The 243,793-nt window shown below is 39.6% G+C and overlaps 7 protein-coding genes and 2 long non-coding RNA genes across 17 annotated transcripts; 5 read left to right on the forward strand and 4 right to left on the reverse strand.

Annotated features, from left to right (window-relative positions):
* Positions 1–61,805: 61,805 nt before the first annotated feature.
* Positions 61,806–82,829, forward strand: HABP2 (hyaluronan binding protein 2). Of its 4 annotated transcripts, none has more exons than XM_090145516.1 (15): positions 61,806–61,917; positions 68,862–68,895; positions 72,161–72,292; positions 73,156–73,266; positions 73,975–74,091; positions 74,363–74,482; positions 75,042–75,213; positions 75,661–75,755; positions 75,886–76,105; positions 76,758–76,900; positions 77,209–77,343; positions 78,883–79,028; positions 79,918–80,118; positions 81,593–81,978; positions 82,259–82,829. In XM_090145516.1, exons 1-13 carry the CDS (start codon positions 61,843–61,845, stop codon positions 80,092–80,094), a joined length of 1,677 nt encoding a protein of 558 aa, XP_090001642.1. In that variant the 5' UTR covers positions 61,806–61,842; the 3' UTR covers positions 80,095–80,118; positions 81,593–81,978; positions 82,259–82,829. The 4 variants fall into 4 exon arrangements, with proteins under 4 accessions (XP_090001642.1, XP_031453317.2, XP_090001641.1 ...); XM_031597457.2 differs by lacking the exon at positions 61,806–61,917 and adding an exon at positions 67,878–68,339 and having other exon boundaries at positions 73,159–73,266; XM_090145515.1 differs by lacking the exon at positions 61,806–61,917 and adding an exon at positions 67,889–68,339 and having other exon boundaries at positions 82,259–82,273.
* On the reverse strand, positions 81,004–129,730 carry NRAP (nebulin related anchoring protein). 2 transcript variants are annotated; one of them, XM_090145514.1, is made up of 42 exons: positions 129,584–129,730; positions 127,404–127,498; positions 126,620–126,707; positions 123,824–123,928; positions 123,219–123,323; positions 122,252–122,359; positions 121,319–121,423; positions 120,940–121,047; positions 119,371–119,475; positions 116,829–116,933; positions 114,701–114,817; positions 112,995–113,099; positions 112,372–112,479; positions 111,575–111,679; positions 109,650–109,748; positions 109,035–109,139; positions 107,903–108,010; positions 106,939–107,040; positions 106,335–106,532; positions 106,006–106,110; positions 104,285–104,383; positions 102,251–102,355; positions 101,692–101,799; positions 100,750–101,061; positions 99,677–99,781; positions 97,464–97,562; positions 95,579–95,683; positions 95,092–95,199; positions 94,548–94,661; positions 93,502–93,699; positions 92,672–92,776; positions 91,591–91,689; positions 90,699–90,803; positions 90,234–90,341; positions 88,279–88,590; positions 86,829–86,933; positions 86,067–86,165; positions 85,853–85,957; positions 84,200–84,307; positions 83,232–83,543; positions 82,816–82,968; positions 81,004–81,652 (listed from the first exon to the last, which is right to left on the reverse strand). In XM_090145514.1, exons 2-42 carry the CDS (start codon positions 127,457–127,459, stop codon positions 81,554–81,556), a joined length of 5,100 nt encoding a protein of 1,699 aa, XP_090001640.1. In that variant the 5' UTR covers positions 127,460–127,498; positions 129,584–129,730; the 3' UTR covers positions 81,004–81,553. The 2 variants fall into 2 exon arrangements, with proteins under 2 accessions (XP_090001640.1, XP_031453633.2); XM_031597773.2 differs by lacking the exon at positions 129,584–129,730 and adding an exon at positions 127,765–128,033.
* Positions 129,731–133,120: 3,390 nt separating this feature from the next.
* On the forward strand, positions 133,121–154,645 carry CASP7 (caspase 7). The gene is made up of 7 exons (XM_031597454.2): positions 133,121–133,368; positions 134,116–134,228; positions 149,691–149,839; positions 150,811–150,939; positions 151,409–151,584; positions 152,155–152,293; positions 153,021–154,645. The coding sequence occupies exons 2-7, from the start codon at positions 134,116–134,118 to the stop codon at positions 153,242–153,244; spliced, it is 930 nt and encodes a 309-aa protein (XP_031453314.2). The 5' UTR covers positions 133,121–133,368; the 3' UTR covers positions 153,245–154,645.
* LOC149917098 (uncharacterized) lies at positions 148,735–161,369 on the reverse strand. 4 transcript variants are annotated; one of them, XM_090145519.1, is made up of 5 exons: positions 161,152–161,369; positions 161,007–161,070; positions 155,480–155,570; positions 150,064–150,151; positions 148,735–149,504 (listed from the first exon to the last, which is right to left on the reverse strand). In XM_090145519.1, exons 1-4 carry the CDS (start codon positions 161,306–161,308, stop codon positions 150,065–150,067), a joined length of 399 nt encoding a protein of 132 aa, XP_090001645.1. In that variant the 5' UTR covers positions 161,309–161,369; the 3' UTR covers positions 148,735–149,504; position 150,064. The 4 variants fall into 4 exon arrangements, 2 of the variants coding, with proteins under 2 accessions (XP_090001645.1, XP_090001644.1); XR_016468853.1 differs by lacking the exons at positions 161,007–161,070; positions 161,152–161,369 and adding an exon at positions 157,821–157,988; XR_016468852.1 differs by lacking the exons at positions 148,735–149,504; positions 150,064–150,151; positions 161,007–161,070; positions 161,152–161,369 and adding exons at positions 152,304–152,968; positions 157,821–157,973.
* On the forward strand, positions 157,902–174,825 carry PLEKHS1 (pleckstrin homology domain containing S1). 2 transcript variants are annotated; one of them, XM_031597772.2, is made up of 15 exons: positions 157,902–158,019; positions 158,258–158,386; positions 159,555–159,646; positions 159,752–159,858; positions 160,358–160,492; positions 161,451–161,523; positions 162,003–162,110; positions 162,803–162,898; positions 166,254–166,355; positions 167,323–167,438; positions 168,932–169,117; positions 169,958–170,059; positions 170,538–170,673; positions 171,420–171,508; positions 173,210–174,825. In XM_031597772.2, the coding sequence occupies exons 2-14, from the start codon at positions 158,356–158,358 to the stop codon at positions 171,486–171,488; spliced, it is 1,353 nt and encodes a 450-aa protein (XP_031453632.2). In that variant the 5' UTR covers positions 157,902–158,019; positions 158,258–158,355; the 3' UTR covers positions 171,489–171,508; positions 173,210–174,825. The 2 variants fall into 2 exon arrangements, with proteins under 2 accessions (XP_031453632.2, XP_090001643.1); XM_090145517.1 differs by having other exon boundaries at positions 159,558–159,646.
* LOC149917099 (uncharacterized) lies at positions 167,878–179,234 on the reverse strand. Its single transcript, XR_016468854.1, has 5 exons — positions 179,144–179,234; positions 178,284–178,479; positions 175,273–176,346; positions 171,431–171,484; positions 167,878–168,006 (listed from the first exon to the last, which is right to left on the reverse strand). It is a non-coding gene; the product is annotated as an uncharacterized LOC149917099 (long non-coding RNA).
* A 3,345-nt stretch (positions 179,235–182,579) lies between these two features.
* DCLRE1A (DNA cross-link repair 1A) lies at positions 182,580–196,685 on the reverse strand. The gene is made up of 9 exons (XM_031597452.2): positions 195,719–196,685; positions 193,095–194,591; positions 191,283–191,416; positions 190,138–190,256; positions 188,301–188,444; positions 187,305–187,450; positions 186,023–186,177; positions 184,339–184,480; positions 182,580–183,332 (listed from the first exon to the last, which is right to left on the reverse strand). The coding sequence occupies exons 1-9, from the start codon at positions 196,134–196,136 to the stop codon at positions 183,166–183,168; spliced, it is 2,922 nt and encodes a 973-aa protein (XP_031453312.2). The 5' UTR covers positions 196,137–196,685; the 3' UTR covers positions 182,580–183,165.
* A 114-nt stretch (positions 196,686–196,799) lies between these two features.
* On the forward strand, positions 196,800–234,983 carry NHLRC2 (NHL repeat containing 2). The gene is made up of 11 exons (XM_031597453.2): positions 196,800–197,267; positions 199,125–199,277; positions 206,753–207,208; positions 208,875–208,996; positions 210,072–210,201; positions 220,438–220,537; positions 221,009–221,240; positions 221,692–221,814; positions 222,821–223,030; positions 224,655–224,880; positions 227,524–234,983. Exons 1-11 carry the CDS (start codon positions 197,105–197,107, stop codon positions 227,790–227,792), a joined length of 2,184 nt encoding a protein of 727 aa, XP_031453313.2. The 5' UTR covers positions 196,800–197,104; the 3' UTR covers positions 227,793–234,983.
* A 1,817-nt stretch (positions 234,984–236,800) lies between these two features.
* On the forward strand, positions 236,801–242,189 carry LOC149917100 (uncharacterized). Its single transcript, XR_016468583.1, has 4 exons — positions 236,801–236,920; positions 241,246–241,354; positions 241,460–241,610; positions 242,075–242,189. It is a non-coding gene; the product is annotated as an uncharacterized LOC149917100 (long non-coding RNA).
* Positions 242,190–243,793: the final 1,604 nt, after the last annotated feature.

Below are 243,793 nucleotides of genomic sequence, written 5' to 3' on the forward strand. Positions count from 1 at the left end.
ACACTATAGTAAAGCAAATCCACTGCTCCATAGAAACGAAAGCTGACCCCATGCTCGCTTTTGTGCATGGGCTGGATAACAAACCCATTGTGAGATTAAAATGAAAAAGGAGGAAAGCCAAAGCTTGTTTTGTTCATATAAACATGGGACTTTCGAATTACTTTTCACAGAGCTTTGACTGGGCAACAGAAGAAATGTGAGCTATCTCACAATGTTCCCTTGGCATAACATGGTGCTTTCAGTCTCATTATTATTGCATTATATGTAGCACATCTGTTACTGGTCAGGAGCCAAACTATTTAATTCTATTAGATACATCTATACAGCTAAGTGATAATCTACACCAGGTTTATGGAACAAGCACTTAATTCTTGGCAGGGAGCAGCTCAAGACTTGATACAAGAGCAACAGAATATGTGCAGTGTAGTTGTAGATCAGTGTCAGAAACTGGCCAGAAATCATTTCTGCATTCTTTGGCATGCAGGCATTCCAGTGTGGGAAACTATTCATTCAATTTATTGTTCTAACATCTGTAAGTTATTGGGTGGGGGAAGGGGGGAGAGAAAGGAGGAAAATGCTCAGAGGGAAAACGTTTACCTAACAAAATACTAACTCTTTCAGGGGGTTTCATGTCAGCACTCTGTAAATAATAGGAGCTTTTTAATGCACATGTGGTAGTATTTATTTTGTGGAGAGGTACACAGAATCCTGTCTTGTTCAGAAAGTTTTCTGCCCTGATGCTGCTCGAGTGTATAGTTTTAGCTGTACATGTTTTGTCTTTGTCCATCTTTTATCTTGCTGAACACAGCTGCCAAAGTCAAGGCCATTGCATCTGCTTGCAAGCCCGCTCAGTGCAGGCTGACCCTTGGGGTGCTGGGCTGGCAGAAGGAGCTGTGCACCCCCCAGAGGGGCAGGAAGCAGCTCTACCATTTGCAGCTGGCAGTTTGCATCTCAACACTATTTTCAATCACTCTCTTCCAAACCCTTTCAGACTCTGGGAGATGGAACTCCTGAGCTGTGTGTCCTTCCCAGAAAGGGCAAGTAAAAATGGTTTTACCGTTGTTTTTAGAGAGGAGGAGGAAGGGCACTGAGAGGTGATGACTTGCTTAGGGTTGCGCAGGATGTCTGCATCAGGGCTGGATCAGGGGCCAACTCTCTGAACTGTCAACAACACCTCTACTTTTATCCACCAGGCCATCCTTCCTTCCTCTACGCTGAAGAATTGAAACAATTCTGGAAAAAAAAAAAAAAAAAGAAAAAAAAAAGTCTCCACCTGCAGAATTTTCTGGCTTTCCATTGATTGAGCTTTTCTTTTCTTTTCTTTTCCTTTTTTTTTTTTTTTTTTTCTTTTTCCCACCCTGTTTTTTGTCTCCCTGTGGAAGTAATTGGATATATTTCTGAAAGAAGTGATGTCAGGAGACTTGGGTGTTCCAAGAGTAGTTATTTCCATATGATTCGAACAGGTTCTTACATACTATGACACATACATTGTTGTAATTTAAACATATCTTGTTTTTTGGACCGAAGGCCATTGGTAAAATTCTCCAGCTGGAGAGGAATTCATTTACTTCCAGCCTTCAGGAGCAGCAGTTAACTCTCTGTTAACACCGGAGCTCCTTCCATCCCCAACACCAGGTGTCTGAAATTTCTCTGAGCCATATCTCTCTGGATCCAGCAGATCATCTACTGATTTCAGAGGTCCTTCTGTGTTGTGCCCAAATGGAGCTGTCATTCAGGGCACTGCAGGGAGCAGAGTGATAAAGCTGGTCACTATAACCATCCATGGTCATTGTCAGTGGCTCTGGAACTCTTAGGAAAAAAAAAAAAAAACAGTCCTTGCACCTGAATTTACAATCTGAAATCAGGAAAACAAAAAAAGGGTTATAAATGAAGGAAGATGCTACGCTGTAATGCTATACTATATTTAGGCTTGGACCTCTGGGGGACAAGTGCTGCCTTTCTTCATCCTGTGTGATTGTACAGTATCTAATGCTGCGAGGTCCTGGTTCATGACAAAAGATGAGTACAGTGCAAAAATAATATCATTATATACCAGTAATAACATAATGAGGGAGTATGTAGTAATAAAACCTTGGAGGGTGGCCAAGTTAAAGGCTCTCCAAAGGCTCTCCACTGTTACTCATGACCTGAATTGTAAGTGGTCATCAAATGTAACTGAAGTGGGGAGGTGTTAAAGAAAGGAGAATCCTTCTTCATGTGAATGCGCAGCACTTCTGACAGTCCAAAGCAATGCCAGGCCTCATCACTGGTGCTTTCAGAGGCTATTTGAAAAGAGGAAGGCCTTGTGATTCAGCATGACACTTGCATTTCCCAAGTGCTTCCTGAGCCAGGGGTGCCCAAAGCAAAGCCAGCGATGAGCTCAGGTGTATTAGGTCTCAGGCACAGCCCTGATCTCATCTCCTTCCAGCCGAAAGCCTTGGGCAGAGCCAGTCAGGAGGAGCTGGTCACTGCTGACAAGAGCAATTTGGACAGGTTTTGTCAACACGTAGGAGAAGTTAATATCCCAGTGGTTGTGTTTCTTTTCATTAAATAACTCACACCCCATGTGGCCTAGGGTCACCCCTGGGGGACTCACAGAAGGAAGGAGAGCTGGTGACTGCACCTCCAACCTCCAGCAGTGTTTTTCAAACAGAACAAGTGCATTGTTTGCTGCAGTGAGCCCCCTCCTACCACTGTGGGGAAGAATTTATGAAGATCTCCAGGTATTTCCATAATAATAGGGAAGGAAAAAAAAAACCTAAAATGGTAAAAAAAAAAAAAATGTAATTTTTTTTTTACTGTTTTTTTTTCCCCCTTAGCTTAGAGATTAGAATAGTGCATTCTCTGGTAGCAAAATTCACGTTCTAAATGTTAAAGGTGTTTTCAGCTTCAATCGCTCTCTCTCTATGTATGTTTTCTTTTTGTGTGTGTGTGGTGTCATTTCTCTCCTTCCTCAGCTCATGCACCTTCAGCCATACCAATAAAGCAGCTTGGCACTGGGCTACAAACTGGGCTATTGAAGCTAACAACTTTAAAACCTTTCAAAATGTGTTTTGGGGATGTTTGGTTTGGGTCCACATCATCTCAGCAAGCCTGAGGAGAGCTTGGTAGCACAAACATTACGTGTTAAAGTGAGGTGATTTCTGCAAGTATGGCAGTAACAGGGGTTAAGCAGGGAAAATCATAAATTTATTATAAGCATCAACCTCCTTGAGTGACCCTTGCTCTTCACCAGTTTGAAACTGCTGATAAGGTAGTGCTAATTCCTGATGCTAAGCTTCAAACAAAAGACTTTCATCCATCCCCCGTGCAGTCTTCCTTTTGCATGTTATTTGCTTATACAATAGGCAAGCATTATCCTTAGAAAGCACCAGAATGCAAAATATTTTTCTTAGTATTTTCACAACACTATTGCAGAAAGATGACTGGCAAGCATTACATTTCCAGTGTTGTTTATTGGATATTTATTCTTGCACTCTTCCCACAAAAGAGAAATTGATGTAAATGAAATACCCAAAGAGAACAGCTTGTTTTTACTTATGATTAAGCTTTAAAACCAAATGGAGAACCTAAGCCACAAGTTCCCGTCCTGGTATTTTACCTAACAGAGAATACCACATTGCTGCAGCCTTGGCAGGCCTGAAGCCTTGACTTTGTCACTATCCTAAAGCCATCTTCAGGGTAGTCAAGGTGTTTCTGTCAGCCACTGTTGTCAGTTATAATCCACTTGGACCACTCCTGGGAGAACAGCCATCTATTGTAAGGATATATCCATGAAACTGTGAAGCCCATCCGTCTACAAATACAGGATCCGGTTCCCCTGAAAAAGATCATCACAAGACTCTGGAGGGAGCAATAGGACCAAAAAAAGCCAAGCAGAGTGGCCCCTGGGGTAGTGCAGATCTGTTGAAAGCTAGCACTGCTTACAAAGGAATCCCTGACCAGCAATAGTTCAGTAGTTATGATACTGGGCAAAGTTTCAAGTGCTGGGTAAGGTTTCAAGAGGCTTGGGTTTGTTTCCTGCTTTTCCATAACATTTTGGTGCCTCAACTTCCCACAAGTGGAGTTGGGTAGGGGGTTGCAGAGCCTTCTTGAACATGGTAAGAGTAACACAGGTCATATAAATCCCACAGTTACAGATTCAATGGCATTGCACTGACTTCTAGGGCTTACAAATTCTCTATGTGTGGTATAAAATAACCATTAAATCATCCAGAATGTGTCCAGTTTAACTGTAATTTCAAAAGGCATGGATTTAGTACAAGTAGCTAATAGAGCTGGTTAGAACATATAGGAATCTTTTCAAGAAAAAAATTTAAAATAACTTCTGCATTTATTCAATGAAGTTGATTGCTTGATTTTACTTAGTTAAGAAAACTTTTCTTTATTCCCTTCAGTAGCTTTTGGTTTTTCTTTCTTTATCCTTTCTCATTTTGCCATTAGAAAAACAGAAGGGAGGAAGGGTATGCAGAGAAGGAAGAGGTGCAAAATACTGAAAATCTTCAAAACTTTCTGGTTGTTCTTTTGGGTCATAATATTTTGTTGTTGTTTCGAAAATGAAAACGTGCACAAAACGCATTTCTATCTCATGAAATGGGATGTTCTTCTCTGGAAAGCGTGGTGCCTGCCCCTAGAGCAGGTAAACCATGTACTTCTGCAGGTGGCAGGTGGGGTGGGAGAGGGCTGGGCACACAGCATGGGACATGGCCAGGAGAACGGGGAGGGATGCTCATAGATCTACAAACGCTCGAATTAATTGGCTGCTGTTTACAGCCTGGGTTTATAGCTCAGCTTTTAATTAACTGTTTCCGGATTTAATCTCGCAAATGTTCTGTCTTCATCCTTGTTTAATCCAGCAGTCTAATGGCAAGCTTATATATGCAGATCAATACTGTTTACAAACATGAAAGCCCCCTGCCAGTTTTTGAACTTTAGACGTGATGGCATTGGTTATCAATAGCTGAAGCGGCCCCAGCAGGTGGCATGTCAATATGCAGCCAGTTGATATTCATGGAGAAGCCAAGATTAAAACTTTTTTTAGTGGCAGTGGGAGGGAGCTGCCTAAATTCCTCATCGTATTCATATATGAAGGATTTACTATCCGCTCCCACCCTTGCTTTGTTGCAGCCATCTGAATGGAGCACTAATGAGTAGAATCATGTTATTCAGGAATATGCATTGTGGAGGGAAAAACCATCCCCACAATCTGCTTTGAACCAACTCACCTGCAGTGGGTGTCACCCTCTACTAAAATATCTTATGATATAACAAGGTAGACCTAGCTTTTTCTCTGCACCTAGTCTACCACTGATTTAAATTGAAATTACTGAAGGCACTGGAATATTTTTCACTTGTTTTATTGGCTTCAGTATGAAAGAAGAGCAGTACATGGGAGAACCATTTGAAAAACACTTCCTTAAAAACAAGGCGTGAAGAACAGAGGTTTGGCACTTATTGGAGAGCAGATAGGTGCATAGGGACCAGCAAGGAAGGACTGTGTGGGCCCGATCCTACAGCCTTGTCTCTCCTTGGACCTGCTTTTCTGCTGGTCCTTGTGCAGCTGTTGATATGGTTGTGCAGGGATAGTGGGGGTATTTCCACCTGGATTGCTCAGGTATGGATAACACTGGATACTCCCACCATAACCTGTTTTCAGGGACCAAGCCCCTGCTATCCTAGGAATGGTACAATCACAGAGAGTTGAGTGTTTGCTATAAACACAGCTCTTACGCAGTTGTTACACCTTCTGTCAGTACATTTTTAACAATCAGCAGACAATAGTATGGGCAAGCCAGAAGCATAACACAAAGCATAAGAATAAATTGCATTTAATTACAAGGAAAATCTAATTAAGCCTGATTTTCTTAGATCAGTGTTAGACTGGGAGTAGCTTCATACACGTTAATAGAGTTGTAACACATGTGACCCATGGTATAATGACAATGACTACTCAGGGGTGGATTGTCAGATTGATGCACGGCATGACACTAACTCGGTTCCTTAATTTCAGAGGTGCAGAGTAGATCATTTCCATGCAGAGCGTGAGGGCTCCAATCCTCCATTTACCTTTGTGCCTTGGCTAGATATTTTTGGCCATTTGCAGCAATTGCTGACATTTGTTAATCCCTTTTTTCTGATATTCACTGTCGGCTATGTAGCCAGAAACAAGCCTCCTGAGACGACAACTGCAGTGTTCATGCTGGGGTCCCATGGCCCCTCGGATCGAATGCTCCCCCAGCAAGATGTTTTGTTCCTTGGCTTCAGAGATGATTTCCTGATGGTTTAATTTTGACTCTTTCCAAATGACTCACAGAGAGGAGAAGTAGGACATGGGGAAAGGGGACTCATGGGGACATCATGGGAACGCCAGAACAATGTCAGGCTTTGGAAAAACAAGTACCACTCGGGTTTTGAAGTAACACACACTTGTATGGGGCTACTACTCTGTTCTCTCGCAACTTGTGGCACACCATGGCCATCGTAACACTGGCTGAATGGCAGCGGATCACTTCTGCTCAATTTTCTTGGCCACAGATCCCAGCCTGCAAAGTGTCATTTTTAATGGTGACATCTTGCGCGCCTTTCAGAGTCTGCTTGAAAGCAAATATATAGGCCTTTTATTAGGTTGTATTAGCACATTAAGCTATGGAGAGAAGGAAGAGAGAGAGGGAAAAATCCCTGGCGCATACATCTCCGCAAAAGTTTCAGAGTCTGGAAGAATCTCATCCAGAAACAAAAGCCCTTTGAATCTCTCCCCTTCCCTGCTCCCCGTGCTGGGCTCCCCCTCCCTCCCCCCATACCTCCCCCCATCCCCTGCTGCGCAGTAACAGTGCCAACTTATCAGATACTTTTAGCTGCCAGCTTCCCAGATACTTCCCTTTGAATGTGACCTGGCAGCAGCTCGCTGCAACTTTTGAACTGCTATATATGTCATATGCTAAGAAGAAGAAGAAGAGGCAGCTGAAGTATAATGACTACTGGAATACGCGATTCAAGACAAAGTCAGAATGCTTTCAGTGGGGAGCGCGAGGCAATTTATTTTAACTCGTAAGGCAACTTTGCCATCCGACAGGAAGGGGGCGGGGAAGCAGGCAGGATAATCGCAGCGTTTCATCTTCACTTGAGGGCTGCAAGTCCACTGCCAGCACCCATGCATCGCCCCTCCTGACAGCCCTGGGCTGCAGGGTGAGCAGAGGGGGGTCCCACTGGATAGGAGGCAGCAGGCAGGGATTGTGATCCTTGGGATGGGAGCAGTCCTCAACTAAGGGGAGAAGGGGAAACTGAGGCATGGTGAGTCATGCTGGGAGGCTTGCCCATGGTAGTGCAACAAGTCCACAGCAGAAATAACACCGAGTATCAACCACCTGGGTTTCCAGATTCTGGATTCCTCTGTGATTTGAAGGAAAGAAATATTCCCATCAATCCACAGTATATGAGGAAACAGGCAAGAGGTGAAGCCTCACAATGCTGTCGTGGCTAGGGAAGTGGCTGCTGTAGGTAGTGATGACCATTCGAGGACAGTGGAGTTTTTTTTTTCCTTTTCTTGGGAAGTGAATGGCATGTTGCTTTTAAAAATGCACCAATATGTTCTGGAGGGAAGCATCTGCATTTGTTTTTTGATTTTTGGTTTTTAAAAAGTGAATTCCCAAAACCCAGCTCATTCAGAAGGAACACTTTTCATTTTTTGAAGCAGAATAGGTTTTCTTCTAGGAAGGGAGCAAAGGATGGAGAAGCCACAATGATAAGAAGTGGTGCAAAGCATTATGCCTATTGGAAAAGGTGTTACTAGCGATGAGGTGTTTTTCAACTTTTATATGGAAGGAAACATTTGAATTCCCAAGATTGTTCTGTTCCAGGACAGAGTGGATGTGTTTCTTACAGTTTGTGGAGCATTCTGCAGAGTGCAAAAGCTGGTTCCTGACAACTCCAGCTCTAATACATTTAATGCCAGAGATCTCCCTGCCTGCAGCCGCCGGTTGAGGCTGCTATTAAAGAAGGAGAGGGAAGGCTGAGAGCAAAGGGAGCTAGTTTAAGATGTTCCCTGCAGCTCCTGCTTTGTGCTGCTGCAGGAAGCCCCTAAGCACTCCCTGTGCCTCGGTGTACCCCTCCCCAAACAGGTAGGCTGGTAATTATTTGTTATAAAGTTTATTAGTGTCCTTGGCACATTGCAGCAGAGGCAGATTAAGACCACCTTAGCCCCAAGGAGTTTGCTGGTACACTGCCACCCTCGCTGGGGCTTGGCAGGAGACTTAATACATTAATTTCACAAAGCGCTTTGAGATCAGGGGATGAAAGCTGCTATAGAAGTGCAAAATATAATGATTAATTGCCTTTTCTTGGTGGGAAGTTGCTATCATCTCTTCACTTTCTATGACTGGCAAACCGGAGGGAGTATTTAACTTTTAAAAAAAAACAACATCTTTACAAAGTAACAAATTAAGATGCAAATCTGGAGGGGTTTTTTCCCTCTTCTTTTTTCCCTCACTCTCTTTCTCTCTTTTTTTTTTTTTTTTTTTGCTAATTGGCAGAAAATTAATGACTGTGTTTCTGACTGAGCAGATGCTCCCGTCAAAAAAGGCAGATTTGGAATTTCTCTAACCCTCCTTTTAAAAACACATCAAGAAGGAAGTAGCATGTGGCAGGTCAGAAATTAAGCGAAGGTAACTGTGCAGACGGTGAAGAACACAAAGGAGGTTTTGTGCATGTTTGTGAGTGGGGGGGTGCTTTCCCCCTCCCCATCTCTCTCTTTTGTTTTAACTTCCTTGCATTGGATTTTTATGGGATTTTTTCATTTATTTTATTTTTTTGTTGTGTTTTTAGTTTGTTGGTTTTTTTTTTTTTCTTTTTTTTTTTTTAAAAAAAAGGAAACCCATATTCCACTGCAGCTAATAATTAGCAGCCAGGCCTCTGGGACCTAATTAACCAATTCAATTAACAAAAAAAGCATACAAGTCACCCTGACATTTGTCAGCCATTAGGAGGGATGTCAGGCTGGCAGGTTCTACCGACACATTAATGATGATTAGCTCATTTGCAGCTCACTTTTACCCCAGGTGTCCACCTGGAGAGACTGGCACGAAACACTCTGCAGACAGAGAGAGGGGCTGAGGCTCTGCTGCAACTGCAGTGACCCTCAAAGGGAGTTTTGACCTTTCATTGAGCGTATAATCAATAAGTTTTTTGCCTCAGTTAAGAGAAGCTGCTGTCCCCTCATCTGGCTCCCACGCTCGCTAACCTTCAGAGAAGCAGGAGCCCAAAGAGCCAGGGGACGATGCTTGCCCCAGGGGCTGAAAACCCTCGTTTTCAACTCCTTCAGTGGGAGAAGCCTTTAGAAACATTTTCCTTGTCGATAGCACTGTTTGCTTGCTTACCGCAGCAGGGCTCCTTCACTTGGCTAGGGCTGCTTCGTAGTTCAAGCCAAGCTCTTTGTTCTCAGAATTGATTAACTACAGTACTCTATATAATATAGGCAGATATTTATATAGACGTTGCTTCCGTTCCTGCCTCTGATCTCCCTTAATTTAACTCCATTTCCCCAGCAGCTCTGATTTAATAATAAGTGGCTGATTGTTACAGAAAGGAAACCAAGAAAAATGCTGGCTGAGAAGTCTTCCAGGTTGGAGGGGCTTTTGACACTTCAGGTTTTTTCTCTTTTTTCATCACCTGAGAGCAACTTCCATTTCCCACCTGGGCAGCTGGCTTCAGGTCACCAGAGCCACCCTGGGGCTTTGGCCATCCTGGCAGAGCCAAGTTGGGTTCCTATGGATCACAGAGACTTGCTGCTGAGGGTATGTTTGGTGGGGCTGGCCACACCATGTGGGGAGCCCTAAAGGATGTGCTCAGCAGGTGCTGCTGCAGGAGCTGTGCTCTCATCCAGACCCACCAAATCATGCTTTTCCAGCATGCCAGAGCACACCTCCAGGGGAGGTTCAGGTTGGATATTAGGAAAAAATTCTTCTCAGAAAGAGTGGTGATGTATTAACACAGGCTGTCCAGGGAGATGGGGGCAGTTACTGTCCCTGGAGGTCTTAAGAACTGTGGAGATTTGGCACTGAGGGACATAGTGGGCATGGTGAGGATGGCTTGGGGTTGGACTAGGTGATCATAGGAGTCTTTTCTAGCTTTAATGATTCTATGGTTGGTTGCCTGCTCTTTTGGCCCATAGCTCTGTTGGATAACCACAGCCAATAGCAAGCACAGAAAGGCTGTCAGCAAGTGGATTTCTTCCTTGATTTGGGCATTTGGCAAGTTTTCTGCCCACAGGGTGAACTCCTCATGTCCAGAGGCTGCAATGTCAAAGTGCAAACCCCAGGTACTATCCCCAAACAGAGGGGAAAGCATGGTCAGCAGCTCAAATGAAGTCAGGTGCTTGCCTTAATTTCAATTAAATCTCAGCTGTGTATCCACTAATCACCAAGCTGATTCAGCTGCTGCTGCAAAACAGGACCTGCATCCATCGTCAGAGCCAAACACTCCTTCCTGGAAATCAGCAGTGCACAATAGTAAATACAGAGAGCTGGGACTATTCATGTATTAACAATGCAGCGGCAGCAGCCCTTTATTGTCACACACATTGTTAAACCCACAAAGAGCAACTGGTAGGTTAAATCTATTTTAGATGGGAAAGCTTGACAAAAATCCTTGCCACCAAGCATTTGATACTGATCACAGTGTCACATCAGGGAACAGCCAGCTCAAAAGAACGAGTCATTTTTATTTCTGAACTTTAGAGGCAACGGCCTCTCCTCTACACTGGCTCCCCAGGTCTTAGTCCTCTTAGTAGGAGGTGGGCTTCTTTTTTTCTCCTGTGCCACTCAATGAGAGCAGATCTGGGGGGGAGAGAGGCAGGGGGAGGGAAAAGAAGGAAACATACAATGCTGTATTGAGGCAATACAGGTGGATGGGGAATGTGGACATGAGCTTCTTTCTCAAGGGAAATCAAACCCGAAGCTCAGGGTGGCAGTGAAGGGAGTGGCTGGTGAGGCAGCAGAACAGCCTGGTGGCAGCAATTACAGCACAGATCAGCTGTCCTCTCACACCTACAACCTAGAGCATCAATCTGAAATAAATAAAGCATGGAACGAATATGAAAGCCTCCATTCAGATGGGTTTACTTGGGTTACAAACATTCCTGTTTGTTTTCTGTAGGAGTACTCTGTGAGGGAACCAGTTATTTCCCACTAATGCATCTCCCTCAGAAATCATGCTAATTTTCCCTCCCACTTGCAATCCACAAACATTTTGGGCATCGAATAGGACAAACCTGCTTTAAAAAAGATGGGGAAATTTTCTTATACGGCACCACTGGAGTGGTCACTTAACACTGGCAGGAAGGCACTGTGGGAAAAGAGGCATAACCTGTAGAGTCTGTCTGTGGCCAGTAGGATCCTATTCTTGTTATTTTGTTAATGGCAATATGTAACTCCATTAAAGGGCAATTCAAAGCTTCCAAAGTAGAGGACTATACTGACTTTATAACCCATGCATTTGTTTCATATAGATGGTAGAGACAACTTTGCAGAGGTATGTTCCTTTCATGTGAAAGTACCATTCTTAAATTTAAGAAATGGCCTTTCCCATTACTTGCCACCTTTCTTCCTACTTGTATCTTGTTACTGCTTATTGCATTGTGCCTGATAGGAGCAAATTGGGTCCTAGAGCAGTCCCAGTGCCAGCATGGGGGTCTGTGACAAGAGTGTGGCTCACCTCAGAGTCTCAGTGGTCCCTCGAAAAGGACAATCCTGTAGCACATTTCAAGACATGCATGGAAAAGAGAAGTTTAGTGCTTCTTTGCCACATCCTCTTCTCTTGTTTTGCCCTGCTACATTATACTCTGAGGACTTCCATGGGGATACCACATTCCAAATAAGCATCAGCCACCCCAGCTCCAGTGCTGGTGGCCATGGAACTACTCCAGGTCAAAGGGAAACAAACAGCAGCTGTGCCTTGGTCCTGCCGCAGGAGGCTGCAGCTCACTTGTGGTATCTATGCCCAGAATATCTTTTCAGTATTGCCACTCTGCTGTGAACCTTATGGCTCAATTTTATGGATGAATTTTAGGCCATTGAAAGTCAGCCATACAGCACAAAGAGGCTGTTTGCTCAGCTATATCTGAAAACACTGACATCTTGTGACAGTTTGGAGTGAGATGACAACGGAAAAGAGCTGGAGAGCCTGCAAGGTTTCCATGCCTCTTTAAGGACTGGAGATTTTAACTTTTATTGCCATTTTTCACACACCTTCTGCACCACAACCAGTGTGCAGACACTGCTGCTGCCAGTGTGAGCGGGCTGCATGGATGCTTAAGCACGTTTAAGCCCTGAGCCTCTGCCCACCTTGCTGTCCATGTTTACTGTTCCTCTTCACATGAAAGTATTAAAGTTTGAGGATTGAGACAGTAAAATCCCTCTGCAAATTCTGGAACTCTTGCCTCCACAAGATGTATGTGAGTAATGGCAAATCTCACCCAACTGGAGAGAAGATGAGGGGCAGATTTCTTAAAGACTTAGCTGTAGCAATGTGAATGCTCCTCTTCCATCCAGAAGCAAAGCCAGGCTGTCTTGCTTTCACCCTTTGGCAGTGAAATGGCCAGGCAGGTGTGCTCACCAGGCTGAGCAGAGAACCTGTTTTAAAACAATCTGATGAAAAAAACAAGTGAAAGTGTTTATTTACTGAGCTATTCACTTGAGTCTTTGCGGGGAAGTATCATGTTTATAGAATTCTATTGGTAACTATCGTGAGCAATCTTTTTTTTAACAATAGAAATATCAAAATTTTTGTATATTCTTATGACTCCCAGAAATGGCCAATTAAAGACTCAGTACAAAGCGAGGAAAGCTGGTATTGTCAGCACTCAAACTGAAATTTTTTTCCTAACTTATTTGCATGGTAGAAAAGCTGTAGAAATAATATGATTATAGGACATTAATTATTCTGCACTTAGCATCTATACAAATGTTGCTAAATTAATCGGAGTCTGTTCGTTTCAAGTGCCCCAGATTCTTCATTTGCAAGAAAATATTACAACAAACGTCAAATAAATAGGTGCAGAAAACTATGAGGGGAAGAAAAAAAAAAAAGGAAAGACTTGCTGTGAAAATTTCAAATGAAAAAATAAAATTGTTGTGCATTGTAAAGAAATAGCTGCATGCTGGTTGAGAAACCGTTCAGCATTTTCCAACTACTTTTATCATAGAGAAACTAGACTGTTTTCAAATTCCTTTCTTTGAAAGAACCCGAGGTGTTACGAGTATAGTGCAAAGCAGAGTCCAGGTAAGGCTGATGAACTGCTTTAACCAGCCTCTGTTTCCAAAATTAAAGTTCTGTGGGCAGAAGAGGTCGTGAGGGTGGCTTGCTTTTTCCTTATTGAAGTCGTGTTTGGGCTTCACAGATTTTAAAGCCAGAAGGGACTATTATGATTCCCTTGCCTGACCTCCTGCATAACACAGACTGTAGAACCTCACCCAATAATTTTCGCATCAAACCCATAACTTCTGTTTGATCTAGAGCATATCTTTTACATCAAGACTGGATATCTTCTTAAAGACTTCAAAAGTGATGGGGAATCTACCAAGTTCCTAGATAAGATAGTTTGAATTTGTCTAACTTCAGCTTTCAATCATTGGATCTCATTATGCCTTTTTCTGCTAGATTAAAGACCTCTCTTCCATCAGAAATCTCTTTCCCATGTAGGTACTTGAAGACCGTGAGAGGGTGATAAGAGAGGACGATATTTCTTGAATGGGTGAAGAGAATGTGTCAACTTAACAAAGATAAAAACTTATCCAATGGAAATTTTTTATTTCCCCCCCGGTTTAAAGCTGCTAAAAGGTGAAAGAGTGGACTTCTCTGGTGAGTGAAGACAGTTCCCAAGAATAAGGGCCCTGACTCACTCCTTATAAGGTATATTACAGTGGATTTGAAAATGTCTGTCAGTTAAATGCGTTTTATTTTGCCAGGTAGAAACATGATATAGTGGGATGCACCATATGCCCATATGATCAGAGAATTTTTTTAAACAGGAATTTACAGTTTTTAAACCACTCAGGAATCATTCGTTTCATAATTTTCTATCCCTTGCTTTCTAAACACAAATACAAGAACAGCTTCACCTCAGGCTACATCTGTTTTAGAAATGTTTACTACAGTCCCTGCAAAAATAGCCCAGTTTTTGTATAAGTCTACACGAAGGGCTAATTTTTGCTGTAGGCTAATTGTGAAATTACATAGATGTTTCTTAAAAAAAAATATCAATAAAAAATAAAAAATAATCACAAACAACAAAACCCAGCACTTCCATTCCAAACAGCTTCTTAGCCAGCTTTCTGAAACAGAAAGCAGAAGAAAGTAGCATTTGCCTGAAGGTCAGTGTTTCTCTTCATGGACGATCCCTTTTGCCCACTCTTTGGACTACGGGCAGGAAACCTCAATAATTATTTGGCCAAGGTGTTTACAGGAACTCTGCTCTACATGGCTTATTGTTGATCCTAGGTGGATACTGTAACAGAGTGTTTTTAGCTAGAGTGCCCCACATTTCGTCTGAAGGAACAGAGGAGATGAATGATGATTAGTGGTAAGCTGTGTGCTCATGGGATTCACATTGTAAACTCTGTCCTGCATCTCTTCTGACAGGACACACCACACGTTGGCTCACTTTAAATGTCCAGAAACAGTCTAACATTGATTTTGTTGACTTTTCGTGGTTTGCCCTTCCCATCCTCAGCCTGGTGAGACACTCTCCTTGCTTGTCTTCTTTTTTCTTCTCATTTTCATTTCAGTTGGAACAGTGTTTGCGCCCAGTATTGACGAGCACATATGGACTCTTTGCTACTCGTTTAGTCAAAGCAAGCACCTATAAATACAGATGAATGTGTGGTTACACTGCTGAAGGTGCAGCTGCTTTGGGTTATGATGGCTGTCACTGATACCAGGCTACAAAAACTTATATAAATGTATTTGCTATTGAAACAGCAGGATTTAAGTACTTAGAATCATAGAATTGGTCTAGTTGGAAGGGACTCTTAAAGGCCATGTGGTCCGATTCCCTTTCACTGAACAGAGACACCTACAGCTCTATCAGGTGCTCAGAGCCCAGTCCAGCCAGACTGTCTTGGCTGTCCCCACGGACAGGGCGTCCACTACTTCTCTGGGCAACCTCTTCCAGTGCCTCCCACATAGGGGGGATTGCCACAACCCGAGCTGAAGACCTTGAGGGAAGAATAGGAAGACATATAATCAGAAATCCATGATAATAACTTTTTAAATCTAGTTGTTAAAACAACAGTTTTACTCAAACTGAACTTTCTAAAGATGTGTCCCAGATCAATCTGGGTAGTTTTCCATTCTCACTCCTTTGGACAGCTGTAACGTGTGCATGTGGCTGCATGGGAAATGCTTTCCATGTTCTTCCTTTCCCTGGCAGAGCCCAAATCAGAGGGACCAAGTGTGGCTACTTCATTAGATAATTAAAATGTGACTGCCAGACGTGGTGATGAGCATGAGCAAGGAGCTCTGCAGGACCAAATCCTCAAAACAGGAAATGGGTATCTCAAACTGACAAGTCCTGCTCTGAGTAAATCTCCTTTTAAAAATCATTTATTAACACAGCATTTCACTCTGTTCTACTGTGTGCATATGAGGGATATGGGAGGAAGTAGCCTAATGGTATTTTTGGCCCAGCTCGGTAATGCTCTGCATGAAGTCCAGTTCAGGGTGTTTCAGCAGAACTGGCTCTATCAGAGCTACAAGGTGCTCCTCCTGTGGTTTAGTCTCAGGCTGAATGGGCAGGATGGGTCTGGCACTCAGCCAGTCTCATCCAAGGAAATGATCTGAAGAAGCTGGGAGGCCTACGTGAACACGGGCAGGTCTGTTTTATTAAAGCAGGCAGTGCACACTGTTTACCTTTTGGAGCAAGCATCTGTCAGTACAAACTAATCTTTCCAGTGCTCAGCTGGGAATTAGCCCATAGGACCCAGTTTCAAATGCACTTCTAGATGAGGAACTAAGTGAGCACCAGCTGAGCCCCAGATTGCAAGCACAGAGCAGAAGAGGCTGCTTGCTCCTTATTCCACCTGACCTACTGCACAACCCTGCCTGCTCCATGCTGGCTGGCCATGTTGTACTGGGCTCCAATCACAAGAATGCTTCAGAAGCCTCTTAGCCTGATTAAATACCACTCTCTTTGGTCATACACAGACTCTGTTAAACAAGGATTGAACTGTCATTTGGTAAATCCTTTTTTTTAAGGCCAGTTAGCATTCTAAGATGTAGCATCAGCTCCCCATGGGTGTTACAGCTTTCCTCCTTGTACAAAGGTGGTAGTTAATGTTACCTAAAAAGAAGAAATCTTATTTGTAAACAAGGTTCTTTGCTTCTAAATAGGTTTGTGCGGATGTAAGTATTCTTCTCTTTCTGTGAGGAAAAGTTTTGCCATACACTCTCTCTCCAAATGACTGAGCACACCTACAGGGTACACATATAGCAATTCCTCACACTGCCACATTCTGATCTCTTCTCCACTGAGGCAATTCCTTAACGGGAAGGAAAACATTGATTTCTATTGACAAATAAAAGCAGTCAATGCAGTTTGCTCCTCTCTGTGCTCTGCATTTTCCTACATCATTAATATTCATAGACCAAATCAAGGAGTCCTTCCTTCATACAGTGCTCACCCAAAAATCATCATGCACATGGTTAGTCCTCCCAGGTTTTCAGAAACATTTGGATGCTGGATGGCCGGTTATCACCTCAACTTGTTTCACCTCTACTTGTATGATGTTTCTGTAGCTACCAGAAATCTGTCTGATGACCTTCCATCATTAGAAATAACAGGCTGGAATCTGATTGACCAGTGGCAATAGGACAGACCAATATCAAAGAACAGCCAGTTTTTAGTTCTCCTCTAATTCCTGTTCTTATTCAAATTTAAAGCCATCCCACATTATTCACACGGTGCCTTTCAAATTAAATACTAAGTTTTTCCTTCACAGGAAATGTCTTTGAGCAACACGTAAAATGCATTCTCCAAGGTGAGAGATATGCAGACAAACAACTTAGGCAAGTTTTAGTTTTAAATCTGGAAAATTCTATGCACCAGAAAAAAGCTTTTTTTCCTCCCAGCAGGGTTTCTCTGTGGCAACGCAATGGGAAACTGAAACAAAAATTAACCAAAATTCAAAATAATTGGGAGCAATTGTCATTCCTTTTGGAACTCCATTTAAAGTTTCTAGTATTTGAAAAAAATCCACATCGTTCCCACTATCTTCTGGATCAGCTGATCTAGCAAAGGGTATATTCTTTACTCAGTCTTTTATTTCTGTTAAAATATGAAGATCTGAAATGTTAGAAGCACAATCTGTCCTCACTACAGGGGGTTAAAACAGGAGGTTAAAACTAGAAGGTCCCTTCAAACAGCAGCAGATGTACCCAGGCTGTATCTGCTGGCGTGGGGATGGAGGATGGGCTCTTGGGTGGGTCGCACCCTCAAACAGGTGCTGCTCATCTGGGGCAAGGCACAGCTCCAGAGGAGGCATGTAGGAGAACCTGGCAGGTAGCTGAGCTGTTGGAATCAGCCTTTAGGATACTCTGCTACTCAAGGTAAGAAGTTTGTGCCTAGTAGCGTGTGGGGTTGGGTCATGGTGGTGTGTCCTTGCTGGTATCATGCTAGGCTGTGAATTAAGCTGTTGATCTTGGGATAGCACCTTTGTTTTTACTGAAGTTAGACCCTCCAAACTGCTGTGTGCAATCAACTGTTGGGTGTTTTGCTCAAACAACAGGGGAAAGCATTCATTCCTATATTTGTGAGGCTGGTTCCTATGCAAATATGCAGGGCTGTTTCCAGTTAAAGGGGAAAGAGAGGTGATGAGGAGGATCATATCCTACAACTGCCTAAATGATATGTCTTGGTCTGCTGTGGTTTGGTCTTATTGTGACTGGCTGGTGAAGCACATAAAATCCAGCACATCGAGCTATGTTGTAAGTTATTTCATGAACAAGGTGCAAGTATTTGAAATTTCTGGCTGCAGACAGGAAGATGTTTTGTCAGTCTACAAGGCAGTGGAGACAGCATCTCAGCTTCTTCTGAAACAACTCAGTGTGTAGGAGGTGGGAGCCAGATGGAGATGTGTCTCACCTTGGAAGGTGCAGAGGGGGCTGGTTATTGAAACCTTGCTCCTAACTGAGTCACGTTTGGAGGAGCTATGCTCAGCTTCCAGAGATCTCCCCAAGCACTCAGAGCTGTTGCTCACCTTGGTTTACCTGTATGTGACAGACAAGATATGAGATCTCATGAATGAATTTGCATGGAGGACCCATGGTGGATATATATGCAAAATTAAAAAAAATGTAGCCTTGGAGTGCTGCCGAAGAAAGCTGAGCATGTGATTAAAATAATAGATTTTAATAGGTTTTAATAGATCCTGACCAAACTTCCCTATGTTTCAAACCTGTGAGCAAAATCCAGTCTGCCTCATGCCGTGTATGAGGAGACCTGGAGAGCCGACTAAAACTGCAAGCAACATCTTGGAATTTCAATGTTATTTATTTATTTTCAGCAGATTTCAGGATATGCAATCCGAGGCACATCTGAAAAGCACAGCACCTGTGCTTCACTGTGGTTTGGTGACCCAGTGCTGGTATCCTGGGTGGCAGCATAAAATATTCACAAAGACAAATGAGAGCTGAAGCCGCTACAGGCTTCCTCTGCCAGCTGTGTGGGCAACGAGGAAATAAATAAAATAAATCCGCCCAGCCCAAGTGAATAGAAGTGCTTCTGCCTGTGCACATCTGTGCTTCTGTCTGGGCAATTAGCAGGGTTTTGTGAACAGTGCTCTCCCGACAGGGCAGGTGAATTTTATTCCTTGCTTTTCAGCTGTTTCAGTGAGCTATATGAACCTCTCCAGAGACTCAAGAGCTCAGAGAGCTCTTACCAAAAATGCCATGTTTGCTCTCTGTTACTTTCCTCGCCCTGTCAAACCTCTGCTGCTCCAGCCCCCATCCGTTTCAAAGGGGCTTCCTTGTGTGTGTTAGTGACTGTACATAGCCCAAATTTTTCTTCCAGTCAGCCTTAAAACAGCCATGTAGTGAAACTGCGTCCCCTCAGCAAAGGGAGAGGTGCCACCAAGATTTAATAACTGACTGAAAGGAGACAATAGATGGAAAGAACAGGTCTGTGTAAAGCTGGTGGTCCATTTAGGATGCAGTATCCCTACAGTCAGCAACTGTTCCCTTGTGGTGCCCATCAGTGCCTCTGGCAGATAGACCATGATTTTCTGTGGTAGGTATGGATAACCATGGAAGAACAAATAGTAGCAAAAAAAAAAGTGAAGGTTTTTCTTGTTGCTTTTGTTTTGATTTTTTTTTTTTTTTTTTTTTTTTTTTGGCTTATTTCCCTATGACTCCATCAGATAGAAGATTTGAGGTGCAAAATAACCTGTGAAGGGGTAGAGGTCTCCTTGGAGGGCCTGCTTTTCCCAGGTGCTACTGGATGACCACCATGGGCATGGCAGTTGCTCAAGCTGGTCACAGATCTCAGCACTCACCCCTTCAGGGCAGGTTGTTTCCCTCTGGTTCTCCAGGCCTCACTCACTACCTGTGGTGTGAATCAATGCCATGCTTGGTGATGGAGACACCTGCTGGTCTGACCCTGGGGCTGAGTGACCCTGCAGCCATGGGTGCTTCTGACATAGGGAGAATTTGAATGACTGACCCAAAGGCAAAAGGCTTGGCATCCTGTTAGTAATCCCCTTGTCCAGCCCAATCCCCACCTCTTTCCCCCCTCTTTTTTTTTTAAAGTTTATTCTTAAAGAGCATTTACTGCACCAGCTGCCGGAATATCTCAATTGCATCATGTCAACAGGTCCATCTCAGACCAATATTTTATACTAGAGAAGGCTGAGCTTAACTCTCTCTTCCATTAAACAATTAAAGCCATGCGCACCAAACTCAAAACAGGCTCTGCTGTAGGAGAACAGTAAATATTGATGACTTCAGGCAAGTCTGGCTTTTATGACGTTTGATGACAACTGGTATCACTTACAAAAATTACATCATAAAGAAAAAGCAATGAAATAGTATGTCATCAGACAGCATTAAATGTCAGAAGAAGCACATTTATCCTTTGTTTTCAGATCCAAATTCAGTTCTGACACTAAAAGAAATCTGATATTTATCAGTCACTGTTGCAAAAAGTCAGGCAGTATTTTGTTTGCTAACTTTCTCATTGCTGAGGGCAGTGTGCTGTTTATGTTCTTTGAGGCCAAGGTGTACCTAGTAGAGCATCCTCTGAGCTGAAACATCTCGTTCCTCCTTACCCCACCCACCTTGTTTTGGTCTGCTCTCATCCTTGGGAGGCACCACGGGCTGCAGTTTCTTGAAAACCGTAGAGTAATCAATGGCAGTTGGGCCTGGAGACACACACTGAGTCAGGAATTAGCAATAAACCGTGGCTTTATTGAAGATGTTGGAAGGTGAAAACACTTTGTCTCCTTTTTTTTCTTACGCTAAACAAAATTAGGACTGTCTGGACCACTGGACCATGTTTGTGGTTTAAACAAAATAAACTTTCCCTGGATATGAACCTCAAGATTCTATATATATCTAAGGATGTTAAAACAAATGGTATTATTAGGCAATGATAGGACTGTCAGCTATTCTGAGTGCTTTAATATCTATTGCTATATGCATTTAAAAAAAAACCAAAAGCTAACAAACACAGAGAAGCCTTAAAATAAATGTCTTAGTCATTAGGTCTGTTTGCTTTCCAAATTCTAAAAATGTTTTTCTTAGCTCTGCACAAAGTAATCATGTGAAAAACCTGGCTGAGAGCTCATTGCATTTGCCCATTAGCTTTCACTTCTGATAATCAAAACAAATGCACAAGAAGTTGCCTTTTTGGTGGGAATAGGTGGGATAAAGCAGAAATGGAGCTCAGCAAGCATCTGGGAGGGTAGAAATGTCTCTTCAAGACAGCACCTCACAGCATTCACCACATCTTAATTGCATATCTGTGGTGCTTGAAAGTGAGGAAGCTCTTCAGTAGAAGAGCATTTATTTTGTGTTTCAGTGATTCCAGAATCAGCTGATGTGTAGGCAAAAAAGGAAAGTACTCAGCTCAGCCATGCTAGATGAATGTGTTTCTGATTGTCCTACAGCCAGTACACAAGAGATGCTAATGTGGGATGTCCACTGTGCATCTCCAAGGTAAGCTGCTCCCTGAACCACAGTGTCTCGTTAGACAGAAGCAAGATTTCAATGTTAGGAGGATTGGGTAAAACCCTGCTCTTCATTATAAGCTGAAGGTTTCAGTGTTTCTCTTTCAGAAGCCTGCCGGAAGGGGCTGGGGGGTTGTTTTAGACTCTAGGGAGCTAAAGCCAGACAAAAACTATGCAAAAAATAATAATAATACTGTATTTCTAGAACAGTTCTTGCAGCATAAGTTTCATCTGAGATTTTACTTGAGTTCTTTTCGTCTCATTCCAAATGAGACAAAAGCAGAGGGAAACGATGTATTTTTTTCCTGCTGAATGGCACACAGGCTCTCACTTGATGGGAGCTGCATATCGTTGGTTGTTAGGTCTCAGATTTTCTGGCTGTTTTATAGCAAGACAGGGGCAGCTGCAGTGTTTTACACTGAGGAATTTCAAAGAATCATCGTATGCTTTTTTTCTGGTGATTGAATTGCTTAAAATATTCCTGTTCCTAATGTAAGCTAAGTTTACACACATCTAGATATGTATATATAAACAAACAAACACTAAGGCTGCAAGTCAGCTGGGGAAAAAATTGTAGCAGTCGAAGCAGGAATACATCTAAGTTATTCTGGGAGACTATGAAAGCATCAAAAAGCAAATACAGCATACAAAAAGAAAAAATAAAAATCAGGCATTAATAAGAACTGGAAGATATTCCATTGGTGTTTGCTCATTTGCATGTCAAGACGACAGTGCCATGCCAGCACGGAGCTGCTTCGTAGCAGCGCTGGTGTCTGAGCCCAGAGGAACAATGGGAGAGGTCACATCTCACATTTGTAGGTTCACCGATTTCTTTTCTGCGTGCTCTGGAAAACAAAGCCAAAGGGGAGGACTGGCAGCGTATCCTACGTGGTGATTTGTTGCTGACCTCCCATATCTTCAGCGTGCACGCAGTGGCTGCTTTCCCAGCCCCACATGGCTTGTGCTGTGCAGTGTTGGGAAGGGAGAAACCTTTGGGTTCCACCATGTGTTCTGTTGCTGTCAGACATGGCTGTAGCTGCACAGTTAGCTCAGCACCTATCTCAGTCTGCTCTGACTGCAAGCTTTTCCTTCTCTGAATGTTGAGGTCAGGATGTCTTTGGCTGAAATCAGAGCAGTCAGCTTTAATTATCACTCTGTCAACTTCTACAAAACCTTTTATCTAAGGGTTCCAGGGCTTTTTATGGCTGTTAAGGGGCAATTTTGCCTCTGTTACACAAACACAGCTTCCTTTGAGTCAGCTGTATTTGTGGCTCTGATTTGAGCCAATTAATGAAGTTCTGTACTACATATCAGCAAATCCTCTTTGGAGGAGGAGACTCAAGCAGCTGCAACAAGGGAAGCACACTGACAGAGACAAGTAGAGTGAGAGCTATGGAAGATGCTGTGTGTGCAAATGGAAGGTAGGCGAGCCTGACAAGAAGCTCCCGTTTCAGTAGTCATGCAAGGTGAAGTACTCTTCCAAAATGCTCACTGCACCTTATCAGCTTTACACAGGGTTCCCACTCCTTTCCTTAGTGCTTCCCACTGGCCTATGATCACAGCCCTGAATGCTGTGGCTCATGCTTTCACATGGATAGCGTTCCCTACAGGCTTAACTCAGAGCTCCTGCCCTCATTAGATGGCTAATCGTGTAGAAGTTTGCAGCTGTAAGATTCAGTTGTTGTGGAGTGAGCTCCAAGCTGCCTTTCCACTCTTAAGATGACTGCTTCGACAAGACCAGCAGTTGCCATGGGATAAACATGAATAGCTGCTCTGAACTTGCACTCCCAGTACAGCTACAACTGATTCTATTTATTCATTTTTTAAATGCCTGGGAACCTATGCTAGGAGCCCAACAACGTTGTAGTACCAAAGTAACAGCAGGAGACTGGCCGAGAAATCCAAAATCTCTAAAAAATTCAGGGGCTGGGGATACCAGGAGGATAAGGAGGAGCTGCCAATACATGCAGCATTTTTTGGCATATCACTATATGCCAATTTTAGCTTGTCAACTGTTGCTGGCAGTAGGCAGAGAATGTGAGTGATTTCCATTAATTGCAGTTTCCCTGCCAACGCAGATAACCAGGACTTTCTTCCACCTCACTGATGTGCAGAGTGACTTTTCTTTATTTCTTTCCTTATTTACAAAACTTCAGATTATCTTTTTACCCAGGAACTTTTGTCAGGGATTAAGTCTATATATTTATTCTTTTCTACTGGATTGAAGTTGCATCCTCTTGTTATTAGCTATGGTTTACACTTGCATGTGCCTTCTTGAATACTGAATGCTGAAAAGTCTCTGTGTTATTTCAGCTGATCTTGGATGGCTGTAAAGCCTTCTCGTCTCTAGAATGGATCTTTGTTTCACATTTATAGATGCCTTCAGAGCCAGAGAGGGAATCCAAAACTCCAGACTTTCCTTCCTTTGTGTTGGCCATGGAGTACCTCTGCAGAAAGCTGGAATAAAAGGGGACAAAACAACCCAGCTGGGGGAAGATGGTGTTATTCACGAGGCACAATCTGTGGCAGGAGCTACAGCCTTTTGTAAGCCAGCTAAAGTGCAGATGTTGCTGTTTAATCTATCTTGTGCTTGGTATCTGCCCTTTCAAGTGATGGATTTTACCTTCTGTGCTGTAGCTGTGACTGCCATAACATGTAAGACCTGTAAGGAGAGGCAAAACCATTTGGCTTAATGTAAGGTAACTTCCTTTCTGACAGACACTCTATTGCTTGTGTTCCTAGACCGGCAGGACTAAAATGACACTAATTCTTTGTTATTAGCAATACTGCAGTTACTTCTTCATTAAATAAGAGGTGGCTGAAGGCCACAGGACTTTTGCTCAGATTTGCTCCGCAATCCAGTGGTTGATTTTTCTTCCTACTCAGAATACTTATTCACATTTGAGCAAATAATGGATGAGCAAGCCTGAGAAAAATGAGCTAATCTAAAACATCAGTTCAAGACTGTTAGTGTATTCAGGACATTTTGTTTAATGTTTTTGTTAACGTAAGCAATTGTATTTCCAGTATGAATGGCAAAAGTGCTGAAATCTTTCATAAAAGCCTGCTCAGTCACTCCACCACTTTCTATGAGGCTAAGTTAAGACTTTCCTTCTTTCAAAGGCTGATGTGCTCAGCTCACTACTGAAAGGCTCTTTCTGAATTAATCTCTGTAGTTCTGTTACTTAGACTTACAATACTCATATCACCATCTGTGTTGGTGCAGAATATGAACCTGTATGTAACACCTATTATCTGCTCCTTTATGTAATCTGTCACTGAAATCAGCAAAAAGCTTAGAACCAGACCGTGGTTTATTTTAATAGTGGGAAGATAGTGTTGAGAGAGTTTTTATGATGGCAAACAATGTTATTATCTAGCTCTCTATCAATTATTCTAAACATACCGAGTTTCTTCATGTCCCAGAGAGTGTCTGTAGTCTAGTCTGATTCCTTTTCTTCACTTAATCACCCAAGCATTGACATTTGAAGAATAACATTTTTGATAAATCAGACGGAGTGGAAATGCAGCTTTTCAAACTTTGGCATTCTTCTGTTGTGCCTGCTACAAATTGTTCAAGGCGGTCGTTGAGCTGCTCTTATCCTTTGATTTACCTGCTGCTTTGCCCTCTGGTACATTGTTAATTATTCCTACAAGAAGCATTTGTATCTAAGTCATCAAGCCATGGAACACTCATGTAAGTTCCTCGTGACCTTCCTAGCTGGTGAGGTGCCCTGTCCAACCACTTCATACTTGTTGCAGTGCAAAAGAGTGTTCTCAGTACTCGCATTAGGCGAGTTTTTTGAAGCAGGTCTGGGTGCTCCTTTGGGTCATTTTTCTAGGCAAATTGAATCTCTGCTCCCAGTCCATTCATCCTAGGGGAGTTAAACATTTTTCCTAATTCTGCCGTGGAACCCTGAAGGTTTTTGGTTTTCTTTGCCTTCAGGTTGCACCACCAAGACAACTAGCCAGGCTAGTTCTTGTAACTCAGTCAACATTTCAGAGAAAAAGTCTAAGAGGAACTCTGCTAATTGTGCTTACGCATTTGCTTCTACGTGATTATGTTCAGCTTGTTACTGATCTCTAGGAACTGTCAAGCCTCATTAACTAATCATACCTTCAGTGAGAAAATTGAGTCTGACAGCTTCATGGACATAAATGCCCTCTAGTGACTGGTGATCACTGTAAAGAGCTGTATTATGTGTAGACTGTGTGCATTCTTTGATATGCATCTTATATAGCTGTCTTAAAGAGTTACTTAGCAGGACCTTTGGCCCCTTATGATACTGGACTGTTATGGGGAACTTTATTAATGTTTGCTTTTTGAGAAAATATTCACTGTTTATTCTTTTCAGCTCTATACTAAATGAAAGCTACTTTATGATTGAAACCACGGATACTTTGTTAAGCTTTCCGTTTTTCCTTTTCTCATATGGAGCAGGTCCATTTGTACTGAGTTGCCTGGTCTGTTTTTCTTTTTACAGCTGGGGTAGCTTTGTTCTCTCTAATGATTGGGAGAAATGGGAAGGGGAGGACTGGGACTGCATGGTTGTATTCCCAGCTCTCACTGTGAAATGACTTTTACAAGTAGAGCATTTCTTAAACAAATAAATGCTTGACTCATTAATTCCATGTTTCTGCTTCTGTTAGCCATGACTGAGCAATCCTGACCCATGAACAGCAGCTATTACAATGGTCTTGGACTGGGCAGTAGGTTGTCCCATCAAAATATTGAAATCTTGGAAAAGGAGATCAAAATCTTCTAGATTTTTGAAAGTGAGAGCTGGAAAGGACTTTAAGAGAAGTATCCCTGACAAGTATGTCTTTTAACCTGTTTCTTCTCCAGTTGTTGAGTACTTTCTGTTTGCTGGATCTGATAGTTCAGACACTTGGCTTCTGTCTATTAGTGTGGTAGTTATGCACTGGCAAGCAACAATCAAGACGCCTCCAAATGTCATGGCATTTGCTGAGGCAGCAGTAGTGGGACTAATACAAATATCAGAGGAATACTGGTTCCTCCATTTGTATCCTTCCTGTCCCAGTGGTAAGCGCCCGTGACACTTTCAGATTCTTTTTCTAAAAGTCTGTTCTCTGAGGTTTATTAAAACTGGGAAATAGACTCTTTATAGAGCAAAGAAGCTCCCAGAGTTCATGCTGAAATCTGGGCACTTGTGACTACAAGATAGAGTGAATATTTGCGCACCCATTTTCCTACCGAAGCTTCTCAAGAGGCAGCAAAGTAACTGTCAACCTGTGTACCCATGTATTTCAGTGAGAAAGGCTGAAACAGGAGCTGCAGACATAATTGGTATAGCTTGGATTTTTGTGCATCAGATGGAAGGGTTGTGATTTTATCAGTTTGATGGGAAGCTAGTTATGGGAACTGTGGAGGGGAGCAAAGTGGATGCACAGTGGAGACGAGCTGAGGGACCAACCTGTAGTCTGTCATGGCACTGATCAGACTGTGTAAGGAACAGACTTCCTTTTTTTAAAGAATTAAATATTCGTAATTAAAAATATCAGTTTTTCTAGGGCTATAACCAGCAATCTTTAGAGGGAAATGATCTAGAGGCCTGTCACCATAGTTTTGTCTTGCTTCTTAAGGCATTTCCTGTCCTGCATCTATGTGGGAGCTTGGCACAGAAATCTTTGCATACTGCCCACCTGTGTTATCATTCCCATCGTAACCAGTTGCTTGGGAGCATTTGCTGTAGGTTGGGTGACTGGAGCATGTTTAGGTATGTTACTGCAGAGTGTATTAGGAGTAACAAGACTCTGGAGATTGGGAATTGAGGTCATAGCCATTGGTAATGCTTTGCAGAAAACCGTCCTTTCCATCATCTATTAATATCACATCTCATCTCAGAGTGATATGTTACAAAGAAAGATAATTAAGGGTTTCTGAAATGTTTACTTTGTCTACGGAGCTTGTAGTGAGTGATAAAGCCATGGTATAGGCTGTCATCTAGACTTGCTGACTGTGACACTCCATCCCTTGGCTAGCGGGCTGCTATTGGAAGAGATGCGAGACAAGGGTGGACCTTCATGTTCCACCGACCCTCTGCCTTGTCCTGAGGTGGGACAGCTTGGCTCCTAGAAGTCCTCCTTCCCCGCTTGCTCATCCTTATCTTTGTGCCTAACAGGCTTTCTGGGGCTGCTGGTTCTTTGTTGCTGGCAGCCCCTGCTGAGTCCCACGTGCAGCCGCTGCTGATTTGCATGCGTGTGCATCGCTGCCAACAAGCTGCTGCTCGGCCGCCTGTGCTGACCTCTCTGCTTTGGGGTTGGGTTTTGTTTCTTTTAATGCTGCTAATCCCCAAATCTTGTACAGGACAAGTACAGGACAGCTCAAGAATTATTTTATTTGCTGAGGAAGCCTTGCAAATGTCTGTAGTTGGCACATGAATGCTATTTGGAGAGAGGGAAGGAAGCAGCTGATATGGCTCTGTCTCATGGTGACTGAAGGTTTTGCATTAGGCTGGGCTGATTTGTTTGGGGGTTTTTACACACGGGTATTTGCAATATTTGCTATACAAACATCTTTGGTGTGCTTTCATGCACATACATGTATGTCTCTTCTCCGTGTTGCTCTTAGAAGAATTTCTCATTGCAATTCATATGCCTGTCGCTTTTGGGTGTCACTGCCTTCTTCCATGCTAATTAAACCAAAAAAGGGGGAGGGGGCAAATGGCCACATAAATAAAAAATACAGACTTGTCATGTTTGACAAAGGCATCGATGTTAAAGCAGAAGTTTTCAGCAACCATGACGGCTTCTTCGTTACCCTTAGCTAAAGGAAAATATAACTAATGCTGTGGTTTTTAGTGATTAAGTGGTTAATGATTTAATGAACTAAAAAAATCTCATTTGTTGCATCCCTTGGACTCAGAAAAACCTCAAAGAGCTGATTTTCTGTGTACCTCAGTCCAATATTGCTACCTGCTGGGATATGAACACAATCTCTAAATAAATTGCAAGTGGCCTTGGGCAAATGGAAGAGTTTCGCTTTGATCTTGCTAGAGAGAATGAAGTCAAATGTTCAATCAATCAATCAAATTCATAACTTCTAGCTACAATCGGCCTGACAACAGCCTATTATTTATTTTTAAAATCATATATTTCATTATTGCAAAACACACAGTCTCTCGTGGGGGGAAAAGACTAAATTATTGATAAGCCTTATATGTGACTGAGTTTGTTGTTTCTGACATGCTTGTCACTAACTATTGTCAGGAAGAATTTACTAAGATGTTTAGTCTGAAAAGTTGGCTGGGAATGTGTGTTGTGCCACATTTAAACTGGGTAGAGGAAACTTTAATAGCTTCTTTCTTCTTGAATTCCTAGTTGGTAAAGACAGCTGAAGGCAGACAGGACTTTCTAGGTTGAAAACAATGCACCCGAACAAGCGTCCTTTGTTTTAATTGCTGCAATACAGATGATTCGGGTTTCTGAAATTATCCATGAGGTGGGGATATGGAACTTTTAATTGATTTACATATTTCTGGAAATAGCAACTCTCAGTCTGCAAATTACTTACTTATTTAAACAGAGAAGGAGAACAATTAACCCCACGCCTCAAGAGTCTCTTTTCACTAGCATTTGTCAAAAGCATCCGAAGAGTGGGTAAGAGAAGAGCATGTCAGAAATCTGTAGGGAGGCTTACTTCACGTGGCCATAGTTTTAGACAAAAGCACTTAGAAGGGTGTTGTAATAGATGGTTGTTCCAACACAGCTGGAGCATGTGAGGAAGCTGTGCAGATGTGTAAATACATCTCCCATGTGGCTGTGGGGACCCCACAATTGACCTATCGCCATGTGTCTGGTAATGGATTGAGTTTTTCTTGGAGAGCCATGACCTCTTCACTCCCCTATTGCTAGTTCTGTGACCCCCGTGGGTCTTACACATCTGTAAATAAAATACAAGTGCTCAAGATACCTCAGTCCCTGGATATGGCTGAGAGTTTGCAGCAACACCTGAGCACCGCAGGAAAGAAAGAGGTGAAATTCTGTCCCTTTTGTAGTCAATTGATGTTTTTTATGACGGACATTTTTAAGGTCAGGATTTTGTCTGTCTGCGCCTTTGGTCATTACTGGGCAGAGCAAGGAACTAAGGTGAGTGCTATGACCCCAGTCCGGCAAGAGATCCACCAGCTTGTGCCTTAGTGCAAGATACAGAAAAATAGCAACCTGTGCAGTGCAACTAAGACACGGTAAATCCAATGACTCCTAAACACATCCACGTCTTTATTTGCACATAATACATATTTGCACACTCCTTGTTTGCATCCAAAAATGAATCATGAGTAAGGAATTGAGCATTTGAGTGATTAGCCTGTAAAGCCTCGAGCCTTACGACGATGCTTTATAATGCAGCTCTGTCAATACTTACGAGATACAGCTTTCACTGGGTCCTCTATGAACAAGTAAAGAAACTGCAGTTGATTTATTTCTGAAAGAGAAATTATCAATTTTTGCCTTGCAGATTGCCTGAACATTTAGAAAATTTGCTCCTTGCTGCTGGTATGACTTTTTAATAGACTGGGGATGCAGATTAGCAATAGCACCCTTTGGGTACAGGGAAAGGCAGGCACGGCCCCTCCAACCCTACAGCACAAGTTCACACCCAGTGCCTTTAGGTCTGCTGTTCTGCTCTTTGCTGCAATATCTTTCCATCAGATCTTCCTTTCTGAGCTGCAGCATGGATCTCAGCCATCTTTTGGATCTGCTGCTTATTCTCCTCCTACGCCTGAAATAGAAAAGTCCACCAGAAAAATGGTATAAAATATGCAGCACCCGCATGGCAAATAAGTCCCATTTAGTGTATAATTCCTTCATTCCTAAGACATTGATTGGGAAGGACTTGCTATTTAAACCTGTTCTTAGTATGTTTTAGCTCTTATAATGGACTCTGTATTCGTAACATAGTTTTTTTTGTCTGGTTTAAAAACAGAGCAAAAACAGCAACAGCTAAACTTCTGGGGTTAAGGTGGACTAAGGCCAATACTTGCAGAGTCTTCAGTTCCAGTGGGATCTTCAGGGTTAAATTCTGTGGATTTTTACTTTTGTTATATCGTGGATCAGAAGTGTCTGAAACGTTGGTGTCACAACCACAGGGCCTGGTGTGGAATCACGAGGGTGGTACTTACGAGAGAGTGATGCTATTACAAAATAAAAATGGTTAGAAAAGATTTGCTTTCCATCTGGATATTCTGTTCTTGTATCTGGAAAGTCTAAATAAGACTCTTTATTTCAGATTATTACAAGACTGATTTATTTTGTGGGGGTTTTTTGGCACATCTTGATCCAAAATGAAACATTTTGGGCCAGTGCAAGAAGAAAAAAGTAAAAGTTGCCAGACTCCCCAGAAAACTTTGTTTTAATTGCATTGAAATTAAACCACTTACTAATTCTGACTGCCTTTGTTCCCAAACAATTTGTTCCATGAGCTACCTGATAAGATTTCAACACATGACATTGATTTCAACAGTGCCGTATATCATGTGTCAGAAGCTCCAAGGGGAGGTGAAAGAGAAGTTGAGCAAAAATTATTGGTTTAACCAACTACTAGTCGTCTAAAAGTTGGATATTTCACCCAGCACCCTAGGATCCCTGTGCAGGCCCTGAGAAAGAGGCACTCGCAGGCGGTCCTCCCCCTACTGATGACATGGAGCATGGGCATCTGTCTTTGTGGGACTGGAGATGACATTTCCATTTCCAGTGACTGTGTGGAGAGGCAACACCAGTGCCACCATGGGTAACCCAGTGCATTCTTATGTCAGATCAGTGTTGGCCAAGCTCTTTTAAACTGGAAGAGGGACCTGCATTTTTTTTCAAAACACAAGTGGTTACATTGGGATCTTGTAAGAAAAAAACTCTTTAGAATTTGTACTTTTGAAACTTCTTCAGTTTTCTTGCATCTTTTTGCTTTAGCTGTTTTTGTTTCATAATTTCAGAAGCATCAGTGCATTCTCCCAGCCTTTCCAGGTCATTTCATTCACCTTTGTCAGAAAAAACCCACTGCAGGGTTATAGATGTGGCTGGCTTCTGGGAGCTTGCAGGGGCTTGCATTGCAACTCTGAGCATGCACTTGTGTGGTTTGTTTGCATTCTGTCACATACGACAGTCCTGTTTGCACCTAGCTTTGGATTCAGGCTGTGAATGCCTTTTAAGCCTTGGACTGATTCACACTTGTTGCAAAGCCTGGAAAATGAAGCCTTTCCTGACTATTACTCCTGTGGCATCATTATACCATGTCATTATAGACTGTAATATTATTTTATTATGAAGGTTTAGTGAGATGAGCAGTTTGGGACATTTACTGTCTAATGTGCAGTTCAACTTGCCTTTGAGTGTTGTTATGAGATTTATTATCAGAGGGAATACACATTCTGCCTGACACTGCCATGTGTCTGTCTGAGCTGAGTACACAGACTTTTTAAGACTAAAAAGATTTATTTGTTCTTTTTAATGTCTGGAACTAGATTTTTGCATGGCAGGAATGTGTTGCATAAATACACTCTAATCCTTCCAGGTATAAGAGAGGGATAAAAATAATTTGCTTCATTTCTGCCTTTCTCAACCGGCTGAGAAATATTTCAAAGATCTTTCCTGCCAGGTTTCCATTGGTCTATGAGTGACTATTGTCTGTTTTCAGAAGTTCACAGGTATGTCAAAACGTACAAGCAAATATCCATCCCCTCTCTTAGCACGCAGATCATCGTGGGAGGGCAGCGCAGTGTTGTGTCCTTTGCCAGATGCTTAGTGCTGTGATAATGAGGGCTATTAAGGAAGCAGGGATATTAGATGCTGCAATCCATGATAGTGGGGGATTGAGCTTGATGACTCAGAAAGGTCTCCTCAGCTGCTGTGTTCCTGTGTTTAAGGGAGGTGGTGTTTGTTACCTGCCAAGCAGCCTCTGATTTACAATCTCAAAGCACTGCAAAGTGTCAACACCAAATTAATTTCTTTGTGTGTTGGTTGTGATCTCAGAAGGTCCCTTCTGATACTTGGTGGTTGCAAAAAGGTGGTAAATTCAGCTTTGAGCTTGTTTTGTTTCTTTGGCTCAAGTGAACATCAGAGGAAATCCTTTTCACTCAACTGTGCTATTGAGAAGAGTGGGGAAGTGGTTCAGTTATGCGGCAAGAAACAGTTAGAAGTGGTAATGTGCTGCTGCTGCCTTATCCTGCGTTGATTTTGACTTCCTGTTCTTCTCATTTATTACACAATTTCATAATTTTGAAAGCTGGGGTTTGAGGGCACCCTCTTGCACAGGCAAGCAATTGTCTGCCTTGCACACTTGTCACATTCAGGCACTTCTGACTGCTTCTGGATTTGGAGCCAGAGCCTTTCCAGTGGTAGGCTGGCATTTTAACGTAGCAAAAAAGAGCTTCTCCAGCAAGCCGAAATCCTACAAACTACTTGATATGGTCTCCAGGTTGGAAATGGGTGTAAAGAAACCAGGCATGTAGAATGTCTCAGTTTGTTTAGCTTTTAGCATAATCTCCTTGATGGAGATTAAACCTAATTTCTTCACATTTTATGGACTGTTCTTATCTGTATTTTGTACTTTATCAGCATGCAATCATATACAACTATCTGTTCATATACAACTATCTGTTTATTCAAAAATTCAATTATTGCTACTTTTATATTCGCCCTGTAAAAGCTTGGTCTTAGTAAAGAGCTTTGCCCTTAAAGAGAGATTTGTTTGTGGGACACTCTGAACTTCTGAATGGACAAAAAAAGCAAGAAGAATGTCAAGTAGAAGACTTTGTATTTAGCTATGCAATATCATTGTTCAGACCTGTCCTCCTCCCACGGAGAGCAGTGTTTGAACCCACCTCTGCTCATTGAAGTCCTTCCTGATCCAAGCATTCAGTTTGATGTCTCTACGTCAGTATCAAATCTGCTGTCTTGGTGAGGGACGTGATCTTACTGGAGCAGTGGAAAAGATTTCAGCTTCATGCTTGACTTTCCTAGAATGATGCATTGACACCAACTGATGGCCAATTTCCATTGGTCTTACTTTAGTCTGACTTCTTAAATCATAAAGTGCTTCTAATTCCCTTTTATCCACATGGTAGCACAAACTACACCTCATCTTCTGGATTTAAGACGTGGTTATCTATAAATGCATGGGAGACAGTGCGTTATGTAGATATGCTTATTATTCTGCTGTGGTGCTGGTAGTTGTTGGTTTGTTTTATTTCAATTTGAGCTCATTCACACTTGAGACAACATGCTTTCTCCCTGTGGTTTCAAGACAAAATCATAGGGAAATAAAAGGTGTTTTCACCTCTATTTTGACTGAGTAGAGATTCACAAAAATAAGAGGCTGCAAATTGTTGACCAAACCCCTTCAGATACCCTCACATACAGCCCTTGTTTTCTCATTCCTAAGCTGAAAGTATCGACCAGGAGCAAATGTACAATGTTTTTGTAGAGGTTTCCATAGAAATTGGGCAGTTTTTCTGCTACACCTTAATTGCAAATGTTGCAGATCATGCCATAAGTGACTCCGACAGAAAGGCCAGGGAGCCTTAATATTTTTGTTTACAGTATGTTAAACAGATGTTTTTTTCAGGGTAGAGATAAGACTACGTTGAATATAATTTTATAAATGCAGGCTCTCACAGCTCATCTCCTCTTGGGACTGCTCTGATTTGCTTGTTGGATGATTATAATGGGTTTTTAATTACACCTGTGAGCCAAGGTGTATATCAGAACTAAATTACAAAGCACCTTATAGTTGAAATTTTTTCAGTGCACAATGAGCTGAAAAAGGCTTTTTGTCCAGAAGGACAAAGAAATTATTTTTCACGTTATTAAAATTACAGAAGCTTCCTGGGTAAAACACAGCGATAACACGAGATTAAGACAGACAGACTTTATTTGTTTATTTTTATTATTATTTATTTAATTTGGAAGGTGTTTAGCAGATTTTCCCTGGCAGGCTTAACTCCTTGAGAGCAGCAGACTGAGAGCCTCTGGTGTTCTCATACCTGCTGCCAAAGCTTACAGCAAGCTACTGGCTTTTGTTTTTGCAACCTATTTTTTTTTTTTTTTTTTTTTGGCCGTAAGAATAAAAAAGCCAAATCATGCATATTAAAAAAAAAAAAAAAAAAAAAAAAAAAAAAAAAAAAAGAATTGAGCCTTATTTACTTATTTTTAAATGGAAACGAAGGATGAGTGATTTTTTTCATTCTTAAAGGCAAAAAAAAATATTGAAATAGTTCAGTCTTGTCTGAACAATCTGCTGCTGTTGCGTCTTTATTTACCATGAGAAGTCAACCTGAATGAAAAAAAATTTTTTTTGATAATAAATGGATTGTCATCATCTAAGTAACAAGAGTCCAATAATTCTGTATAAATATGCAATTGGGCTAACATTTCAAACAGATTTGCTTAATGCAACTCTGTCCTAAATACATTATTTCAACCAGTTCTTGGATCAGTGGAAATAGGTACAGGTTCAAAGGTTGGTTTTGGTTACAGCTAGTTTTGGTATCTTCTGAGTTTACCTGAAACACTGGTTGAAATCCTTGAAACCACTCATGAATTAGGCTTCCATCTGCAAGACTTCATTGAGAAGTTTTGTAATATTTTATCCATGCTATGTCCCTCTTCTGCCCAGAGCTGTTAATCACTTCCATTAGGGGCTTTTGTTACTTATAGCACAGGTTGATAAGAGGCAGTGTAGGCTAACCTGCCACTTCCTTCCAGCAACAGCAGCTGCTGAATCCCAGGCCCTCTAGTCAACATCACCTAAGAGAGGCACAGAAAACGGTGTCCTGGTGATGCCCAGACGTGTTTGTACCATCTGTCTGAGCTCTGAGTGAAGGGGGAAGGTTCCTATTGCTTCCTTCTTGGTTTTAGTTGTTTTCCCAGCGTCGAAGATCTCTGTAGCCATCCTGGATTATTACTCTCAGGAAGTCATTTCCCTGCACCAGTGAGTCTTTTGTTCCGGCTTACAAAAAGTCTTCAATTTATTGACTGCTGTGGTGAACCAGCCACAATACGTGATTACATACGTCTGTGCTTCTCCAAATAGCTCAAGTGTGAGTGCTCCAATAGTGTGGCTCTGGAATGTACATTTCCATTCAAACAAGGTGCTTGACTTGGTAGAGTGTAAAAAGATGTTTTATTGCCAGCTTCCCTGTTGCAACCTGACTAATGCTGACCCCAATTATCTGCTCCTTCCAGAGCTCAGTGCTGTTTGACCAGCAAAGAAAACAAGAAATCTCTTTTCACCTTTTGTTTTGAGAAGATGAAGAGTATTTTCTAAAATTTTGGGCAATTAAGATCTGATCTAGAAGAAAGGAGAGGTGATAACAATCAGAGCAGCGCTCTCCTGTAGAGACTGTGTTGTAAAGCCATGCAATCCAAGGAATTTACTTTAATAAGATGCAAGAAGAAGAAAAAAAAAAGGCAAAAATCATAGCAGATTGCTGTGTTCTTCCTGCCTCAATGAGTTGTAACCACAGAGAACCCTTCCTGCTTGAGTTTCTTGCTCAGCGATACGCAATATGTGGGGAGCATTTGTATTCCCCCCATTCTCAGATGTCTTTCAGAGCATGAGCTTGCTGTGTTTATTACTTATGTCTTGGGGGTGAATGGACCACTAGAGATAAGCAATACTTGAAGCAGCCTATAGGCATGTTGTTCACGAAGTTTTATTTTTCCTTCAGTTGAACTGGAAGAGAGTAAGCTAGATGTTAAAAGGTACCAATGGGGGGGAAAAAAAAAAGAGGAGTAAAAACAGAACATAATAGTAAGAGGTGGGTGAGTGGAGAGATGGAAGAAATAGAGATAAGTATAGAAAATTGGATAGCCAGCCAGTTGGCACAAAGTGCAAAGACATTGGTACTAGGAAGTGATTCCAGGGATGACACCTTCATTTCAGCTCTTCTCCTCCAGATGTGCAGACTGTAGCTACTGGCTTGAATGTTGGTTTTGGAGATTAATTTCACCCAATGCAAGTGTTAGTGCTGGTTTGGTGGCAACAAAGGACTTCTTTCCAGTTTCATTGAGCAAAAATGATATGTGTTCTCAGTGGGCTCTAATCTGACAGCAAACACTGGTGTTTTCCATCATAGTCAGTGGCTCAGGCTGAAGGCAAATTCAAAGGACTGACTCCTTTGGGGTGCCATCATGTCATTGCTGATGCTCCTTTTAGTACCAAGACGGAGGCTGGCAAAAAAAAAAGAGCACTGAACTCCACTTCCTGGATATCCCCTTCTTGGAAGTATCCAAATACTGACTTGATTTTTGGTAAGCTAGGTCTGGCATCTTTGTAAACGTCAACTTGTTTGATGGGTTGAAATGGGGAGTGATATTTATTATATTTAGTACTCACATTAGACTGTGAACACAGAGAACAGAAGGCCAGATTTGTAACAGAAAAGAGTTTTCTGTACAGCATTTCTATTTCATTAAAACAAATAATTTTTTGTCACTTGGGTGTGTCCATTCTGTTTGTTGCCAAATGCTGACAGCTGGGACTCATCCCAAAAGTTCTCTCTGCTCTGCTGGCTTTGGCTGGTGTGGGATGACTTGGAGAGCCCCTCCTAAGAGAACAGAGCAGGACTGCCAGTTTCTGACAGTTTTTACAGGAGAAGCATCAGTGCAGTAACTGAGTAATTTCCCTGATGTTGCTGACTTGAAAAGCACCCAGGTAGCTTGTCTATCACAGCTTTCTTTTAGAAATCAAATTACCTTTGATCTCCAAATCCTCCATTTATTATAATTCAAGACCAGAAAGACTGATTCATGAAAATGTAGGCACAAGCATGTTGAAACGAAGCTGGCCACATCCCTTTCTGTGGTGTTTCAGCCTCTCGTTGCCACCTGCTTTAAAGGCCTCCAAGTGACAAGTGAGTGTGCTTGCGGTACCCAGAGACATACCGTAGGGCTCTATCAATTGCAGTACACAGCTTTACAACAGTAGCTCTCCAGTCGCTGTCAACCTTGACAAGCATCCTTCTGAAAGGCAGCTGCCTTGTTCTTGCACCGAATAGTTCAGGCAGAGTCCGTTCCTCTGGCTCAAATGAGGAAGAGGGGAAAGGACGTGCTTTTGATAATATGTATTCATCTTGGGTTGCCTGTGCCTCAGGGTGGGGCCACGTTGTGTAGGTGCTCTGTGCATCTTGCACGTGATTCTGTTATTAAATTTAATATTGGGCTCATCCTACCCTTAGTGCAGTCAGGAAGGTGCAGTGATATCAGAGGATTTGTCCCTCGTGTTTTTTGTCTTTGTCACAGTTAAGTGGGATGCGACCTCTGTCTTGCACAGGAGATGAGATTTTATAAGCCTTTATCTACAGGTGGAGAACGTTAATAAGTATTTCTGACATTCTAATATCCTGCCACTTAAGCATTATTAATAAAATCTCCCTTTTTCCTTTAATCACCAGAATTAGATGTTTCTGAGCTTTGCCATCATTTGAAAAGAAACAAACACGAAACAAATTGCACTTGACTAATTTTGTTAAATTCTATGGGAAAGCAAATGTGAAGTCAAGTCTCCAGAGGTTGAATCTTTGGCAAGAAGAATTTATAAGCAGAGTACGTATCTATTTGTTCTCTGATTATTTGCTCTGCTGACAGTAGGCGAAGAAAAGACGAAGCAGAAGATTTGTGCTAATTTAGAAAAATGTTTGAAAATGTTGAGCTTGCAAATCCAAATATATTAGCTAAATGTTATTGAATAATAATGAGAACAGTCACATATTGACCAAAGGACTTTGGAACTAGAAAAAATTAATTTGTATTTATTTAACCCTGCCTTTCAATGAATCTTTGTTATGTTTCTGTAGCTTGGATTTCCTTGTAAGAGCTGATCTCTCTTTTTATAGCACTTCTTTATTTTAGTAACCAGCCTAAGTGCCTTGCTTCCCTAACAAAGCTTGAACAAGAAATGAAGTAAATATACAAAGCAAAGGCTTGCTCCTCAGAGGTGCTATTGTTTGTACAATGGCAAAGTACCAGCATCTCTGCTGAGGCCTGGGCCACCTCTTGCTGGATGTGCAGTAACCCCAAATCTTTCCAGACAAATGGCTGGAAGAAAAGAATTCTGTAATCTGTGGCTTGCATGCAGTGAGCTGAAATGGGGAGTGAGCAGGAGACCTGTCTGCATCCCTGGCAGCAGTGCTCTGGGTTTCCCCAAGTCACAACCCTGTACCCCGAGCACGCTTCCCTTCTCTCCTCTTAATGGAGCTCTCCACCTGGTGTTTTTTTTTTTTTTATATTACAACAGAGAAATGTTCTATCAGATTAAAATGAAGAAAGAAGAGTTAGGGAAGGAGGTCTGAGGGGAGTTTACAAGCAAAGAGTATCTACTGAAAGTGAGCAATCAAGGTCTTACCCATCTTTAGATCTCCTTGTCCAGCTCAGCACGCAGATAGAGCAAGCAGAGCTTCTCTAAGCTCAAGTGCTTCTACTTGCCATATCTCTCCACCTGTTGAACCTGTGTGCTTCCTGTGAACCCCTCAGGAGGTTAGGATCCTCCTTCCTTTCCACTTTGGGAAATGCTACCATGGAGAGCCATACCACGCACTTGGAGGGACCACTGAAAATATTTCCCAGGCACTGTGCTGGTGGAAACTAGAAATTAGGTAAAAAAATCTTCTCAAAAAATGAGAAGATGGAGTGTATGTTCTTCTTTAAGAGAGTGCAGTGTTGAAGTCTTTTAAGCTTTTCTAAGGATGAGTTAATGAAGTCTTCAGCCCATTTGCTATGGCTGCTCTGTTGCCTGCACATGCATGCATTATCTGTAGAAAGTCAGTACTTTGTAGAAGGGCTTTGGAAAGTATGAGAATGATTCTTTTTAATCTCATTTATTTCCTCAGGACATCTGGATTTAGTAAACGCTCAAAGACATCTGACAAGACAAAGTTGAACCTTAGTGCTAATAGGTTCACATGCACTTTAAGAGCCTGCACTCAGCGTGCTGGCCCCAGCCTTGGCTCGCTATGGAGTCTTAATAGATTTTCTGCAGGTTATGAGTCTTAAAGTAGGCCCAGCTATGACTTCTTGCCTCGTGGGTTGTTGTGAATGCTTATTACTCATTGCTGAGAGTGGACAGTGTTAGAGGGGGGAAGAAGAAAAGAAAAAAAGCTGAAGGTCTTATTGAAGGCTCATTAAAATCTTGCAAATTTGGCTTGTGTAAAGTCATCTTCAGGAATTACCTGTTGAAGTCACTTTGCACCTTCCCCTGTGAGAACTGCAGAGCCGAGCCTTTAAAATGTGTTTCAGACAAATCTGATCCCAACGTGGTCAGGAGAATCTTACAACTGGCTCCAGAAGAAGCACGGGATGTGGTCCAGAGTGAAAGAATCAGCGCTCTGGGAGTTTGAATGAAATGTAGTAACTAATAAATGAAAAGTACTTTTGTTTATCCATGCTGGCAAGCAGCCTGTAGTGGGAACACTAGTGCCCAAGTATGTTCTTTATCCATTTGGATTTATATGATGTGAAGATGGGAGCCTGGCCAAAGTGCGAGGTGCCCCTGCCACAAAATGCAAGGACAAAATACAAGCTGAGCTCCAGGAACAGTTCCTGAAATCCATGCAAAACACAGCTAACTCCATGAAATCACTGCCTTCACAGTGTTGTATAACCTAAGCTCTGTGTGTATTTTTCATATTTGTCTGCCTAGTAGATACTTCCATGGAAGATGCTGCTATGTTGCTGATGGCTGTGCAACTCTAAGAGTACAATGGATGTGTTTGGACATCAATTGTTTGCAAGTGTTTCTTAGAGGCCTGGATGTTTTATGTTCTCTCATTCTTTAAAGTCCCTGCCCACGAGAGGCTCAGGTGATTTGGACAGTTTAGCTGTTTTACTGTCCTGGAGCAGAACCAAGCATGTGAGCAGCAGGAACACGTGTGCTCCTGTACCTACCTCTTCTCACCAGTGTTAGCAAGGGAATGAGCAAGCTGCTAGTCGTGGTTCTGGGGTTTAAAAGAAAAGGTGCTAATAGTGATTTATTCCAATGGGATGGTAGCAGAAAGAAGTTTAAATGTTGTTCTTACAATATTGCCAAGCCAGATGATGCTTAGCCCTATCTAGCCCTGCTGTGAGTCTTGCTTATTGAAGTAGTGGAGGTGGTTGGTGATCCCAATTCTTTGAAAAAGGGGGACATTCCTTTGGATTTTCTTGATTGACAGAGCTGAGGATGCAAATATGCTGCTTAGGCTTCATAATATGCTTTAACTTTAGGTAGCAGAATAAGAAAGAGCTATTAGATACAATGCCTTTTCCTAAGCTTTACACTCAATGTCAATTGGAAAAATTTGTTCTACTTAATGCACGGATGCAGAGCTGCTAGAAAGAATTTAGAGAAACTTTTCCACTGAGCTGCACCTCAAATATTGATTTAATTTTTGTGCATGAACATCTTCATTTCACTATGAAAACTTCCACAGGTAAAACCTGTGCAAGACTATTTATTTAAGTCAGGTGTATAAAAACAGATGTTACAGCATAATGCAAATGTGACATTTAAGATAATTTCTAGCCGTAACATTGCAGAGGGGCTTCTTGAATCGCAGACCAGATCTTCCCACCTACATCTGGGCCTCTTTGTTGGCCAGCTCATGTCTACTGGAGAGGGGGAGCATATGGGTTCATCCAGGTGGTAAATCTGACCTTCTGTCTGACACCACTTCAGCCTGATGTCGTACCATTTGAATTTTACTTGTATGCATAATGATTGGGATGGAAGGTGTGGAGGAAAGAGGCTTTTAGCTAGTTAGAGCTTTACTCTGTTCTTGGTATGACGCCTCCTGATGGGAAGCAGTCTAATAAAGCTTCCATTTTCAAGTTGAGATAAAAGCATTACCTATCCAATAGATCTGTGTGTAGACACTAATGCCTCTCTGCTTTGTTTTCACATATTATATGTACAACTGGCATTAATTGTTGCATTTTTCTTATGTTTTTCCAGCGTGTTTTTAATCTCTGCAGGCTGTATTGATTTTTTTCCCATGTTGCTTCTGCACTTGCCACCAGGACCTCCTTGTAGATAAGGTGTTTCAATTCAGTGTGTGATATTTCTTGGGAAAACACTCTAAACCACTTTTTTAATGTGTGGTTTTTTTTTTTTTTCCTCTTCCCCCCTTTTGCGATGTATTAAAAGGAAAATGCTGGAAAAGAATTCAGAGCACAAAGCAGGGACTCGCAATGCCCTTTCTCTTTCAGTGAACTCTTTTATTCTGCTGTGAGGAATGAAACGCTTCTGTTACAGCAAACACAGACTTGTGTTTTACAGCAGAAGCTGCTTAAAAGGTTATACACAGACTGTACGTAGGGTTGAGCTTGGTAGCAAGAGCGTTTCTGTGTTGCCAATACTAAGAAGAAGAGACCACTTATTCTGAAGACACAGTTGTTATGGAGGGGCCTTTCTTTTTAGTGCTTCTGTCATCACCTCTTTAATTCAGAGCAGAGGGGGATTCTGTCTGGAGAGCCAAGAGTGAAGTCTCGGTGTCAGGCTGTCACAGAATGAGGCTCAGGGGCAAAGAAGGTGTCCTTGGCCATTCCTCTGGTGTGATGGATGATGACAAGGAAAGGCAAAGTTTGATGTGGGGTGGACAAATCCGGTGACTGCAGATAGATAAATCACAATATTTTCTGTAGGAGGCTTATTGTGCATTCCTTAAAAAGTAAATAATTGTAATCCTTCATTTGCTCGGCTCATGCTGAGGGCAGGCACACTCCCCACCAAAGTTTGACGTTCAAATCCAGAGCAGCATCTCTCATAGGGCTTTATCGCCCAACCTCATTGCCCCACACATTATAGGCCTGGCATGCTCCAGCTCCTTTCTGAGTGGGAGGAGGTGGAGGAGGACCTGCCATGGAGTATCAGAACAGGAGAAACCACCACAGCCTGAGCCTCTCCCTGTGTGTGCACAGTGCAAGAAAATGCTGAGTCGGTCAGCAGTCCTGGAAAGAAGGACAAGAAGGAAAAAGCAGAACCCTTCCAACCCAGCTAACTTGGATCCTGGGCAGAGTGAGCTACTACACAGTGGAGCTCCCCATTCCCATCTGTGATGTTCCTCAATACAACAGCCATCAATTTTAAAAGGAATTTTATAATAAGAATTCAGCCACCTTAATCAGAAGCAAGCCCTGATTCAAGGCAGATGGACAAAAAATGTTTAGAGGGGCTACACCCCTACCCCAGAGAGCTGAGCACGGGGCCCTCACTGCTCTGCAATGAGCGTTGCCTCCTCCAAAGTTCTGCTCAAGGTGAAAATGATGCCGTCCGTTTTCCTTTGTGCTGACCTAACTGCTCCAACTCTCAAAGAAATAACCTGGGAGCCTGACATTTAGAATAAGGGGGGTGAGGGGAAGTCAAATCTTTCCAGAGCATTTTAAATGTCCCCATCCCTCTCCTAAAGGGGAAGGGCAGTGCTGGTGTGGCTGTTGGTGGGCAGGGTGTGGCTCCCCATGCAGAACCTCCTGGCAGTTCATGTATTTCTTATGTATTCTGAGATACACTGTGGATGCAAAGCAGCTGGCTGGAAGCACAAGCAATAACTGTCCACAGCTCAGGCTGAACGCACAGAGAGGTGTCCCCACTGCATCTTTCCCTTGGTGTAAGCCTTCTGGAACAGAGCATAAAGCAGAGCAAGAGTTATTTTATAGGGCAAGATGGATTCTTATAGAAGGTTTCCCATTTCCCCACTGTGTCAGCTCACATATACCCACATCAGAGTTCTGGACTGAGGTGTATGCAAAATCCTGAGGTTGAGTCGTTTGAGAAATGATGGCAAAGCTCCCTGCGATTCCCCTAAGTGCATATCTGTGGGTTATTCCATGGGGCTTCACTGCCAGAGCCCCAGGATGCTGTGGGTTGACACTGGGTGCCAGAGTGATGCTTTTGTAATTGGGAAGAACTCAGCTCTTCATCGTTCAGTCAATGCCTCATTCAGGCTGAGGGTGGTACTTGTGACTTCAGCTCAAGATGTTCAGGCATGGAAATAATTTATTAGGTTAAAGCATTTCCCATGTAGCACCAGATAGGGACAGTGGTCCTGCAATACCTTGTTATTATAAATTGTTCTCACTTCTGTGGTGCTTCTCACAGAAATAAGAATGAACTCATATGTGGTCCCCAGCCACTCCTGCCCTCTGCGCCCTGTTCTGTTCCTCCTCAGCACTGCGGGTAGGAATCAGGGCTGTTTGGGGAGGGTTGCAGCACGAAAGCTCTTATACCCAACAAACTGCAATAGTGCCACAGTAGTGAGATAAGAGATATGAATTTCATGTAGAGATTTGAAAAATATACATTTCATGGGATTTTGGTTAAAAAAAAAAAAAAAAGCACTTCTAGGAGAGGGCTAATTTGTAAAACTACAGAACTTATTTTTTTACTAAATAGTGTGTTGGCGTTATTGGACAAATGTGAAATAATACCTCTCTTCAATACAAATTTGATTTAACCTTTTTCCTTTATGCAAGAAATCTATGAATCTTGATTTTTTTTCCCCTTCTTTTTTAATAATAAGATGAGCTAAGAATATTATGCAAAAAAAAAAATAAAAAAAGAAAGAAAGGAAACTTCATTTATATAAAGTAAGAGATATGAGTTGTTTTGTGAAAGGCAGTAATGGGGACACTGTATTCCTCTTCTGCGATGAGGTTTTCTCTAGGAAATTTTAAAGATATCTTTTATTAAAACCATTTCACGTATTCCGGTTGCATTTTAAAATGCATTGTGTCGTAGAGGTGTTTTTCAGCTCAGAATAACCAAAGTCTTTCAGTGCTGAATGTTTTAATGTTGAGGTTTCTTACATCTGGTTTATAGCTTTAAGAAAAGAAAAAAGAGTGTGAACTGATTTGCACCAAATTCCCTCGTAACAACGCAAGTTTGTTGTAAAAAGGGTTTGTGGAAGTGAGGGGGAAGAACGGAAGAATTAAAAATAATGGCAGAATTATTCTTGTAATTACTCAGTGTCGGATAAGCATAAAATGCTGCTATAATGTGAACGATAATCTGAAGGGGGAAGTAACAGCTGAAAGACAGAAAGAATTTCAATTAAAATATACTGAGCTTAACTGATGGTGCAGATAAAACACACAGATACAGCAATGATGGACGCTGTATAATGCCAGTGCAGATTCCCAGAGCACAGCAAATGGTTTAATTAAAAATGAATTTCAATACAATTATTGTTTTAGCCTGACAACCGACTACAACAGAAAGTCATATTTCATCGCACGCTCCCGACACATGAAGCCTTGCATTGTGCGGTGTTTATGAACCCTGGTTTTGTTCCAGACCTCATAACGGACAGTTGAAACACATAGCCGTGACTCTCTCCTTGTATCCGTCCTTTGTTCTGGAATTTTATCTAAAGATATAATTAGGGGAAAGCGGTGGCATCAGCCAGAGCCTGCTTTCTGCAGGAGGCTGAGCGTCTCGGCGTTCGCTGAGGTTTCAGTGCCCTCTCGTGGCTCACACGACACGGGGACACAGGGGACAGCCCTATGTGAGGTGGCTGTGATGTTCCCAGTGGGAACCCCTTAGGGCCACCAGAGCCTTACATCAGCCCCGCTTTGGTGAGGCCAACTTGGGATGTCACCATGGGTCCCTATGCTGTGGGAGGATGGTCACTTTGTCTGCCTGGGAGGAAGCACAGTGTCACTGGTCTGTAGGGTATGGTTGTGGTTGATCTCATTTCTGCTCTGCACATGGCCATTGTCCACAGGGAGGCTCATGGTACTGTCCTCTCCTTGAGCACCCAAGGGTGCTGTAGCTGAAGGAACCCTCTGCCTGGGGCTGCTGTGACAGCCAGGGCTTGTGGTCTGTATAGCAGCCACATCAGTACCAAACTAGCAGATCACAATTTGGGCAGCTGCCAAGGGAACATCCTGATGCTGGCACTGCATACAACTTTCTCTTTGGAGGCTGGGTTCCCTTGCTCCCTTCTACCCTACCATCCACTGGCACTCACACTGCTTTGTACCCAGGTGTGGATGCACATGCTCTGATACCAAAACCCCCCAAATTCTAAGCCAGTTCCTTATCTAACCATGGTGAGGAGCCACGCTGTGACCATGGCATTCAGATCACTCATGACACAAGCTGGATTTAAATACAGATATCAGGAAGCATAAACCCATGTCTTCTAACTAGACTACAGTTTCAGATGATGGTAAAAGTCAAACCCACCACAGTAATTATTCATCTATTTCTCATCATGTTGTCTGCAGTGCCCATCACTGTAAAACCTAGGAGATGATGTTTGAAAGTTAAATGCATCATGTGGAACTCAGATCTTTGTTTCAGAGCTAGGCATCTTTTACAACGTCAGCAATGAGCACGAGCTGCAAGTCTTGTCTGTGCAAAGTGTCTTTTATAGCTTCCTAGCTTGTATGGTGCAGATTAGGATTTAAGGACAGAATGGAGTATGAAAACTGCAGAGCTGTGTATTGTGGAGGAGAACGGTCCCTGCTGTAGCTCTGCAGAAGGTAGGAAAGCTGTATACAGTGAGTTGTGTTCAGTGATTAGTATAACCACTTCGCCTTGTGCCGAGGCGGACAGCAGGTGGAAAACACTTGTTGGATTTTAGAGATGTGTTACTGAGCAGGAATGGTCCTTCCTTCCTCTGCTTTTCCAGTCTCAGTGAGACTATATAGACTTTGATTTTCCTTTTGAAGGACACAGCAAAATCAAAGCCAGGCCAGGTCTGCACCGCTGCTGCTGTCTTCCACAGGTGTGGGAGTTACACTGATGAGATGACATTGAGAAACAACTGGTTTTATCTTCTGCTGATGCTGAAGTGATTTCCCTGGTGTAGATAGGGCCTGAGGGAATGGCATGGTGCTGGTGTCAGGAAAAGGTCCTTTACCCAAGGGCTGTGGGCATGGCCCCAAGCTGCCAGAGCTCACGGAGTGTTTGTACAATGCTTTCAAACATAGGGTTTGATTTTTGGGTGGTTCTGTGTGCAGTCAGGAATTGGACTCGCTGATCATTGTGGATCCATTTCAATGGATATGGATCCTTAGGATATTCCATGATTCTATAATTCTAGATTTCTTCCAAAAGTGTTTTTGAAAAAAGGAGATGATTCAGAAGTCAGTGTGGTTGGAGAGAGGAGTCACTCCTTTGCTCCCTGCCTAAAATCCCAGTGAACCAAGTGCCAAGAGATGCCTAACATCTGTTTCAGTAGTCCTGCGAACTGTAGATGGTGCTGCTCAAATGTCACACGAGTGCCCCATGGTGGAAGTGGTGGGTGCACATCCTGCTGCAACCTGTTGCCACAGTTGGACATGGAGTGCAGAAGCACTGTTACTCTGCCACTCCCAGTGCAGCTCACTGTGCACAGATAGAGCAGGAGGGAGAGATTCTTTATTAGTTGAGATTGCAGAGAAGGCTGTTACCATGACCTTGCTTTTCTATGGCTCCTATTCTAGCGAGCCATGCCTTGCTGCTAACTGCCTTCTCCTTGAATGTAGCTGTTATTTACAAAATCAGAGGTGAATGCTCAGAGATGTTTTTGGAAGCCAGCAGCAGAGGCTAGGTTGTTGGTTACTCGTGTTCTAACATAGACTCTGACCCATGCGGCACTGCTATCATCTGCGTGGGATGCATGGCACACAGCCCGCCTGGAGCAGCACTGTCTCCTTGCCTGGGCTCATCTCTCATTAGCAGCAGCCTCTACAGTAAGAGACACTTCTTTCAAAACTTAAAAAGTGAGCGTGAATGCTGTTCAAAAGCCTGCTTGTTAGAAGACTAGAAACGGATGGCAGCCTGAGCTGGAGAGATATAGAAGGCTTAAAATACGTATATATGAATCATGTATCCAGCCTTGTATAGAGACTGACCTTTCTGCTTCATCACTGTAGAGTACACAAACTGCATAATTTGCTCCATCTCACAAATACTTGTCCTCTCTCTGCATCTCTCCTGGTCAGATACTGCCGCTGAGTGAAGCAGCTTCCTCTCTTCTCCCTTCATCCCTTCTCCTTCAGCCAGCACAGCAGGACAGCCATCCTTCACCGTTTCTTCACCAAAAATGTGGCCCTGTTTCTGTTCAATTCAGTGCAGAAGCACAGGTCTGTCTCATGGAGGACAGCCCAAGCAGTCCCATTATTGCTGTGTCTCTTCTTTAGATGCAGAGATTTAGCTGTCTGGATGCTCATCTGAAAGGGAGGGATTCTGCCACTGGTGGAGGAAAATGAGGATATTTCTGCATGGAGAGATGAATGTGAAGGTCTACCTCAAAAAATGCTTAGATCTGGGCATAACAGGTGTTCAGGCACTCAGCTTTGAGCTCAGATTCAGTGTCATTGTGTTATCAATCTCATCTGAGGATGTCTCTGCTTCTGCCAGAAGAAAGTTGTCAGGTTTGGTCACTTTTTTTCCATTTTCTAGCCAATAGTCACAAAAAAAGAAAGATTGTTCTCAAAGCCAAAGACCTAAATTTAGTTTGTTCTTGAGGTTGGTGATTTCCATGATAAAACATTTGTCCTTCATGAGTAGAAGCTAACTGCTCAGTGTGCATTGTTGAAGGCGGTGTGAGGCTGTGTGGTTCTTTGCTGATTTGGGGCAATTTGGGTTTTTGGGTGATTCAGTTGCAAGAGAACACAGGCTGTTGAACTTCTTTGTGCTCCTTGAGATAATTTTAAGTGACTCCTCCTCTCTCCCTTCCTGTGCTGCTCATTTGGATGAAGGTTAGGTGACCTGGCATCTTTTTATTTGTGGAAGAAACCTCATACTATGTGTACATTTGTTCCATGTTCATTGTTGAATTTAGTTTTGGCAAAACATGTCTGAGAAGCAGCCCCAAAGACAGATGCCTTCCATTTTCCTTTCTAGAAGCAGTCCTAAATCTACCCCGTGCCTGGCTCTAAATCTGGCTGGGAGAACCAAGTACATCTCTGGGGAACTGCAGGGAATGGCACATCAGTGGCTCACATCACCTCCCTTCCTCTGCCCAGCTGCAGCTCTTAGGCAGAAGACATGTTGGCTTCAGTGCCAAATGGAAGGGTTGTTTGAAAGTAGTTAGCCATCCTGCTAATAGCAGGAACTGTCTTTTGTTTAACTGTGAAACTTAACACCATCAGAAAGTTCTTATTTATCCCACTTGAGCTATTATGCAACTTCTCAGAAAGAAACCACAGTTGTCACTGAGGAATAATAAGTCTTATTTATAGAGTAGCCCATGCATGAAATCCTCTGGGCAACTAACATAATATAGTCAGACTTGAAAAAAAAAAGTCTGAAGAAACATCTCCATGTCATCCAGTAAATGCCAAGAGGGGTGAAATAATTGCATAATGTTTTTAGACCAACCGTGGTCAGCAGTGAAAAAGCGTCAAAGGGAGTTTTAATAGATGTTTTCTGGAGTTACATTGCTGTCCTCCTCCAAACAGTTGTTGTGTGGGTAATCAGAAAAAGGAGAGGATGTCATTGAAGAGATGACTGTGTCTTGACCTTCAGCTCACCAGATCACCGCTTACGTCTCTAAGCAGCTTTCATCTAAAACTACAAGAAAAACTACAAAGGTGGCTTTGCTGAACACCAAGTGATATGAATTTTGCACATAGATGTGGCAAATTAGGCAAAAAAGCCTTGTTAAAATCTCCCCAATGAACCCCCAGATTCCCATCCCAGGGGACAAAATTTTAGTTTGTCCCACATGAGAAGCTGAGGCCACGAGGAGACCTGGGGGCTGTGCCACCCTTGGAGATGTGCTGGGCCCTCATGCCAGGTGCATGTTCCAAACACAGCACCTTCCTCATCCCTCACGTGGCTTTGGCTCTTTAGAACTTCTGTCCCTTCAGCGCACTCATTTCCAGGACAGGTCACTGTATGGGACCACACCAAGGTTGGTTTCCATGCTGAGATTCTTGTCTGCCTGCTTTTTAAGGAGAGTAAGAGCAAAATCAGGATGCTGTTGAAAACCAGATGATAATTTATGCAGGTACAATATATCTCTTAATATCTTCCTTCCAACTACATTTCCTGTATGTTGCAGCTTTTATTTTAATTATTGCAATTCCAAATGACTTGCCTTTCAGTCAGCAAGACTGAAAGATCTTGAAAGACCCCAGAAGTAATTTATGAGCAATTATCTGATTTTCATTTTTAGCAAGTCTGTACTGTTCCGATTTCTGTCACCTTGGAATATTCTTCACCACAGTCTAGATAATTTAACTAATAGGAGGGACACCCGTTTTAAAAGGGGCCTTTCTAATGACAGGCCCTGCTGAGCCTGCTGACACTGGTGCGGGTCGTTAGAATTATTATGGTGATTCTCAGCATTTTCATTAATCTCTTCTGCATTCTCTGGGGTTTCTGAGCTGAAACTTGCCAGGCAAGGTCTTAGCAAAGTAAGAATTTTTCTTCTCTTTCCTTAGGGTCTTTTTTTCCCATTGTGAGTGTGTGTTAAATAAGGTAAAAGTAGTTCACGAAACTACAAATGAGGAAGGTAAAAACAGGCTTATGGCATTTATAAAGAACTCAATGACTGTCTACTGGGATGGCCAATTCCCTCTTCCCTACATCCCCACCTGAAAATCAGGGACTGGCAGGGAAACATGAGGTCATTTCTCAGTATCACTGAGGGTTGCTCTGTTGGCTCTATAGAGAGGTGATGGCCACCAGCCAGTCTCTGCAGAGAGATCCCATAGCCACATCCCAGCATGTGTACTCTGACTCCAGCTCTGCTACCTTTACTTGATGCTTCCCTCAGCACCAAGGGGAGACAGATCGATGTGACATGCAGCAATGCAGATTTACGTAGCCACGTGACAGCCCACTTCCTCCTCTCTCCAACAGCCAAGTGAAAGAAGTTGCCCAGTTGCATTATGATGACAGGCACAGGAAGAACTGGTGGAATTCAAGCTTTTGAATTCCTCAAGCTCATGGGCTTTGTAGAGTTCCCCCATGGATGCACAGCCCCACAGGGGAAGTGTGGCCCAAACGACTCTTTTGTCCAGGCCCACATAGGATGCCCACAGCTCATCCAAGCAGAATTAGTCTCAGGAGCAGATGCCCTGGCAAAACTGACGTTTCTTTATTCTGGTGACCAATGGAAATCCCTGTTTGCACCCCCTAAGGGTCTGACTCACCTACTGAGGCTGTTGGCACTCCAGAAGACAAGAAATCCCACAGCGACTCCACTCCACCATAAGAGAGCTCATTTTTTGTGTGGAGTATTGGGGTGCTACCACAATCTGAATCACAAATATCGGTAGTGCATTTGCCTCCTTTTTCCTTTGATCTTTTCCATGCTCTGGTTGCTGATAGATTCAGCTAGCTTAGAAAGAAATATTTATTGCAGCTACCCTTTTCCATAAATAGTAATTGTATACTTGTAATCAGATCAACTTTATTTTTTTTTAAAGCACATATCTGGAAGCTAAAGGAAGGAAAGGAAAATCATTTAGAAAGGCATAGGATGAGGACATATGCATATATCCCAGTCCTCTGTAGTACACTGTGCAGAGCTGAGCACAAAAATGACTGCTGTTTAGTCAAACATCAGAGTTTTTAGACATTTAAACATTCAGCATGCAGGGGAAGAAAAGGGATGGCAGTTACCAGTTAGCTGGGAGGTTTTATTTCTCTCTCTGTTCCTCTTGTATGCACTTAGAGGAGATGACTCAGAGGATTCAAACTTCCTTGCTTGCTTGTGGGGGAAAAAAAATCACAACAGCAATCATCCCTGCTTTGGGAACCCAACTTCTGTTCCCAAGCAGGAAGTCACAGGTAGAGCAGATCAGCAGGTAAGAGAAACGCTTGCCTTGCCCCCACCCCGGCACATCAGAAGTGAAACCCAGGTCAAGCCTTTTCATGTGATGCTCATAGCTTCTTTCAAATAGAGAGCACCAATGTGATGAACATTTTTCATGTATTATTAATGCATTTCTTTGTACCACGTTCCAAAAAAAAAGTTTTGATTTATTCCACACCTTAAACCCAATGTGACAAACTAGTGAGATGGCAGCAGGCTGTCTCTTTCTTTCTCCAAGATTTGAAAACTGAACTTAAAAGTCTGGAATTATACTCAGATGCATTCCACTCTTGTAATATTAACATTTTTTTTTATTACCTGAACTATTTTCCCTGTCTCCCTTGACTCCCACAGCAGGGACTCTCACATTATTTCCTGCAGTGTTCCACCCCCACTTTCAGAGACCTGGATTTGAGGAGCTGCCCTACCGTTTATCAAAGCTTTTCCCTTGGTCATCAGAGAGAGTCTTGTCTGGTTTGGGCTCTATGAAATTGTCTGCTTCTACTTTTTTCCTTGCTTTTTCTTCCTTGTCTTTGTATTGAGTTATCTGTTCACAGCTGAGTAATCTCAGTAGAACTGCGGGGATGGAGATCTTGCCTCGCGTCAAAGATACAGAACCTTTTTCAGCTGAGCCAGGGATTGGCATAACGGACAGGTATTATAAGTGCACACACAAAGTAGGCACGAGGTGTTCACTGTGGCAATTCCTGTGCAATATTGTATTGATCATCTATACCTCTGACCTCTTTTCCTGCCCTCTAACCGCGCAGTTCACCTCCACCAAACTAACTACTTCCAACCTTCTTTGCTGCTCAGTGCTTCTCAATCAGCAACCTTCTTTCTGGGAAAGCGAGATAAAACAAAACAAAAGAAAACAACAAAAACCACACCAATCAGATAAAGAAAGTCTTTGTTTCACTCCTTCAGGCTGCACGATTTTCTCCCAAACCAGAGCTGTAAAATTCATAATAACCTGTTTAAAGTTCAGTCTGTTATAAAACAGGTTAAACCACCACCACACTTATCCCATAGATATTTGGGAATTATTTATCTGAGAGGAGAGTAAACACTCAATTTTAAGTTCAACGTAGATTAAAAGAGAACAGATTTTATGTATGTGTTGCATGCAGAAAAATCACAGCTCATTTTGCAGTGAAACCAAACCAAATGAACAGATGGACTCTGTCACCAGTAGGTATTTTAAGTATGTAGTGTTAATATGGGTGATCCACCCACAGAATAGGATGACACTACTCTAAGGAAATGTTTCAATTGGACTTGTTTGGGGGTTAAATTCTTTGTTCAACTGTCACGTTCATGCCTTTTTTCTTGCAATGTAAAGCCTCTATCCTGCCTGCTTAAGCTCTTAAGCTTTTTAAAAGCACTTCTCTGTGCAGTCCTTTCTGTAGTGCAGAGTTCACCTATGTAGAAATTGTCAGAGGTTTCTATCTTGCCTATTTGTGTGATGGCCCTTTGAGCAGGGGCTCCTCACAATGGGAATGAGTCTCCCCATCCTGGGAATTTGGATATCACCTGGCCCACCTCAGCACCTATGCTAATGTTGCTAACACCAGTATTGCAGGTGGTTATTATTTATTTATGTTCTCCCTACTGGATAATGGAGTTCTCTCATCTGATATTAATAGAAATATCTTTTTACAGCAATATTACATACATGAGTACAGGTGTCAGGGACATTTTAAACTTCACAGATCAGTTCTATTAGTATTACATTTTGTTTTTTCAAACACTAAGAAGAGATCCTTCTGCACTGTTATGTTGCAGCTCTTCCTGAGTGTACACAGTTGTGAGGAACCTAATCACTGTCCAGCTTCTCCAGCTGAGAACTGCAGTCATAAAAACACAGATGCTTGCATGAGATCCAGACCTTTTTTCAGAAAGAAAATTTTCAATGCTGAAGTCAATGTTTGGAAACAAACTCAAGGGTAACCTGTGACCATCTGCTAATCAAATGGTGGAAAGGAAAGCCGTGTATTTACACCCCAAACCAAGAGTTACCATCCCAGCTTAAACTACCCCTACATGAGGGTAGTGAAAGACTGGTCTCATATAACTTACAGAACACACAAGCTGCAAGGTATTGATGCACATTTTGTAAACAGAAAAAGTAGGTAAATCTATATAATAGATTGAACATGATTTTCCCCCACTTCTTTTGCCTGCCAGCACCACTGTGCCCGTACTGAGCTGAAAAAAGGCTTTTCACAGTTCTGTGATCTAACTGTTGAATCTATATTTATGAGTTTACATGATGTTTCTGTAATAACAATATTATTATTGTCTCTTTTACTTAGTATGAAGCACTAAAGCAATCAGTGCATAAAACTCCCCCACCTGTAAAAGCAACAGATTCATTAGCAGGGGCTGCTGTAAAGAGTGCAGTGAACGTTGTGGAGTATGCATCTATTTTTAGCAGGCATTCAATATTCTCTGCAAATACAATATGGGAAAAGGGAACTGAACTTATAAACATCTCACAAACAATCAGTCCTTCCTAGAATTGTGTCATTCAGATACTTTACACATTTTCTGTCTAGTCCTGCACCCCAAGGTGCTGGTAAAGGCCAGGAGTAGCACCAGCCCTAAGGCAGACCCAGAGATGAGCAGGATTTTGCCTAGTTCCCATTTCCATACTTCATTCATGAGACCTTCACATTGGGACCCTTTGGAAGAGTCATATTCAACACACCTTGTGCATGTTGAATTCTACTCTGTCCTAATGTTTGCTTTCATTTGGGTGGGAGCAGGAGAGGTGGGAGCCTGAGTCTGGTGACACCCAGATCCTATGAGGAGGATTCGGTGGCCCTTTGAGATCTCACTGTGGATATGAGGTCCAAGAGGCTGACTTCAGCACTGACATCAAACCTCATCACCACAAGGAATGGTTGCACACAGATGGCATGATGCTGAATGCATAGTTTGAACTACAACTGTGTGTGAACATATTCAGGTTTTGAACTTTATTTAAACAGATTGGAAACCTCCTTGCTCAACCAGGCAGCCTGCAACAGCAGGTGAAAGTGACAGCCAGGTGAAATGCCATCATTAGGAGTATTTCCATAGTGTCTGTGGCTCTCTGTCAACAGGCAGGCATGCTGAAACAATCCATGCAGTATTTTCAGATTAATACAAAATGTGTATGAGTGGCCTTTGTAAGTTTGCTGTGTGTTCAGGAAAGCTCAAACAAGGATCTGACCTGAATTTGGAATTAAGTGGTCCTCCCAGCTAAGTAAAAGCTCATTTTTCGTGACAGGAATCCATTTATTAGGTGAACCAAAAACCCCATAAGCAGACAGTTTTAGGATTTCAAAGTGCCTTCATACAGGTTCTGGGAAACAACTTGCAGAACATGCAGGAATTTATACAGAGATGTTTAATAAATCAAAGCGACACTTACAACAATGAACATCACTCAGTTTAGGTGATTAGTTCTTTACAGTCATTAGGATTGGAGACCAGAGCGTGTGGACTAGTCTCTTTTTATAGATGATTGATGGGATGAGAGAGATCAGAAACAATATTGTAGACAACAGATGAACAGAGAATATTAAAAAAGCAGTGGGGGGAGGATTGAAGCCCTGCTGAAAGATTAAAGAATAGAAAGAAGTACAAATGAGCAAATCAATTATTGTGTGAAGATTTCTAGTATGTTGTTTAATTCATATTGGCCTTTCTATATTTAGTTTCCTCACAGTTTCTCTTTTTATTGATGTTTCTTTTAGTTCCCTCTCTGGAATCTGATTCTAAGATGCATCATTGAATGATCCTTTGAGGGGAAATGTTACAAAATGAGACCCAATCTAGCAAACATCTTCTGACATGAGCTGTCTTCCCTTAACTAAGCAAAATTCAATGACGCCGTTTCCTAGTATGGAAATTGCTCAAAGAAGCAGAAAGTTTGGAAGTTGGGCTCTGGAGGTGCATCTGCTTGGAGAGACAAGGGCAGGGCATGGGAAGTGCTGACTTCAGACATGCTTTTTCTCCCTACCGAAATGGATGTGCCCTGTGGGATATGTCATTGAGTGACATCGTTTAGTGGTATGGTGGTGATGGGTTGGACTGGATGATTTTAGTGGTCGTTCTGACCTTATTGATTCTGTCATATTAGCACTGAGGAAGTGGGGCAGGCTGAAGGATGGGCACAGAATCATGGAGAGCTAAGTGGGATGTGAGAAGGTTATGAGTACGAGGATTAGGCTGGGAATGTGCCTGGGGCTGGGTGTCAGTGTGGAGGATCCTTTGTGCTTAAGGGAGGGAAGCACCATGGGATGGGAAAAAGAATAGAAGAGGGAATAAATGCACCTTTAAAAATTGGCATGCTGTAAGCACAGACCATAGACACTAAAATAATGGGACTGTGTTTCTGCGCTTGCTTTAGGATGTTACAGAGCTGAGCTCAGACTGCACAAGAATCAGTTCCCCTCTGGAGCACATTTTAATAAACTTTCATGGTAAAGTGTCCCGTTTTGCAGTGCCTGGCTTAGCGATGACTATAGCATCACTGTTATTACCTTTGATGTAAACACTGATGAATGCTGCCACCTCTATCAGAACCTCAACATTCAGAATTTGCAGTGAAATGTTAGGGGCCTGTCTAAAAATACTGTATGTAAAGCGCTGCACAAAATATCAACTTCTTCCCAGAAAGTTCTTTTTTAACGACAACAGAATACATTCACCAGTACCCTGTTTGTGTGAACAAGGAGTGGTGATTTTTAGCTCTGCTCTGCAGGACACTACTGTGCATCAGCAGGTTCCTGTTACCACCAGTGTGACCCCAGGAGAGGAGGAACATAACTGCTGCTGCCATGAACCACTGTGATGGTTGGTTCATACTAAAGCTTTCCAATCTTAAAAATGTTTACTTTTATTTAGGACCCCTGAATCAGGAAAGCCACACTGTCTCTCCAGTGGCTTGAGCATCTCACTCCCATTGCTTTCCCTGACCCGGCTTTGAGCATCCACAACAGCTGGGACATAAAAGCCTAAGAGATGGCTGGTTTGATGACAGTGCAGAATGAAAAATGGAACAAATAAGTTTGGGAGCAGCTAAGCCAAACAAGTATTGCTTAAAGAGGACCTGAGAGAAACAGATAAATAGTGTTGAATACAGGATCTGGAGAAGGGACTTTCAAAGGAAGGAAAGGGGAGAATTCAGGGAGTGTGGGACAGGAAATTCCTTAGGGACCTGTACGTAGATTCAGTGACTAATTTACAATCTATTAGTTCTGCAGTTATTGACCCAGACCTCACGTTTAGCAGTGCTACTCAAGAGACAGTTTTATAAAAACCATAATCAATTTTATTTGTGGTTGCCATTACTACATGGAGAAAAGCGCAGAGGGCTGCGTTGCTTCAGTGAGAGACTGTATTTTTTTTTTTTTAATGAAAAAAAATGCTTGCTTGACTTCAGCTGTGTAAAAAATGATCTTGAATTGTATATCAGTGTCCACAGAAAAATTGCTTTTCATAAAGAAAATCCAGGGATAAAATACAGATCTTGGATGATGAGTCAGAAAGAGAAATTGCAGACTGGGGAAGCTGGGATTAAAAAAAACTCAACCTCCAACCAAACTGGCCCTGCTCATCATTCTGAGCCAGCCAAATTAAACACAAAGCCAAGATAAACATGACATTAGTACCAGGACTGCTAGATATTTCATCACCTCCATGAGGTATGAGGACCAAGGAGGTAGGACAGGGGCTGCAACTGTGTTGCTTCAGCGATGCATCCTTCAGCTCGCTGCCAACTCTTTGCCATATGTAGTATCAAATAGCTGTAGGGTTTTTTTTGTTTGTTTTTTTATTACAAAGAAGTATATTCTTATTTAGAACTCTGCGCACCTCAGAAGAGTAATGTAGGTACATGATTCTTACTCAAGTAAGATTTGTTGGCTCCATCAGAACTGCATGGCAGTATTCGTAGCAGCTGTGCACAGTTGCACCCGGAATGATTTATCTCTGTTATTTTATTTATCAATTAATTACATCACATACTATATATTCTGCCAAAGATTTCCCAGATACTTAGGATGTGTATTATTCCGTGATCTCATATTAGATACCCCTCCTGGAAACAGATGATACCCCACTGTCACAATGGACAATATCTGACTCCCATTTGAAGTAGCAGCACTGCAGTGAACAGGGAAGGAAAAAAAAATAGTCAAAGTTTCCAGTAAATTCTTTTAACATGTGTTTTGGAGGCACTTCTTTTTTTTTTTTTTTTTTAAATCCAAATGTTGTTTTGTTTATGCTTGCCTCTAAATGCATGCAACATAGCATGGAGTTCAACCTTCATTATGGATTTGCTTCCTCAGTAAAAAGCGTTTGCCATAATGTTCGTTATATTTGACCTGCTTGGGGATTGTAAAAATAAACAAATCAGTATGGCAGCTTGTGTCATCAGCACTGCAGCAAGGGGAGAAAAGGCATGCCTACTGGCTGAAGGGGCACCAAGACCCATGCCAAGTCTTGCAGCACAGCATGGCTGGATGGCTTGGCACCTGGGATAAACAGTGCCTTTCTCAGAGCTCAGATAGAAACTGGTGAATATCTGGAGGTTTGAGCACTATAGGCCTGGCGCTGTATGTCAGCAGAGCCTGTGAAGGCACTGCAAAGAAATTATATTAGCTCTACCTTTTCAAAGTAAAAATATCTGCTTTAGGATGGCTGAACAGAATTTGGCCCTTGGGATTCATAGCCTACGCAGGTTAAAGTGAGAGCTGTGCACATTAAATTAAGACTTTGAGGTAGGCCATCACAACTTTCCTAAAGTGATGTTACCCTGCAGTCACATTTTGTTTGTTTTTAATACTCTATATATATTTACTGCAGGAGCTTTGATGCATGTTTTTCAGCTTGAAAGCAAAACTACTTTTATCCACTGCTTTGCAGTTTTAATGCTTTTAGCAGGCAGCTTCAAGACACAAAAATGGGCTCATAAGGCAGTGCAGCTAACAATATCTGGAGCTCTGATAGGGAAGATTTAAAAGAAGACCCAAAAGGCAGAAAGGGACAGAACTCATGGCTGGGGCAACCACACACTTTGGGCTGGGGACAGGAGTAAAGCTCCTCAGTGGCAGGTTGCTCTTCAAGGTCTCATTGGTGCTTATGTGCCTTCACTTGAAAAGCCTGGCACCAAGTCAGTATCAGAGAGGTTGCTGGGCACAGTGTGTGCCACTGGAGCTGAATTGCTTTCCTTCCTAATTAGCCAAGTTCTGCCGTGCTCTATCTATTTGCATAAAGCCTTTGAAGAATTACTTCTGGGTTATAGCAGCGGGGACGAGGGAAGAGTTCTTGCACGTCCAACAGAACTTTCTGCTGCCTGCATTTATTCTGGTTTTTGTTTGTTTGCTTGTCTTTAAATTTTAACAATGCTTTTGATCTGAGCCCAAGAATTGAAACCATCACTGGGAATTTGCTGCTAGAGAGAATTATGAAACAAAATGCAACCGCAACACTTTAAATGTTGATTTAAGTGGTGTCTAGACCTCATGCTGGCTTTCTGCACCAAGCTGAATTTCACAAAGAGAATGCCCCTCCTCCCCCTCCCAGAGTTGATATTAAAAGTCAATTCCCACTACTCTCACTCAACTCTGGTCCTTCTGTATAGAGAGGAATAATAGGGCTTCTGCTTTCCTACTTTTATTTGCAGTTTGGAAAAGGCCTGTGTTTAATGGAAGTGGAGGGAGCATTAAAAAAGAAGCACAAACATGTATAAGGATTTCGAGTTATTAGCTTAATTAAAGAAAGCCACAAAATGGTAGCAGTGGGAAAGGCCAAAGTCAAAGCATTGAATTTTGCGTATTCCGCAGCACTGATGCTGGGTCTGAAGAAAGATTTCCTGGCCTCCTAAAGACCACATTATGCTCTTGTGGGCACTGTGCTGGTGCCTGATGCAGGCAACTATTTCTAATAATCACTGTTTTTATTAATGTTGACAATTAGATGTTGTTCCTTTACCTAGGGAATTTTCTCTAGCACAGCATGTTGATCATTCGTGCTCTTCTGCTTGATGGTGGAGGATGAAAAATGTCATCCAGGAAGGGCTGGAAATGCTTTCCATAATCAGAAATTGAGGATTGTGCGTGGTGGAAGAAAAATGTCTAGGGCAAATATTTTCTTAGTGGAAATTCTTATTTTAGTGGGAAAACAGAAATGAACAAAGTAATGCAATCAGGATTCCCATGCCTCTCATGTCCCTGAACATCTAATAAATAGGAAGGAAGGAAATCAACTTTCTACACAGGCAGATAGTTACAGGACAAGGGGGAATGGCTTTAAACTAAAAGAGGAGAGATTTAGGTTAGATGTTAGGAAGAAATTCTTTACTCAGAGGGCAGTGCTGACCAGAGAGCTGTGGGTGCCCCATCCCTGGAGGTTCTGAAGGCCCGGTTGAATGGGGCCCTGGGCCCTGATCTGGTGGGGGTCACCCAGCCCATGGCAGGGCTTGGAACTGGATGGGCTTTAAGATCCCTTCCAACCCAAGCCATTCTAGGATTCTAATGATTCCATGTTTCTGCTGTTTATTTTGGCAAGAAAATTATCCAACCACTGTCATGTGGATAATAATTCCAAATAAATCACTGACAGTATAGTCCTTTAGGTTGCTCTTTTCCTACTTTTATGCTAGACAGCACAGCCAAAAAAAAAGGCACCTCTTGTGCCTGGAGCTGCTCGTTAATGTAGGAAAAAAAAATGAGCCAGAAGAATTTGTTGTCTAAATAGGCAACACATAGTGAAAGAGATGTTACCACCCACATACTTCAAGTGGGAAGCAAAAGGAATACTGAGAGTAAAGGATCTGTTCAAGGCAATATATAGATGCTTGTGCTGAAACCCTCCAGTACAGCAACATTTCTTTCCATCACATTTAACAGTTGTTTTCATCTATTCACTCTCAATTTTAAAGGACTGATTAGTTCCTCTTTACATTTTTATCCATATTTTGTGTAATCCACCTAAACTGTCACAGAAAAGCCTTTTGTATCTGATGAGCAAGACAGCATCAATAAGATGAGCTTGGAGGTGTAGGGAAAGTTGCACTCCAAAAAAAAGAACAGCTGGACCCAAGCTCTTCATTGCTTTTGAAGCCTTTTACTATGCACAGCAGCATGCTTTATGCAGCTTCCATGCCTTGAAAGGGTTGGCTGTGTCCTCATGGACAAGGAAAGCAAGATGGAATACGTGGGCTAACACCTTTTAAGAATCAAAGTATGAGAAGGTCAATAAAGTATTAAACAGCACCCAGGATAACAAGTTAAGATTACTAGGTGCCATGTAACGTTTTTTTAACATATCATGAGCTGTGCACAAGGGCATATCTAAATAAAATGCATGGGAAATAGCATCACGCAAATATGATCTACATTTTTTCTTGATCAAAGAGGCTGAGGGAAAAAAATAATTAAAAAGTAAAAGCCTTATGCAATGAGATTTAAAAGAAAACTTTGGAGGCTGACAAGACGCATCTGGCACAACTTCAAAGTCCATCAAAGTACATATAATCAATGTTTGTCAATAGCAGTTTTGCATCCTTTAATTTATCTTTCATGGGTATAAAGCATGATGTTATTAGGATCCAGTCCATACCTTAATTCTGTTTGAGATTTGATGAATCAGGGCTCTATTAAAATTCAGTGCAAATCAGCTTACTCAAGGACACGTTACATAAAGTTGTGCATTATCTAACTCCTTTCATCTTGCTGTCTTTCCAACTAGTTAGAGGATCTGGTATATCTTGAACCTGCACGTGTGGCCACCAACATATTAAATCTCAAATGTGTTTTGCTTGTCAGCACTGGCTTAAAGTATGTATTTGAGGCACAAGTGTCACACTATTTATTTTTTGATGTATGAAAACTACTTTATGATGCTCAAGCTCCAAAATGAGTGTACAATTTATTGTAGACTATTCAAGTCTTCTCAATAGAAAACTATGTTCTTTTCCTCCTGGTGATGTAAAATGTGCTCAGCTTTATAAACATAGAGAAGAAGTACTACCAAGGACTTCTTTATTTCTATTATTCTTGTCCTTCATTCCTGGGCTCCAAAATATTTGGGAGAAAAAGTGTGTTTTTCACATGTTCTCATAACATATAGTACAAACAAGATCTGATCAGTATGATTTTGCTGGCATTTCTGTAATAGAGGGTTGTGTTCCTGTGTTGTTTCCCTCAGCTGCCACTATTGTTGTAAATGCTTCAGTATTCACATAGAGACTGGGAATTACTCAAGAATTTCAGGTTTTATTAGAAAACAGATCATGAGTTCTCATATCCATGGAAAAATGCTTGAGAACGTGAGTCTCGATGTTTGAAACCAGAAAATAATAAAAAAACACACTTTTACATTTCTAAAAAAATTATATTTTATAATGAGATTCACTATTTGTTCAAGTGGATGGGAGAAAAATCTGAGATAGAATCACAGAATGGCCTGGGTTGAAAAGGACCACAATGGTCATCTAGTTTCAACCTCCCTGCTATGTGCAGGATCACAAATCATCAGACCAGGCTGCCCAGAGCCACATCCAGCCTCGCCTTGAATGCCTCCAGGGATGGGACATACCTGTTTTGAATGAGAATAACAGGAAAAAAAAATCTAATACAAGAAAAACAGTTAGTTTTGTCATTAGCTTATACTATTTCCAGCTTTGTTACTTACTTGTTTGTGATATTTACCAGCAGCCAATGAGGTGGTTTTCTGCACAGGATGAACTTATTGAATCAGGGCAATCTGTTGAACATTAAACAATATTTGAAGTCAGTTATTTGCACTGAGTTAGCTCACCCTCAAATAATTGTGCCTTATCTGAAAAAATATAGACAAGAAGAAAAAGCAAATTTCAGTTCAAATAGAGCAGCATGAGGATAGTTAACGGTGCTTTGTCTCTTCAGGTTCTCCCACTGATCCTTTTCCTAGGGAACACATACGTGTCTGTGAGTATGTTTCAGTATTTCTTTTCTTGCTGCATGCCAGACCTGTCACTTGCTGAGCCCTTCCTGGACAGCTGGAAAGGGTGAAGAGTGGGCAGGGGGTATCTCCTGCCTACCTCATCCCTGGGGTGGTACAGGGATGGCACTAGGCTGAACTTTGGTCTCTCCAAGAACGGCCATCAAGTGGATTTTCTTTTGAAAGAAGGTTCCTTCGAACTCCTTCTTTCTTAATGCCAATTCCTATGTGTGGTGATTTCATATTTGCTGAAATTGATTTCCAAATGTTCAATGTTTGCATGTTTAAATCGATTCCTTTGGGAAACATGTACAGTGAGGAGCTTTGTGGTGGATCTTTTTGAAGAGCTGGGTGGGTTTGCAAGCAGGGACAGTCTGCACTTAGTGAGGCAGGTGTAGTTGCAGTCTTAGACAATATGAAGTCTGGTGCGTATTTTCCTAGCTGGTTCTAAGCATTAGGTTGGTTGACTTGCTCTGACAATCCTTACCTGACTTTGTTCTACACTGCACTGTGGAAAATGCAGTGCATGTCTCCCCCAGCCCTGAAAATTCATTAACGCTGCTAACATGCAAAAGCAATTCTGCTGTCACCGAATCGCAGCACGACAGAATATTCAGCAGGCTAGTTTTTAATAAAACATATTTTTTCTTCATAATTAATATAACAAGGCTTTCTGGCTTAGCACTTGGTGTGAATCCCAGAAAAAAAAAAAAAAAAAGAGGGGAGTGAGTTGTTGTGAAGTGACCATTGCATGGCAAATGTTACAAGGGCACCTTTTCCCTTAATGATTTGTTTTGCAATGAAGTTGTGCTGAAATAGCTTAAGCAAAAAAACAATAGACATTGCACACTGATGTAACAGTGGATTCCCCTCCCATACACAGCCAAATTCCTGTTTTCATCCTTCTTGCTTTTATTCAAGTCTAGTTTTAGGAGTTTGTGTAAGTAACATTCCTCTTTACAAATGCTATTGATGTTATATAGCAGAAGTCAAACACAGATTTAGACATTAGCTCATACTGAGTCAGTCAAAATAGGACAGAAAAGATCTGGGACATTTATGGATCCAGATGGTTTGGAGGACTATAAAGAAACAACTTCTATCCATTCTTTCATATCCTGAGGAAAAACTGATTTCACCTGCATGAATCCAAAGTATTTCTATACAGGGCATGAAAATGCATCACGGATGCAAGTGAGAGCAAAATTTGCTCCTGTTTTAATATGTGTGTGCAACTGTACAAAATATTGCCTTTGGATGTAACTGGTCTTCCCAGTTTTCAGTTTTGTTTTGAGTAGGGTTTTTTGTTTTGCTTTTAATTGCAATAGATCCTCATGGATCCACACATTGGCTCTGTATGGACAAGGACTTTTTAGAGAAATCAATACATTTCTTCTCAATAAGATGCTGTGGTAGAAATATTCCTGGCATAAAGTGCAGTATTTTCAAGTATTCCTCACTTTTTGCCAGAAAGAATTTCAGTGAGCTCTGCTGATGCAGGTTATTACCAACACTCAGACAGAGCCATTCCACTGAGCATCCTGCCTTACCCAGACTTGCACTGAATCTTTTCTGAAATAGACATGGATTTGAATGGTACACTTAAATGCCATGCCTAAAGAAACTGGCAAAAAGATGAGTCTGAGCTGGATCCCACACATTCCGGGGCAGGAGCTGCTCATGTGCTGGGCTTCCAGTTAATGAAGCTCTAGTTGTTTGTAAATCAACAGATGTTCAGATCAGGCTTTTCCCTCCTATCAGTGTTCCCTCCATACTCAGCACCACAGGCAGCAGAGAGAGAGAAGTGCAGGAGTCGAAGCAGCAGCTGTGGGTCTTCACTGAACATTTTGGATCTTCAAAAAATTGATGTCTTATGGAGAGGGTGATGAAGAGGGTTTTGAAGTTCCCACCCATGTCCAGTCCAGTAGTCAAGTGCATTTAGTATTGGAACAGAAAAGAACAAAGCATTGCATGAAGATCAAACAATTGCAAGGAAAACCTGTCAGTCCTGCCCTCAGCAGTGGGCTGGAACTGGATGATCTCTAAGATCCGTTCCAACCTAAGTCATTCTACGATTGTATGATTCTGTGGTTCTGTGATTCTATGAAAACTTCCCATTGATCCCTGTTTCCTAGCTGGCCCACAACACATGTGAAGCTGTTACCAGCAGCACAGGTCTTTTTCCATGCTTTGAGTGTTTGGAAAACCATACTTTAGGGTGAAAAGATCCAAAGTGCCTGTCTGACACCTTCTTATGTTAGTTTTTCTGCCCACTCGTGGATCCATTCCGGTCATAAACTCCCATTTCTGCTCTACTCACCCATCTTCCCGCGACTCTCAGTTCTGCTGCACCACTGCAGAGCGGAGCAAGGGCTGTCAAACCCCTCTCCCTTTGCACCCTACGAGGTGCAGTGCCCCCCTGCGGCACCGCCTCACTTTGCCTGATGCAGCAGGAAGGCGAGGAAGCCCCAGGAGTGCCTCCAGCTAATTGCACTCCGAGAGGGACATGCGTCTCTTTGGCCCCCCAAGGCAATCAGCTTATGCCCTGCAGCATGCAGGTTGATATCCCCTGTAACTAAAGGGACTTAATGACTTTGCATAAGCCTTAAGTGAACAGCATAACCTATGAGCCCAGCACTGGCTGCCAAAGCATTCAGTGCGACAGGGCGGGTTTGCATAACCTCCTTGGAATGGGTTTCATGCCTTCCCCTCACTCTGGCATCGCAGGCTGGCCCTGTTTTCCACCGGGGAACACACACACCTCATCCACCAGTGAGTAGCAGCTTTAAAAACAGCCAGCTGCTAGCAGACCATCTCCCACAGAGTAAAGATTAACTTGGAAACTTTGATCTCTTGGAAGGCAGGAGCAGGTCATGCCTGTGCAGGGAAGCAAGCTGCCTCCTGCAGCACCTGTGAGAGCTGTGCTGTGCTTCTTTTGGATCCTCGTGCATTTTGGATCAGGTGTGACCACAGGAAGGGTCTGCAACTGAATAACCAGTAAAATCATAGAACTATTAAAGCTGGAAAAGACCACTAAGACCATCTAGTCCATCCATCAACCCATCCCCACCATGCCCACTGACTGTGTCCCTGAGTGCTACATTTTCCCATTTCCTGAATGCCTCAAGGGTGGTGATGGCATCACCTCCCTGACTAGCATGTGCCAATTCCTCACCAGGTAAATGAAAGAAAGATGTTGTACCTAAACTTCTCTGGAAGTCCTGCCACCAGTTAATAAGGAACGTGCTGTATACTCTGGGGCAAACACTGCAGTTCAGCACACAGGCAGGAGATGGCTTGCTAGCAGAGAGGTGAACAACTTGGGGGTTTTGGTGGAATCCTTTAAGGGAATGGTTTCCCAGGCTAAAAATACAACGTGCATTGCATGTGTGCTCCAGATGATGATATGCCCTGCTTTCATTATACCACAGCCATCGCCTTGGCTGAGTAATGTAATGTCATTGCTGGAAAAGCCATTTTGCCTTGAAGTTCAAAGACTGTCACTATCCAAGATGGTTGCAGGCAAAAATCTGGCCGATTGTAAGAGCATCAGAACCATCAATTCCCTCCTCCTTTGGCGAAGAGCCCAGACAAAGGTTCCCACTGAGAGCTGTCAGCAGGATCAAGGGGTTCCCGAGGAAAAGCAGTAGTTGTGCCTGCCCTCGTGGCTCCTCCGTGCCGGATGTCAGCTGTGGGTAGAAGCTGATCAAATAGCCTTCCTCGCTCTCCAGCACAGCCCTGTGCCACCACCTCCCTGGCTGCAAGGCTGAGATTGCGCAGAGGAAAGGGCAGACGCTTGGTTTGCTGCCATAGAGGCCACTTTGTGGTGAGTTGCAGGAGAAATGCCTTGATTTAGTGCAATTAAGCAAGCAACTCATACGAGATGCAGCTGAATTTCTGAACTCCTGTAGGGCTTTATTGGGAATGATATATATGTGGAGGGGCAGTTTTCATCCCTTTGCCTCACCAGCTCAAATAACGACACTATTTTCTCTGGAATCACTTCTGGTTTGCACATATGTAAATTCACAGCTTGCCTTGTCGCCTTTGTGCTGCCTGTTCCTCCACCAGCTTTTGTATTGTAATTATTCATCTTGATTGTAATAAGGGGTAGCAAGACATAAGCAACAATTCAACTGCAGAATGCCCTTGGCAGCTGTAAATAACTTCCCTTGAATTTAGGGTCAAATCTTCCTCCTTTATTCCGAAAGAACTGCCAGAGATTAACTGGACATTTTTGTTAAGAGCTGTAGGATTCTGTCCTGAGATGTAAGAAGGCTCCCAGTTCTAGCACTGCTGTTTGAAATCTATTTTATTAGCCTTTCTTAAGGAGTTGAAATGGAAAAATGGAGAGCATCGTATCTCTGCAGTGTTTAACCTTTGTACAAAGCCTAATTAGCAAAGTTTCAATGGTTCTTTGGAGAAATGAAGCCTTAGTGAAGTGTTAATCCCTATGATGATGACAACAACAAAGGTCAGATTAAATCAGGTATTTTGAATTTCAACCATTAGCCCACCCTTTTTTTTAGGCACCCTATAAATGTAATCGACTCCAAACTATGTACCGGTACCCACGTAAAATGCCTCTCCTGCATTTTTCTTTTTTGCAGGGTTTCTTTTTTAAGAGCCTAAAGTCATAAAATTTAAAATTGCTCTCCGCAAATTCTTCCAGCTTCATTCCCCCATCTCTGTAAACACGCTGCCAGCAGGATCCGGCGATTTTATTCCCTCTTGAGAAAACGCACAAAGTATCGGTGCCGGGCTGCAGAAAGGAGGCTGTTTGGTGAAACAAGCCCCACAGCTTCGTTTCTTCTCCCCCCGCACCCCCCCCCCCCCCACCGCTTCTCCTCCTTTTGTTCGCGTCTTGCTCCCGGCTGGGCGCAGCATCGCACCTCGTTGGAAGGACAAGATCCTCCTCTGCTGGCCATGAGCAATACGGCACGGCGGCGAGGGGCCTTGCCACGCTGCTGTGCTGCCCCACCAGGCCTCCATGCCTTGTCCCCCCCCTGTAGTCCCCTTCCTACATCCCCACCTGCATCCCCTCCTGCAAACCACCTCTCACATCCCACATTCCATGTCCCCTCTTGCATGCTATATTCCACCTCCCTCATTCTTCATACCCCATCCCATGTCCTCCATCCCATCTCCCTCATACTGCATCCCACCTCCCACATTCCCCATCCCACTTCCTCCATCCCATCTCCCATGTTGCCCATCCCATGCCCTGCAGCCTCCTGCATGGCACATAGGAAAGGGCAAGTTCATGCCTGCAGGAGGAAAGGAGAGGGGCTTTTCGCTGGCCTCAGCTATGCAGCACCATAAAAAGGTTCATGTATGAGACCAAAAGGTGAAATTTGGCTTTGTGTCAGCTAGCAGAGGTGGAGGTTGTCTGAAGCAGTGCGATCTGGTGGATATCTCAAGGGAGGAGTAAAGTCTTCATGTTAGGAGGCCAGATCTACCTGGGGTTTTATCCTCTACAATTCTGCATCACGTATCTGAGGGGGAAAGAGAAGCAGCACAGCGGAGCTGTGATAAAGGTTGGGTTGATCTCCTGGGAGCATTTGTTCCAAGGAACATTTGCGTTGTGTCAGCAGGTAATGGCCTTAATCCAAAATTAAGAATGCAAATCTAAGGCTTAGCCACCCTGAAGTACAAAGGAGTGATGGATGCTGATGGAAACCTGTATATTTTCCAGGGCAGCAGGTTATTGCAAGAGGGAGGCCAGGGCATCTTGCTATCTTGCAAGCAGCTCTGTCCATGGGAGAAGGTTTGGAAGGGAGACAGCTATGGGGGAAAAGCAGTAATAATAGAAATAATAACGTGCTTAGGCTCCATTCTTTCTCTTCTTTACATCTAAGCAATGATGCACTGCATACCTGATATAGCCCAAGCTGGCACTCTACCCTTCCCATGCAGAGTAAATGGCTGCCCCAAGTGCAGGGGAGTTTTAGTAGTCTCCTTAAAGTCAAAAGATTCTGTCCACAAACCCACTGAGCAAATGGCACAAAGAAGAAGTATGGATAGCTGAGAGGGAAATAAGGTGCAGGTACACAGAGGCTGCATAGTAAAGCATGGAAGCCAAGCAGAAAAGCCACCACTCCCTGCCTCCAGGGGGATGTAAACAGGCTTCAGGCAACCTCAGGTGCATGTGCTGGGGTAGCAGCAGGTGTGAGCTGTTCTGAGTAACGAAGCAAGGTTCTTATTCACTGCTCACATTCATTTGCTCCCAGTTGCAGTCAGGTTTTAGCTAAGAATGCTGATGTAGTAGCTCCACATAATTTCTTATATGTCTGTTACTAGCACAGGTTCCTCGTTGCAGCTAGGTAGCCCTGTCTGCAACTGTGATTTACAACAAAAGGGGATGCATGCTGACACCTCTGCATGGGGAATGAATCTTGATGTGGTGTTGGTACGTTTCCTTTCTGCCTCACTTGTTCTTCAAAGGCTGAGTGCTGTTTTCTTCCTGCTCCTGTTCCCTTTTGTCATTTGGCCTTGATCAGGAGCCAAAAAGGAAAGGCTGGAGCCCCATGTCAGAGGGTGAATGTATGGCATTTCCTTATGGGAAGGATGTGCCTGGTAGCTGGCTGCATTGCTGTTAGATAATGCCATCACTTAATAAGCGAAGAAGTAATTAACTTGTTTGGGACCAGCGTTTTACAAGCACACTGCAACTTTGGCTGGATGCTCAGAGAATCTGGAGTTGAGAGAAGCTGGGTTGCTGGGAGCAATGTGGTTTTATCAGAAAAACCACGTAAATCTGAAAGGATTCTCTTAAAAGTACTGCTTGGGCATCTCTGGAGTGGGCAATGGATTTATCTGGATGTCCAGCACCAGAGTGAAGTCAACTAACCATAGGTTGTGCCATAAGCCAAGACTCAGCTTGGATTTGTTTCCAGAAACTGATTCTGCCCTTCTTTATCCTGTCCTGCAGCCTTCCTGGTCCTCCCTGACCAACCTTCTGAATGGTAAGTGGCTTTGATTTCTTCCATTAAATTCTGCATATGAGCCTGAGATGTTGGCAGCCTGGTCCATCGAGATCCATGGCTGAGGTCAGTGTTGAGTTTTAACTTCTTGCGCAGCTCTGTAGCCCTTAAAGCAACAGCTGAGATCAAATAGGATGTTATTCTGCTTTGGACAGGCAGCATGGTCTGCACTCCCAGGCCTTCCTGCTTCTCATATTGTGGTGCAAAAGGCAACTATGTCATTTTGTTGTCATTTTGGTCCAACCTGTGAGTCCTGTGGCCCTATATCCATACAGCTCTGGTTCTTTCCCCAGATTAATTCTGCTCTCCTTATAGAATGTTCCAGATCGGTATTTAGTTTCCACATCCTCAGCTGCTTTAGTTTCACTATATGTGAAACAGTATAGTTTCACTATAGTGAAACAGCCCCAAAACTGTTTGAAAGGAGTGAGGGTTTGGCTGTTCGCTGTTCTTATTCCTTTTGCAATTTCTTTCTGAAGTCACAAATGCTCACAGCCAAAGCTTTTGTGGAAGAGAGGAAATACCAAGAGGTCTGTGCAGAAGCAAGTGGGAGACCTACTGGTATTTGAAGTACCATCGCAATTTCAGCTTCATAAAAATAACTTTGTATTATTCACAGACCCTCAGACAGAAAGTATTTAGAGAGGTGGCAGGAAAACTCATCCTGCTTAAATTAGGCCAGATTTCCGTTCGTCCCCAGAGGTTCAGAGAGTTTGAATAAATGCTGGGTGCCTTCAGCGTTGGCAATAAGCTTTAAATTTGCACATCACTCATCTCGACAACTGCAGTCCAACAAAGTTACCTTGCCATTCGGGTCACTCGATGGCATCCTAATGCATCACTTTCTCACTTGGAACATTAGTCATGACTTGATCCAGGCAAGGTTTTGAAAACAGTGTGACTGCCAGCATTGAGATATCTGTTCTCCCTATAACAGACAGTCCGTGTAAGCTAACGAACAAGAGGATATTGATCAGAAATCCGTTACGTGATTGACGGGTCTTGGCAATGTGAAAAAGTGCAGATGAAAGCTTGAGCAGTTTAAAAGATCACCCAGACCTCAAAGCTGATTTGAAGCTTTAAAAGTCAATCTCTTGCCTATCAATTATGGGGGGATTTTTTTTTTCTGTACTACACAGAAGAAAGTTACTCTTTGAAAATTTGCATGCAGGATGTCTAATTTAATGTCGTGTAATAGTCACGTTTTGGTGACAAATGTCAGATCACTGCTTTTTAAAGCATGTCAAGGTTTTCCAGCGCTTACAGAGAATGAGCACTCTGATTTAGTAATGTGTTTAAATCAACCAGTGTATCAGATTTGGTGTGTTAATTATGTGCTCAGATTAAAAAAAAAATGTTGCTTTTGCTTTACTAAATCCATGGCTTGTTATGAATAATTAAAAAAAAAAAAAAAAAAAAGGAATGGGAACACTTCTTAAGAAAGAGATGTGGAAGCCAAATAGTTATTTAGTGATATAGCAGTGATAAACAGGAAGACATCTTTGTTTGATGTACCCAAGTCAGGGGAGTCTGTTCTTCTTTATTCTTATAGTGCTTAATAAATGATTGATTCATTGCTAGGAGATGGTACCAATGCAGCAAAATGAAGTGACGGTATCGTCATTTCTGAGCACTGTCCTTACAGTTGGTAGATGTTTCTGCAGTGGCTTCGCTGTCTGTGCTTGTTTGGAGCACTTGTTTTTCCTCTATCAATTCAGCAAAGCCCTTGCGCTCCCTGTACCGCATGCTGGGCATGTCTGCTGGGTGCTCTCAGCAGCCCCAACTCCTCCGCTCATCCTTCACAACTTTTACCAGCTGTGTCTTTTAGAGAAGAAAGATAGAAAAAAGGCTACCCTGTCTCTCCGAATAGCTCCTTAAAGCACCTGTGGAACAAAAGCTGACGTTCCCTGCTAAGATTTTGAAAATAAACAGGGGAAACAAAACCAGGCTCCTGCACAATATTCCCTCAAACTCGAGTCCGCCTGCAGAATCTCCCCTCAGACGAAGTGAGCTTGCAGGTTGCATTTCAGGCAAAACCTTCTTTTTGTTTTCCTTTCTTAACTACATCACATTAAATTTAATTTTGTTCACGGTAGACAATGTCCTTATCTTCCAACGAGATCCTTCTGTTCCTCAGCACAGCGCACACTTCTGCAACACTTGCACACTGTCGAGACTCGGCTCCTGTGGAAATAATGAGCTGAGTAAAAGGAGTCTTGACTTGACATAGCAATAAATGAGGTGAAACTTTTCTCTCTTTTTTTTTTTTTTGTGAGAAACGAGAGTTGGCATGTAGGAAGGGGGAAAAAAAAGAAGAAAAAAAAAGATGATTCTATTTTAATATGAAATATAAAACACCCATTGTACAAAAGTGGATTTTTTTTTTTTTTTCAGAAGCAAAGAAAGAATAAAGATAAAGGCTGCAAGGGAATGAATGAGGAGAGAAAACTAAGATAATGTAGTCGATAATCAGTTCAAGGCAGAGCATTATCCATGGGGCCATCGGTCCGGCCCTAGGGGAGAGCTTTTTAAAATCTCTGCACACAGTTTAGCTGTGCTCATTATCATAGCTTGTCTTTGACATGTCAGCGGGGCTTCCATGGGTAGCAATGTGCCCATGCAAATCAGCTGCCCCAAACATGGACTGCTGGAGCTCTAGGCTCTCCATCAAGCAAGCATGTGCTTTGTGGCACGTGTCCCCCAGCACAGTGATGTTGCTCCCTCAAAGAGGCTCTGAGCAAGACAAAGGAGGCCTCTGCTTGTAGTGTTGCCTCTTCCCAGGACACTTAGAATCATGAAATCATTAAGATTGGAAAGGACACCTAAGATCCTCACATCCAGCTGTCCACCTACCATCAATATTGCCCACAAAACCATGTCCCTAAATACCACAGCTCCACGTTTCTCGAACTCCTCCAGGGATGTTGCCACCTCTTTGAGCAGCCTGTGTCAGTGTCTCACCACTCTTTCAGAGATGTTTTTCCTAATATCCAGCCTGAATCTTCCTGGTGCAACTTGAGACCATTCCCTCTCAGCCAATTGGACTCATCTATGTCTGTATGGACCTTACCACCAACTGAACAAAGAACGTCAGTGTCCCCTCCAAGGACCTTACCACCAACTGAACAAAGAACGTCAGTGTCCCCTCCAAGCACCGCAGCAGATGCCCCCAGCTGGGGACAGTCATGCACAGAGGTGGTAATTATAGGTAGCAATTATAACCCTTCTGCATTTCCTTCCCCTACAGATGAGGCTGATGAGTATTACGAGTACTATGATGAATACACGCAGGTGGAGGAGGAATTCTCGGAAGTGATTACGCTCTTGGGGGAACCTGACTGGGTAGACCTATCCCCTCCCTACAGAAGAATCCAACAAGGTGCTCCTGGGGGTGGGCAGGGGGTGAGGAAGGGGTGAAATCCCAGCCCCAGTATGCAGTGCGTGGCAGGGCTCGGCTGCCAGCCTGCCTGCAGAACGCCTGCTTCAAAGGGATGAGTGGGGAGGGTTGTTTGCTGTGTTCTCTTTTGTGTTTCTCTTGTAAGGAGCCTGTGTTTTATCTCTAGGTTTCACAGGATGGATTCTGATCATGCAGAACATTTCTGATTGCTACTACAAAAAAACACAGGCTTATTTGTCTATAGACACTGTAAGATGTAATTGCTGTTTTCGTGGGATGTACGTTCTGTATTTGTGCTGGAAACCAAATGTAGAGCAGGTTTCCTTTTTTCTTTCTTTCTTTTTTTTTTTTTTCCTTTTTCTAGTTTACTGAACTTTAGGAGAGCAAGAAAGGATGCCCTGGGCTACTGTGGGATCACAAGGGGAGAGGTGGGACTGCAATAAACCTTCTCCTCTGGATGGCTTTTCCAAGGGAGTTTTAGTGCTAGGTTGAGACCAGGGCAAAACCAGGTCCAGGCAACTCCACACCAAAGGCATGGAGGAATGTGCCCAGGGCAAGCTCTCGTTCTTAATGGATCTGCTTCTAGTACAAAGTCAAATGTGCTCCATCACAGGCTTATAAAGGGAGATGGGAATCCCTCAGCTCTAATCCTTACAGCATACAGGAGGCTCCCCAGCGATCCATAGCAGCTCCTGCTATTGCTGGGCCAGCCATCAGTGGCAAGCATGTGTTATGGTGGATGCTTGCCCAACCTTCTGTACAGCCCTATGGTGTGGCACTTGTCACACAGAAAGCGCGCACAGAAAGCTGAAAGCAAAACTAAAAGCTCTCTGTCCTTACCCTAGAAGATCTGTGCTCCTCCAACCCTTGCAAGAACAACGGCCAGTGTGAGATGAGAGGAAGCAATTTCACCTGCCTCTGCTCCAGGCCCTATACTGGGGATACCTGTGAGAAAGGTAATCACTTCTTTGCTGACTGCTATTCTTGTTCTTACAGCTGAGGCAATGGAAGCAAGTATAGAGTTTTATAAATCCACCCTTTGCTGGAGGAAGAGATTTAGCAACCCTCTCCAGCCATGTCAATAGATCCAGGCCAGAGTCTGTCTAAAGCTGCATCAGCATCGCACACTTCAGTGTGCAGAAAACACACTTCTCTCTTCTGGCACCCCAGAGCAGCCTCCAGAGGAGGGCTACAAGCATGGTGAAGGGTCTGTGGGACAAGGTATGTGAGGTTTGCTCAGCCAAGAGCAGAGGAGGCTGAGGGGAGTCCTCATGGTGGCCCACAGCTCTTCAAGGGCAGTGGATCAGCAGCATGGAGCTCTGCTCTCTGGTGATAGTGACAGGGCCCGAGAGAGTGGCATGGAGCTGTGCCTGGGGAGGGGTAGGTGCAGAGTAAGTAAAGGCTCTGCACCAGAGGGTAATGAGCATGGAACAGGCTGCCCAGGGCAGCAGGCATGGCACCTATCTGCTGGAGTTCAAGGAGCATTTATTTGGACAACATTCTCAGACATACGATCTGATTTTTGGGTGGACTCAATCCTTGGTTTCTTCCAACTCGGGATTTTCTATGATTCTCTGGGTCAGGAGAAACATGCCTTCCCATCAGCCTGTGAGGGCACAGCACTCCTCCATGTGGATGAAGTTGGTTCTTTTGTTTTCCTGCAGTGGAGGACACGTGTGTGGACAACAGCTGTGTCAGAGGGGACTGCCTGGTTACATTAACCAAACCTTACTATCAGTGCAGCTGTAGCCATCCCTACAAGTTACCAGACTGCCAGCAAGGTGAGTGCAGTTCAGCAGGCACAGATCCCACACTGCAGGGTGTTGTGGTTCTGGGCCTGTGCTGGCTGCAGGTCCCATCTGCAGGGATGATGCTGAGTGATTCATGCTCTGTGTGGTGGGTGGGTCACTAATGAACTCCACGCTGGCACGAATTTTAAAGTTCATATAAGGTTAAATGAGGGCTTTCCCTGATTTCAGGTGGGGATGTGAATGGGACTATAGTGTGTCCAGCAGAGTTACAATGCTGTTCTCTGATTTTTCACCTTAACAGTTTCTTCACAATGCAGGCCAAACCCATGCAAAAATGGAGGAATCTGTATTCGGCACAGAATCAGATCAAAATTCACCTGCAGGTGCCCTGAACCTTACCGAGGGAGGTTTTGTGAGATCGGTAAGTGTTGTGGCTCCAGGGGAGAGACTAGGGGTTCAACCTCCACAGATCGCCTTCACCTCACAGTCAGCCTGACTGATGACTGGCTGATGTTCATAACGTAACACTGATTGCTCTGTGTTGCAGGTGACCTTTGCATCATCCTGCAGTTTACAGTACGGTTTAGGATTGTAACCCTGCAACCTTACTTTTGGCACACCCGTTGCCCTGTCGTGATAGTAGCTCTGCACCCAGCTCTGCCTCATCCCTCCAGTACCATTTCTTGCATAAGCCACTGGAGGAGAGATTCTGCTTTGTCATTGAAAAACCTCTTAGCAGCTAGGTCTTAGCCAGTAAAGAGGTTTTGGGCACTTGAAGTCAGTGGAACCTATGCTGAAGTGATGTCGGGACATAACTCATTTCTGGCCTATCCAGGATAAGGACTGTCTTCATGTAACCCTGTTGGTCCTTCTGATCCTTTGTGAAATTAATGGTAGGGAAGGGAGAGAGGGAAAAAGAACCACTTTAGGCAAGGAATGACAGAGAAGGCTCTTTCATATCAACATGGTCTTTCTTACAGGACCGGATGATTGTTATGAAGAGGACTCCTTTTATTACAGAGGAAGAGTGAACCAAGCAAAGAATGGCAGAACTTGCCTGCACTGGAATTCCCATTTGCTCTTGGACTTCTCTATTAATGCATTTATGGAGGATGCCAAGTCTTATGGCATTGGGGAACATAACTTCTGCAGGTAACATTTTTGAAGAGCCAGTTGTGTCAAATAGATCTTGAATACAAATTGCTCCCATGAATTTGCTAAAATCATGGTATTAAAATCTGTGGGTTTTTTTGTTTGTTTTTTTGTTTTTTGTTTGTTTGTTTGTTTTTGACAATGCCTTTCTCTAAAATACGGAGATGTTGGAGATGCCATTGTTACTGAAGTGAAGATTCCAGAAACGAGCCTAATTTCCTTTGTTTTTCTTAGGGTAAAATAGTTGTGAGGACAGTAAAATGGCAGCAGTTACAACACCATTATTTCGGGTATTTTCTTTATCAGATCTTATGAAGAGTATCTCTTGAAGCTTGGCTGTCCTGTAGAAGCACAAGTGTGCTCTCATAAGCATTCTTGGCTCCTTTGTGCAGCTTCAAGGAGATTTCTGCACTTTGGTTGGCTGATGTTCTCAACCTTTCCTTTCAGAAATCCTGATTATGATCAAAAGCCCTGGTGCTTCATCAGAAAAAATGGCAAAGTGAAATGGGACTTCTGTGATGTTTCACTGTGCTCTGGAACAGGTAGAGTAATGCTTTAGGAGAGAGCAGGTTGGCCATGCATAGGTGGTCCTGATGAGCAGGTCACTGCCTGTTACTTAACTCCTGTCTGATATTGTTTCTGCAGTACACGTTGCTATTTCTTCCAACACAGATAAGGAGATCCAAGAGCAAGAAAATGAAATGTTCAAAACCTGTGGGCAGCCAGAAAGTCAAAGCGGACTCAAGAGAATCTATGGTGGAACTAAAACTACAGTTGGCAAGCACCCCTGGATGGTATCTCTGCAGAGAAAGTCTTCTAGAAGAGTAACACACTTCTGTGGTGGAGTGCTAATTAAATCATGCTGGGTTCTTACTGCTGCACACTGCGTTGAGTATGTGCATGTCCTTTGCTTAGGGCAGATAAACATATGAAAAACAAGGTGGCCATTAAAGACAACGTGGAATTGAACTGATTTACAACCCAAATTATTTCTGGGTATCAAATTGAAAGGAAAACACACACGAAAATATGCACATACGTTTTAAAAAATGGTGCTAGCTGGAATTACAAATTAAACTTACACCCCAGTCACCTAAAATGATCGAAAACATAGTTTAGTGGAGAAATATTGGTGGTGGGTGGGCTGTTGCACTCGATCTTGGAAGTCTTTTCCAAACTTGGTCATTCTATGATTCAGTCATCCTCACAGCTGCAATAATAGGCTATTTGCACACTGCTGTTCTCCCTCAAAATTAATTTAAAAATTAAATGTTAAAAAAAGAAAGCAGCAACAAAAATGCAGCATTAATAATGTTTTATTTCATGATTGCAACTATTTAAGAGTGCCCATGCTGTCCAGCACTGCAGCTTTTGCTTCTGAGCTGTCTTATTACTTTTGGAAATCTTTTCTTTGTGCCTTACATCAGGAAACAGTATCTTGACTTCCAGATAGTTAAGCTGCAGGTTTTCACCACTGTTACACAACATCTGTAACTTCTGCACCACCACAATGGATAATGTAGTTTACTTTACTCTTTTTGCAGGAGCCATGCAGAAAATCTCCAAGTGGCCCTGGGAAAGCAAAACCTCAAGAGGAGAGAACATCAGGAGCAAGTATTTGATGTGGAGAAGGTCATCATGCATCACAGATACAGAATGGAGGACGATGTCCCACACAATGATATTGGTAAAGACTTTTTATTTAATTAGATGTCTGAAAGTACCTCCCTGGAACTGAGATCAGTATTAAAATAGCCCTCTGAGAATGTGTACTGGAAATAATTAGGCCAGATTGTGGCTTACACCCCTATGAATCATTGGAAGACAAATCATGTGTGAGGGGGAGTAAAAAAAATAAAGGGACAGGTTCAGCATGTAGTGCAGGCTGTATGTCAGTTGCTTGGAGCCTTGAACAAAGTTATGGTACTGACTGATAGTGATGCTAGGGATTAAAACCAGTTTCAAATACTTTGTGTTTGTTTTCCTTGTCTCCAGCATTACTTAAGTTGAAGCCGATTGATGGTCAATGTGCCGTTGAAACAAAGTATGTGAAAACAGCATGTCTGCCAGATTTTGAATTTCCTGTTGGGACTGACTGCTTCATTTCAGGATGGGGCAAGACAGAGAAAGGTATGTGAGCTCTCAAGGCTTGCTGTAGTTTGTTTGGTAGCTCGATTGCAGGGTGAGCTGGTGCTTTTAGTGGCAATTGCTAGACACAAATGCAGGGCTAGGCACAGAGTGAAATCAAGGCACAGAGTTAAAAATTAAGGACAGCAAAGCCCTCCTTTGGAAATGATTCATTGGCAGAAAGCTCCAACTGCTAGACACACAAAACTTTTCAGAGTTGTGGAAAAAATCCCCAACATGCTTTTGTTTTTGTTTGTCATCTGACACACACATCTTATGGTTTCATCTGGAGCCATCCATTGAAACAAGAAGTATTGAGAGAGAAGCTATAGTACTGCTTATGTATTTCAAGAAAGGACCAAGGCAGACTGGCATATCTGCATGCTTTTCCAGCCCATTGGGTCAGATAAAGTTTTCAGAAGCAGCATCTGGATCTTCAGATGCACTGAAAAAAAAAAAAAAATCCAAAGCTTTTCAAGTTCAACTAGCTCTGTCCAAAACCTTTCTTGCCCACAGTAAATCCTGAGGGCAGAAATTATTATGCTTTAGAAAAGATAATGGCAATTTTCTGAAAAAATGCATTTTCTCATATCCTGATTGATGTGTTGCTGTAAAGCAGCAGAAGGAAAATGTGTCACTGAGGCTGCAGTAGGTGTCCTAATGCTTTGTGACTGATACAGCCTGATACAGTACATAGGGCCAAATTCTTCCTTCTGATGTAAGTCTCATTGAAGTCCACAAGAGAACAAGCACGTATATTTGATCAGAAAGCACCAACAGAATTTAATAGACATTTTGAAAAAGTTCCAAATAAAAAGTATCTTAAAAAGGATACAGGAAATTTTTGTATTATTTTTTTTTCTTGCAAAGAATATCAAGTACCCTGTATGTGTTCCAACTAGATGGCTCCTTCTTTGCACAGAGCTATTATTAGCATTTCAGGAAATCACTGCAGAAATGGAAAATTTCCTTAAACTCAAGCAGAACCAAACTTATAAACCATCTTTAGTTATCTACAGATGGTAGTGCTTTGATACTCTGGCTATTGCCTTTAGATGTCAAGTTATGTCTTTAGATTCACTGTAATTAATCGTTGCCTTTAAATATTGCATGATTTTCAGTTTTCATCTGTTTCATTAGCCCACATATTAAAACATCTAATGGCACCAGCCTGAGAAGTGCTGAGCAGCTCTAAGTACCCTTGGACTTAATAGTGGGAGCTGCAGATGACCAGCACCTTTGAAAAGCAGGGTATCATTGCTACATGCAGAGCTGATCTGAGCCAGATTCTCAATGTGTGTGTGTGTGACTTTGGTTTTGTTCAGGCAACAGCTCAGTGTCCTGAATGAAGCTTTCAGGCTCAGACACTAACTCTTATCAATGCAGACAGATACTTCTTTTCTTTCCAGGCTAGACCACGAGCCCCTTCCTGCTCTTTAGCCCTTCCTATCCATAAGGCAAGTAAATCTGTATTTTGATAAAAGAAACGTGTAACAGGAATGTGAGGGAAGTGACTCAATATTTTTGGTGTACTTCCTGCAGATGACATGTCCTTTCAGCTGTTAGATGCCAGCGTCAAGCTGATTTCGCAGCAGCAATGCAATGCACCCAGAGCACATGATCAGAGGCTGGATGAAGGGATGTTTTGTGCAGGAAATCTTCGGAGAGGTAGAACTGATTCTTGTCAGGTCTGTTGCTTTTTCTGTATTTGAACGCTAATTTTTTGTGTAAATAGGCTGTTCAGAGCAAAAGCTTTGGCAGGGTACTGCATGTGTATCAGTTTCTTCCATCAGTGTATTATTTCAACAGCCATTGTCTTTCTTCCATACAGTTTGAGATGTATATCCCTGGAGCTAATGTCATCACTGTCAGCCATAGGCACATCTATGGGAGCTCAAGAATAGCCTGGGACAGGTGGCTTCTGAGGCAGATTGTCATAATAACTTGAAAACTTGCCTTTTTCTCTCAATTCTATTATAGCCTCTACCACGAGAAACAATTCTAATCTGATTTTTGCTATCAGAGCTTATACTTACTAGAGAAGTCAGGACTGATATTTCCTTGTAGCTAGTGAAAATGTGAAGCTGGTTCATATAAGCCTGGTGAGGAGTTTGAACGGTGCTTCCTGTGCTGAAAACTGCAAGCATACTTACTTACAATAGAAATCACCAGTAAAACTGAAAATGAGATCAGCCAACTTAGAGTGATAATTGTCATTATTTGAGGGGACCAGTGTGAGGAAGGTCAGGTGTTTTCTTTTATGCTAAGGATCACATTTTTATCTTTTTAGCTCAGGCTCTGAACGCCTAGTACTTTCATGCCTGGAAAACTTCATTTGAGTTTTTCAGATACATGTTGCAAACTTAAACAGAAACCTACGTCCAAAGAAGTCTAGTATTGTTTGACCTGGTTCCAGAACTGCAAGCCTACTTGGGAATTGATCAGCACCTTTTGGTACATAGGAGAAAAAAAAAACACCACTCCAGCCTCTAAGTCTTTTGATAAGACAAGGCAAATCTTATATTGGTGAATGATTTACTTCTTATTTTAAACTAATCTTGTGTTTTTTCTCATCAGGGAGACTCTGGAGGTCCTCTAACTTGCGTAGAAAATGGTTTCCATTATGTATATGGCATTGTGAGCTGGGGTGATCAGTGTGGTTTAAAAAACAAGCCAGGAGTTTATACCCAGGTGACATCATTTCTCCGTTGGATTAAATACAAAATTCAAACCGAGTCATTATTGGAACAGTAGCTGACAGCTTTCATATGGTGAAGGGTAAGTTTGAGATATTTATTTGTTCTTAACCTTACACAAAACTCCCCTTTAGCCAAAATTGTTATTGAAGGCTTCTCATGGTCCTAGCTGGGCCTTCTGGATCATCATCTTAAAAATAACCTTTTAGTGTCTTCTAGAAGCTCAGTGACAGTTTTTCTGCTGCAGGTTTTGAAATAAACCCTCCTTTTGTAGGCAAAACAGCTTGGAAACTAAAGCAATACCAATTCTTATCCACCTCGGAGCCATTGGTTTGTGCTCCTAAAGCCAGTGCCATTTTTTCACATACTTAAAATTAATAATTTGCCTGGAATCATTAGAATCATGTGAGGGAAGATCAGGCAGGAAAATTATTTTTAAAAGCAGTTCTGTAGGACAAATGACTAAAAGTTCCATCAGTGATGAGTTCCAGATTGAAAACTAAAAAATAAAATAAATCACTAGAAGAAATATCTAATTCTCTCCTGATGAGAGGAGGATTACATACTATTCTCCAGCTCCACCATGGCATATATTTGCTTAACTTCAATTCATACATAGAGGGTATTAAATCCTTTTGAAAAAAAATATCTAAATCTATTGGCTAATTTTTGGTTTTAACAAGTTTTGCAAGTAGAATTATATATTTTTCTGCCCAATGATTCTGTAATCCTATATAGAAAATCGGAAAACATAAGATTGACATTAAATCAGAAAACAAAAAATAGACATGTTTGCCAGCAGAGTCAATTATTTAAAATAATATCTCCTTCATCTGAATACCAGGGTTTATAACCTTCTCTAAGAAACTTCCTAATCTGTCAATAGCTGTCAGTAGTTTCTAAGGAACTAATTTTGATTATTTTTTTTTTCTTTTGGAAGATTTGAGAAAAGAAGAAAACAAACAAACAAAAACCTGAACGGGATATGAATATGTCCTGTTAAAAGAACAGAATTTATTCTTGATTGTCCACTAAAAGACATGTCTTTGGTTAGTCAGTAACTTTGCGTCTGTTGTCTTGTTCATCTGTTAGGCCACTCAAATCATGTTTTTGTATTCTCTTAAATCAGTGGTGCCAATGATACAGGAACATATAAATCTCTAAAGACTGGAAGTATGGAACCAGGTTCATCAGATTTATTCAATACAAATGATTTTATATTCTACTAATCAGGTTCATTCATCTGTAGTACAAAGCTGAGCCTGCCAGTCATCACATCTAGTATTGATTTCATTTACAGCTTTAAATAAATATCAACCTCTGTAATACATATAGTAATAAATCACAAAATATCCACGCAAGTTAGAAACATCAGTTTTAAGTTGCAATGTCTAGTTTGTTTTTTAAAACAAAAAATTCTTAGATGTCATCTATTGTGCTTTCCAGAAAAATGGAAAAGCAATAGGCTTTGCAGGATAAGATGAAAATCTATTTGCGTTTTGTCATGTTCCTGTTTACTACTTGTACAGCTGCATTTTCCTTCTCTTGACTTGCAGAATTTCCGAAGCATCAGGATTAACTGTGACCTGCTGAGATCCTTCTGGCCCCACTTGGTCCTGTAAGATCAAACACAACTACAGCATGAAGATAGCTGAAAGCAGAAAGCTAAGCTCTTTATTCTATAAATGTATTTACGAATTAAAAATTACCTCAACTGGAAACAACTAGACAAAGTCTGAATTACTGCTCTGTACTGAGACAATCTCTGCCATGGAGAAGTGTGGATAGCTGACCCATTCGTGTCAAATATCCAAGGACAGAATGTGCTCAGTGCCTAGTTTCTAATTAGAGCATGAAATAATGAACACATTAGCAAACACCTGAGTTGCAGATGTATTGCACACCTGTAGATTTCTCTGGTACCATCAGATCATCATCACAGGTAAGACCTAAGAATATACTGCCTCCAGTCCCCGCAGACTGCATTGCTCATCCATAGTTAAAATTTATTTCCTCAGTAGCTTTACAGATGGGAATGTAAATCATGGATATGTCCTGTTTCTCTTAGAGGGGCTTACTGTTTGATTTTTTGCCAAAGTTAACGCTTAAACAAAACAAGTATTAAAAGCACACACAGCTCCTCTTCTACTGTAATTTAACATTCCTTAACTGTAAGGGCTACAGTACAAGATCCCTGTATGGACTTTTGCTCTCTTACACAGGGCCATAGCAGACTTGAAGCCACCTTGTGGAGGTAAAGAACAAGGAAAACCTGGAAGAAAACAGCTTGTAGTTTCTTGTATTTTGAGATGAGTGGAGGATGCCACAGTACACATTATCGTGTCGAGTCTACGGTGAGGCTGTCAATACAGCTGTCAGTGGAGAGTACAGGGAACAAAATGCGTCTTGCTGAAATTAGGAAAAGAAAAAGGGAGTTGTGCCAGGCATCCCTTGCACCTGCACTTTTTCTCTCTGTGGGTATACCACTGGCAATATCCAAAGTCAAGGGAAGCACACCCTGTAGTTCAAGAAAATCCTATCCTGTGGCACTTCTAGTCCCTACAGGAATTCCTCAGCCATGACAGATCTGAATTCCCTTGTGAGGTTGCTTCAAATTGAAGCTTACAGAAAGCCACAAAGCCCGGGGAGGGAACCATATATATTCTGTTTAAAGTAAGGGGGAGAACTGTAATCTCCAGGGAGCATTAAACAGGTTGTGTGCCTACCTGCCTTCTCAAGAGCACGGCTGTAGCTATTTGTGAGAAGAATGGTTACTTACAGCTTCAGGTCCATACTGAGCAGAAGCAGCCCGCAACCCCATTTCCCGAAGGTAAGCCAGCTCAGCAGCTCTTCTTGCCCTTTCCACTTTATAAGAACCTGGGGGAGTCCAGCCAATGCCTCTGAGCCAGTTCAAGTCAGACTTGTATTTTACCTATGAGAATGAAACATACAATAGTGTGTATTACTATTAACCACGTGCTCTGTGTTTTTTGAGAGAGAGTATACAAAGAGGAACAGGGTTAATAGTAAACAAATTGGTTGGTTTTTGGGGGTTTTTGTGGTTTGTTTGTTTGTTTTGCAAACAGTCTTTAGTTCTTTTAAGAATGTTTATGTTGATAAATAAGGTCTGTGATGACACTGCCACCCAGATAGCTCTTACCACCGGGATGGACAGTGCCTCGCAGTTGCACTTACATCACTCTGCAGCTTATAGGCCTGCTTTGCATGTTTCACATTTAGCTGCTCAGGATCACAAGTGTATTGGTGCAAGGGCTGCTTGTAGTTAACGTTGCTGGCAAGCTGCTGGCTTCTCTTAGCGTGGAGGAACCCCGGCTGGTTAAGGTGACTCTGAAAGTGTGCTCTGTTTTGGGCATATCCACTCCTGTACAGGTTGTCACTCTGGAGTTTCCCCACTCTGAGGACGTGTCCGATGTGGGCATGATCATTTGCATTGAAGAATCCAATCATCTGGCCTCTGTCTCGCAGGAAGGCTTCTTTGTATTTGTACTGAGGGAGATGCAGAGAAAAGTGTCATTTTCACATTCAGATTACCTTCAAATTCCATTATGAAACAACACATCCTCACCTAGTTTTCAGTAATGTTTTTTTGTGTTGCACAGAGACCACAGGTTTGTTTGATATCGAAATACATCTCCTACTCTAATACGACACTACAGGAGAATGACCTTGATGTTAATTTTAAGGGAGTGGAACAAATAGAGGCCCAAAGCAATCCTCTCTCAAAAGTAACCAAAAGTCTTATTCTATACCAAGTAAACATTTCAAGCATGCAGCTCTTCCATATTCAGCTTTCTTGCTGACTGAGGTCTTCTGTGTTCAAAGGCGACCCACTTTTTATTCTAGCCCACGTCTGACTATTCATAGCCTGGTACCTAGTTTATGTAACTACAATACTATATCCCTCCTTCCCAAGAACAGCTCCTTAAAATGAAATGGAGCAGCTTGGTATTGGACATTACTAATGAGAGCCTATAGTTGGAAATCTTTGTATTTAAATGGCATTTACTTCATTGATTACCAATTTTCACACATACACACACACAAAAAAAAAAGGTTTCCTAATGTCTTATTCACCCATTTTTGCAGAGTGGGGGTGACATGGGAATAGGATTGGGAAGTGTTTGAAGAAAAGCAATTCTTACATCACTAGCAATCTCTCTTGAAGCCTTTGCTGTCTGGAATGGAATGGCGTCAATCCTAAAATCATAGCCAGATGCTCTTGTCTGTTCCCAAGATGTTTTATAAGCTTTCTGTGTTGAAAAGAAAAGAACAAAACAGTCATTTCCCCCTTGCAGTTTCTTAAGTGTAGTCCCATGACTGTAATAATAAATGTTTTATCCTACTGGGCTTGTTTGTTTCAAGAGTCGTCAGTACCATCTCCAAGGTTTTGATCCAGTTCTACAGCCCTTCAACTTGTTTTCTATTCCCCATAACGATAAAATGTCTCATCTGAAAAATGCCACTAGGGTTTCCTTTTGTACATGAACGTGGTTGTTTCTGATTGGGTTTAACTTCTATTAGAAACTGTGATGCATCAGTCACATCAATATTGCATTGATATTACTCTTATTCTCTCTTTTGATGCATCCACTTGCAGTGTCTTGGGTTTCATGGCATCATAATTTCAATACTAGTTAGTTCAAGCTTTTCTAATGATTCCTGTCTCTATTTCGTAGCCACATGTGGCTTCATTAACTCATCTGAAATAACAGCCAGTTCTAACATATTTAATGTGACTTTGTGGGTGTGAAATACATTTACATCTTGAAGAGAAATTTCTCTAGATTTGGTTCTTCTTTCTTTAGTAGCACTCTTGCAACAGCTTCCAGTCCCACTACCCAGCTGTTGCACCTTAGCAGATATTTTTGGCTGTCCCTTTCTGATTTTATTGATTGGTTTTCTGGAAGACTTTGATCCATCCTTTTGAAGGTTTGCAATTATATAAGAAAAACAGCACGATATCTATTTCATATTTCAAAAAATATTCTCATGTTTCTCTGATGGATTTAGTGCCAGCTGATGCTTAATTTGAAAGTAAATTAAGATGCTAGAAGTCCTGCCAGAGCCAGTAGCCTGGATAGAACCAATGCAAACGTTAAGATATATTTTGTTAATAGGTCTAGGGCTGATCTTTCGTTTGTGTACAATCACCCCTTTGCCACGTTATTTTTTTTCATCTGTCACATCAAAGAACTTAAATCCTATTTCTTTCTTGTACGTGTAGAAGACTTACCAACAAATGAGAAACTAAAAACTTTTTTCAAACTAAGATCACTCTGACCCTGCAACTAAAGATGACAAATTTGATCATAACTATTAGAGATAGTGCCACTGTATGAAGTGAAGTGGAAACAAAATCTCTTTAAACCAATTCCACTCGCTGATTCATTTGCACTCACGTTAAGAACTGAGCCTAAGGGATCGGTTCAACACAGCACTGCAACTTCATGAAGACAGATCGTGTCAAAGACAGAGAGGGATTCTCTCTCTGTCTCATCAAATGTAAGAAAAAAATATTTATATTTAGGTATAATTTCTTATACTTTGGGACTGAAATGTTTAATAATAGCTTCTTGTCCTAGGAAGCAGAACTAATTTTTAAAAGAAAAATAAACAACTTTTCCTGATCCCTCCCTCCCAGGCCAAGCAGCATATTGGCAGTCCACAAGCTTTGCCTTTTTCAGTTCATGTCAGGTTCCACACCTTCATGAAAGCTTTTCATTTCCAAGCAAATTTGTTTTCTTTAATGACTGTTATGAAGTCAACTCCTGAAAGTGAAAACTTCTGTTACTTACATCACTGATATGAAGAGCATTCTGGCGAGCTCGGATAAAATCTGGATGATCAGGAGGCAGGGTATACCTGTGCCTGGCTTCAGAGTCTCCAGCCTTGTACAGCCTCTGAGGAGTCAAAAGACATTGAATGCAACTGATTCTGGAAGTGAGGTCAATTCTTTAATGCCTTTAGCGCAACGAAAGTTAAGATCATTTGTAGACATATGAAACCTACGTCATTGCACTGGAGATAGCTGTTTTTAGCGTGAATCAAATCTGGAGAGTCAACCACAGCGGTGAACTTCAAACTTTCCGGCTTCTGACGGTACTTGGTCTGGAGGGGCCAAAAAAACCAAACAAATACACACACATAGGATGCTTCTGTTAGATGATATTGTGATTCCAGGTGTGCTACAATTGGAGTAAATCACCAAAATCACCTTCCTGAAGCCACAGTAACAAAAACATACTGTTCTGCTTAGGTCTTAGTTGCTCTGTCAGCTAGTGAACAAGGATATCACTGTCTCATTGCTGTAATTCCGAATCACCAACCCTTTTTTTGTGCAAGGACTTTGCACTGAAAATTCACACGTGAAATCTATGAACACTGCACTTCTGGCAGGTTATAATTTTCCTCCATTAATACGTGATACCATGCAGGCTAATGCACCCTCATTGTGACTGTCAATGCTGTATCTTTCTGTATCACTTCCATAAGGACCTGCTTAGAATTTCATAATAGAATTTACTGCATTTATTTATTGCTACATGTTTTGTTTATACTCTTGTGATTCATTCGGAATGGAAAATATTCAGCAGGTGTCACGCAGTGGACTTGCATCTCCTGTACTGCTTCTTGGTAACTTATACCTTGTATAAACAGGCTCCCACATCAAAAGGAAATGATAAGCTACATTCGTAAGTGTCATGTAACGAGGAGCCTTGATGGTAAACAATTCCTACAGACGTGCTAACCCATGAAAGATTTATCAGTTACCTCACTGATGAGCTCGCCAGCCTTCTTTACACTTTCTATCTGCGGAGATCTCAGAGCCATCCAACCAACTCCTTTCATGAAGTTCAGGTCTGATTTATAGCGATGCTGTTGAAAATGAAAATCGTTAGCTATCAGTTTTGCATCCACAGCTATTAAGGTATTTTAAAAAGACTCTCTGATTCATATTAACATTTTGAGGTTTTTCATTTGCCATGCACATATCAGATCGTAAAGCCAAACTGTTTGCATTTGTTCATTCCACTAGGAATTAAATAATGTATCATATGCAAGTTACAAGAGAAGGCCCCACAAGTGAATTAGTATGACTCAAAGCAGTCAGTAATAACCTGTTTGTACTGGGCGTAAAAGAAACCCTTTTGAAATAATTTTCTGAGGTGAGTTCAAGTCAGGAATACTAATTATTTTATCTGGTGCAGGCTTCCTCATTAACCCCATTTCTAAGAGGAGACTTAAGACTCTTTCTTTATTCACATTAAAGGCTTCCTCTACCTTCTTATCCAGTAAAATGAGACAGACCCAATACAAAGTAAAAGCCAGGAAAATAGTTTCAATCCCAACGACTCTTACCTCTCCTATATGCAAAAGGTATAGCAACCAGCTAGCTCAAACAGTGCTGTACTTTATTCTTTCTAGACAGCGAGGGGATCAGATAACATCACCTTAATCATTTCTTTGGTGTCCATAGGCAAAGAGACAAGTCCTGATGTCCTTATTCATCTCCTGTCTTCTCACTTGTTAGGCAAGCTCTGAAGTACATGCTGTTTAGGGTCTGAGAACCCTGAACCAGTAAAATATCTGCACCCATGCAGCTTTATATTTGCACTAAATATCTACATCTATTTGAAAGCCTTTATGGCCAATAGCTTGTCCCTGAACAAAGGTACGCATACTAAGGCAAAGTGAGTTTGGATGTTGCCCATCCTGAGATTTCATTACGTCTGTCAAAGTTTGCCTGGACTTACACTTGCATGAGCAATTTCTATGAACATGCCTGGGGAACTGACCGTTTGATATTACTCATTCTGCTTGCAAAATGACTTTCTAACATTCCTCAAAAAATCTCTGAGCATTTAACCTTCTGCACAAAGAATTCTATGTGTAAAGCAATGACTGTCAGACCACTGGCTGGCTGCGATCCAAAATGCTGAGAGATTATTGATTATTACTTTTATTTTTTTATATATATCTCTGAGCTCTAGGATAAGTGACATGGACCACACTGATTTTCTGTCATATTCATAACATAGGAACTTCTGATTCATGTATAGTCAGTATGTATAGAGTAATCAGGTATCTTGCTGCTAGACATTGTAAGTTTGCAAATATTGTTTCTAGAATCACTGCCCAGTGCCAACAAACACTTTGTGCCATTCCTTTAAAGCTCTATCAATGCTAAATTCAATTTTCTGTTTACGTAAGGAAAGTTTACCTCACTCTGCAGCATGTGGGCTCTTTTGGCCCATTTCATCTTCAGGTCTTCCGGGAGTGCTGTAAATTCATGGAGTCTCTTTCTATAATCTTGATCACTCGCTAAGGCCTGGGCTTTCCTTGCATGGACAAGATTCACCATGTCCATGGGCAGATAGTACTGAGACCACACTCCTTGGGATCCTTTCTTATACTCCTGTTCACTCTGTAATTTGGCAGCATGCAAGCAATGCATCAACCTGGTATCATCCAGAACACTTCGGGCCCCAATGTGCTTTCCTCTCTCCATCACAAAATTGTATTTATACTGGTACTAAAAAAAAAAAAAAAAAAAAAAGGGTAAAAGTGAAAAATGGCATGCTTACACTGACTGCTGTAGCTAAGTAGCTTAAGATCACTGGAACATCTGTGCTGACTGCAAAAAACAGCCAGGGGTCTGCAGTGCTAAGTATTTCCCTGAATCTCTCATTGCTTTTGAGTTTAAATACCACAGTAGTTACGATATGTAAGTTAAGCACAATTCAATACATGCTCTGAATTCCTTCAAAGCACTGGTAATATTTAAACCTCAGATGATGCACTTTTATTAACTCTCAGTTAGAATCCCATAATTAGGAATGAGAATATAAGAGGAATAAACAAAAGAAAGAAAAAAATATCCCTATGGTGAATTATCATGCACTCTGTAGCCTTCAGATTTGCAAATGCCACCCAGCTATTTTAAAGAGTAAATTCAGTCTTCCCAGATCAATAACTATGTTGAAAAGCCTAAGATGGTGGTCTGAACAGAAGAATAAGCACCAGCAACCCCTTGTTCTCATCTTAGCTGGGACTATAACTCTCCCTATGATCTTGCATTTATCCTCTCTGTGAAATAGTGATGATGATGATAATGATTATTTATACAGCATCAACAGGGTGCTTGGAACTTTAAAGAGAAGGCCTGGGCCCTGAAGAGTTCATAATGTAGTTGAAATGGGATAATAACACTTATCTACCACACAGGAGAGTTGCGGGGATTAAATTACTGTAGCTAATGTTTACAAAGTGCTTCAAAGATGAAGGGCCAAATTCAGATCTGTTGTAAGTGGATGTAATTCTATTATGGACTTGTACCCTTTAGAGCAGATCTGAAGCTGTAACCAAAAGCGCTCTGCAAAATGTAGTTAAGTATACATTATAAATTACAGCTAGATATGGTTGCTTCATAAAACAAATGCACATGAAACAGATTCATATTTTATCATGTTAGAGATAAAATATGCAACTAAATACTACACAAAAGAAGGAATTTTTAAAGTTAATTTTTAGATTTTTTTTTTTCTTCTTACATTTCTTGTGAGGAAGAGATGAATTGAGGCTTTCTGAGAAATGGGTACCACCTTGTCCAAGTGTTTTGCCAGCAGCAACCAAACGAAAGCGTGTTTTTAGGGATAAGAAGATTTGTTCCTTTCCTTTCAGAAATTAAGGGGACACATATGCACAGGAACATTCACTGATTTTCACTTCCTAAGCAGACAGACATCTCCCTGATTTTCAGAGATTCAAAAAAATGCTTTTCTGAATTCATCTCTATTCAGGAGTCCTAAGCACTTCCAAAAGTCAGTTCAAAGCAGGGTGGACAGAATTAGTGGACACTTTATAATATGAGCAGCTAAAAGCCTGGAGAGGAACAGAATCTCTCTGATTTATCTGTCTGCAAATACTTTAATTCACCAGCTATTTCCCTCTGGAAGATGTTTAACCGAGCTTGGCTCTCGATTAGCAATGATTCTTACTTTTTTTTTTTTTTTTAAATTCACACAAAGAATCTCATTCATAAGTAATATATTCTGTCTCACACTTGTCTCACATGGTTATGGAGTTGCTTTAATTCAGTAAAATCTGCTTTAGACATTGTTTTACATGAAGTTAACAGGAATTAGGCAAGATGGAAGGTTGAATCATTCAACTCACATCACTGGCAATTTCTCTGGAGGCCCTCGCAGTCTGGAAAGGGAGTGCTTCCATTGTCAGCTTGTAGCCTTGAGCACGTAGATTATGCCACGATTCCCTGTATTTCACCTAAAGTAGGAGAGGCACATGTAGATTGCTCTTTCGCTTTTAAATGCACAAAGGAATAAACAAAGGAACCCTCTTTCATTTGTTATTCTGAGTTACTCGTTCCTCATAATCAAAGGAATTTTTTTTTTTTTTTATAAATTATCTTGAGGAAATCCTACTATCTCAGGCAAAGCAAGTCCTATATTTCATGTAGATTTAATTTACAACTACATGTATGCTAATGGAAATAAATATCATTATAATCAAATCACGGAAAGCATAAATAGAACAGATCTAAGAAGCCCTTTACTTATCCTTCCTTGCCACTGCAGAATTTATCCTCCAACTCAAATAAGTATAAGAAACACAAAAATTTACATCGCTGAGGTTGGCTGCATTTATTCTTGCTTGCGTGAACTCAGGCAGACCCAGTGTTGGTGTATAGTGATGCTGAATGTCCTCTCCTGCTGCTTTATAAAGGCGCTAGAAAAGAGACCAAAAAAGACAGTTGCAATTAATTGTCCTTAATATCTCAGTAATGCAACAGTAGCGCTTAAGTTGTTTATGATTATGGCAACTATAATCAGCCAGCACAAAAAAAACACAAACAGCTAAGAATATAACAATGCTATTTAATGTTTTTGTTTTTCTGGAAAGTAAAACCAGGACAAGTTTAAAATAACTGTCATACATATACCAGGATGCCAGCCCACTGCATTGTTAGCTTTACATTTAGCACCTTCCCAGCAAGGCTAAAGAGTACCTAAAACCATTAATTGTACCTTGAACATATGTTATTAAAGGAGACTGGCATTTCTGGCCATCTTTTCTAGCTTAGACTTTTCCCTTATGTTATGACAGACAACTCTGAAATCTGTGGGTTTCCTCCTGTTTTTTGAAAATTAGGGAAGATATTATTCTGGAGGCCTCAAAAGTAGCCCATACTGTGCAAATGAGCTCCCTCAAGAACAACATCAGATCTTTTGAGGTTTTGTTTCATGTAAAAACACTTGATAAGAGGATCCTATCATATGGACGCTATTCAAGCGGTTTTGTTTTTTTATTTTTAAAGAGACTGAATTGAAAAATGATATTAAATATTTTTCTGGAAATAATAAAACATGATCTAACGAGGCATACGCAGAATTCAGTGATGCTTGCTTTCTTTTTGATGCATTTTGCTTTCGGAAGAGAATTGTCTCTCTCCCTCCATCCCTCGCTCACTGCATTTTGAAAAGCATATTTTCTGATTCACGTTAAGAGAGCCTACCTCATTAGCAATCATATTGCTGAATTTTGCATGAAGGAGGCCAGGAGAGTCTGTCACCGATGTGTACTTGAAGGAATGTGGCTGCTGACGATATTTACTCTGAGTTCACGCACAAAGAAAGATGAACAGAATAACTAAATTGTTTTGTCAAATATGGGACATTTTCCAGTACTTCTGCACCCCTGCTTAAAGCTCTACTTTACTTTGCAAAGGTTACGTAACTTGTAACCTTTAAATTAATTTACCATTTGCAAATCTGAATTTGATGAATTTTAGTCTCACAGGGGAAAAGAAAAGTAAGTAAGGAATAAGATGTAAAATAAAACAAGCAAAAAAACTATCATGCTAAATACAGCCATGAGGTTATTTCACACCTTGGTGTCAATTACATTGGCTAGTGGAATTACAGTGAGGCAATCCAGTCCGGAGAAAAGGTGCTGCACAAGTCAGCTGAATTTTTTTGTTGTAAAGACAAGATTTCACCTAACCCATACGTCAGAATTGAGAACAAAGTAACTACAACATCACTGCAAGTAGGGATCCATTCACTAAAACAATTATGAAGAGAGTTGTACAAAGAGCAAATATTTTTCTTATTTTCACATCAGTTGGAATATGGGTAATAGATCAATGATTGGAAGCTATCAGAGACTATAAGAAGATAACACAAAAGAGGAGACAAAAAAAAATCAAATAAAGAGGCAGTTAAAAAAATGGTACATGAAGGCAGCAAGTGAAAAACAGACTGTTGGGCACTGCAGTCTAATTTTGGAGAAATAGCACAAGGTACTTAATAGAAATAGTCATGGCCTTATTTTAAGTTGAAAATCCCATTTTTAATCTAAATGAAAATCACATAAAATAACCTACTGGGTCAGGAGAAAAGATTTGTGAAAACAGCAAACTCTGCAAATCCTGGAACTCGTTCATCCATCTGCAGTTAGGACATGAACTGACTGATCAAACACAAGGGGAGGGAGACTAGCTTTATCCAGTGTGCCACTTTGCCAGCCCAGTTTAATGGAAAGACATCTGGCAAACTCTTGTATGCAGTGGAGAAATCAAAAACCTCTTTTGTTACCTCACTGATGAGTTCAGAGGCTTTCTTCTTTCCTTCAATCTCTAGGGCCCCTGGAGTAATACATCCAACTCCTCTCATAAAGTTCATGTCAGACCGATATAAATTCTAAAGAAAACCGAGCAAAAGCAATTACAAGTTTGCATTTGAAATGCCCTATATTTGTTCATCCACAAATACACAATACATTTATTCAAATAAATCCACTAAAATTTGTCTGTGATAGGTACTGGTAAGGCCCTTTGCCCTACATTCTTTTGTTTATGTGCATACAGCACTGGCAGATCTACAGAGGTTTTGAAGTGTACTAAATCCCATGAACACTGAATGGACTCCGAACTTCCATTTGTAACCCTGAAAATCTCCTCCAGATAAATACATTTCATTTGTATCTTACATTAAGTACATCTACATAGTATTTATTTGCAGATCTTTTTCAAGGTCGATCTTTAACAATAACCATTTTCCTCTTGGAAGTACAAATTACTCCTACCCAGACACAAATCAACTCAAATAGTTGCTAAATAGTTTTCATGGTAATCAAGACCTTAAAAAGAATATTTTATCAACAGTGCAGTCATACTCACTTGCAAGCACTCCTTGCCCAGTCATCAAAGACTGCTTTACTTTATCTCTCACTATGGTATAATCACAGACATTGCACAACTGCTCAAACAGATAAGCAACTCATCCAGGTTGTAATCAAGGGGGAACAGCTATTGTTTATCTCCCAGCCACCATTCAAATACGTACCATTGGCTGCCACAATTTGGAACTGAATTATTTTCAATCACACCCAACTGGGAAATATTGCTGTCATGTTTTGCAGTTACCTCACTCTGTAGTTTATATGCATTCTTGGCACACTGCAATCTCAGATCATCAGTCAAAGAAGTGTACTGGTGTAGCAGCTGTCTGTATTCTTGTTCACTGACCAAAGACTGGGCTTTCCTGGCATGCACCAAGTTTATCATATCGAGTGGCAGATGGAAGTGAGTCTTTGTATCCTTAAAACCTTGCTTATATTTCACCTATCAAATTAAAAACAGATCACATATAGAATTACAGCACAGTAATGCAGTGTTATATACCACACATCTAATTGCAGCATAGTGATCAGAATTCACACATTGATCAGAAGGGACATTATCCATATCCAGCATAAATTATTATTTTAAAAGTGCATTCCTGAATTTAACCATACTGCGAATGCTTGATATTTGTATTTAGAATATGTGGCAGCCTATTCTTCATCAAAATAGCAGCCATCTACATTGCATTTAACTAAGTTGAGATATTATAAAGAATTTTCATTTTTGTTACTGTGAAATACATTGAATCTGTAAAATCACCAAGCTGATGACAGAATTCTTAATTTTCTGTATCTCTAGAAAGCACAACAAGGAGTTGAAGCTACTGGTTGGGGATAAAATATGGACAGTCAAGTACTGATTCAGCACCCAGCTTCACCTCATAGAATTAAATATTAGGGTTGTTGGGATTTCACCCTTCTTTTCATTTGTTGTCTCAGGAAGAGGATTTAATAGAAATCTTCAGATAATTTTTTTCACGTGAAATTTCCTAATCAGATTATGCAAAATTGAGATGCTCAGGTAGTTCATCCAGATAATGAAAATCCAGATCTACTGAAGTTCAAACTGACTTAAAATAATCTGACAGATGACTCAATTCCTTAGACACTTGTTTTACCTTTATCAGTCTAAGAACACCACCACACAAGAAAGAATCCTAGTACAAGCACAGAACTCACTGAAATGAAATAGCATGACAAGAAGCTAGTTCACAGCTCGTTATACTTTCCATAAGAACCCATTAGGAATCAATTCCAAAACTTCCACATCTTCCTTTTTATACTTACATCGCTCTGTAGAGATGATGCATGGACTGAATGAGCAATACGAATATCACCATCCAGTCCATATGAACCAATCATCTGCCCTTTCATTTTCTCAAATGCTTCCTTATACTTGTGCTGAGACAGAAACAAGAAAAGAAATATGAATAGGACTGAAGAGAAACAGAGAAACAAGAACTAAGAACTGTTACAAATCCAAATAAGAAGATTTACGTATTGCAGAAGGAGAGCTATGAATAATAAATTCTGGTTATACCTAGTTGATGGTGGCCTACATCTCCTGAGCAATCCCTAAGATTGCCCAGTCACTACATCAGCTAGACTGATCAGCTTTGCCTTAGCAAGCCTTCCTTTGGTAGTTACCAATAACAATAACTTGTGTCTGCACGTCCAAAAGTACAATAACTAACAAGAAGGAAGCTGAATGTCTCCCAGCTATAGGGTTCACTGAACATGCAGATCCCATCAAGAGTCACTGAGCACAGAAGAAACACTCAGAAGCGACTGACATCTCCTACTGGACAGTATCAGCAGTAAGTTCACCTACATCACTTATGATTTCACTCAAAGCCTTAGCTGCCTGGAAGGGAATGGCATCGAGTCTCAGCTGATATCCACCATCTTTCATCTTTTGCCAGGACTCCTTATAGCGAATCTAGCAAATAGAGAAGAGGAAATACAGATGTTGGTCAGAGGACTCATATCGCAGCATTATTGCTACCCTAGCGATGTTACCAGAATGTTTTCATTCTATTCTAACACAGAAGGCTACAATAAATGAAACTATCAAGATGCAACAAGAATAGTTAGATTACAGATGTTCACTATAATACTGTAGTTGGTTGATCTCGATCTTTCTAACTTAAGAGAAGTTTGGCAAGAAGTTTCATTTTTCATTTTACTTTGGAGACATTTAAACCACAGAGTAATCATACAGAGGGGAAAGTAAGAAAAAAAAGTTTGCCCGTGTAAGACAACTGGCAAAGCACTGTGAATTTTTCATTTTTTCTTAATTTTAAAGGACAGATTTATACCTCACTGATATTCTTGGTGTTTAATTTAGCCCGAAGGATTTCAGGAAGATCTGTTGTTAGTGTATACTGATGCTTTACACTTTCTCCATGCTCCTTGTACAACCTCTGCAAACAGAAACGAGTTTTAGTAATAAGTATTCAATATATCTTCACCAAATAATTTTGACCAAAATAAAGTACGTGAATAGATTTATAGAAAGCAAAGACTACAAGAAAGTGATAGCAGCATTAAATACAGGCAACTATATGAGTCAAAAAGTATTCAAAAGAACTTAAGGTGTTTCATGCATCTATCAGCTAGTGTGTGCTAGAGAGGAACTCCTTGAAGTTATGAGCATATAAATCGATACGACAATTCAAAGCTCTGGATATTAATTTGATAAGACTTCCAGCATATGTGAATAAGGGGAGGGAGAATAAACAGTGTTTATTAAGGATATGCAGCCATGAGTGGCCCACCAGCATTTCTGAAATTTCACAGAGATCACACATCTTTCTAAATTCATTCATATTTAGCAGATGAATACACTGATAATTATCAGTGCAATTACTCCAATTTTATTTCCAGAGCTAACTGCAAGGGATGCTCTATAGTCAATAGAAAGAAATAAAACTCAGAGGCAACTGATCCCAGCTGCGAGGACTACTTCTATCAATCTTTGGAGGAAGATTATAGGGTTGACTCAGTACTAGGTGACTTCAAGACATCTACAGAAAGATAAGAGACGTTCCATGGGGTTAACTGGAACTTCACCTGCAATGGCTATCCAGAGTTCACCTCTTTCAAATTACTTTTCTTTCCTTTATTTCTTCTTACACTGACACATAGTTCTCAGAGATAGCCACCTCTCCTTTTGGCCTCAGATACAACCCATATCTTGACCAGCCAGCTTGCCTTTCCCAGGCTGTTATTCCTACATAAGTGTTTGAGAACCTCAAGATAAGAACGAACCTGTGTGTTTTACCCTGCTGTCACTTTCTTTAGTAAGTAGACCCACTTGTAATGCAGCTCCATGAGAGGAAAATTAATGAGAACTCCATGTGTGAAGAAGTAGAACAGCAGACTGATTTTGACTGTGGCTCAGTGGAACAAAATGACTTATATTTATCCTGCCTGAGATGTAAGTCTTTTGGATCTTATTAATTAAACCAAAGGCACAGACACTATAAGCATTACAATAGCATGTGTTTTACACAAAGTCTTTCATCTTCTTCTTCACTTTAAAAATATCTATTTTCACAATAAAACATCCTCTCATGTTTGAAACTTGTCTTTTTTGAGTGACTTTTGCTTATTATTCACTTCAGCATTATCCCAGTTAAGTCTACAATAGTTTTAAATCGCTCTACTATTAAAAATAAACATGTTTAAACACCAAACAGCCTCAATTCTTTCCTTTAACGTTTCCCCTCCTGGATTTCTCTCTCAGCAGGTTGACAGCTTGAAACAATTTATGTTTTCTTCCTTGTCACGCTGTCTCACATTTTGTTTCCAAAGAACATGCAGAAATTGAAATTTGAAAAAATTGTTTGAAAGAAGAGGAACCCCAAATAGATTCTTCCTCAATGAATCTCAAAAGGTCAATACTCTCTAAAGGTCAAAGGTCAGCCTTACTCCTAAATTTTACTTGTGAGAAAAAAAAAAAAAGCCGGGCTGAATGTCTTTTTTACACAAAATTCGCATTCACTTTAGTGGGATTTCTATGACTTCCCGTTTCAAGTTAGAAACATGTTTTTGTGAGATGCACTACACCAGAACACAGAAGTTTTATGGTTCCCAAGGATTATCTCAGAGAAAGAAAGAGAGAGAAAACCAGTGCTTCAATCGGGGCGTTCAAAGAGGATACCACTCTTATAATCATAATGTATATACATTATAACTTACATCCACAGCCTGGTTATAACTAATTCTAGCCTGGATCATCTCAGGAGTGTCTTTAATACTGGTAAACTTCAAAGCATATGGATGCTGACGGTACTTCTTCTGTTGAGCAGAAAAAGATCAAAGCTGTGAATTTTGTGCTGCTCTTTCATGCTATTTGAAAGAGAAAAATCATAGGTTGCTGGAGATTAGAGTGAATTTGTGAACATAATTATTATTCCTCTTTCCTCATCTTTATGTCCTAGGTACTTTCAGATTAATATTTGTTTCAATTTAACAATAACCTTTTGCCGATTAATATTAAAGTATTTCTCCCAAAATATAAAGAAAACATTTCAAAATCAGATTATGTCTACTTAAATACTCCAGGACTCAGGATTTGAAAATCTTTTTCACGTAGGTTCAAATACAGTATGACTTATATTTTTTATTTATAGTTCCTTTAAGCAAGAAATCATATATGATTGCGATGCTTTAATAATGGCAATGGCTAAACTACTGTTTCATGGGTTAGGTTTTCTCCTTACTTACCTGTAGCAAATCTGTGCAACCATTAACACTGTGCCTAATTGTTGTGGTACATAATATGCATATTTTGCGTGTTTGAAAGAACCCATAAAAGCCTCTGAGACATCTTGTTATATATATGTAATTAAAATGAAAACTGTTTTATGAGAAAATGACACTTATTCTATATGGTCCAGTCAGTAAAATCTTCCCTTCCTGCATGAGTGGTCCTATACACATCATTACTCTTATAACCTTTCCAAATAGCATGTTCTAAGTATCCTGATATCTCTGATGAACTCTCAAGTCAGTAAGTATGTTCATGACTCTTTTGGAAACTGTTCATATCCGTGTACAAGTCTAAAGCCATGTCATCCTCCTTTAATTTAATACAATCTCCAGAAGTTAATCTGAGACAATATCCTGAATCTTTGAGGACTTAAAATGACAATGTAAAACATATTAAATCTTTTAAGCGTTACAAGCTAAGAAGAAATATTTTGATTTCAGATTGAAATCCCTTAACAACGAGCAATCTCATTGATTTTAACTGAGGACAGAAGCGGGTTACTCTTCGTCCTGTTCAGTTGTAAAAACGAACATTCATTGACAAGAACATCTCTACATAAAATTCAGAAAGCAATTGCTTTTTTTAGCAGTAACACAAGTAATTCATGGACTGTTTACAAAAGCCATCTAAAATTTTCACTCACATAATATGTTGACATGAACGACCTACCAGGTCAAATTTCTGCGTGGCAAATTTGTCACTACGATGCATCAAACTGGTATGCTTTATACAGATTCACAGTTACAGTCCCAGCTGGCACTAGCTTTTATGAAGCTATCTCACTTCATGCTAGCTGAGGATCTAATTTATTGTGTCTAAAATAAACATCCATCTTCAATGCAGATGATTATACAGCAAAAGAAAAATAATGTTAGCAATCAGGCAGATGTGAAGAACAACCATAAAGTTCTGAGACCAGTGGCTTTATCGTTATTCCCACTGAATGAATGTACAGATGATTCCTGTATCATCAGCGGTTATCTAATAAAATCACAAAATTCAGTGTACTACTACAGCAGATTTGGCCAATAGGACTCCCTCTGAAATAACAGAAACAGAATACTATGAGCCTTTGAATCATTTCCACCACTACCTCCTTTGAAGGCCTCTTGGGACTGGCACAAAGGATTCTAGAGCTTGCCTTACCTGTAAGTGGCATTGGTTATAGAGAGAAATAAGGATGAAAACTACTCAGAAATATATATATAGCTACATACAGAGATATCTATATGAATTTCAATAGCTAACGTGAATATATCTCAAAAAGGAGCAAGAAGGAACATGTATCTGTTACAAAAGAAGGTTCTCAGTCCAATGACTACATCTTTTCATCATCTCTCCTGTTTTGCTTCATTAAAAAGGTAGGCTAGTGGGTAGCAATTGAGCACTGTTTGATTGCCATTATTATTCATAATATCATTTGTCACCTACTTTGTTTTTGCAAAGGCTATATGGACTCCTACTGGTGTGTGTTTGGTATCTGGTTTCCCTCTAATTACCAGTTCTATCCCTGGTTTTGAGGGCTTTCATGTGGTATGCCTTTTTCTTTTCCCTTTGAGTGGAAATTATTTTAATTTTATACAGACATTTTGCAGACATTATGCAGCAAATTCTGTTGCATGCTGTCATGAAATCTCACCTCACTAATGAGTTCTCCTGCCTTCTTAGCCTGCTCCACATTTAATGACCCAGTGGCTATCCATCCAGCTCCTTTCATCCAGTTCAAATCTGCTCTGTATTGGTTCTGACAAAGAAAAAAAAATCATCCTATTGTTGGTGTTCATACACTTAAAATGCCATTTAAATATTCAGCCATCTCAGGAACTACAGCCAAGTCAAATTAGTTCCTGCTTGTGTTCTATTCACTATTGCACAGTTGCAAGAAAAGCAAAATAAATTACAGAATGAGATAGCAGTATTAAGACTCTAACACTAGTGCACATGTTTTGCAAGACAGATAGTAAAAGTAGTCTATACCTTACTGTTATTTGTAGTCTTTGCTCTAACTTAGCAAAAAACTTCAACTCCACTGTGCGTAGCATCTGGTGTGTGCTGTTCAGATGGTTACTAATGATTTGCAGTGATATGAATTGACAATTAACATTTCCAAACCACTATTCTTTTTCTATACTGGAGGGAAAGCATTTTGCTGCCTTTTTTCTTTCTCCATGTGACATTAAGGAGCAAGTGTACAGATGTACTCCCTCACAAAATGCCTCCTACCAACAGCCTACTAAATTGCAAAAGCTTATGCAAGCTCGAGAGGCAGGTTTCTCAAAGAAGTTGGAAGAATTTCAGCACCAGCACCTTAACAAAATCTGAAAACATATCTATCTTAGTATCCTTTAAAAGTTCTAGCTTAAGACCTCAGAATGGCAAATTGCCATATAGCAACCACATACAGTGTCAGACAGTGCATCTGACTGCTTCAGGTGAGTACATGGTCTCCATATGGAATCTTACCACCATTTTACTTATGTTATTTAACCTCCCTGTGCAGTAGATAAAACATATTAATTGATGTATATCTTAAGTGAATCATCAGGTGGTTAAATAGGTGGTTAATAACTACTGCTTTTGTATTAACTATTTAAGTTTTGAAAAATTAAGTGCACATCATGGCATCAGAAAGCATCAATACAAAGAAATTTAACAGTAAGAATCTGAATGAGTTGAATAAAGGCACTGAAACACAGTAAGCTCTGCACTTACATCACTCTGCAATCCATACGCCCATTTGGCCCATGCCACTTTCCTGTCAGTAGGCAAAACAGTGTAATGATGGAGGGTTGTTCTGTATCCTTTATCTGAAGCCAAATTCTGAGCCTTTTTGGCATGGACAAGGTTAGCCATATCCAGGGAGACCTGGAACTGATTCTTTGTGTCCTCAAATGCCTTCTTGTACTCCAGATCACTCTGCAGTTTTGACATTTGAAGGGAATGAGCCATCTTTGAATCTTCCTCCACAGCTTTTACTCCAATCAGCTTACCCTTCATCTTCTCATAACCTTCCTTATATTTAATCTGTGTAGAAAAAGATAGACCATGATTCAAATCATCTAAGTTACCAAACTGACAGCCTGTAGTAGTAGCTTGTAGTAATGCAATGCTCTATCAGCACTGTGACACACTGGGCCTCAATGCAAGGACCTAAGCAGTCCATTTGCAAGAAAGAACTGGAATGCCTTAAAATTAGCAAGTGTCTACCAAGAATAAAAGTTTTCTCATTAATTATTCCTTCTCAAAAGTCTCTAAGAAATATTTTACTGTTGGTTATCTTTAGGAAAAAGAGCATTCATTCAGCACTGAGGTCAGAAGGTTCTTTCAGACATTTTCTGGTCAGGCAGAAACGTACTTTCACTTTGTTCCATAGGAGAATTCCACTCCAAGTACTAAAATTCAACCTTTTGTCAAAATAAGAATAGTAAAAGATAGTCAGCATGTGGGAAATAACTCTGAATTGCTCAGAGAAAACCTTCTGAATAATTACACAGTAACAGTCAACCAGAGAACTCCTCCATTGCTCCTTAGCATGAATCAAGTGAGCGTGGCTCAGGGCACAGAAAGAGATGCGACACATCCTCAACATTCTGGTAGCAGCCTGGACTGTCAGCTGTCTTAAGACTAAAGAACTTTGATAGAGTCCATACTCACATCACTTGCCAGATCCCTCTTTGCCTTAGCTGTCAAGAATGACAAAGCATCCAGACGAAGAACAAATCCTTTTTCTTTCTGCTTCTCCCAGCTACTTCTGTACAGTTTCTAAAGAGATGAAAATAACAGTGTCCTTACTACTGCCAATGTATTCTAGTTGTTTTCTAGTCACAGTGAAATGTCTGAAGTAATATCAAACCACCATACACTCATGACCATACGTTTAAGAATCAGATCTTACTCTCATCACTTGCTATCTTCCCTTACACACTGTGCATACTGTAAGCCCACTATCTTGCTGGCTCCAGTGAAACTCTCAGTATGCCTTCATAAGAGTGAAGGTAAGCACATGGAAAATACACAGCTTCAAACTCTAAAAGTGACAAGTCTTCAGAGTAGTGGACATGATAATTAAAAAACAAATTGATCATAAAGTTTTCACATTTAAAACAGTTGGGCCTTCTCATAGAAGGATTCTGACTTCCACCCACTGAACCAACATTTCAACTGCAGCTATTCACAGGGCTTAGAGAATCCAATCCACGGTCTCACACAGTACCTCACTGATATTGGCAGCATTTGCTTTGGCCAATAAGAAGACAGGGTCATCTTTGGTGATGGTGTACTGATGAAGAAACTGCTCTTTTCCTGACCTGTAGGCAACCTGTCCCAGAAAGCAAAGTGTGGTCAACAAACCATAGTCCATGCTTAATTTTGATGAAACAATGGTCGAAACACCCTAAATATTCAGGGATTTCTTTCACTCAATTTATTTGGTGAGTTAGTCTTTAGCATCATTACTTCTTTTCCCCAAGTCTCAATTTAAAAGCTAACCCACAAAGCCAAGACAAACAAATTAGTCCTGGTTAAAACTCAAGGAAGTGGAGAAATAGCAAGCATATCAGGATACTTCAGTTCTCTTTCCAAAAGTTAGTTATTTAACTGATCATAAATCTGATGGTAATCCATAATCTGTATTAAACATCTGCAAGAATATATTTTCTCCAATATTAAATTGCAGCTATTATTTAGTAGTAGCTTAATAAACAACAGTAGCTTAATAAAAACAGTGAATTTTAGGCATGAAAAAGAACACTAAGCAATTCTATCTGCAAAGAAAACATGTGACCAAAATACAGTTGCAGACATAATATTCCAGCAAGGACTACCATTCCAACTTTAAATGAAAATATCAAGGGCGTTCTATGATCCAAGCAGCAAACATTTCCATTTTACATCTCAGGGCAACTCCAACTGAGAAATTTGCTGCCTTGTTTCAGAACCCCATGAAGCTGTTGGGAGAGCTACTGCAAAGCTATGAAAAGATGTCCCATTTCATCAAGTGTTAAATTTCTTAAATCTCACAGTGAAATAAAATATATATATATCCCTACTATAGAGCTCTAAATTCAGCATTACTATTCCATCTTCAACACTCATACAAGAAGGTAGCATTATAGAGTAAATAGAAGATAAGTAATGGGAATCAGGAGACCAACATTCTCATCTTATTCATATTAGTGTTATCTCTGAGACACATAACACTCATCCAAATAAGTGCCTGTTTTTCACTGATATGAGGAATAAAAATAAAAAAAGGAAACAAGGTATTTGCCTGAAGAAGACAAACAAAAAAAAGCCATGACAATCATGAAGCAATAACGCTTCCACCATGTAGCAATTTGAGGTGCTGACAGCATCTTCAGTTCAAGGCATGGCATATTAAAAGAAAGAAAAAAAAAAAAAAGGTTAACAGGTTACTTCTATTACAAAATCATTTGGCCAGTGATTTTTAACAACAGTTTCCCTTTCTTCCGGAATTATAAAAGTGAGTTGCATTCAGCCAGGTCCTGCCAGGAGTTCTGAAATACCATCTGCCAGGGTCATGAGGGCCCAGGGAAGGATAGAGTGCATCCTGAAAGTATCCAGTTTGGGAAAATGTACTCACTTAATTCTTTTACTAAATATTCCTTAGCAGCAACAGCTAAAGAATGTGGCACCAAACACAGACACTAATATAGTATTACACAGTCTGACAGGGCCAGCAGTGGAGAGAAATACAGAACCTGCGGTGAGTGTATCTTAGTCCTTGTGTTGACATCTGCTTTGCTTTGAAACTCCGAGGTTTCAGAACTCAGATTGAATACTGAGAATACTGTTTCCCCTTGCTTGCTTCCTTTTACTTTCTCACAGATAACCCAGAGTACATTAATGTCCCAGGAAAATTTAGACCCCTTATGAAAACTTTTCAGTCATCCTTGAATCTCACTTGCATCACCCACAAGGTTGTTGCAGAGGTTTTCTGAAAGAGGATTTCCCTTTCTTTCTCTGGCTATTGATACCATTTGTGGGAAGCCTGGCTTGCATACCTCCATTCCCATTGATTTGTTGTTGTTCTAGTTTAGAGAATTCAGTGGGAGAACTCATGAATCAACAAACAAAAACCCTTAGAAATAAACCTCAAGAACTTAAATTTTCATATATTGTAAAGTTTCACAATGATGTGTTCTGCCTCCCCTTTCTCAACCCTCAGTATACATATATCTCAGGAATTACCATTAAGAGAAAAACATTTGTAAAGAGAAGGACTCACATCACTTTGCAATTCCTGGCTTTTCTTGGCATGTTTGATGTGAGAACTGTCAGCCACACTGGTGAATTTCAGAGCATCAGCCTTCTGTCGGTATTTTTTCTGGATCAAATTAAAGCAAGTTATACAAAAGCTGCTGCAATATTTGCCTTCCCACAAGCACATGACTGATAGAGTACTTAAAATCTATTCACAAGAACAAATTTTCATACCAAATACTATTTCTAGTTTGATAAATAAGACTTGCACTACTTTTATTCCATCTTGTTTTACTTTACATCTGGAACACACTAAAGTGATTGGAAAACTTCCATTGACATCAGCAGCCTTTGGATGAGGTCTGTTTTGTATCTATGTCTCTGCCCAAGTCTTATGCATTGCTCACTTCAGAGCAAGCTAAGCACCTCTAGCTGAGACAGTAAAAGGAAATTCAGAACACCATTTCAAGGCAACAGAATGACAGGCAAACACTTCTTGCATACTTTAGTCAAATTCTTATTCTAACAGTTCCCCAATAAGGTGGGGCATTCCACCTAGGAGAGCTTTAAATGCATTTTTTCATGATATGGCATTTCAGGAGAGAAATCATTCCGTTTGAACTGATGGATGAACAGATCAGTTTATGCTGTGACTCTTCTAGAGAAACACAAAACAGAAGTTAAAAAAGCATGCAGCACTTCAAAGAGGTGCTCATCGCTTTGTTTTAGGAACCTGGAAGGGAGGGAGGCAGATTAAAACCAGCATGTTTTGTCACATATCATGGAGCACAACGTAGTGACATTTTGCAAAGACAAAATGCCAGTCACCGTAGGGCAACAGAGATCTCTAAAATAATATCCACCAATATAACCAGTTTAAGTGACTGTCAGCCATCTCTTGGCCTGACATAGCCCTGAAAAGAAAAGGCAGACCACTATGGATTAAGTAATTGTGGAAGCGATTACTAATACAGCACATCACAGTAGCAGATGTAAGTCTATCTCTAGCAAGACCCTGGATCTGAGAGTTGCTGCTCTCCTTTTGCTTCTAAGATGTACTTTTTTTCCCCTTGCAGTAGCAGTGAGAGGTTGTCAGAGACTCAAAGTATCAGAGCACGATCTCCAATAACTTACTGGCTTCTGGTCCTTCCTCCAGAACTGAGAGGTTTTATTCTTCTTGTGAAACTTCCCTTAATTTATTCACCCTTTTATCCTCTAGTTTTCCTAGCACTAGTGAAACAACTCAACCATAGCTAAGAAGCTGCAGAAATGTACTTCCATAAGGTTAACAGCAGCGTGAAACCATGAATTAACCAAATGAAACGTAGTACTGTTGAAACTGCCAGGAAAGTCACAGCCCTTGTTTGTTGAAGAACAAGGAAATTGCCAAACATGACTGTCAAAATATCTAATTTTTCAGCATTATTCCTTAAAAAGTCTACACACTATGTAGCAGATTCCATAGGAAATTCTGATTCCTTTCCGTCTTGCTCTTTTAATTCATGTACATATTGTGTGGAGATGAAAGTACAGTTACAGGGCCTTTTGCTGTGTCTTGAGGGAAATCAGTAATTGCATCATTAGAAAACATTTTTTAACATTGAATTCAGGATCCAGAACACTGTAGAATATCTAAACTGTCATCTTTCAGTATAGGAATTCCTCACCTCGTTTCACATGATAGCATAATAAGCATGTATAAGCCTTTGAATAAGCAACAGACAGAAAGCTGAGCACTTTGCTTACCTCACTGACCAAATCTCCTGCCTTTTTGGCTTGCTGTATATTAAGACTTCCTTCTGTGATACATCCAACTCCTTTCATCCACATCAGGTCTGCCCTATATTGAAGCTATTGAGGAGAAATAACAGTTATTGACACGAGGGGTAGAAGTACAGTGTTTGGGTGTGAACATGAGCACACCTGCCAGTTTCAAAGACATGGCAAAGCCATTTAAGAAGTCCTACTGTAACTCAGATTGTGTCCACATGAAATAAAAAATAGCATCAAATTCTGAAGAAGTTTATACGCATTCATATTGCATTAATAATTAAGCAGAGCTTATACCATCTTACATCACTCTGGAGCCCATAGGCCTTCTTGGCCCATTTTGTCTTCATATCTTCTGGAACCACTGTGTATTCATGGAGTCTCTTTCTATAATCCAGGTCACTAGCAAGTGCTTGGGCCTTCTTAGCATGCCTCAGGTTTACCATATCCATAGGCAGATGGAAATGGGTCTTACTCTCCTCAAAATCTTTTTTGTAGGCAATCTAGAAAAAGTAGGAACAAAAATGACGTGTTCGTACCACCGCACTGCAAATCCAAACCTATCTTAAATCTCTAGTTTTGTTTGTTTCCTTATGAAGATTAGGAAAAATAAATAAATAAATTAGAACAAAGTCCCGTGTGAGATCCATAACACAGCAGAATTAATATTGCAGATTATTATAGTACATCTTAGTTAATAATATACTTCTATCTGCACGAAAGTTCTCTGTTGGAAGTGCCGAGGTTTTAATAGGACAACAGCACCAACCCAAAATCACCTACAAGAACAAATGTACTGTGTAATCTTTGTATATTAACAGTCTGAGGCAAGAAACGAGTCACATACCATTGCTGAAAGACTCATAATTATGGATAACATCTTCTGAGTAAGAGAAATAAATAATTTACCTCACTACTCATCTTGGCCACCTGCAGAGAGTGCAGAAGTCTTGAATCTTTTGTTTCAGTTGCTTTTCCTTTTGTTTTTTCATATTCTTCTTTATACTTAATCTGTAAAAAATAAAATAGTTTAAGTCAAAGCACATTTTTCATTTGCATCAAAGATAAGCAATATGTTTTTCACTGACTATTTGGGTGGTCAAAATTCAGAAAGGCTTATTCCAATTTGCACTCTGTCACTTAGCATTTCTCAGACGTTCTCAGAAATTCCCAAATGTGAAGGACAAGTCTTATCTATATTACGTTTAACCTCATTCTTCAAAGCTCACTCCTCTGAGATGCATTTTCTTACAGACTTTGTCTTCTGAATAGCTAAATTATGTTTTGGTTTAAGAACCAGATAAGAAATCAATCATGGAAAAACCAAGCAAGACTTGATTTTCTTAATGAGGTGGGAAGACAGCTGAATGAGCACAAAACTCTTTTTTTCTCAATAGATTTTTGAATCATTTTCAGTACTGAGCGCTTTCTAGCTGCAGGCAAAATTTCTTCCTTTTCCTTTCCACAGGTGAAGAACTGTGGGAGAAGTCATTTAAAAATAGCTAGTTTGGATTTTTTTTTTTAATGTTAAAGAAGCAGACTAAAGAAATACGCAGTGGATGATAATAGCATTTTTGAAAATATAAACAATTCAAAACACTAAATTTTACTATAGGAGGATTGAGCCCACTGTCCTTTTGCAAACTTTGCTTCCTTCTGTACAATTATATTTGAAAAAAATAATTTCCAGAGAGTGAAATTTCACAGAACAGTCTAAGGAAGTTTCCAGCTGTTCATCTGCCTTTGAGAAAGATGAATGTATGACAGTAAAATTCAGGGCTTAAAAACCCAGATGAAAAGAGCTAAGTTTTATTTCCCTGTGCTACAGCAACTTATGTAAAGAATAATTCCTAGGTAATTAAATGTAACCTACATCACTTGCAAGATCCCTTGAAGCTTTAGCAGCAAGTAAAGGCAGAGAATCAAGCTTCATTTCAAATCCCTGGCCTTTGCTCTTCTCCCAGCCTTCTTTGTACTTAACCTGAGAAAGGAAAGACAGCAACATGTCACTATACAACACACAGTATCTTAACTGAACGTAAAAATGACTAAGAGCAAAACAGAATTATAAATACTCTGCCCACAACTTAGAACCCTCCTAAGTTACAGTTCATTATAATTTGAGTTAATTAATTGGCTAGGATTGAGTCAATAGCTTTATGCTTTGAGTTTACAGTCACCTTAAACTCCCAAAGATGCTCCAATAGCTCTAGGTTTTAAAGTCTCATGGAGGAGAGAAACGTTTTCCAAAAGCATCTGTGTTTTTTTTTTTTTTATTAAATATGCAAATACTGTGGATTAGAAGGAGTTGATTTCTAGGGAGGAAGTGTTTAGAATCAGACATCACACTGCACGTTCCAGGATCTTTCTTCCATCATAGCTCCCAACCTAAATCTAGCAACGCTCCCCTCACAGAATGCCTAACTGTAGCCACAGGTCTTTATGTGAGCTGTTAGAGGGCATCCTTAATTTGATATCTTTCAAAAGTTGGCGCTTATGTGGTCTGAGGCCTGGTAATCCTTTAATTTAACTCCTTAAACTAAGGCTATCCTATGAGTGCTTGATTTTAACACACAAGTCTCTAAGAAAGTCACTACATACTGTGAAGAACGACGAATGGCAGCAACAGTGGGTTTGACTCAAGTTCAACAAATACTCTGTGACTCATTGCACAGACTTAAGTGGCCTTTCAATTATTAGAACTGCATAAGTGTTGGTTCTTCATACAAACACCAGTACAGAAGTAGCTAATTTGTGAAGTGAACATTGATTTATTGAACAAATTCAAGGCATTTGAAAAGATATTGGGAAAAAAAATAAATGTCTGGCAGCATCACCATACTTGAAATGTCATCCCTATCTCTTCTTGTTCCTAAATCTCATGCTGTTTATTGAAGACAGCTCATAAATATAAATGTTTCCAGAAAAAGTGCCATCATCTTTACGTTCATTTCACTTTTTTGATGCCATTGCGAGTACAAATATTTCCACCTAACTTGACTTACCTCACTATATAATTCTGCATTGGCTTTGGCCTTGACCAACTGAGGTATGTCCTGAGGTAGAGTGTAATTTGTTTTTGTCTTCTCATACTGGGCTCGGTAGTTCAACTGCCATAAAGTGAAAAAAAATCAAAATCAATCTCAGTTATTTTTTATTAATTAAATAATAGGCCTATGGCATTGATTAACTACTGCCAAATCTCAGCCTACTGGTGTCATGTTTTACGTTTGATGTTGATGTCATAGGTGTTACAGTAATCATAACTTTTTCATAGGTACTAGGAATTGGAATAACTAGTCCATAAATAGAGTAACTATTGACTGTCTGTACGTAAAAAATACCTGATTTCTTACAAATCATGTATTAATAAATATACAGAAGATAAATTCCTAATAAAGGACACTAATAGAACTGTTAAAAACAGAAGAAAATATTGTATCTACTGACTGCTGTGACTGCTACATTTCTGTAAGTATTTTCATTCAACTTGTATTCTTTTGGTTGTAGATCTGCCAAATACCCACCAACAATAAAAACATTTAAATGCTTCAAATGCTATGAAATAAAATTATGAGATAATTCTAATAAACAAAGATGGCCAGTGTTGAAGAACTTACATCACTGAGCTGCTGAGCATTTATTTTGGCTTGAGCAATTTGTGGAGTGGTGGCAACAGAGCTATACTTCATCTTGTCTATGCTTTGCCTGTAGTTTACCTAATTTAAAAAAGAATATTTAGTAAGGGAGGTAATGTTCAGGCTGGAAAATGAGAGATTGAGGAGACAAAGTTTTGTTAGCTATTTTCCCAGCAAAATCATAACTTAAATCATAAGCTGAGATGGGGAAAAATATCAGGATCTCTTGGATGAGATCTGCAGTTAATGCTCTGAAGACTTTGAGGTCACAATTTTTATTTCACTTTGAAAATGAGCTTCATTTATAATCCCTTTCCCTCAAATCAACAAATTCATAAACACAATTAGTCCCCTAAAGCGTTTATATAAAACTGTTATTCCTTACCATCACTCAGATCAGATTATTTTAAAAGACAGTTATAATGTTACTTTTTATGAATAGGTCTGTCCAATGTAATGCTGTACAGAGCAAATGAACTCTCATGCATTATTTTTAATTATTAGATTAAAACTCAGTAAACAAAAAAGTTCCCTATGTACTAAGAGTTTCGTGTGAAGGATGAGAGAAGAAAACCATAAATTTACAAAACAAAACAAAAAATTAATAACAATCATAGTATTGAATGGTCCACAAAATTCCTAATAAATTAACACGGTGATAGCAATGCTAAAGCTATTAAAAAAAAAAACAAAACAACAAACCAACAAACATATTCAAACCCAACATTATACAAGATTACAAATCATGGAGCAGCTTTCTTTTAAACCTGTTGTTGCCAAAGGTTTTACACTGCAGAACACAATCATCATTCACTGTTGGCCAAGGTCAATATTCAGTGTAGCTAATCACCACTTTGCAAACATTGCAAATCACATAAACCTAGTTTCATAGAACACTCCTTTCCAGTTAAGTGGACTATGATTCCTTTCTATTTCAGGTATCCTTACATAAGCTTTTTTCCTTCTGAAACAATGGTAACATTTAGGAAAGAATTTCAAAACTGATCAAAGTACAAAAAATCAAACATTTGATTTGCTTCCCTTAGAGACAAGAAGAATTTTACTTCCACAGAAAGAGATCATTTCTTTTTTACTGAAAATGTATACTCCTGCTTATGATTTTTCTAAGGAGAAAGGTGACCGTCCACCAAACCTGAACTTACAGAAATTAGTTCTACCTGCTCCAAACATTTCAGTACTTCCCGTTCTTGTACAATTCGGCCAGAAGCTGCTTTTGGAACCCATAAATCAGTTGGCCACAGAGCCTGTTGTACTGTCATAGTCATCACCTAGTACTTTAAAATAGTCCCAGTGTTTATGTGCTTATTGATAGCTCATATGCTTACTTTGAAGTCTTTGAGGATACAGCTCTCACACAGTAAGAAATCAAAACTTTTTAGTCTTTTCAAAGAAAAACACTGAAATTATTGCTCAAGAGGCAACAATTCATCTTACAGTTGAAGCGTATCAAATAATTCCTCAAAAATACCCCAGACTGTCCAGAGAAGCTGTAGATGCCCCATCCCTGGGGCTGTTCAAGGCCAGGTTGGACAGAGTCCCAAGCCCTGACCTAGAGGGTGGTCACCATACCCACAGCAGGGGAGTTAGAAGCAGATCTTTAAGGTCCCTTCCAGCCCAAGCCATTCTATGATTCCAGGAAGAATGTAAGTGTGGGGAAGCACTAATTTTGTCTCACTGTGTTCAACTGAAGCGAATGACAGGAGGTGGCACCACTATTCCTCTCAGCCCTCTTAACTCCTTGCGTTTTTGCTTTAACCTTTTTTTTTAATCACCAGCTGTCCTCCCATGATTAAATCATCATTTGACGTACACAATCTATCACTATCTCTCCTACAGTGAGATGATGAGCCATGCAAGCCATGTAAAAAAGCCATAAAATTATTTACATCTTTCAAAGGGACCAACTTCCTTGTTGTCTGATATGAAGGAGTGAGAGTAGCTGGGTAATTGTAGTCAACACCGTCATGTTTGTAATCAGATTTATAGGCTATCTGAAACACAGAGAGAACAACAAAAAAAAATCATCCTTTTTTTTTAGGCTGTCATTTGTTTGAATAATTATCAGTCAAGAGGAAAGGAGAAACAATAATATTAATATTAAATGCAGGAAACAAAGTAATTTCAATGTCGTGAGTGACAAAGAAAATGAAATTATTTGCATAGTTTAGCCACTAATTGATTCTTTTTCAGCTCCTCAATTAATCCAATGCCAACAGTGGGAGCATTAACTTAACTTCCACCTATGACACATCTCTTTTATCTTTCTGCTTAGTTCTCAGGCTTCTTACAGATTTGTAAATAATGTACTTGAAGGAATGGTATGTAACGAAATAGCTTCTTGACTAACCCAGTAAATTAAATTGGAATCCAGAAATCTTTATTAAAGGCTGTTTTTTTCACCAAAGGTCTGACCCTGGAGGAGGGAAGCAAGCAACCTTCAGCATCCTACTGATGTCAAAGAAAACTGAAGGAGCTCAGTATGTTGCCAGATCACTGAATTTGCTTATTTCAGTCTCTCCCACACAGTGCAGTACAAAAGGGTTTCCAGAATTTCTTCTCTTCTCAACATATCTATCCTTCAAATCTTCACTACAATACAATCTAAATTCTACCATCAGTTTAATTCTGGAAAAATAAAATAAAGAAAGCCATGACTACAGAAGTATGATTTAAAAAGACTTACATTGCTTGCCAAGTTGCCCACTTTCATGGCATGTAACATTCGCTTGTCCATACCGATACCTGTGTAATGACCTTTCATTTGGTTCTGGTATGTTTCTTTGTACTTAATCTGTATTTAACAAACAAACAAACAAAAAACCTTTGTAAAACTTATTTAGTTTTTTCCATGTGTTTCTATGAGTTACAGCAGTGAAAAGAATTGCTACAGTGGTGGTCTGTCAGTGTTACGCCACTACAGAAACTCACAAGCTCACAACCAAGTGCAGCACTTCTAAAAACAAAGCCTAGAATACTCAGTGAACTTCCTATGGTAAAAGATCTTTGTACATTCTTCAGATCACCTGGATGCCACACTTAGAAAGTACCTCCACATTCTACTGTTGTAAGTTATTTCATCAGAAGTAAATACTAGAATAAATAATGCAAATAAGCATTATTTCTACAATATTTGTACAAATGAATCATCTACCAAAGTAAATTGTTTTGGTGCAGCTTTCACCAAGCCCAGTGTACACCCAGTGTTCCCACGAACCAGGGAACAAGAACAAGATAAATTATCTTCTCTACCATCAGCTGCTACCAGGGTAAGCTTTCAACAAACCATGCAAGGCATTGAAAACTTACATCACTGGTGTATTTTGAGATCTTGCTCACATTCTTGAATTGCGGAGTATCACAGTAGTTAATGCTGTACCCTCTGTTGTTTCCAAGATCCTTCTTATATTCCACCTTGGTGACAAGAATACAAAAGGAAAAAAAGTTATGGTAAAATGTTAAATTGCTCTATCGAGTTCCCTTGCACACTGCTGATCAGCCAGGACTACTGTTCAAACATTTTGATACATCACTCTTTAATAAGAAAACGTACTATGAAAATTATTATGAGAATGAATTTCTTATACTCATTTCTCATTTTATAGACAAAAGAAAAAATGTTACCAAATTAATCCACACAGACCTCAGGATTGAACAGGAAATGGTTTACTAGCATAATTTTTCAGAGTAATTTTAAAGATAATTGGTTTAATATCTTCATTAAGTTCTTTTGCTCTGAAGCAGGGATATTCAGAGGGACTGGGAGTAAATTCAGCAATGTGGAGGTTAATACATGTAGAGACTAGCCACAAAAACCTGAGCTTTAAGGATTCATTGCCTGGAAGGGCCAAGAAAGAGAAAACTGTTCATATGTATGCTGATCAGTCAAGGATGGCAGATGCCAAAATCATTCAGCCATGAAGAAGGTAAGTGGAATCCAAAGTAGGAGCAAAAAGAGTTTTTTTCAGCAGGCACTGGGTAGCATGCATGCTATGTACCAGGATCCAGCAAGATCTCATCAGGAACTCATGCAGTCTGACAGTCATTCCTGTTCAAGGAATACGCACTCAGCCTGTAACGGCTGCAGTGAAAGACCATGAAGAAGAATTTTGCTTGCTTAGTCAGGGAAAAGAAAGGCTGGGAAAAAATGACATGTGTGCAAGCACCTCAGAAAGGTAATCATGCAGGGAAAAGAACTTTATAAACCAAAGGGCAATGTTGGCACAAAACACACTAGTAATAAAATGGACAGGAATAAATACAGGCTAGGAATTAGAAGAAGAGGATTATAGAATGCTATGTAAAAACAGTAGAAGCCAGAAATCATTGGCCCAGGAGGCCCCTTCCACTCCTACTTCCAGGGGTTTTTCATTATTGAAGATTTTATTCTTTGACACCTCAAGAGCATAAGTTTTTAAAGTGCCACGGGAAACCTCTAGGAATTCACACTTATTAATAGCTTTATAGTTGGTATGACAATATAAATAAATTAACAATTCATAATCTACAGAGGATTCCCTAGCAATCTCCTTTGCTAAGCAGAAGAATGCATTATGAGCAAGTTAGTCTTTTACATCATCTAAGCAAACATGTAAGCACTGACAATATAGCACACGTTTTTGGTTCTGCTGGTGTTATTTTTCACTATAACCAGAACATTCTTTGAAATACTGTAATATATACTCCCAAATAATCCAAAACCTCAAAGTTTATATCCTCAAAGCACATTAAGAACACAGTACAGAGTTTTCTTAGATTTCTGTTCTCCACATAACCAGAATTAGAAGCTCTCTCCTGATATAGCTTTCCATGCTTCCATACATATCATTGGAAGGGCCAGATAACAGTACTTAAAGATCTTTTCTTGCACCTTCCTTTCCAGTTACTGTGCTGCACAAAGAATTTCTGTTACACAAGGAACAATAAAAACAAAAGATTTTAAAATCTGTAGTCCTTACCCATCAGATGCAAAAGTTTGTGTGAGCTGCTCTTACACCATTTTTCAGATCGCTTACCTCACTAACAAGCTTGTTAGCACTTTGGGCTTGCTTAAGGACCAGATTGTCTTCAGCTGTCAGAGAGTGGAAGTGAGCTGCACCTTTCATCTTGGAAAGATCTTTCTTGTATTTTATCTGAAAAGTAAGAAAAATTATAAAACAGATGCCTATCTTTTCAATGCTGCTTTTTGGACTGGTTATAAAAGTTGCAATATGGCTTTTCCCATTCTTGCTTTCATAAGAAAACAGAATTTAGAAAGTTAAAACATTGCAAGTTCTTATTTCCTGAAATAAAGCAGGCATAAAATCACAGCCAAAACAATTCCTGCAAAGCCACTACAGTAGACAGCAGTTTTTAACCTATTTTTTTTACATAGATCGAACAGTATTGGTTGTTGTTCATAGCTGAAACAGATAACTAGCAGACTCGTGACAAGAAACTGCTTGGAGCTTGTGTGCTTTTCTATTAGTGAAGTTAATTGTCAGTACTTTAATTTTAGAATTCCGCTCTGAGAATTACATACAGATAGTTATCAAGCTTTCTGTGATTTTTTTCCTTTTGTAGAAACCAGCATTATGAAAAAGCCTTATCTTTTTGCACTTTTAAGGTTTTTAAAACAATTATATTTCTCTACCAAGTCAGCACTGAGATCGCTGAGATAAGGTATCTCTTATTTTAATTGAGGCATCTGGATGAGGACTTAAATTGAGCTAGGATGGGTTATGATAGATAATATTTGTGTTGGCCTTTACCAGACTTCGCCCAGCAAAACCCTGTTTGGAACTGTCTTGAGCCTGCTTTGACAGGGGTGTTGGACTTGATGATCTCTGGAGGTCCCTTCCAACTCCCACAATTCTGTAATTCTGTGAATATATTCCGGTGTTTCTTGCACACAAGGAGATGCTTGTGTTCTTTATTTCACAGCGATGCTTTTAAAAGCAGATTCATAATGTACAAAATAACAACCTACTTGAAATGCGCTGAAGTGTAAAGTTATTATTTCTTTTTATTTTCCAAGCCTGCTCACCATTTCACAGGCTTTAGAGACATTAAAGTTGCATGGTAAGTACTCCAGCTAGGTACTGTTATAAATCATCCCTTCACTGCAGATATTAGAATTAGACTCATAGAATCACGTAAATTGGAAGACCTTCAAGATCATCAGCATTAATAAGAAAACTGCTGACAACTCACAGTTTGAAAAAAATATGGAACTGCCATCTTTAGCTGGAGTGGTTAATGATCCCCTGTTTAAACATGAAATATTTGAGTTTGTCATATGGGATTTGGTCATGGAAGGTCTCAGGTTTTTAATATGGTCTCTATCTGTAAGCTCAAGTAACTGAATGTCATCGATTCTTCCACTCTCATTTATTGCTAGTGTCTGGTCCAGGCTAGTACAAGCTGAAAGGCTCAAGCACCTGTTAACTTCACAGAAGACAGACTGAGCCCATCAGGTCAGATAGTCTCAGAGGGGGGCAGGTGTCCTCACAAACAGAGTCTGTCAGTCACAGGAACCCTTCACAGCAGCCACAGGGTAGTGACCTCATTTTTGTCACTGCTAGAAACAGTCTCCTCAAGCAGAACTGAAGCTCTTTAATCAGTGGGCTGCATGCAGGAATCACACTTCACCATTTTTTTTTTGCCAGTTCTTCAGCTTATCGCCCAAAACTAAAAATCAACAGCTTAGAAATAAGCTAAGCCTTATGTGGTGACAGTGTCACACTTCATATGACTGGCTTTGCGCTGGAGGCATGATACATCAAAATATCAAACCAGTTCAGCTCATTCATCCTCCATTTATTCACTACTGGGAATATACCACAGTAGTCCAAAAGATGATTAAGGCAGTTGAAGGTTTCATTAATAATACAGGTGCAGATTTGCCAGGAGGGTTAGCCTAACAGTAGGGATCCCCATTAGTCGCTGCTTCCACCTCCTCCCTCACAAAAGCTGGAGCTGCATCCCCTTTTATTAATAGATATTATTAATCCCTTGAGCTATCCAGTTCCCAGCAACACAGTGAAATGTCATCCTTGTTTACTTCTCAGGTGTAATTTTAGCATTTTCCTTCTAGAGCACTGCTCTAACAAACTGATGTTTTTAATTGTTTATGAATGGTATTGATCTGGGTTTCATACTTACATCACTTGCCAATTCATTTGCCTTCTTGGCATTTTGATAAGCTGGGGTGATCATAGCTGGAAAGCTTCCTTTCCCTCTGCGTTCTTCATACTCATTCATATAATCCTGAGGAAAAATCAGTGTTTATTCATCACATATATGTACGGTGGTGTCACAGATGATTTCACAAAACCCCATAGTCCTTGCTAGCAGTAAAGTTCATTACTTTGTTATTATTACTTTTTTAACAAAAGAGAAAGTAAGTTTATCAAGAAATATTAAGAATGAAATCACACACCAAATTAATTGTGCCAGCAAGAGAAATTTAGTTAACAATTAGCTGTGGTCAACATAACATTCAAGTGCACAATTACATACATCATTTTAATTTACCCTAAATCTTAGAGATGTAATATCTCCTATTGTGTCTTTGTTAATATACACTTGCCTGAAAAAAAACCTGGAAAAATATCTAATGGTTTGAGCAGCCAGGAGATCTTAAACTTTCCAAGTTTGGTGTGGGTGCCTGATAGAAATCCCTTAACCTCACCACAGCCATTCCTCACATCACAACTAACCAAAATATAATACTTCTCTAGAAACATAAATACCTAGATATTACAGTGGTAAACTATGTTAGGAACAAACTCACACAATTCAATTTCCTTGATTAAAAAAAAAAAAAGTTCTGGATTATCCTACTGAAACTATAAATAAATTTTACCATTTGAAAAGCCTTTTGATGACTTAATAGCAAAATTCTGGAACTTTCTTAGCATGGTATTACATAATGACCACCTCAAAGCTTTCCAGATCTGGGAAGAATGTGATAAGCATATACACAAGTAAGGTATAGTGCCATGTGTCTTCTCTATTTTGTTTTTCTTTATGGCAAAGACCCAATGTAAGCAAAAAAATCAATCAATCAATCAGTGGCATGTCAGGAGTATCATGGAGTATCATGGAGAATATAGCATAGATAGAAATTATTATAAATATTTGGGGGATCTCCCTGGTGACTTCTCAATGCAAATTGAGCAAATTCTGTGCAACATCAACATCACAGGATATGATAGGTCATATCATAAGTCTGTGAACAATATAGATACTGCATCCAAATTATTCTATAAGCAGGCACAGAAAGTAAAATATATATATATATATATTGCTGACTCATCAGCTGAGTTAGTCTTTTAAAATGACATTCATGAGCCTGAATTCTTCAGACTAAATTGTCATTTTCTCTATTTTGCAACTTCCTCAAATACATTTTATATTATTTCTAATATCATTCATATTCCAAAACATCATTATAAAGTTCCAAATAATTACTTTTAACTTTTCACTTGTTTTTCAAAAATTAATAAAACAGCATGCAGTAAATTCTTTAAATTGCCTGATACATGTATGTGTACACACATCTGCACACATGAAATATGTATAATGTAGCCTCATGATCTTGACTGTTAAAACTCCAATACCTTTACCCATGTTAAGTCATACTTGATTCAGAGAAATCTGTTAATTTCAGTGGCTCACTTTTATTTGAATAAAAGTATCAGAATCCAGCATATTAAGATTAGAACTCAAATTAAATTTGAAGTCTGTGACTGAAGTTTCAAAGATACTTTCAAAGAAAAAAAGACTTAAATTAATTCAAATGATAGAAGCATTCCAATCCTAGAAGATGCAATTAGCACTTTTTTAAACTCATTTTACTTGTTTATTCTTACTAAAGCTTGTAGGAACTCAAAAGATAGAAACTAATTGAAGACTCCCTTCTAAATTCATATTATTGAAGGATGGAATGCTTTTCACACATCACAAAGATGTAAGGTTGGACAGAAGCAGTGAACAAATGTAAAATTCCCAAATGCCTTAGAACAACTTCCTATTCCTTCCAAAGAATACAGGTCTGATAAGGAGTTAGGAAGAGAAACTAAACTAACCATATAATTTCTTTTATACAGAAACATTATTCAGTTCCTTTCAAATTCCATTTAGCTGTATTTAGTTCTATCTAATTCTACTATTTACATGGAAGAGGCATACCTTAATTAGAATAGAACTTCAGATGCTATTTGGCAGACCACAAAAATAATTGTTTTACAATTAAAAAGAAATGAAACCAAGAAGAAGACTGAAACAAAAATAAAGCCTATTTGGTTCCATAGACATAGAACTACAACTTTTGAGTCTTACAATACCAATTTTGTAGAAGAGCCAACAACTAAGAAAACTTGCACATATTCAGAGCTGCAAAGCTTCTACGATTTCTTAAAATAATGGCAGGAGAAATATCCTTTACTGCTTTAATTAACTTTCTATCATTTCATGACCCTTTCACATGTTCTCCCAGCTGAATTTACATTTTTATTTTCAACAGAATGAAAACTTTTCACATATGAACACATTTGAGTGATACATAAATATACCGTCATAGAAATGTCCAGTGCATTCATGTACACAGATAAGATTTGCCACAGCAGGACTTATCCTCCCATAACCCAAATGACCCTACGTGAGGATCTGCAATGATAGTGATCTCTCAAATGCTGCATACCTGAGCATATTGATCCACATTTTCTCTTGTAAAAGTAACATCTGCTTCAGCTGTATGGCTGGCTTTTCCCTTGATTTCTTTTTCATACATTTGATGATACTTTACCTAAAAGGATTTAAAAAATAAATAAATAAAAAGAAAATAATCATCTGGATGAGTTTAACCCAGTCCACAGATATTGTATAATAAAAAACAAACAATGGCACACACATGTTGATAATTCCTATTGTCACCAATCTTCAGAAGTCAGATATGCCACTTAAAGACATAACAACAATAGTGGTATACGTAATAACACACACAATAAATGCTGGACTTGCCATTTTTACCCATACCAGGAGTTCAGTGTATTCAATACCTCCTGCTTCTCAGAAGCTAATCCCTGAGATGTTCAAGTTAAAAAAAATATATATATAACTAATTGTAATGTAAATTCATGGTTATCACAGAGCACTTCTTCCTACTTAATTTGTAACATTGTCACCTGCATGCCATTAATAAAGTGGAATGTTTCTGAATGATCTATCTCCCAGTGATCAAGGGAATACCAGGCAATCAACCTTCAAATTTGGACCAAGATTTGCACTACTGCTGAAGTAAAAATAACACCTTTAACCTGATGCTGCCCTTTAATCAGCATTTCTCTTTGCTGACAAAGGGTCTTTCACAGATCAAAGGCAAACAAAGGCATTTAAATGTTTTAGAGTAAGTTGCTTTTGCCTTCAGAACTACAGATCTCTTCAGATTCTCCTTGATGACTCTTAATGTTTTAAATTCACTTCCAATGAGTTAGCACAATATATTATCTTATTCAACAAATAGAGCTTTACTTTCACTCTCCGATGACAAAACACAATTGATTGTGCATTCTGAAGCAATACTGATATCCTTTTACAATGCTTTTTAAGGGTTACAGGGATGTTGTGGTTTTGCTCTGTTTGGAAAGGAAAAGGAAGCCAATGAAGATCAGTATATCATGGAGTTTAACAAACACACACATACAAAAGATAATAAGTAATACAAAAGATAATAAGTAAAATTAGTAGAATACAAAGCAATTGTTTATATCAAACGTATGCACATACACGTGCATCTGTGTGTATATAAATATATAAAACTGGTGTTCAAGAAGCTTGCTTCTTTGGCTCATGTAAGCCTCATCCTGAAATGGTGCGCAAGAGACATTGAGCTGTGAGGGAGCTCACTGGGAGCATGGTAAGCCATAGCAAAGCAGAATCCTGCCAACACAGCTCTCCCCTGATGTAAAACCACCAACAAGTATTGCAGCTACTGTGTAAGTTAAACTGCTCTTCATCCCTTCTAATTGATATCTGATTGGACAGAATGAAATCAAAGACCTTCAGCTGATTCTTTATTGTCTTCCTTCTACCGACCATGCAACAGGAGGCTGGGTAAAGGGGAGAATTTTGCCCACAGATATCCACAGTGTTTATTCACAAATAAAAAGATTTTCCCTTTTTGCATAAAATTCAACCTTATACCTTAAAAAGAAAACGATTTTGTTAATGAATTTTCTTTCCAAAAAGAGACTCTGCTTTGGACACTTACATCACTGGCTAATTCATTTGCTCTCTTGGCAATTTGATAAGCTGGAGTGATCATAGCAGGAAAGCTGCCTTTCCCTCTCTGTTCTTCAAAGTCTTCAGTGTATTTCACCTGTAAAAGCAAACAAACAAAATAGAACAAAAACAGAACAAACAACAGCAATAAACAAACAAAACAAACAGGACTGATCAGAGAAATGTATTTTGGTTACACACATAATCAGGTCTTAAAGTTACAAAGTCCAGCATTCAATGGCTGTCATCTGCCAAACTGTCTTGTATTAAGCTTTTATTTTACGTTCATATTTGCAAATAATTTATAAATATCTTAAGAGTCGCTTTCAGAGTCAAAAGTGAATCAACCTATATTTTTTTCCACTTACATCACTTGCAAGCTGCCCTCCAGCCTTTGCATGAAGTATATCTGGAGTGTCTACAACAGAGGTGAACTTTGAAACTCTCTCTTCATGTCCCCGCCTATATTCCACCTGGGGGAAAGATATATATATAAAATACATATTACAAGCAAAAAGTAGCAAATATATTTATTCTCTCAGAAATTATCAGTAGAAAGTAAGTAGCAATTGTAAAGGGATTCCCCACTGCAGAGTCGGGTTTTAGGCATACTGAAGTCTGCATTTCTTTAAAGTGAATGCTGGAAGGAGACAGAAGTGGCCCTGGATAATCAAAGTTTTAAACGATACTAAATTTATGTGAGCCACACATTTGATTAAAATATTACAAGAACAGGCATTAACAGACATTATTAAGATCATACTGTGGTAACAATACAGGCAGAATAGAAAAAAATGTAATACCTTAAAATCATTTGTTCACGATTTATTTTTACTTGATCACTTTCAGTTGAATTCTTATTTTTATGGAAAGGCAATTTTGTGTGTATATATCATCTAATTTAGGTGTCAATGAATTAAGTTTAATATTAACAATATTTAATTTCATATAATAAAGAGGAAAAGATCAGAAGATGAGAAAAAAAAAGATTAATAAAGCCACCAAATGAAAATAAAAGTAATGAAGTAAAAGCTTTTGAGTGCTCATGATTTTATTCAGGTTGTAATATATTACAAAAAAAGTTGTTTTATCTTCCAGGAAATGTCTGTATTGTCATTTATCTTATATGATTATTTTTCCCAAAGCAAGTAGTTTGTTAATCATGTTTCTTGCAACATGTTAGACTTTTATTTTGTAGAATTATGTTCATCATAGAGTACACTGTCTAAAAAGAATGGCCAAAACCCAGGATTCTCCACCTTCCGGTAATCTAATACATGATTAAAGAAGTTAAAACTTACATTACTGCTTAGTTGAGTGGCTCTCTTAGCCACCTGATAACCTGGAGTGATCATAGCAGGAAAGCTGCCTTTGCCTTGACGCAGCTCATATTCTTCTGTATACTGGAGCTGCAAAATTAACATTTTGCTTTTGTTATTCCAAAGGAATATACTGTAGTTTAATATGATTACCTTTTTAACTTCTCCTTCCTGAAGGTCTGCAGCTTATACCATATAAGTCTGTTAGGGAGAAATATGTCCTACTTCCAAAATCAAACAAACAAACAAACAAAAGACAAAAAAAAAAACAACCAACCAACATTCCACCTTTGTATCTATAATCCACAGTTAGTTTTCTGTGTTATTTAGGGCTCTAACCCATTGTAAGGGGAGAGACAGTCATACTTTAGATTTTCCCCTATAAAGGAAAGACAGTTGATGGAAGTTCTACTCCATGAAAAATGACACATGCTTTCCATCATAAGTTCTGCTTTAGAGAGGAAAAAAGTACTAAGATAAAGATATAATCAAGGTCAGATCAGTAATAGCTGAAGTGCATCTCTGTTACATAAAGGTAGAAATGTGTGGTTTTCAGGATAGGCAATAGCATTGTTATGTGATTAATTACTCACATGGCTAAATACTGTTAATGATGGAAGCAGAATAACTTGAATTAGAAAGGTTGCACAAGAATCACCATTCCAACTCCTGGCTCCACACAGAGCAACCATAATTCACAGCCTATGTCTTAGAGTGCTGTCCAAACACTTCTTGAACTCTGGCAACTTGGGGCCATGACCATTGCCCTGGGGAGTCTATTTCAGTGTTCAACCACTCTTCTGTTAAAGAACGTTTTCCTAATATCCAATCCAAACATCCCCTGATGCAGCAGTAGATATGTCAGTATTTCTTTGGTAGCATCTTACTGAAGGTTTGATGCACTTTTCAGCCATGAAACTGAATCTATTTCATATGTCAGTGTACTTACATCATTCAAAGTCTTCTGTGCCTGAGTTATCCTGACCATCTGAGGATCTGGCATGTTTCCTGAGTACCATGATGTTCCCCCCTGATAGGCAGCATAGTAAGCGTTCTACAAAACAAAAATTAAATAACTACTAATCTGTATCCTTGTTTTAAAAAGTGAGCAGATGGTCTGAAAGGAAGAAATGGAAACACACAATGCTGTGGAAGCAAAATTTACCCTCCAATGACATATAGCACAAGGCCTCCACATTCCTTTAGGATGCCAGATATCAAGATGTCAGGACATAAGATCCTGGATTGATACCCAAATAATTCCCCTGGGAATCAGACCACTTGTTGCAAAGCTTCACTGTCAGTTGAAAAGAAACATGTTGGTATGTCAGTACAAGCAGCCTAATTGCTAGGTAAATATGCTCATCCTCTCCCAACTTTTGGTTCTTGCAACCTAAGCTACAGTCAAGCTACGTAGCCATAGATAGTTCAGCCAAATAAGAAACATTTGGCTTTTTTAGCATTGTGAATAAACCTGTAACATTCAGGACTGCCAAGGGAAAACTTTGTTCTCCTGTGGGCTTAAGGCTTGAAGACTTGAGGGTTATTTCTTACCTGGCTGGCCAGATGTTGGGCTTTATAAGCAGCTTCAATGTCTCTGGACCTCGCATCCCACTGAAAGGCAGATTTGAATTGCTCACTCTCTTCTTGATATTTTACCTATAAAAAAATGAACTTGGAATTAGTAGCATGTTGGTACAGACTAAACACATCACACCCAGGAGAAGGGAGACAAACAAGGTCAACGCAGTCTTAGTCCACAGTGGTATGGAATCTGCAGGAACTGCAGAAACCAAAGAGTAATACAAATCAAAGCGACAAAAACAGTGCTGTTCACACAACAAAACTGGATTTAGTTTTAAGGTCAAAGATCTGTTTTGTAACTCACACAATAAGATTCTACCTATTACTAGTTCTATTATGAATCTGCACATCTGTAAAGAAATGGTATATTAGACTTGAAATTTGACGTGAAGCTCTAAAAGAATAATTTGGTCTTTGGATAACACTTTTTGGGGAAAGAATCTACAAGGACTAAAATCCTGAAGAACTTTTAAGCAGAAACACACCAATGCAGTATTAGATGAAATAGCTACTTCCTGCTGAGCAATACACTGACTGTGTAAATGCAAGGGAATACTATATTTAGTCCTGGGTCATTGTTTTCCTCTTGTTACTTTTATCATGACAACATACCAGAAATCACACCTCTACTACGTAACATACTCTACATATGCAAAAAAATAAGAGTACAAAAAAATAAACTGACAGAATACTCAGGTTGGAAAAGACCTTAAAGATCAAGTTCAACTACAACCTAACCATACTACCCTAACTAACAACCCTCTGCAAAATCATGTCCCTGAGCACTACATCCAAATGGTTTTTAAACACATCCAGGGATGGTGACTCAACCACCACCCTTGGGAGCCTATTCCAGTGCTCAACAACCCTTTCTGTAAAGAAGTTTTTCCTGATATCCAACCTAAACTTACCCTGGCACAACTTAAGGCCATTTCCCCTCGTCCTGTCACCTGTCACCACTGAGAAGAGACCAACCCTGCTCTCACTGTAAGCAATGGTACTTTCAGGTACTGGAAGAGAGAGCCTCCTTAGCCTCCTTTTCCCCAAACTGAACAGCCCCAGTTCCTTCAGTCCCTCCTCGTAGGGCATATTCTCTAAGCCCTTCACAAGCCTTGTTGCCCTGACAGAAAAGAGACACTCAACATGCACAGTTTTCAATTTATAAATTAAGTACAAGAGGCACACAGAGATAAATGATTTGTCTACAACACAGAACTTCTGTGTAGAGAGAAGCTGCTGAATTTTTATCTCTATATTCACTTACATGAAAAGGGTATGATAGAAATGAAGAAATATTTTTTCCTGGTTAAGTTTAAAAATAAGAAAAGAATGCAGTAGGAATTGAAGCAACTTAGTACCACTTTATACATTTACCAATGAAATGGTGTTCCTACATGCAGAATTTCTACAGAAGTGCTCCCTTTAAGTAAGTACTGCAGAATCAGCTTCTTTACTACCCTGAGCAATTTTCTCTCTGGAGCAGAACCTCATTATGTGATTGAAAAGGACAGAAGGTGCTTGAGGTGTTAAAAAAATAAAGGCAGGGAGGTGGGAGGGGGGGAGAAATGATCTTTGAGCTATAATTTGTCTGGTGTATATATTCATATGCACTGGAAGTATCTGTGTCATATCATGCCTAAAACCAGAAATAGAACCTACAGTAATCCCAAACTCATTCCTCACCAGATCTGTCACACACGGCTTAAAGTGTGACAGTCACTGCTGAAAGAGTGACTGCCTCTGACGTTGCCAAACCTGATGCATGATAATAATACACACGAATGATAAAGATACAGAATCTCATAAAAGTCATTGAATGTGCTTCCGCTTTGTATGGCTAACACAGAAAAACAGAATAATGTAGTGCACTGTAAGTAATGAAACTTACTTCTTTTCTTAATGCCTAATCACATTTAAACACATTGGTTTTCTTACTAAATATGGCTTTGCAATCAGTAGTGCTATTTTAGAGTACTGGAAGACGTGGCATAGAACTGACGTTGCAAACAATCACGGGCTGGTTCGATGTTTCTCGTTTTATAAAAGTTGATAGGCATGTAAGTTTGAAACAAATACACCTGGAGGAAAATAATGCAAGGCACAGCCGTGGCTTTCGGCAAGAAAAAAGACTTGGAGCACCTCTAGAGGTTCAGAGGTGCACAGCAGCGTTCTGCAGTAGCTATGCTTACACAGGCGCAGAAAGCTGTGCCATCCATAACGTTCTAGCAAAACATTTCCAACAAAGCATGCAAAGCTCCCCACGCTTTGTGCTGCCTCGCAAAAATGAAATATCAGCTCAGGTTTTCCAGAAATATTGGACAAAGTATTTATGAAAGCTTTTGCCTAGCTCTGACTGAGATAGATCTGTTTGTTTGTTTCATGGCATTCGGTATCAGTTTCAGATGAGATCATAAAACAAGTAGGTCATTCTTGTTTCAGACAGCTGTGTAAACCCCCCAGCTTAGTTACTAAGTTTGCATACTCTGGGCAGTATCTCCTGCAGCTTATGCAAACAACGCTACCATATGGATTGCCAGACACAGTATATAAGAATCTGCCATCCATTTTTCCTTTTGAAAGTATTGGTTTCTTATGAATGAAACAGTTTTAAAAATTGTGATTCAAACCTGGGCTGAAGTGTTTACTGCTCTTAAAGAGTACAGAAGGCTAAATACAGAATACATATTTATATTTTCATAACAAGACCTAAACATGATATCAAAATTTTAATCAGAGCCAAACACATTTGGCCCTCAAACTCCTTACCTCACTTACCACTTCCGATAGTTTTTTGGCATTCAGATTTATTGGCGTCTCAAATATGCTTGTGAAGGCATTGTTTTTTGGGTTGTGCCTAAGAAAGGAAGCATAAAAGGATTTGAGGAATGTACCAGACAGCCCACGAGAAAGGTTCTCTTTGAGCACTTGAAAACAATATCAGTCTCCAACCCCCCCTGTGCATAACTTTTCCCCCACTCAAACATAGATCTCAGATTACGTTCAAGTTATTATTGTATGGAGTAGGTGCCTAGAGCAAAATTAATTTTAATGATCATCATATCAATGCTGTGTTTCTAATAACAAAAGAGAATAATAGAATAAAAAACAACTGTCATCTCTCCTTTTTCTGCTGACAAATTTGACAGGAACTGATCATTATAAAATAAAAACTTCCGAGAACAAACCAACTCCAAAATCTGCATTTTATACATTTTCCTGATGATTAACTCAACCTTGTTAACTCTTAACCACTGATTTAGAAAGCACTGAATTTTATGGTTGGGTTCATTTCCTTGCTGAAATACTGAAATGGAAACAAATTTGGCATCTTTTAACATGCTGGGCAGATGAGGAAGCTTTATCTTTTACAAGAGTTTCCCACCATTGTTGAACCACTTACATGCAAAGATAAGCACTTGGGCTCTAATAATACATGATTACGCGTTGCATAGGAACAGACTGAGTCTAAATGGAGATCTTCTGTTTCATTAGGATTACTTGGCAATATTTAAAAATAAAATAAAATAAAAACCAAAGGAAACAAACTTACACTTGACAGTAAGGCTTTTTCTCATGGCTAACAAAGTTGTTTACAGTTAACATCATCTTGCACACTTCACAGTGAAAACAGGCTTTATGCCATGTCTGGAAATAACACAAAAGAGAAACCAAACAGACATTATTTGTGTTTCATTATTATTCTGTTGAGATTCATATTGCAGCATCGACCCGTTCCACCTATTTCATGAACCTGAAGAATTCATCTTCAAATACACGCTTATTATTAACTGGTTTCACATCTGATCCCAGTTATGAGTTAAGAACTTCTGGAACCAAGAGATCTGCGCTGCGTTAAAAGCGCCAATCTATACATTTATTATAGTCCAAAATTATAAAGAAAAAGGACTGACCTGATCTATACAGTTAATCTTCTCAGCAGGGTAAACCCCATAGCCACATCTAGCACACGGCTGCACATTCATCTTGAAATCCACAGAGTGAAAAATATATAGGTTTATACAAAAGGTTCAAAGAGTATGAAAGTGACTTTTTGGCCTGCGCGAAGCACGCTCTAGACACTCCAGTCAGGGCCTTTTGCCGTGGTCAATGGCTCCCATTAAAGCTCTGAATTGAAGTCTGTTGCTCCGTTTCCTGACCTTCTGTTTCAAAGTCAGCTGCAGGCTGGCTTTTAAAGCTGCCAGTTAGTAAGAGCAGTTATTTTGGCAACTGTGTCAGTGCGTAAGGGAGGGTAGCAATATCTTTCTCTAAATAGAAGAATGAACTCACGGAATCAAATCATGTCCATGTGAACGTTAGAATCTGATCATTTCATATTTCAGTTTTGTTCTAAAGCCTGTTGTCGTAAGCCCAGGGCGAAGATAAAAGCCTACACAGCAGCAATTCATCAGCCACCGCTCACCCTGACGCACAGCAAATGACTTTATGTAGGGCTGCTCTGGAGCATTATATTAGGAGGCACCACCAAAGAAGCAGGCTGGAGATGGGCTTGGAGCATCCCAGCCCTTTGTCACACCTGGAAGAGGTACATTCATTCGCCATCATTGTCTTGTCAACCATCACTCCAGATACAGGACACACAGCAACATGGGCCTCTGATCTCAAAGAGCTCTAAATGTGGTGTGTGCAAACCCAAACATCTATCCCCCATGGATAAAAACATCAGAAAGGAACCATTTACTTATGGAATGAACAAGGCAGCTATTTAAGAGTATCCACAAAGTGCAGGCTGGCACAGGTCTGAGTAAAAAAGTTGCTGATGAGTCTCATTATGTTTGACATTAGGATTCAGCCAAATTATTATGGCTGTCAAGTCTACTCTGAACAAAAAAACGTTACTAAATTTTATCAGATACAAATGGTCAGGATTTGAGATTTCCATCTCTGCTGATCATAACACCTCCAATGGGTATGCTTAGAGAGTCTCCTGTGCAAGAGATGGGGATACACTGTTCTGCTTAACCTATGACTGAATGCTGACAATGTACTGGCACAAGGTGCTGTCAACAACTGGCGTGCTGAAAATAGACACTAATCTGATGAGCAATAGGTATGGCACAAAGGCCTGCAAACACTTAAGGCTGTTCAAAGGAGGTGATTAATATGAACATACAGACACTTCTATTTTCTTTTAAAAATATATGGTTACAGAATAAAGCTTGTACTACAATTACTGCTGTTTCCTCATGCTATTCCTTTGGGAACTGGGAGCAACTTTATGTTGACTATGCTATATCACCATAACATTTATAATGCTCACACCTGTGAACCTAAATAATGTGGTGGTCTTCCAGTTTCCTTTCTCACACACCTTTTCATGTTTTTTCAAACTGCCTCTATGTTTATACAAGTGACAGCTATTAGGGTCATAGTGGCCAGGCTGTCTCTTCTTTATTTAGCACTGGGCATGCAACCAGCTGCTGCCTCTTTGTGTCTATCTACTCCAAGAGCAAATTTATAATTTATTTTCTTGGTAACCCTTGTTTTGATCCCACACAAGGAACAAAGACATATGTCCTCTTTCTCTTTCAGCACATTCCTGAAAGAGTGCAGAGAGGTGCTGAAAACAGCCCATCCCCAAACCAGAAAGTCTTCAACCAGGAGCCAGTTTAACACTGAGGATCTGGACAGGACTCCAGGATGCACTGTGCACCACATGTTCCTTCCAAGCCAAGAGGCTTGTCATAGCTAGGTTTCACAAATAGAACTTACTTCATGTCAAGAGAGACAGAGCATGCTTGTTTCTTTTCGCCAGAACACAGATTACCAACTTGGCTTAAAGTCAGCCAGTGTCCTCAAGTTCTCCTTCTTCTCCTAGGTTACAGCATATCCTAAAAGAGAAGTAGGGTAAGTAACAACATCCTGTGCAGCAACATCATTCCCAGCAATGCCCGTTCCAAGCCACACTATCTTCCCTCACATCCATAATTTTCCAGTTCTGCTGGAATCTATTGAAGACCTTCCCATTCCTGAGCACCTCAAAACCATCCTGTTGTATGGTCTGTGCTTCACCACTCTGGATTAGAACTAGAGTTGCTATCAGAAAAGAAAATTTATCAAAAAAAAACCAAGCATTGCACAGTGTCATTACAAAGTACGTGCTCCATTTTGATCATGCAAGGAATTAAATCACAAAACCAGTGCAAGTTTGTTATCATGACAAATCTTAGCAAGACATTTTTTCTTCAGTTAAAAGCTCATTGTGGCTTTTTTCCTCCCTTAGTAGGGCCCCATAAAGGCTTTTTGATATCAATGAAAATCTTAAAAGGCTTTACTTAACAGTAGAACCTTAATCAATGTGGTTTAAAAGTACGGCAGTTACACACAAAGTACAAGGAGACAGTACCTTGAAAGTGCAAATTAGTAGGAAGAAACATTGTTACCTCTCCAAGTACCTTTTATTCATTGAATTAACTGCATAGAAAACTATACAGCGTGCCTGCATCGAGAATCTGAATCTAAAAGCACACAAAATAACCTCTTAACAGACATTCAAGTCAGGGCCGCCTTCTCTGTCATCCCTGAATAGCAGCTGTGCCCTTCCAGCCGCTTGAATAGCAGGAAGCCGGGCTCTACAAATCCCGGCAACCACATCTTCCCTCTTTTGCAAAAATAAAAATTAAAAAAAGGTGCAGTTCCACCACACAAACCGGGGGTGCTATCCACTGGTAAAAGCTGCCCATAGAAATTCAGACACGAGCCCAAATTCATCATAATCTTCTCTAATCACGTAGCTAATTAGATACCTGGGCTCACACCGTTCTATTTGTGCTATCCAAACTCAGCATAGTAACACTGCTTCCAAAAAAAAATCAGAAGTTGGAAAATATTTATCAAGACATGAAGAAAAACAGCTTTGGGACTACTTTCCAAATGTGTACAATAGGCTTCTGCATTTTTGTTGTTTCGGAAACCAGCAAACAACTGTTTACATTTCTCAACTTGTGCTTACATTTTCCTTTTGTTGCCAGTGTCTGGAAAACTGAACAGCAGAGAGATTTTGCAAATGTTGCCAAAGAGCAAGAGAAAGTGAGAGCGGGAATAGAGAGAGAAATGGGGAAAAAAAGAATCAAAAGGACAAAAAGGCAGAGCAGAGAGAGAAATGTTGAGGATGTAGCTCAACTTAAATTGAAAGTTTGAAAACTGTGCAAAGCACAACACAGCTCGTGCAGACAATGTCCACACATCCAAATATTCCCATTTAACGTCCATAAAAACCAGCTGTAACTTAGGAGGGAACATCCTGAGAGTCACTCAAGTTCTTCCACCTAGAAATATCCTCGCCTCTGCCTCCCAGGTCACAGCAAAGCCCCATCCTTGTTTTCACAGATGTTGTGCAGAATGTAGCACAGTTATTATTCCAGACAGGTACTATTTTGTTGCCTCAAGCCTTCTAGTTTGTACCTGCCATCTACCTTTCAATTTCCCAAAGGCATGCTGCATTGTCATCCTGCAGCTGCTTACACGGTGGTTAAACATTTCTTTTCTACAATGCAAATATCCAGCCAAAGGCTTCCTTATTAATGTTTTTAGAGAGTAGAGTGAGTCTCCAGAGATAAGAGGAGGAATGCTGATGCATCACATTGCTGGCTCTTCCTCCTGCCCAGTAATGCATATGGCCAGCTATGCAGTAGCATACATGAGAAAATGTTTCCTTCCTGACCCTTCTTGAGGTAGCAATCATTCTATGCCCTGAAGCAAGATATTTCCTTTTACTTAAGTATTTTCTAATTTCTCCCTTACTCATCACCGAAAACCAGCTGGATTTTCTGAAATATCTAGCACCTTATTTTCCACTGAAATATTAAATTATCATGTAGTTAAGAAAGGTTTTCCAGCACACTGAGGAATCAAGCTGATCGAGCTGTAGATGTCCCTGTTCAGTGAAGTTGGACCAGATGACCTTTAACGGTTCCTTCAAACTCAAACAATTCTGTGAAACACAATACTATTTTTTTTGATAGCATTACAATGACTTGTAGAATGGAGATATTTTTAGATACGCCAATTTGGCCATGAGGACCAGATGACAATATATAAACATTTTCATTGAGATATAGGAAACCACAGATGGCATAGCATAGCTGGATTTTCAAGGTCACACACACACATCACCAGGAAAGGGCATTTGGATGTTCAGGAGCCAGTCCCAGTCATTGCTGGTTATGCCATACTCCTGATCAAAGGGCTGGAGCATCACTCTTAGGAAGAAAGGTAGAGTTGGGCTTTCTTAGCTTGGAGAAGACACGGCTCGTGGGAGACCAGTACTAGAAGAGAGAATATAAGCAGGAGTGGAACCAAATTTTTACATGGTCTGGAAGAGATGGGACAAGGGGGAAGGACTTTAAACTAAAAGAGGGGGAAATTAGGTTAGATGTTAGGCAGAAATTCTTTACTCAGAAGGTGGTGGTGGTAAGGTGCTGGCACAGGCTGCTCAGAGAAGCTGTGCATGCCCCATCCCTAGAGGCATCAGGGTCAGGTTGGTTGCCCTGCCCTGGGCAGCTCGGCTGCTGGATGGTAACTCTGCCCATGGCAGGGGGTTTGAAACTCAATGTTCTTTAAGATCCCATTCTATGATTCTACAGTTCTCTTCCACCTCACCTCTCCACACATTTACTTGAAGATCCATACATTTCTAGTTCCTCCGTTGTCCTTAAAGATCTCTTACAGATTTGGAAATGGCGCCGGCTTCTCAAAATGAAGCAGCTAACAGATGGCATGAGAGGAGCCACGGGTCTCCGTTAGAGCTTAATTTTCAGCAGCAAGCTTTGGCTCTATCTCCAACCAGGAGCTACAGGCATAATCCCACAGAGCAGAGCTCGGCCCGGCAGCAGCACAGACGCTTGATGAGCGCCATGCGCAGCTCAGACGCTGCTCGCTCACATCGAAGCAGTGACCTGTCGAGAAGCAAAAGGCTGTTTGTTACAAAGCCTGTGTTTTGTGCCAATTATGAGGCAGTTACACTGAAAAATGTCGCTTTGATGTGAATCTCTTCAGGTAGTGAATGTTAAACACCGCACACCGCTGGGTAGGTGTATGATTTTGCAGGATCGGAGCCCGCATCCGGGAGTAATTAGCAAGACTGTGCCAATCCCCAGCCCGTGCACTGAACTGCTGAGCCCGATGCAACGGCTACACAGTGGGGTGTCATAATTAGCAGAGATGCAACACAGTGAATAATTGGAAAGATAAGGAAACGCCAAAGAAGTTTATATAAGGGAAAAAAATTTTCTTAGATCTAAACAATCTCTTGTCACCATGAAACTTCAGGCTCCTCTTTCGAGGGCGTGTGACGGAGCGCTGCTGTTAAAAAGCAGCAATTTTCTCTTCGTTACTACGAAGCCGAGGGGGAACCGAGTCCCTTCGCGGGGAGCGGAGCGGGAGGAGCCCCGCCGCCCTCACAGCCCCGGGACGCCGGGACAGACCCCGCCCCGCACGCCGCACCCTCTGCTTTCGCTTTTCCTTTCGCTTCCGTCTCTCCGGAGCCCAGCGCTAAGGCAAGCCCCGCTGCCGGTTCCCTGCCCCTCGGGTCCCTCGGGCTTCGCTCCCCTCCGCCCCGCTCCCTCCCGCCCGCCCCGCACCTCGCACTGCAGAGGCTGGAAGCGGTCCGGCCCTTCGCGTGGCTGCACAGCCATTTCCTTGCTGAGGGCACGGGGCGGCATTTGCAGTCGGCGGCGCTGATTTCCTCCACCAGCGTGGGTGGGACCGCTTCGCTTGGGGCACCTTCTCCATCTGCATGTGGCCTGCTTTCCTTCCTTCCTGTGTCGCAACTGCGTGCCGTTTCCAAGAAATGAAGGACCGTAGGCTGTTGATACAGACGAAACAGAAATTAAAAATTAAGATTCCATCCTTGGAAGATGATAGGGTTTCTTTTAAACCTGTTTGCATGTATCTGCTTTCTTCCCAACACACTTCCTTCCAGATCACGAAGAACTTTCTGGCAGTTAATTGTAAGATCTTAAATCAGAAAATGATTTCCACTTTTGTTCCTATCTGCCTTGTTCAGAGTGGTGTTAGACAAGTGACTTTTTGGCATTCACCATAAGGCACAAGAGCAATGGCCAGGCATGTATTGCATCACCTGAGTGCAGCACCAGAAGTCTATAGGTGCTCTTAGTTGGTTAAGGACCACACGGCATAACAAACTGGCAATCCTATGTGTCCATTTAGTAGTTTTATTTAGGAAGTACTGAAATAACAGGGCCCACTGAGGGATGCTTACATCCTCGTACTTTTACTTGTAGATGTCAGGAGATCAGCATGGTGGTCGTTCCTCTGAAGAGAAAAGTAATGGAGATCAAGATGATATAACTGATGCAAAACCAGACAGAAGTAGCAGACACTCACTTTTTGCCAAGTAAGTTACTACTTTCATTTCTGTTTTTCTTTTTGTCATCTATGATACTGCCCTTCTAATGGGATTGCAGTGTTCAGTTTGCCATGCCCAGAGTGTCAGAGTGTCTGATAGGCAGCCTGTGTTGTGTAAGGTCTGACATATTTAGTCTGTACCCTAAAGCTGAACAGCCTTCACATTGCTCTGATTTACAGAGACCTGTAATATCTCCCATCAGCTTACTTGGTAGTCAAGAGACCACTAAGTTCATTTAGCATCAGATGTAGCCCCTCATCTTAAACATTGCCCTTTCGTGGGGCTGGGAATTAAATATGCCATTAATTATCTATTTTACTGCATTCAGCTCTGCTAATCTCCTACATCGTTGGAATCCCCTGCTGACTATTTAAGTTAGTTTAAAGCCTGGACGTGCCATCTAGACTGGAGCACAAAGAAGCCTCACTGAGTCTAGAGATGTAACCTATTACAGAATAAATTAAAAGCCTTTCATTTTAGCCCAGTAGACTCACTGAAGCATAATTTTACTTTCATTAAATGTACAGGCAGCAAGAATTATCTACTGTTTTACAGACAAGGAGCACATAGATGTGACTGAAAATGCAAAAGCTAGAAAACAAATATGCAAAATGAACAATGCTGTTGAATATCAGGAAATACTAATTCATGTGGTAAACTTCTTGCATTTTATTACAGGTGTTTATCACAAATACTTTTATTTACAGAGGCTTAATTTATTGTTCTTGGACATATCCACATTCAAGTGAACAATATAATTCAGAGGAGGTACATGAAGAATGTCATTTTATTTTTGTAGCATATTATATGATCATGATTTGGGTAACAAATCTGAAAGAAATGTGAGAGAAGTGAAGCTGCTTTCTTCTTAGATGACTTTTGATGTGCTGTTAAGCAAATCACTGAGATTTTCTCTCCTTTTCTCATGTATTTTAAGGTGTGTACATGTATTGTTAATTTTCACAAATGCACATGATACAAACAGACAACATTTGTTTCTAGAACTTCAAGTATTTTCCCAAGTTTTCTTTGAAAACTTATAAAATGTGTGTTTTAAAATATGACGTCTTCTTTAGAAGAAGTGATATGCTAATATTGCTACTCACTTATGCAACTCAAAGTTAATCATTCCCAAAGGAAAAGCAAGAATCAGCACTTCTATCACTTTTTTTTTTTTTTTTAAGAAGAAAATTTTCAAGTAATTTGGCTATTCATCAGTTTGAGACATTCATCTTTTGGGGAATCCTTGAAGATAGAAATTTGAAACATCTTTCGCTAGAAGTAAAAAGGAACTCAGATAAAACAAATAAAAGAATAAATATGAAAAGTTTGGGATGATTCAGTATAGATTTTGTAGGAAAAAAATTGAGTCTGAAATAATCTATCAGTGCTGCTTGGCAAAAGCGATGTTGGCCTGAAGAGGGATGAGCTGTTCTATAGAGGGGGTCTTAAAAATCCAAGTACACTGATAAGGTCATTGTCTTATAGATACTCCCTGGCCAGCAGGAACACAGAAAAGGAATGAGAGAGGATAAAGGAAGATGGTTTAATGACAAAAAAGAGTGGCAGTCACAAAGGAGAAAGTGAATAGAGAATGATTGCTCATTGGGCCTCACAAAAAATATAAGGGACATCCTTATGAAAATGAATGTTTATAGACTAAAATTAAAACAATCTGTATTGTATATATTTTTCCCATGGTGCAGAGCAGAGTTGTAAAATTTAAGTCACAAGATATGCATACATTGATACTACAGATGAGTTCAGAAGAATCTAGATGAATATGTGGAAGAAAAATCTGGTGAGAATATTGATATTAAAATCTTGATGTCCCTAAATCAGATTTCTGTGAGAGTATATTCTGGATCAAATTTCTTTAGTTTGTTTTCTTAAAACTCATTACTGGTCAATACCAGATACTGGGCTCAGCTTGCTTTTAATTGGATCTGTGGCTTGATTGCCAAGACTCCATTTTGGCAACATAAACTTATTTGTTAAATAAGCCTAGCAAGCTTTAGATTGACAACAATTTGATTTGTTTGATTAACCCAATTTTATCATCTGTGCAGTACTTTCATAGAAAGTGGTTCTGGGCAGCCTGGTTTGGTGGTTGGTGACCCTGCAACATAGCAGGGGGATTGAAACTAGATGATCATTGTGGTCCTTTTCAACCCAGGCCATTCTATGATTCTATGAAAGTCAGCATACAGTTTCATTTATATAAAAAAAAATTAAGATGTATTTAAATATAAGATTAAAATAGATTAGCTCAGTGGGAAAACAAGTATTTTCTACTGTTAGATAAGCATTTGAATTGTAATAAGAGAACAGAACTGCAAGAAACTAAAATCAGAGCCACAAATACAGAGCAACTACTTCCAGTACCTTCACAGGTTCACTGATATCTGTCTCTCAACAGAGATGCAGATAGCCAGAGCAGTACACAGAGATAGGTGAGAGTCTTCACCGTTTCTCTAAGAAGTCCACGACCGTGGCTTACCAAGAAGGAAACAGAGCTCAGAACAAGCCACAGACAGGGCAGATTCTGCTGTGTGCAGCACAGTTTGGGGGAGTTCTCTGCTGTGTATTTCCTTTTCTTGGAAAAAGTGCTACAACTTAAATAACGGTGGAAAAGCGTTTGGGATCGTTAGGTGGTTGTTGGTATTTGTAGCCACTAGATGGCAGAAGGGTTTTACTTTTGTTTACTACAAAATTTGCTGAAGAATAACTTAGTAAGACTTGCAGTTGACCAAAAAAAAAAATTACCTTTCAGAAGGCAGAGACAGCAAGATGCACTATGGCAACCTTGAGCAAAACAGAATTTTAAAAGACAAGATAACATAAATATTGATTTGAGAAGTTGAGACATTTTTAATTTTTTTATGGTAATTAGAAACAAATAGAACTTCTCCCGTAGAAACTTTCCTGTGCTGTCTGTGCTCATGTTACCATCTTTGAGACCTTAAAAATAATCTCACTTCTCCAAAAGATTATTTAGTTTCTTTATTTGGAGTCTTCAGCTGGAGCACTCTGTTAGGAAGATTGAGAAACACAGCAGCCAAACCTGTATTAGCATGCAGGTAGCATAATTAAGCATGGAATAGAATTCAGGTCCCATTGTGTTAAATAGAGCTAGAATTTCTCTTACTCCTAACGTGTTTTGTTGTTTGTTTAAAGCTGCATCTGAAAATTCCCAAGATTTGGTAGACTAGCACTCACATTTTCAATAATCAGGATTGTGAACTTCAGTGAAGAAGTATAATGCAGAAGATAGTTGTTAGTAGTACCTAGATACTAGCTTTGTACTCATTAATTATATGGAACCCTTTGTCCTTTGGTTACTTTCATTCACTGCAGCTCTACTGTCTGTTTTACATTCAATATTCCCCTAATTTGGGAAGGGAAGATGTTGTTTAAACATGTATTTAAGAACTACAAATACCTATTTACCATTGAAACTGTGTGATTCTGTAGTATCTTTGGAGTAAAAAAAAAAATGAAATGTAACAAAATCACCATGAGTCTGGTCAGGTACACCCATTTATGCTCACTAAGAGTCCTTCAGCTGTTTAAGTTATTTATTTCTATGAAATCAGACCACCATAAAGCTTGGGACTGTATTCTAACTAATTTGGAAGCTTTCTAGAAACATCAGTGCATACCTTACTGCAATAGCTCAAGAGTAATGATGCCTACCAATTAAATATCCAAAGTTTGTAAACCAGTGTAACAATCAGAAAGAGCAACACAGCAGATAATGGTGATACAGGAGGTGTAACAACAAAAGGACTAGCACAACAGAAAGGCATCACAAAGGAAAAGAAGTGCTCACCCATCTCTGAAGATCTAGGCATGCAGGGAAAATGCTACAAGAGATGGATCTCCAACCAGAGGTCCCACCCTAGCAGTAGTCAGCCCTTAATGAGGTCTAAGAGAAGTGCAGCCAGGCTCCACCCCTCTGGTCACACAGCTGAATTGCTTTCACCTGTGCACCCAGGGCTTTCCACAGGTGTTAATCAGTGGTTCAGGCTGTGACTCAACAGTTACCATACAACTATTATTTGGATTCAAAAGATACATAGGAATGTTTGTTTGTTTTTCGTTCATATGGTGTTTGTTTAGGCTACAGGGCACAAAAATTAGGAAGCACAATGTTACTTAAACTGTTTTAACTTCATGACCCATATCTCAGTATAGTCACATTTCTCAACTTAAGTAATCTTGTCCTTCAAAGAATAAATACTCGTTTTTGAGATTCAGCCTCAGCTGAACCTCAGCTACAGAGCTCTAACAGGAGTGGAAAATTGTCTTTGTTTCAGTCTTGCGTTTTTGTTGTTCTTCCATCTTTTCAGGAGGCATTCTTCACCCAGTTTTGATTATCAACAGTTTCTTTGTGTTCGATTCATAGGAAGTTTTGCAGTTAGTACTTGACAAAGAACAGTTTCACATAGTATTTATACTTTTTCCATCTCAAAGCTGCATATCTTTTCCTGAGTTGTCCATTTTGTATTTTGGGGCCTTTTGGAAACAATGGATTTGATCTAATGGATTAACTCCTTTATCTGCTTAGAAAAATTACTGCTAACATCATATGTTTATGAAGTAACTGTATTTGCTTCTACACCAGCTATTCCTGCCTTGAAATTAATATGTTCACATTCAGATGATGCTTCTTGGACATGATCTAAAGTAATGCTCCATCCAGATGATGCTTTGAGTGATATTTCATCTTTTCAACATAACTTCATTCTAAAATACAGTTATGCTACAGATTTTCTAGCCACAGAATATTACAAACCTTTCAAAAGCAAATACTGCTGTATCTCTTTTATCCTTATATTGTGTGTAGTAAGTAAGTTCCTTAACAAGTAGCAGCCAAAGAATCATCTGAATTTAGGCTCCAATCTGAAACCGAACTGAACTCCTGATTTAGCCACAGGTTTCCTTTTTATTTCTAAGCAAATCACTGAATGCATTTTTTAATCCTGTAAATGAGTGATGATCTTTCCTTTTACTATCCTCACCCTGAAGTTCAGTGCAATTTCATTTTAATTTGTTTGCAGTTCTGCTTTTCCCAAGCTAAATACCATCATATGTCCTCCAAAGTAATGAACGTATAATTTCAGAAGTAATGGGTTCTGGCAACTCTTGTCTGCTAATGTTAATTCCTACAAATACAGTAAAAGAGATTTTAACAGACATGGTACAACAGAGGTGTTCCTTTTTGTTACTCATTCTTAAGCTGGAGGCTCATTTTCAGTTTTGTTATGATCATTTTTGTTAGATCTAGATCTCAATTTCTACACCAAAGGCATAGCAAACACTTAAAATGCTGCACAGTGTTTGTACTTTCCTTGGACGCTTACTGAATGTACCATGTAGGAAGTGCCCCATATCTTGAAATAGCACCTAAAGTATAAGAAGTCATTAATTCAGTTAGCATTCGTTCCAGTCTCCTTGGAGACTACCTCATGTGAAGCACAGCAAACACTGGATTGTTCCCGAACTGTATCTGGAGCAATCGCAACAGTGAGTCAAGTAGCCTAATTCCTTTTTATTGTAGTAATTTATTTCCTTCATTGCAATAAACCCTGTGCTGTCAGCACTCAAAATTTGGAGGAAAGCTATAATACGTTTTAATATTTAACCTTTTAAAGGAACCACAACAGATTACGCTGTATTTTTGAATAATCCAAAACTGTATAAGAGTAAATATGTGGGGAACAGTTCTGTGAATTAGAATATAAAAAGAGGTCTTGTAAACTATCTATGTTGATTTTCATCATTTTCTTAGAAGCATTCACCATGCAAATATTGTACTGATGGTTGGATCTGGTTCTGAAGGGTGTGGAGTTGTATTAAAAAGTAAAGCTTGCTGTGTCACCTCCATCTCAAGATCTGCTCTATTTTCCTACACTCTTATCTAGGAACAATGACAGAATCAGAGTGTGTTTTCCACTTGTCAGCAAAGGTAGATCAGGCCTGCATGACCTCTGTTTGCAGGACGATAGCTGTGAGGGTTTGAATAGCCCCATAGAAAAGTCCAGTGTGACCCACTGCTGACACATGCAAATCTTTGGGCCTGAGCACAGGGCATCCTGTTTCAGGCTCCAATGTAGCCCCGAGCATGGTGGGCTCCTAGCATTACAAAGAGGATTAGACTTGCTCTTGAGCACAAGTTGAAGCTGCTTTCAGATGCAGTGTGGAGTGCCATTTGATGATGAGCCAAGGTACTGTGGAAAGTTATTTACCTCCTTCCTTCCCTGCCACCTGTTTGGGAACCTCGTGAATGAGCACCCTAAAGAAGTTTAGTTGCTAATTATAATTCTTCTGGCATTTTGCAATTGGTAATCCTAGATAGAAGGTTCTCCTAGATATATTATTCGGGGGTTTTGCTTTATTTTGAGTCATCTTCCAAGCAGCCTTGAGTATGGAAATATAAATACCTGTGAACTGTTCGTAGTACCTATGATAGATAAAAGAGGCTTTTTTTTTCTTTTTTTTTTTTTAACTGCATACTTGCGAGTTGCCTGTGTACATTATTTAGGGTATGATCATGCAACATTTCAGTTTCCAGAACACCCTTGGAAGGTGTATAAGGTGTATGTGCTCAGGTTTTCCAGAGATGAGCAGAAAGTCTTTCAGCAAGCAACATTATTTTTGGTAAAATTCTACCTTTTGAATGGTATTTGAATATCATATGGCATACCGTACCGTGCAGGAAGTTGATCAGAAAGCTGAATTACAAATTAATCATTAAGAATCTGGAATTTACTCAGTTCTGGTCAACTGCTGGTGTCACACCACAGAATTGGTGGTGTTAATCATGCAGGCTGTTAATCATCCACACAGCATTAGGTGCCCAAAGATAAGGATGCCAGTACCTGATTCTTTTTTTTTTTTTCCTGTCTTTTTTCAACTGATGAGAAATGTGGGCACTATTAGACATAATAAACTGTGTTGAAACATTTTCATGAAGTGGAACTGGCTTAGCACCAGTGTGCTCCATCTTGTTCATGTATATGTAATGAATAAAATTGCAGCTGTGATTTTGATTTTGTTATGTTAAGGATCACTATCACAGCATTAGAAGGATGATGGGATATTTGGCACTAAGGGACATGATTTACTTCTGGGACTCAGTAGGTCAGGTTGATGGTTGGACTTGATGACCTTGAAGGACTTTTCCTATTTAATTGATTCTATGACTCTATGATAAGTTTAGATATATTTTAGAAATCCAAAAATATCTATAATCTACAAAGGATGCCAAAAGTTCTAGACTGGAGGTTCTTCTTTCAAAGAGCTCAACTCCTTTTCTTAACAGTTAGTTTCTAGTTGTCCTGAACTGGGTTTCTCTGTTTTCCAAGAAAGATTCCCCCTTCTCCTAATTGAAGAAGAGCCTGAAATTAAAATGGCACCAAAAAGCTACTGGGTTAGTTCAGATTTTGAAAAATATATAAGAGATTTAAAATGTATTTTATTTCATTTTTCTAAAGTTGAAAGATAATTTCCTTGGAACAAATGTATAAATATATGGAATATAACATTAGGAGCTGGGAGGCACTTTCTGTAAGCAAAGAATTCATAAGTACATCCAACAGAGTGAACGTTTACAGTAAGTAAATTCAGTCCCTCAAAGTGAGGCCAGTGGTTGAACCATTGCAACGTTGCAACATTTTATTTAGTCACATAAGATCTTTGGGGGAAAAAAAAAAAAAAAAAAGTTTTAAATCTAAGAGATGTTCTGCAGATTAACCAGAAGCTGCAGGTTTGTAGAAACTTCTGAACGAGGTTTTCTGGTTTGTTTTGCGAGTGATCAAACGAAAAGCGTGCTCGCACACAGGTGAGTCAGCTACTGCAGTGAGCACGCTGGTCACAGGTTGATTTTGCTCGCCTCTGCAACTGTTGCCCTTGTGAAGCTTTGTGGTAGGTGAGGCCCTGCTGTGGTTGATGCTAATAGATTGTGGTTTACGGGATGTGGAACGCATACACAGACTTTCCTGTCGTTCAGGGGAGTAACTGCAACCACATAAACCCTGTTAGATTCGCTGTTAAAGTCCCGGGAGTCTTTGAGGCTATACTTTGAGGATTGCCATGCTCTATGAACTGCAGCCACGTGTATTTTGCAGTTGACATGAAACTGTTAATGCCTACGTGTAATTATTTATTCAGGGAAGCTAATGATCAGTATTTGCTTCTGGACTGAAATCCTGTGTAGACCTCCACCGTGCACAGTAAGAATGCATTTGTTCCGAGCAGTGTTTTCCAGCAGGGACGTGCCAGTACACTGCCTCACCTGCTATGTGCAAATTTACAAGACTGTGCAAATATGTGGCTGCTAAATATAGAATCACAGAATCATAGAATGGTTTGGGTTGGAAGGGACCTTTAAGATCACGTATTTCCAACCCCCTGCTATAGGCAGGGACACCTCCCACTAGACCAGGCTGCTCACAGACCCAGCCAGCCTGGCCTTGAATGCCTCCAGGGAATGGGCATTCACAGCTTCCCTGGGCGACCTTTCCAGTGTCTCACCATCCTCTCAGGAAAGAGTCTCTTCCTAGTATCTACTCTAAACCTACCCTCTTCCAGTTTAAAACCATTTCCCCTTGTTCTGTCGCTATAGGTAGCATACATCTTAATAAATGTTGCTTATGGCTCCTGTTCTGCTGTTGGAAGGGATATAACATGCTACAAGAAATTTAGAAATTGCAGAAAATTTAAACATTTTGTGGACTTTTTGCAAAATCTGTAACAGCACTGCTACGTATTTTGTAGTAGGAACCAAAGTAAGACTTTTGATATGAGTGGAGGTATGAACCCAATCTCACCATGGGCAAACTTGTTAATGAAAGCTTAGTTTTTTTCCCAGCCTTATTAGTATCTCCGTAAGTCCGTAAGCAAATAATTCCATTGTTGACTTAACTCCTTTTTAACTCCTTTCTTTCAAGGAAAGAAATATTGCTACAATAATCTTAGGATTCATTCAAAATATATTGTGTGAATTTATAGTTGGAGGATGTGGGGCACGTTTGTTTTTGGTTTTTTTTTTTTGTAAGAAGCAAGAAATATTTTCTCTGTTAATTCTTCATATCAGATTCATTCAAAAAAATATCTTTTCCTCTGCTGATTTTAAATGATCTGTGTTCAGTCAGCTGGCAGTCTTGCTGAAAAGACATCCTCAAGAAGTTGTGAACTAATTACCAGCTTCAAATGAAGATGGAAGCTAAATATTTAGTATGGCTCTGATCTTGAGAAGGGTTACGAGCAGGCTTTTTTTTACTGTCTGACTAGTCCAATTGCTTTCAATTTGGGTAAGCATGCTGGCCATTTCCTGTCATTTTACCACTTCCTAAAAATGACTTTTCTGGCTTAGGAACTTTGGCAGAGTGTATATTAAGAAGAAAGCACTGATCAGACTTCATGTACCATTGATCCCGTCCCTGGAGGTGTTCAAGGCCAGATTGGATGGGGCCCTGGGCAGTCTGGTCTAGAATTAGGTGGGATGGTTGGTGGCCCTGCGTGTGGCAGGGGGGTTGGAGATTCATGATCCTTGAGGTCCCTTCCAACCCTGGCAATTCTGTGATTCTGTGATAAATATGAGCTTTAGACTCCAGTATTATCTATTTGATCAATTTCACCATACCTTAACATTTCTTTACTGCAGGAAACAAGGCTGTTAGAGGGAGTAGGAGCCTAGGACTTTCTTTTGTGTTTAAAAGTTACTTTTTTGTATTGTGTTGTTTAGGTTTGCTATTGTTTTTGAAATTGCTAGGTAGGTTTTCATTCATTTTGTGTAATCTCCTTGCAATAGTAAATAATATAGGTGAAATGATGGATAGATGCTTTCAGGTGAACTACTTTGTAGGTGCTACGTGTCTGAAAAATAGATGGAAATCACATATGCTACTGTAGTACATTCAGGAGAAAAAGTCTGAGAGCCTACAGTGTGTTGCAGACAGATTGGAAATAGAATGGAGTTCACTCAAAAGCCAATGTCACCAGCTGTGGCTCCTATTAGTATTTAAAGTGGATTTCACTTTGCATTCCAGCATGTAGCATTGTTAGCATATGACCCAGAATCCCATAATCAAGCACAGTGCAATACAGTTTTAGTACTTGGACTAGCATTTCTGGCTAATGCTTAGTTCTTTTCCCATATAATCTATGCTTTTTGGTAATTAACAGTAAAAGAATAATCATTTTATAAGAGATGCTTCAAATAGTGGCACAATCATCTTGTCCAGAAATGTTGCAGTTCTGCCAACTTGATGCAATAATAATGAGAAAAGTCAACAGGATTATCTATTATTTGCATGCAGCTCTAAACCTACTTGACATTTTACCAAAACAAATCTGACAAAGAACAAAGAGTCTGCCTTAAAGAACTTAAGATCTAAAAAGCTCTAGTCAGGTTTAACAAGTGTCTTGTGCTTGTTGTTACCAATAGATTTCAAGAGAAAAATAAATTCAAAGAGGGGAGTGTGTACAGTAATTAGAGGTGTACTAAGTATGGTGAAATTAGGCTGGATAAAAATTATTAAAAAAAAGTATTAAAGTTGCATAGAAGTAATAAAGCTGACAGTTTGGAGAGAAAGTTGTATAGGAGCAAGGCATACCCACGTACATTCATCAGAAAGCAACAGACATGAATAGACCACTGATTATTGAGACTAGAGTAAAAACAAAAGAATTAAATACAGAACTTCGATTTGTCTAATTCATGCATTCTGTTTCTTGATAACTTCCTCAGAAGGTAAAAATGATGAGGGGGGCATCTAAGTGATTAGCAGTAGAATAAAGAGCACTGAAGTTTTGTGATATCTTCCGTGCCACGACATGAAGTGCATGAAAGTTCTGTAGGTATTTGACCTGAGAAGATCAGTACTGTGGACTTCATCAGTTTGCCACTGCCATAACCTTCTTGCCTGGACTCAAAGGCTGACAACCCTATAATAACAAGAATCAAGCTCTTCCCAATGCCAAAAGGTCTGGGGATTCCAGAAGCAATCCTGAGACAATGTGTTCTGTAAAAGACAGCATGTTTTATAAGACAAATTTTCTTTTTATAGAAGCCTGTTAACAAGGTATTAAAAAATGATATACAATTGCCCATCATCCTAACGGAGCATGTAAAGGAACAAAAGTCACTACAGGCAAAACAAACAGGAACCTCCTCCTATCCTGTGAGAAGGAAGTGATTATCCTGAAATTTGTTTTATCATTCTAATCCTCTGTCTGTTTGCCTATATAAGTGACTGTTCTTTTCTGAAGAGCCTTGTTTCTGTCCTGGGTGTTTCTTGGTGTCACTGAATTGCTTGCTTTTAATGCAGAGACACTCACATTTCCAGGAAAAAAAGAAAAGCTGCTGTCTGTAAATTTCTATCAGTCTCTTTTTAAATTACTTTTAATTTTCAGGTTCAGTGAATGGATTGGTGAATAGTTTCTACCCTAGACATTGCCTTTTTTTCCTGTTTTCCTTTAATCCACTCTCTCTCTTGGGACTTCTACCTGTGTCATGCTGCTACTGTTCCAAGGGGAGTCCATATATTAAAGCAGACAGGCATTTTAATTTTTTTTTTTTTATGTTTACTAGCTTTTGCACCTTGCACAAAGACAGATTTCACAGTTGGCATTAATTATGCAATGGAATGGAAGCTGAAGACCTCCACAGAAATACTGTGCTTTGCTTGAAGTTAATTAGAAGTTAGGAGATGATGAGAGACTGGAAGCTCACCTGTTAAAGGATTCTTAGTACACTGCTATGTCATAATTCTCCATGGTAGCAAAGATAGTGCAGAGTGACACTAGAAGAAGGGAAGCCAAAGTAGAGGAAATTGGGACTGCTCAGAGACACTGTTTTCAATAGAACTGTAAAGATTTCATTTTCTTGAAAATAATCTTTAGGTATACTTAATAGTTAACAGGGGATATTTTATCCTTAAATTCTCATACCTTTACATATGGAAATCATGATTTACCCAAAGCATAACAGAAAAAAGTTTGCTGTGATAACTATCATTTCTTTAGGCAGTCAAGATCTGAGTTCCTACAAATGAAGGTATCTCCATTAACACTGACAGGATTTTAGTCAGTCATAATGACGAAAAATTTGGCCTTTGCTATTTACAAGTTCAGTAACACAATGATAAATGCTATGGGAAACTTTCATTTCGTATTTGAAATGTGAGAAATTGATAATGATGTTTTTCCTAGGGTTGATGCTGAGCGTAGACTTGATGAAGTCATGTTCCTAGGCATGCCACTGTCAGGCCTAAGCCCTAGATTTAGAAACACTGTAAGAATAAGTAGAAAAATGTTCAAGTTACCTGAGGGTGCCAGAGTGGACTTTTGATTTTTCTGGACTCTCAGCTGAAATAAGAGAACACGAAATATGTGAGAGCACTGATAGAAGAATGTTTCTGTCTAAGGGAAAAGATCAGAGTAGCAGAGTGAGGAATGAAGGCATGGCTGTAGTTAAAAACTAAAAGAAGAGGAAACAGTTGTAAAATTCAAGTTTCTGTTTAGTCTGGGCAATTTTGAATCCAAAAAGAGGGAAATTAAAGACGTTGGATATCAGAGAAGCAGAAAGAAATAAAACTAAGAGCAGATAGTTGACAACAGTTTATAAAAGCACATAATTAACCCGTGGAAATGCTCTCAGAAAATACTGTGATTAGAAAGCTTAGAGAACAACAATGGTAAACATTTATGTTAACGTGTCCAGTTCAAAGCTTAGAAAATCAAAATTTGTCTAGAAAGCTTTATGCTTTCAGTCATAAGACAGCCTGTCACTGACAAGGAATTTCCCTTTAGGACTGATTAGTACATATTTATAACGTTATTAGTCGTTATTACTAGGTATGATTTAACTTGTTTAAACTGAAGAGTGGAACCTTAAACAATCAGCTTAAGCCACTCAGGCAATTCCCAAATTGCCCTATTTTGGTGTAGCAATTAGAATCAAAAAAAAAAAAAAAAAAAAAAAAAGAATTCTCCTTGGATTGCAGTGTGGGATAAGTGTACAGCACAACCTTTGCTTTCTTATTCATTCAATTTGGACAGGTACCAAAAGATTTCTGGAACTGTTTTGTTGTCTGCCAGTAAAAGAACGACAGGCATAACCCCACAAGATATGCTGTGGTTGCTTATTATCTGATTATCCTGTTAAGCTTGGAAGCAATCATTTAGAACAAAACCATAGTATCCTTTGTGAAGGAATGGGGAAATTAAACGATGGATTCATGTGGACTGTCACACTGGCAAGGCTTGTCTGTGGCCTTTGACACTGAACAGCGTAGAGCTTCTGGCATGCTTTTGGGAGTATCAGCAGCAGCTATATCTCTTAAAGTCCTGAGAATTTCTGCATGAATGAGTGCAAACTATTGAACTCGGAAGTTAAGTGGTTTCAGAGAAGTTGTGTGGCTGCTTTACTGTGCCACTTAACCCCAGCTGCTATTTTCAGAGAAGTTCTTTGTTGGGTAATGTGACTGCGTGACTTCTTGTCTCAAATTAGATCATTTCTAGCATTTTGGAGTGGACAGTGTAAATATGATATTGCACCATGTAGGTAGATCTATTCCAAGTGTTCAAAACTGTTCATGGATTGAACATCAATAGAAATTTGTGTAGAATACTCTTGAAAATATCTTAGTGTGTGTAACAGCCACTGCTAGTCATACAGCATATTCAGGAAGTCAGTGAAGCTGGATAAATTTGTATAAACTTGAAGAGGGCATGGACTGAGGAAATTAGTCTCTTCATTGACCTGAGTGCTTACTTCTTGCTTTGAATTTTCTTTTTCTCTTTTCTTTTTCCAAAGGGCTGTCTTGTGATGTTGGACTAGGAGGAATTTTAGGCTAAAATAAGAACCCATGATCTCTTTGAAACCCAAATGTAATATTAACATCATGCAGCTGTGGATAATTCTTTAAAATGGTTAAAATCTTTTCTTGAGGCGAAGCATATTTAATTATTGCTCTCAGAGCCCTCAAGAAGCAGTATGTAGGGAGAATACCAATATTTGTGGTTTGACAGAATAAAACCCTGTACTTTCAGAGTATCAAAGACAGTCCTCAAGTAGGTACAATTCAAAATCTTGTTTCATAGTTTCTAAAAGAAGTCTAAGAGGGGAGATGACAGTCGGATGATGGGTAAAAAAAGAGTGTAGAGAAAGCCTGCCAGATGCAACTATTTAATTTGGTCACTTATAACAGAGCATGAGGACACTCAAAGATAAGAAGAAACTGTTTTAAAATTGAATTGCCATGGCATTTGAACATAATGAATCATCTGGAGATGCTTTATTATGGTTTCCAGTTAGTCTTGTCCTTTAGTAATAAAAAATAGGACACTTGGAGACTCCAACAATTGTTAGAGACAACAATTGTTAAATCAGGAAGATAAGAAAGTACATTTCCTAAACAACATTTAATCAATTCACAGCAATCTCATCTCTGAAGACTATTAGTGAAGCAAATAGCTTGGGTAATTTTCTAGAAATATGTCAAAGTGAGAATAGTGAAAGTACTTAATGGACATTATGGGACAAATCTAATCTTGTTTAAAAGAAACGGTATAGTACAGTTGGTTGTGCTGACAAAATAGGTTATGTTTTCCTCTCAGACTGCAGCAATAAACACTGCTGGACACAAGATGCTGATACCTTCTATCTGCCCTTTCCCAAGTATTGTTTCTAAGCAGGCCTGCTCTAAAGCTTGCTTATATTTCTAATGTTTCATCAGAGCTTTTGAAGGCTTTCCCTGCCTTCAGTTCTGCTTGTGGAGATCACATCAACATCAGAAATCACTTGGCTGGACAGAAAAGTCCACCTCAAAAAGCAAGCATTACTGAGTTCCTCATGCTTGTACTTCAGGTGTGCTTGCAGGTTGTCATGGATTCATTCTATAATATTTAATTTAGAATAAATTGGTGGGTAGAGTCCATACTGTCTCTCAGCAGCATCTTTTTCTAATTCAGTCTAAGACTCCATCTTATAGCAGGAACATCAGTGCACAGTATATTACTGGAGAATGTTTATAGGATAAATCGTACATCTTCTCATCATCCTTGGAATAGTTATTAAGGAAGATCTGTCTGGGCTTACATGAATCACTTATAGTAAAATTAAAATAGTACTTACATCCAGAACCGTAGTTTGCAGAAGACTGCTGCCAGCCTGATATTTGGTCAAGGTCTGCATGTATTGCAGTTGACTGCAATTCACTCAGGGGTGATTTTACCATCATAAGTATCCAAATACTGCATGGAAATCATGAGACTTAAGCAATGAGTTAATATCTCTACATCTCTGTATGAAATATGAAGGAAGAGAAGCATAAGAGAAATCAAAACATCAAGTAGTGCTGCCCCAGTGGCATGAGTTGAGATAAATAAGCACCTTACATGTGACTGGTCATTTACAGTTTTTTCATTTGATTCACTCAGGAAAAAGAAGAATGGAGAAGAAGAGCAGCCAAAGTCCTCTCTCAGTAACCAGTACCGAATTGTTACACCCACATTCCAGTATAATATGAACTACAAGAAAGTTGGCAAATGTATAATTATAAACAACAAAAATTTTGAAGACAAAACAGGTAACATTCTTTGTCTTGCTTGAGAAGGGAACCACATGACATTCAGAGGTCCTTTCCAACCCAAGCCATTCTTTGATTCTGTGATTCGATGACACTTATTACAGATTGTAGAAGTTTTATATTTTCATTAATCAATCAACCTGTTATTTTTCGGACATGGAATTTTAATGACTATATTCACTTTATTTGATAAGTATTGTTTGTTCCCGTTCTTTAAAACTTACATTAGAGTAGCTCTTTGCAGCTCCTTTGCAGTAGGTGGTTCAAAAAGCACATCAGCTTGTTCTGCCAACTTCCGACTAAACTTCTGTCCTAGAATTTAAGACTGTATTGTTAAAACCTGAACTTTGGTTATCTGCAGCCTGTGCTGTAACTTCTCTGTTTCTGAGCTGCACCTAATAGCTATAGCTGCATTACAAAAGCTAATACCCATAGCTGTGTTCTGTTCACAATCCAGTGTCAGCTGCACTTTCCAGATTGCATACAGTTTTGAAGCAGACAGATATTTGTGATATAGCCAACTTTGAAGGCTTTTTTTTTTTTTTCCTCTACCAGCTAGGCATACAAATTAAATGAAGTGCTTATTTCAGAGAATTTACATTAATTTCCTTTACTGGGGTATCATGGGGAATCTTTTTTAACAGTTATTCCTCGAAGAGCTTTGTGCATATGTTACTCTGCATAACCAAAAGAAGATAGAATTCTCCACAGAGGTCCCATGTTGCAAGATGCTGGAGATAAACCAGCATTTTTCAGCATAAAATACATGTTCACATTGGACCTTGCATTATTTTGCATTAAAACAAGACTCATCGTTTGTTCTGAATGCCAAGGATGTTGTTAGAGGATTGTTTTAAATTCATGTCATCATGACATTGTATATAAATTAAGAACATAAAGTTGCCTTTGGACATATAAATTATTTTAAGTTGTGTAATATGCAATCAACTGTACTATTTCTTTTCTGGTAGGAATGGGTACACGCAATGGCACTGATAAAGATGCTGGAGATCTCTCTAAGAGTTTCAGAAGCTTAGGTTTTGATGTTCACACATACAATGACCGAAGCTGTGAGGATATGAAAACACTACTGAAACAAGGTAAAAATTTAGAATTATAAAGTAATTTATTGTGTAAAGGACCTCTGGAGGTCACCTAAGTAATGCTCTGCACAGAGCAGGTCAGATTAGAACAGAGTGCTTAGGCCCCATGAAATGGGATTTTCTCTAGAGAAAGATTCAATTTCTGAACAGATTAGCCTTAATTCCCCAATTCCTCCTCCTCCAGTGTAAATTCAGAAATGCATAGTTTTGTTGTCATGGTAGATGACAAATCTACTGAAATAATTCCGTATAGTTAAGAGTTCAGCCTGTTGAATCAAGTGGGCTGAACTCTATGTTCATTTATTCAAGTTATTCATCACATTCTTAAAAATTGGGTTGTGTTATCTTTATCTATTCCTTTTTATGACTCCCACTCTTTGTTTAGTCTCAGAAAGATGTGTTTGATAAATATAATTTTCCATTTAAAATGTTGCTACCTTTTGGCTAAAAAGTATTTGATTTGTAGCTGCTGAAGAGAATCACAGTGATGCTGCTTGTTTTGCCTGTATTCTTCTAAGCCATGGGGAAGAAGGTCTCATTTATGGCACTGATGGACCCATGGCTATCAAACACCTGACTGCACTCTTCAGAGGAGACAAATGTAAAAGCCTGATAGGCAAACCCAAATTGTTTTTCATTCAGGTAAATATTATATCCTTCTGCTGCAGTGGGGAAAACATATTATGTCACTTGACTTGTCATGAAATGCTCTGAAAGTTATCTTGCTGAATTTGGTAGAGGTTTTGAGGAAAAAAAAAAACAGCGTGGAGAGAAGTTAAATACAGGTGACTTTTATCTTGTTTGCTTTTAAAAAGTGATTTACATGCAGGATTCTTAGATGTAAAGAACACATTGCAATATTCCTCATCCACTTTTTTGCACATGGTTTCCTTTTGTGCTGGGTAATACATGAACTTCAGCCAATAGAGATAACCTCCATCTTGTGCAGACAGTGCTGAGAACAGTATGTGATTATCAATAGAAATAATTCTGGCTAAGTATCTTTGGGTAAAGGCTGTGTCTGCAAATTACTGCATTCTGCTAAATTCTTCAGTCTCCCCTGGTAGCCTTATTTTCTACTTTCTTGCCTCTTATACATACAAAGTACTGCTGAAAATCCATTAAAAAATGTTTTAAAAAAAAAACATTATAATATAAACACCTCATTTCTCCTTACTGATCAAGTTCTCTTCATCTTCACTGCTGTTTCAGGCATGCCGAGGCTCTGAGTTTGATGAAGGTATACAAACTGACTCTGGACCTGCAAATGATACTCTGGAAACGGATGCCAATCCTAGATACAAAATCCCAGTAGAAGCAGATTTTCTGTTTGCATATTCCACAGTGCCAGGTACAAAAAAAAAAAAAAAAAAAAAAAAAAAAGGGGAGTAATAGAGGCAAGAAGCCTAAAAATTTATCAGTTGCCAATCAAGATTTTTCATCTATAGTAGTTACTCTGATAAAACATATTATTTTTACAGAACCAGCTTTTTTCTCTGCATCACAGCTATAGTAGTATAACCACTAGCATCCTATACTGACCCTCATTGATGGACAAAATGCTAAGACATGCTAAGACACCATGTCTTAGCATTTTGTCCATCAGTGAGGGTCAGTATAGGATGCTAGTTTGGCCAGTATGTTCCATTTTCTACTTTTACAATGAGCTGAAACAGGAGGAAGTCCAAATCTGGCAGATGACAAAGCACAGGCATTACAGATGGCAGAGGAAGGTGATACCAGCCATAGATAGGCTAGTTTAGTAACTATGTTGAATTTAAATGCAAGAAGAGGATGGGCTATAGCATGAATTTTTGCAAAAATGTGTTCTATGAAAAAATAGGGAATGGTACCTTAATATGCTGAAGGTTAGAAAGGTAATACACATTATTTTCCTTGTCAGTGAAACAAGATTTGTGACAGGTGTAATAAGAATTGAAGTTTTTGTCTGCAGTTACTGATTATCCAGAATCTTTCACACAAACTGGTACATTTCTCTCTGATGCTCCACTCTTCAGCACAAAGTCTTAAGGAGAAAGAGGGAAAAAAACACGTTTTTTTAATCTCTTTTCTGTAAGGTTATTATTCTTGGAGGAATCCTGGAAGAGGCTCTTGGTTTGTGCAGTCTCTGTGCTCTGTGCTAAATGAACATGGAAAACAACTTGAGATCATGCAGATCCTCACACGGGTCAACTATGTGGTTGCCACAAATTTTGAATCACAGTCTGATGATCCACGCTTCAGTGAGAAGAAGCAAATTCCTTGCGTAGTCTCTATGCTTACTAAGGAACTTTACTTCTGAAAGCATATTTTATTACAGCCAGTAATGTGAGATCGGGATAAATTTTGGGGTGAAGATTTGATAATAAATTGCAGTAACAATTTTTAATAACAAAAATGTAATTACACTAGATTTACATATTGTATAAGCTGGGTATCTGACAAATGGACAATATGCAATATTTTAAAGACCACCTAAATGCTGTGAATCAATCCTGTAGTTAATTTCTTATTTGTACTAGAATCATTGAATCATAGACTCCATGATTCTATTACAAATAATTTTGATTTCTCTTAGTGTAGCTGTCTTGATTTAGGGGTGCTGAAGATGTTCTGAGAGTCAGTTACCTGACCCATAAAGTTTACTCCAAAGAACAGATTGTAAAATCTGTAAAAAAAACATATCAGTGGAAATCCATCTTTTCTTTCACTGCAATCTCATGGAATTGTAACTTCCTTGGAAATTTCCAAAGACCATCATACAATAAATATGTCCAGAGATGAAACTGACTTTGTAGCTATTCAAAGGGGTGCTTCTTAGTCTAATAAATTTATTTCCATTTTAGAACACTCTTGATGAAGAGTAATGGATGCACTGTGCTTAATATGGATGTCAATTTAGTTATCATTCCTAGCATAAGGTTAATTTTATTTGCAGATGATTCAGCTGAATGGTATGGAAATGTATCAAATAGAAAGATTTTCATTTTGGTTTTTCTAAAAGTGGGCAAACTAATTAGATAATACCTTAATAAAATACCATTATGAAGATTTTTGCCTTGTAAATGACAGTTATCTGAGAGAACAGCCTGACACAATAGTCGTGCAGTTTCTCTGCTTGCAGAAATAAGAACGTCTGCATGTTGATTCATAAGTTTTGAACCCAGAAAAAATTAATGCCTTGACTTTGCTATAAAACATTAAAATTTAATGTTGAAACAACAGAATTATGTATTCCAGTAAGAAACGCACGTTTAGATTTAACTTCTATCTGTGAGGAATTTCACCAAGACCAGAAATACTTACTTGAATCAGAAACCAGAAGTGCCTTTTTAGTGAATATATTGTCTTGATTTTGTATTTTGGAGTTATGTCAATGATGCTTATATTTCTACTTTTTATATTCTTTTTAAATATGATACCTAGCTGAAAAAAGTAATTTTAATGTTTTGATTAGACTGATAAATGATAGGTTATTTGCCCCTTTCCTAGTTAATGTACTCTTTATTTTTTTTAAATCTAAGAAAACAGCTGTTTGCCAAGTTCTCTCTCTATTAAGTATATTTTCTTACAGGAAATGTAGCATAGCGAGGCATATCTTTTTCATAAGTCAAATTTACAATTGTTTGAATTAAATAAATTATTGTTTTGTGGAAGTCTTGAGCATAATATCAATAAAGACCTGTTTTTTTAATTTCCTATGAACACCTGCCTGTTCGTCATTTGATCTGGTGAAGTGAAAACCAACCAAAATACATCCCAAAACTTTTCTCAAGTCTTGAATGTTGGTCTTCTGCATCTTTATCAAGATGAGGTTTCCTGTGTCAGTTGGAGAGTAGTTTGGAAGTATAAGCTGGCATATGATTGTTTGGGTTAAGTAGGCCAGATCCTTTCATAGAGTAAACCAGAATTATTGAAAAGATTTCAATGGAAATCTCCTGATTTGCCAGCCCTTAAACTTGCCCAGTGCATAAAGTGTTTGTATACATTACACTGTATGGTGCTCTAGCAGTTCACATTAGTTCCTGCAAACAGCTCTATCTTAAACTGTTTTCTAGCACTGGAGAAATACCAGAAATGCTTTACCATGAGAAATGTATCAATTCAACATTTTAGTATTCAGCTCTTACACTTCACTGCAGTTCATTGGTAGATTTTTACTAAGCTAGTTCTGCTAACAAAGTTACCCTGACACCAAAACCACCCTTTCATTCAGGTACGTTGTGGTTCTGAAGCCACGAAGCCTTGGGAACAATAAGGGAGCAAGTAGGGGTTCTGAAACAGAGCATTTCAGGTTTATAAAATAATACCAAGAAATGTAACAGTATAACAGCTAAGGAGCAGGCTTCTTCTTGTGCAGTTCTTTATTCGTAAAGGTTGTTTGAGAACAATCTTTAATTATTTAAAAAGCTATTGTCAATCTATCTTTGCTTAGAAGCACTGCAAAAATGTAGACTTTACCCACTTCTGTCAAGTGAAGCAAAAGGCCATCAGTGTCATTCAAAATTGCTTGTAATTAAGATGGATCATTACATACCTCTCTCCCGTTGCCAGGGTTCGTGTGCATCTCACCACTCTTAGCTGCCTCACAAGTAGCCCCTGATTCAGCTTGTGGCTGGTGAGGTTCCCTGTGAATGGTGATGAGGAATAAAAGCAATTAGCATTCATTAGTTTACACTAGCAGTAGGAAAAGCTTCTTGCCCCATTTGACATGTTGTCTTAAAAAAAGGGTAGACAGAGTGGGTATCTACCAGATCTTGTACATTTACTCATATGGACAGAAAAAAAGGACAACATGGGAATTTCCAACTAACAGGTGAAGCAGAGTCTGTCTCTCTAAGAAAAAAGACAAAACACTAATGTTATCTGAAGCTCTAAAGCTCTCTAATGCGTCAAGCAAATAGGTATTATCAGGTTTTAAGAGATCTCTCCTGGTAGACCAAAGGTTTCCTGGAAAAAAAATATGATAACATAGAACAAAGGAGCACAGCAATTCTATATGCTGATTTACAGAGAAGGGAAGAAATATAAGCCTGAATATTAAGCAACCTCCAAGCTTGTCCAGTATATGAAGTATACAAAGATCAGGCATAAAATACATGAAGATGCTGCCAGAAAGGAAAGCAACTTGGAAAGATAACTTTGAGAGAAAAACATAATTCTCTTGTGTAGGGGCCCACGTCTCTGCTATGTAGAGCATTACTTTAGATCATGTCCAAGAAGCATTAATATTATTTAACCTGCAGGAACACGTTCAGAGTAAGGAAGCCTGACCTTGTGACTTGAGCAATGCCAGATGACTGAATTGTGACTTATAAGCTGCAGGGCATTTGAGTTTATTTCCCATTCAAATTTAAAAATCTCTTTTGTCTAAAAGCATTTCTGTTACTAGCAGGAATAGCTGAACAGTTGAAAATCATGATCATTAATGATATGCTGGATGTCTCTGAAGAGAATGCAGAAAGTCACCTATAACCAGGACAGACATTGACCCTGCAATAAAAGTACAGTTAGGACATAGGTAGGGTAGGAAAACCCATTCCACCTTGTGTTTTTTTTTTTATTTAGTAATCTAAACTTGGTAACATTTTATGGCACTGCATGATCATTTTATGGTTCTTAATGTTACTTTCTCTCCCAGTCACGAGTGAATGTGATCTCCCAGGCACAGCTCCAGGGAAAAGAAAGGGACTATTTAGAAACCAGTTTAAAAAAATAAAAAGTATCTCCAGACTTTTTTCCTCCTGGGAGACATTCATGGCTGCCACAAACAGGTATTTTTTTAATTGTTTGTAAGTGAATACTAATCTGGGTTTCCCCTTTCAGAACAGTCTTTAATTTGCTTCTCCAGGCAGAACCTGGAATTTCCTTGTGGGTCATATTTCAGGGTGTTTGTGTTCATACAACAGCTTTAAGTCAGCAGTCACAGTGCAGAGTGAGGACACATCGTCTTTTGCTGCAGAAAACAATACAGGAAATCTGGAAATGTTTGATGGTGCATTTCTCTAAGACCTTCTACGCTAGAAAGACATTCACCTGTAAGTATTAACACACTTTGTTTTCCTGATCTTGGCATTATATTTTTGAAGGTTTATAATAGTGCACTTCTTACTCATTTGCAGCACTTTATTTGCATTTTGACTGAAGTGCCTTGTTGCTTTTCCAAAAGGTTGAAATTATCAAATCTCTGAATGTCAGGTATACAAAAATCTGATGGGGTATAATCACAGAATTGGCACTGTTTGTTCTGAATTAAACATAACGTGCTTAATAGGTTGCTTCCATTGAAGTGAAAAACTGATTAAACACAACACATAAAACTTCTTTTCCAAAATGGAGTGAGGCAGCAGTGATAAAAGCTTGCTGTAATCTCATCTTTCCACCTGGAAATCTTGACTTTTACTGAGACCTAGATGAGACTTTTATCCTGTTACAAGCTGTTGGAAAGCTGCTTTGAGAGGTGTATCACTTACAGTCAGAGTGACTTTGTCAGTCACACTGGGAGGAATATTACTTTGGCTTTCACTGCAACCCCAGATGTGTCCCCCTATTACTGACATTAAGCATTTGATTTTTTGTGCAGCTAGTTTTCAGTTTTGGAAATAATTTTTGTCCTTTTTTTTGGTAAGCAATAGATGAAAAACCTAGGCATTAAATTTTGTAACAGTCTGTCTCAGCTATTGTGCAACCAACCAAAGAGTTGTACAAAGAGTTCTCCAAAAGAAGCAAGACTGTACTAATCTAATTTCCCTGAAAAAAAGCGTAAGCAGAAATGCTCTACAGAGTTCTCCAGCAACGGTTGTTCTCGTGTACAGCAGGGTATTGCCTGAAAGCCCACAGTCTGAATCACGTCAAAGTAACTAAAGCCACTTTTTTACCTTCTGAAAGATGCACACCACTGTGTTCTTGCACTTTCAGGGCACACAGAGCTTATCTCACTGCCAAGGCAGTATCAGAAACAGGTGCGATGCAATGTTCCTAGGGTACAGCTGGGGAGGCTACTGCAAAGGAAGGGGCAAAATGCAGTTCTGTTGGCAGGTCTCTTCACACCCTGAGCAAATCATCCCTCTGAATCATGTAAGTTAATAAATTTTGTAGTGCATCGTTTTATATTTATGATTTAAGAATAAAATACAACACTATCGCATATAACATATAATCTTATATTATTTTATTATAGATAGCGATATATTTAAGTGAATAACAACTATAGTTGTATCTGTAGTTTCTTAGGGATTTTTTCTATGTTTAATTTCATATAGTTTAACCATCACTATGAAAACAAACATTTCTGAGATATTTGTTATTTTCTCAGGCAACCACGCGTGCAGTGAAATGTTGCTCAGCAAGAAAGACTGAAAGGAATTAGCTTCAAGGTTTTTACTTCCCTGTCTCAGTAGAAAAATAATCAGGATGGCTTCAAAAACTAGAAAAAACTCGGAAGGTACAAAATTTCATTTACTAAGATTTGTTAGCAGTACGATTGAATCAGATTGCAAAACATTCTTTTCAATATTTGATACTATTCTCACTTGCCTCCAGCTGCCAAGTAGTTTGTTTTAAATAGCAAAAACAGTGTATTGTGATAATTCTACTCCTCCACTCCCTCCCTTAAAGAATCTGTCCTAAATGCAGCCTTTCCCGTTACAACAGAATCTTTCTTGCACCTGAAACAGATTGGACTGAAATTTCTAAAAACATTAAAACCCTTAAAAATTAACTGGGAACTGGAAGATATGTCAGTAGCTCTATGATACTAACAATAAAGTCTTACCTCCACTGAAGTCAGCAGTAAATGGGATCTCAGAACCAAGTGTTTCTCTCCACAAAGTTGGATGTTGATGTATTACCATATTTCCCAGAATTTGCACTAGGCTGTTGGAGGTTGACTGCCCTTTCTTCAGTCACTGGATTCTTTAAAAGTGTTAACATCTCGTATCGGGCTTATGGCTTAAAAAATGGAATGAGATTGGCACTCCTTTCACCGGGTGTTAGTAAACTGAGCTGTTGATCAGAACTCCACCAGTGGTTAGAAAACATGAACGTTACACTACAGCTGTGCACAGGGTACATAGGGTCACAAACAAATATATTCACATATTTTTAACCCTATGCTTTTAGCTTCTATTTTCCCTGTAAGACTTCTTCCAGTTGCTGCATCATGATCTGCAGTGTAAGATGATCTTTTGAGGTGTTTGCCTTTCCATATTGAATGCCATCTACAGATTTCATTAGGGTGCCATTCACTGCCTTTCAGTTCACTAACAAGGAAGCTAAGTAAGACCAGACCCCAGAAGTTAAATAAGAACTTTAAATAAGACAGAGCTTCATGATATCTTCTGAGCCACCTCCCTCAACACAGTATATTACCTCTATCATTCGCCGACAGCTTTGGCCATTTGTCAGCAGTAACAGTGGCATCAAGGAAGCAGGGCCTGGTCTTGTACTTTATAGCTTTGATTTGTGTTTCTCTTCTCTAATTGAATGTGCTTTATGGTCATTTAAGTTCAGAAACCAAGTGCTTAGCAACAATTTTCATTTCAAGAAGCTTCTTTTAAAAGATTAATTGGCAACAAATAGAGTAACGATGCCATTCATTTCTCTTTGATTAGCAGAAGCTCAAAACCCATTTTGCCCTGAAGGTGGAGTTTTCAAGCATGGATTCTTCATCAAGTCACCACCTCATCATCTTATCAACTCCAAGGTACATGAACACAGATCGGTCATATTCCAGCAATCTCCCACCAAATGTCAGATACTTCTGCTACCCTAGGTTTTAACAAGAGACAAATGATTTTCTCTTTGGCAGAATTCCTGGAAAAGGCGTTATTTCATCCTGTCCAAATCCAACAAGGGCAATTACGTCCTGAAGTACCTAAAAGGAATGTGCATGAAAGGCTCCATAGCTGTTGATCAGTATGTAACTGAAATACATCATTTTTTAATTTAAATATTCTATTACCCATCTTAACTGACCACTAATTGTGCAGGCACTTGTTCCTGATTGAGGTTCTTGACCAAATCCTACTGAAAACAATGAAAGAGTCCCTTAGGATCTTGTAGGCCTAAGGTACAACTTACAGTGTATGATTTACACTGTTAAGGAGTTAAAATCCTAAATAATTTTGATGAAATTTTATACATTCATTTGAGCAATTGTGGTGACGCACCTGCAAAGCAGACAGCTTGGTTCCATGATCCCAAAGGCTGTATTCCTACAGTTGATTATATTTTCTGTGAAGATAATCCTTTGCACACTTACACAAAAGTAAGGATGGACTATGCCATTGTAACTGTGTAGACACACAAACTTTCTCACCTTACAGATGGCAGGGTACCTCTCAACCTGCAAAGAATAGTATGTTTGCATGTATGTATAATTGAATAAGAATGTTTCATGTGGTTGTCTTAACAGGATCATAAGTGTAGAAATTGGCATAAGTAATTCTGAAATAATGGTGATGGTGAGGAAGATGTTCAGATGCTTTCCAGAAGAGGTGATATCCATCACTACTGAAAACCGATGTTACTACCTCATTGGGAAGAGCAGGTAGGCTGAGAGATGTGTGAATGCAATGTGATATTGCAGATAAGCTAATGTAGCTCCAAGCTGCTGCCACAAGGCATGATCCCACTCCTTTGCAGCTCCGGCCAGCAGCTCCCACCTCTTCCTGTGCCTGAGCAACCTGGGCCAAAGTGGCTCAGCTGAATGATCCGAAGGAAAGTTGCTCTCTTCTATTGCACTTTTCCCATGCCTGGGTTAATTTCCTGCTGTTACAGACAGCTGAACCAGCTGGAAGAGAAGGCCGATCTCAAAAGGAGTAGCTCAGGGCATACCTACAAGCTGCTCTGCTCACTGCAATCCAGCCTGCAGCAGGGCAGGAATCGCTGCGGCCTACGTGGTTGGCTCAGTGAGGCAGGACATTTGGCACAGCACTTCTCCACTGCAGCTTCCCACTTCTTTTCACTTTTTCCAGCTACAGGCATGGCAGGGTTTTTCTGCCCTAGGGCAGAAGAGCACCTGATGTGTGAATTGCTGATAAGCACAGAAGCAAAACACATACCTGTGTGCCACTTGAGCGTTCCTCTCCACGCCTTCGCTCAGGGCACTGCTCTCACAGCAAGGCTCTATAGGAAGTGATGTAGAATTAATCCAATGAAACCCACTTGAAGCACAGAACAGAACACATGCTTTTGTGAGTTTCTCACCCTGCTTGCATTCCCGAGCCCTATCTTCAAGAGTCAGCAGAGCAGCACTACACATAGAGAATGAAGCAGAAAGCACCATTGCACCTCCCCTACAAAAGCCTTGCCGTACCTTCTGGGCTGGGGCTACATGTCTCTGAGGCCAGGTTTTTCCATCCATCTCCTGAAGGAATGGTGCAGATTTTCCCTGTTGGTTTCAAGAGGCATTATTTTAGGCTCGTGAGAGGAAGTAGGTGAGCAAATGGGTTTTCCCAGTGTTTTACCTAGGAATAGGTATTAACTTCTATTGTTCTAACCCACAGGCTGGAAATAGAGGATTGGGTCACAGCCATATCTTCCATCACGGAGGCCAAAAGAGGTGGATGCTGCCCTCAGGTGACATGTTACTATACTTGATTTTAGAAGGAAAGAAATTTGTAATCTCGTTAGAAAGCCACGCAAAAGCAAGGAATTTGCTTGTCCTGATTTTGGCCTTGTCACCTGTCCCTTGCCTTGGTTAATCAGAAATTAATTTTCCATATAAATCCTGTACTCCAGGCATTAAGCATTAAGCAGGCATTCCATAGTCTGTTTGCATGGGGATTGTTCTTACACCAAAAGCATCTCTTTGAAGAGTAAGACACATGGAAATTAGAAAGTGATTGACACTGTGCTATAATGAATTGTACCTTTGATGTGTCAGGATGAAAATGTGTGTGTAATTCTTACTGTGTGCTTTTTGGATCTATTTACATGCTGTTTTACAAAATGATACACATCTAGTCTGTCAGTGCTGCAAACCAGCTGGAGACCCTGCCAGCTCAAGCTCCAGCCCTTCAGGTGTCTGTCTTACCTTTCTGTTATCTTTTCTCTAGAACCAAGATCTTGCAAATTCAGAAGTCAAAAGCCGGTCCTTCTCTATGCCACTGTTCTCAAATTCTATAGATATGATCGATTCCCTGGGAAGGCAAAGCTACCTGATGGTAAATGGATTACCCATCTTTAATAATGAGTTTGCTGTCGGGGGTGGCTGTGAAATTTGATTTACATAGTTGGTAGTTTCAATCAAAAGTTCTTCAGAGCTCATGCAGTGAGTGCCCAGGTGGTCTGTACTGCTCTGCACTGGGGTTCCCAAGCAGGAACAGGATGTTAACATCATCAGAGAGCCCCCACAAATATGTAACATGCCAAGCAGTACTGGCATGTTGGTTTGTAAGTCTGTCTGTAAGTAAAGACAGGTGATGACAGCAGCGAGCACTGGTATCCACTGTCCATCTTAAATAATTGGCAAAAGTTGGTCGGCATAAAGTAGCTGCAGATTAGCTCTGACATACCTTGGAGAAGACATGTGATGATTGTGTCAGGAGCTGCTAGCCACACCCTTGCTGTTCTGTGCTAATTGCTGTTGTTCTTTGTCTCTCTGAGCTTTAAACTCTAGTGGGGAATTTCAGCCCATTGCTGTCCAACTGCAGCCCACACTTCTTGCAGTCTGTGCCTTTCAGATATTCTCTCTCAATACTTAAGTAGAAAGTCTTAGTCCTTTGGTGTCAGAATGAGTATCTGGTTTCTGTAGTCACAAAGTCATGCTCAAATAGCCTTGATGGAGGAAGCTGAATGCAGGTAAAGCATCTCCAGTGTATCTTTAGGAGTCAACACTTTTTTCTTCTGTATACAGGATGATGGTGCCTCAGAAGATAAGAACAGGCCAAATTCAGATCCTGGTCCTCATCAGGCTCAGAGCAACTCACCACAAGGAGTTTTTCAAAGACTGGTGAGCACAACAAATAAAACTGCTCTTGACTTGCTTAGTCTGGAGAGGTGACTACTGGCTCTCGTGTCACCTGACTATCAGTAGCTACAGATTATTCACCTAGTTTTCCAGCACGCTGACCTGCTTTTTTTTATATGGGTTTCTTAAACATAGCTAGTCAGCTGTCTCATTTAGCACTGAAAATAACCTTGTAAGAACGTGCTTTAAATACCCCTTGTTTACTTTTTCTTGGGGGCAGTTCCACAGCGTTTCCAAGCAGAGATTGCACCTTGAGGCAGCTCTCTCAAGTTTCATAAAAGGCTACTCTGAAGCTGCACTGCTTGAGCATTTGTCCCTCCTGTCATATTTCTCAGCTGTGCCACACTCTTCTAGGCTTCCTTCTGCAGCCGCCGCAAGCAGCAGTTGAATCAGAGTTATTGAGCTACAAAACAAAATCAGACTGAAGTACACCTTAAAGCTGACATTGTATCATTATAAATATGGCTTCCAGTAATTTAGTTTCCATATCTGACTGGAATTATTTAAAAAGATAGAAGGACAAGTGCTACCATGGATTATTAACAAAGTATTCTAACCTATGTTCCCTGAACAAAAAGATCTGCAGCAGTTTCAGATGCTTGTCAGTCACCCTCTGTCCTGGATTACTGCCTTTACAGCAGCCAGCAGAACTGACAGCACAACCACACCAGTATGCAGTTAGGCAGTGGAGTATAAACCTATCTTTATTGGCAGCTTATGCATTGGACTATGATCTGGAGGAGCTGAGATACAGGGAAAGAATCTATTCTGCTATCACAGATAACAGGACAGCGAATCACATGCTGCAATCACCATCCATTTGTACAGGTTGGCAGCAAGTATGATATAATACACTTTGATTTAGTGGACTGAAGTGAAAATAGCTGAAATTACATTGCAATGCCGTGGGTCGTTATAATAGTTCAGCTGAGGCACTGTAATTTGTGAAAGTGCAATCACTCAGTTTTGAGTCTGAGCTCTGAAATGCATTGTATTAGCTCTTAGTTTGACTTGAGCTATCACAGTTCTTGGATGCATACCAAGGCTCTCTTTCTGCTTCTTTCCTATATGTGTCATTTCTGTCTTATTCATTAATCCTTTATACTCACAGTGACTCTGAGAGCACGTATTGTATGTGGCTAGCCAGAGTAGTACAGGCTGACAAGGAGCATTCAAAGATAAGGAATTTGGATTTTCCTGTTTTCTTTAGCCTGAAGCAGAGGGAGTATCAGGAAGCTTATATTATTTCAGCATGTGTCATAATAAATAACCTCGCCATTCAGCTAACGAGGAGCAAAAATGTTTCTGCATTTGATAAAAATATTACACTTGACTCATAAGTTTAACATCCGCTAACATCCCCAGATCTATTCTCTGCTCAGTGATGTCCAGACAGCTGACTTTCAGATTAAGCCTTTGTATTTACTTCCTGTTAGAAGTATGACTCTTTATTTCTAGCATCTGATTAGATTTGCTTTTTATTGGCAGTTCCGTCACCCAGGCCCTGATCTTGAAAACTGGTCAGAAGCCATTGTTCATGCAGACAGGCTTCTCGATGTCAGCTAAGTTTGGTGACACGGGCAGGAACACAGCTACCCAGGAACGCTTTGAGAATCTGGTTCCCTTTCAACCCATGTTTTCAAGCTACCAAACCACACCTGACTCAGCAACTGAGCATTAGCTATTTGCACATGTGGCTTTTAATATCCAAAATGCATCAAAATAAGGAATTCTAATTTGCATTACACTGTATAACAGGTACCCAGACAAACTGGTCAAGAGTCCAGCATCAATACATGATGGAGATGACTTTTTGAAGGAGAAATTCAGGGCAGCATTAACTTCTAGTCCTTTCCCCAAGGAATCCAAAACTGACAATCACCCAGATGATTTCCTATCATTCACATTTTTTGCTACAGCCAATTTCCCTCATAACCCACTTTCTCTCTAACACCAATACACACTGTGGTTCAACACAGACTTAAAGAACTCATTTAGCTGTACAGCTGTGAATAATTTTAGACTGAAGTTAGCGAAACTTCTCTGGTTGTAAAACATTCAGAGGAACGTAGATGCCATCAAACTTCTTTAAGAAAATGCAGTGATCTGTTTAACCTTTTCCATTGTTCTCATAGTCTGTGATGATGACATGGAGAGACAGTATACACATTTGCCAAAAGTGGCCACTGTCAGCAATCAAAAGCTCAGTTTGGGAAGCTGATGAGTGCTGTCTACTCTGAGATTTCATAGGAGTTGGAGGATCTCAAGTCTTAATATTACTTCCTCCTTCACCTTTTCCCCAAGCATTAACATGTTTGATTGACCCAAAGCCCCCGAAACATCACTAGGAAACTTCTTCATGATTTTAGATCATGACCACAGAGCCAGTCTTCATTCCCAAAGGAGTATGGTTATGCACTTCTTGAAGGACCATTCGTTGGTTTGTTCTGACTGCTGCAGCGTGGGCTGCTTTTTATGTCATTTACACCAACAAAGAACAAAAATACATTCATCATCTTTAATTTCTATTCAGTGTCAGTTTCTTCTCTTTACATCTAAGAGAGTAATTAGTTTAATTTACTTTACCTTGAAAACAGTAATGTATTCTGTGGCATATTTAGCAATTATTAAAATGATTACCATGGAAACCAAGGATGTAAGTAGAAAGATTAAAAATGGTTGTATCACAAACATGGCATGGAGAATTGCATTGGGAGGCAGCAAAATGCTAATTACTGTACTCTTCATTACAGGGAAACATAAAAATGAGCGATTTGTATTTAGAAAGGTTTGTGGAAAGATTAATTTCTTCTTGACTTACCAAATAGCCGCAGACTTAATTATTGAGGTATTAATGAACCTGGGAGAATATCGTTCAGGATATAAAGGATTCAGTATCAGATCTTCAGCCCCCTGGACTATGTTCTAGAAATGAGAGTTAATAAACTTTCCATTAGTCAGTGAAGTCCCACATGCATTCTTCACTTGATAATATTTAAAAACTGCTTAAAAGTGACAAATATCTCCCAATCCTCTTCCAGATTTCCCATAGATTTTTTTCTAGTGTAAGAACTTTAAGACGAATAAGAGTTTTGCCCACAAGTACATAAAAGCATGCAGAACCATATATGTAGTATTCAGCCCACTTGATTTTTAAACAAAATAACAGTTTTGAACATGAAGTCAATTGCAACTGCCTAGTTACCACAAATCCATCTAGCAGAAATACTAATACTAGTGCCTAATTTTGTGCGTGTGTTTCCTGTGGAAATGGCAAAATACACGTTAAATAACCCATATAAGTGAACCTGTTCAAATAAAAACATTTTTTTCACAGGATAAAACTCTGGGTAAGACTGAGGAAAATCTGTCATCAGATTCAAACGAAGAAAAGGAAGAAGAACCTTATTACCAAACACCCAGCAGCCTTTTAGCAAAGGTAGTTTATTAGTTGTGAGTTCTGTTTTGTTAACAGCTCCAAGGAGACAGACACACACAAAGACCCAAAGAGGAACTGGTATGAGGAACCAATTAATACCTTGCCACAGAAGTACGTAGATAAAGCAATAGGTAATAAAGCTTTAATGTATACAAGAAAAAAATGCTGAATTCAAAGGTCTTCCTGCTAAAAAGTGGCATTCTGACAAAACATACTGCTGATTTTGTTGAAATTCCTCAGACTGACTGTTGTAAATGACTTTTGTCAATTGTATCGACATTTGTCTTACCAAAACATGAAAACCATACTAACTGTACAACATTTTCAGTGCTACTTTAAATCAGTAGCATCAGTAAGTGGCATAAAGCCAAGCAGTAATATTCAAATGCCAGGAAACATTTCAATGTGTGCATTTCAGTGTGAAAGAAGGGAGCAGGAAGAATCATACTGGTAATCTTAAATAAATACTGGCACTGAATTTGGGAGGCTCATTTCTCAGGATTTCCCATACAGTCAGTGGGCATGAGAAGCTCATTAAGCCAGGCAGGGTGCTGCAGAAGTCACTGCCTCTCTCCAAAGCCTGTACAGATAACTGAAGGGCATTAACAACTTAATTTTATCATATGATCTAAGTGCTTTAAATGAAATAAATCTCATATATATATATATATATATATATATAATCTTATTTGAAGACTTTCCTAAATTAAAATCACCAAATTTTAAGAGGTCACATTCCAACCTAAAAGATAGTACCTATTATACCAGACAGCATGAATTTCTAAGTTTCAACCACATTTCTAGCTTGCAGTTTCTGGGAAGTGAGTTACTTGAGGTAAACCAAGCTGTACTAACTAATGGTCTTAAACAGCACAAGCACTGAACAAAACAAGATAATTGAGATTCTTTTTTTCTGTTGACAGAGCAAGAATATTTATTTCTTAACGTTGTTATGTGTTTCTAACAGTGCAATAGTGAAATATCGGAGATTGACCCCACAGCTGAGCCTGATATCCCTGTACAAGAGAAGCTGTGTCAAAGGCAGCCAGTAAAGGAGAATGCTTATGAGTCAATGAAGTCACTGTAAGTAACATAGAATCATAGAATCACCAAGGTTGTAAAGAACTCCAAGATCATCAAGTCCAGCTGTCCTTCTACCACCAGTATTTACCTACTAAAGCATGATCCTCCCTGCAATACCTAAACCTTTCCTGAACACCTCCAGGGATGGTGACTCAACCACCTCCCCAAGCAGCCTATTCCAGTGCCTGACCATTCTTTTGCAAAATCAAATGTTTCGACACTGTATTAAACATCTCCATTAAAGCTTTGCAAATTACAAGTGGTATAGCTAGAGCTGTTGTTCATAGTATTTATATCACAGCACCTAAAGGCTGCATCTTGTTTGAATGAGTTTTTCCTTCTGTCTTGATTCAGAAAGTTCAAAGCTTGTGGAAATACAGGAGTGAAGTTCAAACTCACCACAGTGAAATTTTAATGCCACATTTCAACTCAAGCGTTTAGACAGGCTCTGACAAGAGGCACAGCACATTTTGTTGACTGATACTTAATCTAGGCCTTAAGGACGTAACAGCACACCACAGTGCTCAGATACCTCAGCCAAGTTCCAGCAACAATTCAGACAGGCACCCTGCAAAGAAAACTGTATTAGCTAGTTAAAAAAGGCCTAAGACTTGTGGCATTAGCTCCTAGTTTTTCCAGTAAGATACAGCATTAGCACTGGTCAACTCCTTCCTACCATTTCCCCAAAGTATATGTCTGATGCTGTGTTGCTGTGTACTTTGAGGGTGTAGTATTTGGTATGTCAGAAACAAAGACCTGAACATTGCATTGCAGTTGGTGGTGTCACCAGGAAACTTTACAACCAGTACAATACAGCCTGGCATGCTATAAAAATGAGTGCCTATATCATAACTGCATGAAAGTAATGAGCCAAAGGGCTAATCCATAGCTGCTGGCTATGTCCTGCCACCTACAGACAGCCAGGTATTATTTCACGTAGTGGGAGGCAGTCAGAAACGCAGGCCCAGAAGACAGATTATTATTACAATAAATTTGTTCACCTGCATTTTTAAGAGTCTTTTTGGAGTAGTTCACTCTACAAACATCACAAGTCTATGACACTGGACTCAATATGCTACTAACCCATACCTTGTTCAAGGTGAAGAGAGTTGACTACAGGCATTATAAGCCTTATCAAATAACCCAAGTATTCAAGCCCATCTGAGTCATTGTATCCCTCAGAGGACAGCGTTACATCCCCACAAAAGGTGGTAAAGCCAAGGACAACAATCTGTACTCATTTCTTTCTAAAAGTATGTTGTTAGCTGGAATGTTTTTGGGCTAAATAAATAGTCTTTAAATACTGAAAAGGTTTATTTTAGGATTTACAGCCCATTTTTAGAAGGACAGTTTATTTTACCTAGCCGTAATTTTGCCCACTGGATATTCTACAAGAACTTGTTATTCTTTTCTTCACTGACAGCTATTTGACTCCAGCAGGAGTGTCTGGAATGGCTAAACCAGTTCATTTTTTATCACCATTCCTTTTTCAGTAGTCTAACGTGTAGACACGACAGGCCCCATTCTCCTCCCAGAAGCCTGGAAAACAGTGCAAGTCCAAGCAACTTGGAAGCAGACACAGATGTAAAACTCCCAGAAAGCACCACACAGCAGTCTTTCCTCACAAGAAGGCAAAACTCATCACCACTTTCAGTGGTTCAGCTGTCTATACTGCTCAGGTAAGTGCCTCCCCCATTTCTTGTTGCTAAGAAGACACATATGTCTTTGGGATCCACTTAATCACAGAATCACAGAATCACAGAATGACCTGGGTTGGAGGGGACCTCAAGGATCATGTAGTTCCAACCCCCCTGCCTAGCAGGGCCACCAAACATACACCTTTACTAGATCAGGTTGCCCAGAGCCTCGTCCAACCTGGTCTTGAACACCTCCAAGGACGGGGCATCCACAACATCCCTGGGCAGCCTGTTCCAGCACCTAACCACCCTCCTAGTAAAAAACTTCCCCCTAACATCCAACCTAAATCTTCCCTCTTTTAACTTAAAACCATTTCCCCGTGTCCTGCTATTATCAGCCCTTATGAAGAGTTTACTCCCCTCCTGGGAGTAAGTTCCCTTCAGATATTGAAAGGCTGCAATGAGGTCGCCCCGCAACCTTCTCTTCTCCAGGCTGAACAAACCCAACTCCCTCAGCCTGTCCTCATAGGGGAGGTGCTCCAGCCCCCTGATCATCTTCGTGGCCCTCCTCTGGACCCTTTCCAAAATCTCCATGTCTTTTTTGTACTGAGGGCTCCACACCTGAACACAGTACTCCAGATGGGGCCTCACAAGAGCAGAGTAGAGAGGGACAATCACCTCCCTATCCCTGCTGACCACCCCTCTCCTGATGGAGCCCAGGATCCCATTTGCTTTCCAGGCTGCCAGAGCGCACTGCTGGCTCATGTTAAGTTTCTCATCTATCAGGACCCCTAGGTCTTTCTCTGCCGAGCTGCTCTCAAGGACAACTCCCCACTTAAGGGTGGTAAAAGGGTGCCTGATCTTGAATGTTTTCTCTCACAGTCAAGTTACAGATAAGACACAACTGCAAGAATTGGATATTTTGGTCCCCCTGGCAGATATTAACAGTTACCTAAAACTTACTGAAGCAGCAGGACAAATATGGTAAGTCCTGCATCTTGCGCGATGGTGACTGTCAAGTGTGAACGAGTGACACAGTCAGTGTAGGGGTAGAAGCATACACATCCATATGCAGAGTTTTGCAGCATGAAGGTCCAGTCAGGAGAGCAACAGATCTTTGATCCTTGCAATTGTACCATAACTATAACTTACGCTAATAAGTTTTAATTTCAGCCTGTTGAAATGCCTTGGGAAATTTTTTTTGGTCAAATGTGCAGCACATAAATGGACCTGCACCAAGTCTAGCCCCATTTTCAGAATGGAATCCCCAGCATCTCTGGTGATGCTGCTAGCATCAGTCTCACTTGCTACCAAGATCAAGAAGATGTAAAGTCACACAGTCCATGTGTCATTTCCAGAGGGCAGTGCCATAAATGCAATCCTGTTTTCCGTTCTGTCGACAGTAACTGGTAATTGTATATCCCTTATGACTCACTTGTTGTCTGTCCTCCATACATGTTAGTGTCTCCCAGTGGACTGGTCCTTGCCGACTGGGATGCTTATTTAACCATGGAGACCGTATAGTGGCTGTGAATGATCTGCACCCACAGAACATGGAGGAAGCTTCCTTGTTCATCAGCAGGTCCACACAAAAGGAGGTATGCTTGGCTAACTTCAAAGTGACAGTTAAATGAATTGCACCAAATGAGAAAACAAGATGCTTCTTGCCTCTCAAATGGCTTTATTCAAACCAGTTCATCCTGTTTTGACGGTGGTATGAATAACCTCCGTACCAAACAGTCCCTCAGCATCACTCAGGGTAGCACTTCTTAGTCCTGTGCTACCTGGGGATGGCAAGATCTGCATTATTGTGTTTGAGGTCTTGATCTGAAGGAGTCTGCATAACCCAAAATTTAAATTAAAGTTGCTTGGTATTTTTTGCTAAGGCTTGTGAATTGAAAACTTTGGCAAATGAATCACCTAGATTCCCACTTTTAGTTCCTTATCTAGCACTACACAAACTCACTGCCTGGTACTAAACCATTTTTTTGTTTGTTTGTAAGAATGTAGGAGATTTCTAAGTGATACTTTAACACTGCAGTAATCTGTTACATGTAGATATCTATGTTTCTCTGAGATTTCAGATTTTCAGTATTTCAATGCTGAAGTCCTTTGAACCATACAGGAATATCTTTATATTTAGTTTTACTGAGAAACTTGATGTCTACAGATGTTGTTGCCACCAAAAGAAAAGCAAGCCAGTTTCAACAAGAAAAAATAATATTAATCTCTCTAACCAGAATATTTTTTACTTAGCTCCTTACAACACAAGTCAGATGGCAGCACAAATATTTATCATTAGTAACAATCTATATAGCAGCATCTCCTACCTTTTCTTTTTAAGGTGAAACTTACTGTATGTAGGATTCCACATTCAGATACCTTCCATGCTAAAGGCTGTTCATGTTCCTGAAAAAAGACGTCAATGACAAAGTAAGTGCCAAAGTTCAAGGGAAAGGATCAGGGAGAAGAATGGAATATGTAGCATACAGAGAAATTCTGTACCTTCCAGAGCTGCCAGACAGATTTTGTCATTGAGGACAAAGAACAGAAAAATTTCATTTTATGTCTTAATAGCTTGTTTTGGTGCAACGAATGGTTGTGTTTTTCCTATGTATCTGTTTCTGTTACACGAGCAAGGCTGAAGGTCAAATCATTTATATAACCTTTGAAATCTATACACCTTGTAATTCTGGAGGAAGTAGAGTTTCATGCCTCTGTTCACCTCTTTACTGAATTATATTGACTTACTGCTATCTCTTGAATCAGCTAGGAGTGTGGGAACAATGTTTGGAACACCTTACTCTCAGCTTCAGAAAAGCAAAGGCGAACAGAGAATTATGGTCTTAGAAGGCTGGTGGAGAGCTGTGTAGTGATTCAGGGGAGCCTCCTCTGGTGTTATATCCCTCTTGTTACAACCACAAAAATGCAGTGAGAAACAGAGTATATTCTATGTGGATATGTGCACATTGGCATATATACGTGTATGTGTGTATTTACATATATAAATACATACTGTTAATATATGACAGTATGGCAACGAACCAAATAACCATTTTTTGAGTACAGATCATTCTGTTTTGCCAGATAACCAAAATAACAATTGGGTTTAGAAGGCCTAGTTTTGCTGTTATACCGATGTAAGCTTTCATCAGGGTGAATTTGGCCAAAAGAAGACACTTGTCTGGCTTCCAGCTACGTTGGTCCAAATCAAGAAACTACACTTATCAAAATCAGAGTTGCTGCCACTTAACTCCAGTAGCAAATTTGACAAAGGTGATTTCTGTACTGCCATTAAAATCCAATCTGAAGTTTTTGTAAAAAAAAAAAAAACAAACAACTTCATAAAATTATATTTAGCTTGAGATGAAAACAGCATCAGTAACTCAAAAGAAACAAAAATATTTGTATAACCAATTCAGACTCTGTTCCTATTCAAAATATTAGTTTTCACACTGAGTGTTTCCACAGCCCATCTTTGCTTTTGAGATAAATGTGATATGTCTATTCTTTACGATGGGAAAGGATCATGTTTTACTATTTGTTTCAGTTTTGTTCAAAGGCCTTATTGTGCTGTAATCTGCATAAAGACAGAAGGAAATCCCAGTTCTGGAATAACAGAGACTGAGAATGGAAGAAAAATAATTCCTTAGGAGCCCTCCCCCAAAGTTGCTATGTGAATCCTTTGCTCCAGGCTGTTTTCCTGGGTCTAACAACTCCACTTCTCCCCTAAGGAGTCTCTGCAGGGTGGGGTGGCCAGGGCATCACCACACAGGGCTGCTTCCAGTCCTGTAACCATCTGTCTGCTAAGGCAGACCTTTAGGCCAGAATCCTGAAATCACAACTCACGCAGGTCACAAGCATCTGCTGATGACTCTAATTTAACCTTTCCTGCCCAAGGTTTGCAGAAACTCTTTTGAATGATAGAAAACCTGAAGCCCTCCTGTCTTGTTCCAAGACTTGTATCTCTGTATGATTAGGACTTTCTTGCTGTTTTCAGTGGGAAAGGGGAATGCTTTATTTTCTACCGTGCATTTTCTTTCAACCTGTTGTGTTTTTTTTTTTTTTTTTTGAAACATTTCCCCAAAACATTCACATGATGCTGATCAGCAATACAAATACTTCCTTTTCCAGTCATGAGAGAACAAAGAGGTGAGACAGCCTTAAAGCAACTTCCTGAAACTTTGTGGGAATCATTTCTAAGAAGAGATGAACAAAGAGGAGCTCCAAACCATGTGTGGTGGTGAGAAGAAAGAAGCCACCATGCTGGAACTTGCATATAACATTGCTGCTGAAGCAGACTTTGAGTGACACACAGCACCTCTCAGCCATGGGAGAATATTACTTTTGAACAAGAACGGGCTATGAGTAGAGAGATCAAGCACAAAAGGATTCCAGAATATTTCAGAAAACCTGAAAAATATTTCTGTACTTATTTAAGCAGTTACTGAAGTGTTACATCAATTGATTATCAACTGATGATCATCAAATGATGATCAATTGATTATGTCAATTTGCACAACACTAAATGCAAATGGTGAGTGTTTACACAGGGTCTGATTCACAACACTTGCTAGACATATAATATGAAAGTTACATCAGTACAGTAAATTCTGGTAGGATGTCTGAAGTTATCTGTGCATGTGTAATTAATAAATACATTACCACTTTACAACACATACTGCATTCCCTAACTACCTCACTTTTTCCAAAACGGTCCCTCCTCATCCACCAAAGACAATCTGTAACTTCTCAGTAACTTCTAGATAGGTCACCAAACAAGTCATGTTAAAAACAAAACAAACAAACAAACTACCCTTCAAAAACAAGAACAACCTTCTGTAACATTTTTCCCCAGTCTGAAAATTTTACCCTTCTCCAAATGATAAAATTCTGCTAAATCACCTCTAGAACCAATAGCAAAGAAAAATACCTATATCACCCAGCACTCATATTTAATTCCAGAAGACCTGAACAGACTGTCTTTAAGCCCATGCCAGCTGATGTGGAACTGCTAATCTTTTACAATCACCTGTTGCATATTATAGGTGCTGTGTTAGCAGACACTTAAAGAAGCAGGTATTGTCATGACTTCTTGTTGCAGTAAGATCTGTGCTGTTAAGTACAGCTTCTGGCCTGTGGAGGTTTCCTGACACAGATGATTAAATGGCCACGAGCTGAAATTCAGTAAACACACAGACTAGCACCTCTTTGTAAAGCACAGCCAGAAGGCTGCAAATCCTGAACACATCTTGTATCACTGGCAACATAAAGTTACAGGCATGGAAGAGCTGCAATACCTGCAAGCTTGAATTGCTCTGTGCTTTCAAATGAAGTGTGTAAGAGACAAAAACCAACAGCCTGCAGCACAGACTCCATGATCTGTGTTTAATGATTAACGTGTTCCTCACCAGCTGTATTTTATTCCTGTGTCTTTAGGCTGTTTCCCTGACTGTTAGTTCATGGCAAGTTCCCATGCTGCACTCATTTATTACTGGCTGCTAATTTCCTCCTGAATCCCCAAACATGAATCATGCTCTTTCTACATCTCTAGTACCTTCTCCAGTAGAAAAGTGGCAACCATCCAGGAGGAAAGCGAGTCCAGGAAAGAAATTAACAGGAAGAGAAGTCTCAAAACTGATGTGATGAAGTTTCGTTTTGTTTTTTTAAAAAAGCCCATTATATGGAAAGCACAAAACAGACCACAAACCACTCAGCCCCAGCACTTCCTTTGGAGGGCAACATGACTGAGAACCAGGGTTGGGGTCATATACTGATCAGAGAGCACAAGCACAGCAGCAGAATGAGTCCAGCCAGGAAGAAGTTCTGTGCTACCTTCCTGCATTCATCCCAACCTGAAATACAGACAAGTTCTCTCGGTACAGTACCCAGCCATAGCATATAGAAATGGTGTGATTTTCAGTCCCCTTGACCTGGAGTACCCAGCCAGGCATGTTTGGTGGGTCTGTGCTTTCAGCAAGTAGAAGCAATAAAGGAGAAATTGCAATAGGGAATAGCAGCGTTACTTTGTACAGAGCAGAAAAGTAGATTAGTGATGATATGAGCACACCAGGCACCAGTCAGTGTTTTGTCTCCAGTTTTCTGGGTGACCTGTGGCAGTAGAATCGTAGAGCAGCTTAGGACCTTACAGATCATCCAGTTCCATCCTGCCTGCTGTGGGCAGGTTTACCACTCACCATATCAGGCTGCCCAGCACTCCAGCCAAACTGGCACTGAGCACCTCCAGAGACTGGACATCCACCTCCAGGGTCAGAGCACGTAGCCTCTTACAATGACAGTGTTCTCCAGTATCACATCCAATGCTGTCAACTGCTCTCACTTCCAGAATATCTCCTGGAGACACCTCCACGAGACCAGCATGATGCAGAAAGGTAGAGAAAAAGGTCAGAGCCTCACACCATGGGGAGGTGCTGGGGTGCCCATTTGATTCTAATGGAGAAGCCAACCCTAGTGCCCAACAGGAACATGAGACAGCACAGTCATGGGTGAACAAAAGCTGATGCTCCCACAGGGAGCTCAATCTTCTTGCGTGCAGCTCATGCAGAGTTGCAGCAAGCAAACAGAAATCCTGTAGGTTGGACAACTTTGGCCAGTACTTCATGCCCTTAATGGGTATGATAATATTTACAAGAATATTTCCTCCCTGATGTTCCTTTGGTCATTTGAAGAAGAGCACGAACTGAATCCTCAGCAGAAAGCCTTAACCATAGGCCCATCTACCTTCAGGTTTGGGAAGCTGACAACATAATCTGAATTGTGCTGAGGGCTGTTTTGGTTTGCTTCTCAGGGATAGTCAGCCCTCCCCAGTATGTGCCTTTCCACAGGCAACCCCTTCCCTCCTGCAGGCTGGCCAGTAGGCTGCAAAGACCTTGGAGCATCTCAGGCCATACCTAGAAATGCCACTGGAATTTCAAATGTTCCCTTTGGTGCCTTATCATTTTCTAATTTATTGCATCGTTAAAAGAAAGTGAGAGGGCAGCCAAGGTTGATGTGAATCTTTCACTCAGCAAAAGCACCTAAAGAGAAATTGTATCTCTGTCTGACAGCAGTGAGGATGCTAAGCAGAAGTTTTTTTTACAGTGTCTCACCCTTCCCACATTGAAATGACAGCTGGAGCTCTTCTTCAGGCACAAAGCCACTGTTGTACAGCAGGACTGTACTTACAGTGGCAAGAGCCTGGTCATGTTGGGTTTTTCATCCTGGGGTGTCCAAGTTCAAGTCTACACCTGAGAGCTGGTTTCCTTTATAACCTGGCAAGGGAGAGTAAAGAAGTTCAGATGCGAGCAGGAGCACTAAGACATGGCTAGCAGTAGTGCTGACCTCATGGCTTAAAATGTCATGTCTGTTACTGTATTGTAAACATTGCTTCAGAGCCACAGGTTCCCAGAGCAGGGTTTTCTACCCCAAAGAGCTCAGCATCTCTTCCACCAAGGCAAAACATCTGCATTGGTGCAGAGCTTATATCTGCAGGGTTCCCCAGACTCTCCTTGGTTTGATTCATTTCCAGACAAAATGGGGTTGAAAATATCTGCCTTTGTGTGTGCTCCAGTTAACCAGATCTACCTGAAAATCCAAAGCATCCACATGAGCATAAAGGATGCTGCTGTCTCTTCCCACTTGAAAAAAAAAAAAAAAAAAAAATTGACCTTTCTCCACATAGCAGAAGTTGCTCTGAAAAGCAAAATCCCCAAACACTTGCTCCAGAAGAGAAAAACAGATCAAAGTCTCCATGCCTTATAATCCCTGAAGAAAACTAAGAAAGGAAAAAAAAAATAAAGCTTGGAAGATTTAGAACATAGGCCTTGTGTGCTGGATTATGAGCAGCATGCCATGAAACAAACCCATTTGAAAAAGCCCCTCACACGTTTGCATTTCTCAGACATGCTTCTTTCAACCTGGAAACATTGGTCTGGCAAACTGCAAGGATCTTGTACATTTGCCCAGGATTTCTGGGCTCTCCCAAGTTCCCAAATCCTTGCAGCACTCTGTGATGCACTCATCCCAGCATGCCTGTGCTGCTGCGGTGGTCTCTACAGATTTATGTCCTTCCAAGCAATGTTCTGATATCACCAGCAGCAGCCATAAAGGTGGTACAACTTTTTCACCAAACAGGACCTCCTGTTTTCAAGTTATTTCTCCTAAGTAGCCTCAGTTGATCAGTGGCACATTGCACAATAGGACACGTTTTGCCAAAATAACCCCATTTACATGCTAAATGCCCTTGAACTTCCTCCTACCCTCTGATTTGCCTCTTTTCAGTTTTGTTTCATGTCTAAAGCCAGTGTCATTCTTCACAGATGTCAGCTTGCTTCCAAGCAAATGTTCTTGTGCTCCTTTTTCTAGGAACAAAGGTGAATGCTGCTAGAGTAACAATTTCTGAGAAATCCCCTGCAATGGAAGGGTAGATGGGGAGAAAGCACAGATAGAGGAAGGAAAACAATCATGAAGAGTTGCTATAAACAGTGAGATGGTAGGAAAAAATAGAATCAAAGACGGTAAAAGTGGAGTTCTCTGCTGTAAATACATTTGCTATATTTGGTGATTTGAAAATAATCAGCTCATGGTTATTCCCAAGCTTCAGATGGCAGTACCTGTTCTTCAAGCCCAGCTAAAGCACTGGAATAACTCAGAGTAAAACTGCATCCAGTCTCTCTTGTATCATGATGAAACATTGCTAAATTCAGCAGCTCCATGTTCCTGGCGCCCAGAGCATTTCCATCCATTTGTACTTGTCTTGCTCAAGTCCTGCTGATCAGAAGAGCAAGAGGCTACAGGAAGTACAAGGAGATTTTGGCAATGGAGCAAGAAGGAGGATTATAGAACACAACATACCCCTGCAGAACAGAGTCAGTAAGCAACTATCTTGTCCAGGGGCTACTGAGCAACAAGCTGTTTAGCGCTGCTACAAACTCCTTAGTGCTACTTACACAGCCCCAGCATACACAGAGTTGCTCCTGCCCAGCCCAGCCCCCTGCAGGGTGTAGATCTCAGCCAGCCCTGGACCACCTCAGTGCATCTTTGCTTTGTACCATGGCCAGCAATCAGTGCCTTCCCATGGTGTGTTTCTGCACCTCTGGTTGGTTGTAGTCTTCGGTCTTCTCCTGGCATGAAACAGCTTGGTCCCAGGCCTGTGGCAATGTATTGTAACCTCTAAGAAGGGTAAAGGAAATAGCAGATTGAGGGATACCTGGGGGCATGACCTGAGCTGTCTTCTCAGTGAGTAGCCATCCTGCCTGGCTGGCTCCTGTGTGCTTTCTCCTCCTGATGCTCCTTCCTAAAGAACAGCCTGGGCTGCAGCCAAATCTGAGCAGACAGCAGTGTTTTCTGTCCCTAGTGGGCATCAGAATCAGGCTGCTTGTTAGAATAAACATCCTGGGAGCAAACTAGAAAGCACAAAAGCGGGAAACAAGAGCTGTAACATCTGTCGGCTTCCACTGAGAAGACATTCATCATTCAGTTCCGTTGCTATAAAATCCCTGAAATTTTCCTAACTGATTTAGCATCACCTTTCATTGGCTTTCATTGCAGTGTGCAACTCTCTCAAATATTCATCCACTTTGGCAAGCCCCACCACTATTTATTTATTGCAGATGCACCCAAAGCCCTTCGCTGCTTTTCCTGGACTCTCAGCCACTGAGCCTCTGGATTGGACTCTAGCAACACGCTAGCATCTCCAGCTGACACCAATACTCCTCAAGAGATTAAAATGGAGAGAGAGCATCTGTGTGTAAGGCCATGGGCTCTCACAGGGCCCCCACCCTAAGAGTGCTGCCAAGGCCCTGCAGCATCAATTCCACCATAGTATGGCAGCTCACAGCAGGTTACTGCACTTACTGTCACAGGGCAGAAACCCAGGAACCCTGACGCACTGCTGGAGACCTCTGTCCAGCCCCAGAGGCAGCAATAGCCCTCAGTGCACCTCCCCACAGCCCAAGCCCTTGTTTCCCCCCCCCCCCCCCCCCAAGACATCCACCCCAGCCATGCTGCGGGATGCCCTGAGGATCAGCCCTGCAGCCTGCTGGTGCTCTCCCTGCTGGGAGGAATTACCTGTCCCAGGAAGGATCATGAAGGAATTGCAGGAAAACAGTGAGGGAAAGTAATAGTCTCCCAGGAGTGGGGAGCAGGAGCTCATCACCAGCCCTTCCCATCAAACTCAGCCCCAGCGTCGCCTTTGTTTATGCGTGTGTCCTCATGTCACCTCTTCCTCTTGTGCAAGATTTGTATTTTTTTCCCTAAAACAGTGCATTTTCCTCTTCGATCCATGACAATCCATACAGCACACAGAAGCAAAGGTGAGTAAAGTTACTTTCCAACAGCAATTAGGAAAATTTAAACTGTTTTAAAAGTCCTTATGTGAACACTTGCTGGGAACTGGCACAAACAAGACACTATCTGCTCTGAGATAGCACAGCACATGTAAATGTGACCAAGTGGAAAAGCCTCTTCCCTGCCAAACTATTTGTTGGAGATTCGATAATGAGGTGCCACCATACGACAGCGGGTGAAGGTTCAGATGAACAAGAGGCATGTGGAGGACGCAGGGTTCTGCATGCAGTCCTCCAGGCTTCCACCAGCTCCACAGACCAGTTCCACCCTAACAGCACCTAAGGGCTCTGTGTGAAGGAAAGGACAGGCTTGCTGTGGCTGTTTTCATTTGTCACAACCAGTCTGAACCTCAGTACCTGACTCAGCATGTTCAGCAAGTCGCTTTCCTTCTCTTTCCTCTCCCCTCCTGTTGCCCTGTTCAAACAGCGTTGCTTTTAGCTCATTTATCTGCCTATTGGGGAGATATGTAATCAGAGCATGGATGGGAAATACAAAGCGATTGTTTAGAGTGGTTGGCTTTGAAAACCATTCTGGGCACTGATTGGGCACGTGTTACTGCTGCCCTTTTTGCTTTCTGCCCCAAGTCTGTCAGCAACAGACAAGCTGGAAGTACACCCAGGATGCTCACAAACCCATTTTGCTTTAGTGAAATCTGTAATTTATGTTGACATTTGCCACTCACTGGATGTGGTGGTGAACACAGAGCCTGATTCGCCCATCTACCACACAGGGTACCCAGGTACAGTCTTACTGTAACAAAACACAGACCAAAAATCCTCATCTACTGACCTTAAACAACAGCATCTTCAGTTGGAGCCAACAATTTTAACCAAAGGAAAGGATTTTTTTCCTCATGTATTTACAATTCCAATGCTGCTAATAGACTGAAAGTATTCACTCTGCCATTAAGAAAAGCAGAGTCACTTCTTAAGTCCTAATTAATTACACCAACTCTGAAATGAGGTTTATCTTATCAGTGCCCCTCAGAGGACTTAACTGGCTGCGATCAGAGAGCCTTCCCTAAGGAACAATCTCAGAAAGGAAAGATATCCTGCTATAAATCTTTCCACAAAATTCTTAATTAAATGGTTTTCCACATCTGCTTATATGCCCCTTGTGGCAATCTAAGAAATCTAATCCCATTATTAACCTTCTTCCTTTACAATACAGAGAAGAACAAAAAAAAAAAAAAAAAAAACTCACAAAAAAAAAAAAAACAACCAAAATCTTTCTTCCCAAGTTGAGATTCTGATCTTTTTTTATTCCATATGAAGGAGGCTAAATATACAATGGCATGGACAACTCCTAATAAGAAGATTGATGACAAATCTACCCAACACAAAAATAGGTGAAGGTAGGTAGAGGTGCGAATGCGATTGAGAAAGAGGGGACAAGAACAAGCAGGAGGCTGACACATGAATACCTACAGCAAAGCAGGCAACTGAAACCAGATGCCAGCACACAGACAAAAAAGGAATTCAGTACAAATGCCATTCTTCTTCTGCTTTTACTCTGTGAGTCTATCAGCATCTGTTCCAAATCAGGACAACACTAACTGTATCAGCCCAGCGATGCCAATACCAGCATCTTCCAATACATGTCATTTTTGTGGTTAGATGCAGAAATTAAAGTTTGCTTTTGAAAGTAAACTTTGCTCTGGGTAGTAGCATAGAAACTGAGACCAGAAAGCAGAGCCCCGTGGGGGGAACATCTGTCTCACACCTACCAGCTGCAGTGAAAGCCACTTTACTTCGTGTATGGGAACTGCTGAGTCACGGCCTGAATCTCTCATTGATCACCTGAGATGAGCAATGAGTCAGCCATGGGAGCACAGGTGAAGGCAATTCACCTGTGCTGCAGGAAGGGGTGGAGCCTGGCTGCACCTCTCCTAGATCCATTTAAGAGCTGACTACCAGTGGGGAAAGATCTCTTCTGGAGATCCACTCCACTGGAGTTTCTTGAGCGAGCCTAGGATACTGTTAAGCATCCTATTTATTCTCTTTGTCGTGCTTTGCCTAACTCTCTTGTTTATTTCATTATTATAACACCTTAATATGCTTTGATTATACGCTATCTTAATATTCTTCATTACACACTTAGGTTCTGTTACTATCTGCATAAAGGCTAACTAATTGCGTTGCAAGCCCATAAAAGCGTCAGCATGTTCACAACCCACACACTTACTCATTCTCTGCAGGGATATTCGTTCTTGAAACTGCAGCTATAAAAGCAAGAGGACGTCAGAGACATGACTACAGTTTTAACATCAGCATGCCCCTCATACTTTGTGCAAAATTAGGTAGGAAAAAGACACGGAAGCTGAAAATCATGAATAATTCCATAACAATTCAACTGTTAGAAGCACGTGCCTGCCAAACAGAATCCCCAGATTTGCCCTAACTTGTACAAGGCAGTAATTCAGGCTCAGCAGAAGCAAGCACTCCAACAGATAATTTTTAACACACCTACTCCAACAAGGAGTGGAATCCTAGGAATGGGTATGCCAAATCCAGGGCAGTGAATGGTTCTTGTGATAAGGGGAGCTAGCATAATATATGATGTAAAATAAAAACTTCAGATACTTTTAATTGCCTAGGTTAAACAGAACCATTTAACGATGTCATATTTCAGTGAATGTACTGAAAGAACTGTGAATCATTGCAAGTTTTTACACTAACACTGACCATTAAATAAACATTTTCCTGACAAAAAAGGCACTGAAGATTTCAGATTTGCTATACTAGGGAGTTGTAGGATGGCTTTTTGTGCATGATCAAACACTTTGGAATGATTTCTATTAAAACACTTAAAATTACACCAATGTCTGCAACCACATACTTCAGTACCATAAACACCAAGCAGATAAAGAAACAGCACCACTTAGGGAGAAAACGCAAAGTGAAACTTACCTTGGTGTTCCTGATTTACTTTTACTTTTTTCCAGAATTCAAAGGACAAAGCTGTATAAACAACTCTGCAAACACAAATGCGCTGCATCACATGGAGAAGAAGCTCTTGTGTTCTTTGGCTCTGTGTTGAGAATTTGCACTACAAGGGCACAGGCCTAACTTCACAAAAGCAAAATACATGGAGCGTTCACTGGAAGTATAGAGATGTTTCTCAATGAGCAACTATCATACTGAAAATAAATGCATTTACATTTTAGAAAAAACTCACATGCTTCATGTACGTTCTTTATTTTAAAAAAATCTTGACCATAATATAATTAACAATGTCTTCTATAAAATTCATTCTTGCAAGCACGTATATTGCAGAAGCTACACCAATACTCTCACATCAAGTAAACTTTGGAAATAAAGTTTTAATTAAACTAATTCCAGCTTATGAAAAAATGAGCTCCTCTGAAGCTTGAGCTGGTAGAACATTACATGAGCATAATGCTGTTTCATTTATTACAATAACTTATTTTCCAAAAAGATTAACCTGGAGGTGGCTTCTCCCCCAGCACTATACATCTGGGCATCTCCATAATCTGAGGAAGATTAAGAAAAGGATAAAAAGAATAAGATAAGAATAAACTGAAATAGGCATTTGCAAACAAGTGATAGGAAAATATATTAGTAGGTAAATCAGAAAACAAGGTACCCTCCCACCAGTCCAATTTTCTCAGGAGGATGGCAGTGGAATCCTTCCCAAAGACTTCCATGTAAAAAAGAGTCACAATTTCACAGAAACTCTGAATTTCCCATTCAGCTTCTCTTCTTTGAAACACACATTTTTCCTTATTTCTGTCCGCTGCCCTCAATCATCCAGTCTCTAAAATGTTTTTCCATCAAGCTTCTGGCTCTCCAGTCACCAACATTTACAGTGGGGATAATTTTCTGTGGCTTCAACCACTGAACAAAACGTTTCATTTCCAGGTAACTGCTGTGTTCACTGTAAGGAATCCCTGAAATGAAACAAATCGGAGAGATCTGTTACTCTATCTAGCTTCTTGCCAAAATACCTTTGTAAGCTTTCCAGTTCAGAAATTATTATTATTATTTTTTAATTCAAACTGCAGATCTAAAGTTTACAGCTAAGTGAAAACAAAAATCCAAATTTTATTTCTGGAAAGTTATTTTGCATTGTTACCAAATTAATTGTCAGTGCAAAGTGAACAGTCTAACATTTGATTAAATTAGTGTTAAAACTTCAAAAGATTCAATTTCATCTATTGATAAGAACTGACAGGGAGAAGATGACCCAGTCTTCTCTCTCCAGCATGAGAGTGAGGTACGGAATAACTGCACTGCCACCAGCATCAGTGGGGCCAAGAATTCATCCCTGGAGATTACTGCAAATATCATAGAATGGCCTAGTTGAAAAGGACCACGGTGACCATCTAGTTTCAACCCCCTGCTATGTGCAGAATTGCCAACCACCAGACCAGGCTGCCCAGAGCCACATCCAGCCTGGCCTTGAATGCCTCCAGGGATGGGGCATCCACCTCCTTGGGTAACCTGTTGCAGTGCGTCACCACCCTCTGAGTGAAAATCTTCCTCCTAATATCTAACCTAAACCTCCCCGTCTCAGTTTAAAATCATTCCCCCTTGTCCTATCACTATCCACCCTTGTGAACAGTCATTCCCCCTCCTGTTTATATGCTCCCTTCAAATATTAGAAGGCCACGAGTTCTCCCCAGAACATTCTCTTCTCCAACCTAAACAAGCCCAAGTATATCACAAAAACTTTTATTTGCAAGAAGAGAACAGGAGCAAAAAGTACGAAAAGAAGTCTTCATTTACAGTGTTTTCATGTTCTCAACTACTTTCTCCTGGAGAGATCCATCTGTTCAGTTTCTCAGTGAGTTATCTGAGAAAGCACTGGTTACAATAAACAGCAGGAGTTCCCAGAACAAAAATACAAAGACCATTCACACAACTAAATGCAATGAAGCTTTACCACACTTATACCATAAATGGTGATCTTCCCTCTCGTCTGCGGTTTGATATCCATCACAGAAAGGCATGAATCAGAATAGGTCCATCCAGTAGGTTTGAAAGCCAGAACTTGATCAAAATTCTCAGAAAACTTATTCAAATGATCTTGCAGCCCCTATTAAAAAAAAATAGGGCATATGTTGAATACCATTAAATTGCTCATTAGTTGAAACACTGGAGATTTCATGATAGAGACAAAATTAAATTTTGTTTTCATGCTTTTATAAGAGCTTTTTCTTTTAAATACCACCTGCCTTCAAATCAATAATGATGAATATTTACATTTGTAGAGCAACTTGTACATTAGGATCTTAACTGTTTCATCTAAATAAGCACCTATTAATAGCCATGCATTACAAATCAGGACACATAAGGCATCATCACTTTTTTTTTTTTATTTTATTTTTTTTATTTTGCCCCTAAATAATTTGTTTCCTTCTCTCAGCTGCTGGTCAGCACTCTTGTAGCTGAGTGGTGATTAAAAAAAGCCTGCCTCAGTGCAAAATCATCTGGTTAGCCTGAAGTGCCACTGACATTTTGGTATCTGCTTGTAGCCAGAAAAGAGATGTGAGGGAGGAGAGATGGAGATTGAGAGGCTGTGACCAAACACCAATTGCTAACTTAACTTGTCAGACACTGGCAAGTTATTAAGTAGAGAAGTGGCACAGTAAGCCTGAAGTAAAAGCAGGAAAATTAATCCACATTTGTCAGTACTAAGTGAGCTCAGTTTTTCTCTTTTTTTCAGATTGCCTTTAAACTAGAGGCTGCTGCTTTTCCTTTCTGTATTTTAAAACGCCTCTTCACCCCAGAAATTAGTCACCTTTCTTAGCTAAGAAATTCCTACAGAAGTCTCAACACCGAAATTCTACTGTCTCAAATCTCAACTGAATGTGCTTTTATATTCATCTGCTGTGAAACTTCTTAAACACAAACTGGTTTACTTCCTTCGGCTAAAAAAAAAAAAAAATACTAATAATCACATGGAAAAACTAAAGCATGTGTATGCAAAAAGCATCCTTCAATTCATTTGATGTGTGTATTTGTTTATGCAGAAATTTTCAGAGTTTTAAATTATCCATATCCTCAAATATCCATATCCTTATTCTTCAGGAGGAGAAATAACATTTTTTCAGGTAAAAATATGATTGCAAATCCTTGGAAATTGAACTGAGAGGAACAGAAGAAAATCTATCCCCTTTTTACGTCAAATACCAAATTGGAATTTAGCAATGTTTATGGGCTGAAGCTCATCTTCATGCAGAGCTGCATGCAGAAAATCCTTCTAGTCTTTTCCTACATCACATAAAGACAGGCTGAAAGCAGGAACTCAATGCCAGAACATTAATTGCTAATAAGGTAGACCCTGCAGTCATTACAGAAATCCACTTCAAAAAGCCTGTACAGAGCAAGTCTTGAAACAAATCTCAGCTTATCCTGCACAAGTATAATTTCACTTCAGTATGGTGCTTTCTGTATATCATGTTTGGAGACATTATTAATGTTTAATTGCATTTCATTTTCAATGTAACGCGGTATGTCAAAACTTCACTAGGTAATTATGATCTGACAAGAGGGTAATAAGCACCAAACACTGATGAGAAGAGCCAACAGTCAAGATTAGCCAGAAGGTTAAGCAGAGTATACTTCTAGAACTTACCTTAAAATTAATTTGCATCATGGGGAGAATGTGAAGCAAAGTACCATTCCAGTTCATACTGATGAGGGAATTAACAGCTGCTGACTCCAAACACTGCAGTGTTTTATATTTGTCACGGGACATGCTTGCCTTGGAACCCAGAACTTCAGCAATTGCTTAAGAATTAATTGGGAAAAACAAATAAAACCAAACACAAATAAAATAAATAGGAGCTATTTTGTTACTTCTTTGGAACCGTTTCTAACTATTACCCTGGGTCAATTTTACTACTGGGACAAAAATATCTATATTAACAAGATAATTTTAGAATGTGAAACTGTTTGAGAAGAGAAACCTGCAGTGGCTGTTTAAAAAAAAAAACACACACACAAAAACCCACTACTCCAGCTGCTATGTTTTAGTGCCAGAATTACGTATCACAACTGGAAAGAAAAGGAGAAGCACACTGACGAGTTTAAAGTCTTATTTCTTTGGTAAAATCTTACTAGTAATCACTTCAAACAAGCTGGAAACATGCAGGGATTTGGGACATACAAAGAAAACAAGGTAGAGCAAATAAATGTCAGTGCAAAAGTTTTGTATTGATGACTTCAAATATACCTAAAAGCACAAGGAGAACAAACAGGGCACAGCTGCATGCTCTGCAGCATACTCTAAAGCAATCACTTTGATTTCTAATGCTGTACCTGAGCGAAGCATAGCATACAAGATTTTCATTAGGACAGAAAAGTTGTGTTTTGGTTTGGGGAATGATGTGTAAAACTTGATTTCTTTAAAACTGATAAATATGTGTATTTAGGAAAATACATTATATGAAGCTTGAAGGAAAAACTATTAGCAAAATAGAAGTTGAAGAATAATTACATCCCTCTGCTACTTTGATAAAGTGAGATTACTAAAACAAAAATACATCATTTACTTTTTAAAATGATCACTGGCACATTTGTCCCCACAATCAATTAAACAGGTTTATTCATTTAGTATCCAAGTATTCCTTCTGCATACTTGGAAGTGTGTGTATGTAAACATGGCAGAAAAATAGTTTTTCCCAAAAGTTTAAACTTACTGATTAGAAAAATAAAGAAGTAGCAGTAGCATCATTACATTCATCCAATTAACGCAATTTCTGACCTGAAGAAATAAGCAACCCCTCTGTATCCTTCAGAAAAATGTAATTCAACATGCACTTAGACATTTATTTAGTCCTGTATTTAGTGTTTTAGTCCTGACCTATTAGTGTTTTTTATTTGTGTTTGATGTTTGTTTTTTTTTTTTTACTTACCTAAAAAAACTTTTTCTTTTCCAACGGCATAGGTGCCACAGACAACCAGAGTGCGGGGGTTTAAAGTCACCATCTCAAAGGCTGTATTGACAGCAAACTGGATAACCTCTTGCTGAGGAGGAAAGGTATATTCAGGACTACAGTACCTGGGGCACGGAAACAAGATAGATCAGATGGAAGACATCTGAGTTTACTAAGGACCTTCAAACTGCATATATGCAATAAGAAAAAGATGCTCTCCTAAAATACAATTTCAGTTTGTTTGAGATTTATTTATCAGAAACCACTGAGGTGTCAAGATAATACTAAAATTTACCCTACGCATGCCTTCTCCCAATGTCAGTTCAGTTGCCTGACTCTCTATTCTGTAGTTTTTCCTCTATAAATACCAAGTGCACTTTCAAGCTAGACATTTGTAGCACATTCTAATTACATCCTTATGTCTATTTTTTGTCATGCACACAAAACCATAACATAAAGCATTATTCATTCACAGAAATATATGGAACAGAAATAAAGAACTGCAGCTGGACGTTAGTCATCACAGAAAAACACTTACATACACAAGTCACAGAAACGTCTAATGAAAACCTGGAAATCTGACTTATCCATTTGGCATTCTTTCAATCTTTCAATTCCCTCCCCCTGCTTTTTCATAACAGAGCTGAACACTCAAAGAAACAACCAGAAAACTCCAGTTTTAAAGCTGAACAACTCACTATACAAATTTTAATCCCAAGAACTTCAAATCACTTACAAATAATAAAGCCATTTCAACAAATGCATCTTTTCTAATAACCACTTTTCTTCTCTCACATTAACAGCACAGCAGATGAACAGGATAGATGTGTACGAACTTTGGGTTTGACATAACACTAAGCAGAACTAATGAGTATTAAAACAGTAAGGTTATTTACACTTACACTTATTTAGTTCACAGAGTAATATTAAACTGCAATTAAAAAAAAGACTGAAAAAAAAGTTAACTCAACTTACGTGGTATCAAGATAAAGGGTGTGGATTTTTTGGCCAATCAAAGCAGGGTAACGCTCCATAGAAGGATCTGCCCTGAAATCTCCTGTGTGCAGAATAACAGTTCCACCAGGCAGGTAAAAAAGGATCATTGTTGCACCAGGACAACTGGAAAGAAAATACAAAAAACACCCACATATAAATAATCTTCTGTAGAGATGTGGTGCTTTGAGACAAGTAATACGCTGCCCTCCAAGAGCAAGAAAGTGTGCACAACAGCACTGTAAATCACACCTACTGGGCTGCCTAATGTAGCTAGAAATTCCTAGTTTATAAAGGAATTTTAAAGCTATCCTTAAGGCCATAGACAAGATAGACTTGAATTCTCAGCTGAGATGGAGAGAAAAAAACCACATCATAGTAAAATAATCAAGCATTAACTTTCTTTTTGGGTTGCTCTTTTTTCATCGGGTACAACAAAGATGCTGCCTTGGTTGCAATCTCTGAGGTTCTATTAAACTTGGAGTTAACAAGGAAACAGCATACTACAAAAGCAGCAGCATTCTCATCTCTAAGAAACACTGCAGTATTACAGATCTTCATCTTCATTCCTCTAGGACTTAATGAAGCATTTGCTTTTAAACTCTATTTGCAGGTTGCAAATATCATCCAGCATCCAGAATTCACTGCTTGTAAGTACAATTCTTGGCCACAATGAATCTACTACACCTTCCGCAGCTCCTCCCCAAAGCTGTCTGAAGGGCAAGTGCTCAGACAGGAAAATCAGAGTGAGACTATTTTGGACATGAGTCATATGGAAAGGGTAAATGAAACCTCAGGAAACGAGAAAACTGGCATGAATCAGAGTTAAAATGAGAAAACTGGTAAACTTTCCAAGAAGTTAAACTTCGTACTTAAGGTTTATATGCCTTTCAAACTGAAACAGGGGCTCAGGGAGGCAAACAGGAAAAATGAGAAGTGTCCAAATTACATAAGAAACAAGGCTTCCTTCATTCCCAGAAAGGGTTCTCGAAAGACTTCATGGAATCTTATCTCTCCAACTATAAACAAATCCTAAGATAAGTAATATTCAAACCAGCTGTGACAGTGCTGCATTTCAATATATACTTTAGGGAAAGGACTTTTCTTCAAGCACATAGCCAAATAAGGTACCAAGAGACAAAACAACAAGAGCACAGGGCTGGAAGTCAGGAGCTACTGAACCTAAAATCCAGCATAACCACACACTGGCATCACACTGGGTAAGAATCTCACCCTTTTATCACTGAATCCACTACAAGTTACTTGTGGTGTTTGTGGGTTTTTGTTTCGTTTCTGAATGTTTCATCTCTCTCAGGAACCAAAGTACCATATTTTTCTTCAGCTGAATATTTCACTATCTTGAGTTGTAGCTACAGAAACCTGACAGATCTGATCATCAGTTCTAAGATGTTTCCAATCAGGCACAAAAAAAATGAAGTACCCAGATCCTACAAAACCTTCCAAACTCTCAACAAGTGTAAACAATAAGGAGATATGTGTGGGTAACACTAAAGTGCTCACTACAAACAAACAAAATAAAACTAAGGTTACATTACCAAAAAAGCCTAAGATTCATTTTATAAAATAGCTCATCTATTCCAAAAGCTAACATAAGCAATAAAGTTTAGGCTTCTACACTCCTAAGTCACTCATGAAATGAAAATCTATGTTAACAAGTCAAGTCAGGGTACTGAAGAATTTCTTCCCTTCTTTTTTCAGATCCATGGAAACCCAAGAATTATGAAAAAAATGGGTCTGTTCAGCCAATTATCTTTAATATTTTACACAAACACTGCATAACAAATATAATGATACATACTGATTGGCATCAAGCAACAACACTTTGATCCCATTCACTATACATTCTGTGTCCATTGGCAGCACATTGATGTATTGCTCTTTGACTTGAAGCTTGCTCTTCACCAGATTGCCAGTTATCTGTAACAAGAAAAGGAACAAAATCTTTAAAAAGTTTATTTTAGAAACAAAGGCTCTCAAAGCCAAACTGTCTGGCTTAGAGAAACTATGAGAATGTGAAGAGGCCAACAAGAAGCAACAACATGATGAGTATTTGTTACTGATTGCCTACTCAAGAAGAGAAGTTGTCAATGCTTACTTTAAATAACTATAGAAGTTTCCAGGTCACTGGCCCTGACTCTCATCGTAGGGTACTGTAGTCAACCCAGCAGCTGCTGGAAGGACAACATGGGAGGCATCTATTTCAGGGGACTTCCAGAGTACCTCATAGAGAAATTTTTGATGCAGACCCTGGATGGGCCTATTAAGGTAGGTGCCCTACCATGCTAAGAGTAGAGAAGAGTTGGTTGGACATAACACAGCCAGTGGCAGTCTTGGCCACTCGGAGACCTGAAGCACAGGCATGCAGGACCAGGCTAAAACAACTGCATTTACTTAACCTCGAGAAGTGGGTGCTTACAGGAAACTTAATTTCAAACCTTCCTCCCTTGATGAAGTTAATGGAGACTATGGAGCCATATTATTCTCCATGACACATGCAAAGAAAAAAAGAAGCTGCAGTCATGAGTTGTAAAATGAGACATTTCAATTGCATGAAACAAAAAAAAATCAGAGTGGCTTAAGCACTGCAACAGGTTGCATGGAGACACAGCAGAACCTGTCCCCTTCTATTTTCAAAATTTGACTAACAAAGGCTCTGAACAATCTGATCTAACTTTGAAGTTAGCCCTGTACTGAGTAGAAAATTGAGCTATATGATCTCTAGAGATCCATTTAAACCTAAATTAATTCCTGGTAACTAAATAAGTTTCATTAATCTTCTTTAACAGACAAACTAAGATAAGATTTCTTCCCAGATTCCCCTATACATATTATCCACTGTTGTGTATTGCCCCAGTAATGGAATCCCTGGTCCTGTATTCATTTTCATCACGATTATAGTTATATATGGATTTGATAATATCTAGTTACCTTGAAAAACCTTACCTTATTACAGTATAGTGGAAATACAAAGTTTTTTGTCAACCCACAATAGTGATCAGAGTGAAAATGAGTGAGGAAATAGGCTGTGCAGCCTTCTATTTCTCCATACTGGAAAGCATCAACTGTAAAGCCAGTTCCTAAAGCAAAAAGGCAAGAGATATCAGTCAGTAATCATAGATAGTTCAGAACAAGTTTCTAATGAGATTTCTCTTATACTTTTATTTTTTTTATTTCTTTCTTCCAAATTAAGAACAGAATATAATTCCACCATACAAAGTGTCAGGGACCATTTAATGATGGACTGAGTTTGCAAATGAGTCAACATTCACACACACAAAAAAAATAATAAAAAGTTTTTTTCACATTAAAACAAAGTTTTAGCAATGCATCCACATGCAGACACATTCACAGGTCTCCCATCTATTTGTTGCTCAGCTGCCATCCTACACAGATGGCAGCTGGTTAAGCAAATCTGTATTTAACTGGCATTTTTGAAAGTTCATCTTTAAAATCTTAGCACAAAATAAAACAGCTAACAACAGTTTAACACAACAGGCTGTGATCAGCCTGCAAAATCTCAATTACTCCATGTTTAATGTTCTCCACAAACACTGTTACTGAGTAAGTGACCTGGGATCTTCAAATATGTCTGCTGAAATAAAACTTGAATGATTTGCTATTCCACGTTTTTAGTGAGGTGCTGTTTGTACAAAGATATTGCATAAAGACAGCAGCATGGAAGACAGCCCTCCTCCCTGCACATTTAATGTTTTTAAAGCAGACAATGACAAATGATCCTTTTACATTGGGTTGTACTTTTGAAAAACCACCAAATGCTGCAATGATCCAATGATTTGGGGACAATCAAATATTTTATGTTGTTGACATCTCACAGCTCTTCCAGGAGAACTAGGAATAGCTCTGCTATAGCTAGAAATAACTAGAATTTCTAACTCCACTAAAAAAAAAAAACAACACATAGTTGTCTGCTAATAAAAAGCAAAATAAAACAAAAAATCTTCAAGTGGAGATCAACACGTAGCATTATCAGCACAGAAAACATACTTCAGGTAAAGTAATTAAAACAAAAAACATACAGATTATAGCAAAACAACTTTAAATTTCTGTTGCAGGCATAAAACTCTCCTCTTCAAATTTATTATATATGGGAAATGTTCGCAGTTCATGGAATCCACAATAGTGGTGTAACCTCATGAAGACTTAAAGGTCAATCTTCAAGAAGCAGTCTGGCTCTTGTAGTCACCAGTATATTTCTATCTTGCTTCCTCAAATATTTCTGTAAAATTAAACCCTTTGGTGGTAAACAGAATTGTGAAATTTTTAGAGTTGCTGCTGTATCATCCCATATTTTTTTTAAATTGGCATAAGAAAGTAAGTCTAATTGACCAACCTATTTTCAGGGGCAAAAGATACAATGTAAAAGATTAAATACAGGAATTAAAAGTGAACATTAACAAAGGAGATATTCAAAAACACTTTAGAAAGTAAATCAGCTCATGTTTCTTATTCTGTCAAAAATAAGCAGAAGTCTGTCTTAGTAACTGTTTTCCTGAGGCAAACATTTCACTGTGCTTTATTGAGGAGGCCTCTGCGGGCTGTTGTCCCATGGTCAGATTCTTCTGAAGATCTGCATCCAGACCTGATTTTATTGACTCTGATGGAAGTAGTCATTAAAGACTGCTATTTAAATGAATATGGGGAGGGAAGTGTAACGAAGCCTAAAATTAGGGGAAAAAATGTAATACACAAGCCCAAATTAGTTAACCACTACACAAAACAGTAGTTATCTCTCACCTGGTATTTTCTTGTAGAAAGGGCACTGTTTTTTCCTTGCTCCTTCATCTGTAGTAGATGATTCTCTAAATCTTTTTCTCCACTTCCGTTGGCCACCAGAAGTTACATTTGCAAAGCCTCCATCTTTACTTGAACTTTCTTTAACTGCTTCTAGATCCTCCACAGATCCTTCAGCTTTCCTTTTTTGCTGTCTGGGCCTCTTTCCACTGGGAGCTACTGAACTCAGTATCTGCTTTCCCTCACTCAAACACGCCTCTCCTTTGCTTTCCTCTTTTACTTTAGGTTTTAGCCCAAAGAAAACACCAATGTCCATTTGTTTGAGTTCTTTGGCAGGACTGGATTTGGCATTCATACTTGCTAAGGAACGAGATGAGACCGTTTTAGAGATGGGGCTGGGAAAGCATGCAGCAGTTGAATCAAGGTTTTCTTCTTTCTTCACGGCTGGCTGCAAACCCTCTTGGCAAGCTCCTTTTTCAATTGCATCAGCAGTCATTTTATCTGTATTAGTTAAAACAACACTCAAGCCTCTCAAAACCTTATTTTTTTGAGACAGAGGAGACCCAGCACCTTCTCTAAGCAGCTCTGTTTGTGTATGAGTAAGACCTGAATACACAGAATCCAAAGCACAAGCACCCCTGTCTTGTGACTCTTTATTACCTGTGTTAATTGCAGGGGAAATCAATCCTGGCTGTTGGAACTCCTCACTGCAATTAAGAGGAAAAGAGGATTCTGCTGATAGCATCACTTGCTGATTATCTACACATGGTGAATTACAGCATTTGCTGGCCACATAATTCTGAGAATCACTTTTTCCACTATGATGCAAACAGCTTGATGTATTTATTTCCTCACAGTGTTGTTTTTTAAATTTAAAAACTTCAGCATCAGATTCATCACCTTCAAAGTTCTGGATTTCGAGTAGTTTATTTTGTGATGTTTTTACTTCCTTCTCTTTCTCAACTTCACCTTCACTTTCCTCACAAGTACTCAGTGGAGAATATGAAATTTCCCAGTCACTGAAATCAGCTTTTGACTGTAGTAGGTTTGGCTGGCTTGTATCTTTTTGACTACAAAGATCTTCTCCCGAAACGCTTTCTTGTGAAGATGTAAAGTCATAAAATTCAAATTTACAGCTGTTATCTGTGGTTTGTGTGAGCTGAAATACTTGTTGAGGCTTTTGAACATCTGCAAAAGAGGAAGTACTTTCACTGGTTATATTTAGAGACTTCCTTTGTGCTGAATCCTGTATCTTTGATGTACACTCATTATCTGGGACATTTTTTAAGTTCTTAGATGGTTTCTCAGTCTGTGGGACTTCTACGTGACTTGGAAAACAGCTGGACTCTGCAGTAGTAGAACATGTCATCTTCCTCTCCAAAGTGTTTGCTGTAGAATTCACAAGATATTCTCCTGCTCTGCTTGCTGCAAGTAGAAAATGGCTGTAGCGCTTGTAGTGGGATGGAATGGTAGATGTACACAGTAAACCATCAGGACACTCTATGAAAGAACAGTTCAGCCAAAAAGTAACATTAATATCTTTGTAAATGTAGTTTGCATAATTATTACATCAAATAAAAATCTCACATGGCATACAATTTTAAAGCTTTTCTTATAAATGTAGTTATTGGAGGACAGAAGCCACAAGTACAAAGTAATTGTCAGGCTGCCAAATCTCCTGCCCCAAGCTGGTGCGAAATGAAAGGTTTTAGGTTTTCCAACCTGATATTAGAACAGCACTGAGCCTGCATTAATTCACCTTTCTAGCAAGATGAATGTGTTACACTGTTTCAGTACTGTACTTACTGTGCTACGTGGCTTCTAGTTTAGAATTCTCATGTACAAGCAAGGCTCAGATCAAAAGTGCCCCAAAAGGCTAAAACGTGTTTCAAAACAAACCAAATCTAGGTTCTGAATCTACTTTTAAATTCCATTTAAAATTGTCTAGGTGACATTTTGAAAAGTAGTCAGGTATTTACTTATGTGTAAAAAGTACTCAGGATTCACATGCCAACAAAAGATCTGTGGCTGTTCCCTGAACACTTTTTGTTGACAATTTGCTAATCTAACTTTTGAGAATTTTAAGACAGATGCAAATCAATTAGTATTTTTTTCCCCATTAATTATAGGAGGAAGAGATGGAAATGAAGCGTAGCACATCTGCATTAAGGTAATACTACCATCAAACTCAGGATCAAAGGCTCAATTTTAATTGTTCTGAAGAAGAAACTTCAAGAAAAGTAAAAAGGATATGAAGAGGGAAGTGATTGTTACTACAGGACAGCAATATGCATATAGGATAGTGAAATTTATTTCTAAGGAAAAAGAAATTCTGAGTCAAAAGTTGCAAACCCTTAAATGAAGGATATTTTCCATTATTTTACAATGGTAAATATGTACCCTCGATTTCTTCCTTAAGCCAATAAAAGTGGAACTTGTTAAACAATCATGAATCTTTATTAATGCTCCACATTTTTTGAGATTTTCATATCAGATTTCCATGTTCTTCACAAAGAACTGAAAATTCTATATGAGAACATTTGAACTACATATGAAAACCAGAGCTTACAGCAGTGTTATCTGCTTAACATATTTTGCTGAAGACTTCTTTCTTACCCTACTCCTACCTTTTTCAACAGATCCTGGAGTATCCAAACATTCAGCAACGTGCCAGCGAGGTGTTTGCACAACCAGCAAGGAGAAGGGCATCTGACAGCTTGGGCAATATCCATCACAAACCAGCCTTGTGCTTGGTGAGCCCTGTTCTGTCAGGCTGCTCTGGCTTTCCTGAGCGTGCACACTGCTGTCATCTTTACACGGATCCAGGTCCTTGCTCGGCCTCAATGTCTGCTCGCTCTTCTGAGGAGTACTATTTTTATCCACAGATTTCTTTTTATTTCCATTTCCCTTTCTTTTCGGCCTGCATTTGCCTTTGGTCACTGTCTGCATGGACACAGAGGAACTGTTTGAGTTACTCTGTCGCTTTCGCTTCCTAATCGATTTGTATTCCCAAATGTCCTCTTCCAATAAAGCATCTTCAGACATGGCAACATATGAAATATTGTCCTTGCACTTGAGCAGCAGTTCACAAATCTAACTTTCCTACTGATACGTTTTGTCTTCCAGCAGTGAATGGGAAATGGAAGAAAAGCAATAGAACCCCATTCTACAAAAGCATCACTGTGCCCCAAACCAAACAGCAGTCCCTGATGGGACAGGAGCATGGTGGATCCTATCCTGAAAATAATTTAACAAGCGCCTCTTTGAGTATCTGCAACAGCTGTTAAACAAGAGCAGAATCTGTCAGATACAGAAGGAACGGCTGACAGAGCCATTTCCTTCAGCCCTCCTCTCAAACCCCCAACCCGGCCTGGGGTGCTGCTCTCCCCGCACCCCTGACCGCCCCCGAGAAAGATTTTAAAAAAAAAGTAACTTCAGCTCCGAGATCGCTGCCACGAGCCGTCACACAGCGAAGACCGAGGTGAGCAGGGAGCCGCCGCGGCCCCGCGCTCCGCTCCCGCCACCGAGCAGCCGCCGGCCGGCCCGCACAACCCCGTCGGCGTCCGCAGTTTCGTCACCTCCTCTGTCATTACACCTCTCCCCGCTCCGAAAAATTAAAAAAAAAAAAAAAAACAACCTCAAAATTTGGTCCCGATACATCCCAGTTGTGACGTATTTTACGCTTAAGAATAAAAAAAAAAAAGCGCAATAAGCGGGGAAAAAAAACCAAGGTGGTGGTGCTGAATCTGCTGGACAGGAATCACCGCTTGGGCACAGTTAGAGCACAGTCTCCTTCACGAATGTGCTCTTGCGAATTGCAAAAGCCGGGTCAAAAATGAGAAGTGAATTAAAAAGTCCCTCCCTTTAGGAAAGACGAATCTCTGTGCGTTTGTGTTTAGCGTTTTCTTTGCTTGTTTTACTTTGTTTTGATTACAGCTTTTCTATCCCGGGCCGAATGTGCGGCGGCGAAAGTGCAGGCCAGTAAACAGCGGCGGGCTCGGCCGTGAGGCGCCATGGCGGCGGAGGGCCTGGCGGGGCTCCTGCCCGCACAGACGCAGCTGGAATACGCGCTGCTCGATGCCGACACCCCTCAGGAGAAGGAGAACCTGGTCTACCAGTACCTGAAGAAGATGGACAGCCGGGAGCGGGACCTGACAGTGCCCGAGCTCGGCGGAGGTGGGTGGAGGGGCCCGGATGCGCCGCGGAACCACCGCCCCGTCGGCTGGTGTACAAAAAGGCATTTTTGCTGGGCAGCGGGCTTCTGAAAGCACGGGAGCGAAGGAGAAAAGAACCTCTTTACGAGTGGCCCGCTTGCTATCTCTTGTAAAAACGCCTTCTTTAAAGCCTCGTTCTTAAGCTTCCGATAGCATTGTTAACTTTTTTTTTTTTAATAGAGACTTTCGGTTTTTTGCAGGAAGCTTTCTTTTGGTTCCTTTGGTTTTGCTGCAATCCTTGCCCTTCCACTTCAGGCCTTTCTGAGCTCTCTCTCACCCCGTGACACATTTATGCTTGCTGATTTCTGTATTCCTGATAAAGTGTTTTGTGCTGGAGGTGCCATCCTGGTTCAGTGGTGTTCCTTTTTCCCCTTCCCATATTCCTGTGACTCCTGTGCAAAGCATTCATCTTGCAATTCCTGCTCTGGGTGTTTGTGGCCTTAGCAATGCTTGCTGGGGCTGTAAAAAATGAGGGGCTGCAAGACAGAGACCCGAACAGATAAAATACAGGATTAACATTATACACATAGCATAGGAGTGAATTCTGACTTGTAACCACTGCGAATGCTTTTACTGTTTGGATTTGGCCTCCTGAATTGAAGCTTCGCTATCATTAGTATTGCTTTGCTTTCTGTATTCTGTCAAAGCTTCTGTTCTTCTCTATTCAAGAGATCAAATAAGTAGCCAACACTATTTAATTCCAGTATGTTTTAAAGGAAGATACTTTAATTCTAGTGAAAAGGGGAGTTATGCCATTAAAGCAGTCTAGCCTTCTTTCAAGAAGCAAAATGTAAAGCCTCAGTCTTGTACCGCAGAAATGAATGAACTGAAATTAATTACTGTCTCTAAGTCTGAATGTGCATACATTCATGTTGTATATACATCAGTATGTACTGTGCCTGTGTATAGAGAAAAGCCAAACTTCCTCATAGTGAAGCAGAAAACAAATCTGCTGACTTGGGTAGCAATAACTTCTGGAGCACTGAGCTCATAGTTTGCTGAAACTGATTGAATAAAGGTTCTGACTGTTTTCAGATTATTCTGAGTACCTCTGCACACTTCAAAAAATAGTCCTGTAAGAATTGAGTTTGACTTCACAATGTATCCCATCTGTTTTTCCTCCTTTTTTTCCCCCCCAAAATGTTGAGTGACAGTTATCTAGGACATTTGTATCTCAATACCAGGATCAGAGTAATATCAGTCACCAGTGAGAAAGCATTGCCTTCATGTTTCAGATCAAGTAATAAAAATAAGTGTCCAAGTATATTCCCACCTCTATCTGAAAGGGTTATAGTTCTGTCACCTGGGAAGTAACATTTCATATCTGTCATTTCAGATTGTATAAAATGAAGGTCAAAACTAAAAAAGCAAAAATATTGCAGTCATCTCTGAAAATGGTTGTTTACAAAAATGTTGTAAAATGAAGAGTTTGAGCTTTTATTCAGCTTGCATTTATGAGTTTTTAAAGTAAGTAGTTATTAACACCTATGATGTTGTTAGGTGTTGAGTTGTATAGATTCTTTTAAAATATATGGAAATTGTTCTGCAGCTTGCATCTTCTGGCAATTGAAAGCACAGCTTACATAGTTACATTAAATGTCATAAAAATTTCATTTAGTAATTTTGAATATTTGTGTAATATAAGGATGAGCTTGATAAACATAAGATTTCTGTTTTGCTTTTCTACTTGGTAGAAAGAGATGGGGTTGTCTGCCTTAAGTGAAACGTACTAGAAATGTTGTGTTAGCATACCAGTTAGGTACAAGCGTCTTCCTTTCCCTGCCCTTCCTCTAACTGGCTATTTCTGTTCTCTGTGCAGATCTACAGTGGTTAAACACTGACGGTCCCATTTCTCTTCACAAAGACCTTTGTGGAAAAGTTGTGGTGTTGGATTTCTTCACTTACTGCTGCATCAATTGCTTGCACCTGCTGCCTGATCTCCATGAATTAGAGCACCAGTACTCTGATAAAGGTAAAAGAGCTTTGGCTTGCACAGAATAGAATTTCCTGGCAGCATTGCAGGTGGAGTAGCTGAGTCACTTCAGTTACTAAACAGCTGGCAGCATTTCAGGGATGCCTAAAAATGTCTCCTAATCTTTTAAGTACCCTGACAAAGGTTACTGGCTATACTCTCATCACATTTTTAGGTGGGATTAAATATGGTGTTTCTTTAACTATACAGGCACAAAAGACAGGATGTGTGTCTAAAGCATGAATCCGATATCCTCATAGGACTGTTTGCAAAATGCATGGATGTAAGTTACAGGCACAAAGTTGCTGTATGCACATTTGCCTTACAAATCAACTCTGAGCAGGACATGGTTTAGTCTATTTTTTTTTTCTTTCTAATTGAAAAGAAAAAATACGTAAACTTGGTTTAGGATTTTTTTTTTTTTGCATCATCTTATTTTCAATTAGTAGCCATCTATCCTGAGAGAGAGGATTAAGCTCTTAAAGATTTAAAGTTCACATCTGAAATAAAGCCCATCTCTCTAACTGAAAGAAAATCCAGAGTAATTACTATTTATAATTCAGTCTTGTCATTCTGATGACTTGTCAGAGAGGTGTTCTTATGCAGGAACGTATCAGCTACTAAATTAACTGGTATATTTTAGCAGACTAACTAATTAGATGAACAGTGTTACTTTCATTCAATAAAATATTTTAAGGACTAACACAGTAGACATTACTTTAAGGTTTACATTTTTGATTCTACAGTAACATTTCTGATTTGATTTTCATTTTGACTGTATTTATTTTCATGTTTCCTGTTTTTATTTGAAAAACAGATGACAGTGTCGTTGAAATTAAAAGTTCATTAAGTTAGTTCACTCATACTGTAGGTTTAAATAGTGCTTTACAAAAGATTTAAATAGAATTTACCTGCTTTGAAAAATTTAACTGTTTGCTTTGGAGAGGGGTTTGAGAACTAGTATATTATTTTAGCTATGAGGAACTTCATTAAAGTAACACCTTCATAGCTTTTTTTTTGTTAAGGAGTTTTAAGTGGAAAGCAATGAAGAAATTATAAAGGGATTGCTCTGGATGTCAGGCATGCTGGAAAGAAAGTCTGCCCCAAGACTTCAGAAGATGACATTGGTCATTGAATTGATAACATCTTAAAACATCACACATTTTAAAACGTAGTGCTGTTGTACTAATATAGCAACCATCTCTGATTAAAAAAAACTAAGCTGTTAAACCTGTTGGTAACAAAAAGCATTATTTTAACAACCTTGTACAAAGTACTTCGCTGATAGGTAACAAATGCTTTTTAGATTTGAGATATTCAGGAACTGGAGTTTAGAAAAAGATGTGTGGGATGGAAGTGAAAAGAATGAGTAGAAAGAAATGAGAGCAAGTGTGTAGGAGATAAAAGTTACCAGTCACTAAGAGATGGGAGGAAAAGCCAGCTTGAGAAACTTGAGAAAAGTAAAGGCTGGAAGAATAAGACTGAAGTAGAAAGGATGTTGGGCATACCAAAAATACTTTAAAAATACTAAGATAAGAACTTTTTTAGCATTCATCCTGATGCCAGAGTTTCATTCTATTTTAATCTGCTGCCTTCTTTAGTTAATGCAAGTCTATTGTCCCTTCAGGATATGGGGGACAGATTCACTTTCGCTTGGGTTGGTTTCCTCATCTCTCACCTCATAATTACAAAAAAAACCTACAGCATTTACACACACATTTCATTTACATATTTAGCAGAAAAGTCCTGATTCAGCAGACAGTGTTATTCAGAGGGAAAAACAAGTATTTTACTCTCACAGGTTATTTCATAGTGCATTTGGGTCTTTAATCTGGTGTTAGAATAGCTAAAGAAGTGTTCCTCCATATTTCTGCATAACTGAGAACAAACCTTAGTATTGCTGTAATTTACAGCAACATCTTTTTGTGCAGAATTTTTGGTCTTCTAATTATTTTTGTCCACATGGTTTAAACCTTGTCTTGCTGGAAGAATGTAGAAACTTCACTAATACAATCATCAGATAAGACAGCTAAACAAGAATCTTGAAGTTCTAGGATGATCCTAAGCCATTAAATATATCTTGTACACAGTTCTATTGTCTGGAACTTGAGATTTGTCTCAAAGTAAAGACTGCTTTCCATAGGATTAAGTGTCGCCTAGCATCTTTATCTGATCTGTTCTTGTTGCTATCTTCAGTGGAGCTATTTCTGTTTTTCAAGTGGCATTCAGAAAGTTATTTTAAACCCCAGTGCATATCCAGTTCATGTTATCAGCAGTCCAGAAATTACTTCTATAAGAGGGAGTACTTTCTAATATTCAGAAATAGCTTGGCATAACTCCAGTGTTATGCTCTGCTATAATCCTTCAAATAGTGTTTTAAATGGTGTGCATTTTCTTGTATAGATGTAGCATCTGTTTCCACAGAAGTTTTCTTCATGAGGGAGCATTATAATGTCTGTGCTGGATAGGTATCAAATAAGTTATCCTTCCAGCCTTAATGATATTTAAGATGGACAGATACAAGCACTGTTACTAATTAATCTTATTATAGTGAAAGTGTTTAAATTGCCATTCAGAGTTTCAGTTGATGATACTAGAATTTGAGTTGTCTCACATTGCAACATGCCATGCCTACTGGATTGGCAACAACAGTACTATTTCTTTGGTTTTCTTGATTCTCTATCTATGACCTTGTTTTATGCAGCTCATGTGCAGAGCTTCACCCTTCCTTGTTTTCTTCCAGAAATGTAGCCACTTCTCCAGTTGCTGTTCTTCCCTATTAATACTGTTCTACAGCTGAGGAGAAGAGCCAAAATAGAAAAATAAGTCTCAATTTCTTTGTAAACAAATAAAAAGCAAGTCAAAGATTAAATTGGTTTCTTTGTTTTTTTGGTTTTTTTTTTTTTTTTTTAGAAGGAAACAAACTCCTCTAAGCTCAATAACCCAACTGCTTAAGTCATGAAATAATAGCCTCTTAAATTTCTGACACAAATCAAAATAATTTACTTGAAATAAAAATTAAATATGAGTTGTGCTGCCAAAACAATAACAGCCCTGGCAGCCCTCCATTTTTAGAGATCATTCATCAGGTGCTAGTAATGCAGTGTGCATTGCTGCAGAAAATTTCTTTCCTGGAGCAGGTGTCAGAGAACCATGATGTACAATAGGATGCTTATTCTCCTTTTGTAGAAGGATTGTTTATGCTCTGGCTTTGTATACTATGATATTTTTGCTGCATTATTTGCAGTAACACAGTTGTTCAGTAATTCATATTATATATTGGTTTAATCTTTAAAGCCTCAAAAAAACCCACAGAAAACCCCACCCAAACAACCAATCAAAACCAAACAGTAATGCAGGCATTGGAAGCAAAGTATGGTAGAATTCTTTATGTCAAGAATGCCTTCCTAAGGTAGAATTTGGATTTCTGTATTACAGAATAGAGCAAGATAAATCCATATTCCATAGCGAGTGTTCATGGAGGCTGAGAAGAAACCACATTGTTAGATTTAGAAATAAAACATTGGGTTGGTGGCATAGGTAGGAGTATGTTGCTTTAAGGGAATATAATGGCTTAATATATGTTGATTTGTAGAAATCTTTAAGAGCATAAGGAGAAAAAGGTTTGACATCTTTGGAAAAAGTATATTTAAAAAAAAGCATCCACTGAGCAACACAGGAAGAAGAGATTTGCAGGTGTGCTTTTAGGTAGTCTGAGGGAGAGTAACCTAGAAGGAACCAGCTGTTACCCTGAATTCAAACCAACTGGATTGTGGATAACTGTTCTGGCAGTAGGCCTTGAAGATTTGAAGTCCTATTGGAAAGAACAGTGGCAAAATATAGCAAATACCTGGAGGAAAGTAGTCCAAGATTTCTTAACTGAAAGTTTATACTGTTGTAATAAAAGATTATTTTCAAATAAGTGCAAAATAGTCTTTTAATTATCTGCCACTAAAAAGAACTGAACAGTTCACACTCTGAAGTCTCATTGAAAATTTGCTAAGAAAACATTTGAAATTTCCCTTCCCCAGTTTAGTGACCTTTACCATATTCAAGTCAACATGAAATAAAGGCACTTAGTTCCTTAGGAATTCACACATCTGCTTTTATCCTTTTAACCTCTAAATTGTATCCTCCTTATGCAAGTTTAATAGCTGTTCAGTCAAACCTATTTTGCCCATAGTAGTACAACACACCGTTTTTCACTGTAATACTTGAAGCAGCACAAATTAATCCAAGATGGAACCTAAGATAGATGTAATTTAAGAACCTCATTAAGTTCTTCAGGACTCTGCACCAGTTATCTATTAAAGTTTAAACATCAACAGAACTGGATTTAGGTTGGATAATTTTACTTTTTCATCCCTCACACCTGTAGGGTCTCCACATCTTCTCTTTTGTGACATTACTTGTATTGATGATAAAAATATGGAATTCACTTTATAGTGAATCAGTAGCGGGGGGAAGGAAGGAAACACTACAGATATTTCAACACAGGCAATGAAAGAATTTATAGATGTTAAATATTTGCATAGATATGACTGGAAAAACAGCACTTGTTGCTGTTAAAATATTTTTTAAATCTAGTAAAATTAACTAAAAAGGATGTTAACCATAAGGATATTCCCCCTTTCCCATTTACTTTAGCCTCTCTATTCAACCTAACACATAAGATAAGATGAAAGATTATAGCTTTTTCTTGGATAAAGTAGTAGAATGACTCCAGTTACCTGCAGTGGTAAAAAGCTTACAATAGAAACACAGGTGATTTTTCAATGCATAGGAGGAAGCAACATGCGGTATTTACAGTAGTGACAGCAGAGCAGCAAAACCCCAGGCTGTAGCAAGCGAGGATCCTCTCAAATGGAACAGCAGCAGGCACAGAAATAAAAGAAAGAGGAAATAAAGGAAAGCTTACCTTCAGAAGGCCTCAGGTGCACAGTAATCTGCAGCAAGATAGCACTGCCTTCCTGGCCGACCTTTAAATGAGGTCTAGGAAGCAGTGGATCCTGGCTACACCCCTTCCAATCATTCAGGGGTATTGTTTGCACCTGAGCTCCCCTGGGTTGGCTCTGCCTTCCTATCAGGTGCTCAATCACTGGTTCAAGCTGTGACTTAGTATTTCCACTACATAGGGTTAACATCTAAAGATTTCAATTAAATCAGCAGTTTGGGTTTAACGTTATTAAAGTTTAAAGTTATTGTACTGCAACTTTCTACAACTGCATGGTTGTTACTGTCGTTATCTTCCTGGCTTCAGTAATGAAAGATCTTCAGTGTCCCGTTCTTTTATGATGGCTGTGAGCACCAGATTCTAGAAATGGAATGTTCTGAAATTTAATCAAATGTCATGGTTCAGATAGTCTCATTTATTTTACTCGCATCTCTGAATTTTAAAATAAAAATAACCCAAAACCCAAATCATCCCAGATTTGACAAGTTACTTTGACTGTAACAACATGATGTTTGTGGCTAAGTATTCTTTAAGCAGAAAATGAAATAAAATATGTTGTTGATGTCATGTACATTGCTCATTTAATTTCTGAGAGATTATGCTAGCAAACATAATTGAAAGCACTGAAAAAGGATCCAGAGTTGTTTGTTGGAGTGTTTGAGGTTTTTTCCTCCTAGGAAGTACTGAAAAGTGACTTTGCTGAAGCAAGGCTCTTTATTCTTGTTCTGTTAAGTAGATGGGGGGGTGTAAAATTTGGGACTGCTGATGAAATTATTTACATGAAGTGGAAGTATATTTATTTTTTATCATGCAGAGGAAAGATGGTGAGTTCTGAACTGTAGATTTTCAGTCTGAGTTTCATTGAAGTGAGAAAATAAACAAACAATTCAGTTGTGTGCTTTTTGATCAATTTATGGCTGATGCTGTCTATACCACATATACAAGCTGAATTATATTACTTTGTGCTTATCCAGCACCTTCATAGGATCAGAGAGTCATAGATTGGCCCTGGTTGGAAGGGATCACCAAGTTCCAAACCCCTGCCACAGACAGGGCACCATCCTCCAGATCTAATACTAGACCAGGCTGCCCAGGGCCCCATCCAACCTGGCCTTGAACACCTCTAGGAATGGAGCAGCCACAGCCTCTCTGGGCAGCTGTTCCAGTACCTCACAACTCTCATAGTAGAGAACTTCCCCCTGACATCCAACCTAAATTTTCCCCCCTTCAACTTCAAACCATTTCCCCTTGTCCTGCCATTATGTACCCTTTCAAAGAGTTGATTCCCCTCCTGTTCATAGACTCCCTTTAGGTATTGAAAGGCTGCAATGAGGTCAACCTGCAGCCTTCTTTTCTCCAGGCTGAACAAGCCCAGCTCCCTCAGCCTGTCTTCGTAGGGGAGGTGCTCCAGTCCCTTGAACATCTTCATGGCTCTCCTCTGGATCCTCTCCAACAGCTCCCTGTCTTTTTTGTACTGGGGGCTCCAGACCTGGACACAGTACTCTAGATGGGGCCTCACAAGTAGAGATGGACAATCACCTCCCTGTCCCTGCTGGCCACCCCTCTTCTGATGGAGCCCAGGATACCATTTGCTTTCCAACCTGCAAGAGCACACTGCTGGTTCACATTCAATTTTTCATCCACCAGGACCCCCAGGTCCTTTTCCACAGGGCTACTCAAGGTGTACTTTTCCCAGTCTGTATACTTATCTGGGGTTACTCTGACACAAGTGCAAAACCTTGCACTTTGCTATGTTGAACCTCATTAGTTTATCGAGGTCCCTCTGGATGGCATCACTTCCTTCTGATGAGTCAACTGCACCACTCAGCTTGGCATCATCAGCAAACTTGCTGACTTTGCATTCAAGCCCGTCATCGATGTTGTTGATGAAAATATTGAAGAGAACCTTCATGCTAGGATTTCAAGTGCAGAATCTCTATACTACTGATTATCTCTATTAACCAAATATAGATATTTTGTTATTAAGAGGAGGGGTAAAAATTGAAGATTAAATTGACTTAATCCACTTTTTTTTTTTTTTAAAGAAAGGAGTTGGGACCTGTATGTGATAGGCACTTTTTTTCATGGTTTCCAGTGCTGCCAGCTTTATGTGAAACACAGGATACTGTTTTGATTTTAGGAGCCTGTACCATTCCTTTATTTTTTGAAGTTCCATGTTATAGTTGTGATTCCTAGTTTACAATAGCAAAGTATTAATTTTCTGTAAACACCATAGTTGTGTAAAAGAATCAGAAGTCAAAGAGATATGGTGAATACTTGAGAAAACACTGTATCAGTTGAACTGCTACAGCTTACCCTGATTATTTTCAAAGCATTTGCTGCCTTAATATGCAGAGTTTAAAAAATTAAAAACTATTTATGACATATTATGCTTTTTACTTGTTCAACCCTCTTCATTCTGAAATGCACTTAGTTACGTTGGAGGGTAACTGCTTCATTTTTACTTTTTTTAATTGAAATACAAATATATTTAAATGTAATAATTCACTTTTCCTTTCAGATGGTCTTGTTATTATTGGTGTCCATTCAGCGAAGTTTCCAAATGAAAAAGTTCTGGATAGCATTAAGAGTGCAGTTTTGAGGTACGATATTGTCCACCCTGTAGTGAACGATGCAGATGCAACACTGTGGCATGAATTAGAAGTGTCCTGCTGGCCAACTCTGGTCATTCTTGGGCCTCGTGGAAACATGCTGTTTTCGCTTGTTGGAGAAGGGCACAAAGAGAAGTTGTTTTTATTTACTTCAATAACACTGAAATTCTACAAGGAGAGAGGACAAATTAAAGATAACAGTATTGGAATAAAGCTATACAAAGACTCCCTCCCACCTTCTCCCCTGCTGTTTCCTGGCAAAGTGACAGTAGATAAATCAGGAGAAAGGCTGGTGATAGCAGACACTGGACATCACAGGATTTTGGTCACTCTGAAAAATGGGCAAATTCTACATACTATTGGAGGTAAGGTTATGTAAATTTTGTTACAGACTTTTCTGTTTAGGGTGGACTATATTCTGTGGTGTTCCTATGACCTAGTAATTCAGAAACATTGGTAGAATTCTTTTTCTCAAAAATCACTTTTACTGGTCATGGGAGGGAAAAAGCATAATACTATCAATGAGAAACTCTTATGCAAATAGTTGAGTTACCTCTAATTTTTTTTTCTTTGTTTCATTAACTAAGTTCAGTATTTTTATGTGACAGCCTATATGATTTAAAAAAATACAGTTTTTCTTTCTTCTGAAAGAGCTTCAAATGCATTTAGATTTAAGTGATGTATTTCCACCTCTAGCAGTAAGATAGAGAAAAAAGATAAGAATGCTTCCCTTTCCAAGAGGAAAAAGAAAACATTGGATTATGGTGATGGTGTGTTTCAGGGGTGCTTTTTGTTTGTTTCTGAATGAAGAGCACCTTTCAGTAGGATCATCAAACTCCCTATACCAGTGGCACAAGCAGTGCACTGAGTCATTTTCCAAGTGAACCTTGGTCAAAGCGTCAGTCTCAATGCTCTTCTACAAGAAACACAAACAGGATTTATTATGACAGGAGTCAGACAGTTTGGTTTCTGTTTTGTGTGTGAGCTGAGGTCTCTGCCAACAAAGTACCCATGAATGTTCTGGTATGTTTAGTAAAGAGCAGCTTGGAGGGATGTGTCCTAATCTCTGACTTGGTACCTCGGTTCCTGTGGCTCTGTGCTGTGTCCTAGTTATATAGGAATGACTGGAATCCAACACACCAGTACCTCAGTATTTCATGTCTGCTCAGGTCTGAATTGTATGCTGACAGTAAGTCGTAAAAGTTTGTATTTTAGTGACTCAGTTAAGTGATTCTGTGGGCAGAAAATAGTGTAATTGAGTTGATAATACAGTAATAAATGTGGGCATGCACAAAGGTTGAAATTGCTATATTTGCATCATAAATCATGTTGCGCACGTAACTCATGAATTTAAATGTCTTCTGCTGACACACAGTGCTGATGCACTTTAAATGTTACTCCATCTGAAATACCATGCTTACATTGATACTGCTTTATCAAGGTCGCATTCCTCTCTATTTCTTCACTGTGCTATGCAGAAGGCTGTCACTCCATCATTCTCACTGTTCTCCCATGTAATTTGTTGCGTGTCATCTTTTTGCTAAGTTTTTATTAGTAATGAGAAAGTGCTGCTAATCTAATCCTAGTTTCATTGTATTTACAGTAAAATCAAAACCACTGAAATGGAACAGAGGTTGGAATGTAAAATCTTTGCTGCTGACTTGCTTTCATGCAATTAGGAATAAATTTTAAAAAAGGGTTTTTGAGTGTTGTCTTCCGCAGTTACTATTGCCTCTCAGCAGAATGGAACTGGAGCAATTTAGACCCCTGCTAAGACTGTTCTCTGAAAGATAATCTTAAAGATGCAGAGAACTCATGGAGATTGAGTTCAAAACTTAGTGTGGGGCTACAGCAATTACACATCACAGTGACTAAAATGAGGCTGCACAAAATGTACGTAATGTAAACTCTACAAGGCACTGTGGAAGCACCTTTTAGAATATGTGATTATTTTACAGGTTTAAATAGACTGGCTATTTTTGAGTTTCTTTTTCTAAAATGAATCTTGAGTTTGTTTTGATTCATTTATAGGTCCAAATAGTGGAAGAAGAGATGGAAGATTTTCAGAGGCAGCTTTCAACTCACCACAAGGCGTTGCTATAAAAAATAATGTTATTTACGTAGCTGATACAGAAAATCATCTAATTAGAAAGGTAATTTTTCCATAAGAAATTTTAATCTTTTGTGCCTTGTCCTACTTACTTGAAAATGTATATCAAGTGACTTATTCTACAGATACTCTCAACATAAGAAAGAAATGTGGTCTAATAACTTCCTAAAAAATGCTTTTGTATGGTGGTTTTGTAAAGGGCTGCATATATCTTGTGTACTTCCTTTCAAATGAAGCTATGCACTACTTCAAGTGAGTTTTACTTTCCTGTTATAAGAAATAACTATTCTTAGTGCTGGAAGCAGAAGTTGTTTTTGTTTCACTTCCAGTTGTGGCAGATTCTTATCAGAAGTTATTGTATTCTTACAGATTCGTGGATATCTAAATGTTTGGGTCTACAATCTGTTTTAATCCATGTGGGGTTTTTTTTCTGTTTTAACACTTGCATATTTTTAGCACATAGAAACGTTGCTTTTAATATTAAATTGGAGATGGATCTCAAACCCAGTGAGGTCAAACTTAGAATAATGAGAAGTTTGCTGAAGCAATATCGTATTACCTTGTTATTAAAAGAGAGATATTAGAAGTCACTTAGAATATAAACATAGGGGAAAAAAAAGATAAGTAGATTTGGGCTGCAGAAATAAAAAATATTTTTTCCTTCAAGGCGTGAAATGAATTGCAGAAACAATTTGCTTTGTATAGATTATTTTATCAAATGACAAGAAATAATTTACAGTATCTGAGCTCTTATAGCATATTCCTTTACAAGTTTAAAATAACCATATCCATTGTCCATCTGAAACACTTCTCTAGAAAATTTTAGTGCTTTCTTCTAAAATTGCTGACCAAACCAGTCTTAAATTTTGGTGCATCTGGAAGAGAAATGCGCTCTGTTGTTTTTCCTGCTGCCTTACTCTCCTACCACCAGCAGAAAGCATTATGGTAAAATTAATGATTTTCCTTCATAAGCAATTACCTGAAATTTATTAGGATTTGAGTTTTACTTGCAAAGGAACACCATTTTTTACATAGATTATCTGAGATTATCTGTGTTACCTCTGTGTTAACTACATTTGCTGTTGTATATTTAGTGTATATAATTTTGCTTCTTACAGATTGACCTGGAATTAGAGATTGTGACCACTGTAGCAGGCATTGGGATACAAGGTGTTGATAAAGAAGGTGGAGCTAAAGGAGAAGAACAGCCTATCAGCTCTCCATGGGATGTGGTCTTTGGAAATTCAGGTGCAGTTTCAGTTGAGCTTTTAACAAAATCTCACATGCATGAGTGTTTGCTAAATGTTTTCCTGTTATGGCACTAACCCGAAACATGAAGTATAAAGATACACTTTACATCTGAGTCTAACAACTGGTGGTTTCATCTTTATAAGTACCACCATTATTAGTTAAGTCTAAGTTTCTGATGTGAATCCTGAAAAAATGCGAGCTGTTAACCAATCTGAAGAAAAATTCTTTTGTAGAAAGTTATGTATTTACTTGGTCAAAATATGGAAGGAAATTGTGATTGCCTTTGCTAGGCCAGTGCTTTATGCCAGGATGACTGAAGAAGTGGCTGCATTTTATAGGAAGTGGACATTGTCTGAAGTTCCTTTTCTTGACTGTATGGACATCTCACCATTTGTAAATATTTGAGTTTAGGAAATAAATTTTATCTGATGTCTTCTGCTTATTCCTGTTTAGACGACGTGAAATTGTTAGACTAATAGATCACGATAGATTCAAACAGATAGAAGAACACCTCAGAAAACACCTTCCAAGATTCAGGTGATAATAATGAAGTCTTTGCAAGATAGTATGTAAAAAATCATCTGCTGAGGATTTAAGTGGTTTCCTTTCCTGATCAACTTAACACAGTCCTGAGCCTGACGTCACATAACTGCCATGTTTTTAAATGTTATTAACTGTATTGTAATTAATTGTATGTGGCTTAAAACCTTTGCATCAGGGAGGAAAAAACATCCAAATTTAGTTTAAGGGAACATGTAGCTAGTTCATGAATGCTAATTGTATAGTAGTCTTAGGGTACAAATACATTGTCATTATATACAGTGTACTGCCAGCAGCCTTAAATACTAAAGTAAGCCATAGGCATCAGTTTAACACTGTCAGTGACCCTTACAGATTAAGGGCCTATGGAATCTTACTTAGGGAAAGCTGAAAGAGGATTTCACCAGATTTGGATTGCTGTTTATGATTTTTTCCCAATCTGATTTCACTTTTGTGATCCAGTAAACTGTTGTGTCTGAGTGCTATAGTTTTCATTTTATTGAACCAGCATTGAGCCAGCAACCCAATTGCCGTGGGACGTTGTTGCAGAGCTGTTTTACAGATCAGTAATGGAGGAGAATTCCAACTCAAAAAGTACTGCCTCAGTGGATCAGAAACTTAACAGAACTATTCAAAATATATGTTAATTATACTGTGCCATTTTCATGGTGCTTTTTTTCCTGCATCTACCACTAGCTGAGTATCTGTTGATACTTTTATTTTTGAGAGCTCTGATTGTTAAATGAAATGTTAAATGATATGATTGTTATCAACATGAACACAGTAATCACTGAATTAGTCACTGGTAAAGAATTAGTCATCTGCACTGTTTAACATTGCTGAATTTTTATCAGTGTTTGTATAAAAATCAGATTTTCTAAATGCACTGTTTTCAGACCAGTGTAGGATTTTTTTATATTCAGTCACATCCTACCAACCAGTTGGCTGCTTAGATCTCTAAGAAATATTATAAAACTTTGAATTTAAGAGGAGATTCAATCAATTTAATCTTCTTTGAGAGGAGAATAGGATAGATAGGTAAAATGAGGAGGCTGCTTTTAGGATTTTTTAAGAGTTTTGATATGGTTTTGTGTGAGAAAGGCAAGGTAGGGAAAATGTAAATGGTTGTAGTGTCTGCATGGATCTCTTCAGTAGAGTGTAATAGAGGGAGTTGTGGAAACATGAGGTTATACTGAGTAGTATTTTAACAATAATGTGTCCCATAGCCCAGTGTCATTAAAGTACAAAAGGCAGACAGTATGTTGATGGAAGCACAATTTGAAAATAACTTTGATACAGCAAATCTGCTTTGGAATGCTTTGTTCATACTTAGTAGGGGAAGATAAAACATACTGCCATATGTTGTACATATGAAAAGAATGGTCAAATGATAGATGACTGTGGTGTGAGAGCAATCTTGTTTTCCAAATCTTCCGGTGGGCAGGACAAAACTAGGCATGAAAAGGTTGGTAAAATTGGTAAAACTTCCTGCCTAGCAAGACTGTAGAGTCGTCTTTTTGGAGGTACTGAAAAATGGGTTAGATGGTTGGTCATGAGCTGTAGATGTGAGGTGGTACGTAGCATCTCTTTGAAGAAGGGTAATGAACTAGATCACTTTCTGAAGCCTTTTTAAGTCAGTGTTACAGTGTGGAGGATTTGATCTATGTTCTTCCTGGAGTATGTGATTGGCATTTATGGTAACAGCTCTCAGAAAATGGCATAAAACAAAACTGAAGACTCCTTTTCACCATCCCAGGCTGCAGTACTTCAGCCATGCTCACCTAGTTCAGCTTCCTTCTGCGTTCCTTGGCTGAGCATGTCCTGCAGACAGCTGCCTCAGTTCCTTCCCCTGCTGCTTCTGAAAGAGTCTCCTAAAACAGCCTTACGTGTCAGAGCAGTCTGGTCTTCTCAATGCAGCTTTCTTGAAGGGTGTTTCTGATACATCGTGTTATGGTGCCACATTCATTTCATTAGATTTGTTAAATTAAGTTCAAAACATGGAGCTGGAGTTGAACTCTGTGCAGCAGTCTCTATGTTCTAAAATTTAGTGGGTCTTTCTAGGGGGCTTAGCTTACTGGACTAAAATGAAATCTGTCAAAATGTAGACAGCACTGATGAGCAGTTGGTAAAAGTGCTTACTTATTCTTGGTGCATGTGCAGTATTTTTGGGACAGCCATAGAAATTGCAATGTTTTCAGGGAACCAGAATTGCAATTAAGTCACCATTTTCAAAAAAACTGGAAGAATCAGAGGAGTTTTGAACAAGTGAATGAATGATGTGCACTGTAACGCTGTCTCAAGATGAAGCACAAAAACAAGCAGATTGTGCACAAGGAGCCGGGACTGTGTTGTTTGCAACACATATACCTTATGGCATGGATACAGTCATGAGCTGCAGTGAGTTTTGTTTGGTTTTGTTTTGTTTTCCTTAGGTTTGTTAACACTAAAAAAATTCATTAGGTAGGGTTTGTCTTAATGCATGTTGCTGGAATCTAGTAGGATATTCTCATAAGGTCCATTAGGATGCATGTGTTATGTGGTAAATCCATATGAAGCTAACTTCTATTGGAAGTCTCTACCAAATAGAGAACTGCCCCTGGATGAATGAATTAATCAGTTTCCCAAATGACTTTTGATGGATCTGCACAGTAGTGCCCATTTCTGTAACATAACTGCAAGCTGTGGGAGTCTATGCGTGTTTGAAAAACTTATGGTTCATTATTCCAAATTTTATAATTTATAATTCTGACTTTTGCCAGAACTGGAATGGCATATGGGAAATAGATTCATGTCTCTCTATTTTCCACAGATCTATGTAATTTAAACTGTACAAGAAACATTTTTTTCAGAATGTAGATTTATGGATATTACAGTTTTTAAACAAGCGATGCTGCTGTGAGTTTCCTTTCAATGCCCAAATTCATGCTAATCAAAACATGAGAGGAGTTAAAAAAAGAAAAAAAAAGATGAAAGTGGTATTAAACAGCTTCTACTGACCTTTTTCAGAGTGTCAGAGGGAAAGGTTACATCTTGAGAGATTAATTTTTTCCCTGTATCAATCAGATCTCATCCAAGATTAATCCTCCTACATAAAGTTTAGAGTAAGTATTAATCAATTTAAAGACTGCATTGTTTGCTTCATAAGTTTTTAATGTATTGTTTGTTGTGAGCTTAAATTCAGATCATGGTCTAAATAAAAGGTGCCATGCACAGAACCAAGAAAAGCCCTCAGTTAATCCTCCAACTCTGTGTTCAGAAGTCATTATCACTTTGAGACTGTAGGCATAAAGGTGTGAAGTAAATACAAAGCTTAGTTGTAACATTTCAGTTGTTGTCTCATGGATTCCAGATGACATTTATCCTGATTCAGAGCCCACTGAAGTCCTCAAATCTGTTGCTGACATCTGTTGTGACAATACAGGAAATGGTTTCAGTGAATGACATTTTTTTGTGTTAATTCACCTCCAAGTATACTTAAGAGTCAGACTTCTTAATTCCATATGCAGTTCAGTTCTGTTTTCTGATCATTTTTGAAAATCTGTATTCATAAGGATAAAATTCTCATTTAATCAGATGAGCAAAACCAAAGACCTGAAAGGGCATAATATCATCCTTATGAAAACCAGGTGTATCCCTGCTGGTAGACAGTTCTGTGTGATTAGAATTTGCTTTCCATATATTTTGAGGATAAAAATATTGAGAGGAAAAGTTAATGAAGGCATAGATAAGTTCATCTTCAGAGCAGACACTACTATCATACTTTCAACCATCCTGACAGTACTTCCATGAGATAACAAGCTCCTGTTTTATACAGATGCTGAAACTTGAGGCAAAGAGGTTAAGTGACTGAAATACCTCTTAATAGAAAGGTGATAAAAATGTCTTTCTAAGGTAGGGGGGTTAAGACAAACATTGTGCTGGGATTCAGATAGGCAGCATTCTTCCTTGCCATCTTTAATTGAGGGTAAGCTTCTGTTTTGCCCTCCCCTTTTGAAAGTCTTGAATGGACTCCATGGATTATATTCTGTTGTTGAAAGTGCTGGAATTTGAATTGACTTAGATTATGCAGGAAGCAGACAATACACGGGAAGGGCCAGCAGCTTAAAAATACATTATTAAATTACTATACGCTTTTTTAGCCAGCTTTCTCTGTTATCCTCTTCTATTTTTATTCAGTGGGTGTTGAAAGCAAGTGATGCTTAAATGCACAGTTGATCTGAGTGTGAAATGTTCTTGATAGCTGCATTCTTGCTGGGAGGTAAAGGACAATGACCTGTGTTTGGTGACATAACTGTGTTTCACATTCCAAAATCCAGTCTTAAGTTGCATGATTGTATCCTATTTATAGATCCTCCCAAGCACAGTGTTGACCAAGCTTTCAGTAAACTAACTGGAAATTTTTAAGTCAATGTGGATTTTACATCGATATTATTTAAGTGGAAGTACCAAACCTTATAAGACTGATACAATCTTTATAGCCCTTAAAAGGCAAAAGTATGTACAGTTTTTTTCTGGTGTTTCCACTAGACAATTATTTAGTACAAATGCATTCCCAGGAAAATACTCTTTGTTTTTTTTTCTGAATGACTCCTAGCAATTCTCCCCTAATTTTACAAACAAAAAAAAGCAGTAATCACTTCAGCTGTAAGTAATTAACACTACACTGTGTGTCTGAACTATCTCTATCTTGGAAGTACGCTTTTCTGCATGTCAGTTTTCTTTTCCCTTCTAGTTTTGTCTCATTCTGGCATTGAGGCTCTAGCCTCCACTGTCTTGTGAAAGGCATTTTCCTTGGTTATGGAAATTAAAGAGCTCCTTCATGAGATCATCAGGTTGCATATATGATATGACTGCGTGGTGTATCAGTGAGGACTTAGTTGAAATATGGAAAGCCTTCTCATCTCTTCAGAGGTTTCCAGTGCAAAGTACAAGCTCAGAAATACGTATACCCAGCTTTGGGCATCATCTGCCCCCGTAGTCATGAACAGCACAGAAAGTCACATTAGAAACATTGCTGACATGAGATAGCTTTGTCAGTCTTCTCTTCTCAAACTAAATCCCTTTGTAAATGGTTAAGTGATTAAAGTGATTATGTATTATATATATGTATTATGTGTATGTTAAGTGATTGTGACATTGCTGAATAGTAATACTAATAGACTTTAATAATATTTAACATATTCACTGTAGATTTAGGGCAAGAAATTAGATACTGATATAAGTAGAACATGCTTTTGATATGAATATAACATCTGAATGGGAGTTGTGACTGCATGTCCAGCATTGATCCTATATAATTTAGTTTGACAGACTTATCTTCTATTAAGACTTTTCTAAATCTTGACAAAATGGATGATGATGATTTTCAGTAGTAAAAGAAACATTTGGTTTAGCAGATACCATCTGAACTGATAGCTCAGTAGTATCTTGAATCCCATGACTTTTCAGTGCCTTCTGTATATATAAATTATGATATTTATACCTGGAATGTTGGTTTCTTATACGGTTTCTTCCTTCCGCAGTGTGTAAGTCTTGTTTGTGAATTAGAAAAATGTTAAAACTGTTTGTCAGATTCCTGAGCACTTTTAGGTACTGGATGCTGTTTCTGATGTTAAGTTCCAGATGAAGATCTGCTGAAAATAAACATCCCTGACAAATCTTACAGAGGCTTTGATGAGCATGTTAGGTCAGGATGAGTGGCTTCTTAGCTGGCCTGCTTTGATGCTGAAAGCACTTTTCAATGTGGGAAGTTTGTTGAGGGGGAGTGCAGTACTGACCTAAGCTTGAGTGTATGTGGTTATTCTCTAACAAAAATGAATAAAACATGTAATCAATCTTAGCTTTTTTTGTAGTTATGTTATTGTATCCCATCAGTAGATAATCTAAATTAGTACATTTGTGTTAAAAAAAAATGCCATCAGATCACAGCTGTTATTTTTAGTTCTCTTTTATCTCTCAAAGTTGAGCATCCCCTTGCTATTCATGTGCACAGATTTCCCTTGATTAGAGGTTAGGAGTCATTTACTGAGGAGGAAAATTCGAAACGCATTTTGTTTCATGAAAGACTGTGCTGTTTGCATGATGCAGAAGTATGTGAAGGAGAACTGGATAGCATGGAAAAAAAGAAAGCTAATTTTTCCTCCTCCGAAAAGGATGGTGTGTACGTGCAACAGTCCCGACTTAGAGTGCTAAAGCATTTGTTTTTGTGATTTGCTCTCTCTGTCTCACTGGATAAAGAACAGTGATTCTCTAGCCATTGTGTTAGTCAGATTTGGATTTAGTTTGCTAAACTTCCACTGGCTTAAATAAGGACTAGACTTATATCCATATGCATACATATGCAGCATATGTGCCTGTAAGAGGAGGGGGCCATTGATCAGCCCTTTTTGCCTGTTGGGGTTTTGCGCCAGATGAGTAGACCAACAATCTTCTTTGTTACTGTTGCATTTTTAAAAGATAAAATTAGTTGACACAAATTATGTTTTCAAACTTCAGTCTATTTAGAAAATATCAGTGGTGCCAGCTGTGAGATGTGACTTCGATTTCCAGACTTTCAATTCCCAAACTGGAAGGAAGCAAAAAGTCCCCACAGGGGCAACTGGAAGTGCGTGGTAGGTCTGGGAATGGAATCTCTTCAAGTAGATGTTGCCTGCTACAAAAGATAGTCCATTTGGTGTGTTCAGACTCGTGTCTTAAAAAGGTCAGCAGTATTCCTCAACTGTTTCAAATTGAGTGTGTGTACGAACAGGATTATGAGTTCTTAAAACACAGATATGTAGTGCAGGCAGACACAGGAACTTAAAAAGCACTAAAATATCGTATAACATATCACACAAATGCATTCAGAGCTCTAGTTTATTATTAGTGAATCTTTATAACATAAGTATATCACTTTAGTAAGCCATACTCTGCTTTGATACAGGCAGCACTAAAGATAAGAAAGTACATACCCTAATAAGGAGAAACTATACTGGATTTTTAGAGCAGCTCAAGATAGTTTGGAATGTGCTTAATTGAATAAATGTAAAAGAGTTGCTTTGTTCTTTTATGTTGTTTTATAATAAATTCTTTAAAAGTAAATTCTTTCCAGTCAAGGATGATAAGGAGTTATGGCAATGTTGGCATTATCATAACTTGAGCAAGCAGCTCTCCCCAGTTCCCTCCTTTTGTGAGAACAGTACAAGGATGACAGCGGTGCTGTGTCCCCAAAATGCTTTATCCTCAAATAAGAGTCTGAGGTTTTTTTGATTGTTTGTTTTAATTTCATAACATATAGCATTAAACTCTGTAGTGTCCGGACCACTGTGTTTAAAAAAAATGCTTTCTGTGTGGCCATTGGCATTGGTTTTGCTTTTCTGGTTTTGTGGAATTTTTTTTTCTATTAAATCTCTGATATATTTTCCACAACTCAGTATGTTTGTACTGTTACTGTGCTTTATCCATTCCATTTGTTTTAACTACTGTCCAGAAGAAAATATTTGTTACAGCGATTGCTTCTTGTTGTTCTATTTACTTTTCCTCTCTTGATCTCCAGATGAAGAAGGAATCCTATCTCTGTTGATCTTGCATATTCTGTAAAATTTGAAATTAATATTTATACTTTTTTTTCTGTGTCTCATGTTTGATGAGCGTTTTTGATGTGCAGAATTAGAGTAAGGCACTTTTTTAATGTTTAAACCTTATAGCTGTCACAGGGGAGCAGCAGTGGGTGGAATTACAGAAACTGGATTTTATAGAACAGAATTTTCTGAAGTGCTCAGCTCTAGTCTTACTCCTTCATTTAATTGTTGGGTGAAGTGAATATTAAGTAATGAACAAAGCCGTTTTCGACACCCCTCAGAATGAAAAGTGCAGCACAGCAAGATGTAAAGCTTGCTTTTGGAGTTGACTAATGATTTTAGCATCACTCTGGGATCTTCAAAATTGTAGCACCTGAAAAGTGCAAACTGTGCAGCATAGACACAAAATCCTGGAAGTAGATCATGCACTTTATAGGAAGTAGTAGAATGTTTCCTTAGTCATTTTCTCAATTAAATCTCTTAGGAACATGCTGGAGCCAAAGGGGATTCTGTGTTTTGGGGGGTTTTGTTAGGTGTGTGGAGAAGGGCACTGGTTCTGCCAATGCTTTGGTAATGTCTCTGATGACTGACAAAATGTTTGTTTTCCAACTCACTTTGCAAACATTCCGTCTCATCAAAAAGCATCCAGGTACTTTGGAAGTCTGACTTTTATTCTTGGAATTTCCTTTTGAGTAAAAACCATGGAGCTATGTGGAAGTGCTGGAGAGGGTCAGCAGAGTTCATTTGATCACCGTCTTGGAAACTTGTATCTTCATCCAATAGGAAAGGCTGAACCAAAACTGCATTATAGTCATACCAGTGCTACTCCTAAGAGAGCTCACAGTGAGCAAATCGATGCTGCTGAAGATGGGGTGCTGTTTTCTTCTGCTTGCAGTCTGCATTTCAAAGATTTAGGATTGAAGGAACAGCAGCAGAATATCAATTGGAGCAATAGTGGCAATTTCATTTTAAAATATTGCTTTGGATTAACTTCACAGTTCTAAGATGTTGGCAAGCATTTTACATATAATTGCTTTTGTTTTGGAACCTTCAAATAAGAGGAAGTGAGGGCTGGTCCAAGAGATTGTTTGCAGGAATAGCTGTGAGATGGACATTGTTTTATATAAGCTCATCTGTGTTAAAAAGTATCTGTGAGCCTTTTAGAAGTGCTTTTCTGTTGATAAGATAGTAGTTAATTTTAATTTTTAACCTGAAGTTATTTCTTATGTAATGTGATATATTTTGAGCTAGAGAGCACTCGAATATTCTGTTTCTATATCTGTCATTTGATTTGTGATATATTGTCTAGGAAAGCTTTGTTTAACTTTTATGATTTGGATTGGTGAATATTAGTGTTGGAAAAAAATTAGATGCTTGATATATGCTTGATCAGAATGTCACTGTTCTGTAGTTCTGCATCTTTTTTCTGCAATAATGTGCGTGTGCACAGGGAATACAACTTGGAGACAGCGTCAGTTTGCATTATGTTAAAAACATTGTGTATCTTGCCTTTACTGTCATTAGTGCTCCACTGGATTCAGTGGGACTGTTAAGTGTAACACAGTCAGAATATCTGAATTTTCAGGATAAATGACCAGGAATTAACATGAATGTTTGATATGAAAGGTGCTTTCCTTGTTATTCCTTTCAAGGCCTGTAAACAGTGATGAATAGCTTTTGGTAGTGTCTAATTTGGCCATTAGCTTAGTTTAAAACAAAACAAAAAATACCACCCTGAAATCCATGCTTAGCAAAAACACGTTTGTTAACATATAGTCCCAAAATGACAGGTGAAACATGGACCCAATAGCAGAATCTTCCAAAGAGCAAATCCCATTTGAAGTATTGTCTTTACCAGGTAGAGATATTAAAAACATAATTCTATATCCTTGGGAAGAGAATGTAAGAACAATAGCAGATTTCTTGGTAAATGAAAGACATTCTCTTGCTCTCTTGCTCTGTGGCTTGTTTGTTTGTTTTTTGTTTTTCCCTGTGGCAAACAGTGAACTGGAATAGTAAGGATGGCAGGATTGGTTTGTTGGCTTATTTGTTTTATGAAACGTTTACAAAGGGTGGGTTTTGGTTTTTTTGGTTCTTTTTCATCTATTCTTATATATCCTTTTTTTTTTTAAAGTTTCAGGGACCCAGGAAGATGATGTTTTATGGATAGCAATGGCAGGCATTCATCAGGTATGGGCACTGATGTTGGAAGATGGAAAACTTCCAAAGGGAAGGTAAGCAGTTGCAGTATGAGACATGTGAAACTGCTGTTTGTCTGGATAACTAGCCTTCAAACCCCAAAGAGACAGATAAACTGTTTAAATTAAAGTAATTTATCTCAACCGGTGCCTTAGCTTAAAACTTGCTACTGCTGTTCAAACTGAAAAGGCTTGTGTCCTTTAATGTGTGCTTTTACCCACATCTGTTAGAGGAAATGAAATATACTACCTTTGCTAAAAAGCTATATGACAGTAAGGTACAGTTGTACATTTTAATGTTACTTTTCATTCCATTTGAATTTTCTACTGGTGAATGATAAACCAAGTTGAACTAAAAGATAGCATAAAGCCTTTGAGTAATTTCTTGTGCTGTAATAGTACAGCTGTTTTTATAACTTACAAGTGCTCTTCCTGTATTTTGTGTTTATGCATAACGTCTGAAGTATGTCAGACTTGTTCTTGAAGATAAGTACTATTTTTCTTTAGTGATTTAAAGAAAGGAGTCTGTCTTCGATTTGCTGGGAGTGGAAATGAAGAGAACAGAAACAATGCATACCCTCATAAGGCCGGCTTTGCACAGCCTTCTGGACTCTCTCTGGCTTCCGAGGAACCATGGAACTGCCTTTTTGTAGCAGATAGTGAGAGCAGCACTGTGCGAATGATCTCTCTGAAAGATGGAGCTGTGAAGCACCTTGTAGGAGGAGAGAGAGATCCATTGGTAATCACTTCAAACTTCCCCACACTGCCCTACTAATATTTCTCAAGCCTGACCTGGAGGAACCACTTTTGGGGTGAGAGGGTAAATTAGTTTCTGTGGCCATCAGTTTCTTAACTTCACTGCTTGGAATGCAAATTGTGTGCCAGTTGTTGGTGCTCAGGTTATAGTGCAGACCGTTGCTCCTCAGATACAAAATAAATTGACTTGTTTATAAGATAGTTGAACTGAAACTGTGTTGCGTGGTCGTTAAAGCCAGCTGGATTCATACTGATAATTTAAATGTGATAATTTCCATTTCCATCATTAGCATCCTTGCTTTCTCATTTTCAGTATCCTTTTTTTGAAGTTGTCTTGATTTTTTTTTTTGTCAGTGAATTTCCATTTAATTCTAACAGTTTAAATTAATACCAGCATTGAATAATCAAATAATTTCATTTGATAATGTCTTCAGAATTTATTCGCCTTTGGTGATGTGGATGGAGCAGGCATAAATGCCAAGCTGCAGCATCCCCTAGGAGTAACATGGGACAAGAAAAGAAAGCTGCTATATGTGGCAGATTCCTATAATCATAAGGTAAGCATGTAGTAGCTTGATATCTACACAATTCACAATTCTTCACAATTTTTACTACTGTAAGAGATTATATTCAGAATGTATGAAGATTGTGCTTGGTTGAGCTGAAGAAACAGACGATAAGATTTCTTTTGTGGGTTCTTTTTCCTTCCTTCCTTCCTTTATAAGTCCTCTTTACCCATTGTTTTGTTGCCATACGCTGCTGTGTTGATATGGTGGCCCCTTGAGGAAGGTCAGTTTTGTGCCAAGTTACCATTCTAACTAAAGACTCATTCCTTATATCGTTCTAAAGATGATGAACTATGGCAAAACAGCTAGGAGTGTTTATTCAGGAATACTGCAGGTTTGATAAAACTGGGAGAGCAAGAATACTGGCTCTTTCCTCAGAAAAGCTACCCATGTTTTGAATTACCCCTTGGAATTCAGAGATGAGACATTGTTTTATATGATTGCTTTCACATGATATTGTGTAAGCTTTCATAAAGTTACTAGCTATATGTTGATTAATTGCATTAAAGGCAAGTAATTTGTTTTACTTGAAGACTAAAGTAGGTATCAATAAACACTCATTAAAATTTCAGGAGCAAATGAGATTTTGTTTAAAGCATTGCACATGATCAACTTTTTTGCTGTTACTTTAATAAAAAAAAAAAAAATAATAACTTGTCCATTTTTAGAAAAACATATTTAAAGGTTTGCCTCCCAGTTTTGTTGTCTCACTGTTTTGCAAATTTTTTCACAATGGCAGAAAAAAACAAGCTGTTCAGCATATGTTTATACCAAAGGGATAGGTGCCTTAAATGGAGAAAATTGAATGAAGTCCAGGAAGAAAGGAGGGAGATGTCTTTTGGTAAAGTATGATAACCTATCTTGTAGGACACACAGTTGTTAGCTAAGAGAGTTTAGCACTGTCTTCTGAAAATGTGGGATATAATATAATGCAGAACTCGTGTTTTTTTTTGTGAAAGTGGATTTTTTTTCCTGGTCTTTTTTTTTTAAATCTTAGATTAAGGTTGTAGATCCCAAAATGAAGAATTGTGCTACCCTGGCAGGCACAGGAGAAGCAGGCAATGTTGTTGGCTCCAGCTTTACACAGTCGACTTTTAATGAACCAGGAGGTTTGTGCGTTGAAGAAAACGGCCGTTTGATGTATGTTGCAGACACAAATAATCACCAGATTAAAGTGCTGGATTTGGAAACAAAAATTCTGTCCATGGCAAGTAATATTTATTAAACAGCCTGATAGTGGTGTTTCTTGGTGTAAATTACTATTCCAGGCTTTGGCAAATGGCGTAAAAAATCATATAGCTAATAAACTTGTTGGTAACTGTATTCACATAATGCTTTGTGATGATCTGACAAACAAGCATCACCTGTTAGTGTATTTGTTCAAAGTCCTAGTTCTTGGAAGGCATCTTTTGCATGAAAACAGTGATTGTCCTCTAATAAGTAATAATAATACTGAAATATGAGCTATTAAATAATGTAGCCCAGTTTTTCAGTATGAAAATTTTATAAGCAACAGCAATTCCTTTAATAATGAGTGGAATTAAAATTAATTACCAAGTCCTCTAATTAAGACATAAGGTGTGGTTTGTGGAGGCCATTGACTTAAGGTGTGGTACATAGTCTGTCCCAAAGATAAGATGGCAATCTGAGGTGTCATTTATGGCAAATTTCAGCTATTCTACATTTACTACTGCATAAACTGTTGTACAGCAGAGCAAATCTCACCCTTTGTACTTTGTGTATTTCTGTGTAGCTTATTGTGCTATAGCGTATTTTCTCCCCCCCACAGTGTTTGTAACAGATCCTATATTTGTTGACACTGTTGTCTCTACTTCTGCATCTGTGTTTCTGATCTATACATACACCCAACATTTGCACAATGTTGAGAAAACGGTAGCTTGCTGCAGTTATCTGGAGAGAAAAGTCAACAAGCATTTCTGTAATATAACTGCTGTGGGGAGAGCAGAATTGTTGTCATCACTCTCCTGTACTTCCAAAACTAAAAGTTTATAGATCCAAATTCTTCCAAGTTTGACAAAAATGCGTACTATGATGTCTTAATTTTACTGCTGTGGTGCTGAAATTCCAAACTTAATTCAAGCATGAAATTTTAGCATATGCTGTGCAGAATTTCATGTATTCCTTATTTGGGGCTTTCAAGTTGCCAAATGAAATCCACTTTGAAATCCAGCAGTGCTCGATGTGCTTGTAAACATGAAAGCAAAACAGATTTGCACTGCTGTCCATCTTATAATGGCACCACGTTATAATGTTCTCATAAATATATGATGTAATTGTCCTGCTGCTTTCTTGTAAGTTTCTTGCATTTCACAGTATGCAATCTTAATGTATGTTTAAATTTTCATGCCATGTAACATCTTGGTTCATTTTCTTGGAAATTGCTGTTTACTTTGCTGTGTAATCTGCATAGCTAGATTTTGGATTTTATTACCAAAGGATACAGTTAGCACCCAATCAGGAGAAAATATCTCCAAATTTTATTTAAAATAAAAATATAAGGCAAATGTTAAAAATTTCAATTAAATAGTGGGTATGGTAAAACAGGTACAGGTTTTGTGATTTTAATAGCAAACATTTTTCTAGGGATCAATTGGTTTCATCCTTTAATTTAAGAAGTCATTTCGTCCTTCCTTTTCTCTGCCTGTCACTGCAGTATTATTGCATTCTATCAGAGTTTCAGAGTGCAGTAGCTGTATTGTTGTGTGTTAGTTTTCCTAGTCCATATCAGCTATGAAAGTGAGACTGTGTTTTGAAAGTCTATTTGCTGTACCAATACGAAGGAAAATTAATATTTTGATTTCTACTGGTAGTTGCCTATCCTGAATCCAGAAACCTGCGATGTTACAGATCATCTGGCTGTGCAAAAGGACCAAATTGCAAACCTCCCAAAACTGCCTAAATCTGCTCCAAACATTCAGCTTCCTTCACTGAATGCAGCTCCCGGTCAGACAATTCAGTTTCTATTGAAGTTGACTCTCCCTCCAGATTCAAAATTGAACGAAGAAGCACCTAATGCCTGGTTTATCACAGCAGAAGGTAAAGTGCTTACGTTGCTTTATCGGTTGAATGGGAGTAGATAAGATGAGAAGTAGATTTTGTCTTTATGTGCACATATATAATATGAGGGATCTCAGGCTGATGAATCAAAACGTCCCTCTCAGCCTCAGTTGCTGTATTACTTACATTGTGATGTGCTAAATGCCATTTAGAGTTGTTACATTTGAAAAAAACAACTAAGCAAAAAAAATAAAGCATTTGGTACCACCAGAAGACCAGAAGGTTTTTGCTTGAGTTAATGCATGCTGTGTTAATTTTTGTAAAACTTCCTTGAAACAAACAGCCAATGAGGGCCTACAGAGGTACTGTTCCTAGGACAGTTGAGATTTTTCTTTCTCAGATGCGTGCCCTCTTTACTTTATCTGTGTGAATGGCTCACCTCAGTCTCACTGCCTGTCTCTGGCAAAAAGCTTCTTAAGAAGCTGAAACGTATTCCAGAATGAAATTCCACTTTTTCCTTACGTCTCTTCCAGAAATGGAGGTACATTTGCACCTAACCATTTTGAACTTACTTTGTTGTAATTTGTGTTGGTTTATTTGTGATGGAGTATCTCTATAACAAGGCACACCTTATATCAGAAATAAATTTTGGTATGTCAAGGAAGCAGAAATTACTGACATTTATTGGAGGTTCTTTCTGTGTGACTTTGGATGCACTGTAACTTCACATCTTGGTTATTGTGAAATGGGAGTGCTGAGTCTAAATTAATCTCTCTCAATAAGTATTTAATAGAGAACATGGAACATGTTCATATTGCGTGTGACTGAAATGGTTTAATTCTACCCATCATTACCATCCTTACTCTGAACACTACTTTGTCCATAGTTGTGATTGGTAGACTAGGTTGTGTGAGTGTGTTCCCTGAAATTCTCTTTGGTACAAAAATAGTAAGGTTATCTGGAAAACCTTCTCGCAAAGGGTGACCATTAGTGAGTGTTTGGAGACAATATTTTCCAGTGTTCCAGCTGCACTCAGAAGGGAATATCTGTCAGTGCCCTTGGAAGCACCATGCCAAAGTAAAAACTTTCACATGGAAGTACCATTTGAACCAAGTACCATGTGAAAGATCATTTACAAAATAACCCATGGTTTTTCACATCTTTGTGTGTTCACACAATTTTGCCTGGCTCTTGACTTATTCGGGTATGGCTCGTAAGTCTAATGTGTTTAACTTACTCATCTCTCTGAAATACCTGTGTTTCTAAGTGGTGTCCTGTAGTAGGTGTTGTGTGCTTAAGTAGGGCTGCCACCATGAACTGGTGTTCTTGAAGTTGAGGGGATGACATTTAGTACTCAGATTATGTGATATGAACACATTTGTTTTTATACTCTAGAAGTCAGCGATGTACAGAGAGCTGCTACCTCTTGGAGTAAGTTAATAAAATATCCACTAAGCCATTACAGAGCAGAACAAACCTTGCTAAACAGTTTAAAAAAATAAAAAGACCCAGAATAACTTTCTCTTTAGCTTCCTTGTCAAATTTTAGAAGCAATAAACAGAACATTTGTATTTCAGTTATTTTTGCCCATTTGACTGTATTGAAAAGTCATCCTTTTCTGAAATTCTGCTGAGTTTTAGCAGTTGTTCTCAGCCTGAATTTATGTGCCATATTGGCTTTTACAATGATGAATACATGTTAATAGTCATTACAGCTTGTAGATGCAATTAAAGAGATTTGAAACTAAACATCTCATTTTGTGACTCATAGTTTTTTGGCCAGCTTTCAAAGTGTCAGACTGTCCGTGTGATAGCTTGATTAAATTGATTGTTTATAAAAGCATTAAACAAATACGGTACAGCAACCACAATTTGTGGATATATCTCATGATTTTAGGTAGTTTCTCACTGCAGTTTGAGCCTTTAGAGTACAAAGAAAATATTTCCAGGGCAGTCAGCAAACCTTTTGGCCTGTAGCATCTCTAAATATTGTTGAGGTGTGGATCTACATCAGTTCCCAGGATTAGTGAAACTGGAGGAAGCTGAGTGACTTAACCTTGACAAGTCGTTTCAAGCTCATAACTTCTAGAGCAGCTTTGATGTGTTTTCTGAAAAATGCCAGAAAGAGCACTTCATCCATCTCACTTCAGTCTAAAACACAGCACAATGCAATGACTGCTTATCGTAGAGCTTGTTTTTAAGTTCACATGCTTTTAAATATTTAAATAAATGTGAAACTCCAGTTATGTTGTAACTGCCTGAACATTGGTAAATTTCAGCATACCGCTCATAAAGCCAACGTTTCTGTTTGGAAATGTCATAAAGTACCTGCAGTTCTATTCACTTATGGCAGTTATCTTACGTGCAGTATTAGACCTCTGATGAAAACATGTAACAGCCCACTAATTTAAGGAGTTTTGCTTATGTATCTCAGAAAAAAACATATATATTAATATCCTCTGAAGAGTCTGTAGGACAAATTGCAGATTGCTGTGTTTAACATAGGTGTACTGTATATGTATCCACAACATGAAGAGTTTCCATAGTTTTGAAGCAAAGCTATGGATCTTTCCATCCATTGTAAAGAAAGGCCATGTTGTCATATAGGTAAAACTAGTGTTTTCTGTTGGTTTCAGATATGCTGTTAAATGTCCTAATGAAAAAATTTGTTCTTCTTTTGCAGATAATAATACATGGCTGCTTCAAGGACAGTATCTGTCTGGAGAAATTAAGGATGTTTCCTGTCAAACTGTCATTCCCTTTCAGCTACCAAGAGTCTGTCTATCAGCTGAAGCTGTCCTGGCTATCAAAGCGTGCCTCTACTATTGCACTAAAGATAGCAGTGCCTGCATGATGAAAGGAATCTCATTCAATCAGCCTTTACAGATAGGAAGTACAAACCAAGGCAGTTTGACTCAAGTTGAACTAACACATTCGTTTATAACTAACTAGTGCTTGGTAAAATGAAGTAGAATTTCTTAGTTTAATGGGAAAATTCGTAATCACAACCTCATTTCTTTTCATTACAGTAGCAGCAATGATATTGTAATGCTCTAGACTCTGTTGCCAATTGTGAATATATGGGACATGTGCCATTCTAAGGAATGAGCAACAAGTCCTTTTGAAAGAGTTAATACTGCTTTGTGATGTTACTGTAAGACATTCTTTGCATTGTACGTTGGATTACTTCAGACTAACAGTTACTGATTCCTTTTGTGTCCTTAAATTTTAAAAGAATGTCAAAACTAATGGTTTCTTTCTCAAGGCTGCAAAAGAAGCATCTTGCTTGTTTTTCTGAAGAGCATCTATGGCACATGTGTTTTGAAAATATATCTTAAAAGTGTAGCACTAATGTTATTTAAGCTGATTGTTTTGCTTAACTCCATCTGACTGCCTTATATGAAGAGCGCAGCTTAAATGGAAAAATTCCTGTGACAGGAAGTGGTTCAGTTCCTCCAAAAAAAATCACACTCGTTTCTAACAAAGAATGTGCCTCTCTGATGTATATTTGTAAAAAAAAAAAAAAAAAAAAATCATAAAACCATGCTGGAATCTTTCTAATATGTACTGACTTACATTTTATGGTAAGTGATAAAAAATGTTTGATTATCTAAACTGCAAAAATTAAATGTCACCCATTTCAAGCAAGTGAATCACTTTCTCACTTTTAAAATTTCAATGTAAAACATTGACTGAAGACTTCTTTCTTGCAAACTTAAAATATTTAGAGTAATACTGCCTTCTTGAAGTCTAGTTCAGAGTTTTTTGAAGTCACTGTTTGTCCACACACTCATTTGTTATGGTGGCCTCTGAATCAGAGCTATGCATGTGATAATATCATGTCTAGAGGTTCTGACATTTTGCTAAAGAACTGGTGATTTCATCTTCGAGCAAAATGCTTTGAAGCTGTGCTCCAGAACTCTGCCTTTGGTGCTTAAATGTTTTGCAAAAAAAAATTTGATCAATTTGCCATAGCAGGTACCAAGAATACAGGAGGATGTGTGAGTGTCTTACCCAAATTGGAAGGATTTCTACAGTGCTGAAGTGGCAGCTGGATTAGGGTCAGTGCTTTGATTATGAGGATTAGTTCTGAGATGATGAATTTGTTTGTATGTTGAAAGATAGTTATTTTTGCATATAGAATGAAGTGTGGTCATGGAAGAATTTTTATGTGGTATTTTCTAAAGCAGTCATCATGGTTCCTGACACCTGTCAGTAATTCCCCAGTATGATTTCTTGTTGATGTTTCTTAAAAGCTGACTGACCTGTTGGTCAGGAACTCAAGGGGCTTTTGTTTAGGGGGACCATGCAGAGAGGTATGCTTTTTCTTTCTGTTGAAGTGCCAGCCTATCTGTGAGTTCTCTGTAGTAGCAGTAATGTTGATTATCTCACCACCTGTCAGCAAGGCAAGGACTGAACTATTATTTCTCTTGTGTTTCTTTTTGCTTGTTTGCTTTTTTAAAGGTATGTTTTCTAATTCAGTCTTCCAGTTCCTTTGGGTAAGCCTCACAATCTCATATGCCATTCTGAAGAAGGATAGAACTTTGCTATATTGTTCAGAGCTTGCAAATGCCTTGGAAGGATGAAGCTGAAGAAATTGATTAGTGCATTTATCATTTCTTACATTTTATTGCAACTCCTTCAGATTTCTTTTGGTGTTTATCTAACTTTGGATGGTAACCAGGAAACCTTAGCTCAGCTTCCAGCTACATTACAGTTTTTCTGCTGCTTACTAAAAAAACCCAGGTGTTAGTTTCAGAAGTTCAGAATAACAAATCAAACTCTTAAAGTTACCTTGAGAATGTAACTCAGCAGATAGATCAATATAATATAATTTTAATTGGAAATCAGAGAAAAAAAATGTGTTTCAGTTGAACAAGATCATAAAATTCTGCCTTCTATTCTCAAATTCAGGAAAAAAAGCTGCATAAATGCAATCTAAATCACATTTTTAAAATTAAAATTAGTGGTACCAGATACTGGGAAAACTGTTGCATAAGATCCAGCTAACATCCAGGCTTAGACGTTAAAGGACCTTTAAGTATTTAGTCATAGCCAAATTTTAAATAATTGTATTTCAAGGAAAACGGTAGGAATAAGTTTGATTATTTTATTTCTCTTCTAAGTCTATGTCTTGCAGCAGTTGAGTGAATCCTATATAAACAAGGAGTGTATCCAACACAAACGAGGGACATACCAAATTCATGTCATTGTTAGTACATTCCCTGTTACTGCAGTGTAATGACTGTGCTAAAAGAGGCAGAAGGTATGTGAGACCATCTCAAAAATACATTTGTCTTGTTATTTACAAAGAAAAGATGGATGTCACAAAATGCTTTCCCCACCTGCATCCTAAGTCCTAAACCCCTTTAGAGTAAAAGGGAGACCTTCTTACCCTGATCTGTCTTCATGGCTATCACACACTGCTATAATAATTCTGCTTTGTTGTCTTAGGAGCAGCTGATTATCAGCGTGCTCCAGCTCTCCCTGATTACTGGGGTTTTTCTGATCTTGCTCACTCTGTGTGTTCACTATGACTGGCATCTATCACATTAAGCCTGACACTATTTTGTTTGTCCAGGAAATAGCATACAAACTCACTGAGTCCCTGCTTATGTTTCACTCACAGCATCAGCTGAACAGACATCTGAACACTCTATAATTAGCATAACATGCTTTTTAAGAGCTTATGTTGTTTACTTTTATCCTACAAAAGGGATGCTGTTTCCATTGCTATCTCCACGGTTTACAGGGTGCTCTTACACTAAAGCAACAAGTGCTATGGATGCAACCAGACAGGCAAACAGAATAGCTTCTACAAGCAGCAGAAATTTCAGTTCAGTTACCAGAAAGCATCCTTAAAATATTATTTAAAAAAATAGGATATTGGATTTCTGTCTCTAAATACTGACAAATCAGATAACTGCTATCTCTGTGTATGGCAGTTTAGCTCGTAGTATTTCCTGATATAAAAACTGTAAATTACCAGTAGTTTGGTATGGCTCAGCACTCCCAGATTTTGAACTTCAAGTGACATTATGTAATTCAAAGCCTCTTCACATCGTGTTTTCTCACTGACTTTAATAGGTTTTGCATCAGACCTTAATAAAGTTGTAAATTACTGTAGCAAATCTTTAAAGAATATTGGTCATGCTTGCATTCTACAATAGAAGCAAGTTCTGAGGCTTTTGCAGTTTTGGTTCAAGGGTTTGCTTTCCTAGAATAGCTTTTGTTTGTGAATGAATATGTTAAATGTTCCAGGAGATATTTGTATTTAATTACAGTTTTAATTTCACTAGGAGAAAGATAATGTCATTTCAAAGAAGGAGAGTAATGTCTTCTCATAGCTTTTCACACTGTTTGAATTCAGTAACATCCCTCTGTGGTTTGTTCCCCTCCATTGAAAGAAGAGAAGGAATGCTGACTGCCTGAGTCTGTTATTGATGGGCATGCATTTTATGTTCATTCTTTTTTATATTAGATTCTCTCATGCCTGTTTGGGTTTTCCTACTGGTGCACCTTTTCATAGTTCACGTTTTGTCTGACATCTTCCACTTGTAGGGCATTGTGCTCATGTAATGCTGTTGTAATGTGATACAAAGCAAGTCTGGACCAGATGAGTAATACATGAGAGAGTAGTTTACAGTGTCATGTGAATGCCTGATCTGCTTAGCCTGAGAAAAGGTGCATGTGTATATATTCTTAATCCACTTGTTTTATTCCAATGAACAAATCTTGTCATTCAAACCATGGAAAAACTACATTTTGTGAGAGCATCAAGAAAAAGCTTTTTCCTAATCTCTTGTTTACAGGAGGGGGAGGAACAGAATGAAGTGACAGGGGCATGTCTTTCTGCTCCTTCAGTTATTTGCTGTTAATTTTAGTAAAGAGTGTTGTACTCTTGGCCACAGTTTCAAATTGTCTTGAATTTTTGATTCCTAACAAGGTTTCCTACATACATGAAAGCCTTAAATGTTTGACTTTGTAGAGTAATTAATCATATATCTGGTTTTAAATGGCTTACACTTTAGCAGAATACAGCAGAGATTTATGTACATTCTTATGCTCTACAATTTTTGAAAATTACTGTTGCTCTTTACCTCAGTGACACATTGCAGCTACACTTATACAGAAGGGTGTTTATAAATTGTGTGTTGCAAGTCAAAAGTTTTCTTCTTTGTATAATTAATTTATGAGAGATGCTGTAACTGGTTGTGTGTGTGTTTATGTGTTCTCCAGGCTGTGAATCTTCTGACTGAGAAAAATGTACCATGCATAGCAGCTTATCACCCACCCTTCTTGATTATAACCATGCACTGAAATCTACTAGATCAGTTATAAAATCTGTTCAGATAACTGATTTATGTTAGCAGAAATCTAGTAGTCAGAATTAATGATGAATTAAATTGGAAAAAGTTTATCAGAGATTTAATGAGCTTGTCTGTCCCTAGCTGGAAAGGTGTCAGAGTGGTAAAAGTTAGTTATACACAGTCATTGCAAAAGTGAGCCCTGGTTATTTTCTTAAGTGGACTGCCAAATTTGTCTTTGCATTGTATAGCAGGTCATGAATTTAGAAATAACATTTCTAATGTTTTGCATTTCATTTTACTCATGTAACAAAGTTTGAGTACTCTCATCCATCAGAACCAGCTGTTCCTATATTTTGTAGATGTTGTTGCATAAAATCATTTACTCTTGTTAAGGAATCATAGTAGGATTCATTCTTACTAAGTATTCAGTACGTCTATGCATGACTTGATTTTTTGGCTTATTTTACTTTCTTTTGTCACAATATTATGGGATTACTATTTTATTATTTTATTATATATGATTATTATTCATTACTTTTTTTGTGTCTGTCTTTTCCTCCAGTAGTTTCCCCAAGAATGAAATATAGCCAATATTTTGTTTCCATAGAAGGATCCAAGATAGATAATTCCCTTTCCCAACCCCTTGCCCCTCCCCTACTTGTTTAGTGAACTGCTTTGTTGGTCCATTGCTTTCAGGCACACCAGAGAACGTATTGTCCAGTTGTAGTACTTAGGGTTAAGCAAAAGAACTTGAAGAATTTTTCAAGTCTTGCCTAGTTTATCTGAAACATTGACAATTTTGAGCTGAAGAAATGATGCTTGTAGAAATGTGTTCATAAGTCTACCTTTGCTCAGTGCTATGTACTCAACATGCCTCAGGAGTGCAATGTTCCACAATGTGTATTTCTCCTTTTGACTAAAAATTTAGCCCATCTCATAGACTCATAGAATGGTTTGAGTTGGAAGGGACCTTTAAGATCATCTAATTCCACTCCCCTGCTGTAGGCAGGGACACGTCCCCTTAGACCGGGTTGCTCACAGCCCCATCCAGCCTGGTCTTGAATGCTTCCAGGGAGGAGGCATCCACGATCTCACTGGGCAACCTGTTCCAGCATCATCTCTGTCAGGCTTAGTAATATGGAATATAAATATTCCTAATTTAGTTTTAAGTTTTGAAGAACAAAAGCTTTTTTAAGCTTTTGATGAAACTGAAATCCATGTTCTAAAACCATCCATTCAAGGAATGTGTCCTGAGGTTCAGGTTGATTGTTAGGAAGAGGTTCTTCAGCAGAGGGTGGTCAGGCTTGGAACAGACTCCCCAGGGCAGTGGGCACAACCCCGAGCTGCCAGAACTCAAGGGGCGTTTGGACTGTGCTCTCAAACTTGGGTTTGGATTTTGGGTGGTCCTGTGTGGAGCCAGGATGATCCTTGGAGGTCACTTCCAACTTGGGATATTCTGTGATTCTGTAACAGAATTGCTGAATATTTTTATATTTTGAGTATTTAACTTCACATGTATCCAGTCTCACTTCTAGAGGAGAATAAGTGCATTTAAATCTCTCTCTTCTATATATGATGAGGTAGTTGAAAAACTGCAGCAAGGTGAAATTCAGGCTCCCCAGGAATAGCAGCAAGTATCTCCTGGGACAGTAGTTCAGCCCAGTGTGACAGAAATGCTGTGCTTTCATTGCATCAGGATGACTGAAGGAAAAAATCAGTACCTTGAATGAAAATACTTGAAAGTGTGTCTTCATAGAAGTATTGGAGTCCTGAATGAAATAAGGTATTTATTTGACCTTCCTGATTTGTGAATTTGGGTTTTGTTTTTTGTTGGTTTGTTTTTTTAAGTCTGCTAATTCTGAAACTAGAGATTAGTTTTCCTCCACTGTTACGTTTTTGAATTAAGCTGAAGTGAAGGTGCTTTTTGTTCAAGCTATTCTTATGAAGTACTTTACTCTCAAGTCTTTTTCTCAATCTTGTGAACATACTTTTTTAAGTGTACATGAGGGATAGGAGTAAACTTGGTGGTTTCAAACATCTTGCAGAAATTGCAGTGCAAGTGAGATGGAGGGCAAAACTTTAAATGGGCAAGGATGATATTTCTTGGTATTTTAGGGGCAGGGTTTTGGTCTTTTCAGTTTTTTGGTTTTTGTTTTTTTTTCCCCCTCTTCTTACAGATCAGCAAAGATAAGTTAAACGTCAGAGATCTGTGTGTAGAGGCAGCTATGAAGGGTCAGGTACTCTCACTGTGAAACCATATCACTTCATTTAGGTTCTGATGTTGGGATATCTTCACATTCCAGTGGCAGAACAGTAGCAGAGAAAGTCACAGTCAAGCACTTAACACCTCAATAAATGTCTCTGTATTCTTTAGGTGGAAAGATGGGGATTGTATTATCTTCCTCGAGGACTGTTGCTTTGAGGACATGGAATTTTTGTCAGCTCTTTGGGATACTAAACCTCTGTTTTTGCACTGTGTGTGTTGCAAAGCCTTTCAAATATTTGGACATTTAAAAGATATGTTCTGTACTTGTTGCTGCGAAGTATGGGAAGAATTAAATCTGAAGGCACTTCATCTACAGCTTATGTAGATTGTGGAGATTCTTCACATACAGCATTACCTAATGGAGTTCTTAACAATATTCATGGATGATGATCCTTTTTAAGTAAAAGGTAAAGGTCCTGTAATATTAGGAGAACAAATAAATACACCATAGAGGAAATGTCATCCTCATATTTCACTGAGAAAATAAACAGCTACTGAAGAATGTATTCTTTCTTCTGTGAAACCTCTTTCTCCTTGTAAAGTTTTTTTCACTGAAAAATAAACATTAAAAATTTTATCTTTCATGATCTGATTTGTTTGTCAGTTTTTACATCAACAGAGATGTGGAAGCAATGAAATGTGTATGCCATAAGGCATTACAACTGAGTTAAAATCTGTTAGCTTACAAGCACCATTCATTTCCCACTCCCTTTCCTGCAGGGCTGTGCAGCCACGAGTGTCAGCTGGCCATTTGTGGACCTGGGCTAAAACTATGGAGTTGCAAAGACTCTCCAGCTTCAGATTCATTCAGCAACCTGGAAAAGGAGATCTGGTTTCATTCCATTTCTGTACATAAGACAGATGAGGAATGTCATGCTGCATGAGTCATAGACTGTTGCACACTTCAGTTTGCTGCAGAGATCCCAAGGGTCAGCGAATCTTGCTGCAGAGTTCTGCTTTGGATCCCTGTTAGCCATATTCGTGTGCTAGATGGTGCCATGGTTTGCACTGTGTGTGCTCAGACGCTGCTGTTCTCCACACTGCATGGACCCTGGAAAGATTCTGTAAGCAAATGTTTGGTTTGACTTCACCCAGACTTTAATGTAAGGAATGAGAGAATACACCCTCCCCCATTTGTTGTTCATGCTGGCAGGTGAACATTTTGTTTTATTGTCAATAACTATCATAGTAAAAATGTTTCACTGTGGCTAAACCATGCTTTAACAGCAGCTTCTACCAATTAGAATTGTTTTGTTACAACCATTTCACTTTAGATAACAGTTTTACAGCTTTGACTAAGAACATATGGAGCCAGAGTACTAATACAGGCTTCGTGCGCAGTCATTCAAGTGAGGAGCACTACCAACATACCTACAAATATAATCTGTTGCTTACGCTTCTCCTTGTGATCTTACTGGTACAATGATTAATTGCTCATGAAGGCATTGCATGCCAAAAAATCTGGTTTGTTTACTATAGGTGAGTGCTAATGAGAGTAGGGCAGCTATGTTGATTTTTTTTTTCCTTGATAAATATCACTGCTCTTATCAATTGAAATATTTAAAACATTAATACATAATGTATTACTGTATGTACGAACCTATAGATACGCGCATGGCACCATTACGGATAATGCCATCTCCGTGACCGAGCTGGGTGCACTTCGCCAGAACCGAGGAAGGCACCACTCCTTTCTGTGGTCTCAAAGTGACTGCTCAAAGAATCATAGAACAGAATGATAGAATCATAGAATGGTTGGGTTGGAAGGGACCTCAAGGATCACCAACCTCCAACCCCGTGGCCGCAGGCAGGGCCACCAGCCTCCAGATCTAATATTAGAGCAGGCTGCCAAGGCCCCATCCAACCTGGCCTTGAAGACCTCCAGGTATGGGGCATCCACAGCCTCTCTGGGCAGCTGTTCCAGCACCTCACCACTCTCATAGTAAACAACTTCCCCCTGACATCCAACCTAAATCTTCCCTCCTTCAACTTCAAACCATTTCCCCTTGTCCTGCCATCATCTACCTTTGTAAAGAGTTGAATTATCTCTAAAAGCAAGAAAAAGAAGCCTTGCATTTGAACTGTGATGAGAGGATGAAGATATTTTCTCTCTGTTGCAAGGGATTCTGCAATCTCCTGGCAAGAACTTATCCGGAGGTGAAGTAGATTGTGGCTTTAGAAGGCCTGTCCTTCCGATCCGCAGTACACTTTCCTGTGGGTGTTCAAAATCATGGTCCTGCTGTCTCATACAAGTTTTATCGTTTCTTCCTGTCAGCCTGGTATTTTGTGCACAGTCCCAGCAGAAATTGAAAACAGTGTCTGATGGCTATTTTTATACTCTGCTGTGTGAAGCAAAATTCTATCCTTGCTGTACTGGGGTTTTCTAAGGGTTTGCTCTCCTTGCCTTCTTCCTTATGTACAGAAGTGAAAGCAGAGTGGGAGATCTCAGCCTTCAGCTCTGAAAGTAGCTTTCTAAAGTACTGCTACAGCAACAGCAATAGCAGGTATTGTTTCCTTCTTTTCTGGAAAAGCACGAGTACTTTGTAACCCTTGGTTAAATCTCTGTATTTTTCCTTTCTGAGGCAGTGCCTTAAGCAGAGTATGTGGGCTTATCAGTGCTCAGAGATCCTATCAGCAGGCTGTAAATAATAGATATGCTTTACAAAAGCTGAACAAAGCTGCAATATAAAGAGCGGTAGTTCAGATATTAATGAAGAGGCTGAGTAAAACCAAATAGCCAAAATTACCCCTGTGCTTTATACTTGTTTGTAAGTTCATAATGTTGATCTGCAATGTTATTTTTGATCTCTGATGCTAAAACTGCAATTCTTGTCAATGAGAGCTGGATACGTTCTAACATCATCTCTCTATACTAATGAGAAGGCAATACATCAGTTGAAATATCCGATTTCCACAGCAGGTTTGGGAAGGCACATCGCTTCCCCAGAAAGGTCTGAGGCGACAGCACATCAGTGTGAGGTGCCTCAAGCAAAGCAGGGAGCAGTCAGCAGCTTGTCTGCAGCAGGCGTGAGCAGCGGCTCAATCACAGTCTCAGCATTTTCCCTCTCTCTCCATACACACGCTGACACACCGGTGGCTTGACTGAAGTTGTATGGAGATCATTAAGAATGAGAGATGGAGCTGTCTTTCAGCATCTTTAGCGTATTGAGCCAACGGAATCACAAAGGAGAGTGTGAAATCAAATGTGCCAAACAGTGCGTAGGATGTCAGTGTCGGAATGGCGGTTAAATCCAAGGGAAATTTGCCGGCGGCTAGTGAGAAACGTCATTTACATTTTGCTCTCCTTTATGCAGTTGAGTGAAGGAGAAGAGTTTAATTAGCATTTTTGCTGCGCGTTTAGCAGTGGAAGTGCTGTAGTCATAGGCTTGAGTCAAAGGAGGCCTCTGTGGCAGAACTCGTCAGACTGTGCAGAAAGTGCAGAGGATATGCTGGGATGCTCTGAGATGGGGTCCCTGGCAAAGAGTGACAAAACCTGCCTCTTGGAACAAGAGCTGAAACACCGACTGACTCACAACGACGTAGTTAGGAAATGAAGCTTAGCAGGAGGCTAACATTTTTTATTTGCTTGAGGCTGCTGAAGAGCAATTCTCTTTATAGTAGGCTTAAATTACACGTATAAAATACAGGAGAAATAACTTTACCAAGCGAAGACAAGAATTAGAATGACTGTTATTTTTATAGAGTTGCATAAGAATCTTGTTCTAATATACAAAGAACTTGTTGATTCTAAAAATAAAGATTTTGAAATGTTAGTGGATGGAATCTCAGCAACTTTGTGACCTAGTTTGGGTTTACGTAAGCAAATACCCTTCCATGGGGATAGCTAGTTTTCATAGACACTCAGTGCATCGTCTCCTCCTCTCGTATACCTTTCATATTCTGATTGCTAGGACTGTGCACATCACAGCTTTGGTCTTGGCAGTAGGAAAGACTCTCTCAGCATTGGCACCTGACATCAGGCACCTGTTTGTTTGCAGAAAGTATTCTAGCTCTGATGAACCTGTGACAGCAATTGCTTTCCAACTTCTCCTAATATGTAGAAATGTGGAGTATAATTTTACAGCAGCAAGCAAAAAAAGATCAGGATCCTTTTAGTGTTGAAGCTTCTCACAACGTTGAAGGGAATTGATACTTACGATTAAAGCAGTCCAGAAGTGCTAATTTGCTACAGGAATTTTCAGAGAATGGGACCAAGGTATTCTGAGGCAATGCTGACCTGTCAGGTGAACAATAGGCTTTGGGAACTATCATAAGACATGATATCTGTTATCCTTTTTATCATTGTTGTTGTTAGCCAAAGAAATTAGTGAGGAAAATCCACTAGGCTTATGTAGCAGTACCTCTCAGCATTAAAGCCTACTGAATCTCTGAGTAGGAGGAAGTTCAGATTCAGTAGTAAGTTTAACTCAGAGATATAAAATGTGAAGGCTGAATCCTTTGGTGGAATTAATCAGTCATTCTCTTTACCAATAATTCCTGGTGGCTCCTGAGCACGTTCACTCATTCGTTGAGAAGGGTCACTGCAGCCCTGGTGTAACCCAGCAGTGAGGGGCAGGAGGACTGTAGCTGCCGTTGCCTCAAAGCACACAGGAAGATGCTCGAGGTCCTCGTGGATGTGCACCACGACGGTGCCTCTCACCTCTTGGCTAAACCTTTCTCTCCATTCACATCTGTTGTCAGCCTGTATCTTCCTTTGTCCAGCTGATGAGGCCGAGCGTTTCATGTGGTTCTGTATGCAGAGATTGTCCTGCTTCAATCTGAGCAATAGACTTCATCCATTTATCCCAGGTAGCAAATAGATGCATTTCCACCGCTTTGCTTCAATCACCTCTTTAATCTCTGCTGAATCTCTTTTTAATGACTATCACTTGATCCTTTTCACTCCACCATCACTGCTCTAATTAGTTCTCCCAAAACTCACAGCCCATTGACTATCCATTTGTAGCTCTTTTCACCAAAAAAAGAAAAGTAATTTAGCTCCTCTCATATTGGAAAGAATATTCCTAACCTGCACACCCCTTCCATTTTCTTTTCACGCTTGTGAAATATTCTATTAACAAGAGCTCCAACTTCCTCTATTTCGAGTCTGTGTTCCATTCCCACTAATTTAGTTGTCTCCATGCTGACCAGCAAAATTGCTCTCAGCAAGGTTTCTAATAACCTTTTGTTAGCCAGATCTCTTCAGGCTTCTTGACCCACTAGTTACTTTCAATATATAAACCTATCTTTTATTTCTAACATCTTTGTTTCTGTTTGTGTCTGTTTGACACTCGATCCTGGCTTTCTGCCTACTTTGGAAGCTGCTCCATCGTGCCCTTGGCTGAACAGTCCTTGTCTTCCCAACCTCCAGTTTCCTGTGGGAATTCCCCTTTATTCTTCCTAGGATTTTATGTATGTAACTCCTAATGCAATGGAGTTCTTTCCTGAGAAGGACTCCTAGATGCTATGATAATATAAATGATAATAATAGCTGATATGACAGGTTTATTTCCCTAGTAGTGTCTAGTCTTACGAAAACAGCTCTAAGAATAGATTCAGAAACCAGAATAATAAATGACTTTGTAATTATTCTTCCATCATACCAGAGACTTGTTCTTGCTTGTTAGTTTATATACAAATCTCTCATTGCTTTTCCTCCTGAAGCTTCAGAAACGTGCAAGCAAATACATTCAGAAACCTTCCTGAACCAGGGGGATTAAGTCATTAGCACAGGAATTCTGGAAGGGCATATGGAGTTCAGCCAAACTAGACATCTCTCCAGGTTCAAGCCCTAAAGGGTCCAAAGATTTTTATCAAGTTTTTTTTATATGGATGTTTGATCACATGCTGAAAAAATGTTGAAGTTGGCCAGAGATGTAAGTCTTCACATATTTATTAGCTCTTTTTGTTTGTTCTAGCTGCTAACGAGATGACTGATTGCACAGATGAAAAGCAAAAGATTGTTGAAGATAGGGTTTGATATTATACTGTGATATATCTGTCTTTCACCAAAATACAACTGATCCTACACATGTGAGTGATGGGCTGGCCCTTTCCATTGTCATCATCATTGCAAAGTTGCTCAATTCTTACCAGTGTCCCCTAGATCTCAGTGCAGTCTCAATGAGAAGCAGCCCCGTCACACCGAGCAGCAGCTGCACGTTGAGGTCATGGCAGATAAATGCAGTAGTAAACACAGTCTGAGACATGGCTGCTACAGAAGTACTGGCCAGCCATAGTAATCAAAATACCTCTTGGGCCTCCCTGTATGTAATTGGGGTAAGGATTAGAAGAATGCCACTGTATAAGTGCATCCACAAACTGTGTTGCGTGACACAAGTTTAGAGCTGATGTCTCTAAACTGGAGCTGAGGCTGTGAGCTGACAATTACAGACTACTTTAGGTGTAATTACTGCAGTGCTCTGGAAGGATACTTTCCTGGCTTCTTTATCATAATGGTTGAGCATTTATATTTGAGTGTTAATTAACAAGTGGGAATCATCATTTGTGGTTCCATCTCTCTCTCATCTCGGAGGAACTGCCAAGGATGAGTTTGGATTATCTGTAGGAGGTCACGTCCTTGGCGATACTTAGTATGTCTAGAAATTTACCCTCTGGCTTTGAACAAGCTGCAGAGATGTCTCCTGAACAGGTTGTTACCCTTACAATGGAAATCTGAGGGACTGATCACTGTTCTTTTTCAGCAGCTGACTTTCATAATTTTGGCATAGAAGACTATGATTATTTTCATGGATTTTACTTGATATTTTGATTAGGGAGATTTATTTCCTCAGTCACAAGTTTTCTGTATAACCTGTTGTCTCTACAGTTCTCACACTTCTGCTTACTTGGTGATGCAGTGGCACAGGCTGCCCAGGAAGGTGATGGAGTCACCATCCCCAGAGGAATTCTGGAACTGTGCAGATGTGGCACTGAGGGTCAGTGGGCATAGTGGTTATGGGTTGGGGCTGGATTTGGTATCTTAGTTGTCTCTTCCAACCTTAATGTTTCTATGATTCATCTTCTGCCTTGCATGGCTACAGTCCAGGTAATGAAAGATATGTATAACACGCCAGCAGCCTGCCAGGACTGAAATCTCCAAATCAACTGCATAAGGAAGAAGGCACTGCCATGAGATGGTGTTGTGTGGGAGCTCAGTGTCAGTGAGGAGCCCAGGAGGGCTCCAGGTGCAATGTAAGTACCCAGACAGGCAGGCAGCAAGCCTTTTCTTGGGGGATCTTCTGCAGTCCTGCATAAATCTGCTAGCATGGCCTGGTTTATTTTTACCTTTAATCCTGGAGAATTCCTGTCTGATGTTCTAGCCTTGCTTTCTCATGTTTTATTAAAACCAACTTACAAAGCCTCGTTCCCGCACGTGGGTCCTGAGCTCAGCTTTCCACCAAGAGCTGCCTTTTAACTCTTTCGCACCTTCTCAGCAATTCTCCTTTTAAGATGATGCAGTGTCTGAGGAAAATATTAAAAGGAAAAATATGTTAGTTTCTCTTATCTGTAAAGGACCTTGAAGTAAAGCACCTACCACATAATGTTAGCACTGGGAAATAAGCATCTCAGACCATAAATTCAATAACATTTTGAAGATACTCCTTTAGGAATTTTTTCCCCCAAAATTCTCTAACTTTGATTTCTTTATTTTATAGCCCCAAGACGGTCAAGCAGACGTATCTTCTAAGATTTAGAAAATCTACATTCAATGCAACAAGTATTTTAGTCACTAATGTGAGGATGAATAACCAAAGTTATCATAAAAAACAGAGCACAAGTGGGGCCTTGTCCATTATGACACTGGGAGCTGGGTGTGCTTGCTTCTCTGTGATTTCTTATCAGCCTCCTAATACCCTAAACTGTAACTAAGCACCTTTTTTGTTGGTACTGACTTACTATGTTTTTGGCAATCTTTTCTGCCATGCTCTGCCACCCATCTCTGTCCCCTATCACAGACAGACGCTGTATTTGAACTCATTCCCAATGTCACTATGGCTGCACCTACACTGGGATGTCTATTTTGGAAGACTGTGATCCTTTTAGGATCTACTCCCAAGTCTGCATGCGTTCTTCATTGTCCAGGAGCACTGCTGCTGTCAGCAAAGAGCTCATTCACTGCAGTAAAGGTCTGTTCATAAGCACACAGCTGCATCAGCACGCACACATTTTTTTGTGTGCTGAGCACAGTGGGGCTCCAGCCCAGACTTGTGACTGCCAAGTGCTGCTTCAATAGAAATAAATAATAAAAATTGCACGTTGTTTCTTAGATGCCCATTATGGCTTTTTAAATATCCTACACTCTCACTTGTTCAGAAGCACTGACTGCAAAGCACTTCTGCAAGAAAACTGACAGTGTCACAAGCAGGCCTGCGTGATGACAGATACTTGATTGCATTTAAAAAGCCCTGTCATAAAAGGCTTTTCCTACCTTGCTCTTTGTGCAACATTTGAATGCATGCATTGCATTTTCTGTGTTCTTAATGAAAACTTTCTGCAGTATGGAAAAAGGAGTAAAAAGCCCTGAGTTAAGCCTGTATATGTATACCTTATATCACACAAAATAAACACACAAAATACAAAAAGCAAATCTATGAAAGTTTCTCATGGTGACAAAAAAATGCAGCAGTCAGTTCAAAACAGAGATGAATTAGAATTTCTGTCCAAAGAAAGGCTCATGATGCTGATCCCAGGGTCCTGCTGTTTGAACTCAGCAGCCTCAGAGCTGATAAGAGCATGCTATTATGCAAGCTATCAAAGTTTATTTACACAACGCCTTAAAACAGATCCTTTCAATGGTATGGCCAGGTGGTTAACATCTATTGTCAGATTTTTGATGCGTGCCAAGTCAGTAGTACACAACCTCCATCCTGTAAGCAAGATATTGTCCACCTCGCAGTGCTGTCATCCTAAATCTGAGTGGCTTTCATCTTTAAGCCCTTGGAATCTTTGCTTTCTTTTAATTTTGAAATCTGTAAGCACTTCCACAGAGCACATCCTTCAGTAGATACAATACAATATCAAGCATCTTACACAGCACTGAGTTGAGAATTGAATTATCTGTCAGGCAGGAAACTGGCAACATGGCATGAGTCTACCATTAAAGTCTTTCATCTTTGCAAGACCCAGAGCACTGCAGCATCCCCAGGTTATCAGGAGGGTGCCTGTTCTAGATATTGTAGGTGGTTTAAATGATACCTCAATATGAGGACACCCAACTTAACGATCACTTAAATGGATCTAATTTTTGAAGGACGCTGCTCAATGCTTTCTGAACAGCAGGCTGCTTTTCTGCTGCTATCTATAAACAACAGCAACAAAGATCACTCATCTCTTTTTTTCCAAGGGCAGAACAATTTTTGATGTATTTAATTTTA

Source organism: Phasianus colchicus, chromosome 8 (assembly GCF_987193195.1).
Source record: "Phasianus colchicus chromosome 8, bPhaCol1.hap1.1, whole genome shotgun sequence".
NCBI lineage: Eukaryota > Metazoa > Chordata > Aves > Galliformes > Phasianidae > Phasianus > Phasianus colchicus.

Coding starts and splice junctions, on each gene's coding strand:
- CASP7 (XM_031597454.2), top strand. CDS start 134,116: ATGTCAGGAGATCAGCATGGTGGTCGTTCCTCTGAAGAGAAAAGTAAT. Junction 150,940..151,408: donor GAAAACACTACTGAAACAAG/GTAAAAATTTAG, acceptor TTTGATTTGTAG/CTGCTGAAGAGAATCACAGT. Junction 151,585..152,154: donor CCAAATTGTTTTTCATTCAG/GTAAATATTATA, acceptor CTGCTGTTTCAG/GCATGCCGAGGCTCTGAGTT.
- NRAP (XM_031597773.2), bottom strand. CDS start 127,836: ATGAATGTGCAGCCGTGTGCTAGATGTGGCTATGGGGTTTACCCTGCT. Junction 119,476..120,939: donor CAAATGAATTAGCCAGTGAT/GTAAGTGTCCAA, acceptor AAATCCTTTTAG/GTAAAGTATCATCAAATGTA. Junction 90,342..90,698: donor ATGCAGCCAACCTCAGCGAT/GTAAATTTTTGT, acceptor CTCCTACTTTAG/GTGAAATACAGGGAATCGTG.
- PLEKHS1 (XM_031597772.2), top strand. CDS start 158,356: ATGGCTTCAAAAACTAGAAAAAACTCGGAAG. Junction 160,493..161,450: donor TACCTCATTGGGAAGAGCAG/GTAGGCTGAGAG, acceptor TCTAACCCACAG/GCTGGAAATAGAGGATTGGG. Junction 170,060..170,537: donor GAAGCAGCAGGACAAATATG/GTAAGTCCTGCA, acceptor CATACATGTTAG/TGTCTCCCAGTGGACTGGTC.
- NHLRC2 (XM_031597453.2), top strand. CDS start 197,105: ATGGCGGCGGAGGGCCTGGCGGGGCTCCTGCCCGCACAGACGCAGCTG. Junction 197,268..199,124: donor AGTGCCCGAGCTCGGCGGAG/GTGGGTGGAGGG, acceptor TTCTCTGTGCAG/ATCTACAGTGGTTAAACACT. Junction 223,031..224,654: donor AAACAAAAATTCTGTCCATG/GCAAGTAATATT, acceptor TTCTACTGGTAG/TTGCCTATCCTGAATCCAGA.
- LOC149917098 (XM_090145518.1), bottom strand. CDS start 161,308: ATGGATGGAAAAACCTGGCCTCAGAGACATGTAGCCCCAGCCCAGAAG. Junction 155,571..161,006: donor AACGCTCAAGTGGCACACAG/GTATGTGTTTTG, acceptor CACCATTCACAG/GGAACCTCACCAGCCACAAG.
- DCLRE1A (XM_031597452.2), bottom strand. CDS start 196,136: ATGTCTGAAGATGCTTTATTGGAAGAGGACATTTGGGAATACAAATCG. Junction 190,257..191,282: donor TTCCACTATACTGTAATAAG/GTAAGGTTTTTC, acceptor TTCTTGTTACAG/ATAACTGGCAATCTGGTGAA. Junction 188,445..190,137: donor TTGTTGCTTGATGCCAATCA/GTATGTATCATT, acceptor TTTTCTTTCCAG/TTGTCCTGGTGCAACAATGA.
- HABP2 (XM_090145515.1), top strand. CDS start 68,217: ATGTCTGTTACTAGCACAGGTTCCTCGTTGCAGCTAGGTAGCCCTGTC. Junction 76,106..76,757: donor ACTGCTGCACACTGCGTTGA/GTATGTGCATGT, acceptor CTCTTTTTGCAG/GAGCCATGCAGAAAATCTCC. Junction 76,901..77,208: donor TGTCCCACACAATGATATTG/GTAAAGACTTTT, acceptor CCTTGTCTCCAG/CATTACTTAAGTTGAAGCCG.